Source organism: Adiantum capillus-veneris, chromosome 21, assembly GCF_014529385.1.
Source record: "Adiantum capillus-veneris isolate H3 chromosome 21, ASM1452938v2, whole genome shotgun sequence".
Taxonomy (NCBI): Eukaryota; Viridiplantae; Streptophyta; class Polypodiopsida; order Polypodiales; family Pteridaceae; genus Adiantum; species Adiantum capillus-veneris.
The window spans coordinates 12,773,377-13,061,734 of record NC_140951.1 but is presented as its reverse complement, the minus strand read 5'-3'; the positions used below and the strand labels follow the sequence as shown (position 1 = coordinate 13,061,734).

Here is a 288,358-nt window from a genome sequence, read left to right as displayed (position 1 = left end):
CTCTGCAACTTTTTGTCGCTCTTTTACCCATGAATCACTATGTACATGTGATGGCAATGTGGTTTGCCTTGGGCCACGTACACCCTCAACCCCATGTGCACTTACTGCTGAAGCACTAGCACCCTCATCCTCAGCTTGTGAAACACAAGATCTCTTTCTACTAGTGCCTGCAAATGATGGCGCTGCAAACGCAGAGCCGCCAATATCTCCAAGTAATGCATCCTACAAGGCATCTGCTGCTGCTGCTGTTGCACGTGCTCCCCCTGACTGTGACAATGCTGTAGATCCTGGAGGAAAATGCTCCAAATCAAGGCATCCCTCAATGCTGGCGGGATAGCCTTGCAACCCCCACAATGTCCAGTGGTGCCAATACCAGTGAGATGCTTCAAGACCCTGGTAATTTTACTCATCATCTGCTCTCCGTAGTACTTGCACACCCAAGTGCGAGTCCCTGAACGTGCTTGGCCTCCTGTGTTGACAAATCTCAAGACATTGGTGTGCTCGGCCCAAAGAGGATTAGGTCGATGAGGCATGATAACTCTGCAACACAATTAATGCACACTTCAAAGTTGAATACAAAACTTTCAATCTTTCGCGAGGTCAGGACTCTAGAGTGCCTACTTGAGGCTTGCAGACTCCAAACACAAAGGGAGGGAGGGAGGGAGGGAGAAAGAACCTTATCGGTGGCGTTCCACCCTTCCTTGGTCTCTGTGCAGACACTATGCAGACTCTAGAGACTGTGTTCTGGTTCTCTGTTGCGATAATAACAGGTATAGGATAGGTGGAGTTATTAAAAGCCTCGCCCAACCAGTCCGACCAAGGCGTATGCGGATCCGTCGGCCAATTTTCTTTTTAAAAGCTGGGCACGTACGAAATCATACGGTACGTATGGATATCATACGGATGTATCGTACGGTACGGAATTAGTCTGTACGTATGTACAAAAACAACCTTGTCATCAATCATCAATTTTGACTGGCTTTTGTTGGTTCTTAGTCGTGATTTCTATCCTTTGGGTGAGCCTTGTGTCTCCTAACTAATCTTTGTGGTTTTAGATTGAACTACTACTCTTGGTAATCAAATTTAAGTGCTACCTTGTTAAACTCCTTGTGCTTCGAGTAGCTTGAATGGAATCATTTGTTGGTTCACCTGTCTTTGTTGGGTAGCTTGGTTGAAGTTTAACTTCTGCACCCATACTTGTTGCATTGCTTGCTTCTTTGAATGTCTTTGCTTTTGCATTTTGTGGTTTTCCTTTCTTCTAGTTGACGCGTGCTTCCGACGTTGATGGCTGGACTTGCTCTTTGGCTGAGGTGAGTAGGTCTATGCTATTACTTTAGGCTTTTTGGCCCAAACATGAGAGTTTCCTTGGAAGTATCCCTGAGTAGTGATTGACTCATTTGATGCTACCCACCTTATTACCTTTGGTTGTTGAGGTTGGACTTGCAAGTGATGTATCCAAATTGGATCTTTGATTCTGATGTACTCTTTGGATACCAACACTTGGTTGATTCTCTTCTGCTTCTTTTGGAGACTTTTTTGTGATGAAAACTTTGGTTGATAAACATTTTGCTTGGGTTTTCATTTCATTGTTGATGGTTTGGCTTTTGATGTAGAGGCTACATAGAAAGCTTAATGGAGATTCATTGAAGGTAAAGTCAACTTGCAAGGTTGATCTACTTTAGTGGTTGCTTTAGCTTTACCTTTCTACATGATGGTTGGTTGTTTCTTTGTTGCATGAGCTTGAGATGCTTTTGGGACACTTACTGTTGTTATTGTTGTTGTTGTTGAAAGAAGATGTTTATCTAGCTGTCTCTCAGGACTAGATCCTCTTTGATATGATGGGAGTCGATTATTTAAAAAGTGTCCTTGAACTCTCTGGTACTCAACTTAAGTACGACTTCTGCTATACCAAAACTATGGATTTCCATTTTAGAACTTGTGTAGACTGGTGATTTTGAGTCTTGTTTCTCCTCATATGTTGAATTTGATCATTGTAGGAGAGAATCGATCTTTTGTCTTCTCCGTCTTCTTTTCTAGAGCTTGCATTTGTTGGATGTTTGATGTGGAACTTGTTCTTCATCTTCTTTCGGTTGTGTGTTTTTTGGATTCGGCTTCTTTGAATCAATTGTTGTCGATTCTTCAGGTATCTCAATGATGACATATTCTCATGGTCGCTTTTCATCCTTCTTTATTTTGCATCATGATCCATGACATTGTTCTCTCTCACCTATTTTTCTTTCATACTCACAAGCTTCATTAGCTTCATTCAACACTTTTATCGTAAAACAAGGAGTTATGTCATAGCCATTCTCGTCACAAAACTTTGTAGGCATAATTTTATTTACGCATACATCTAGACTTACCAATATCTATTCTCAACCAAAAGGTTCAAACAACTCTTCAAAAAATGGCTCTTTAAAATAAACCTTGTCTTCTTTTGATCTCTCTAGGATACAATCTTCCTTTCTGAGGCTTCCTCATTCAGATGCTCCGCACATCCAAATATGCGCATCCTTCACCAACCAAGCAGACACTTGTGTTCTAAAATTTGTAGTTACACCAAAGTCTTCTATTGGGGTTTTGTTTACATCTCTGTAACTATGGTTCTTCATGCTAGCCCTTGTTGTGACACCCTTATGCCACAAGTAGAGATGGTCATAGTCCCAATCTTGAACCATTTTGAGTTGATGCATGAATGGTCGTCCCAAAATAGCCTCAAAGTTGTTGTCTTTTCCAAAGTCAATTACAACAAAAGTGTGCTCATACTCTATTTTGCAAGAGGATACAATAATTTGCTCCAGCATCCCAAAGGGTCTCTCCACATATCCGTCCCCTAGTTGCAACCTCATGCGCCTTTTTCTGAGAACTGGTCTTCCCCATTTCTCCCAGGTTATCATTGTAGCAATGGCTACTCCGGCCCCACTGTCGATTATTACTATTATTTTTACTCCTTTGTACTTGAGTGGTAAGGTGGTGTTGCCTTCTTCACCTTCACAATAGTCACCCACCTGATTCACTGGTACCGGCTTTGCCTTTGGTTTCTTGGATTGAGTTATACCCATGTTTTCATTCGTGGGTTTGTCATGTGAAGGAATTTTCAACTCGATCTTTTCCAGGTGTCTTTTCATTTGTCCCCAAATATGCGGCCTGATCTTCAAAAGTTGTGCGAGGGCAAAGGGTGCATCTTATAGGGGATGGCATCAATTCATGCAGGCTCTTTCTATCAGTCATCTTTGGAATTGGATTCCATTGAGATGATAAAACCCTCTTTTTTGGTTTTTGATCGTCCTCCATTAGGATTGTGGCCATGGCTCATCCACTTCAGGAATTGACAGCATCTCATGATATTTGGCCTCATCTATTGTGTTTGAAACAACCCTCGTATCCAATGGGTTTTTCATTTCTTGGTTTGGTTGGTTTGCCCATTTTGTCTTCTTTTAGTGCATTTGCGTTCTTCTTTTTGGGTATAGGAACTACTTGTTGCGGGACATTCAATATTTTTGGTTGCATTAGAGCTTGGTATTTTTCTATGAGCCCTCTGGACATTTCCATTTGTTTGGTTACAATTTTTGGATGTGGATATGTCAACAGACTTTGTTATAATGTAAGATTGGGTTTCAATCTAGCCTTTTAAGCCTACAACATGGCATCTAATTGCTCATTAAATTTTTCTACCAAGACCAAACCTCCTGAAGAAATTTTGGATGATTTCTCTTTTGCCGTTCATTCCCTATTTTCCTTTCCTTGTTTCAGTTTCTCTTTGGTTTGTTGCAGCTCAATTTCTAAGGCGGTTTTTTCCTTCATACTTTTTGCTTTCATTTTGTTCTTGTTTAGATTTCCACGATTTTCTTCCAGTCCTTTACTGATATGTTCTCAACTTTCGTATGAATAGGCAATATGGATTCCTTGGCGGGTTTGTTTTTGGCAACTTCTTGAGCTTGAGCTCTTGTCACTGCATGTACAGGAACCATAGCTTCTACCTCAAATTTTCTTTAAGAGGGCATCTCTTCTACATTGTTAATTGTTTATTTTTCCTTGTTGTTCAGGTGTTTTAGAAAATCATTAACTAGGTGTGCAACAACACATTCTAGAAAATATCTCAATATTTCTAGATTCTTTGACCCATGAGGACAATCTTTTGGTCAATGATTACCTCCACACTTGTAGCATGGTTCTACGTTGCATAGCTAGTGGTGCCACCAATGGATATTCTTGCCTAGTAAGAGTAGTATTTGAACCGTACTCTTGATTGACTATGAACATTAAGGTGTTTTTGTCCATGGAGTGTAGTTGGCTACCTCTCTACCATCATTCAAAAGACACAGTTGTTGCCTTAGCATACATTGCAGTTTTGGCTGAGTGTTACACCATGGGGGGGGGGGGGGGGGGGGGGGGGGGGGGGGGGGGGGGGGGGGGGGGGGATGATCCCCTCCACAAGTCTCACATCTCCTCATTTGAGATTGTCGCACTTTTGGGTTCTGTTGTAGCCTTGTTTTGTCCTTCTAATCACCTTCTCAATGAGTTGATCAATGCTTGGTTCTCAAGGAGTTTGAATATCTTGCTTTGTTGCAGATTCACTCTTTGGAGAAGAGGCATTACTAATCATGTTGTTTGCATCATCCGTCACCTCTCTGTAGGCCTTACAATTGTCAATTAAATATAGAGATTCTCTAGTGACCTACTCAAATGTCATGAATGCTTTCAAATGTAGGTTCTTTTTGAGAGTTTTTCTCCTTAAGACCTATATGAAGAGAATTGATAGCCTCTCATCTTGGGTAGCTCTCTCATACGACATCTCTCTATGTATTGTTTGAAGCGAAGCAAATCTTCCTTCACCTTCTCATTTGTTTTTGCTTGAAAGTGTAGATTTGTGAAATTGTGTTTGCTTGATGCCCCTTTTTGAGAACTACTTTGTGAATTCTTACAAGAGTTGCTCTATGTTTGAAAAAAATCATCTTTGTTCAATGGTTCGGAACCACATCAAAGCCATCCCTTCTAATGTCAATCCAAATCCCTTATATTGAATATGAAAATCCGCAATTTGTTTAGGTCTCAAAAATTTCTTGAAGAGTGAGTATGAGCATATGGATCCTCTAACCCACTGTACTTTTTCTTGACACATTGGGCCACTTGATATGGTCTTAGTCGTTGTGGTCTAGTCACCAATCTAACCAATTTGTGGTCTCTGGCAAGGACATCTCTCACTCTCTCTTCTTGTCTTGGAGAAAATCTCGATGGAATCCTCTCTTATGTATGCTCTCATAGTGGTTTTGGCTAAAAGTAAGTAGACATCGGAGTACCTCTATAGTATATTGTTCTAGATCAATCGAATCAACAAGTTTGTTCTCGGATCCATACTTATCTACCATCAAAACTTGCACTCCTTGAGCATCTATATACATAAATTCATAGATGCTCTCATGGTTGGTCAACTTTCTCGCATTGGGTCCTACACACTTATAACAAATATCTTGATCCCCGCTTGTGAACCTATACAAGCCCTCATGAGAGTAATTCATTGGAACTCTCATGGATTTGTTGGTTTTGATGAATTTCACGTTCGGTTTGTTGATCAGTGGATGCCTCTTCTCTAGGTATTCTCCCAATCCCACTGTCAAAGGTATTGCATCATTTCTTGTGGTTTGCATGTCTATGAGTGGAGTAAAAAATCCTAGTGGTGGATGATTTGTCATTGTTAAGGCTCACTCATAACCTCTCAAGATAGTCTTGGATAAGCTCACCTTGGCTTAGTGCAATCTACCCCTTTTGGTTCCTGGTCAGGTCTTTTAAAGGTCAAGACTTTGTGACTCTTTGGTCTCTGAGAACTGGTTTTGGATACCCTAAAAGTTTGGACTCCTAATGTTTTCTTATGTGTGCACTACTAATCTAGAAAATTTTAGGTCAATCAGTTACCATGGGTACATGGATCGCGATCAATGTTTGGAGGCCAAATTGACATTTCTTATACCGTTAGAATCAACATGATTAGTAGATGCTATGGTATCAATTTTTTTTTATTTGGACCTCTGGGTTGAAACTTTGATCAATTTTGATACTTGAGTTTTGAGTTTTTGACTTTGTGTTTGATATCAAAATTTAGTTTTGAAAAAAAAAACTAGACTCCTTGAGACCTACTCTAGCTATGGTGCAAATCTAGTCTCAGTCTCTGTGATAGGGGGACATGGATCGCGATCCTTGTACCCTTGTGTCAGAATCCACTAAAAATTAGCACATAGGTTTCCCTTGGTCCCCTGATGCTAGCTATATGGTTTTGTGTGGTTTGGACTTGATTAGGTCAAGAAAAAGTCAATCCCAGGTCCATTTTAGCCGTTTTTCACCTTAATTGTTTTTGACACTTTTGATGAGTTTTTTGGAATTTTTTGACAATCCTCCTTTGAAAGTTTTGTTCACAATGGTCTCTGCTAATAGCTGATATAGTTTATGTCCAAAAATTCACATGGGAGACATGGATTGCAATCCATGTTCCATCACTTCTGGATCAGAAATTTGGTATATAATGTTTATAGCCTATCTCCCAAAAAAAAATTTGAGTTTGGATCAATTTTGCTCAATCAAAAGTGAATTCTATAGTCTGTTATGGCAGTTTTGACAATGTTCTTTTTTTTTTGCTCTTTTGACCATTTTTTTCAACTTTTTTGAAAATAGTTCTTTTGGGAAAAGTGTTTGTCTATGTCTCAGCTACCTACTGCTCAAATCTCAGGCAAAAATCTTGATGGGGGACATGGATCGTGATCCATGTTCCATCAGATATGGATACCAAAATTAGCGTGCTGGTTCTTTGTAGTGTTAGTAGTTTACTCCACCACTTATTTTTGGATTTGGACAACTTTTTATTAGTCTAAAGATTTTTTTTTTGGCTGTCGTGGGGGTTTTGAGTAGTTTCTATGTTTGATACTTTTGACCACTTTTTTTAGTTTTTTGCAATGGTGCCTTTTGGGAAAGTTGTTCCAAATGGTACCGCTACCTACTGATCAAATATCAACTCCACATGATCAAAGGGGACATGGCTCACAATCCATGTTTGACCACATCTGAACATGAAATTTGGTCAGTTATATGTCTGCACTCTGTGGATGTCAGATTTTTACTTTTTTGGATTTGGATTTTAAAAAGTTCAAAAGTCCCAAATTTTGGTCAATTTCCAAGGTTTTTGTGTCTTTTGCTCAATTTCTTGATTTGAGTGAGTTCTCACCAAAATTGTGTATTTAGTGATTTGGAACCACACTAGACCCAATGGTATCAATTTTTATTCAAAAAGTCATAGGGGGACATGGATCGCGATCCATGTTTCTGCACCAAATTGCATGAAACTTTTTAGATTGACTCTCTGTGGCTTGGTTATCCCCTTTTTGAACTTATTTTTGGGTTTGAATTAGCTTTTGAGTTGTGACCATCAAATTTCTAATTTTTCAAAGTTTATGGTCGTTTTACTCAAAATATGATTTTCATCCTTTTTTGCCTTGACTTTTCGGCCCAAATTTGATGGTTGTAGTTTCTACTTACCTACTTGTAAGTATTGAAATGAAACTAAGAAGAAAAACAAAGAAAATAACAAAAATAATGGTCGTAACAAAAAAAGGTACACCACTCTGAAAGTAATGAGAAAATCTAAGAGTGAAATGCTTTTGGCTATCTCATTGACAACCCTCTTTACCTCTCAAGAATAGATGGGAATAGATCTAGCAAGTCCCCGAATTCTAGACTCTACCAAGCATTAAACCCCGTGCCTAGTTGCTCCACTGCTAAAGTGTAAATGGAATGAAAAGATTAATCCTAAAAAAAGAACACATTAAGTACGCACTAGGTCACTCACAATCTAAGGATCGTTCCCCAACAACGCCACCGATGTTAGCGGGTTGTCACAATTGGGACGTCTGCAACATAGCTATCTGTTGGCACTAACATAATATGTCAATCCTTAGAGAAGCGACTCAGATGAGACACGACAACTCTTTGTTGTCAATCTCAAGAAGTGAACTTAACAAGCAAACACACCAACTCAAGAGGCAAACCATCACTTGATGCTCAAGGAATTGGCCTATGTCCTTTCTGATCACTCTAGGTCATCACACCATTTTGGTACTCAAACGAAGTTGAAATGCAACAAAACTTTAGGAGGAGGTCTAAGACACCTAGGGACACTATCCTACCAAGTTGGCCACAATCCGACGAGGTACCAAAATCACGATCCATCATGATCAAGGTCCTAAAACCTGCAACATAACTATCTAAAAAGATCACCTTATGGTCTAGGAACACTCTCCTATGATTAAAATGTTGAAAAACAATGATTTAAACACTCAAATCTAAAGATTAGGCTTACTAATGCATAGCCATGAACCTCAACAAAACTGACAATGCTTACACTTGAATGAAAGATCAAAGAGAGAGGAACACAATGCAAGTTTTGGAATTGAAAACGGATTACCAATCGTTAATTGGATGATTACAAGTTGGAGCTTGGTAGTCTCTTGAGTGTACGAACAACAAAGCTTTCTTCTCTTTCAAAGATAAGTTTCCTTTTACATTAAGGTTATTGACTTTTATACCTAGGGCTTTTGAAATGGCCAATGGCCGACTCACATGGGCCTTTACGGATATCATGACAGGATTACAACTTAGGGAACTGTTTGATCTGCTACTCTGGAATCAGGATTTAAACACAATGTAACTACACTATCTTGAAAAAATAATAGAGTACAAATGTGGTGTCTGGATAAGTGTCAGGATAGGTCGACGCGTGTTCAATCAATCCGCCAACATATACCTAAGAAGAGAAAATACATGCGAATGAAACTTTGGATTTATGGATTTTTTTTTGTGCAAAAATTCTGCCAGAGTCTCTTTTTCACGGAGAACATAATTTCAACCGAAACTTGGAAATATATCGTGAAACAAATTTAAGTTGGACATAATTTACTATTACCATATACGTGTGGTAGTGATGTGTGTGAACACACCTAGGACCGTCGGGGCATTTTTTCCCTCACTAGGAGGTTTTTTCCCTTGTGCATTTTATATATGTCCATCACTTTATGGCTAATTTATCTCTCCATTGTGCACTAAGAAATACTACTCTCTGTTGTGTGCCTTAAGCTTCTTCATCTTCTCCAAGATGTGTGTGTATTCTTGCAACCCTATTCCAACAATTGGTATTAGAGCAGGTTGTGTCCTCTTGAGCATAGTTGCCAACCAACATCACTAGCCCATGACTACTCACTTTGACAGATTTGGTTGAGCTTTGGTGAGCTTCAACAGGTCAACAAATACTTTGGGAGAGATCATAGAGCCTAATTTGCTCAGAATTTTCATTCGGGCTCATTTCGATGTCCATTTCCACTACAAGAAGTATTGCACATGTAATTTTGTCCTTTTGTGCAAATTTTTTGTCATTATTGTTTTTTGCATAATAGGTCCCTTATAGTCTTTGTCTGGTTGTGCTATATAGCACATATTGGTCTCTCTTTGTTTCTCCTCTTTTGGGATAGTTTTCACATCAAGTGCAGATACTCACCATGCTTGACAACAACATAGATGTGTTTAAGATGTTTGTTGCCGAGGATATGGGAAAAACTATCCAATGTGGAATTACATGATGAAAAATGTTCTTGTGTCAAAGGAACTTTGGAATGCTGTGCATGGTATTGATGTATGTCCCGATTCTATGGATGTAGGCACTATTGAGGATGTTGCAAGTTTTGGTGGTAGGATTGCTATTGCTAGAGCTGTTTTGCCTACGGCTGAGCAGACTCTTTAGGATGTTACAAATGCACATGCTCATGCATTAAGTGCATTATCTGTGAAGTACACTATTACTCCTCACATTCACTCAACTAAATCAACTTCACAAGCTTAGGATATTATGGCTGATCTATATGTAATGAGGCTAAAATTGCATTGCTGCGCAAATAGCTAGAATTGAAGATTATGCATGAGGAAGATGACATGGAAACTTTTCTTGTTGGTATCTGTGAGTGCATGAATGCGGTGCGTGTGCGGAGAGAGAGAGAGAGAGAGAGAGAGAGAGAGAGAGAGAGAGAGAGAGAGAGAGAGAGAGAGAGAGAGAGAGAGAGAGAGAGAGAGTACACAGGGATGTGTGGCAGAGCTCCCAAATCTCACTGTGTGAGCACAATGTGACAATGAGTGAGAGCTCATTATTCTTTGTATGTATAAAGAATAAGGAGATAAATGTGAGCGGCCAGACACTGGTTGACGGACACGGGCAAAGCACGGTGAGGCACACTGCCTTTACCTAACATTCTCCCACTAAAAAGGCTGTGTGCCGATAAGTGGCGAGAAGACTAGCCTACAACTGGTATATACAAGAGGTGAGAGAAGACGGCTCTCAACCTATGCCCACTGGGTCACTCCAAACACGTGAGCGCATCTGTAACTGCTCTAGTGTAGATGCAACATGCATACCACTAGGGCTAGAGCTACGATGACACTCCTGATGCAGGTATCGAGTGATGACATGCATGGCTCGACAATGCACAATGCCAGTGTCAGTCATCACATGACTGACAACCCCCACTACAAATGCACAAACTGCATAAGCAAGATCGGGTCTCAAGACCAAAAGGTCAGACATGAGAGATCCAAAAGCTGACACCAATCTATTTCTGTCAGCAACCTCAATGTCATATGCATCCTCATAAGGAACCACCTGACTATGCATCACCATGTCAGCATCGTCTGGCAAAGGCATATTTGCTGAGAATGACTGCAAAACCAAAAAATCAGCACCACTGCAATCACACACAGTTGTATAAAGGACACTATCACCTTCAAACGTATCAAACACATCATAGAACAATGCTCTGGCTCAACTGATGTCACCTCATTTGATGACTGACCAAGCTGTGCATCCCCAGAGACACCACTGTGTGCGTGAACGTCACCACAAGAAAAATGCACAACCTGATCTCCATGCAACACAACCACAAAAGAGACATGCCTCGTCTCTCGCTCCAAATATGGTTGCAAATACACAGAGACTACACCGCCTCGTGTGCCAAAAATATACAAAGGGTATACCAAACCAGTCCTAGCACCTCAAGCTATCACTAGTGATCCCCAATGCATTCAAAATGACTGCTCTCCAAGCAGTACACAATGTCCACTACTCTGCAAAACTTACGCACTGAAATGAGACTCTGGCTGAGTTATGGTACATAACGTACATCTTGTAGCGTAAGCAATGGACCGCTAGGTAAAGACATGCATACATCTCCAACACCCTCTATGTCATATGATGAACCATTAGCAAACTGCACACAACCAAGTCTCCCATGAGAGAAAGAACAAAAAAAATCACGATGTGGCGTCACATGAAAAACTACATGCTCATCTAGTAGAAAACAAATAGACAATGTGCTATCCCAAGAAACAAAGTAGTCTAAAGGCAAGCTAGACTCAAAAGTGACATGCTCGTCACATACATACTCTCTATAATTTGTCCTCATAGTAGCACCATGCATCTGCCTCTTTTGCTGCCTCATACGCCTGAAGCAACCGTGCCTAATGTGACCTGTGTGACCACAATGCCAACAATGCAAGTGTCAGCAAGAACGAGACCGTTGTCTCTCACTGTCACACATCTCTGCAACCATAAGTGAATGGCGAAGAACCAAAGAATGTCGAGAAATCTAGGAAAAATCTGGTAGAATCTCCCCTGTAAAATGAGTAAAATCTCAAATACAATCTCAACCATAAACCATGCCAAAGTGGCAACAAAGTGAGAGGTAACTCGACCATTACACAATGCTCAAAAGCATCATCAATTGCATCAAAACCGATGCTCACATATGCATAAAAAAACTCCACAATCTGCAAACTCTGCAAACCGAGCGTAAAGCGCATAACCATATACGCAATTAGAGAGCAAACGAGCTCAAAACGCGTCCCACAAGAGAAACTTCCTACAGAAATCTGCAAAAACTTGTGAAACCTGTGACTAGCCTATATTGTAGCCACACAAGCATACACGAATCCTCACTCCTGCGGGAGTGGATACAAGAACACCAAACCGTGTCCAAATTGACAAAATTTGTCAAAAGTGAGAGTAAACACTCGATCATTGTCAAAGTGGCAATATATCGACCACTGTACAAGATGGCATAACACTGCAAAATTTTATGGTGAGAGACGGGGAAAAACAAACATAATTTTCTTTGCAAAATGAGGCAAAACTCAATGCAAACCGCAAGCCAAAAAGTTGCAGATAACTGCCAGAGTGGGAGTCAACTCGACCACCAAACCATCACAGAGCAAATTGCGAATACGCATAAACCATGGCGAGAAATCTTGGAAAAAATCTGGCACAGTTTCCCCTGGAAACTGAGAAAAAACTCAAAAAATTTCACCAAATACGCATGACAATAGACAATGTCTCAGTAGCAAAATCCACAAATGGTCTACATACAATGCCAAAAGCCTGGCAAATTGGCTCACCTCCTGACCGAGTAGCTCTATGGATGTGTACCTGTTCAAAAAACACTGCAAACCTGTAAACGTGCGAGCTATGGCTAGCTCAAATTATATCCACATAATGTATACTTAGCATGAAACTGCACAAAATCGTGCCAAAAAAAAAGCTCTCTGAAATGTCCCACACAATCAAACAATGTGTATGAAACCGCATCCGGATGTGTAACGATCTAAAAGTCACATCCCAAAGTATCACTTGCATATGCAAAAACAAGGTAAATTCTCTCTTAAACAGCACCACAATGTACCATACATAGCCAAAGATGCAAACCACATCACTCTCTACACTGTAGGAATCAAACGGCAAAACCTCGATATGTCAAGATTGTTGACAGGATGCTGCAAACAATTTAGCACTCAAAATTTATTTTTTTTATATGATTAACGTGTTTGAAACGTGCCAAAACCTTAGGGTAGACTCCTGGATCACATGTATCCGAGTCCGAGTGTGAGAGATATGTCAAAATCCTCCGTTTCGGCCCAAAAACGCCGCATAAACTTGTTGCTATTGCACGTGCTGTAATTCAAAGCAGAATTTCAAAAAAAGGACATCAGCATCGCGTCCGGAATATGCCAAAACCCAACCTAGAATCTTGGATCATATCCATTGAACTCCATGTGACGAAGATATGCAAAAAACAATGTTTCAAGAGCCAAAAACAACAAAAACAAGCTGCAACACTTCTTGTTTTTGCTCTTTCTCTGCAAAATTCAGCAGTGGCTTGCTACAAAATCTCTACACAAGTTGAATATACATGCTTGCTGAAATCTGACACCATCGAGCCGTATCCACCTCCGCCGAGCTCAAGTTGCCATAGCCGCGAGCTCCGTCGCTTCCGTTGCGCCGGGAAGCCATCACACACGTGTTGCCAAAGCTCTGATAATACCAATTGTGAGTGTCAGAATGTGGTGCGTGTACGGAGAGAGAGAGAGAGAGAGAGAGAGAGAGAGAGAGAGAGAGAGAGAGAGAGAGAGAGAGAGAGAGAGAGAGAGAGAGAGAGAGAGAGAGAGAGAGTACAGAGGGATGTGGGGTGGAGCTCCCAAATCTCACTGTGTGAGCACAATGTGAGAATAAGTGAGAGCTCCTTATTCTTTGTATGTATAAAGAATAAGGAGATAAATATGGGTGGCTAGACACTGGCCGATGGACAGGGGCAAAGAACGGTGAGGCACACCATCTTTACCTAACAGTATCAAGGATAGCTATGAGTAACTCATATCTACAGGCAAGGTCATTTCGGACAGTTCCCTTGTGCACACTATCCTTCATGTAGTGTCAGATTCTTACCAGATTTTTACTAGTACTTAAAGACTTATGACTATTGGAGGCTCGCCATAGCATAGGCAATCTCCCACAAATCTATCAATCCGGAGAGAGAGAGCATGACCCGGCTAGGGCTTGGAGGCATCACACAAAGAATGTGCGAGAGCGTCATCGGATGCAAAGATTGAGAGGATTCAAGAGCGTGCATCCTCCAATGCAATTAGAAATCATCCCAAACAACTAATGCTAATCGCACATCAAGCATCAATTCAAGCAATCATCTACACACATCAAGCAACGAAGTGAAACACACTGATCTTGGAATCTCTCAAGCACAACTCTAATTACATGCATTGACGATTAAGCACACAGGATTGCATTCAAATCGGCCACCCCAACCATGCCAATCGTGGTGTCCAAATCAAGTCACACATAATCAAATTAAGCTCAAGGCTTCTTAAACCTACACACACACAAGCACACCATTAGAGGACAACTCTAATCCCTCAATCACGAGTACGTCCACTCCGCTTAATCGAGAGAGTTAGATAAGGACTCCACTAATCGGATAGCTTAGCATAAGTAAGAGTTAGATTAGAGAAGATCAACACTTCAAAACAATGAAGGAAAGTAGATAAACATGATTGACAACATAATGAAGACTAGATTAATTAAGAGAGGATTACACTAATTACATGTGATTAGCACTAGCCTTCTAAGCATGGGCATTAAGCTCAAAGGCTAGGCCATCAAGACCTCCTCTAGAGAGAGAGTTCTCAAAAGGACCACTCAAGAATGACCTCTCATTAAGCATAGGGCTCTTTTATAGTTTTGGGCCTCAAACCCTTCAACTATGGGATAAAGTGAGCTCTCTAGCCTAGACTCATACAACTTTGGAACTCCTAAATGAGCCCAAGCCCTATACAATGAAAAGTAAACACTGTGCACTATGGCACATCCACAACTTGGTGCATAAATGGTGTAGCCTGTGTTAGCCGCTGCTAACATTCCCCCCTTCCTAATTTAGCGCACGTCCTCGTGTGCCGGTGAAGCAAGACATGGTGACATGGTAGAAAGCAAGTCCAAGGAAGAAATGTTGAGCTGCAAAACATAAGAACAAGTAATGAGTATCAAAGGCCACCAAAAATGAATAAACATGAAGCATAAATGAACAATCATGCAAAGTGATTTTTTGCTTCTAAAAGATGGGTTAATCATAGTCAAAAACTAGACAACATAAAGCAAAAAAATACTCAAACTATTGTGAAGATTAAACCACTTGAAATTTCAGTTTTATGCATGAAACACAAGCAATCAATTATGACCCTAGGCTAATGCAAGTTCATAAACCTACTAGCCTAAAGACTATGTGAACAATCTTAATAAATCATTCAAGTCTATCATGTCTATGGGCTATAAAAAGCTCCTAATCTATTAGTACATTGTCAAAGTTTTTTTGAAGCTCATGGAAGTTTTGATTTAGTCATTCATTGTAAAATTGAAGCACAATCACAAGGCTACCACCCCAAGGCAAGTCTAGGTGCGACTCTCAGCTCCTTGAACCCTCAAGAAGGTTTTCCAAAAGCCTACTAGCTTACCAAGGCGATGGCTAACCCCTATCAACCCAGGGCATCGGTTTAGGGCTTTGACCAAGCGAGCCAAAGTGATTCCCCTCGCCTACCAAGTGTCAATAAGGCGCTAGGCCTCACATAGACACAACATAACATATAATTTTTATTTTCATGTGCCTTAGTAGCATTTTTGCTACTTTTTTGGACACTTCTTTGCTTCATGGTTCATTTTTTAGCACATTTTTATTGCTTCCTTTATGAGATATTTATGGCAATTGGACTAAAAAAGATTAAAGCCTAATCATAGCCCTAGGTCGTGACAAAAATGAATGGAATATTACGACTATCACTAAGAATCTAGGACTAGCAAGAAATGAACCTACATTATCCTAAGGTCAAGGCTAATTACCTATGATTTACATACATAAAACCTAATTTTTTGTGAGTTAATTTTCACAAAGTAGGGTGTTGAAACTTTATGATGCCTAGCTTTCTAACATGAAAAAAACCATAGCTTAGAAGCAAAATTTCACTTAAACCAAGCAAGAGAATGGAGAGATGAACAAAGAGCCGAATCATGGAAGGATTACACCTATTCATGCTCTTTGAGCATCCGTGAGCAAGCATCCTTTTTGTAGAGAAGTCTCTTGATCCATTTTATTTGCAAAAAGAAGCCTTTTGAAGCTAAGTGTAAACACAAGCTCCAAAAACCAATTATTGAAAAGCCACACAGAAACATTAATGAAAACCTAATGCTAGGGTCTTGTATACCCGAATTTGCCAAAGGGAAAAAACCCAAGGGAAAAAAATGCCTTTGGTTATGCACATGATGCTCTAATGTAGCAAATTTATTCATACACATCAACCATGAGGGATAAAATGAGCTTCTACATAAGCAATTTTTACAATTTTTACCATCTCTCATACATGATTCAAAGTTGACCATTTCTAGCTCACTTGAAATATGGAATTTAAAACAAGCCAAGAGCTGAAACATAATGCAACTTTGATGAAATGAAGTGGCTCTTGATAGCCAAATTTTACATTTTAAAGTTTTCCAAAAAGTTGGCTACCAACTAGCTCAATAAATTTTACAATTTTAGAGCATACTCTATGAGCTACAGATGACTGCAACTTGATGAAATGAAGATGAATGGCCCTTACTAGCCAAATTTGTACTTTAAAAGCTCAAAAAGTTTGGGTAAATACTAGCTCAAATGAAAATATTTGCATTTTTAGACCAAGGTATGAGCTAGTATTACAACTTTCATCCAAACATTTGAATGGCTCTAATTAGCCAAATTTTGCAATAGATTGCGATGATGACCCTTTCTTGGATCATTTGGAATCACACACCTACCACCTCCCTTCAAAATAAAGCTCAATCATTAGTGCTTCTAAGCAAACATCCAATACAAACACTAAAAGAATTTCAATCAATCATAAGCCCAAAATTTTCACGCTCTCACATGATCATTCAAGAAGCTCAAAGTTTAGTGCTATGTAGGGTTTTTACATTTAAAGCAAGCACTAAAATGTACAAGCAATATCATTTTCAAGTGTAAAGTCACGACCAAGCAAACACAACTTATCATCCATCAATGTGACTCTCATGCATGATTTTCCTTTTTGCAACTAAGCTTCCAATGAAGATGGCCGGCATTAACCCATTTGCTCTCATGTAGCAAGTAATCCATTCGTAGCTTAAGAGAGAGAAATCATATGATGATGTAAATGTCATCTCTCTCCAAGTTGTTAATGCCCAACCTCATGTAATTGTCTATACCCCTTCAAAATGAAGCTTGACCATTAGTGCATCAAAGCATTTTGCATATAAAATAAGCACTAAATAGATTCATGATCAATCACATGCATAGGAAGTCTAATGCAACGTACTCATGGCACATTAGATGCAACACTGTAGCAAGTTTATTCCATGCAAAGAAATATGGTCAATGAATGTATACAAAAATGAAAGTTCAGACTCTCTCATAGCAAATCTGGCACCTATAATTGAGGCATCATGTGAAGAAATCCTCAAGCTTTAACCCCTTCATGAGTGGTCAAAGAAAATACCAATTTTTATGTCGTAAGCCAATCCCCTCTCAAAAAAATATGCTCAATGTTAGTGCTACTTGAAGATTTTTCAAGCACTATAAAAAAATTCATGTTTCGCTATAACCCCAAAAGTTTTAATGCAGTCCATGCTCTCCATGAATAATCGAAATTATACATATTGGATGATGTTCAATGGATGCTACATGCCATGATTTCAATGAAGATTATATTTTTGGCAAAAGATGTGATCATGAAGGTCAAATTGAGTGAAGAAAAGCTCACCCTATTACATTTCCGTTTTCAAAAAGTAAGGATGTGGACATCTTGACTGCAACGAGGAGCCTAGCAGCTAAGGGACGAGCGAGGAAGAAGTTTGGGAAGGTTTTGGTGGGAACACATCTTTATTTTATTTATCATCCCTTTTTTTCTTCTTTCTTTTTTTTGTCTTTTGTTATTTTTCCTGAGCTGGCATCATGAGTGGGCGCGAGAGGTCTCTGGATGGGGCGAGGGCCAGCGAGGAAAAATTAGAACATGTCGCAGGTGGTGCAGGTATGGTGGGCATCGCAGGCCATTATGCAGGTGGGATATTTCACGAGGCCACTATGGCATGTGACTCAAAGCCATTACCACATGCGACTCAGAGCCATTACGATAACTAGAGCCAGGGGCAGAGGCTGTAGGAGCTGCGGAATTACGGCAGCAACGAGAGAGGGTGTGTGTGTGTTTGGGTGGTCCCCATGAAGCCATGCCAGGACTCAATGGTGGATGTTGAGCAATGTTGAATTCAAGCAAGCTGTCGCAAATTTAGGGGTAGGACTCTTAGTTGGCACAGCAACACGGCTCTCAGTTGGCATCGTAGAGTTTGTGCGTTCAACACTCAGGAGACAGGAGAGAAAGCAGGGGAGGTAATCTGGGCATTTACTTGCGCCAGGCCAAAGAATGTGCTAGATGCAGGGCACTTTGGAATAGCAGATCACGTGTGCGTGTGTGTGTGTGTGTGTTGGAGTTTTGTCAACGCCAAAACTGGCCAGCAAACAAGTTGCGAGTTTTGATAGGTGTGTGAGTGAGTGTGTGAGTGTGAAGCAGGATTCGAGTGCGCCATATTTGGCAGGAGATCATGTGTGTGAGAGTGAGTGGGTCAGGCCAGCGGCAGAATGCCGAGCTGTATTGGCAGCTTTTGTGTGTGTGTGTTTGTTTGCTAGAGCCAAGCCATCAGTAAGCGAGTTGATTCATCGTGTGTGTGTGTGTGTGTGTGTGTGTGTATTGCGCTACTCGACAAGTTTGGTCATTTTGTCTTGCACCAATATAGGGCTCGACTGTGCAGCCTTTGTTTTTTTTCTTTTTATTTTTTTGAAAAAAATCCTATCAAGAGATGTTTTCATGGAGCAAAAGTTTAATTCAAAAGAGATCTCCATGGATCTAGTGCGCATTCGTGTGTGCATAGCTACCTTCGGAAGAAGTACCTCACAAAAATAATATTGCAATCCTCTTTCAAATTCCACAATGTCTCGTGAACATCTTTTTTGCATACCCAATTTAAGCGTAATTCCCCTTTAAGCTATCCCTCTATCCAAATTTCACATTTATTTGCACACATTTCATTCTTTGAAGCAACATAATGAGAGTTAAAGCCCATTCTTTATCAAAATTTCAAACATTCTCATTACTTTGTGCACCAATAATCCGATTTTCCTTCACATTGCCCCCAATTGAGGATTACTTGGACATATACTTTGGATTGAAAATAATTTTATGCACAATGTCGTTCTCAAATCCATCAATTGAAAATGCATACACATCTACGAGGTGATCGAACACTAGGCCAATCTTATCCGATTCTCAATCATTGCAACATAAGTTGCTCATATTTCAAAGCCCTAATCATCCAAACCTTATCGGATTTGTCATTTTTGGTTTTTATGGCTAGACACACGTGATTATGGCAATTGCAAATGCAATATGTAATGAAATTTTTTTGCCATATCCAATCGGATTGGCATTCACATCACAATGGTAATGTAGATTAATCATTTTCAATTGGGTATCAATTGAATCATCCAAAGTCAATCAATCAAATACAAACCAATCTTCTAGGCCAAATTAATCATCATAATTGGTAAAATACCAATTATTCATCCCCAATTTAAGCATAATTGGCCATTAATTAGGCACACACACCTAAAATTAGGCCGTCGATTTGTGCAAAAATTTCATTAAACACTCATTTCATTTCATCAATTGCACACTTGATCACCCATACATGAGTATATACATGCTAAATTAACTCAATTTTAATAAAAAATTGATCAAATTTTAACTCAATTTAGCATTGCACACACACAAAAATTAGGTCCACAAATCCAATTTTTTTTGCTCAATTAGTAACGAAATTAGGCCAATCCCTAATGCTTGCACACACATTTCTTGCAAAATCATCAATCTACAAGCATTTAGGTGTTCAATTTGATTCCAATTTCATCAAATTAGGCATAAATTCCATCAATTAGGCACACACACCTAATTTTAGGAATGACTTAGCAACTCAATGGGATCAACTTAATCGATCAAAAATTGAAAGGAGTAGGTCAACCCACTTACAATTGATTGCATCCAAGCTAATCCTTGCTCCACGCAACGATTCCATCATGCACACACATGTGTGCAACTCCGATTCGGTCCAAAATTGATCAAAAAATTGACCAAAATCAACACTCAATCACATGATTAGGCATAGATTAGAGCAATTAAGAGTGATGATCCTCCTCAATTAAGGGGATTTAGCATACATTCCAAATCAAAATTAGTGGTTAGGTTAGCACAATTAGCATGAAATTAGTACAATTAGCATGCATGGGATGCAAAATTAGTCAAGGTTAGTGAAAAATTAGCAAAATCAAAAGAGAATTTAGGGATTTTTAGGGTGAAATGACTCTATACACATCCAATTAAACCTAATTAGACTACACACAAATCAAATCCTACCTAATTACAAGAAATCGGTAATCAAATTACTCTTATCTTTTGCAACCTCAACTCCACTAGATTAGGCAACCCGTCCCCGGCAACGGCGCCAATGTTGGAGGCTCGCCATAGCATAGGCAATCTCCCACAAGTCTATCAATCCGGAGAGAGAGAGCATGACCCGGCTAGGGCTTGGAGGCATCACACAAAGAATGTGTGAGAGCGTCATCGGATGCAAAGATTGAGAGGATTCAAGAGCGTGCATCCTCCAATGCAATTAGAAATTATCCCAAACAACTAATGCTAATCGCACATCAAGCATCAATTCAAGCAATCATCTACACACATCAAGCAACGAAGTGAAACACACTAATCTTGGAATCTCTCAAGCACAACTCTAATTACATGTATTGACGATTAAGCACACAGGATCGCATTCAAGTCGGCCACCCCAACCATGCCAATCATGGTGTCCAAATCAAGTCACACATAATCAAATTAAGCTCAAGGCTTCTTAAACCTACACACACACAAGCACACCATTAGAGGACAACTCTAATCCCTCAATCACGAGTACGCCCACTCCGCTTAATCGAGAGAGTTAGATAAGGACTCCACTAATCGGATAGCTTAGCATAAGTAAGAGTTAGATTAGAGAAGATCAACACTTCAAAACAATGAAGGAAAGTAGATAAATATGATTGAAAACATAATGAAGACTAGATTAATTAAGAGAGGATTACACTAATTACATGTGATTAGCACTAGCCTTCTAAGCATGGGCATTAAGCTCAAAGGCTAAGCCATCAAGACCTCCTCTAGAGAGAGAGTTCTCAAAAGGACCACTCAAGAATGACCTCTCATTAAGCATAGGGCTCTTTTATAGTTTTGGGCCTCAAACCCTTCAACTATGGGATAAAGTGAGCTCTCTAGCCTAGACTCATACAACTTTGGAACTCCTAAATGAGCCCAAGCCCTATACAATGAAAAGTAAACACTGTGCACTATGGCACATCCACAACTTGGTGCATAAATGGCCGCTGCTAACAATGACCCAAGGAAATCTTGATGTTGTCAAGTTGATGCATTATGCACATTGCTATTGCAAGGGTCACTTTCAAGAAAGCACAGGTCATGCTTTTGTTGTTGCTCAAAGAAAAGATGGTAACAACAATATAGCCGCTTCTCATGGTTCTTCACTGAGTGGAAAATCTCTTGTTCCTAATGTCTTTGCTGGCAACACTTCGTGTGGGAATTCTAGTGAAAAGAGAAAAAAGAAGATGAATTGCCATTATTGCAAGGCCAATGATCACTTGATTAAGCAATGTCCTAAATTGAAGGCAAAAGAGGCAAAGAAGAAAGAGATTGGTTCCACTACAAGTGCAACTATTGTAGAATCTTCTATGAAAGGAGATTGCGATGCTGCCGTAGATGATGCAAAGCATGCATTTAGTTTAGAATGAACTTATGATCCTTTTGTCCATGATGCATGTATGTCAATTTTTGCAGATTCTCATGTGTGGTACTTTGATAGTGGTGCTACAAAGTACATTACCTCACATCATGACTTCTTTACCTCCTCAAGGCTATCCCTCATGGGAATACAATCACTTGTGCCAACACTGCCTCTTATCATATCAAGGGAGTTGGAAAGATTGTGCTGACTGCTGCCTTTGCGAATGGTAGTTCTTTTACACTTGTTGATGCACTTTATATACCTGGGATAAAAAAGAACCTTTGTCTATATGTGCACTTGCTAGACTTACTCTTGTTGTCAAATTAGTGGATGACACATGTACAGTTCATGATCTCAGTTTTGATGATGAAATTGTTGCATCTGGAATTTTATGATCTAGGTTGTCTAAGCTCACTTTGTATGACAAGTGTGGGTAGAATTTTATAATGCAATTGTGGATTCAAAGGCTGTTTCACATGCTAAACTTTGGCATGCACATTTTGGGCATCTGAATTTTTCCAATTGATTGCGTATGTAGAAATCTAGTATGCTTGCTTCTTTGTCGCCTGTGGAAGCACCTGTGAAGCATGTTTGGGAATGTTGTATTTTGGGTAAGATGCAGCATTCAAAGTTTCCAAAGGATGATTCAGTTAGGGCTACATGAAAATTGAAACTTGTACATAGTGATGTTTGTGGGTCCATGCAAAATTTGTCCTTGGGCAATTACCTTTACTTCATGACTTTCATTAATGATTACTCCAAGCATGCATGGCTGTATCCGCTTAAAGCTAATTCCAAAGTGTTTATGTGCTTCAAGAAATTTTTGGCTATGATTGAAAACGTCTCTAGATGTACTATGGGTACCCTTCATTCAAATCGCAAGGGGGCGGGGAATTTAACACCTATGTATAGTCTAATGAATTTTGGGTAGTCGTGGGATAAAACACCAATGTATAGTGCCGTATACACCTCAACAAAATGGTATTGTTGAAAGGAAAAACAGGTCACTTACGGAGATGGCACAATGCATGGTCAAAAGTTAAGCTTTGCCACATTTGTTTTGGATTGAGGATATCATGTGTGCTATGTATATACTTACCAGATGTCCTATAAAAGCTTTGCACTCTATGACTCCTTATGAAGCATGGCATGATAAGAAGCCATCTATTGATAGCATGCACATTTTTCGCTGTCAGGCTATACTTTGGTGCCACAAATGCAACACAAAAAATTGGATGATAAGGATGTTAATAAATTGCATTTTTGTTGGTTATAGTACTCAAAGCAAAGGTTATCATCCACATACAAAACATATCTTGGTTTCACGAGATGTTGTGTTTATGGAAGATTTTGATTAGTCCTTGTTATCATGTACTAGAGACAGTAACGTAAGCTCACAAGACATTTATGACAATTTTTTGCCTCTTTTCAGTGGTGGAAACTTGAATGAGGCAAATGTGTAGCCTACAGGGATTTCAAAAAATGCTATGGATCAACCTATTTTTGATGCAAATGTACATGATGTACTTGATGTGGGAAGGACTAAGAATGAGCAGGCTAGAGGTATGCCACAATAGCTAGTGCATACTTTGAGTGACAATAAAGTTGATGCTCCTTTGTCTAGTCATACTCGTTCAGGTTCTCGTCATGCATCTTGTGCATCAAATTGTTATGCTTTGGCTGTGTCTAGTTTATGTGATGTAGAGGAACCTCTATCTTTTGATGAAGCACAGAATTCAAAAAATTGGATGACTTCCATGCAATCAAAATATGATGCACTTATAGAAGATTACACATGGACTTTATGTGATTTGCCTCCTTGCAAAAGGCCATTGGTACGAAGTGGGTTTACAAGTTGAAACTTTAGCCGGATGGTGAGATTGATCGCTATAAGGCTCAACTTGCAAAAGATTATGCACAATAGAAAGGCTTAGATTATGAAGAGACTTTTGCTCCCACTTGTTGTATAACTACTATGCCTTTTCTATGTGCATTGGTAGCTCATTTTGGATGGGATGTACATCAATTAGATACAATTACTGCTTTCTTGAATGGTGACATATTTGAGGAAGTCTATGTAATGTAGCCACATGGTTTTGTCATTAAAGGGCAAGAAGATAAACTGTGCAAATATAAGAAAGCTTTGTATGGGTTGAAGCAATCTCCTATTGATTGGTATGAGAAAGCTGTCACTCATTTATTTAAAAACAAGACTTTTGTAATAGTCCAACGAAAAATACCTCGTATGTAAAGCGTGCGGGTGATGTATTTCTCATTGTTGTTCTATATGTGGATGATTTGTTGATCACTGGCCCAAATGAGACAGTTATTTTTAAATTTAAGGCTGATGTGAATGCTACTTTTAAGATGAAATATTTGGGGTTGTTGCATCATTGTTTGGGCATACACTTTAAGCAATGTGATGGTGGTATTGCCTTGTGTCAATCAAGTTACATAAAGACATTGCTATGTAAGTTTGGACTTGAGGATTGCAAACCTGTTGCTACTCCCATGGAAACATGTTTGAAATTTAGTCTTCATGATGTTGATCCTACGAATGTCACTCTTTACCATGGATGCCTTATTTATGTATGCAACACGAGGTCTAATATTTAGTTTGCAGTCTCAAACATCACTAGATTTATGCATAGCCCAGGGTCTAAGCATTGGTAGATTTTCAAGAGGATTTTTTCCTACTTGAGTGGCACTTGTACTGTTTCCCGTTTCGTAGCCTTCCTTGTCCTACAGGTGGACCCGAGCTGAAATCAAGAGGAGCTTTGGAGCCTTTTGGGTCGGCTAGGAACGATTTCCCTGAACTCCTCAATCTCTTGATCCAAGAACCCGAGGCCTATAGCCTCCAAGAGCCAAGAACCTAAGGACTACAGCCTCCAAGAACCCGAGGCCTATAGCCTCCAAGAGACAAGAACCTAAGTCCTACATGAAGACAATGACACATAAAGCCAACAAAATGGAGATGAAGAAAACGACTATGATGACAACAAACAACGACAAAGACATGAAGACAAATCTTGAAGGGGATACACACGAATACCCCTTCACACAAAATGAATGAATGAATGAATATTTTTGTACTCTAGGACTACTAGTGAACCTAAGTCTCACTTGTGAACCATAGTGATGAATCCAATTGAGAACTGTTATGATGTATTATGAGACATTGAACCATGTTGATAAATCAAATTGAATTGCCATGATGTATCAGGTAGATGAATCATGTTAGCCTAGGAGTTCACCATGAAAAGAACATATGAAACCAAAAACACATGAAATCTTGGGAAAACCCTAAGTTTGGCTTATGGAGGCGATTGTTAGGGTAATCCCAACTTGTGGGATCATATGGGAAAGCCCTTTAGCCACCTAGGAAAGGCAAATGATGACATGGTCCAATAGCAAGAGGGTGCAAGGGTGCAACCTCTCTAGCCTATAATTTTAAAGCACAAAACCTATTTAAGAGGCTATATTCTAATGAAGCATTGCACTTTTTAACTCTATCATTGTGTCTATACTCTCTCCCTTTATGCTCTTGCACATCAAGAGAGACATTTTACAAATCAATTCTTTGTGTTCCTTCAATACTAGCTAGTGCAATGAGGATGGAAACTTCAAGGACTAAGAAAAACACTTATTAAACACAACATCAATTCCCTCATGGTCTCAAACCCAAGACCTCACACACCTTCGAAGATGGGGAGAGCTAGCGGGGTATGAGAGTAGATTGAGAGGAAGAAGGAGTAGTCTTACGAGAAAGATGTACATCTCCTCACATAATCAATCATATTAGCATAGCTTAGCTTAGTAATTAGCATGGAAGAGGAGATGAACATGCATTGAAGCTTGTCTCTTGGTTGGATTTGCATCACAAAGCCAAGAGTTGTTGGTGTAGGCCTCCCTTCTCATAAGCTTGGAGTAGGTGATAAGCTTTCCATTAAAGCTTGAGAAGGAGAGAGAGAGTCTTCTTACTTCACATATGAGTTTTTGTGTGAGTGTGTGTGTGTATATTTCCTTGAGAAAATCAACCCCCTCTCTCTCTTGGTCGACCCCTCTTGCTATTTGCTCATGTTGCAAACCTATTGGCCCTTTCCAGGCTTAGCCAATGACTATTAAGAAGCATAAGTGATAGCCTTCTGACATGCGTCCCCCTTTCCCCTTTTGTGAGAGCTTTAGGTAATTAATAAATTCAACTAAACTCTCATTGGACCCCTTTGCCTCCTGGCCAATAGGAATCAGGCAAGCCGTTGGGTTGCTGAATGCTCATTGGACCCCTTGGGAGACTATCCAATAGTCTTCTAGAGAGCTTAATTCTTATTGGTTCTTTTATTACGTGTTTTTAAATTAATTAAACTAGATTTACTCTAGCCTAATTCTCATTGGTCCACCTCCATGGCCATCCAATAGGATTTGAGTACACCTTGTAAGCATCTGGGCTAGGGAGCTGACATGTGTCCCTCTGTCCCCTTGTGTAAAGGAAGCTTGTGAGTGTGTGTGTGTGTGTGTGTGTGTTTCTCTCTCATCCCCTACTTCTAGGGCTTGCCCCCTCCTATGTAGGAATTGTGAAGAATTTTTTGGGACACACACAAAGCATCCAATTTCTCTAGTGTATGACCTTTGGACACAACCTTTGAATTTTGGAACCTTAACATTTTGAAAGTCTTAATGGGATGAACCTTAGGATCTTTTAAGCCCATTGTTGCACGTTGCTCTTTTGCAGATGCCCCCCCCTTTGGATCCCTATTTTCCCTCCTTTGGATCCCTACTGTGGCCGGTCTGCCAGCTTAACCAATATTCTAGCTTTTTCTCCCATGGTACTTCCCCCTATTAAATGATTAGTTTAACATGAGAAAATCATTTAGGAGAATTAGATATCAGTTATTATGAAATTACCTCTCTCTTGAAATCATAGTCGTCCTCGACTATGTTGTAGAGAAGACAAAGCATATTCATTAGTCCTTTTCCTAGCGGGTATAGGATCCCTATGTTACCCTATGACATCTTTCCAAAATGGATGACTAGTCCATTTGGCGCTTGATAGCCTAAGCTACCGCAAGCATGTCTGCACATTAGTACTATCAATCTTCCATAGTAGAGGGACAAGCTCTACTTGGTGTTTGAGCATCTCCGTAAACTTGATCTAAGCATGCATACTACTTCATTTTTGTGCACAATAAAGAAAAAGAGAGTCTTATAAGACAAAAACTTTGCTCATTTTTCAGATTTGTACATTTGCTTACTCTAGGGAAGCATTGTAAGCATTGACAAGGTTTATCCTTTAATTGTATGCCTTGCATCCATCTAGCATCTTCAAAAGGATAATTATTAAACTTAATAAGATATCATCGAATAGTCTTACCGCCTCTTAATACTTTGTCTTCATGTCGGAGAATGGACTCGGGCTGCAGCACCTCTTCTTGGTCCTCGATCTCCGGTGGGTCTTGAATAGTTGGTTCTAGAGGTGGCTCTCATTTGTAAGGCTTTAGTAGGCTCACATGGAAAGCATTGTGTATGAGCCAATGGCTGGGAAACTTGAGTTGATAGGCCATCTCATTAATTGGCCTAAGAATTTGGAAGGGACCATAGTACCTTTTTGCTAACTTAGCATAGTACTTTTGGTGTCCCGTAGAATTCTTGCCCATCGTGTGCCTTAATCGAGCCTTGGGAAATTTAAGTAAGACCCAATCATTTTCTTTAAAGGCTTGGGCTCTTCTATGCTTTTCAATAGCAGCCTTTTGCGTTTGCTGTGAGATAGAGATAGCATCCTTAATCTTTTGGAAAGATTCTTGTAGGTCTCGGCTATACTCATCTACAGCGAAGATCTTTTCGTGTACCTTAAGTAGCAAGGGACTTTTTGATCTTCCCTCAATCACCTCAAAAGGTGCTTTTCCCATAGAAGTATGTACAATGTTATTGTAGGCATACTCCACTAAGGGTAAGTACTTCTCCCATTGGGATCTTTGATCTACTTCCGTTACATAGGCTTTTAGTAGATCAAAAATTGTTAGGTTAGCTATTTCACTTTGGCCATCCGTTTGTGGGTGATAGGCCGAAGAGAAGTTTAGCCTTGTCCTAAATTCTCAAAGAGACCCTTCCAGAAATTACTGGTCATTCTAGGATCTCTATCCGACACTATGGACATTGGCAAGCGATGGTACTTGAAGATTTGTGAATGAAGATTGTTGCCATTTGATGGGCTTTGATAGTCTTTTTGACAGGTATAAACTGATCTTGTTTACTAAACCTATCTACTATCATCCATATTCCCGTATTCCCATGGATAGACTTAGGCAATCCAAAGATAAAATCCATGGATATGCTCTCCCATGGTGAATTAGGGATTGGCAAAGGTTGAAGCAATCTAAGTTGCTTCCCTCTATCAAACTTTGTCTTTTGGCATACCACACATTTAGAAACATACTCCTATATGTTTGCTTTCATGGTAGGCCAATAGAAATATGTTTCAATCCCTTTTAGGGTAGACTGAATCCCTCTATGCCCTGCATAAGGAGGAGTATGAGATTCATACATGAGTTAGTAACACATATTCTATTTCCATAGAGAAGATACCCATCTTGTAAAGTAAATGGTTCCTCTTTCTTCCCTAATGCAAGGGCTGAAATCACATTTCTAAAATCGGGATCAATGGCATACTCATCTATCATAGACGATAGATCATTGTGAGTTGCTATAGAAACCGCATTCACTCTCGACCGTCTTGAGAGTGCATCGTCTACTTGATTATGCTTTCCAACAATGTGATCAATATGAAAATGAAATTGAAAAAGGAAATTTGCCCACCTCATTTGTTTGTCGGAGAGCTTGGTCTGCGTCATGAAGTACTTAAGACTTTGGTGATCCGTTCTCGCAGAATAAAAGGAGTCCCCAATAAATAATGCTTCCATGAGTCTAAGGCATGTAGAACTGCAAGGAGTTCCTTTTCATATATGCCTAGACCTTGCTCAACAGGGTCAAGCCTTCGAATTTCATAGGCTATGGTGTGCCCTTCATGGAGAAAAACAGTTCCAAGGCAATCACCACAAGCATCACATTGGACCTCAAAAGGCTTTGAGAGATCCGGTAGTGTAAGCACAGGTTGAGAGATAAGCTTTTCTTTAAGCTTTTCGAAAGCATTGTTCTCCTTGGCAGACCATGTATACCTAACGTTTTTCTTTGTTAGGTTATGTAATGGTCTTGCTATTATTAGTGAGAACTTTTCTATGAAGCGTCTATAGTATGCACACATACCTATAAAGCTTCTTAGTTCATGAAGATTCCTTGGTTTAGGCCATCCTTTTATTACCTCTAACTTTGATGGATCCATTTGGATGCCATCTTGAGAAATAATGTGACCTAAATACTGAATCTCTTGCAAGAAAAAATTCACTTTTCTTTCAATTAACATAAAGTTTATTTTCTCTCAGAACTTGAAATATTACCTGGAGGTGTTGCTTGTGTTCGTCTAATGAATTAGAGTAGATGATGATATCATCAAAGAACACTCCAATAAAGGTTCAGTGAGGCCTGAATAGCTTCTCCATCAAGCGGTTGAATGTGGCTGGTGCATTGGTAAAGCCAAAAGGCATGACAATATATTTGTAAAGACCAAACGTAGTACGAAATGTGGTCTTTACAATGTCTTGATCAACTATCCTTATTTGATGATAGCCACTTTTTAGGTCAATCCTACTGAAGTAGGTGGACCCTTGTAGCTTATCAAATAGGTCTTCTACCCGTGGAACGAGAAACCTATTTTTTTGATAGTGATCCTATTTAGTGCTCTATAGTCGACACGCATACAATATGTGCCGTCCTTCTTTTGCACTAATAGCACAGGTTAGCAAAATGGAGATAAGCTAGGCCTAACCATGCCCTTCTCAACTAACTCATGCATTTGCCGCATAATCTCCTCTTGTTGAGCTTGAGAAACTCTATAAGGAGGTTTATTAGGCGGTGAACTTCTTGATAGAAGCTCAATTGCATAGTCATCATTGCCTCGTTTAGGAGGTAGCTCACAAGCGATGTCATTAATAAAAACATCTTGAAACCCCTGGAGAAAATTGGATAATTCTAATTCTTTGTGATTGTTTATATTTTCTTTTGTTAAAGTATTAGGTTCATTTTGAGAATCTTTTAAAAAAATAATGTACACGGAAATAGAGCTCTTTATTGACTTGTTAAAAGCTTGCGTATGTACAATGGGTATGGTGTTACCCATTTGCCTAGCATCTATGTACATATCCTTTTCCCTGAACCTAAAGTAGATTCTCCTTTCAGGGAATTTAACATTGGCAGCCATGCGCTCAAACCATGGTGCCCCTAGGATTACATCCTCATGCTTGAGAGGAGAGATAAAGAAGTCCTCTTTGTCCACATAGCTTTGGACATGGAGCCTCAATTTCTCGATTAAGGGAGTGACTGAAGCTTCTTGCCCCTTGAAAGCACCGTCTGCGGGTAGGACATCTTTCATCTCGTAAGCTTGTATTCCTAGCTTGGTGGCGAGCTTTGTGGATATGAAATTGTGAGTAGAACCAGGGTCAAAGAGAATAAAAGAATCATGTTCTCTTACCTTTTCCCAAGCATGGCATAGAGGAGATCCTTTGTGGTGAGTTTCCTCCTCTTGGATTTCGACCAAGGTAGCTCTAGGGGCTCATGGCGGTTGTTATTTTGGGGACAAGCGCGATACGCATGCCCTTGCTCACCGCACTTGAAACAACGGTTATCCTTGTGATAACATTCAAGCTCTTCAGGAGAGAGTTTTTTTTTACCTTTGTAAACTCTCTTCTCTTTAGCTTTGTTGGAGTTTCCCTTAGGAGACTTTTGGACACTGTCCTTCCCCTTAGGCTCATTGGAACCCTTGATTTTCGCGGGCTTAGAATTTTTTTTAGCCCCTGTTTGGAAATTGATTCGAGAAGCCACCATAGTATGGTGTATAAACGCCGATATGGTGCATGGCCTTTGGGAGTTGACATACTCCGCCATGTCTTCGGTTAAGCTCGCACAAAATTGTTGCTTTTGCTCTCCAAAATCCAAATTTTTGAAGACAGTAGCTTTGAGTTGTAAGTCCCAAAACTTGTCTACATATTTGCGAATGGATTTGTAGGGAGAGAGCTTCAAGATTTGCCATTCGCTGAGTACTTTGTCTTTGGCATTGGTGGCCAAAAACTGCTTCATAATGGTAGCTCTTAAGGCTTTCCATGTTCGTGGAGCTTCACCGTTGGCCCGTAGGCTAGACGACCATTGCCTGGCATACTTTTGAAAGTGCATAGCTACATGGCGTAGCTTAGAGGACTCCGTGAAGCCCTCATCTCCAAACGCTGCATTGAATTGTTGGTTAAAGGCCAAGACTTTGTCTGTAGCACCAAAGGTGCCATCGTAGGTAAGGAAAGAGATGCTCTTCCCTCCCTCTTTGAGCTTCTTGAGCTTAAACGACCTCTTCCACGCGGCATAGGATTTCCTATGACCTGTTCTTTTTTATGGTTCAAAAGTTGCACCATCACTTTCTTCAGAAGATGAAGAATTTGAGGAAGATGGAGAAGAGGGTGACCTCTTTCTCGCCTTTTTCTTACCTTGATCTTCTTTGTCTTCACCATCACTTTCATAAGAGGAAGAGGATGAAGAAGATGGAGAAGAGGGTGTCCTCTTTCTCGCCTTTTTCTTCTCTTGCTTTTTGTCATCCCTCTTTGAATTATGGTGTGGAGAAGTATGCGATGGTCTTCTCATTTTGGAGGTAATGGAGAGCGCTTAGCCTGCCATCTTTGTGGAGCCATCTCCACCGAGGTGGCAGGAGACTCACTTCTTTCTTGTTTCTTCGGTGGGGGCTCTTGAGTTCTCCTTTGAGAAGGAGATGCGTCATCAAGAAGAAAATTTTTGAGCCCTTTGTATGGATCCTCTTCTTCTTCCCGAATCAGAGAAAGGCCTCTTTTGGGAGTCTCACAAGGAGGCTTCCTAGGTACTCTCTCATCATGGTGGGAGCTTGGAGAATCCCATGAGCATGAAGTTGCCGTTGCACTTCACTTTGGAGGGATGTATTGCCCATGGCTTGTTGAAACTTAGAAACAAGATAGTTAACAAGCATAGGGGCATCATTAGTAGCCTGCTCATTAGCAAAATCAAAGTTATCAACATTAATTTCACTCTCTTTACTATTGTCAGCCATTCTAACAACTTTTAGGTGTAAACTTTTTAGGTGTACTTTGGCACTTCAAGCCCTAATTGCTACTCCTCTTTACCCTTTAGAAAAAGCACTCAAGCTATTGTACCCGTGGCCCCGAATACCATTAATTGCACGGAATAGAAGAGAGGGTCGTTCAACACCAAAACAACATCGACTCCTATCAAGCTTCTAATAGCTCAAAGTGGTTAAGCCGTAGACAAGCCCCATAGGACTCCACTATTAAGACCATAGCTCTTGACGGTTATCTGCACAAAGATAGGCGCACTGCAAGGCTGAAAAATCCCTATTCTACTTACTCACATGCAATTAATAATACCAACCATTTATAGCTAGCTTGAGGACCTCCCTTCTTGAGCAAGAAAAGAGAAACTTTGTGCTCTAATACCAATGCAACATTTAATGGCCTAGTGACTTGTGTGTAGTGGAAAATAGCATGAACATAGTGAGCATTTCATTAGAATAGATTCCTAATGAGAATAACAAGAGTGCTTGGGTGGAGAGAGCAACAAAAAGTATAACACCTAGTTAGATAGCATGAAGAATACTTCAAAAGAGAGAGAAATTAAGCTATTGAGAATAATTGAGGACCGGATTTACATGGAGCCGGTCCCCCCTCCAAAAGGCTTTGTATTATGGTTTCTCCCATCAAGAGAGACATTTTACAATACAATTCTTTGTGTTCCTTCAATACTAGCTAGTGCAATGAAGATGGAAACTTCAAGCACTAAGCAAAATAGTTATTAAACACAACATCAATTCCCTCACAGTCTCAGACCCAAGACCTCACACACCTTCAAAGATGGTGAGAGCTAGCGGGGTATGAGAGTAGATTTAGGAATCAAGCAAGCCATTGGGCTGTTGAATGCTCATTGGACTCCTTGAGAGACTGTCCAATAGTCTTCTAGAGAGCTTAATTCTTATTGGTTATTTTATTAAGTGTTTTTAAATTAATTAAAATAGATTTACTGTAGCCTCATTCTCATTAGTCCACCTCCATGGCCATCCATTAGGATTTGAGTACACCTTGTGGGCATCTAGGCTAGGGAGCTGACATATGTCCCTCTTTCCCCTTGTGTAAAGGAAGCTTGTGAGTGTGTGTGTGTTTCTCTCTCATCTCCTACTTCCAGGGCTCGCCTCCTCCTATGTAGGATTTGTGAAGACTTATTGGGACACACACAAAGCATCCAATTTCCTTAGTGTTTGAACTTTGGACACAACCTTTGAATTTTGGAACCTTAGCATTTTGAAAGTCTTAATGGGTTGAACCTTAGGGTCTTTTAAGCCCATTGTTGCACATTGCTCTTTTGCAAATGTCCCCCCCTTTGGATCCCTATTTTCCTCTTTTGGATCCCTATTGTGGCTGCTCTGCCAGCTTAACCAATATTCTAGCTTTTTCTTCCATGTACTTCCCCATATTAAATGATCAGTTTAACATGAGAAGATCATTTCTAGGAGAATTAGATATTAGTTATTATGACATTAACAACATGCACTTGGCTTGAAACCCAGTCTTTCATACAAGAACAAAGCCAATTAAGGTATATTACCACTTAATTAGAGAGAGCGTTGTCGTGTTGTGACACGTACATAGTGGGAACGCATGCTACAAGATCTATCTTGTAACTTTTTAGATACATAATTATCTTTCCTATAATGTACATATGCATATTTAAGTATAATAATAAGCCTTCTATCTCATCCTATTATTTTTCTCAAGGGTAACCTATCCTTACTATACCATCAGAAAATACTATGGGAAAAGCTCAATAGCTACGCCTCTTTAACTTGGGGCAAAAAGCATTGATTCTTTATTTCTACTATCTCATTATCATCTCACACCCTAGCTAGATCCTATATCTAGGATAAACTCCAATATATATATATTCTATGTATTTTTTATACTTTTCTTATATTTCTTTTTAAATAGCTACTAGGAAGGAATCAAATCCTAGTGGGACACTAAGTGCCATGATTTCAAAGATACACTTATTTTAATGCATTATTGCAAGCATGATTACAAAAATTTTTCAAGGAGCAATGTCATGCTTTCATATGGCATGAGGTGTCCTTTGGAATTAAATGAAATTCTAGGCTAAGGGGACCACGGGAAGACTTTTGCTGCCAGAAATGGACCCTATTTTGATGAATTTTTTACACAAGGTTCCAATCCAAATTGGAAAATGATTTTAAGATGAAAATCGTAGCTAATGAGCTGAAGTTTCTGCCCATATTTTTACTTTTTTATTTGGAGCCACGGTTGAGGAGATATGATCAAAATATTGGACCCCAGTCTGCCCACATCATGCAGGGACAGCTCATTTCCAACTTTTCCAATTCCTATTCACACTGGCTCCTCTCTTCTTGTGTAAACCCTTGGGGGTTCCGTTCACCTATAAAAGGGGACCTCTTCTTCCTTGAAAAGGAACTCAAGCATTCAAGACATTGATGAGAGGAATTCTTGAGGGAGTGAGTAGTAATGCCTAATTGTACTTAGCCATTAACATAAGCCCAAGCCTACACTTTCTCCTAGAGGAAGACTAGCCATTCTTGTACGCTATCCTTGGAAGATCAACTCTAATCAAAGAAGGTGTTGTACTTGGCGTATCAATCGACGTTGAATTCTCCCCTCTTCTTCTCTCTCCATCAATAATGGTGCCGAAGGGTTTGTCAAGTAAGGTGTGTTCTACATTGATGTTTTCTTGATTTCTTGTTGTTTTCATTTTCATCTCTAATACAACATATATATATGTATCTAATCTCATCTTCTTAACCAAACCTATATCTCTCATTCTTAGTAATTCATCCTCTCTAAGTTCTCTTTGCTACAGGTACATCTCTCCCCGCAGTATCCTTATTGCCTACGGGCAAGAATAGGGCTTGGGAGGGAAACTTCTCATGTCTTCACTTCTCTCATATCTACATTTCTCACATAATATCCTAGATGAATAACCCACATGATGATCATTTCTATCGCTTTCACTCTGTACGATCTATTAGAATTAACGTACGGATTAGCCGTAAAATACACTTTCAACAACGTATAGTGTTTCTCTTCGGCCGTGAAAGGCTCAATGAAATACTTCTATCACCGGATCCCATCATACTACCTCTCATAGACTATAATTTTTCTTTTGATGTAAGCGTAGTTATCTTGCTATGAACCAAGAGGATTTGTACACACAATTAATCCCCATCACTAGATAAAATATATATATTATGGTAAGCACAAAACTACAATTCCAAAGAACAATTTGTAGCCTATTTGGTCAGCCAAGATTGAATGCCATTAACTCATCTATTAACCCTTTCATATTACCCATGATACGATATGACCATAGCCTTGATGTTTTCATTTTCGTATTGTTTTGACATTCTCTTTTGTGTTCTTTCTTTGTGTGTGTGAGTGCAAGAGAGAAAGAGCGAGTCTTCTTTGATTGCACTTCTTTCCAAACCCTAGTCTTCATGGCATCTATGGTTTAACTCCTTCATATAGTTTTTGTTGAATTATCTCACAAACTCTCACAGCCATAAGCCCGGTGCTTTCCTGGCAAGACCGCAAATTTCTCAACATATTTTTTGGTGAACCTGACGCGAAACTGCCAGGGTGAGATTTTGTGGATAACCATGGGTGATCATGTTGAGCAACATGGTATGCATTTTGACCCAACAACAATGCAAATGTTTCAAGCATTTGCAATGTTCATGCAACAACAACATGCCATTGAAAGAAGAGAGATTTCAGCAACGAAGGCCATACAAGCAGTCATCAATAGAATGGATCAGTTCAATGGCAAAGATGTAACCAAGTACTTACGCGAGTATGTGAAGGAGATGGAGCTGCATCACGTGTCAGAAGGTGAGATGATTCAAAGATTTGAGCTAGTTGTTGCTTCAGAAATTCGAGAGCATGTAGGGTAATTAAAGATGGGCATGGGAGAAATTGGGAAGAACTCAAAGTAGCTTTAAAGGAGGAATATTTCATGGAGGACTCTGAGAGAGTGACCAAAAGGACATTCTTAGAATGGGTAGTCAAGCCAAAGCAAGGACTATCAATAACAGAGCTACTTAGGGAATTTGAGCGGCGCTATGCACAACTCACCAGGACAGAAAGGGCCACACTAGATGCAGAGAAGACAGATCTTTTCTTACAAGCTGCAGGTAAAGAGTTTCAAGAAAATTTGGAGATTCTTCTTGAAGATAAAGATGCTGAGCAAGGACTAAAGACCGACTGGAATGAGGTTGAAGGTGCTGTCTCACTGCTTGCCAAACGACAAAGAAGAAGGGACAAGATGGTAGTAAACACTACAAGTCCTTCCACCTCAACTTTTGACAAAATGGTAAAGCCTACTTTTGTTGCTCCTAAGTTTGATGAGTCCATGCTAGATGAGCTTGTGAAGGGAATGCGTGACTTGAAGGTGAAGTTTGCAAAGCTTGAAGAAAAAGGCCAACCATCAGAGCCACTTCCTAGGCAAAGACAACAGCCCAAAGAAGGGTTTGTTAATAGATGTATTTGGTGTGATAGTACAGACCATGTAAGAAGGGATTGTGATGATTTTAGTGATGCTTTGTCAAAAGATGTTGTCTTTTTTAAGGATGGTAAAATCCACTTAAGAGAGACAGGTCTACCCTTGAGAACTAACTTTGGGAAGGGGGGAATGCAAACCTTAGTTGAAGATATGGCAACCAAGCATGCCACCTCTTCAGTTGAGGCAGCTACTTATGGAGTAAAAATTGAACATTTTTGTGATGAAGAGGTGAGTGACCATCATGGTCAAATTTGGCCAAGTGTCATGCAATTAGCTAAAAAGGGAAAGCTTACAAAAGAGATTCTACATGAAGCAGGTGATTGCATACGTCTAGAAACAGGATGGAATGATCCAGTGGACTCATTGTCAATGCATGCCTACATTACAAAATGCCAACAAAATGAGGCGATTGTAGAAGAAAAGTGCAGACGTGAGAATCGTGATGAAGGATCATCAAAAAGAGCTTCTAGAAGTGGGGAAAGAAGCGACTCAATGCCTTCTCAAACTCCCTCAACACAAGGAGCATCTCCACCTGAAGTACTCATGGAGGAGTCTACAACAGGAAAGAAGAAAGAGCCAACAAAAGGTAAGACAAAAGGCCCAACTTATAAACTACAATCTGATATTGAGGTTGCTACAGATTTAAAGAAAGTCTTGGAGGAAAGGATCTTGAATAGCAAGATTGAGTTTACTCTGGGAGAAGTTCTTGGCATTGCAAAGCGTGGATTCCATGAGAAGATCATTGACATCATCAAGAGGAAGAGGCAAACCCTTGCTGAAGTTTCTCGTCCACAGGTTGAAGGGGAAACCTCAAAGACACAAGGGATGCAATTGCAAAATAAGGAGAATGATGGAGCTGTGGTAGGATGCTACCAATCTACTGGGAGAGTGAAGCAAGTGTATTTCTCAAATGATGATGAAGAAGTTGAAGATATTCCTAGGAGTTACTATTCACGAAGTCATTGGGCAAGGGCTACTACAGAAACTTTGGTCAAGGTAGGTGATCTTGAAGAGCCATTTGTTGCCTTGATTGACCATGGTTCAGAAATAAACATAATGTCAAAGAGTCTCTACAACAAGTGCAAATGACCGATGGACACAGATCATGGCTGGATGGTAAAAGTGGAAAAAAATTCATCCGGTGAATTGTATGCAGCATGTCCAGGTGTGAAGGCAACAATAGGTGATGTAAAGATTGACCAAAACTTCTTTGTACAGGATACATCTTCATATCATCTCATCCTTGGACAACCCTACATTGTGGGAGTTCGAATGGAAACAAAGGTAATGGATGATGGTTCAGCATATGCTAGGATACGTAGCAAAGATGGTAAACGAACTGTCCAATTTCTCACAGTTTGTGTGAACCATGAAAGAAATCGTGACAACCTCAGAGAACATCCTCTACCAAAGGTGAGCAAAGAGTTTCATGATCATAGAGAAATGATGGGTTTTGGCCAAGTACCATTGTAAAGCGGGATTGCAGTGGTACAGAAAGAAAAAGGGTCTCGCCTGATCCAAAAATAGGTGAAGCGTTTTCAACGAGCTCCTTGGTAACAAAGAATAGATCAGTATGTTTTACAAAACTTGAAGATTTGAAGAGATGTGAGAGGCAATATGTGCATCATGTACAAATAGGCATGAAAAAGAGTGGGTTGCTAGAGCCTACTGAAAATGTTTTTGGTTTGTGTGAACAAGTTTATTTTGTAGATACTATGAGTGAGCTTGATGCTATAATGGGGTCTAATTTGCATCTTGAAAATGAAGTTGTGGAAGTTTGCTCTATGGAAATGTATCAAGTAATAGAAGCCTTTAAAGAAAGCCAAACAGTTGGCCCAGAAGTCCATGTTGAAACTAAATACAAGAGTGTAGCAAAGAAGGTGAAACCAGTAGCTTCACCCTTACCACCCAACAACAGGGAAAAGATTGAGCAGGCTTCTTTACAACCAAGTTTGAGGAATCCTAAAAAGATTGGGCATACCTTCACAAAGGAGTCTTTCCAAGACTTGCAGATTGGTCGCGAGGGGTTTCTAACAAAGTGCTTCAAATAAATGCTTTCAAAGCATGGTAAGGCTTTTGCATTCGAGCCACATGAGATAGGATGTGTTGATCCTTCTATTGTAGCTCCCATGGTAATTTTCACAATACCTCATGTGCCTTGGAATCTGCGGCCTATTCCGGTTCCAAAGGCTCATTTGCCAAAGTTAGTAGAGCTACTGAATGAGAAAATCAAAATGGGAATCTTGGAGCCTTCTTGTGCTCCATACTCAAACAGGTGGTTCACAGTTCCGAAGAAGAATGGTTCTCTACGCTTCATCCAAGATATGCAACCAGTGAACAAGGTGACAATTAGAATGTAGGTACAGGTCCAATTGTGGATGAGTTTGCAGAGGCATTTGCAGGGAGGGCAATCTACTCAATGGGGGATCTCTACTCAGGGTATGATCAATTTCAACTTGCAATCGAAAGCAGAGACTTGACAACCATGAGGACACCTTTGGGTTTGGTAAGGATGTGTACCTTGCCACAGGGAGCAACCAACTCGGTTGCACATATGATGAATGGGATGAATAAGGTCTTACGTGACTTTATTCCTCAAATCACAATGCCTTTCATTGATGATTTGCCTATCAAAGGATGTGAAGGAAGTGACAAAGATGAAGCTTTGGATCTCAAGGGATGTCGCAGGTTTGTGGTAAATCACATAAATGATTGTGATAAAATTTTGTCTAGGTTGGAAGAAGTGAATCTTACATTGTCAGGGAAAAAGTCTATGTTTGGTGTCAATGAAGTGCTTATTGTGGGGCACATGTGCGGGCCATATGGTAGGAAACCTTGTCCAACAAAGGTAGATGCCATCCAAAGAATGAAAGAAACGTGCACTAGCATCACTGAGGTTAGAAGGTTTCTGGGAGCATGTGTCTTCTATGTTATTTGGATTCCACATTATGCACATGTAGCTGATTCTCTTTATCAACTGTTTAGAAAGAATCAGAAGTTTAAATGGACAGAAGCACATGTAAAATCCATGAAAAAGCTAAAGGAGTTGCTCCAGTCAGCAACAACTTTGAGAAAGGTAGACTATGAGTGTCAAAGGCCAGTAATTGTGACAGTAGACACCAGTCCTACAGGGATTGGATGGGCAATAGGGCAAGATGACAAAGAAGGACACAGATATGTGGTAAGATTTGGAGCAAAGGTGCTAAGTGCTCGCCAAAGAAACTATCCACAGATAAAGAGAGAGTTATGGGGTATGGTTACAGCCTTGAAAAGTGGGAAAGAATACCTAATTGGTGAATGTGTGGTTGTAGAAACAGATTGTCTACCACTTCTTGGGATGATTACAAGCTGCTCAACACCAGACATTGCTATGTTGCGGTGGATTGCCTACATTAAGTCCTTAAATCCCGAGTTTAAGCACATTGCAGGTAAAGACAATACAATGGCATATATGCTATCAAGGGCAAAGTATGAAGATGAGTCACAAATGATTGATGAGGGAGATGATGTAGGTACAAAGTTCTATTCTATCTCTCATGTCAAAGGTAACAATGTCTGCATGACTAATCTACTTGAATCATTCTTGAAAGAGCTTTATGAAGGTGATTGGCTTCTTATTGGAAGCTACTTGAGTACTCTAACAAAACAGGATGATTGGTCTGAACAAGAATTCAAGAGGATACGCAGGAAAGAATATGGGTACTTTTTGAGGGATGGTTACTTGTGGAAGCATCCTAAACAAAAGGGTGCTACACCACAACGGGTTATATGCAAAAAAGAGACTCAAGTAAAGCTCATGCAAGAGTTTCATGAGAGTTGGGCTGGACACAGGGGTGTGTGGGCAACCTTCTCCAAGTTGAAAGAAAAATACTGGTGGAAGGGTATGTATAAAGATGTATGTCAGTTTGTAGAGTCATGTGTAACTTGTCAAATGTATTCAAATGTTCGACATCGTGATGGATTGCACCCTACATATCCACTAGCCATGCACTATAAATGGGTTGTGGATCTAGTCACAATGCCTTTAGGACTCTGGCAGATGAGATACTTGGTTCTTGCACGAGAGGACCTAACTAACCAGGTTGAAGGAAGAGCATTAAGAGCTAAAACCACAGAAGCTGTGTGCAAATTCCTTCTTGATGAGGTGATTTGCCATTATGGTTGTGTGGGAAAAATCACTGCAGATAGAGGTGAACTGGATGCCGAAGAAGCAAGGGAGTTCTTTTCTAGATTAGGAATCAAGCTTTCTCTTACTACAGCTTACAACCCTGAAGGCAATGGAAAGAGTGAAAGAGGGCATCCTTCTATCATCAAAGCTTTGGCCAAGGCTTGTGAAGGAAGAGTTGGTGAGTGGCCAAAACTGTTACCATATGCTTTATGGGCTGATCGTACAACACATAGCTCAGTAACTGGCTACATATCTGCGGAGCTAATGTATGGTCAAAATCCAGTGATGTCGATTGAAGATACAATTCCCACATGGAATGTACTACCTTGGCAAGAGGGGCTTAGCAGGGAAGATCTCCTAGCACTGCGTATAAAGCAACTACAGAGAAGACCTGGAAACATTGAAGCTGCAAAAGAACGACTCAAAAATGCAAGGTTGAAAAACAAGGACTACTTTGATAAGCGACATCGACTCAGGGGCAAAGCAATTGACAAAGGTGACTGGGTTTTAGTGTATGATAGTAGCCTTGATAACCAGCACACAGTCATGCGTAAATTTTCAAAAAGATGGTTTGGACCGTATGTTGTAAAGCATGTGCATGAAAATGCTACTTACAGCTTGTCTGAACTAGATGGTACAGAAGTAAAGATTCCCATTGCAGGAAAAAGGATCAAAATGTTTAAGAGAAGAGCAGACAATGATCCAGAAGATGTTGATGAGGAAGAAGAGCAAACCACATGTAAAGATCAAAGTGAAGATAAAGATTTGGAATCATCCAGTGAAGAAGAAAGCAAGGAAGATGTACAAAAGGGCTGATCTTACAAAGAAATAATGTGGCACATACCGGAGGATGTGCAGGTTTAGAGGGGGTGGATGTCGTGCTGTGACACGTACATAGTGGGAACGCATGCTACAAGATCTATCTTGTAACTTTTTAGATACATAATTATCTTTCCTATAATGTACATATGCATATTTAAGTATAATAATAAGCCTTCTATCTCATCCTATTATTTTTCTCAAGGGTAACCTATCCTTACTTTACCATCATAAAATACTATGGAAAAAGCTCAATAGCTCCGCCTCTTTAACTTGGGGCAAAAAGCATTGATTCTTTATTTCTACTATCTCATTATCATCTCACACCCTAGCTAGATCCTATATCTAGGGTAAACTCCAATATATATATATTCTATGTATTTTTTATACTTTTCTTATATTTCTTTTTAAATAGCTACTAGGAGGGAATCAAATCCTAGTGGGACACTAGGTGGCATGATTTCAAAGATACACTTATTTTAATGCTTTATTGCAAGCATGATTACAAAACTTTGTCAAGGAGCAATGTCATGCTTTCATATGGCATGAGGTGTCCTTTGGAATTAAATGAAAGTCTAGGCTAAGGGGACCATGGGAAGACTTTTGCTGCCAGAAATGGACCCTATTTTGATGAATTTTTTACACAAGGTTCCAATCCAAATTGGAAAATGATTTTAAGATGAAAATCGTAGCTAATGAGCTGAAGTTTCTGCCCATATTTTTACTTTTTTATTTGGAGCCACGGTTGAAGAGATATGATCAAAATACTGGACCCCAGTCTTCCCACATCATGCAGGGACAGCTCATTTCCAACTTTTCCAATTCCTATTCACACTGGCTCCTCTCTTCTTGTGTAAACCCTTGGGGGTTCCGTTCACCTATAAAAGGGGACCTCTTCTTCCTTGAAAAGGAACTCAAGCATTCAAGACATTGATGAGAGGAATTCTTGAGGGAGTGAGTAGTAATGTCTAATTGTACTTAGCCATTAACATAAGCCCAAGCCTACACTTTCTCCTAGAGGAAGACTAGCCATTCTTGTACGCTATCCTTGGAAGATCAACTCTAATCAAAGAAGGTGTTGTACTTGGCGTATCAATCGACGTTGAATTCTCCCCTCTTCTTCTCTCTCCATCAATAATGGTGCCGAAGGGTTTGTCAAGTAAGGTGTGTTCTACATTGATGTTTTCTTGATTTCTTGTTGTTTTCATTTTCATCTCTAATCCAACATATATATATGTATCTAATCTCATCTCCTTAACCAAACCTATCTCTCTCATTCTTAGTAATTCATCCTCTCTAGGTTCTCTTTGCTACAGGTACATCTCTCCCCGCAGTATCCTTATTGCCTACGGGCAAGAATAGGGCTTGGGAGGGAAACTTCTCATCTCTTCACTTCTCTCATATCTACATTTCTCACATACTATCCTAGATGAATAACCCACATGATGATCATTTCTATCGCTTTCACTCTGTACGATCTACTAGAATTAACGTATGGATTAGCCGTAAAATACACTTTCAACAACATATAGTGTTTCTCTTCGGCCGTGAAAGGCTCAATGAAATACTTCTATCACCGGATCCCATCATACTACCTCTCATAGACTATAATTTTTCTTTTGATGGAAGCGTAGTTATCTTGCTATGAACCAAGAGGATTTGTACACACAATTAATTCCAATCACTAGACAAAATATATATATTATGGTAAGCACAAAACTACAATTCCAAAGAACAATTCGTAGCATATTTGGTCAGCCAAGATTGAATGCCATTAACTCATCTATTAACCCTTTCATATTACCCATGATACGATATGACCATAGCCTTGATGTTTTCATTTTCGTATTGTTTTGACATTCTCTTTTGTGTTCTTTCTTTGTGTGTGTGAGTGCAAGAGAGAAAGAGTGAGTCTTCTTTGATTGCACTTCTTTCCAAACCTTAGTCTTCATGGCATCTATGGTTTAACTCCTTCATATAGTTTTTGTTGAATTCTCTCACAAACTCCCACAGCCATAAGCCCGGTGCTTTCCTGGCAAGACCGCAAATTTCTCGACAGCGTCTTGGTAAAAGGCAACATTGACGTTGAGAACATGTGATGGTAAATGAGCAGGTTGCGTGAAGACGGTTGGAGTGGAGAAGTTGTGGTGGTTTTGAGCGATGCTTGGAATATGGGAGATGGTGTTGAGCTTGAGGGGGAGTGTTGAGATGTCAAGCTCAACTTGTACTACTCCTGGATGACTCTACATGGTCACCCAGAGTCATCAACAGTAGTGGATACACATGTCTTTGCCAATGATACAACAAGTGGACTACACCGATATGGTCCACCTCACGTCTAGCTATGAGAGCGATGGCACACTTATCAATCCAACTCACTCTCTAGGAGTTCACAATAGACCATTGTACTAATTTCTCCTCATACTGTCTTTTCTCTTTTATGCATTGTAAACTTTTTATCTTGAGTTAGTGAAAAAGAAGAAGAAGTAGATTTTTCCTCCATCTGTGTGTGTGTGTGTGTGTGTGTGTGTGTGTGTAGGGGTGTGTGCATGAGAGAGAGGGTTGTGGTGCTCTCCTTGACTGCACTCTTCTTTCTTTGTGCCTATTGTGGGTCCTGCTCTTCACTCTTTCTTGCTCAACTAGTCTATTGTAGTCACCAAGGTCTAGCTTTTGTTTTGTTTTTCACTTCGTTTGTGTACAATAATCTCACAAGGTTTCTGTTATTTCTTTTTTGTTTTGTCCTTGTGTGTCTCTGTACAATGCTCGTTTCTTTTTTGCAGCTATGTAGTCTTCAAGAGTGTGTGTGCGTGTGTGACTAGGTGAGTGATTTTGTTGTCCGATGGATCTGCCAAAACATTGCATTTACAAAAGCCGAAAAGCCTTGGAAAATTTGGCTATGGATCCCTTGACCCTCATCAAAGAATGTTTACATGAGGATTTCTAAGATTCGCACCGAGCTTGGGAAGGGCCTGCTTCTGGCATGGAAGTGCACATTCCTATTTAGGACCTTATGGACCCCATTGCTCCATATGACAAATTGGGTCATATGCAGTCCGAATGTCCAAACCCAAATTTGAAACCACCTCCTTTAGCTGTCCCTATCTCTTAGCCCCCCTCACCTCTGCTTCTGGCATGGAAGTGCACATTCCTATTTAGGACCTTATGGACTCCATTGCTCCATATGACAAATTTGGTCATATGCAGTCCAAATGTCCGGACCCAAATTTGAAACCACCTCCTTCAGTTGTCTCTATCTCTTAGCCCCCCTCACCTCTAAAATTATCTACTGAGGTACAATACAAAGGTGCTTCATCTTCCTCTTTGACAATTGGGGCAAATAAAGGCAAAGGGAAACAATTACAATTGTTTGCACTTCCTACTTCTCCATTCAACCTCTCAGGCTTGGATAGTGCCCAAGAAAACTATTAAAGCCCATATTCCGACATCTTCTTGCAACTATGTGCCCCTTTTGGAGAATGTTACTTAGAAAAAACTCCCTTGTGATGACAACCCTCCTCTTGGAAAAATACGGTTTCTTAAGTTGATACCCAAGCATGCATTATGTGAAGAATTCTCTCATTAGTGGCCTATTACGCTCATGCCTGTGGTATATAAATTAATGGACAAAATGCTTGTTACCCGACTCAAGTGCTTCTTGCAGGAAGGCTTTCATCAATCTCAATGCGATTTTATGCCACAACCTCAAATTACTGATAGCCTTGCGAATGTCATCATTGGAATGGAAATGCAAAATAGACTTGACAGGATGTGTTGGTTATGCATGTTGATATTGAAAAGGTATTTGATACTGTTCTTTGGGATTACATTGCGGATACCATGAAACATTTGGATTTGGGCCTGGGCTATCCCATGTCGTATTTTAGCACTTCTGCAGGTTTGTTGGATGGATCTCTCACATAATCTTGTCCTTTAGGATGCTCAATAAGGCAAGGATGCCCTCTTGATTTTTTGATTTATGCAATTGCTACACACCCCTTGCTTATGTATTTGGATTCCTTGACCTCCATTGATAAATTGCATGGCCTAGCATTACCTTGTGGACAATACTTTATCGGCCATGCCTATGTAGATGATTCTTTATTTATGCCTCATAATCATTGTGATGATGTACAACAAATTATGCACACTCTTCACTTGTTTGGATTGGCAACAAGCCTCAAAGTTAATTTTCGTAAATCCAAGCTATTACCTTTGAAAGAGTGTGATTGGCATAAGATATTGTGGCTTGGGGAGATTGTTCCTTTGCACGCCATAGTTTTCCATTTAGGTTATCCAATGGCTTGGGATGTATTAGCTATGAAAAAACTGGATTGGGTACTCCAACATTTGCATACCAAGTTGAATTATTGGAAACTATCTACGCGGTCACTACATGTGGGTCTTAGGATTATCCAATGCATTCTTGTGGCTTATGTGTAGGTTTACTTTCCTTTGTTATCATGGTCTCAGTTGCGCTTGCAGTCCCTTATGTCTAGTATTTTAGAGCATTTTTGCGGACCTAGTCTAGCACAAAGGGTCTTCTGATTTTATGTATGGGCAAGCTGTGTTCTCCCAAGCGGCTTGGAGAGCTGAATATTTTGGACTTGCGACATCATATTCGGGCTCGAAAAGCTATGCTGTTGCCATGCAGCAACAACCCCGGACTCTCAAGGTCTCACATTTGTGTACGCATATTGTCACGCCATATTTTGGTCATTGGCAGCCGACATATTGGGACGTAGTGTTTGGGAAGCTTGAAGGATACATTCTTGGATGTCCCTTTACTTCTCTCATTATTGATTGAAAGTCCTGTCACTTCGCATTTGGCACGGCATGATGGAAAATTCTTTGTGGGTAACTCGCTTCGATTGGAGAGTCTGCATTGGAATAGGGCCTTCTCTTCAACTTTGTTTTAGCGGTCTTCTCGCCAAGCCTATCTTCTTTCCAAAAAATGAATCCGCCACGTGCATCCAATGGTGGATGATATGGGTCATGTTCCTTCATTGGCTGATGCAGTGTGTCATTTTTGGTTAGGTATCCATTCTCTTTTGGATGTGGACTCCCGTTTCTTTGATTAGAATCTTGCTACTACCAGATTGGATTGCATTCTAGCTGGAAATGTCTATGCCCTCCTGCAATCTGATGTGTGGATTGTGCATCATGGTGATCAACTGTGGTCACTCTCTGAGTCATCCTTGCGGTGGCAGCGAACATTATCTAGCATTTGACAGTCATCTACTTTTGAAGGAACGTATTTTCTTGTGGGATTAGTGGGAGCTCTACGTATTGGCAGTATATTACATCCACGGTATATTGCATCTTCTCATTGCCTAAGATGTCTTGAAGCTGAGGAGATTGTGCCCCAGTTATTATGGGGTTGTCGTTGCTCCAAACCCTTCATTCAACAAGTGTCGGGGCTGCTCTTCGACAACGTTTTCCTTCCGGTATTTTTCACAGACGATATTGGCTTTTTGGGGTGTTCCAGTCTCCCGTTCACTTTATAGCGTTCTTTAATTGGGTCACTTTACACCTTGGCTTGTTTTATCTCAAGGGGGGACTATTGTTGCTAGATTAACATGCTTTTTTGGATGGATTGGGCTAGTTGTTATGATACGCGAGTGTCCAAGAGTGGTTTTTGTTTCATGCTTGGCAGTTCATGCATCTCATGGTTGAGCAAGAAGCAACCTACTATGGCCACTTCCACTTTTGAGGCCGAGTATAGGGAAATCTTCACAGCTATGATTGAGTGTGTTTGACTGAGACGCTTTGTGGTTGATTTGGGTGTTGGACAAGTCACATCATCTACACTAACAAACAGAACGTATTGACATTTGCAAGGAACCTAGTTTTTCATGCTCACACAAAGCACATTGAAGTGCATTATCACTATGTTAGGAAGAGATTCTCAACAGGAGAGGTCAGCTTGGCTTATGTGTCAACACATAACAACCTTGCAAATCTTTTCACAAAGGCACTGTCTCATGATAAGTCCAAATCTTTCCACAAAGCTTTGGGCTTATTCCCCTTTGTGGATTGATCATGTCCTCAAGGCATGGCACTTCCCTATACTTTATGTGCCAGCTAGAGCCTTTAGCTAAAATATGGAATACATTGTGGGGTTTTCAATTAAATATGTCACCATGCCAACAAAGAAGATCGGAGCCATGAAGATATTTCAGTGTCTAAATTGAAGTTGTTGGGAGGCCTTGAAATTTCAATGAGTTTCATGCTTGATTGACCTCATGTTACTACTTTGCTATAAGAAAAAGGGCTTAGTGCCTAGTAGCACCAAAAAGCAAGAGCTATGAGCCTAAGGAGTAGTGTGGGAACTCGAGGGACGTGGGAGCATGGGCTTGTAGGAGGCAAACACGAAAATAGACTTCAATAGAGTTTAGGAAGGAGGAGAGGTGGCTTGGTTTTCGTCCTTGAGATGAGGCCGTTGATGGCGCAGGAGGTGGAGTTAGCGGACCCATAAATGGGCTATAGAGCGAAATTGAAGGCCTTTTTGGGGTCTGGACAACGGGGAAGCCTCAAGTCTTTGATCGATGAGGTTTGAAGCTTGTAGGGACACGTGGCCAATGTAGCAAAACTCTCTGATAGGTAGGTGCGCAGCTGGCTCCAAAAGGCCTTGGACTCGTAGTGAAAGCGAGGGGTCCTACAGTCGACAATTTTCCAAATGCATTGAAGAACCTTTTGGATTCTAGGACACACACATATTCAAGGTAGTGCACACGCACGCGCGCACACACACACACACACACACACACACACTCACACTTAATCAAGATTAATGAGTAAAAATTATGTAAGCACCAGAAACATGAGAATCTATCAAGACTCCATTGCTTGATGCTTGCGCTAAATGAAGCATGACTGCACTCATTGGTCTTGATGGAAGTTTTGTATGCATATATACATGGATAGATAATTTGTAAGCATAAAATGTAATCAAACAAGTCAAATGAAGAAAAAGCACCCGACTTGATAATCTAATTATTGCTGATCATTGGCAAAGATAGTGGCGATAAAGACGTGCCCAAAGACCAATGTTAGAGATAATTGGCGTTGAGTAGCAATTAACCTAAAGAGTTATGAATCAATGGTGCATATAGTATAGGGATAGTAGAATGTGGTCTACAAAAAGTAGCACGTGGGTTACAATGTGTAGCATGTGTGCATAGCATAGTAGCATGTTTTAGGGAGTTCTATATAGGAGGCTGTATCCATACACATAAGGGTGCATGCATATATGCTTGGCTTTAGGGATTGGTCATATTTAGAGTGTAAACTAAAGGCTTACCCCAACATCATGTTTAACTAAGATATGAGGATTTCACAAAGGGTTAAAGTCCTTGGGAGGACAACTACCCAATACCTTGACTACTAGCGAGGCAACAGTTTTGAATGCTGAAAGGGCACGTAAGACAATTTTATCCATACATCAAGGTTGTTTCTTCCTAAACAAACGGACATAGACCATGTGAATAGGCACAAGAGGGGAGTACAGGTTAGGTCCTAAACAACCATAGCTTTACCTTTAAGTAAGACAATGAAGAATATTTTAGGCAAATTGTACACCTGTCGCCTCCATGCCCTTAACAATCCAATTATTATGCAACCACCCACAAATAAATTAAGAGGACATGCTCCACAATCACAACTCATTTCTCATATTCCACTTCATACTTATTCTATATGACATACCTAGTGTAGCAAGCCTTGAAGCTATTCGAGGATGTCCATAGCTTCGATTTTGCAACATGATAGCTAATGTTGCATAGAGGATTGTTGCAAGGCATGGCTAAATGTAAGTGGTGCTGAAGAAATGGCTATGGACTCATTTGTGTGAATGTGGGGGTGTTGGGTCTGGAGCAACAAGATAAATGCCAATGAATGGTCATTTATTTCCCATGCAGAGTTCCATGGTGGAGATTGATCCTCTTGCATTTGAAGCGGTTCATGGCATAGAAGGATGTTTGTTGTGTGCTATAAGTGGGAAAATAAACTAAAATAGGAGTTAGTGTTGGAGCATCGTGGCTCAGGATTCATGCCATAGCTAGAGCTCACTCCCTCTCCATCCTCCTCAAATCTTTGTCTTGAACCACACAATCATTATGTGGCTGCACACTAAAGATGTTCTTGCTTAGCTGGATCATTTTTCAAGTATGTTGTATTGTCATCGAAGGATTGCAAGATATCAGGTGTCTTCCTGGAACATTTGGAATGCACAACGAAATACACACTTTTATTGGGATTGAGGATTGTTTTTAAACAGCCAACAAAGACGTAGCAAACATCATGTAGTAAAGTTGCACAACTAATTTTTAGTGAGCCAATTGTTAAATTTTCAAACATATTTATTCAAACGTTTGTTCCATGTAACAAAAAAGCGATCAAATTGCAGTTTTAGAGCACTTATTTATGTTATCGTACGTACATGGCCACCGAAGCCTACAGGTCCCCTTGTGAAGCTTACATGGCCAACAAAGATTTGTTGATGCCATAAAGATTGCAGTTATACATAAGTAGAGATAATACAAAAACAGGGGAACTCAAAGCTCATGAGCCCATAACTCATGGTCCATGGTTCATTGAGTCTAGCTATGTCATTTCCAACAACCACTTAAAGCTTATTGCTCATCATCTTACAATAATAAAAACTTGAGGACCCAAGCTTTTCTTTACATTCATCAACATGCTTAATTGCCCTGGTGACAATAAAGCAAGTAGAAAATTTATCACATTGCAAGATTAGAGCAATAATGTGGAAAACTATCAAAAGCCATCCCTACTGATATTGATGTACAAAATGTCCGAAAGAAGCTACAAACAAGAGATGCTGTAGGAGTTCCAAGCTGTTAAAGTTGTATATATGCTATGTCTTGTAAAGAAGCCACAACAACATGATGTGCTAACAATCACAGACTGTTCAAACCAGAAAATTCACCAAGTAATGGTATTACTTTGAGAACTTTTGGGAAGAATGTATAGGCAAATGGATTTATGAGGTTACCCACTTGCATTTTCAGACCATAGACGCCAAGAATCAATATAGAGTTTTCTTCGGAAACTATAGAAAGGTATGCAAAACAAATATAGTGTATATCTTCATCTTGAATAGTCATATTACATTCTGCCATTTATAGAGATGATTCAATTAAAAAATGCATAGCAAGCTGCATTTTGAAACTGTGATGTCTGAAAATGCCTAGGAAAGTTAAGATACCATTCAAGAATTTTGCAAATTTAGTGATAGAATCATCGAATTAAGGATGTGAAGCAATTTTGAAGCACATTCTTGAGAGATTTCTGGGAATGTTCTATAATGAAAAATTTAGGTCATAACTGCGAAATCAGTACATACAAAGCAGATAAGCAAACACATTATCTGCACTGCTGGTTTTTCCCCCAAGAGTTGTATCTAAAGGATTTTTAGACCCGGTGACATTGATTGACTAGGAGAATTGAAGCCCAATTTCCTGGGAGAGAGAGAGAGAGAGAGAGAGAGAGAGAGAGGCTAACAAAATTCCTCAATTTTTATTTACAAGTCTCGATACAAGGGACCTACAACATAAAAATTCATATATGACTGATGGCTAAACCCCCTTTTCATATTGATCCAAAACTTGGGGCTGTGTGTCTATGTACATCTGCAAACTCACGAACAATGCGTTTTAAGGAGCGGCCTCCATCGCCTTGCATGTGTCTACCAGATGCAACTTGGCTGTAGTAGTCAGAAGATGCAGCTGCCATTGCTTTCAACCAGGAAGGGATCAACTGCTCAGCCTCTCCTGGTCTCAGATACTCAGCTGGAAGATTTTGCACCTGCTCAACCAAACGAACCACGCTGTTAATTTTTTTTAACAAAAAGCAGTAGATCGCCTGTTATTTCTTGAGGATTATCTTATTTCATTAGTCTGCACTAAAGCTGGATCTACTGCTCAGTTTTAAAAAAAGATGAGAAAGTACCCACAGAGAATCATTTTCTTTTATAGAAGCTTATCTTGCTGCATAATTCACAAGCATCATGCATTGGACAAGAGTAACTCAGGATAACTCAATGCTCATGCTATAAGAAGGCCATACCACATTTGCAAGCCAGGCTTGCAAAGCACCCCAGCCTAGTCTAGGCTTCCAGGTTGTATTCTCACTGAAATGACAGACCGCCGAAAGCTGCTGAAGAATTATTGAAGCCTTGTGAACCTACAGGAGCCAAAGGGCGTTCAGAATTTTTAGCTGAGCAGCAGAAATTCTACCCCCACAATGCTTGCCAAATAAGACAGACCATAGTAGGAAGATGTCAATTTTCAGTAGCACCCAATTACCATATCCTAACAAGAATTAGGCTCCAACTGACACTGAAGAGGTACACAACAACCTTACAGGTTGGCATAACAGTTTCAGGATGGAAATAATTCACAAACCATCATTGCTAAGAATACTATACATTGTTATCACTGCCAAAACTCCATACATAGGTTATTCTGGAAATTAGGTCTTACTCTGGTCATTGCAGAAACGCCAAGTAGGGCATAGAATACTCCACAAATAGCACTCTCCCCACACTCTGCACAGATCTTGAAACAAAGATCCACAAAAGAGAGCTCCTGCACGGTAATTCCAGATGTCACGAGACAAGATGCGCCAGCCTCCAGAAAGCCTGAAAATCATAAAACCACGGAGTATCAAAGCACCCTCTTCAAAGCACTATTGAGCTGTCAGCAAGGGAGGTGAACATCATAAAAAATAACAACTTTTGTGAGAAAGGCCTGTGTAGAGTAGCCAACTGAAAACAAAAAAACCAACATGCAAGCAATTATTTTATGAAACTCTATCCCTCACTTCAAGACTGCACTAACTGCAAGACGTGAACCAAATACTTGACAGCTGAAAGACCCTTCAATTAGCTCTTGGCTGCCTTCACAATACATCTAACAATGTTTATCACAAGGACATTGGTCTTGACAAAGCTTGAAGGGTTTGGACTCCATAATGCCTTGAGCTGTCAAGGTGAATTGAATATTTTGACTGTAAAGAGGACAAAACTAGTGCATGTGGTTCTAACATCTCGAGAACTAAAGAATATTCACTGATTTCAAAACATCACTGTTACGAAAAACCTTAGTAGAGAAAAGATATGTGGTACTTACGAGACATATGTGGTACTTACGAGACATAAATGACATGGCTGAGAGAGCTGCTCCTCGATGCATTGCTGTACACCATATGGTAGCCTTTTTGAAGGATGTTTCAAGAAGAGAGCCAGCTGCAACTAAAACATTCTGCAGCAATGCACTGACCACCATCTAAGACCTGCATGATTTGCAAACCTATCAAAACTGTATAATAGAGCCGTACCTTGGGACAACAGCGCAAAAATGCCGATGTGAAGCCCATGTAAGCCTCCACAACATCAGGTTCCTGGTCACATGCATATGACGAGTTCATCGCTGCAATTACTTCTGCTTCCGTAAAAGCACTCAATGTCCTAATGAACAGAGGGCCAAGTTCTTCCTTGTGTCCAAACTCTTCCAGGGCTACTGCCGCTGCTCCAAATGTAACAATGGAAACATAAGAATTTTCTTTATTCTGGGTACAAAATTGATATACAAATGAATCCCAGAAATAGTAACTCTGCTACACCATTTATCAAAGAACTTCTCTGAAAATTCCTCTAGAGTAATCTAACCCAAAAAGAAATGTGTGAATGTGCTTAGCCTGCCATCTGCACCAGAGGTTCGCTACCCAATCTTGGTTGAGGATCTTGCTCAGCCACTCTCCTAGTCCCAGTCAATCTGTGCTGAGGGTTTTCCCGCACAGAACGTGAAGACTAATTTGAGAAAGAAAGAAAGACACAAAGAAAGAAAGACGCAACTAATTTATTGTAGTCTCATAGAGAATTAACCTTTGAGACAAAACCATGTACGCTATATCAGTGTCATCCAGATGTCATAAGAGACCACAAAGAGTCTCCACTGTGAGGTGGCAATGTCTAGGGATCGATGTATAAGGCATAATTAGGGGGACTGGATGAAACCCTATTCAATATGGTACTCAATTCATTTATTTGTCTGGGAGAGTACATCTCTGGAAAATGCAATCCTAGTCAGCTCCATCTTGTCGCGCAATGGGGAGTTACGGTATGGAGTCCATAGGAAAGCCCTCTTTAAGGACTCCTAGTCAGCTCCATCTTGTTGTAGTGGGGGAGGGTATAGTCTGGATTACATAGGAAAGCCCTCTTCAAGGACTCGCATGATCTCCACACGTTGGTAGTCAGTAGTCCACTGTCTTCTCTCCTGCAAGTGTCTTTGGTCACGTTTGGTATCTAGCTCTGATATCCAATATCGCCCTCCTATGCCGATATGAGGTCAGTAACCAGGACAATGAACGGCGACTCTAATCTCTTTTGCTCTACTCAGGCCTGCACACACACACTTTTTTTGTAAATCTGCTTTGATTACTTTACAAGTGGGAAACCTCAAAGTGAGGAAAACCCACGAAACGAAAGGGATACAAAGAGCGGAGCACTATGAGGCTCCGTAAGCTAGAAACAGTCAAAGTAAATCCAATAGGCACCAAGAGTGATGTCTCCAATGTCATAAGCAAAATGTAGTGCTTCACCAAGAGATGATTTGAAATAGGGGAAGGGGTCAACATAAGTGCCTTGGAACATTAAGGAGTTCCTATGGTGCCAGATGGCCCACAGAGTCCAAAATCTGACCCAGGTGAAGAACACCGCAAACTAAGAATGCGATGACTGAAGCACCCAAAAAAGCCAAAAGCGTTTGTGAAAAGAGCTGGACAGAAAACGCAGCCGAAGAGCAGTCGACACTTGCCGAATGAAGGCTCTGGAGTGGCGACAACGCCATAGTAAGTGTGGCATGGTCTCCTCAGCTTCAAGGCATCTGGGGCAGTGGGAAGGCGCAATATGCCGAGCATGTAACACACTACCAACACGTAGAGCTCCCACCAAGCAACGCCACAAAAAAACCCGTTCCTTCAAAGGTAGATAACTCTGCCAAATACAAGACATTGTGTGTTGCCACCACAAGGATGACTCGGAGAGCAACCACAGCTGATTACCATGATGCACAATCCATATATCAGACTGAAGGATGGCATATACACTGCCAGCTGAGATGCAATCCAATCTAGTAGTAGCCAAATTCCAATCAGAGAAGCGAGAGTCCACATCCAAAGGAGGAATGGGTGAGTGATCAGCAAGCATCCTTTGAATTTCCCGCCGAAGAGAAGAATAATGAGGACCCAACCGAAAGCGGGACACTGCATCAACGAACAAAAGAACATAACCCGAGTCGTCAAGCACCTGATGCACCTGACAGATTCCTTTTTGGGCAAGAAAATAAAGGAGACCGTTGAACCAAAGTCGAAAGTCGAAGCGAAGGCCCTGGTCCAATGTAGACTCTCCAAACAAAGAGAGTTACCCACAGAGGATGGTCGACCATTCCAAGCCAAATGCGAAGTGACAACTTTCCAATCAACAATGAGAGAAGAAGTAAAGGGACATCCAGGAATGTGTCCTTCAAGTTTTCCAAAAACAACATCCCAATAAATCGGTTGCCAATGACCAAAAGCTGGGGTCACAATGTGCGTACACAAATGTGTGACCATGAGAGCCCAGGGTTGCTGCGGCTCCACCAAAACTGGCAATAGCATAGCTTTCCAAGCCAAAAGATGATGTCGCAAGTCCAAAACATTTAACCCTCCAAGCCGCTTGGGAGAACACAACTTGTCCATAGAGAGAAGCCGAAGACCCTTCTTGGTAGATGAGGTCCGCCAAAAATGCTCTAAAATATTGGACAAGAGGGACTGCAAGCGCAATCGAGGCCAGGATAACAAACTGCACATAAGCCACAAGGATGCATTGAACAACCTTGAGACGTACATGAAGTGGCCAATTTCCAATAATTCAACTTGGAATGTAGAAGTTGAAGCACTCAATCCAGTTTCTGCATAGCAGATACATTCCAACCCAACGGATAACCCAAATGGTGAACCAAAACATGTGGAGGAGCAATCTCCCTAGGCCGCCACAATACCTTATGCCAGTCACGCTCCTTTAGAGACAATAGCTTGGATTTCCAAAAGTAACTTTGAGACCCGCTGCCAATCTAAACAAGTGAAGAGTATGCATAATTTGCTGTACATCATCATAGTGATTACGAGGCATAAACAAAGAGTTATCCGCATAGGCCTGACCAGCAAATTGCCATCCCGAAGGTAAAGTCAGGCCATGTAGCTTGCCACTCGAAGTCAAGGAATCCAAATACATAAACAAGGGGTGTAACTAGCGATCGCATAAAGCAGAGCACTCAAAGGGCAGCCCTACCTCACTGACCGTCCCCAAGGCCAAGATTCTGTAAGAGATCCATCCGGCAAGCCCGCAGCAGTGCTGTGTGCATACAAGAAAAGCACGACACGGGATATCCTAGGCCCAAATCCCAAGTGTTGCATGGTATCCGCAATATAATCCCAAAGAACAATATCAAAGGCCTTTTCAATGTCAACCCACATGACCAAGACATCCTGTCAAGTGTATTTTGCATATTCCATACAAATGATGACATTCGCGAGGTTATCAGTAATTTGACGTCGTGGAATGAAGCCGTATTGAAATTGATGCAAGCCTTCATGCAGAAAGCACTTGAGTCGGTTAGCTAGCATTTTTGCCATTAATTTATATACCACAGGCATAAGTGTAATAGGCCGCCAATGAGAGAATTCTTCGCACAATGCATGCTTAGGTATCAGTTTGAGCAAACCTTCTTTCCAAGAGGAGGGTAGTTCCTGCTGTTCCCAAGTTGTATTCATCATGAACAACAGAGGCAATTTCAAATAATCCCATAAGGACAAGAAAAAATCCACAGATAGACCATCCCAACCAGGAGCTCTCCATCGACCCAAATCAAGCAAGCTGGCATGCAATTCCGGCTCAGTGAAAACAACTTCCATGTCTTGAGCCTGCTGCATCGAAAGGATGGGAGTAACTTGTGATAGAAACATGTGACGCGCTTGGCAAGTTGCTCTCGTGGGAGAAGAAGGGGCCTCAAAAATCTTGCCATAATGAGAATGTAGGGCTAGTGCTAGCTCTTGTAAAGTGGAGGTCCATTCCCCTGATGGTAATTTAACTCTCCGTATAGCTTGAGACTGCCTAGAGTGATGCAAATGCTGGAAAAATTGTTTAGAAGAACATCCTTTATCTGCAAAAGCTTGTTGTCAAGCTCGAGTTTGCCATTTGGCCAGTTTCCTCTCATCATTGTGCCGTAACATAGCGCGAACAGAAAGCAACTCAGTCGCTTGAGTGTCAGTAAGAGAAGAATGATTCGCCAAGTGCATTAGTCTGCTACAAGCATCCTTCGCCTGATTAACCTGTTCCCTTAATTGTGACAAATAATCTCTGCCATAATCCTAGATAACACATTGAACACGCATAGCAAAGCGGAACCAGTCTATGTCCATATCAACATACATCTGGGAGATCAAAGGCGGGATGATATCCACAATCATAGCGCGAAAAGGCGCATGCTTGAGATAAGCATTATTGACATGCAAAAGCCTCCGATCATTAGCATCAAAAGAGCCAAAACGAAGTTTCAAGCATACAGGAAAATGATCCGAAAGACACATAGCATAATCAATCCTCAGCTCGCATACAAAGTCATCATACTGTTGCATGTGAAAAAGATACCAGCGATCTAGCCGAGCGCGATACATAGATTGAGCATTATGTTGAAAAGTGAATCCTGGATAAGACGCATGCGATAGGGGCCACAAATCAAGCCCATTACATGTCAACATAAATTGATTCCATGATTGCCTTTCCGTATGAAGCATGTGAGAATGCCCAGTAGTATTATCCGCAAGGTTAGGTGCATTATTAAAATCCCCACAAAGAAATGCATTAGAACGCCAACAATAAGAGGAGATAGCACTCCACAACCGTGCCCTATCTGCAGTAGCTGTGTATACATATAAGCCTCCAAATTCAAAAACTTCTCCGTTAACAAAACATTGGATGACCATCCATCTCCCAGCCGGGTCATTGAAAACCAACGTCGGGAAGAGTTCGTGTCGAACAAGTATAAGCACGCCAGAATAGTCGACTGAGCCTGCATAAGCTATCCAGTAGCCCGCAAGGTAAGAGGTCTATCCTGCAAATTGATGCTGGTTATGCTCCTGAAGAACCACGATGTCCGCTTGACATGTATGTACATAGTGCCAGGTTAGCCGCCACTTGTCGTGATTGCATAACCCACGCACATTATAGGAGATGCAATCAAAGAACTATGCATTCTGATATGGTATATACAGTGGGCGAGAAATGGAAAATGGAAAAATGGCCGTTTGAGCAGGAAATCAACCCATTGGCCTACATCCTGAGCCGTAGGTATTCTACCCGGGAAAAAAAGAATCACCGCGTTAAGTGCATATTGAGCAACAGGATCCATAAGCTCCTGTATAAGGATGCGCACTTCCATGACGGGAGCGGATCCTTTCCACGCTTGACGTGCATCCTCAAAGTCCTCATGCAAACATTCTTTGATAAGGCTTAAAGCATCCATATTCGAAGATTCCATGGCCTTCCGGCGCTTGTATATACACTGCTCAGCCGAATCCATGCTAAGCTAACACACACACACACACTCTTTTTTGGGGGATTTTGATATTTGATTGCTATAAATACACACTTTTTTGTAAATCTGACTCACACACACACAACCTGATTATACAAGAACCCTGTTGCTGGATAACTTTCGGCCTCTCACACACACCACTCACACACAACAAACCAAACCAACAGGTTCGCGACCAGTGGGCCCAGCCGAATTTTGCCTGTACTGATGTTTGTAGCACCTGACCAACTCGTATGAGGCCACCTACAGTAGGTCCCACATAGCCAAAGGGCGAGCAGCAACAGAAGGTGGGCAAGGAACAGAGCCCACAGGGCAACGGCTGCCCGCGCACAAGGGCAGGCTCACGTGCAGGGCGGTTCTTTCACAGGCTCCTGCACACACACACACACACACACACACACACACACACTTTTTTGTTGGTAAATCTTGTTTGATAGAATTTAAAGGTGGGAAACCTCATAGCGAGGAAAACCCACAAAAAGAAAGGGATACAAAAAGCAGAGCACTATGAGGCTCCGAAGGCTAGAAACAATCAAAGTAAATATTGTAGGTATCAAGAGTGATCTCCTCATCGTCATAAGCGAAATGCAGCGCTTGACCAAGAGATAATTTGAAATAGGGAAAGGGGTCAACATAAGTGCCTTGGAACATTAAGGAGTTCCTATAGTGCCAGATGGCCCACAGAGTCCAAAATCTAACCCAGGTGAAGAACTCCGCAAATTGAGATTGTGGTGACGGGAGAACCCCAAAAAGCCAAAAGCGTCTGTGAAAATAGGTGGAAGGAAAACGCAGCCGAAGAGCAGTCGATGAATGAAGGCTCTTGAGTGGCAACAACGCCAACCGAAGAGTAGTCGACGAATGAAGGCTCTAGAGTGGCAACAACGTGTCACAAAGTGATGACGTGGCTACCGACAGCAGAAACCCTAATTTCCGCCAGAAACCCTAATTTCAGAAAACCCTCATTTCCAGCAAACCCTAACTGCTGGCTGGAAACCCTAAACTGGCACCAGTGCCACGTGGCAGCAACTCCAGATTTTGCGGCAGAAATTACGGAAGCTGGGGAAAAGCAACTAGCGACGCAATTGGGCTGGCTTTTTGGCTAGGCATGAAATTGAGAGAGAGAGAGAGAGGGTTAAATTGCTTTATTTTTGTTGACTCTCAGTGAGAGAGAGAGAGAGAAGTTGCTTTTGTTTTCAGGCTTTTGAGGCTCGGCTTTTGGGCATCCCTTGTAACCTTTAAATTAGTGGTGAGTGCCTCACTTCTCAGAGCATCTGGACGCAGACGCAGAGTCTGAGAGTGAAACCCGAACCACTCTCTTGTACTTTGAACTGATTAATACAAAAAGAAATACCGAAAGGGGCGCCAGTCTTTGGGGCCAATATCTCTAGGTACGGAACTCTGCCAGGCCAGTGCAAATCCATTGTGATCTGTGAATTGTTTGAAGTGGTTATTTGGTGCTGTCGCGATTGATTCTTGACTTGGAGTGTCCAAGTCTGTTACAGTGGTATCAGAGCACGGCCGATTTCTCTTCTACGGGAAATCCGATACCCAATTTTTCCGGAGCACCTATGGCTTTACGCAAGGATCACTCAACTCCCTCTGCATCTGGAGATGCAGGCAGGGATCACAACGAAGATTTTGACAGAGAGCATGGCCTGCCTAGGCCTACTCAGGCGGAGCAAAGAGAGATGAAGCGTCGTCAATTGATCGGCGATGCAACAAAGATGATGCTCAGTTTCGCGAAGGATCCGAAATTGGCAAAATATATGAGCGAGACTTCTTTTCAGGAAGTGCATGCACAGTGGCAGAAAACCACTACACCACCGCTGAAACCCGCTCTCAAGAAACCTTCTGATCACAAACAGTACTCAGAGAAGGAATTGCAAGAACTGGTTAATGCACGGATTGCTCAACTTTTTGACGCACAAAAGAAAGCCAAAAAGCACGGCAAAGAGCAGAAGAAAAGCACTGACTTTCCGAGATATTTGGGTCGGCAGTCGACTTTTGACAAGGCAAAGAAACATAAGAAGCATGTTTGATTTGAAGGAGTACCAAGTTCTTCTTCTTCTTCTTCTTCTTTTGACAGTTCTTCTAGCTTTTCAGATTCGAGAGAAGAAGACAGAAAAGGTAAAAAGCGAAGCAAGAAACAAAGCTTCGGAAAGAGCAAGAAAAAAGCAAAGAAGGCTAAATCTCGCCCAAAGACTGACAGTTCTACTAAGGCTCGTCTACACGCACCTCAGATTCTGATGATGGAAACTTCTATGCGAACAAGAAGAATTTTTACAAAGCCAACCAGTATGACTTTCTCAAAGATAAAAGCAAGAAAGTCCGAGAGTTTAAGGAAGGTGGCCACTCGATCAAGTTTGATACTTTTCAAGATACTCAAATGCTTCGAAGGCTTTATCTTTTATACAGCAGTTTGACATCGCTTTCGGGGGAGGACGCTCTTCAGATCACTCCAAGATTCGGAGAGCTACCTCTTACCTTAAGGGGAATGCTCGTACTTGGTGGTCCACGCTTCTCTTAAACAAGACTGCGCCAGTTAAATGGCTAAAAGTTAAAAAGCTTTTTATTTCTTCTTGGTTGACGCAAGAATATGAACGAGATATACGAGCTGCTTGGAACCATCTTCGGATGACCAAAAAAGATACGATCAATGCTTATTGTGAAAGATTTTGGAGCTCTTTTCTACCCGCCTCTTCATTCAAGAAGATCTCATTCAGAGAACAAATTGAGCAATTCACCTTGGGTCTACACACAGAGATCCGAGATCACTGCTTAGAGCAGAAGTCGGTTTCTATTCAGGAATTGATGAGTCATGCGAAGCGGGGCTTTGCCATTCACTCTGGCAGTCTGACTTACCCCACAGATGAGCAACGAGCAAAACAGACTTCTGGGAATGAAAGTAGAAAGAAAAAGAGCAACCCAGAGAAAAAGGATGCACGACCCAAGCTTACTCCTCAGGAGCGAGCTCGATTCAACAAGGAGGGGAAGTGCTTTGGATCCGAGGAACAGGGACACATCTCCACGAAGTGCCCTAAAAAGGCACAGAAAGAACAGAATGATAAGGATGACGACAGGCCTGAGAGTTCGAGAGCAGCTGAGGAACATGGACGAAAAGGCAAGATGAAAACAGGACTGGTTCCAGATTGTGTGGGTACCGATCCCGACACCATGGATGAGAGTGCAGAACTTTGCCGAGCTTGGGGCAAAGTGAAAGATCAAGAGGCCCTGATTTTCTTTGATGGCGGAGCCAAGGCCAACTTCATTTCACCGGAATTGGCGGCGCGGCTCGAGATTACTTCCGATCGGATGGGACCACTTGCAGAGGCAGTTCTAGCGGCACCCGGCAGGGACGTAGCCATTACACCTGTCATTGGCAAACTTCGGTTGCATTGTCAGGGGTATTTGGGGAATGAGGACTTCTTCATAATGCCTTTGGAGGGTTGATGTTCTCTTAGGGATTCCCTGGTACCACAAGAACAACGCCGTGGTCGATTATCGGGCGAGAAAAGCGACTTTGACTACAAAAAAGGGCAGAACAATTGTACTTGATATAAAAGTGAAGGGCGAGTCTGTCCCTATTGTATCGGCTTCGGCCATTTCAAAATTAATAAAATCCAGTCTGTTTGTTTACTCGATCTTTATGAAAGAATTGAGCGATAAGGATAGGACAAATATGTCTAAACTTGATAAAGAACGCCAAGATTTTCTCCACTCTCACGCCGATTGCTTCTTAGAGGGTCTACCAGGAGAGTTACCCCCTGCTCGTCCTGAAGATCATACCATTGATCTGATACCTGGAAACACACCACCGAACCGGCCACCTTACCGTGTGAGTCGAGCACGGAATGAAGAGATTATGAACCAAGTGAAAGACCCTTGGAAAAGGGTCTTGTCCAACCTAGTACTTCACCGTATTGCTCTCCACTGTTGTTGGTTTTGAAGAAAGACGGATCTTGGAGGATGTGGATCGAGTATAGAGCTCTCGACAAGATCACCATCAAGAACAGATTTCCGATTCCTAGGATCGATGATATACTCGACAGGTTACAGAGATGCTCCTGCTTTAGCAGGATTGACTTGAAGAGTGGATATCATTAGATCCGAATCGCGCCGGGAGATGTCTACAAGACAGCCTTTCGGACTACTTTTGGGTTATTTGAGTTTTTGGTGATGCCTTTTGGCTTAACCAATGCTCCTGCGACATTTAACCGGATGATGGACAGGATTTTTCGAGAGTATAGTTTATTTGTTGACACTTTCTTTGACGACATCATTGTCTTCTCCAAGAATGAGGCAGAACAAAGAGATCATCTGCTTCAGGTCTTTCAGGCATTACGAGATCACAACTTAGTGATTAATGCAAAGAAAAGTGAATTTTTTCCTAGCAGAGATACACTTTTTGGGACACATTGTCTCAGCAACTGGAGTGCAAATGGACCTAGCCTAGATAGAGACTATCCGTGATTGGCCCGATTTGAAGAATTAAATGAAGTTAGAAGCTTCTTGGGACTGTGTTCGTACTACAGGCTGTTCATACGAAAGTTTGCAGAGGTTGCTTCCCCTTTGCATGTCTTGACACAAAAAGGAGTCCCTTTCTCGTGGGGATCCACAGAGGTGACTGCCTTTCAGACATTGAAAGAGAAATTGACTATGGGACCAGTTTTGACTTTGCCGGACTTGCAAAAGTCATTTGAAGTATATTGTGATGCTTGTGGTCGTAGTCTGGGTGCGGTCTTAATGCAAGAAGGCCATGTCATTGCTTACGAGAGCCGATTGTTTTCTAGGCCGGAGATGACAACACAGATTTATGAGAAAGAGCTTTTGGCAGTTATCCATGCTCTTACTCGGTGGCGGCATTACCTACTCGGAGCGGATTTTACTGTCTTTACAGACCATCAGAGTTTGCGCTCCTCCTTGTCACAGAAGCAGCTTTCGGAAGAGCAGATGCAGTGGGCGAACATCTTGTCACAGTTTCACTTCTAGATTGTCCATATGCAAGGACAAAAGAATGTGGTGGCAGATGCTTTGTCTCGGAAGCCGTTGGTTCTTGCTATTTCCGCGATACATCATAGGAGCTTCGAGGATATGGTTAATCAGTATGCCACAGATACAGATTTTGCAGATATTTTCACACGGATACGGGATGGGGAGACAGTAGCTGGATACTCCCTTCGGGAAGGCTACTTGATGAGAAAGACTATGTTGTGCGTTACACAGCCGTTGAGGAAAAAGGTTATGACTGAATGCCACTGTCCACCTTTTACGGGTCACCGCGGCATTGCTACCACCATGAAGGGGGTGGAGAGATACTTCTTTTGGCCGAGACTCAAAAAGGATGTGGAAGAGTTTGTGCGCATTTGCTTAGTATGCCAGAAGGTCAAGTTTGACAGGCATAAGGCATAGGGATTGTTATAGCCTTTACCCATATCCACCCGCCCCTGGGAAAGTATTGCGATGGATTTCATTTTTTATCTCCTGAGAACACAGAGTGGTCACGATGGTATCTCGACTATTATTGACAGATTTAGCAAACAGGCTCTTTTCATTCCAGTGAAGAAAACAATCAAGCCGGATCACTTAGCGAGACTGTTTGTGGCCCAGATCTTCAGATTACATGGCATGCCTGAGACGATTGTCTCCGACAGAGACCCCAGATTTACGAGTTTGTTTTGGAAGGCAATTTGGGAGAACATTGGCACGCGGTTGCAGTTCTTGTCATCGTTCCACCCGCAGACTGATGGGCAATCTGAAATTGCAAATTCAGTGGTTCTAGATTTATTGAAGTCTTATATCTCTGATAAGAAGACTCAATGTGAAAAGTACTTACCTTTGGTGGAATTTGTCTACAATAACACGGTACACTCTTCGACGGGGAAGGAGCCATTTTAGATTGTCGAAGGTGTTGCGAAGGTTCCACCCTTCCTAAGCACGAAAGATAAGATCTTTGAAGCGGATGAATATACGTGAGATATGGATACGGCTTTTGCCAAGGTTCACGAGACTTTGCAGAAGTCTCAAGAACGACAGAAAAAGGCAGCGGATCACCATCGTCGCGACATGAAATTGAAGGAGGATGATTGGGTGCTCTTACGTTTTGAGAAGGCACGCCTACGAAAGAAAAAGGGAAAGGAGAGGCTTTTTCCAAAGCTTAGTATGCGATACTACGGACCTTTCCAGATCAGTGAAAAGATAAATGATGTCTCCTTCCGATTGAAACTGCCACATACTTGGAGGATTCACAATGCATTCCATGTGAGTCTCTTGAAACCTTTTAGAGGTGAGGTGCCTGATGAGCAACCCGAAGTGGAAGAAAACGAGGAGATCCTTGTTCCTGAACAAATTTTGGCACATAAGGATACGAAGAATAAAGGTAAAGTCCGAAGACGGTTCTTGGTTAAGTTCAAGAACTATCCTGCATTGGATGCGAAGTGGATGGAGGAGGACCTAGCAGATACTCCTCAGATTGTGAAACTTTACCTCGATGCTTTTGGTTTAGCATAGTCTATTCCAAACGGAACCTAGAATTCAGCTTGGCCGCAGATCTGGTGCAGTGGGATGCACAAGAGGGGAGTTGCTCGGCTCCTTTGTCAACAGATGCCTTGATTTAGATACTAGAGTCACTGAGGTCTCTTTGAGCTTCAGGGATACTGAAAGCTGATAATATTCTCCTGTATGACTTTAATGAAATGGAATTCCTGATTATGATACTAATTTGTTCTTGACTTCTCTTAAGTGCAGGAACTGATAGACGAAATGACTGCAGCATTTTGGTCTGATTCATCTCGAATAGACATGGTTGCAATAGGGGTTAGTCAATCGGACATTGATGAGGTCAATATTGGACCTAGATGTGATTGCTAGCTACATTGCCGATAAATCATGCTCTAAGATCCGAATAAATGTTGAATGTCATGTGATGTCTGGTGATGTCTTGTGATGTCGTGTGATGTGACTGTCGATTTAGTACATGTGCTAGATGTGTGTTCCTAGTACGTAGGTACTAACAGTCAGTGTCTGCTAAGACGATTTATGGCTTCTGTCGGTTTTGCAGGCGTAATCGCAATCGATTACAATGCTTTCAAGAGGGGGGTATGTCACAAAGTGATGACGTGGCTACCGACAGCAGACACCCTGATTTCTGCCAAAAACCCTAATTTCCTGCAAACCCTAACTGCTGGCTGGAAACCCTAAACTGGCGCTAGTGCCACGTGGCAACAACTCCGGATTTTGCGGCGGAAATTACGGAAGCTGGGGAAAAGCAGCTAGCGACGCAATTGGGCTGGCTTTTTGGCTACGCATGAAATTGAGAGAGAGAAAGGGTTAAATTGCTTTCTTTTTTTTGACTCTCAGTGAGAGAGAGAGAGAGAAGTTGCTTTTGTTTTCAGGCTTTTGGGGCTCTGCTTTTGGGCATCCCTTGTAACCTTTAAATCAGTGGTGACTGCCTCACTTCTCAGAGCATCTCGACGCAGAGTCTGAGAGTGAAACATGAACCACTCTCTTGTACTTTGAACTGATTAATACAAAAGAAATACGGAAAGGGGCGCCAGTCTTTGGGGCCAATATCTCTAGGCACGGAACTCCGCCAAGCCAGTGCAAATCTATTGTGATCTGTGAATTGTTTAAAGTGGTTATTTGGTGCTGTCGCGATTGATTCTTGACTTGGAGTGTCCAAGTCTGTTACACAACGCAACAGTAAGTGTGGCACGGTCTCCTCCGCTTCAAGGAATCTGAGGCAGCGCAAAGGCGCAATATGCCGTGCATGTAACACACTGCCCACAGGTAGAGCTCCCACCGAGCAGCACCACAAGAACACACGTTCCTTCAAAGGTAGATGACTCTGCCAAATGCGAGACAATGTGTGTTGCCACCACAAGGATGACTCGGAAAGCGACCACAGCTGATTACCATGATGCACAATCCATGCATCAGACTGAAGGATGGCATAGACATTGCCAGCTGAAATGCACTCCAATCTGGTAGTAGCCAGATTCCAATCAGAGAAGCGGGAGTCCACATCCAAAGGAGGAATAGGTGAGTGATCAACAAACATCCTTTGAATTTCCCCTAGAGAGGAGAATAGTGAGGACCCAACCGAAAGCGGGACACTGCATCAACGAACGAAAGAACATAACCCAAGTCATCAACAACCTGATGCACATGACAAATTCCTTTTTGGGAAAGAAAATACGCTTGGCGAGGAGACCGTTGAACCAAAGTCGAAGCAAAGGCCTTGCTCCAATGCAGACTTTCCAAATGAAGGGAGTTACCCACAGAGGATTGTCGACCATTTCAAGCCAAATTCGAAGTGACAACCTTCTAATCAACAATGAGAGAAGAAGTAAAGGGACATCCAAGAATGTGTCCTTTGTCACAAGACGGGCACCACGCGGCAATCGAAAAGAACAGACTGAACAGACTTTTAGCACTTCAATAACAACTGAACTGAAAGAGAGACGAGCGCACCACAGAGTGGCGAAATTCCACCCCAGAGAGTATTGGCCCCAAACCTTGGCGCCCCTTTCGGTATATCTTTATATTGCATCAACACACTACAAGCCGGTACTCTAGACTCTGCACCTTCTCCAGGAAGCATGCCACAGAATGAGCCCATGGCCTCATATTTTGGCCCTAGGCCCCAAGAGCAGTTTACAGTGAAAAGCTTTCAAACTCAAAAGCATCTCGTCCAAAAGCAATGCCCAAAAGTTGCTAGCGTAAATCACGGAATTCCGTACAACTGCCACATCAGTAGTCAATGCAAAATGCGGAAATCAGTACAGTGTGCCATGTCATCATGTCAGCCGAATTTTCGGAAAGTCTGTACAGGTCTGTCACATCATCAGTTGGCTGCGGTGCTGCGCAAGCTATGTGCGGGTCCTGCTTTATTTTAATCCTTTATGCCACTTGGGTCCCATCGGACGGGGTCCCATAAGTTGGTAGGACTTCTTCTGCTGTTGCTTGTTCTTCTTAGGGTTTAGGCCCCTCGGCTGTGAACTGAAGGTTGACTCTGCTCTTTATTGACTTGACACGTCAGCAGTTTGTGATTCCCCCTTCTTGAAAGAGATTAATCGTCCACGATTACAGGATATCTACAAAATAGCTCAAGTTAGCTCAAAAATTTCAGAGAGTCAATCCGAGGAACAATCAGTTTGCTTTTCTTTTTTTGTTAAGGAGTTGGCTTCTCCTTTCGGCTCTTTTGATCAAGGAGTTCGTTTCTCCTTTCAGCTCTTTTGTTAAGGAGTTGGCTTCTCCCTTCGTCCAGATCGGAATTCTTTGATATTCCGACGTGGTAAAATTAGCCATCACACCCAGACGGCATTGATCTTCCACGGGTGTCTTGATGCACTAAAATTACATACCTAGGCAATCTCATCCAATCAGGAATATTCAGTAGTTGGCATATCACAATGCCATACAAATGCTCACATATGCATGTTACAAGACATAGAAACATAAAGTCACCGATGAACACTACCCCTGCAAATAACCATCCAGGTCTGAGCCATGAGTTGTTCAACGACTCCCTCATCACTACTCCTGCAAATAACCTAAAAAGGTTCGGGCCATGAGATATAGAGGCCTTTCACAACCAAACGCTCCCCAGACTCAGCCAACGTCGTTTGGAGGTGCTAAGAGTAACCACTGCTCAAACTTCTTAATACTCCCTCCGTAAATAACCACAAGGGTCCAGGCCATGAGTAAAAACAACACTATTCAATCATTCATTACTCCCCCCCCAAATAACCACAAGGGTTTGAGCCATGAGTATGAATAAGCATTCTCAAACATCATTTCTCAGTACTCCACCCGGGAGTAAAATCACCGGTCATTGAAACCAATATTAAAACCAAAGTCAAACAATTTAAATCGGCACCAATAGAGATTCAAAACAAATACCATCCATTTCAAAGAAATTCCAAACAGGACCACAAAACAAGTTCTCAAACAGAACTCAAACAAAATTAAAACTTAAACAAGCAATCTCGACATCAGTCGATCTTGAAAAGTCGACTAACTTTCCATCCTGAAACCTGCACCAAAAATTAGGGTTAGATTCCTTCCATAAGGTCGTAGCCGACCGCAGCATGATCCACATCTCTTGAATAGTTGAAACAAGCCTGTTCCTGTGGCGGTGATGGTGATGGTAGTTCCAGAACTTTGCAATCATAGTGGACTTCCAAGGTTACCATTTTGAGAAGAGACATCTACTGAGAGATGTCGAAAAATTTCAAGATATAATCTGCAAGGGTTTCCATGGCAAGCATTTCAGGATACCCCACTCTGCCAGAAGTTGCACTCCAAAGGAAAATGTCAGAAATCATATAAATTCGAGCAAAAATTTTCTTGAAAGCTTGCCAAGTCCTTGGTGTGTACGGCTTGGTAGCTATAGATATCAAAATCTGCATGGCACTGCTTTTGAGAAAAGCAGTGACTTGAAACAAATCTTGGATCTTTCTCTTGCAAGTGATCTTTTATAGCTTATGCCTTGTAAGACATGAGCGATGAAGACGGAAGCGCGCCCGATACGCGATGAAGTAAGGGTGGGAGTGGCTAAAAAGTCTAGGGTCGAAGCACGAAGCTAAAATTTCCACTAAGCTTTGGAAGTGCGATCTTGCTCTGTCTGCTCTTTGGAAGGACTGATATGCTTTCAAAAAAGCACACGCATAATGCTCTGGTGTGCTTAATGTTCTGATACCAATGTCACAAGACGGGCATCACGTGCCAATAGAAAAGAACAGAATGAATAGACTTTTAGCACTTCAATAACAACTGAACTGAAAGAGAGAGACGACATGTCACGTGACACATCCCAACCTTACGTGTCCGTGGACAAGCTACACCACAGCAGGGTTCAGTCAGTCCGATCAGTTTAGAATAACAGTGATCTGGCACTTTTGTGAGTCTATTCGTAGACCGAGCATGCCCAGTCACTTAGCATAGATGCATATCCTCCGGTTGCACATAGCATGATCATCGGAATTCCCATCAGAATCCATTAGCATTAGTTAGGGGAATTTTCCAATGCATTTAGCCTATTTTCCTATTTATTGGTTATTTTCACTTATTATTTTTAAGTGACTTTCCAACAAAAGTAGGTAGGGCAATTTTGCTAAGTTAATATATAAGCAAACCCAAGTTAGCACTTTCTGGCAGAAGAGGCAGCAGGAGCATCTTGCTCAACAGGCAACTTCTCAGCAAGACCAACCCCCGCGACTACTCTGGCGTTTTTCTCCACAAAAGACCGATCGTTTTTGCATCAGATCAGCCTTGGCGATTTATGCACAACAGATCAGGCCCGGCGTCATCACGGCACAACAGATCAGCCTAGCGTTTTTGCATTTGCAGAACCCCGACGACAGAAGGACCAATTTCAGCCCTTGGCATTTTTGGATTTCAGCAGCAAATTAAGACCGGCAATATTCACCTAAAGTGTAGCAGATTCAGCCTGTAAAGACCATCAGTTTTCAGCCCTAAGAAACCTCATTTTTCAGCCAAGAAAACGCAACCAAAACAGTCATTTTCAGCCACTGAAACAGTCCCGAAATTCAGCGATTAGAAGATCTCAGATTTCAGTCGTCGTCATCCTCATCGTCGTCGTCGTCGTCGTCATCACCGTCGTCGTCATCGGCATAGACCAAGTTGCATAGTCCATTGCATACGCATTGTACACCTTTGTGCAATCAAAGAATAGACCACTCTCGCCCACGAGAGTGGGGCCTTCGGAGGAGGGTTTTACAACCTCTCGAGTGTCGTATCTCTTCTCTCTCCTTCTCTCAGTCTCATTCACTTGCACGCAAAATATCCACTCACTTTGTTCATGATCATAGCACTCTCCATAAGACGGAAAGCTCTCTCTTTCCCTAAAGAACTAAAAGGAACCTTGAGCAATAAAGATCACTAATGTTGAGAAAATACAATATTCATTCTGCTGCACCTTACATTGGTATCAGAGCTTTGGAAGTGTTCTGCATTACTCAAGAGAAGAACCACAAGAATTTTTTTGCTTGTTGCGATCACACAAACCCAAGTTTACTTGGGCGTGGCGATTCCTAATCGTGTTTTGTTGAAGAGTGACACGAATCCCAAGAAAGAAGGGCTTGTCCAGCCTCCCCTTGTGTCTCTTTTCACTCATTGAGAGTGGACCGTGCACTTAGCGGCCGGCCAATCGACGTGAGGTGGGAAAAAGCAATCTTGGTGTGAGCGCAAGGTCGCCAAGGGGTGCGCCCGCAGAAAAGGGTAAACTCGAGTGAAGAGAAGATCCTTCTCCAACGCGATTTGCAAGCGAAAGAAAACCTCAAGAACCCCAAGAACCCAAGACCCTCAAGACTCAAGAACCTCAAGAACTCAAATTCCTCGTGAACTTAAGAACCCAAGACCCCCAAGAACCCAAGTTCCTTGTGGACTTAAGAACCCAAGAACCCACAAGAACCCACGATTGCAGAATGATCATCACTCGAAGCGGAATGGATACTTCGCTTGGAGGTGATGAGCATGAGAGAGGCGAAGAAGAATTTTCCCCACTAGGAGGTTTTTCCGACCCTCCCCCTTTCCCATCTACGACAAAGATTGCACTAACTCCTATGGAGGCTTTGCAACAATTTTTTCTGAAACAGAAGTTAGAACGAGAAGCAAGAAATGCAGAAAGAGAGCGTGAACACGAAGAAAGAATGGCAGCCATAAAGCATGAGTACAAAGAAAGGAAAGCCGCCTTGTTGCAACTCTTTTCTCAAGTACCGACACAGATGCAACAGAATCGGGAAAAGCAGACTCTCTCAGTCTCTCTTTCTCCACAGCATGACACACAGGATTTGCATGATTGTGTGAAGCATGATGATGATGATTTGATTGATAATGATTTGCATGATGATGAGAAGCATGATGAATTGAATGACAATGATTAGCATGATGATTTGAATGACAAGCATGATGATTTGGAGGACAAAGATAAGCATGATGATTCGAAGCACAATGATAAGCATGATGATTTGCATAATGATTTGGATGACAATGACAAGCATGATGATTCGAAGCACAATGATAAGCATGATGATTTGCATAATGATTTGGATGACAATGACAAGCATGATGATTTGCATGATCAAGATGTGATTTCTCACAAGCATGATGAGTTGCATGAAGACGATGTGATTGTTCACAAGGATGATGTGTTAGTGGATGCTTTTCCTAGCGAAACTAACCTCGTTGTAGATTCGATCAATCACGAAGATCCGATTTGGCTTTCGAGTCGAGGTCTAATGAATCCCCATAGGACGATTCGATCATTCAGGAAGAATCGATCTTGGCTTTCGAGTCGAGGTCCACAGATCCCCCACAAGAAGATCCGATAGATCCCGAAGAAGCGATCTTGGCTCTCAAGCCTTGGTCCAAGGAAACATCACAGGAAGTATTATGTGTTCGCATGATTAACACGCACGCATGGTTCGAGTGTTTCATTCGTGAAGGTTTCATGTATTTTAGTCAACATAGTTATGTGATCCCTTTTGCTAGGCATGACATATTGTATGTTGAGCACGTTTCTCTCATGGATGCGCACGAATGTATGCGGATTTTTCATGAAAAGTTGAAAAGTTTGTATGTCAGGAAGTCACATTCCATGTCTCTTCCTTGGCATGACAGTTTCTGAACGAGCACATGATTGTATGAGTACCAAGCATAGGCATTTTCAATATGATTTGCCATAGTTGATTGATTTAGATCAAACAGAAAAGATTCGACCTCATTGTTTGCATGTGTTTGATGAACGGGTTGTCACTCCGTCTATTTGTTCATCTACATTGCATGCACAGTCTTTAGAGAAGACAATATTTTTTTCCTTCACTTTACATGGAATGGGTATGTTCATGGTTTTGTGTTGGAGATTGTTTCAGGAATTTTCAACCATGGAGATTCTTGAAGACGAAAGAAGCAGGACTCTAGACGAAGTTGAAGCAAGAAAGGAGATTCAGAAGACTTTGTGTCGCTTTCGGCGCGGCCCAAAGAAGCAAGCGTTGCAGACCTTTATGAAGTTCAAGTACCGCTTGACCCACACAGCAAAGTGGGCCGACTAAGAGTCCCTTCCAAGATTCCGGATGCTGTTGGCGATCTCCCTCGACGCCATACAGTTCGGTACCAGTACCTCACTTTGAAAAGGAGGGGATGTCATGTGACACATCCCAACCCTATGTATCCGTGGACAAGCTACACCACAACAGGGTTCAGTCAGTCTGATCAGTTTAGAATAGCAATGATCTGGCACTTTTGTGAGTCTATTCGTAGACCGTGCATGCCCAGTCGCTTAGCATAGATGCATATCCTCCGGTTGCACATAGCTTGATCATCGGAATTCCCATCAGAATCCATTAGCATCAGTTAGGGGAATTTTCCAGTGCATTTAGCCTATTTTCCTATTTATTGGTTATTTTTACTTATTATTTTTAAGTGACTTTCCAACAAAAGTAGGTAGAGCAATATTGCTAAGTTAATATATAAACAAACCCAAGTTAGCACTTTCTGGCAGAAGAGGCAGCAGGAGCACCTTGCTCAACAGGCAACTTCTCAGCAAGACCAACCCCCGCGACTACTCTGGCGAAGATCTCAGATTTCAGCCATCGTGGTCGTCATCGTCATCGTCGTCGTCGTCGTCGTCACCGTCACCATCGTCGTCATCGGCATAGACCAAGTTGCATAGTCCATTGCATACGCATTGTACACCTTTGTGCAATCAAAGAATAGACCACTCTCGCCGACGAGAGTGGGGCCTTCGGAGGAGGGTTTTACAACCTCTCGGGTGACGTATCTCTTCTCTCTCCTTCTCTCAGTCTCATTCACTTGCACACACAATATCCACTCACTTTGTTCGTGATCATAGTACTCTCCATAAGACGGAAAGCTCTCTCTTTCCCTAAAAAACTAAAAGGAACCTTGAGCAATAAAGATCACTAATCTTGAGAAAATACAACATTCATTCCGCTACAACTTACACAAACAACGACATGGAGTGGCGAAATTCCACCCCACAGAGTATTGGCCCCAAACCTTGGCGCCCCTTTCGGTATTTCTTTATATTGCATCAACACAGTACAAGCCGATGCTCGAGACTCTGCACCTTCTCGAGGAAGCATGCCAGAGAATGAGCCCATGGTCTCATATTTGAAGGCTAGCCAGTGCAGCCGGAAATTAGCCCTACCCAAATTCGCCCCTGCCCAAATTAGACCCTCTACCCTTTTGTCCAACTCCCCTCCACCCCCAATTCGTACCCTACCCTCCCTTGTTGCCCAATTCGCTCCTTCCCCATTCCAATTCGTCCCTTTGCCAATTTCGCCCCCCCTCAAATTCATCCCTGAAAATTGGGCCCTCTCCTCCTTTCCAATTCATCCCCTACCCTCTCCTACCAATTCGTCCCCCTCCTTTTTTCTAAAATTTGCCCCATCTCCCTTCCAATTCGTCCCCTCTCCTCCCTTCCAATTCGTCCACCTTCTCCTGCCAATTTCGCCCTCCCTCCCAATCCCTCCCTCCTTACCAATACACCCTACCTTCTACAATCTCGTTCCCCCTCTCCTGTCCTTTTTCGCCCCTCCCTCCTTATTCGTCCCTCCCTCCCTATTCACCCTGCCCTTTCCCATTCGGGGCTCCCCTCATATCCACCTAATTAGAACGTGCTACCCTTATTTCAAAGTTCGCCCACCGTTCCCAATTCGGAAGCTTCCAAATTCGCCCACCTCCAAACTCGAAACCACATCGCCTTGACCATCTGTGATCCCATCTCGGGTTCAACCAAATCAAAGATGGTTATGTGACAGTCTAGATATGTAAGCAGTTGTTCTGTATTGGATAAATTTCAATCTCTTTGCACGGGGGTGCACATCAGTAAGTTCAACAAGAATTGCAAGTATCATGGCGGGTACCAGCAAACCCTCAAGAAAAACAGTCAAGAAACCACCACCTCCGCAGCTCAATTCTGCTGAAGAGGAGGAGGATTCGGAAACGAGCAGCCAAGATGTGGATGACTTCACTTCAAGTGATGCTAGCGATAAAAGCTATAAAGCATCCCCAACTTCGGAGTCGGAGTCAGACGCTGTCTCTGAATCGGATGCATCAAAAGAAACAAACTTGAAGACAGCAGGAAAAAATAAACGTAATCAGGAAATAATCCATCAGGAAATTGCGAGGCCGGCTACATCTAAAAGTAGCACACCATTCTCCTTGGTTGTTTAAACTTTATCTACAACCACCTCGACCATCTCTCAGCCAAATCCTCTCCAAGGACCAGCTACAGATTATGGGTCTCACAGCACTGGCCGAAGATCTCCCGACCACTGTTCCTATAGAGATGATTCATGATCTTCTGAAGAACTTTCCCAAGGTCAGGGGTCATAAACTCACCGCTACAAGGCTAGGCCATGCTATGGGTATGAAAACCTTTCCAGCTGTGAAGCCTGCCACTAAAACCTTCTCTCAGATTTCTAAGGAGGCCACAATTCAGTCATGCGAGGAAATGCTCAGTACGATATTCAGAGCCAGTTTTCCCCTTCTTCCTAGATAGGGGTGTCTAGAATCCTAGGAGGATTAGTACTGGCAATTTTGTGAGGCTGTTCGCAAGACCTGCATGTTCGGACGAGTCCATTGGATTAGGTTTTCCAGTTCTGGAACCCTCTTGCATAAATGGTTTGTATACGCGTTTTGACAAATGTGATTACACTACGGTGGGCATAAGGCATGATGAGTATGTACTTCTAGGTTAGAGGAATCCAACGAGCCATTTCCCACCTCGATTGGATTCCCAGGTGGATGGATGTGCGATAGGAACACCCCCTGGCTCGGTTTTAAATAAATCATTTTTATGATTTATTTGTTGGAGGAATCCAACGAGCCATTCCCCGCGTTGATCGGATTCCCAAGTGGGTGAATGTGCGATAGATTCACCCAAACGGACACCCCCTGACTCAATTTTTAATGAATCATTTTTATGATTTATTTGTTGGGTGAACTGGTGGACAGTTGTCCTACCTCAGCCTAAAATAATTCTTAAGGCCTATTCCTCACCTATAACGGGAGCAGGAGAGCCTCACTTGAAACCAAGATGCAGAAGGAGCAGATAGCAGCAGCAAGGGAGCACACCAGCCGAGCGTTTCTGCTCCACATCAGCCAGCGTTTTCTGTAGAATTGGCGTTTTGGCAGATCCTCAATAGGTCAGCCCTAGCAGCAGATCAGCATCAGCGTTTTCAGTTTTCAGCCCATTCCGGCGCCGGAATGTGGCTCAAATATATCCTTGTGATTCCCCGTTGCGGGTAACTTCGGTAGCCCATCGAGCCTCCCCTCGGCCATTCCCTTGCCAGCATCGAGTGCTCCATTTCTGCCCACCATCGCCATCAACAAGATCTGTGCAGACCTGCTCTACACGAGAGATCTGCTGCGTTTTTCGTCGCAAATCTACGTTTTTGCAGCCAGCTTTCAGCCCTTCATTCCTCTCAAACCAGCCCCATATCTCCCCTTGGTGGCCATCCACAACTCCACATCAAGAAGGATCCAAGGGTGCATCAAATCAGCCCCGCAAGTGCCTCTCTCTGATGAGTTTCCGCGGCGATTGTCATCATCAAGTCAGTAGAGTCTGCATTGAGGTATTGCATTGTGTGTACATTCCATTTACGCAATCTAAAGCAAACATCACATCGGTATCAGTGTAGGGTGTCCCTTGCTTCTTCTCTCTCTTTCTCTCTCCCTTTACACCTCTCTAATTGGTAACAGTAAGTACGTCACACTACTAGAGTGCTAGCTTTTTCTCATCTTGCTTCCATCACATTTTCAGCCATGACCTGGGCCACAATGTGGGATATACATTGCCATTCTGTCAGGTGCATCGGAATTGAATATGGTGAAGGTCCAGTTTTACACCTCCACAAAATCCTTTCTTTCTTTCCTTGCGTTAGTGGTTCCGTTTAGCTTCAATGATGGTTCCTTTTACTTTCCCCTCTCTACTGTGGTACCAACAAGCATTTACCAACCTGACTGTGTCTTTAGGTCCTCCGCTATCCCAATCTCCCCCTCCACCACCTCCATCTCCTCCTCGTTGTTCTGTCCCCCATCTCTCCTTTTATGTGTATTCATGTCCATTTGAGGTCTAGTATACCTAGACCTGCTCGCAAGGAAGTAACAGAAGGCAATGTAGACCAGCTGTGTGTCAAACATTCATATCCTCACCTATAAGTATCTGGACTCCTCATCTCTGCTCACTACATTCACCTTGTCTTGTGGATAACAAAATGGCATTTCTGATAGAATGGAAATCCCCGCCAATGCTCTAACACACTGATTCCCAATGGAAGCTATGAACTCGGCCTACGAGTCAAATCAATGTACAACTGCCTGATCCCCTCTGATATCCAGAAAGTAAAAGGTGCTCCAATATGCGGACTCTCATTGGAAGCCATAAACTCAAGCTACGAATTGAATCAATGTACAATTGCCATATCTCTGGTTATTGACCAGATTATACAATAGCTGAGGGGGCCAAGAGAGTACCTGGCCTTATGTAATATTCATTGGAATGAACTGCAACAAAATTTCGACAAAGAGCCCCCATGACTTCAGAAAGCAGTGCAAAAAATTTCTGGCCTGTTAAAAGCCACACACCCCATATGTTGGAAAAGAATTCTTGTTAAAATAGTCAGGACAAAGCACTTATCTGCAGAAATACCTGAAGCCTGAATGATGAATGATAGTGCTCTACATACTGCTGCTGCAAGGTTACTGTTTTCCATGTGCTCAGAAGCAAGCACTCTCTCAAGCAGAGGCCAGAAATAACGCAAAACATTCAGCACAGGGCTTTCGACAGACTGACAGGATTTGTTTGCAACTGGCAGATGACTCAAAATAAGCCCTAACCTGCCAAAATTTGCAAAGGAACCCTAAGGTATGCATAGAAAACTCTTCAACAGAAACTGTTCAACTAGATGGCTGGTTTAAAAATCTTCCGTTGGACGAAACGAAAATGATCTGTTCTCTGTTACTTCACAAATCCTTTTACATTTTGAAAACCTACATGAGCTAGAGCGTCACACCACCATTCTTGCTGATAATGAGCTGTTGCACAGTACCTAGTGAGGGCACGCACAGAAGCCTCCAGCGTTGTCGAGTATGATGCTGAGTGTTGCCTCAAAGAACCTTTTCCATCTGTTTTCAACTGCAATCCGCAGGCCATAGAGCTACTTCAAAAAATCGTAGCATGCATAAATGGAAGTGCTTCATAGTATCATTCACACAAGCTTGATGATGAAAGCTACTATTGAAACACTCTTGGTGATTCTTGTTAGTTACACTGAAGTCAATTGTGGCCTTTATAGATTGAGCCACCTGCAACAAAAATAAGATGCAGGCATGGTCAACAAAAGGATCCCCAAGCATCCTGTAAGGGAATCATACCGTATGTGTGATCCAGGTGACCTCAGGTCAATTTCAGCTTTAGTTTGAACTGCAATTTGATAGGGACAGCAAACAATTTGCGAGCAGAAATGGGGAAGCAGTCATACGTTCCAATCCAGGCTTTAATGCATGACTCCGTAGACTCTCAGACCTCCCACTATGGCAACACTAGGCACTAGAGTCCTCAATGCAACTTGCACGGCAGGCTGTGCATAAAGTTGATATGCTCAAATGTGCACAAGAATAAAGCTACATAGCTTGCAGACACCAAGGTTCTCTCCTTAGATTTCACCCTTTCCAAACTGAATAATGACAGAAGACGCTATAGAGTCAACACGGACACTGACTAGATTTGGTGCTCTCCTCTTCAACCCCTCTGTACGAAGATGGCCTTGTGTAAAGACCATCTTCTTCACTTGACCACACATGAAAGGTACAGTAACAAGCATAGATGTTCACCAGACATGAATATTACCAGCAGAGATGGACAACATTGAGCATTTACAAAGATCATCTTCTAGATTAAAAAACACATAAACAAACAATGTTTAATATCATGTTCTATGTGCCATTGATCAACTATGTACTTCGTTTACTACCTTAAGACTGAGGAAGGCAAGCATGTTCCATGCAGAAAATTTGAATCTTATTTAGAGTTGTGTAAACTCCGCTTACCAGAGCTTCAATAGCCTTGTAGCTTGGTTCAAGAACTCGTTTCAGTGATACATTCAAAACTTCCTCATTGCTTGTCAATGCTAAAACTGTACCAATTGCTGAAACCACATCCTCTTCTTCACGCAAAGTTAGGCCCATTTTATGAAGACCCTAACAATGCAAGAAATTCAAGCACAAGGTCACGACTTACTGTAAATGTAGCCATTCATCTCAAAGCTGTATGAGAAACTAACCTGTCCAATCCAGAGCAAGCCCTCCAGATTACTGCTGTCATTTGCCACAAATGGAACCTCTTCACAAAGCTTTCGTAATGCAATTGCACTGCTGCTGGCAGCAGCAGGTATTTGGATTCCTGACGCAAGAAAGGAACTGTGGAAGTTATAAGTAATATTGTAAAGCACGACAGAAAATGTCAATACATCAAAAGAAACAAGATAGTATGGCTCCATAGATCAGAAAAAACTAGAATAGAACAGGTTCAGGAAGTGTTTGACCACGTACACCAAAAAAACTTACAGAACAGGTAGAACTTCTGTGGAATTCAAACAAAGAAGCTTCGAAAATGAACCCACCACTTCAGCTGCAGACTTGTGTACCTGAGATTTAGAACACCATAACCATCCACCGTTAATATAAACAAGATCCTGTGCATTACTCCTTGATTGTCGTTTCATTTGCATCAATAATGCATTCACACCGATTTTTACGGTTGTACATTCTCCATACAATGAATCTTTCACCACACAACCAATAAATCCAAGCAAACCAGAGCCCAAACATAACTCCTTTGTTTGGCATGCCAATTATGCTTACAAGGTCTTAATTTTCTAGCACAAAGCAACACTTTTCTCTGACTTAATTTTAGACTGACGTGTATGCATGTGGCATAGCTATTCCAAAGGCAAGGCACACACATACACGAATTATTCGCCACCGACTAATTCAACGAAGCTGCTTGCTGTTAAGCAATCTGTATCCTCACTTGATTCTTACTTTAGTCTCCTACAAGCAACGTTAAGTGACCATTATAAAATTTGCACGTATGGGAATGAAAATCATCTTCTTGTTCTAGCAGCAGTAACATTGATGTTTCAATATCTTCCCAGGGAGGTACCTGTTTCATTATTTTAGTGGGAGAGATAAGTGAGAGTGCAGATCAAATTTGCATAGTATAGAATTCCAAAAGCTAAAAAAACTACCATAATTAACCGCTTTTCTTTTCCTCAATGTGCTCTAATTAAGATAAAAAAGGACAGGAACAATTCATTGAGATAAAGGGCTAAATGAAATAAAACGCTATATTAAACGACTTAGAAAGGCCAAAATGACCTATGAGACCCAAAAAGTAATGTCTGGAAAAAAACTAAAACAACTAAAATAAAATTGTAGGGCACTCTGTTGGAGGGTGACTAGGAGCTCTCTGGCAAAATACAAAGATACTATCTTATGAGGGATCAGGAGTCTAAAACAGGGGGATCAAGAGGTAAAAAGCATCATCATCCATGTCCCAGGATGTCTAGCATCACTCGCTGTCCAATCTCGTCAATGTCCTCCATTGTAAGTACTTTGACTGGGCGTCTTGTCTGTTGGGTAGCCCGATGTCTTGTCTCCGTCGATGTCGTGATTCTCCTTGTAGTCATGGGCGTTTGGATCTTCCGAGCTCAAGGGCTTGGCTGATCAATGTACCTCTGGTACGGGTGGACTCTCAAATCTGCTGTGGTAGCTGCTCTTCTGGCTGCATAGTAGCTATTTGAAGAAGTCTGTGATCTATCTCTGGGACTTTCTCTGAACCTTGTTATTTGCAGACTTTCTAACAACCGCAAAATAGGATGTAAATTGATGTAAACACGAGTAAATGACAATAGCATCCATCTTACCGTCATACATACTGAACGTGATCTTCTCGGGAATTGGATCAATGGCCGGCCGTGTAGCAATGGTTGCCTCCGCGATGGTGTTTGCAAGCTTTTTTCATAATCAATACAAGCATTGTATGCAAAGGAACATAGGTGTTTCACGTAGTAGGTCACATGAAAAGGGAATGTCCTAAGAAAGAATCTAACAAGGAAACCTCTACTGCGTCAACTTCTAACTCTACCCCTCAAGTGAATGCCATGAGTGTGGTAGAGAAAGAAGCTAAGCACAAGGGGACTTTCGAAGAGGATGATCTCATAAAATGTTATGGACATGTTAATGGTCAAAGGGTCATTGTCTTGTTTGATTCTGGAAGTTCTCAAGATGTCATAAGTGAATCTCTTGTGAAACGTGCACGTCTTCAGACTTCTCCCATCCCCACCCTCCCGGTGCAAGGGTTCTCTGAAGGCATGGACGCTTCGATTTTTCAAGCATGTGATGATGTCAAGTTGATCATTCAACAAACCCAATTTACTCGTCGTTTGTAGTCTCTAAACTTGCAGGATGTAATATCATTTTGGGCATTAAGTGGTTTCGCATGTTCAAACCCATTATCGATTGGGAGAAGCTCACGTTTCTCATCAAAGATAGTGTCGGAGCCCATCCTCATTCGAGGCGAGAGCGGAATTCCTCGCTCCCTCTCATCTCTCATGTCCAGGCAAACAGAGAGCTACGTCAAGGAGCCCAAGCGGCGGTCCTCTATGTCAGCCCCACATCAAGGAACCTGGGTATTCTTGATAGGTATTGTGAAGGTTTTATTAAGGTCCAATCGGTGTTTTCCTAGGATCAGCATTCCCCTATAAACCCTCCCCATCAACCTATGGACATTGTCTCCAACCACTTGGATGACGAGGAATATGTAGGTAAATTTTTTTCTCGATCAGATAAAGAGAAGCCAAAACCAGGTGATTTCTCATTTAGGAGGCTTCGCCCTCCCAAGGTACGGTCTTTCGGTTTACCAATTCTCTTTGTTCGTAAGAAATCAAACTCATTTTAGTTTTGAGTGGATCTCAGGGCACTCAAGTCAAGGATGGTCAAATTCCGGAAGCTGAGACCTCATAGGACCGTTCCTTTGGAGCATCCACAGGAGGCACAACGAGTTTCCAAAGTGGATCTATCGGGTTGCCGCCACAAGGGTGGACTTCCAAGGAGCAATCCGGAAGAACCACCACCGGAGATCATTGTTCCAATCAAAGTCACCAAGTGGAAGTGTTTTCGAATGCTTCCGTTTCAGTTTGGCAATAAGAAAGAAGCAAAGAAACATTTCCTCAAATTCAAGAATCAACGGACACATGAAGATGCTTGGGTGGACGAAGGCTTTTTCATCCATTATCTAGATTTGCTAGCCTCATACAAGGAGGCCATGCAGATCGGTACCCGTACCTCACCTTAAGCAGGAGGGGATGTCACGTGCACATGGCTCTATGTGCCACGTGGACATACTTCATCGACTTCCAGAGCCAGTCTTCCCCTTCTTCCTAGATAGGGATGTCTAGAATCCTAGGAGGATTAGTACCGGCAATTTTGTGAGCCTGTTCGCAGGACTTGCATGTCCGGACAAGTCCATTACATTAGGTTTTCTAGTTTGGAACCCTCTTGCATAAATGGTTTGTATACGCATTTTGACAGATGTTATTACACTACGGTGGGCATCTGGCATGACGAGCATGTAGTTCTAGGTTAGTAGAATCCAACGTGCCACACCTCTCATTGATCCGATTCTCGGTTGGGCAGATGTGCGCCAGTAGCACCCAAATCTGGACCCCATGACCTATTTTTAAAATAAATCATTTTATGATTTATTGGTTGGAAAAGCTGGTGGACAATTGCCCTACCTGAAGCCTAATAAGTATTTAACCAGTGATATGCACCCATGGAAAAAGCCATCTGAAGACAAGTGCAAGAAATAAATTCAGCCACTTGGCGTTTTCAACCTTGCATAGCAGCCAGCGTTTTGGGACAGCAACAGATCAGCAGCGTTCTCAGCAGCCAGCCCATATGTCATTGCACGGTGTACTATGAGATACGGGGCCGTTTCCACTGCTTATTTAAAGAGGGCTTCGGTCCTTTCTCTAGGGTCATGAGTTATGAGGATCAGAGATGTCTTGGGCTATATCTACTTGAGTTACACAGATATAGAGACAGTCCCAGAGACAGATTACACATTTCTTTTCACTAGATATGGGACAGCCAGAGGAACAATCATCATTGTAGAGCTCGGCCCACACTCATTTGACCACTATCGGCACTCTCATCGACCGAGCAGCACTGGAGCTACAGAGATCTAGACGGCCACGATTGAGGAGAGGGGCTACACAGCATTTCATTTCATCATCTCTCTCTCTCTCTCTCTCTCTCTCTCTCTCTCTCTCTCTCTCTCTCTCTCTCTCTCTCTCTCTCTCTCTCTCTCTCTCTCTCTCGCACGAGGTAACTTGCAGCCTGCTGGCATGATCTGCTCGCGCGACTTGCTGCAGCTATGAGCTGCACGCAGCCCCAGCACGCATCACCCCCCAGCCCCAGCGCCAGCGTGCTGGTCCCGCCCCCTGCAGGTTTTTTGCAACGTGATATCCCCCCCCCCCCCCCCCCCCCCTCCCCACCTGCAGCCAAAACAGCTAAGTTTAAGATTCAGCAGTCATTCGAATACAGCAATCAAAAGTGTAACAAACAGTCTCTTTCAAATACCAGAGCACAGCAGATTTCCAATATTCCAATTTCTGCAGTTTCTCAAAAATAACAGGAAACAGCAGTTTTCAGACACAGCAAAACTCAGAAATTGCAGGTTTTTAGAAAATTGCAGGAAATTGCAGAAAAATATGCCATGTATGCTTAATGCAGGAACAAGTATGCATAATGTGGAAGCCCGAGTGCGTGTAGATCTCCGCAACATTTTGTCTCGCCTCGTCTGTTAGTAACGACCAACCATGAGGAAGCAGAATGACAAGCCCGACCCCCTAGCAGACGCAGTCCAAAAATGCAAAGAAGAAATGGTTGAGACCATTAACAAGATTAACCGCCACCTTTTAGGTAGAATAAATCTGCTCGAAGATCGCGTTCTAGCCCAAGAAAGCAAGATCATTGCACTAGGAGATCGTGTGACGGCCCAAGACGAAGAGATTGCGTCACTCAAGAGGGAGCTCACTGAAGCACGATCACGAAATACACTTGAAGAAGGAGAACTGCAACCTTCAGTAATAGAAGAGCTCAACACGATCAAAGAGCAAGTGCGAGCCATCAAAGAGGGGGAAGAGCAGCACAAAGAAATGACGACCTCTTGGGCGGACGTTATTACAAAAACTCAACAGAAGGCCGATGAGGCCGAGAAATGGATTGAGGTTGCCAAGAAAGGGAAAAGCAAGGAAACAACGTCCACACCCAACATAATTAACCTGACACTAGAAGAGGAGCAAAGAAGGCGTGTGCGCTCTCTACATGTGAAAATTTGCGGCCTTAAAGACAAAGACAATGTGGACGAAGAGGTAAAAGAACTCATGGCTTTGATGGGGGTTCAGGAGCCGATGCACTCAAGAGCATGGAGAGTGGGCAACAAGAAAAATGGGACCAAGGGGGAAACCTCAAAAGAAAGGGCACTCATCCTTCGTTTCTCCTCCATGGAAGCGAAGGACTTTTGAAGAAGAGACCAACTCTGAAGAAAATAGGCATCTTTCTCGGGGATGACCTTACCCTCTCACAGATCGCTCATATGCAGGAGGTAGTACCAGAAATTAGAGCGGCAAGGGAAAAGGGCAAGATTGCTTTTTACCGAGATGGAAGGGTGGATCTATGTGTCTTGATGTGGATGCTTTTGAGGAAAATTTTAGTGGGAGAGACATCATTTTCTACTCTGAGACACATCAAGCCCCCAGGCAAACTATGCCTCACATTAGTGGATACAGATGGGAGACTGCTTGTAGACAGGAAACACGATCAGAGCACAGAGGGCGGGGCTCAGGAGGAGTGGTAGTGTTATTCAGGGAGGAGTTGCAACCATTGATACATATAGCTCACAGGGATGAGCAAGCTAGGTACATGTGGGTGAGACTGAGAGCAGAGACAGACAGATATCTTTACATTGCTATTTGCTACTTTCCCTCGAGTACGTCAGTATATGCACCGTCCAGAGGACAGTCCCCCTATTCTATTTTGGATGATGACATTTGGGAGTTCTTTAGAGATGGGGACTTCAATGCCATGACTGCCCATCATCAGACAGTTTTTTATGATACCTCAGAGATGCTGAGAGAGCTGGATGTTGCAGAGACGGGCCTATCCAGACTATCACAGGATGGGGAACATACCGAGTATGGACGACACTTGATAGACACGGGGACTGCACATGGATTGGTCATCTTGAATGGCCTACAGAGATTTCCCGATGTGGGGGGTTTTACATGCTTTCCACACAGACATGAAGCCAGCACTGTGGATTATGTCATGGCACAACCGAGTCTCATCTCTAGTATTCAGGATCTCACGGTTGGACCTAGACCTGTTGGTGTGGCGGTGGATCATGCTCTTGTGTCGTTGACCATCTCTTTCCAGTTCAGTGTAGCACACAAGCCACAGGCAGCAGCTCCTACTCGCTACACTTTCACGCGAGAGACAGACTATGTATACATAGATGGGATATACAGACGCCTATGTATAGAAGAGCCACGGAGACCTCTAGAGGAGCTAACTACTATTCTGAGACAGACATTACATGATGCAGCAGTAGAGGCATACCCACACACCCAGCCTGAGCAGAGGTGCCGTTCTGGGAGCATGCCCCAGAACAGCTGGTATGATGAGGAGTGCCGCGAGACCAGAGCTAGACATCAAAGGTGCTTTTGGGGGACATCACTCATAGACAGTCACAGATTGACTTCCGGCGCCTAGTGCGGCGGAAGAAGAGGGCATTTTTGGCTCGCCTAGAGCAGGACCTATACCAGCTATTCTTGAGTCAGGACTCACGGGAGGCATGGCGGCTCTTTCATGAGCACTCCCCTCCCCTCCCCCTGCCATTACCTCTACAGAGGCCTGGGGCCAATACGTGTCATCTCTATACACAGTTCCTGGACAACCGCCCCTTCCCGACCCCCCCGATCCATGTCCCCACACGTGTGCTTTTGTCAACGCTGAGATGGTGAGGAAGGCCAATGACAGGATGAGGGCTGGGAGAGCATATGATCATGATGGCTTAGTGGCTGAGCACCTAATGCATGCATTTATGTTTAACCGTGCCATGTGTGAGGGCTTGCCTGATACCTAGAGCCTATCTACTATTGTACCTTCTTCAAGTCAGGAGACTCTATGGAGCCTGGGAATTATCGCACTAGCATGAACACATTGACACGGTTGTGCGCATCCATCCTTGAGCAGCAGCTGAGCAGATGGGAAGAGAGAGAGAGGATACGTGCAGCCGGGCAGGCACGGTTCAGGAGAGGTTTTTCTACTCTTGACCATATCTTGACACTTATAGCCATCATTGAGGAGGGCAGATCACATCGGAGACGGATCTATTGTAGCTTTGTGGACTTCCGCAAAGCATTTGACACAGTACCAGAGCTAGATTGATGCGAAGATTACAGGAGTACCCACATAGCTCATTTGGGGAGTCATGGCATTATACAGGTCAGTACTGGGGCATGTACGCACCTCGGAGGGCCTATCCACAGCGGTTCACTCAACTATTGGGGTGAAGCAGGGCTGCCCGCTCTCCCCTACTCTATTTGGTATGTATATGGATGAGATTTCAGACTACATTGAGAGAGATGGTGATAGATGTGCCCAACTCGCAAGGACATGGACTCCACTATTGTTATATGCTGATGATATTGTGTTGATCTCCGACTCTCCGGAGGAAATGCAGTGTCACTTGGATGCTTTGCATAGGTTCGCCCATGAAAGTGGTTTGTCTGTCAACCTTGGTAAAACCATGGTCATGGTATTTAATACCACCCCACAGTGGGTCGGGAGGTCGGCACCCGCATTCACATACGGCCAGGAGATGGTGGAGTATACAGATGCTTACACTTACCTTGGAGTGGTTTTCAGTGGACCAGCATTTTCATTGAGGAGAGCAGCAGAGTAGACTGACCAGAGCCCATGCAGCATTGGGTATATTGGAGAGGATGTGTTCACATGTTCAGTTTCAAAAGCCTCGGACAAAGCTATGGCTCTTTGATACTTTGGTGGCTTCTGCACTACTCTATGGAGCTGAGATTTGGTGACCTTCATTGGACCATCACGGGAGGACAGGTCGCACTGATGGATGGGGGGACATGGAGAAGCCACTAGTCTCTATGATCTCGCGGCTCATTAGCGCCAAGGCTTCAGTGCCGCGTGCCATTATCCGGGCAGAACTAGCTGCCCCCCCACTAGTAGTGGAGGCGCTCACCAGATCCGTCTCCTCCATACACCGCATGTGGGAACTTCCCAGAGACAGATATGCCCGCCTTGCACTTGAGTCCTCTCGACAGTTAGCCATGCAGGGAGATACAGCATGTTGGTATGGGGAGATGACGTCATGGTTCCAAGCGCATGCGTTCAGCATAGACAGATTGCCCCCCCTCCAGTACTCACTGGATGCACCCTCTCTGACTCTTACACAATCCGAGATCACCAGGCTCATCCGCCAGGACCGGACTCAGCTAGACACCAGGAGGACATGGATACAGCCAGCACAAGAGTTGGGCACGAAGATGGCTTTCTACAGAGAGCATCCTCTCCAGCTTACAGAGGACGGTTTTGTGACGAGGCCCAGATACATGGACACCCACTTGTCTAAAGGGATACGATGTGCTATTGGCCAGATACGGACATCCTTACACCAGCTGCGGATCGAGACTAGGAGATACAGTGGAGTACCGGCAGAGGCCAAGACATGCCTCCTGTGTGACATGGAGCCTGAGACAGAGTTGCACTACACATGCCACTGCCCCGTCTACTACGAGATACGTGGCCGCTTCCACTGCTTGTTCAGAGAGGGTTTCAGACCACTCTCCAGAGTCATGCAGTACAAGGATCAGAGATACTTGGGTCTGTTTTTGCTTGAGCTGCGCACACACAGAGAGAGCTTGATGAGAGGAGAGGCTAGCCAGTCTCAGAGAAGGATCACAGACTTCTTTAGAGCAGACAATGGGCACCCAGAGGAGCTACTGCCACAGGAGAGCTCGTCGTCTCACACTAGAGACACACTGATCGACCGAGCGACCGAGATCCAGACGCCAACAACTACGGAGGACTACACAGCATCGACGGAGGCTGCATCAGAGGATTCGGATCACTTTGGCCCGACATGCACGACGCCCGGTCAGGCTATTGACCATGGAGGAGATTGATGAGATCCGCCAACGACCAATGCTGGATCTTTTGTGATTTAGCCATCCCACATAGCTGCTTAGCTCACACCTAGTGGTTTAGGATTCCATAGTATTTTATTTTGTCATTTTTTGTTACTCTGACTTTGTATCAGATCCACCACATTGTAACTTTCTGGTCTCATAGGTCACTTTCGCCTTTTGAAGACGTTATTATAACATTTCATTTCATTCTCTCTCTCTCTCTCTCTCTCTCTCTCTCTCTCTCAAGTCAGCCAGGACGAGGGCGAGGACTTGGTGACGAGGGCAAGGCCAACCAGGGCGGAGGCTAGACCTCAGCTGGTGAGGGCCTTGACTCAGTGCTCGCTTTGTTCTTCTCTCTCGAATGGACCAACCAGTCGAGGATGGTGATGCAAGTGGCTTCACCACGCCACAAAAAATGAAAGCGACATTCAAGCGGAGGAACAGAGATAGCATACTCTCGCCAAGCTCATTGCGGGCAGGGAAAACCGTCAGAATCCAAGATGATTTAATGATGGAGAGGGTTCAAGTGATGATTAAATCTGAGCTTAGCTTTATGAGAGATGACATCAGGAAAGAGATGTACGCAAACGCAGAGAGTTATAAGAATTCTATGTATGCAGATATGAGGAAAGAATTCGATAAAGCGATGCTTGGTAAGCATGATGAGATGTATTTATCTGTGAAGGGGGAGATGCAGGCTCTAATGCGGGCAGAAGTGAATGTAATGGAATGTATTATGCAGAAAAAGTTGGATGAGGCAATTGCAAGCTTTGAATCTTGGAAAACCAATGTGGAAAAGTGCATGAAGGAAAAAGATGCAGTGATTGAAGAGCTTAAAGGGGAACTTGCAGCGTGCAAAATTATGCCCAAAACGGAAGGGGGAAATCAGCCCTCGATGTTAAAAGAGCTCGAAGATATTAAGGAGCAGGTGAAAACTCTGCGCGAAGGGGAAGAACTAAACTCGAAAGAGGCTTCCTCATGGGCGGAGCGCCTTTCTAAAACACAGGATAAAGTTGACGAAGCAGAAAAATAGATTGAAGGTGCAAAGAAAGGAAAGGCCCGGATGCCAGAAGCCGCACAGACTTCTACCATCATCAATATGACCATTGAGGAGGAACAGAAGAGGAGGACTAGAGCCCTCCATGTGCGTATTACTGGTATCAAAGACACCGAAAATGTAGAAGACGAAGTGAAGGAACTCTTGCAGCGCATGGGCATCCCGGAACCTATGCACACAGGTGCTTGGAGAGTAGGAAAGAAGGGAGTGGATGAGAAGGGAAACGTCAAAGAGAAAGCACTTATTTTGCGTTTCCCGACTTTGGAAACAAGGAAGGAATTCCTGAAGAAGAGACCAGCACTTAAGAAAACTGGAATATTTATGGGGGATGACCTTACTTTAGCACAAATAGCACATATGCAAGAGTTGATGCCAGAGATCAAGACAGCAAGGGAGAAGGGAAAAATTGCCTTTTACAGAGGAGGGAGAGTAGTGGTTTTGGAAAAACGCACAGCATGACGGTGCGAGACATATGGGACCACACTCCGGATGGCGGCATGGAATTGTAATGGATCATATAGGCTGGATGTGGGTGCCTTTGAAGATAGCTTCAGAAATAGAGACATTGTCTTTTACTCGGAGACGCATCAAAAATCTGGACAGTTGATGCCAAGTGTGGCTGGCTATTTATGGGAGACAGCTTGTCGGCCAGACGCTAGATCCCAGCATGGAAGTCGAGGTTCAGGAGGGGTAGCAGTCTTATTCAAGGAAGAGTTGCAGCCGCTATTACAGATTGTCCGGAGAGATGACCAGGTGAGATACATGTGGGTGAGACTGAGAGCTGAGACAAGCAGATTCTTATACATTGCTATATGTTACTTTCCCCCTAGCACATCAGTCTATACCTCACCTAGAGGGCAATCCCCTTTCTCTATACTTGATGCTGACATATGGGAGTTCTCTAGAGATGGAGATATCATTCTCTTGGGAGACTTTAATGCCAGGACGGCCAACTCCCAAACGGTATTTTATGATACCTCGGAGGAGATGCTTAGAGAGATGGATATATCGGAGATGGGACTTGACAGACACTCACAGGATAAAGAGCACACAGAGTATGGGAGATATCTCATGGAGATGACAACTATGCATGGTCTGGCCATACTTAATGGTCTAGAGATTTTTCCTTCGTCTGGGGGATTCACATGCTTTCCACACAGACATGGGGCCAGTACAGTGGACTATGTCATGACTTCACCGAGCTTCATCTCTCATATTCAAGATCTCAGTGTGGGCCCTAGGCCTCTTGGAGTAGCAGTGGACCATGCTCTCCTGACTTTTTCAGTCTCTTTCCAGTATAGTGTCTCTTAGACACCACGAAGGATTGCACACACACGGTATACTTTTACACCAGAGACGGATTCAGTCTATGTGGAAGAGATTTACAGACGGATGGGGGCAGACGAGCCAGTATATACAATAGAGGAGATCACCACTTTATTGACGGAGATTTTGCATGGGGCAGCAGCAGAGGCATACCCACACACTCAACCAGATCAGAGAAGACGTTCTGGGAACATGCCTCAGAATAGTTGGTATGATGAGGAGTGCAGAGAGATGAGAGTTCAGATTCAGAGCGAGCTTATACTTGGAGTCATTACATATAGACAGTCTCGGATTGCCCTTCGGCGTTTAGTGCGACGGAAGAAGCAGGCCTTTTTAGCCCAGATGGAACGTGATTTGTATCGGCTCTTTTTGAGCCGAGATTCAGGTGAGGCCTGGCGTCTCTTCAATGAGCACTCACCTCCTCCAGTGATTACCTCTCCCGAGATTTGGGGTCAATATGCAGCATCATTATATACAGTACCTGGGCAACCACCATTACCAGACCCTCTAGAGCCATGTCCAGCCACTAGTACCTTCTTTACCACTGAGATGGTGAAGAACGCCCTTGACAGGATGAGGACTAGGAGAGCATATGATCATGATGGTTTGGTGGTAGAGCACTTGATACATGCTAGAGATTTACTGTCAGAGGTTCTTGCGCGGTTGTTTAACCGTGTCATGTGTGATGGACTACCCGAGTCCTGGAGATTATCTACTATTGTACCTCTTTTCAAGGCAGGGGACCCCACGGTACCAAGGAACTACCGTACTATTATGATAGGGCACACATTGGCACGGTTGTATGCATCCATTCTTGAACAACAACTGAGTAAATGGGCAGAAAATGAGGGCATACGAGCAGCAGATCAGGCTGGATTCAGGAGGGGTTTCTCCACTTTGGACCATATTCTTACACTCAGAGCCATTATTGAGGAGGGTCGGGCACATGGGAGACGGATGTATTGTTGCTTTGTGGACTTCCGCAAGGCATTTGACACAGTGCCGAGGGCCAGATTGATGCACAGGCTACTGAAGTTGGGAGTACCCACAGAGATCATATGGGGGATCATGGCTTTATACAACTCAGTGACTGGCCAGGTACGCACTCCTGAGGGGATTTCTGACATTGTTCATTCCACTATTGGAGTGAAACAGGGGTGTCCTTTGTCCCCTACACTTTTTGGTATGTATGTAGATGAGGTCTCTGATTACATTGACAGAGAGGGTGACAGAGGCGCTCAGCTGGCAGGGACATGGATCCCTTTATTATTATATGCGGATGATATTGTGTTAATGTCAGAGTCGCCAGAGGGCATGCAAAGACATTTGGATGCATTGCACAACTTTGCAGAGGATAGTGGATTGTCTGTGAACCTTGGTAAAACCAAGGTTATGGTGTTTAACACCACACCACAGTGGGTCAAGAGATCGGCACCTACACTCGTATATGGCCAGGACGCTATGGAGTACATAGATGAATATACATATCTGGGGGTGGTATTCACGGGACCGAGGTTTACCCTGAGGAGAGCAACAGAGACTAGACTATCCAGAGCCTATGCGGCGTTAGGAGGGCTAGAGAGGATGTGTTCGCAGGTTCAGTTTCAAGAACCACGAACAAAACTATGGCTCTTTGATACTTTGGTTGCTTCAGCTATGCTTTATGGGGTCCAAGTTTGGGGACCATCTGTGAATCATGACAGTTGGAGGAACATGGAGAGACCCTTGGTATTTATGATATCCCGGATAATTAGAGCCAAGGCCTCGGTACCACATGCGATTATTCGAGCGGAGGTAGCCGCCCCTCCTATAGAGATTGAGGCTCTTACCAGATCAGTGTCCTTTATGCACAATCTATGGGATACACATAGAGGCAGATATACTAGACTGGCTCTTGAGTCCTCTAGACAGTTAGCGATGCAGGGAGATGCATCATGCTGGTATGCACAGATGACCTCATGGTTTCAGAGGCATAGTCTCAGCATGGATAGATTGCCTCCCTTTCAGTATTCCCTGGATGCACCCTTCCTGCCAGTCACACGGACGGAGATCACGAGACTCATTCGTCAGAATCTTATACAGTTGGACACCAAGAGGACATGGGTAGAGCCGATACAGGAGTTGGGCACGAAGATGGCTTTCTACAAAGAGCACCTTCTCCAACTTTCAGGGGATGGGTTTGTGACTCGTCCGAACTACATGGACACTCATTTATCTCATGGTCTGCGATGTGCTATTGGTCAGATTCGCACATCCTCACACCAGCTGGAGATTGAGACGGGTAGATTCAGAGGGATACAACCAGAGTCTAGGATATGTCAACTATGCGGTAGAGAGCCAGAGACAGAGCTACACTACATATGCCACTGCGCTGTGTATTATGAGATACGAGGGCGCTTCCATTGCTTATTCAGGGAGGGTTTTGGACCCCTAGATAGAGTCATGAGGTATCAGGACCAGAGATGCCTTGGCTTATATCTACTTGAGCTACACCGACATAGAGACAGTCTGTTGGGGAGACATGGAGTACGACAGTCGCAGAGACAGATCACAGATTTCTTTGGATCGAGGGAGCCAAGAGACCAACCACCAGCACAGGGTTGTACCCGCATTCATACGAGAGGCACCCTCATTGACAGGGCGATTGAGCTCGGGAGATCGAGACGACCACGACCGAGACATAGGAGCACACTACATCGACGGAGACTCCAGTAGAGGATCAGAGGCATTCTAGCACGACACCCAGATTGTCATTGAGGGCCTATTCTACATTTTCACATCTCACATTTCACACTTCATTTCAGTTTTCATTTTTACTTTCAGTACTTTTTGTACTTGCACTTCAGACATTGTATTAGATTCACCACTTTGTATCTGATGGTCTCATAGGTCATTTTGGCCTTTTGAAGACGTTAATATATCATTTCATTTCATTTCTCTCTCTCTCTCTCTCTCTCTCTCTCTGACACGATCTTATACAATTGGATACTAAGAGGACATGGGTAGACCCTACACAAGAATTGGGCACGAAGATGGCCGACTACAAAGAAAACTTCCTACAACTATCTGAAGATGGATTTGTGATTCGCCCGAGTTACATGGATACCCACCTGTCTCATGGGGTGAGATGTGCTATTCGTCAGATTCGTACATCCTCACACCAGTTGGAAATTGAATTTGGCAGATTTAGGGGAATCCCACCTGAGAGCAGAATTTGCAAGTTATGCGGAATGGAGCCGGAGACAGAATTACACTATATATGCCACTGCACAGTATACTACGAGATACGTGGGCATTTTCACTGCCTCTTTAAAGAGGGCTTTGGACCTCTAGATAGAATCATGCAATACCAAGATCAAAGATGCTTAGGCTTGTACCTACTGGAACTACATCGGCACACGGATAATCTAATGAGAAGACAAAGAGCACTACAGCCTCAGAGGCAGATCACAGACTTCTTCGGATCGAGAGAAGCAGGAGTGGAAGGGGAAGCAAGAGGCCAGCAGCCAACACAAAGGAGTACCCACAATCATACCAAAGGCACCCTAATTGACAGAGCAATCGAGCTTAGGAAATCGAGACGACCACGACCAAGATGCAGAAGCACACTTCACCGGAGGAGACTACAACAAAGGATTAGAAGCATTCTAGCTAGACACCCAGAATGATCCTAAGAAGTTTATTTAATACTTTGTATTTAGTTTCACATTTAAATTTCACACTTTTCACACTTAGTACTTCAGTACTAAGGTACCTAGACATTGTAACAGATTCACCACTTTTGTATCAGTTTGGTCTCATAGGTCATTCTGGCCTTTTGAAGACGTTAATATAACATTTCATTTCATTTCTCTCTCTCTTTGTGGGTTTATTGGAATTGTCATCAACAGCTGTCTAGACTTGTTTGATTCGGCACTTCTTCGGCCAGGTCTATTAGATAGACTTCTTGTTTGCGACTTCCCAATGACGAGGGAACGACTCGAGATATTGCAAGAGCTCCAGCTAAGAGCTCCGTCCTTGTTTTCTAAATTGAGCATATAGAGAGAGTAATCACTGTTTTCAAAGACTAGCAGCAAAAGGGTAAAGGGATTACCTAGAAAGATAGCAACACAGGCTAAAGATTTTATTCTCCTGATTGTAGGACTAATCAGATAGATAAACAAGATTAATGACTGTTGGAAGCCAGATTATTCCTTGATACAAATGTCAAGCAAAGCCATGCTGAACAATATATTAGCGCCTTCTGTCCAACATTAGTTGTCATAGCATCAACTTTGAGACAAGATATGTGCATAGTTCACAATAGACAGAATGCAGCATGATCTTGCTTACTATGTGACTACTCCAAGTTACTGAATCTTGTAAGATAAACAATTAAAGAATGTTAATGTAAGTTCCATATGGAACGAGTAACAGAAAGAGTGACCTAACAGTCCTTAGGAAGCACAAAACTTTTATCACTTGTTGATTGGACCTCAGTGTTACAGATAAGCCCAGGAAGTGCTTTATTAATGCAAGTCTTCTTACCAGATGTAGCAATGTGGGTGTCACATTGATTTGAGTGGTATGCATTGCCCTTATCAATTGCATGATAATTGAAAGGTCAAACTGTTGTTCATACTCCAAAATGACTTCTGCAACCTGAAAAGGAAGAAAGTTCTTTAACAACAGAAATTAAGACGATCAAAAAATCCAGCCAAAAAAGTTTCTGCGACCTGAAAAGAGAGAGAGGTCTTTTACAAATTAATTTGGGACCTTGAAAAGATTAACAGGCTCAGATAACTTTTCTGTTTCTTCATCATTTGGAATAAGTAAATGAATGTCATGTAAAGTAACACAAACAAAAACGCAGACAGGTCTTTTACAACCTAATTTGGGACTTTGAAAAGATTAACAGGCTCAGATAACTTTTTAAATGTCATGTAAAGTAACACAAACAAAAAGGACCCCACAGTACTCGAGATTATATTTGCATCGCTTCTCGAAACTTAACTACACAACGTGGTTTGTTGATTGATTTTATAGGAGAAAAACATGCCAGATTAGGACCCCCTGTATCTCCCATTGCAATTTGTACACTTGATTATCATTCAGTGTTCTCGTTACACAACCCAGCTCACAGAAACATAATTTCTTGTTCTTGATTGATAGCATTTCTTACTAAGGATATTGTCTGGGAAGGTGGTTGCTTCTGCGTGACCTCATTATCTCTATTTAAAAGTAGGCAACAAAAGCAATAAAGCAATTATCCATTAATGTAACGTGACTAAAAAGCCAAGCCAGGCCTCTTGCTTTCAACTCCAAGAAGACAAAACACAACATGTCAGTTTGTATAAGCCAAGTATGGGAGATCTCATTTACTAATAACAGTGTGCAATTCATAGTGCATTCTAACAGTGTGCAATTCATAGTGCATTCTATTTAGAGAGTCAACAGCACCAACTCGGAACTAACGACATTGTGATGGATATAGGATACATCATGCTGCCTCCATAAACCTCCTATCCACACAAGAAGCAGAGGATGGTGGAGGCCACTCACAATATTGGATATGCTCTGGTGTTTTCTTCTAGATCACAACCTACAATCACCTGCTCTCAACCAGGTACAGCTAAGCACCCTCCACACAAGCATAGCTATAATGACAGTTTGTACATAGCTATAATACCTATTCATCGAAAAGAAAAATACTTAACAAATAGAAAAACTAAGCATACTGCACCATAGATCTCATGATAAAAAGAATCTCTAAGGTTTCGCTGGACATCTATGTTGCATAGAGAGAGGCAGCATTAGAGCTTCAAGTGTAAGAGTTTCCCTTAGATAGGCACCATGTGGGCGTCAAGAGAGGCGAACACACACACATACACACACCCCAGCATGCCAGATTTTTAGCGCTCAGCTTTTTGGACACTCACCCTTGGGACACTAGCTTCTCTGTGTGAGCCCTCATGGGCTTTTTGGACACTAAATTTATTTATGTGAGCACTGGTATTTAAAACTCTCTTTGAAGGAATCCCTTTACTGACGATCCGTAAGCTTTTGTATCTGCAATCAGGTACCCATACAAGCACATGATACATCAAAGGATAAGATACTGAAATCATCAAGTGGTGAAGAAGCTCTATCTTGCTGTAGGAAGCCTACACAAAACTGCCCAGCTCTCTCCGCCTCTGGCAGTGTAACGACACTGTGGGACCGGTGCTAGCTATCAAAATGATAAATAGTATCCATTGTAAGAAAAATCCTGTAGTAGCTCATAAGGCCAAGGGACTGTAAAGCCCCTGTGCTCAGCCTCCAAAATCATCCGCCCTTTCCATCATCTCTGGATGCAGCACCCCATAATCTCTCGCACAACTTAAGTGTAAAAGAGGAAGGAGGGACTCATTTGTCCTCCATATCAAAAGCGAAGGGAAGTTACCAAGATGAACATTTCTCTTACCAAACCAACTTCAAACAAGGCATCATTAATTTGTCTCTCATACAAGTCTGCAGACCGTCTGATATCCATGAAATAGCTGGCCTCCGCCATTGTTTGCTCCTGTCAGAAATCATAGACAGCCTCCCTCATGCAAGAGATATCATGTAGAGTCTACACTCTGAATCTGATCATAGGTGATTTCTCTAGAACACGAAAAATCTAACATTCTTTAGTAGATAGTTACAGGGAAAACATGTTGGCATATAGTGGCTCATTCCTCAATGAAAACTTTGTAAATCTCCATGGACCAAACACAGAGAAATAAGAAGGCAAAATCATGTATATCGTGACATTTGCGGTGATGCAAAACCTGCTAAATAATCAAACTCATCTAACTGAGGAGAGTCACTCTCCAGCTCTCCCCCATAGTGCCTGTTGTTAGAGGCACCTGCAATCGATATAGTGCCTCTACCCTGATATAATTGGAGATCTCTTTTCTCTAAAAGGTTGTTTTAATTCCAGCCCTTCTACAATTTTAACAACTCAATGCCTCCCAACTGCTGATGACCTGTTTCAATGGTATCAGATCACGGTCACTCGCTTCCCTATCAAGCAGATTGATCCTTTATTTGAAGATGACAAGCACCTCGAAAGGCTATAGATCTGATTAGTTCCCACCCATCGGGGCCACCACATGAGTAGAAGGTGACGGTTGAGGGATGGTGCTAACTGCTATCAAATCGATGTTGGGAAAGATGAATTCAGGTTGGCTCTAACTTGGGCTCATAGACGTAGATGCGTGTTGTTTTGGACAGTCCATTGTATAGCGACAGTCACTGAACATTCAAATCACATTCACATCAGAATCACTTCCAGATATTGGATGGGAATCATAATCATTGTAATGTATTTAGCAATCACATCCAAATCCCACTGATCACTCGCAGATGTCTTGATTGACTAAATCTTGTTACTATCATGTCCACCTCATCTCTCAGGAGAACAAGACTGAAATGCTGCAGTCATTTCGTCTTTTAAACATGCACTCAAACACTACTCACATGAGAGAGAAGATATAACAGATTCATTTCAGAAATTCCCATTTCAAAGTACTTTTATAAAGTCAGAATATTGTCAGCCCATCAGTATCCCTGAAATCACAAAGGAAATTAGTGACTTTATTCCATCTAGGTAATATGTGACAAAGAAGCGGAGTAACTCCCTTCTTGTGCAGTCCCGGCTGCACAGAATTCAACCCGTTGATCATCGGGAACTCTTGAAATAGTTGAAGCTAGACCAAAAGCCTCAAGGTAAAGTTCCAAAATCTGAGTATAATATGTTTGGTTTGCCTAATGCCCAAATAGTCAAGCTACGAGCTCACTGCTGTTGTTCGTACCCCCCCCCCCCCCCCCCCCAACCCACCGCTCCCGCCATCACTGCCCCTTGCCCCCCTGCCCTCGCGTAGCTCCATATCATCCTCCTCTTGCACGCAGCCCTCATCCTGCCCCCCGCGCGCTGTTGCTGCCCGCAACTCCACCCGCAGCCTCACCCGCCCGCCGCTACACTCATTGCCCTCCCGCTCCCCTTGCCCGCTACTCCTACAGCCATCTACTCTCTCAGCCCACAGCCCGCTGCCCACCCGTCACCGCCCGCCGCCACCCAGCCCCCCGCCTGCTGCCTGCCCTTGGCCTCGACCACCTGCACTCGTCTTCTTTCCATCGCCTTTTTCTCTCTTGCTTGACGGGTCCCGCCAGCACCCTCGATGTGCTCGGTCCAGCAAGATCCCTTCCGCTCATCGACGCTCCTTCGTTTCTTCTTCATAGCAGCAGAAACAGGCGGAGGCTCAAGCTCCACCACAGAGAAACTCCAGTGAAGCCCCCTCGCTCGACCCCGCTGAGCCCACCATTCGACTTGCTCTCTCACCGACAGAGCAAGCGAGCCTAGCCGCAGAGGTGGAACGCCTGCAGGGTGCTTCCGTCATCTGCAAGATTCTCGGCACCAGACCTAGCAGAAGAGAGCTGCGTGATCTTCTGTAGGCCCGCCTTCTTGCAGAGGTGGGCAAAATCTTGGACGTTCAATTCCTCGGACGAGGCATCTATCAGATCAAGTTTGAGACCTCCGAGATGGCGTCCAAGGTCATCGCCATGAGCCCCCTGACCATCTGAGTAGTTCGAGCCCACTTTCAACAGTGGAGACCCTGCTTCGGATGTTCTGGTAGAGGAGGCAAACCTACCCATTTCCGTCTGCTTTCCTGGTTTGAGGAGGGAGTACCTACCACTTTTGTCCAAGATAGGCTCAGCGATTGGGATTGTCCTACAGGCACCTTGCACGGCAGCCTCAGTAGCTGCCAAGGCAGCCGGCATTCCCTCAATTCACGTTCTGATTAGGGACACCCATACTCTCCCAAAGGTCATCCTACTTCCTCTTCCTCGGGTGAGTGGGGGTTGGTTTAGACAGAGCATGGAGTATTCGGGCCTCCCGAATCAGATCAGTGCTTCATTTGTCAACGGATGGGCCATCTTGCGAAGGCCTGTCCACGGAGGAGGCCCCGACCTACACCACAGGCCCAGCCCAAGTCTTCAAGGGTGGCCAGCAACAGCAGGCAGAGACACAGAGCACACAGGCAGAGCCACCCTCCGAGCCACCCTCCGAGCCTAGGGCTCAAGCGGAGAAGGGTTGGCAGCAGACTCGTTGTCGACGACGGCAGGGGCCTTAGCGACAACCTAGCACTCAGTGTGGTCCTCAGATGCCTCCAGACGCAGTAGGATGTAGACACATTGTGGTTTACTTTTTTGTTGATATGCAATGCCCGCCATGCTATGTACACATACATGAGGACTCCTGGACAGAGGAGGTTGCTCTACGCACGGCTCGGTCTACTTGGGCTAGGGCTAGGCACTCTTTGCAGTCACACTTATCTCGAGGACGTTTGGATGCGGATTACTCCCTATCCAAGCCAGCCTCGAAGATAGCACGTTTAGTTGCTGCAGCAGCAGCTGTTTGCCGCAGTTGTTCTCTCTCCCTCACCATGAGGATCGTCTCATGGAACGTACAGGGATTAGGTGGGCCCCAGTTTCAGCATCAGAGGGGCCAACTACGTCAGGAGCTTCAGCAATGCCTTGTGGGAGGAGAGATTGACATTCTTATGCTACAGGAGCACCATCTGTGTGAGAGCCGCATTAGACGTTGTGGTCAGCTTTTGCGTGGACGATATGATACTTTTTGATCAGCTCCTTTTGGACTTAGAGGCATCCAGAGCGGGGTATGTATGACTATTGCGGATTCTTTGGAGTAGGCCATTGTGGGCAGAGAGATTATTGTGCCAGGCAGGGCACAGTGGATCACTATGCAGGTTCAGGTTTGTCTTGTGGGCTTCCTGAACATCTATGCGCCCAATGTGGCGAGTGCACGAGCAGAGTTTTGGTCACAGATTGTTGAGTCTCTGCCACCGCAGGCAGAGCAATGGTGCATAGGGGGTGACTTCAACATGTTGGAGGATTGGTGGTAGCCCTGCTACTGTGCATGGAGTTGAGCTGGCAGCTTGGGAAAGGTTTTGTATGACTCTGAGGGTTTCGGATGTGTGGCAGCATTCTAGCTTTGTGAGACCCCCAGACAACTTGGCCTTCCCTCGTTCGGACCGCAGAGTGGGAGGAGTGAATCTATCGCGGATAGATCGCTTCTACACTAATGACCACTTCTGTGAGTTGGGTGGGACAGTTGGCATTCTGGCAGGGACTTCCTTCTCGGACCATGCACCCGTGATCCTCACAATCAGGATAGGCAGAGGAGGGGGAGCACGATGTTACGCATCCCTGAGAGGGTTTTGCTCGACTCTACGCTCAAAGAGTGAGTGGAGGCTCTTTGGACAGAGAGCTTAGACATGCAGGATGCTCCTATTGACAGAGTGACCTCGGGACTAGCTCAGCTTAGTCGATTATTTCTGCAGGAGTCTTTGGCTCGCCTGGCTGAAGCAAGAGAGGAGCAGCACGTCTCCGACGGGGCGTTGCTTCCTTGCAGAGGATGCAAGAGCAGCATCCACATAGTCCTTGGTTAGGAGCAGTTACAACAGGCTCGCCAGGAGCTTGTTAGCACAGAGGAGAGGCGCCATGAGTTTGCTTTCCATCGACACGCATCTCAGTGGACCTAGGTGGGTGACAGAGTGACAAGTGCTTTCTTCGAGACTGTGGGACCTCGGCATACGCATGCCAAGGTCTCTCAGTTGAGGAGGCCCGACGGGTCAGCTACTTCAGAGCCAGAGGACATGCGTGCAGTTTCTACTGACTTCTACCACAATTTACTCTCTGCAGAGCCTCAGTCGGAGCGTCAGGATGCATGCAGAGAGCAAGTCTGGGCACAGATGCCTTGTCTTGTGACTGAGGAGATGCGTGAGAGGCTTGAGCTGCCTCTTCTGCTAGAGGAGTTGCACACGGCTCTAAGTGCACTCTCCTGGTAGCTGCCAGGTGATGATGGCTTGACTCCCAGTTTTTTCTTGGACTACTAGGACTTGCTGGCCCAGATCTCTGTAGTGCTTTTCAGTACATCCTGCACATAGGAGAGATGCCTGACAGCATGAGTGAGGGCCTAATCTACCTCATTCCCAAGGAGGGTGGCTCCTTGGATGAGATTCAACAGTGGCGCCCCATCACCATCCTCAACTCAAACTACAAAATTCTTGCCAAGGCTCTGAGTTTGAGGATTCAACCACTACTAGAGAGCATTATACATGGGACTCAGACAGGTTTTGTCAAGGAGCGTGGTATCCTTGACAACATCTTTACTTTTTGGGAGGCTTCTGCCTAGCGCGGCTCCGTGGTGAGGATCTGGTAATTCTTCTTCTTCATTTTGAGAAGGCCTACAACAGAGTGGACTGGGACTTTATAAAGGGCACTCTACGTAGGATGGGTTTCTTAGATGCCTGGATCAGAGGGGTGTCAGCTTTGTAGAGACGAGCACACAGTCAGGTACTTTTGTCAGGCGGTAGAGGTGATCGCTTCATGCTCACACGTTCGGTCAGACAAGGCTTCCCTCTTGCCCCCTTCCTCTTTCTGTTCTACGTTGAGGCGATGAGCAGGTTTTTGGTGTCGCGGTAGGTTGGTTTACGTAGCTTCGCACTTCCTATTCGGGGAGATGAGGTACTTGACGCTGAGTTTGCAGATGACTCAACCTTGTACTTGGATGGCCAGGAGGCCAACCTTCACAGGAGTGAGCAGGCTCTTGAGACTTTCTGTTGTGCATCTGGCGCATTGATCAACTGGAGAAAGACAGTGGCTTTCTCGCTTGGTACTGCTCCTAAACCCGATTGGATGCCAGGTGAGGGTTTCGGATGGATTCTGTCACAAGGACGTGGCAGCTGTTAACTATGTCACGAGGACGTGGCGACTGCTAACCTTAGTTGTTGGTTTCTTTCCAATGATTTTGTTTTATTTTGAGACCCTCTTTTTGAAGTAGCAAACGGTCAGACATTGTAAGGCCAATGTGAACGGTAGTTTCACCCGCAGACGGAAAGTGGTCGACACTGGAATTCGTATAGTAAGAGGATGTTTAGGCTCAGTGCAAGATCATGTAGGTTCCCTCGTCGCACTTAGCAAGTTGGTGGATACTAGGAAGTGAACTCAATAAGGCATAAAGTCAAGGCGGGACTACCAATAGAAAGTATCCGACAATTGGGCCACATTGCACTTTTGGGTGCGGTCCCAACGAGGATAGATGGTGAGATGACCAGTGGCAGCCCAACAGAAGCATCTCCTAAAAATTAGGGAACTGCTATTTTGGGCCATGAAATGTGTTCGCGTCATTACCTTCCGTGTGGCCTCCCGTAAAGTCAACTGGGCAACTAGTCGGGAAATTTTGAGGCGGCAAACCCGAAAACGGGCAAATGCTTGTAAATGCTAATCCCCCGTAGGTACATGTGAACAGGGTGGTCTCGTACGGTGACGTACGAAGACGTACGGTACTCATCGAACTAGAAAATTTTATGTCGTACGACATGGTTACGTACGTTCAAAAATAAAAACATGCAATTCTTAACCCTAGATTTTACACTTGGGACAATTAGACAATTGATTATCACAGTGGGGATGTCGTGGTATTTAGTCAATACTATGCATGATGGAGCTGATGGTTATATTGTCTTGTGGGTGACTACCATGGGTCTATACCTTGCACTTTCCTTTAAGGGTGAATTTGGGCTTATCCAAGATTCATTGAGCCATTGAGCAATCTCTCATGACTCATGAGAGAGCTTGAGAATGACTCGTGAGCTTGAGCCTTGAGTACTAAAAAACCACCAGACGCAACGGACGCCTTGACCGGACGGGACGCCACCGTACGCCTCGTTCTGCCCGACGGACGAGAAAAACCCTGCATGTGAATTCGGAGAGGTTTCACGTGAGGAATCTCGTTCGATTCAAAGCAAGTAGCCCTATAGGTGCGGGAGCTCGAGGACTTGATAAGGATGCGACCGGCACGCGAAACGGAGCCCGAAACAGGGAATTACAGCCTGCTGTATATTTTTGCAGGTATAGGGTTTCGGTCCTAAACAGTCCCTAATACCCCCAAGAGGTTCGGGGACGGGAGGGGACCGCTGTAGAGGTGAACTGGTGCATTTTTGGGGACGTTTGACCAGTTTTTTAGTCCGTTGACTGTGCTTTTTTTTGGGAGGTTTTTGGGTTACCTTTTGGCATAGGATCCCTCCCACCTAGCCTAGGATCCCCCTCCCCCCACCTCCCACATGCCCTGAGCCTCCTCTCTCTCTCTCTCTCTCAGACACACACACACACACACACACACACACACACACACACATTGATTTGGATTCCATTAGACTCCTCTCTCTCTTCCTCTCCCTCTCCCTCTCTCTCATTGCTTTGGTCCTTCACCTTGGATTCCATTAGGCTCCTCTCCCTCTCTCCTCTCTCTCTTCCTCTCCCTCTCCCTCTCTCTCATTGCTTTGGTCCTTCACCTTGGATTCCATTAGGCTCCTCTCTCTCTCTCTCATCTAACTCTCTCTTGTTCAAGGGCAAGTATCTACACTCTAAATCTATATATGGATGCCCTCTTTCTGTTCTTCTCCATGCAGAAAACAGAGAATGCAGGTGGCTAGAACGCCTATTCAGGTTATGTCAGTTCAGCCCGACACCTTTCAAAGCCCGCATGCTATCTCAAATGGACAGGGAACTGGATACCAGGCTATGCACCCAGTTTTCCACCACCCACGGTACATCCTGGGTATTTCGGGGATGGCTGGTTATGCGCCTGCAAGTCAGCCGTACATGCCAGGAACAGTGTTTGGGGCTATGCAAGGCACGATGCCAAACCTCATGTATGGTAGTATCGGCATGCAGCAAGGTTTTCAGTGCAACCAGGGCCAGTTTGGGGTGCCACAGGGTCACTTTGGCATGGCTGGTTTTTCTGGACAGCAACCAGATATTGCACCTCTGACGCAAAATGTAAATGGCCAAGATGTGCGGATCATGCCTACTACAGTGCCCATATTGTAGACCATTCCTTATGACAACTTGGGGGCACTGGAGAAGCCGAAAGCTTACAAAGAAGGTGGTGCAGCTGTAAAGTTGGCTTTGAGGATAAAGCAAAGGCTCTCACTTTCCTCCAGCAGTTTGATACACCTTATGCAGGAGGGAATTTTACAGAGGCCTCGAAGGTCAGGAAAGCTGCCACTTTCTTAAAGGACAATGCGCTTAGATGGTGGACGACATTGTTAATGCAAGGACAGGCACTGAAACCGGCCCGTAGGGCGGTAGACGTTAGCTTTCACCCGATTCTTTAACACTTGACTTTACGACACAAAGCAATGAATTAAAAGGAACCTGTAACTGAGACTGGAATTACACTTCAAAACAAAAGCACGGCCAAGAAGCTAGAATGCTCCCAAGCATATAGTTACACTTGTAGGCTCCAAAGGTTGGCACCCCTTTCGGTATTTCTTTATTATCTTTCAGGAATGAGAAATAGAAGACAAAAACTAGAGTCCTTGAGACCTTTATGTGTATCCAGCAAGATGGCACCTGTACTGTCACAAAGTGATGACGTGTCTGCATCAGAGCATGCGGGCCACCCTAAACCTGACTGCTGCTGAAAACCCTAATTCTGGAAACCCTAACCCTAAAACCTGCAAACCCTAAAATCTGCCAGAATTCCTAAACCTAACCATAAAACCTGCGAACCCTAAAACCTGCCAGAAACCCTAACCCTAACTCTAAAAGGGCAACAGGGAACCCCGGGAACCTACTAAAGAATAAATAAGTGGTGAGGGCTCACACTCTGCAGAGCATCTGGACGCAGAGTCCGAGAGTGAGAACCCGACCCACTCTTGCACTTTGAACTGATTAATACATAAAGAAATACCGAAAGGGGCGCCAGTCTTTGGGACCAATATCTCTAGGCACGGAGCCCCGCCGGGCCAGTGCAAATCTATTATGAACTGTGAACTGTTTTGAAGTGGTTATTTGGTGCTATCGTGATTGGTTATTTGGTGCTGTCGTTTTGAAGTGTCCAAGTCTGTTACAGTGGTATCAGAGCACGGCCGATTTCTCTTCTCATGAAATCCGATCCCAATTTATTTTTTTGCGGCACCTATGGCTTCACACAAGGATCAGTCTACTCCCTCTGCATCCGGAGATGCGGGCAGGGATCACAACGAAGATTCCAACAGAGAGTATGGCCCGCCTCGGCCTACTCAGGTGGAGCAACGAGAGATGAAGCGTCGTCAATTGATCGGCGATGCAACAAAGATGATGCTTAGTTTTGCGAAGGACCCAAAATTGGCAACATATATGAGCGAGACTTCTTTTCAGGAAGTGCATGAGCAGTGGCAGAAATCCACAACACCACCCCCGAAACCTACTCTGAAGAAACCTTCTGCTCACAAGCAATATTCAGAGAAGGAATTAGAACAGGTGGTTGATGTACGGATTGCTCAGCTTTTTGACGCGCAGAACAATGCTAAAAAGCACGGCAAAAAGCAGAAGAAAGGCACTGACTTCCCGGGATATTTGGGTCGTTAGTCGACATTTGACAAAGCAATGAAACAGAAGAAGCGTGTTCGATTTGAAGGAGTACCCAGTTCTTCTTCTTCTTCGATTTGAAGGAGTACCCAACGCTTCAGATTCGAGCGAAGAAGACAGAAAAGGAAAAAAACGAAGCAAGAAACAACGTTTCCGAAAGGGCAAGAAAATGGCAAAGAAGTCTAAATCTCGCCCAATGAGTGACAGTTCTGCAGAGGACTCGTCTACGGATAGTTCAGACTCTAATGACGGCAAATTTTATGCGAACAAGAAGAATTTTTATAAAGCCAACCAGTATGACTTTCTGGAAACAAAAGCAAGAAAGTTCGAGAGTTTAAGGAAGGTGGACAGTCGATCAAATTTGACACTTTTTCAGGATACAAAGATGCTTCGAAGGCTGTCTTTTATACAGCAATTTGACATCACTTTCGCAGGAGGACGCTACTCAGAGCACTCCAAGATTCGGAGAGCTGCCTCTTATTTTAAGGGGAATGCTCTAACTTGGTGGTCCACGCTTCTTTTAAACAAGACTGTGCCAGTTAAATGGCTGAAATTTAAGAAGGTTTTTATTTCTTTTTGGCTGACGCAAGAGTATGAACGCGATATACGAGCTGCTTGGAACCATCTTCGGATGACCAAGAGAGATACAGTGGATGCTACGCTGAAAATCTGCAGGTTTAGGGCTAAAAATTGAGGTTCTTAAGGGCTAAAACTGAGAGTCTTTCCGGGCTAAATCTGCTACTCTTGAGGGGCTGAACTTGATGGTCTTTCTACTGTTGAAAATCGCCAGGGCTGCAGACTGCAAAGGCTGAAATCTGCAAACGCTAGGATCCAAAAACGCTAGGGATGGAGCTCTGCAAAAACGCTAGGTGATGGGGTTTTTGTTGCGATGATGCTAAGGCAAAAACGCCAGGCTATGGTAGGCTAGGGCGACGATGCCTTCTTGAGACAACGCTAGGTGAGGGATGGTCTTTGCTTGGAGGAAATCCACCAAGTTCTTGCTTGAGAAGTTGCGTGCTGAGCTTGGCTCCTGTTGCCGCTTCTGCCAAATAGTGCTAGTCTAGGTTTGCTTATATACAAACTTACTCAATTTGCCCTACCTACTTTCCAACAAAAGTCACTTAAAAATAATAAATGAAAAATGTCAAAAATAGGTAAAAAAAGCTAAATGCACTGGAAAATTTCCCTGACTGATTCTGATGGATTCTGCTGGAAATGCTTATGATCAAGCTGTGTGCAACCAGAGGATATGCATCTACACTAAGTGACTGGGCATGCACGGTCTACGAATAGACTCACAAAAGTGCCAGATCACTTCTAAATCTAAACTGACTGGACTGACTGAACCCTGATCATGTTGTAGCTTGTCCACGGATACATAGGGTTGGATGGGTCACATGACATCCCCTCCTTTTCAAGGTGAGCTACTGGTAGCGAACTGTATAGCGTCGAGGGAGATCGCCAATAACATCCGGAATCCTGGAAGGGACTCTTCGCCGGCCCACACTGATGTGTGGGTCGTACGGTCCTTGGACTTCATAAAGGTCTGCAACGCTTGCTTCTCTGGGCCGCGCCGAAAGCAACACAAAAGTCTTCTGAGTTTCCTTACTTGCTTCAACTTCGTTTAGAGTCATGCTTCTTTCTTCTTCAAGAATCTCCATGGCTGAAAATTCCTGAAACCATTTCCAACACAAAAACATGAACATATCCATTCCATGTAAAGTGAGTGGAAAAAATCTTGTCTTCCTCAAAGATTGTGCATGCAATGTAGATGAACAAAGAGACGGAGTGACAAACCGTTCATCAAACACATACAAACAATGAGATCGAATCTTTCTCTTATGATCTAAAGCAATCAACTGTGGCAATTCACAACGGAAATGCCCATGCTTGGTGCTCATACTTCCATGTGTTCGTTCTACAACTATGTCATGCCAAGGAAGAGACATGGAATGTGCCTTCCTTGAATGCATACTTTTCAGCTTTTCATGAAAAATCCGCATACGTTCTTGCTCATTCATGAGTGAAACGTGCTCAACATACAATATGTCATGCCTAGGAAAAGAGATCACATAAAGACGCGGACTAAAATACAGGAAACGATCACGAATGAAACACTCGATCAATGTGTGCGTATCAATCATTCGAACACATAATACTTCCTGTGAGGGTTCTTTGGACCTAGGCTCGGGAGCCAAGATCGGTTCTTCTTGAGTGATCGAATCGTCCCGTGGGGGTTCTTTGGACCTCGACTCGAAAGCCAAGATCGGTTCTTCGTGATTGATCGAATCTGTAACGATGTTAGCTTGGCTAGCAAAAGCATCCACTAACACATCATCCTTGTGAACAATCACATCATCTTCATGCAACTCATCACGCTTGTGAGAAATCACATCTTGATCGTGATAAATCACATCTTGATCATTGAAATCATCATGCTTGTCATTGTCATACCAATCATTATGCAAATCATTGGCATCCAAATCATCATGCTTATCATTATCATTCAAATCATCATGCTTATCATCATCATTCAACTCATCATGCTCATCATTTTCAATCAACCTATCATGCTTCCCATAATCATGCAAAATCTGCGTCACATACTTTGGAGAAGAAGAGACTGAGAGAGTCTCCTTTTCCCGAATCTCTTGCATCTGTGCCGGCACTTGAGAAAAGAGTCGCAAGAACTCTTGCATGTGTCACTCGCTCTATTATTGTCTTGCCATTCTTTCTGCTTCTTGTTCTGCTTTGTCTTCTGCGTGCCTGCAATCCATTTCTACTTTTCTTTCTCCGTGTCTGTGTTCCATTTCTCCCATTCTTTCGGCATTTCTTGCTTCAATTTCTAACTTCCTTCCCATAAACATATGGTCCAAAGCCTCCATAAGAGTTAGTGCAATCCTTGATGTGGATGGGGAATAGGGAGGGTCGGAAAAACCTCCTGGTGGGGAAAATTCTTCTTCGCCTCTCTCATGCTCATCACCTCCAAGCGAAGTATCCATTCCGCTTCAAGTGATGACCATACACTATGATCTTTGGTTCTTAAGTTCACGAGGAACTTGGGTTCTTGAGGGTCTTGGGTTCTTGGGTTCTTGAGGTTCTAGAGATTCTTGAGGTTTTCTTTCGCTTGCAATTTGTGTTTGAGAAGGATCTTCTCTTCACCCGAGTTCTACTCCTTTCCGCGGGCGCACACTTTGGCGGACTTGCGCTCACACCAAGGTTGCCTTTTCCCACCTCATGTCGATTGGCTGGCCGCTAAGTGCACGGTCCGCTCTCAATGAGTGAAAACAGGCACAAGGGGAGGCTGGCCAAGCCCTTCTTTCCTGGGATTCCTGTCACTCTTCAAAAACACGGTTAGCAATCGACACGCCCAAGCGAACTTGGGTTCGTGCGACCTCAACAAGCAAAAAAAATTATGTGATTCTTGTGGTTCTTTCCTTGAGTGATACAGAACACTGCCAAAGCTCTGATACCAATGTTAGGTGCAGCGGAATGAATGTTTGCGCTTTGCTCAAGATGAGTGCTCCAAACTGTGCTCAAGGAAGGTAGAGCGTTCCGTTCTTAATGAGAGAATGCTATGATCACAAACAAAGTGAATGGACACTGTGCGTGCAACTGTATGAGACTGAGAGATAGAGATAGAAGAGAAATACGACACCAGAGACATTGTAAAACCCTCCTCCGAAGGCCCCACTCTCGTCGGCAAGAGTGGTCTACTTATGCTTGCACAATCTAGTACAATGGTGATGTATGAGACTGATGCAAGTCTAGACTATGTTGACGACTACGACGGGGATGACGAGGCCGACACTAGGGCTGAAATCTGCAATCCTTTATCCACTGTCCAAAAACGCTATCGGCTGAAATCTGCGACTAGTCCAAAAACGCTGATTCTGGGACTGTTTCTCCAGGTCGTTGACGCTGAAAATTTGCAGGTTTAGGGCTGAAAACTGAGGTTCTTAAGGGCTGAAACTGAGGGTCTTTTCGGGCTGAATCTGCTACTCTTTAGGGGCTGAACTTGATGGTCTTTCTACTGCAGAAAATCGCCAGGGCTGAGGACTGCAAAGGCTGAAATCTGCAAACACTGGGATCCAAGAACGCTAGGGTTGGAGCTCTGCAAAAACGCTATATGATGGGGTTTTTGTGGCGATGATGCTGAGGCAAAAACGCCAGGCTATGGTAGGCTAGGACGATGATGCCTTTTGAGAAAACGCTAGGTGAGGGATGGTCTTTGCTTGGAGGAAATCCACCAAGTTCTTGCTTGAGAAGTTGCGTGCTGAGCTTGGCTCCTGTTGCCTCTTCTGCCAAATAGTGCTAGTCTAGGTTTGCTTATATACAAACTTACTCAATTTCCCCTACCTACTTTCTCACAAAAGTCACTTAAAAATAATAAGTGAAAGATGTCAAAAATAGGTAAAATAGGCTAAATGCGCTAGAAAATTTCCCTGACTCATTTTGATGGATTCTGTTGGGAATGCTTATGATCATGCTGTGTGCAACCAGAGGATATGCATCTACACTAAGTGAATGGGCATGCACGGTCTACGAATAGACTCACAAAAGTGCCAGATCACTTCTAAATCTAGACTCACTGGACTGACTGAACCCTGATCATGTTGTAGCTTGTCCATGGACACAAAGGGTTGGATGTGTCACGTGACAACCGTATTGCTCTCCAGTGTTGTTGGTTTTGAAGAAAGATGGATCTTCGAGAATGTGCATCGATTATAGATCTCTAAACAAAATCACCATCAACAACAGATTTCCGATTCCTAGGATCGATGATATACTCAACAGATTACAGCAGAATTGATCTGAAGAGTGGATATCATCAAATCAGAATGGCACCGGGAGACATCTACAAGACAGCTTTTCGGACGACTTTTGGGTTATTTGAGTTTTTGGTGATGCCTTTTGGCTTAACCAATGCTCCTGCGACATTTAACCGGATGATGGACAGGATTTTCCGAGAGTACAGGCTATTTGTTGGCATTTTCTTTGACGATATCATTGTTTTCTCCAAGAATGAGGCAGAACACAGAGATCGTCTGCTTCAAAGATACACTTTTTGGAACACGTTGTCTCAGCAGCAGGAGTGCAAATGGATCCGGCCAAGATAGAGACTATCCGTGATTGGCTCTATTTAAAGAATGTCCATGAAGTTTGAAGCTTCTTGGGACTGTGTGCTCAGTATGAGATACTACGGACCTTTCCAGATCTTTGAAAATATAAATGATGTCTCCTTTCGAATGAAACTGCCGGACACTTGAAGGATTCACAATGCAGATACTCCTCAAATTGTGAAACTTTACCTCGATGCTTTTGGTTTAGCATAGTCTACTCCAAATGGAACCCAGAATTAAGCTTGGCCGGAGATCTGGTGCACTGGGATGCACAAGAGGGGAGTCACTCCGCTCTTTTGTCAACAGATGCCTCGATTTTGATAGTAAAGTCACTGATGTCTCTTTGAGCTTCAGGGATACTGAGAGCTGACAGTATTTTGTTGGATGACTTTATGAAATAGAATTCCTGATTATGATACGATTTGTTCTTGACTTCTTTTAAGTGCAAGAACTGATAGACGAAATGACTGCAGCATTTTAGTCTGATTGATCTCGAATAGACATGGTTGCAATAGGGGTTAGTCAATCGGACATCGATGAGGTCCCGATTGGACCTAGATGTGATTGCTAGCTACATTGCCGATAAATCATGGTCTAAGATCCGAATGAATGTTGAATGTCATGTGATGTCCTGTGATGTCGTGTGATGTGATTGTTGATTGGTACATGTGCTGGATGTGTGTCCCTAGTACGTAGGTACTAACAGTCAGTGTCTGCTAAGACGGTTTATGGCCTCTATCTGTTTTACAGGCGTAATCGAGGGCGATTACAATGCTTTCAAGAGGGGGGTATGTCACAAAGTGATGACGTGTCTGCCCGAGAGCATGCGGGAAACACTAATCTAACTGCTGTTGAAAACCCTAATTCTGGAAACCCTAGTCCTAAAGCCTGCAAACCCTAAAATCTGCCAAAAACCCTAACCCTAACCCTAAAACCTGCAAACCCTAAAACCTGCCAAAAACCCTAACCCTAACCCTAAAAGGGCAACAAGGAACCCCGGAAAAAGCGCTGACATGATGACGTGGCACCGTACGGCTGTTTTCCGTAAATTGCGGCGTGAATGATGCTTTTTGGCTCCACGCGATTTGAGATAGAAAGAGAGAGACTTTGGTTTATTTTAAAAGCTTAAGAGAGCTTGAGAGAGGAAAGAGACATTGCTTTTATTTTTAGGCTTTTGGATTGGAAGCTTTTCGGGGCTCTGCTTTTGGCATCCCTTGTAAACAATAAATAAGTGGTGAGGGCTCACACTCTGCAGAGCATCTGGACGCAAAGTCTGAGAGTGAGAACCCGACCCACTCTTGTACTTTGAACTGATTAATACATAAAGAAATACCGAAAGGGGCTCCAGTCTTTGGGGCCGCAAATCTATTGTGAACTGTGAACTGTTTTGAAGTGGTTATTTGGTGCTATCGTGATTTATTCTTGACTTGGAGTGTCCAAGTCTATTACATGTACAAGCAGAATTTTGGCAGCATAATGGCCCCAAAGCTTACCCTGGACAATCTTCCAAGCTACGACTAGATATCACCTGTGCAGGTAAAATTTCGGCAGCACAATAGCCCCAAAACTTTCCCTTGACAATCTCCCAAGCTCTGACTCGTTTCCAATAGCATAGACCCGCTATTTCTTGCGCAAAAACAATAATTACAGCACACTGTATTTAGTGGTTTTCTCGCTGTTTTCAGTCCTAAACAGCCCCCGAACTGTCGTCTAACAGTGGGGCACTGTTCCCAGTGCTCCCGGCATCATGACGGCTGCAAAACAGTCCAAATTCAGCGCGTACGCAGCGCTCGAATCGCACCTGTCTAGTGAGGTTGTCACTCTCACCGGTGCCTGCTTTGGTGTAGCTATTAGCTACACCCATTCCTATTCAGAGAGGCTCTTGCCTCGGCACAGAAGCATAAATCCCCATAGCTGTACATCAGTCAACTGAGAAGCCCACTTGAGGGACATAACATAACTGCTCGTAGGGGAGAGAGAGAGCAGTGCGTAGCGTGCAGGCCATCACTCCTGGCACTGTATTGTACATAAGAGGGAAAGAAAGCACTCCATAGCTCTTAACCTATGACAGGAAACTTGCAAATGAGCCTCCCAGCTATAAATTCAGCGCCACTTCTTCTTGCATGAGGAAAGTGCACAAAAATGTGCCACTTGACACGTTTACAAGCTATTTCCCGTTTCGGGGTTGCCGCCTAAAAATCTCCCAACCGGTTGCCTAGTTGACTTTGCGGCAAAGTAATAAAATGTTCCCCTTGTCATACTGGAGGTAATGACGCGAACACATTTTCAGGTCCGAAATAGGAGTTCCCTAAATTTTAGGAGATGCTTCCATGGCACTCACATTGGTCATTTGACCATCAATCACCACTAGAACCACATCGAAAAATGCAATGTCGGCCAGCTATCAAGGTGATTTACACTCATAGCCCCACCATGGTTAACCTTAGTCCATTTGCCCAACTTCAGTGCTCACTAGCCGTCCTGTCTAGACTCTCACTGTCCACCTCGGGCATTGGCATTTCCAGAGGGGTGCTTTAAAACAAGTGAAATAAAATTTCCTCCAAAAAGAAATCAACAAGTAAAGTTGCCACAGACTCGTGACATACCCCCCTCTTGAAATCGCGAACGTCCTCGTTTGCATAAATATCAATCCATTAGTGTGTACAGCACTTCATGGACACCGTACCATGGTTCCATTGTCGTCTAGTCCGGTTAGGATACCTGGCTTTCACCCAGGTCCCCTGGGTGGAAGCCATCGACGGAACCATGAAAACGGCCCGTAGGGCGATAGACTTTAGCTTTCATCCGATTCTTTTAACACTTGACTTTACGACACAGAACAATGACTTAAAAGGAACCTCTAACTAAGACTGGAATTACACTTTAAAACAGAAGCACGGCCAGGAAGCTAGAATGCTCCCAAGTAGACAGTGACACCTGTCGGCCCCCAAGGTTGGCGCCCCTTTCGGTATTTCTTTTTTATCTCTCAGGAATGAGGAACAGACTACAAAAACAAGAGTCCTTGAGACCTTTATGTGTATCCAGCAAGATGGCACCTGTACAGGCAGAATTTTGGCAGCATAACAGCCCCCAAGCTTGCCCTGGACAGTCTTCCAAGCTACAACTAGATATCACCTGTGCAGGTAAAATTTCGCCAGCAAAACAGCCCCAAAACTTGCCGTGGACAGTTTCCCAAGCTCTGACTCGTTTCCAATAGCATAGACCCCCTATTTCCTGCGCAAAAACAGTAATTACAGCACACTGTATTTACTGGTTTTCTCGCTGTTTTCAGCCCTAAACAACTCCCGAACAGTCATCTAACAGTGGGGCACTGTTTCCAATGCTCCCGGCATCATGACGGCTGCAAAACAGTCCAAATTCAGCGTGTACGCAGCGCTGAAATCACACCTTTTTGGTGAGGTTGTCACCCTCACCAGTGCCTACTTCGGTGTAGCAGTTAGTTACACCCGTTCTTGTTCAGAGAGGCCCTTGCCTCGGCACAAAAGCATAAATCCCCACAGTTGTACATCAGTCAAATGAGAAGCCCACTTGAGGGGCATAACATAACTGCTCGTAGGGGAGAGAGAGAGAGCAGTGCGTAGCGTGCAGGCCATCACTTCTGGCACCGTACTGTACATAAGAGGGAAAGAAAGCACTCCATAGATCTTAACCTGTGACGGGAAACTTGCAAATGAGCCTCCCAGCTATAAATTCAGCGCCACTTCTTCTTGCATGAGGAAAGTGCACAAAAATGTGCCACTTCGCACGTTTACAAGCCATTTCCCGTTTCGGGGTTGCCGCCTAAAAATCTCCCGACCGGTTGCCCAGTTGACTTCGCGGCAGAGTAATAAAATGTTCCCCTTGGCATACTGGAGGTAATGACGCGAACACATTTTCAGGTCTGAAATAGCAGTTCCCTAAATTTTAGGAGATGCTTCCATGGCACTCACATTGGTCATCTGACCATCAATCACCACTGGAACAACATTGAAAAATGCAATGTCGACCAACTATCAGGTGATTTACACTCGTAGCCCCACCATGGCTAACCTTACTCCATTTGCCCAACTTTACTGCTCACTGGCCGTCCGGCCTAGACTCTCACTGTCCGCCTCACACCATGCAACTCGGGCATTGGCATTTCCAAAGGGGTGCTTTAAAACAAGTCAAATAAAATTTTCCCCAATAGAAATCAACAAGTAAAGTTGCCACAGACTCGTGACAGGCACCCGCCACTTGGGTTTACTTCAAGCAAATGTTTGCATCTGCTTGGCTGTCAAATGAATTTGAAGCCGACGTCATCACAGATTGGCACAGCTTACTTCGGCTATATGCAAGAGCTTGCTAGAGTACAATCAGAGGTTTTGTAAAGCGTTACTCTCGATGACCTCCTACAGATTTGTGCCATTGACAGAGCAGATAGAGAAGTAATGTTGTGGGCTCCCTAACGGGCTTCGCGATTACTGTATCAACAACAAAGTGGCTACCCTCTCTCAACTTATAGAAGTCACTAACACTCGTGTTGCCTTGTTGAGAGGAGAGGACAGTGGGTTTCCGAGTAACGAGAAACGAGGGTAGCAAAAGATAAATTTAGCGAAGAAGCCCTTTGTGAAAACGACTCTTGAAGCATCACGAGGGTCAAGAAAGGCTACCAAACACAAGGATTCAGCCGGGACTTCTGGAGCGCAGGCAAAGAAACAGAAAAGGAAGCCTTTTGTGTGCAAGTCGCTCGAGGAAAAGAAGGTCCTAATGGCTGAAAACAAATGCTTTATATGCGAGCAGCCTGGTGACTTTGTTACTAATTGTCCACACATGAAAAGACCAGCTGACTCAAATGATAAACAAGACCTGAAAGGCAAGAAGCCCAAACCCACGGCAGGTTTGGTGCCAGATATGGTGGGAGACAAGCCCAGTACAGATGCTAGTGAGTTATGGAGGGCATGGGGTAAAGTTAGGGACCAGACGGCACTCATCTTCTTTGATCCAGGTGCCAAAGCCAATTTTATCTCACCAGAGTTAGCTATGAAGCTGGGCATCAGAGCTGAAGAGATGGGGTACACAGCACACGCAGGGATAGCATGTCCTGATCACTCAAGAGTGTGTTACTCCCATTATTGGAAAGTTGCGTCTGCATATCCAGTCATATGTGGACACAGAAGAGTTCTACATCATGCCGTTGGAAGGATATGATGCGTTGTTGGGGATCCCGTGGATGTTCCGAGTGCATGGAGTCTTGGATGCCTACAACGAAAAGATCACTAGACATGATAGGGGCAAAACTCACATCTTGGATGTAAAGCTAAAAGGAGAGTCAGTCCCTATTGTATCTACTTCTGCTATCACTTCTGTAATAAAGAATCATCTTTCTCTGTACTTGATTTGTGCACGTGATGTCTCAAATAATGATCAGTCAAATTTATTTGTGTTAGATAAATAAAGGTCAACATTTTTGGAAAAGTTTAATGACTGTTTTTCTGATTCATTACCGTCGCAATTGCCGCAAGAGAGACCTGAGAACCATTGGATAGATTTGGTGCCAAGGTGTAGCCCACCAAATAGACCTCCCTACAGGGTTAGCACTGCGCAACAAAAAGAGATTATGGGCCAGGTTGTGGAGTTATCAAAGAAGGGACTTATTCAGCCTAGTTCTTCACCCTTTTGCTCCCCAGTGCTCCTACTGTAGAAGAAGCATGGCTCAGCGCGCATGTGTATTGATTACCATGCTTTGAATAAGAATACCATCAAGAATAGGTTTCCTATTCCTGAAATTGATGATATTCTCGACCGTTTAGAGGGTGCTGCAATTTTCAGTAGGATAGACGTTAAGAGTCGGTACCATCAGATTCATATAAGGGCAAAGGATGTGCACAAGACTGCGTTTAGAACGACATTTGGTCTTTATGAGTTTCTAGTGATGCCGTTTGGGCTAACAAATGCTGCTGCCACGTTCAACGGAGTGATGGACCGGACTTTCCGCTAGCATCAATAGTTTGTTGGGACGTTCTTCAATGACATGATAGTCTATTCGAAGATGGAAGAGGAGCATAGGCGTCACTTGACCATTGTGTTCGAAGAGCTGCACAGTCACAGGCTACTTGTCAATCCTAAGACAAGTGAATTCTTCCAAGAAGAGATCCACTTTCTTGGCCACATAGTCTCAAATGATGGTGTCAAAATGGATCCCGCAAAGGTCGAAGCTATTAAGACATGGCCAGACTTGAAGATTGTGCACGATGTCAGAAGCTTCTTGGGATTGTGTTCCTACTACATGTTCTTGTGTCAAAGGGTGTCTGGAACATTGTGCAGGGCATTGATGTACGTCCTGGTTCTGAGGATGTAGGCGATGTTGAGGATGTTGCAGGTCTTGCTACAAGGATTGCAGCTGTTAGAGTTGTTTTGCCTACGGCAGAACAAGCTCGTTGGGATGTTAAGGATGCGCAGATCATGCATTGATTGAGTTGTCTGTAAAGCGCACCATTGTTCCTCACATCCGTTCAGCAAAATCTGCAAAACAGGCTTGGGATATTTTAGCAGGTCTTTATGCAAGCCGCAATGAGGCTAATTTTGCAGAGATAACATCACCTCTTCACACTTTGCAAAAGAAAGAAGTCACTTTCAGATGGACCCAAAAAGAGATTTCAGCTTTTAGTCTCTTAAAGGAAAAGTTGACTTCGGATCCAGTAATTGTTTTGTCATATCTCAAGAAGTCATTTGTGGTCCAGTGTGACGTGTGTGGCAGTAGCATCGGAGCAGTGCTAATGCAAGATGGACGGGTAGTAGCTCATGAAAGCCAAATTTTGCAAGGGCCAGAGAGGACTATGCAAGTCTATGAGAAAGAGCTCTTGGCCATGATTCATGCGCTTGCTAGCTGGAAGCACTACCTCCTAGGTGTTGATTTTGTTGTCCAAACAGACCATCAGACCTTGCGATACTTCTTGACACAATCAAAGTTAACTGAAAAGCATATGCGATGGGAAACATTCTTTCCATGTTCCACTTCCAGATTATGCATGTGGAAGGCAAGAAGAATGTTGTGGCTGATGCGTTATCAAGAAAGCCACAAATTTCAGTTGTGTCAATTCCTTATCATCATGAGTTAGATGACATGAAGGAACAGTATGCCACCGATGAAGATTTTGCAAGGATCTTTGAAATTGCAAGAGGGGCAACATCATGAGCACTACCTCCTCAGAGATGGTTTTATGATAATGCATGGCAAACTTTGTGTCACTAGGCCATTGCGACATAACGTCATGGAAGAGAGTCATGTCTCACCGTATGCAGGGCATCGTGGTATTGATGCGACAGTTAAAGCGGTAGAGACATTCATCTATTGGCCTACCTTGAGGAGAGATGTGGATGCCTTTGAGCATGCATAGTGTGCCAAAAGGTCAAGTTTGATAGGCAAAAGGCACAAGGGTTGTTACAACCACTGTGGACTGTTTCCTAAGCTCAGTATGCGTTACTGTGAAGCTTTTCAAGTGCTTGACAAGATCAGCGATGTGGCTTACAGGCTGAAATTGCCTGATGCGTAGAAGATTCATGATGCGTTTCACGTGAGTCTTCTAAGACCCTTCGTGGGTGATGTGCCAGAAGATATGCCAGATGAGGATCAGCCAGAAGTTTAGTACCTAAGAAAGTTTTGGCACATAAGGACAGAAAAGTTAAAGCACAAGTTGCAAGACGTTATTTGGTGAAATTCAAGAACTATCCACCTATGGATGCAAAGTGAATGGAGGAGCATGAACTGTCAGAGTGACCAAATGTATTGCAGCTTTACCTTGAGCCTTTGGGTTACAACCTACCTATGTCCCAACCCAACGTGTGCAAAGGAGGGGTAATGATAGAGCTAGTACATCAAATGTACATATGAATTCAGTGTAACAGATGGAAATGACAAAAGTATGAAGGTCTCATTAAGTCATTTGTATCTATGTGTTACGACCTTTCTTTGCAGATACATGCGATGATAAAAGAGTGTTAATAGCACAAGATCATCAGTGGCGTGTATTTATGGTATGCAATCGAAGACGTTTGCGATTTCAAGAGGGGGTATGTCACGAGGACGTGGCAGCTGTTAACTATGTCACGAGGACGTCGCGACTGCTAAATCTTAGTTGTTGGTTTCTTTCCAATGATTTTTGTTTTATTTTTGAGACCCTCTTTTTGAAGTAGCAAACGGTCGGACATTGTATGGCCAATGTGAACGGTAGTTTCACCTGCAGACGGGAAGTGGTAGGCACTAGAATTCGTATAGTAAGAGGATGTCTAGGCTCAGTGCAAGATCATGTAGGTCCCCCCGTCGCACTTAGCAAGTTGGTGGATACTAGGAAGTGAACTCAATATAGGCATAAAGTCAAGGTGGGACTACCAATAGAAAGTATCCGACAGTTGGGCCACATTGCACTTTTGGATGCGGTCCCAATGAGGATAGATGGTGAGATGACCAGTGGGAGCCCAACGGAAGCATCTCCTAAAAATTAGGGAATTGCTATTTTGGGCCATGAAATTTGTTCGCGTCATTACATTCGGTATGACCAGGGGAATATTTAACAACTCTGCCGCAAAGTCAACTAGGCAACCAATCGGGAGATTTTTAGGCGGCAAACCCAAAAACGGGCAAATGCTTGTAAATGTGCCAAGTGGCACTTTCCTGTGTACTTGCCCTATGCAAAAAAAAGGGCACTGAATTTTATGATGGGAGAGGCCTCATTTGTAATCTGCCACAGGTTAAGAGCTATGGAGTGCTTCCTTTCCCTCTCATGTACAGTGTGGTGCTAGGAATGATGCCCTGCACACTACTCACTGCTCTCTCTCCCCCCTACATGCAGTTATGTGATGCCCCACAAGAGGGGTTTTCATTTGACTGATGTACAGTTGTGTGGGTTCATGCGCGATTGCCGAGGCAAGAGCCTCTTGCACAGGTACTGGATTAGGTAGTGGCTAATCCCCCGCAGGTACAGGTGAATTCGGAGAGGTTTCACGTGAGAAATCTCGTCCGATTCAAAGGGCAAGTAACCCTACAAGTGCGGAAGCTCGAGGACTTGCTACGGATGCAACCGGCACGTGAAACGGAGCCCGAAACAGGGAATTACAGCCTGCTGTGTATTTTTGCAGGTTTAGGGTTTTGGCCCAAAACGGTCCCTAATACCCCCAAGAGGTTCGGGGACGCGAGGGGACCGTTGTAGAGTTGAACTGGCGCATTTTCGGGGCAGAAAACAGAGAATTCAGCGTGCTGCAGATTCTCGCCAGGTTTTGCAAAGTATCCGCATGCGTCGGGAAAGTCATCTATTGCCTGGGAATACTAACTGTGAAGCGTCCTAGTACAGTTATGCTGCCGAAATCGGGCCACAACAGGTGTATTTCAGCCCGGATTATGCGGGACAGCTCGTAGGAAATCACCGGTTATATTCCCTTTGTTAAAGAATAAAGAAATACCGAAAGGGGCGCCAATTTTGGGGCCTACAGGTTGTCGCTGTCTACTCGGAGCATTCTAGCTTCCGAGCCGTGTGTACTGAATCGTTAATTCCCATCGCAGGGTTCCTTTGAACGTTCTCTCTGTGTGTGCCTAAAGTAAAGAATTTCGGGTGAAAGCCAACGCCTACTGACCCACGGTCCGGTTTCAGATTCCCCGAGGAACTGCAGTTCGGTACTTGGGCTGTCAAGTTGGTTTGGACTTGTCTCTTGAGCAGCACATTGCTCCCCTCCTCCTATCTATCAGGAGGAAGTTGTTACATTGGAGCTCCGCACTACTTTCTCTGGCAGGCAGAGTTGTAGTGGCCAACCAGGTGTTGTTGGCTACTATGTGGTACATCACTTGTTGTTGGATCTTCTCGAGTTCTTGTATCAGCCAGGTAGAGAGATTGATCAGGAACCACGGTTGTCCACGTCCGTCGAACGGAACGTCCCGTCGGTTCCGTCCCGTCCGGGTTCCGTCCGATCAAAAAAAAAGTGACCGTTGGCGGACTTTTTTGACTGTTTTTACAGCCGTTTTGTAGCGCCACGGGCTGGCAGTTTTTGAACGTTAAAAATTGAACGTTGGGGGCCTTGGAGCCTTGGCCCTTGGGGCATCATAACCCAATGTGCCATCCCACCCCCCCCCCCCCCTCCCCCCAACATCCACACACACACACACACACACAAAGCCACATGGGCTATGGTCATGGCACATGGAATTTGAATTTTGAAGCATGCTCTCTCTTTAACCCTCTTCTCCCTCTCTCCTCAAAACCTATATAAGGTTGCCCACCCTCTCTTCTTCTCCATATATCCCTCAAGCTCTCTCATTCATCTCCTTCCCTACTCAAGCTCCCTCAAGCTCTCTCCATTCATCAAGGGCCAAGGCTTCAAGCTTTGGTACTCCATCAAGTCTTCAAGCTCTCCATTACTCCTTCAAGCTCCCTTCATCTCCTTCAAGCTCTCCATTGTTCCTTCAAGGCTCAAGCTTTCTTCATCTCCTTCAAGCTCTCCATTATTCCTTAAGCTCCCTTCATCTCCATCCATCTCCTTCAAGCTCTCCATTACTCTAAAGTTCTCTCATCACTCCCCATCCCTCAAGCTCTCCATAATGCCGCCCGCTCTTCATGAAGCCTTCAACAAGCATTGCCGCTACTTTGAAAGGGTGAAGAAGAAGCGAAATGTTTGCAAATGGTATTGCAAATATTGCCCGAAGACCATGACCTCAAGCTCCACCCGCCTTATCATCCACTTGACCAAGGTGGGAGGCGAAGCGGGTCCTTGTCCGAATATCCCCGAAGACATTCTCCACGAGTGCAAAGCAAAGTATCTCCCCTTGAAGACGCGCAAGGCGGTTGCAAAGGCATCGGAGGAGGTGGTTCCGCCGAACCATGATCTCACCAATTCGGGAGAGGATGCTTCTCCAACAATGTCCGTTGCATCCGGCGGCGCTACCATGGCCTCCACCGAGGGTGGTAGCGTCTCAAAGAAGAGCAAAAGAAGTCATGGTGGGCGACCTCCAAAGCAAGCTACTCTTGCACAAACGGTGGGTGGAACTTCCGGTCCATTGTCTTTCCTCAAAGAGAGGCAACGACAAGCGGAGATAGAGATTGCACGCACCATCATTGAGTGCAATCTCTCTTTTCATATTCTTCGCACGGATCGTTGGAAAAGCATGGTGAAGGCTATTGCCGCGGTTGGTCCATGTGAAGGGTGGACGGGAGTGTCATACCATGACATGCGCACCAAAAAGCTTGATGAACGGAGGGCACGAATCGACAAGTCTCTTGACCCCGTGCGTGCCGCATGGGTAAAGTATGGTTGCTCTATTCTCACCGATGGATGGAGTGACCGCAAGAAGAGGGGAATCATTAATATCCTTGTCTCATGCCCTCTTGGCACCTACTTCTTGCGAGCGGTTGATGCGGGAGCAAGGGGGAAAAAGGTCACGGGTGCCTTCATTTACCGCCACATTCGTCAAGCCATAAAAGAGGTAAAATTTTTGATTCCACTCTCAAGTATCTACTATTTTCAATTTTGTCTTTTGCCTTGGCTCTTCTCACTTTCCCTTCTTTCTCCATATGTAGATCGGTCCAAGCAACGTCATTCAAGTAATCACTGACAATGCCTCCAATTGTGCTACCATGGCCAAAAAGCTAGAGGCGGAGTATCCACACATAGTATGGACTCCATGTGCATCACATTGCATTGACCTCCTCTTGGAGGACATTGGCGACCTACCTTGGGTAAAGGACATTCTATCCCAAGCCCTCTCCATCGTCAACTTCATCAACAAAAAGGTGAGAGTACTTGCGATATATCGCACTTACTCCGGCTTGGAGTTGAAGAAGCCTTCCGCAACACGCTTTGCCGCTATGTGGCTCCTCCTTGAGCGCCTCTATGATGTGCAAACCAACTTGCAAAAGACAATGGTCTCGGATGAGTTCAAAGCATGGATTGAAGAAGAGACCCAATCATCCCAACAAGATGCAAAGGCCATCCAACGGCTTTGCTTGAAGGAGGAGTTTTGGCAAGAGGTCAAGGGTCTTGTCATGGTGGTATTGCCATTGTATAAGGTGCTTCCGATGACCGACATGGAAGGGTCTACCATAGGTCTCCTTTACCACTTCATGGAGGAGGCTTACAAGGAGATTGAGAGATCCACCATTCTTGATGGAGCACCCGATGGTTCACGGTAAACATATCACCTTATAATTTATGTACATTGTAAGTTGTCTTTTTCTATCTACGGTTCTACCCTTCCATGCTTGACTATCTTTCTCTCTCTCTTTGTAGTGATGTGTTGGAGGACTCTCCAAAGAGAGATGACATTCTCTTCCTTGTTAAAAAGCAGTGGGATTGGATGAGGCGACCAATCCATGGCTTTGCCGCCCTCTTGCATCCGGCTTTCAAAAAGCCATCAATCTTTGCGGATCAAGCACTTCAAGAGGAGCGCGACAAGTACCTTACAAAGATACTCAATGAAGAACACCATGGAGAGTTTCTCCAACAGCTCATCAACTATGGAGACCAAAGAGGCACGGCATTCGCTTCCTCGGTGTGTTGGAAGAGGGATTCGTTAGTGAAGCCTCTTTTTTGGTGGGAATGTTTTGGCTATCAATTCCCTCACCTTCAAAGGGTGGCATTGAGGGTTCTTGGACAGGTATATCATATATATTAATAATTATACATAATACCATACCATAAATTATAAATTTATAATCTCAATCATGTCATCATTTGACATTCATCATTCATGTGACATGTCACATAAGTCACCTCTGAATTGAAAATTCCCACAATTCAAATCTCATGCCTCTCTTCTATCATCTATGTGCTCTAGGATTGCTCATCGGGTGCATGTGAGCGGAATTGGTCGGCGTTTTCTCTTATACACACCAAGATCCGCAACAAGCTTTCTACGAAGCAATTGGAGCAGCTTATCTATTGTCGCTCCAATTTACGCATGTTGAGGTCCATGCACGAGATGCCAATGGCTAGGTAGGTAATTGAGTTGGCTACATCATACTCTTTATTTATGCTTTCACATGTATGATGTAATATGTATGATGTATCATGTGCTCATATTTTTGGCATACCAAATTGCTAACTCCATTAATCTTCTTGCATGTTGTAAATGACAAATAGGTGAATGTAGATGAATGCAAGCTCTCCATTGAGACTCTTAAGAGTCTCAACAAAGATCGCGATCCAGAGGAGGAGCAAATATTTCGAGACCTCTACTTGGAGTTGGAGGAGATTGATCGCCGTGTCTCTCGCACACGGTCCCGCAAGAAGGTGGTTGTGCGAGCTTTGGCAACTACAGGTAGAGGAGCTTCCAATTCGGTTGCTCGTGGGAGTCGAAGAGCGTCGGCACGGACACCCAGGACCTATGTGCGGCGAGGCTCGGGTAGCGGATCTACTATGGCGGACACCACTTTGGAGAATGTGTCCATTTCTAGACGTGCAGATCCTAGAGAGCCAGAGTTTGATGATGAGGGCAACATCCTTAGTGAGGGAGATTATGGTCTTGCATCTAGTGCATCTGATGCAAGTAGTGATGAGGATGATGCAGCTACCTCTAGCTCAAGCTCGGACCACAACTCCGGTGATGAGAGCGATATGAGCACTTAGAACTCTCTCTTTATGCTTTAAAGTTTGTACACATGGGCCATGAGACTATGAGTTGTGTCACTACTTTTTTGTACTAGTTTTTGTCACTTGTATCTCTCGAGCCTCGACTCTCTACTTATGTAATGAATTATGAAATCAAATGCAATCATGATCATCTTTTTTCGAACATTGCCGTTTCCAATGTCCATGGCCAAATCTTTAATGTTCTTACTTGTAAGACATCTCCTTTGAGTTGTATGTACTTAATACTAAGTAGTTACTCATAATAGAGTAAAAGCTCTGAAAAATATATGATTTATTTTTTTGCATCGTACGTTACGTCAACGTACGTCTAATTTTTTTTAGTTCGATTAGTACCGCACGTCTTCGTACGTGTAACCATCGTACGTGACCGTACGTGTCAACTATGTCAGGAACTTCCTTTGGTCAGGGTGTGCCACTCAGATCGCCCGAGCCAAAGTGGCTTGGCAGGTCATCACTCTTCCTTGTTCTCAGGGAGGGCTTGAGATCATCGACCCAACACAGCAGAGCAGAGCCCTTCTTTGGGAGTTCATCGTCAGAGGACTTCTTCCAGGTGAGGAGCCCTGGAAGGAGTTCTTGCTGCAGCGGCTTCGTGCTAGGGTGCCTCAGGCTGGAGGCCCTTGGCGACCTTCGACTAGATGGATTTTCAAGGAGATGCGCAGAGTTGGCTTGAGCAAGAGACTAGAGGACCACTTCGCTGTGAGTTTGCTCCGATCTTGGGAGCATCTGCAGCAAGGCCTACAGCAGTGTCAGCCTACTTGCACGGAGGAGCGCCTGAGACAGCTCCTTGTTTAGAACCCCATGGTTAGCAGTCAGAGAGGCCACTTGGTGGGTAGTCGGCCGCATGTTTCTTGGGGTCCCATGACAAAGGGTCCAGCACGCTCTTTAGGTGACTAGTTACAACTTTCAGGTTTGTCAGAGGAGCTTTAGGGCTTTCAGCTACAGGGCATGAGAGGGGTGTAGAGCATGTGTCAAGATATCTCAGAGGCAGTACCAGCTGACTGGCTCACCCCTCTCGAGCCAGCAGCGCCTAGATGGATGGGAGCCTTCACACGACTCGAGGTTTTCATCTCATTTCGGGCTTGCTCAGAGACTATACCCTCCCTGTTTTTCTAGATACAGGGCGAGGGACGCTTACACCGAGTTGCAATAGAGGCCCCACAGGTGGCAGAGTGCTGTTTCCAGAGGATCCGAGTGGTGGGCATCTGTGGGAGGACTTGTGTGATTGATCTGACCTAGCAGCTCTTGAGACTGGACATTGGAGACTATGGGCTTGGGAGAGCTGTCCACTGGCACCAGTACAGTGGGATCCTGGAGAGTGGCTTGTTGGGGTTAAGGCCTATGTCCCTTAATCGGTCGCCCAGATCATGGGCGCCTGCCCACTATTACCCTATACTTATAGTAAGTATACTGTATAGGGGGAGCTGCCACTTCACAGTCTCCCCACCCACATTCTGTGTGTGTCTCCTTCTCTCTCTCACTCTCCGTCTGTGGTGCTCCCCGATCCCCTTCAATTGGTATCAGAGCATTGGTGACCGCGGAGAGCACGACGGCTTTGAGAGCTTCGAGGCGATAGCTCGCTCGCTCTCGATGGTAGAGAGATTAAGAAAGCTTAGAAGCTTTGTGAGAATGCAATGGGAGCTTGTGAGCTCAGTTGAGAGTGATGTATGCTCTTGTGGAAGCTCAAAAAGGAGTGTTGAAGACTGTGTGTAAGTGAAGGTGCTGCCCTAAAACTGTGTGCGCAGAAACACTGTTTTCAGATTCGTTTTTCTCCTTGTAGAATGCAGATCTGAGAATTCTGTCCGCGATGCCCATCCGTTTCGACGTGGTCTACAACTTTGCAGAAGAAACTTTCTCCAAATTCCTCACCGTTTTGATGATATTCAGCTCAGACTGACTGTATACAGAAATTCCAGATTTTCTGTTGTCGCATTGTGTGCGAGTTTGATGCACTTTTGGAAGCACGGGAGATGCTTGAAATTGAGTGCATAAATTCTGAGCTGAAGATGCAATTGCAGCTTGTGTTAAGCTTGTGGTTTGAGGGTTTTTTGGTAGACTTGGGCAACGAAGTACAGAGGCGTTTACACACCACCGAGGCGTTCTCTTGAGAGACGCAGTTTTCTGGAGCACACGGGTGGAGCTTCTTTCACTGGTTTTCACAGGATGCTTGGCAGTGTACGTTTGCCGATGGATCGGTGCATGCGATAGTAGGTGCAGGAGATGTGAGACTGTCATTACCGAGTGGTGCATCTTACTTGTTACGACATGTGCGCTATGTACCAGATTTGACAGTGAGTTTGATCTCGATTGGTCAGCTTAGAGATTGTGGATGTCAGATTTCGCTACAAGAGCGAGATTATGCGTATCATTTATGTGATCTAGGTAGAGAGTGCGGGTTGCACTCAGCATTTGTGTGCGGTGTTCTCTACAGGTGGGAGAGTTGTGCGTGTGTATGCATTGGGTTCGCTAGTGATTGCGAGAGGTGCCAGGAGTGGTATAGGTTACCCATTGCATGTGGATCACGAGAGAGACGGTGTTGTCTCTGTGATCATGCAGCCAGGTAGAGAGCGAGAGAGCAGGCAAGTCTCTTTTGCTTGTGGGTTGCAGGATGCTTTGCATGGAGTGCAGAGCAATGACCTTGTTGTGCAGGTTGCGTCTACGGATGCACAGGTAGAGCGGGACAGCTCTAGTGAGTCACAACAGGATGAGTCATCAGAGGTGATGACAGAGATGACTCACATGGATGCTGAGATGTCGGCTATTGTGGAGTCATTTCTTGATATGCTTATGCCAGAGCTTGATGCAGATTCGGAACAGATGGATACTCTTGGTACCCATGTGATATGTGGTGGGCACGAGGAGTCACTCCAGAGCTCGGAGTCAGAGTGCCATGGTCTCTATGATAGGGGACAGGATTGCCATGAGTTGAGTTCTGAGTTGAAGGTGGCAGAGGTTGCCAGGGTTGCATCAACGTTTGGTGTCCTCATGTACGAGATGCTAATCTCGAGGCCCGACATAGCAGTTGCAGTGGGAGCATTTGCAGCAGGGTTGATTAGTTGTTCGATGACTGATCTCGGCATAGAGCATAGGGGAGGTTTGCAGGTATTGGAGCGTTACTTGCAGAAGTGCATGAGCTCTTGTAGACTCTTTGCAGAGCTTGGAGCTAGCTCTATGTGGCTTCCGCAGCGGGATGTTTGTCTATCAGTAGAGCCGGATGCACTAGCTCATCGAGAGTGAGTGGGCATAGGTTGAGAGAATCTCTCACCTTCTATTGGTTGTACACTAGTAGATCTTGCTTAAAGGCACATTGGCCTTTAAGTGGGAGGTTGTTGGGATTAAGGCCTATGTGCCTTAATCGATCGCCCAGATCATGGGCGCCCGCCCACTGTTACCCTATACTTATAGTGAGTATACTGTATAGGGGGAGCTGCCACTTCACAGTCTCCCCACCCACATCGTGTGTGTGTCTCCTTCTCTCTCTCACTCTCCGTCTGTGGAGCTCCCCGATCCCCTTCATGGCTTTGGAGGGACCCTTTCTCCTTTGCAGACTACCCAGGTGTCCCTTTCTTTCAGTACACAGTTCGATTGGGACGTCACATACTGGCAACACAGAGAGAGGCTCGCCCTGCTGCAGCACCTCATTGGCAAGAGGAGGGTCTCACAGCTGAGTTCGTGGCAGCTTTTTGGGAGAGGTTGTGGGACTCCAGACAGCCAAGGCGAGTCACTTCGTTCCAGTGGCTGGTCGCGCACAGAGCTTCAGCAGTTGGGAGCTGGCTTGTACATAGTGGTCTCTCGGCCGTATGTGCAGCTTGTGACCATCTTGTGGAGAGTCAGTGTCATTGTCTTTGGGATTGTCCTTTGGCACAGCAGGTGTGGCTTCGTGTTCTTCGATTGATGCCAGCTCTTTCCACGCCTGGGCAGTACACTTGGGGGGCAGCTGCTTGGTCCACTCTCACGGGTCGGGCACTTCAGTTTGAGCTATCTTCCACCAGCAGGATGATACTGATACGGGGGGGCGACCTACACTCCAGCCTGCCACGAAAGCTTACTCCACAGGACTGGTGCAGTGAGAGAGAGGAGAGTTGGGAGCTCATTAGTGGCCTAACACTCGTTCATCTCGCGGGCCCGCTGCTTCCGCATCTTCAAGGCTCGCCCTATACCACCAGCAGAGACTGTTCGGGATCTTTGGCTGGAGCTGATCCATACCCTCAGAGGACAGCTCGAGAGACTCCAAGGCAGTTCCAACCGCATGCGGGAGTGCAGAGAGGCTTTCCTTCGACTCTGGCGTCCTGGGCCCTTTTCCACCATGGTCCACGGTGTGCTCGGATGGCACTACCGTCCTCCTATGTGGCTTTTCCCTCTTCCCATCTCTTGATTTAGCCTCATTGTACATATGTTGTTTTTTCATTGGGAGAGTCTCCCCATCATGATTGTTGTAGACCTCTCTTGTAGAGGAGGCTGCAGTCCTATGGGCAATTTCATTAACTAATAGAAGGATCTTTTTCTCGGGAAAAAAAAATCTAAGGAGTATCTGCTAGGTCCACCTCCTCTATCCACTTCGCATACAATGCCAGATAGTTCTTAAACTTGACTAAGAACTACCGTATCACTTTACCTTTCGCTTTCCTTCATAGTCACAAGGGACGCATCCCAAGGATTGGGGACGGAAGACAAGGCTCGAATGGATTTTTAGTGTAAAAAAGAGGGCGCGATGGCAAGTGGGGATGGGACGGGAAGCCCCAAAATGGACATCCCCTGTGACTATGCTTTCCTTTCCATGTGAGCCAATATCTGTTCTGGAACGAAAATCTCCTCGGTCTCTTCCACCTTAGGTTGCTCCTCAGGCTCCCTGTCCACTATCACCTCACCTGGATCTAGGGAATTCTTTTATCTACCAACTGATTCCATTTTCTTTCTTTCCTTGTGCCCTGGGACTTGTGGGTAGCTTCGCTAGCCTCCCCTATCCATTGGCACGTCAATCTCAATCATCGGAACCTTGAGACGCACTATCATCTGATCCACTTTCTTCTCCGAAATCCTCAGACTTGCATCTGGTTCCCTTAGTTCATCGGAAGACTCAGATGTGCTACCATCTGATACTCTTACTGCTCTGGAATCCAGTGATGAGTTGTCATCCAGTTCCCTTGCTCCATTCTCTTCACTGGCAGACTCTTTCCCTGTTGAGGTGGATCCTATCCTGTCGCGATAGGATAAGTCAATGAGTCGGCATGCATTCCAAATCCTTGCTTAGCATGTACCTTAAGTCTCTGAATAGCGTCAGATTTCTGGTTTTGGCAATACTCTCAAATCTCTTTTGGCAAACCACAGCAAACTGCTCAATCTGGTCTCTAAAAGTAAACTTCCGAAACAAAGACACTGGCAAATAAGTATCCCAAAACCTCTCGCAGTAGTCATCCAATGTATCTTTCCAAGTGATTCTCGAGTGATGCCAAGCCGTGATGACATCTCTTTCATATTCGTATGAGATCCAAGTTGACGTGAAAATTTTCTTGAATTTTAACAATGTCGCAGGTGCTTCTCTGCGTAACAACAGAGTAGACCACCATGTCTATGCATTTCCTTCTATTAAGTAAGATGCCGCCCTTCACACCTTGGAGTGTTCCGTGAACCAACCTCCAGAGAAGACAACATCAAATTGTTATACAAACTCAAGGGCTCGAAGGGTGCCCTGGTGGCCTCAAAACGTCTCAAACCTGACGGCCTGAGCCCGTTCCTTGAACTCCTTGGTCTTCTTGCTTATCTGCTCACTATCAAAAGAGGATGAGCTCTCCTCCTCCGCACTGCTAGATGTCCTCCCATGCCTTCTAGACTTTTTTAGAAATCAGCTTTTTCTTGCTTTTCTTGCTTTTTCTCCGCTTCTTCCGTATTTTCTCATCCTCTTAGGAACTCGACGATCAAGTCCTGTCGAAACTCTGTGAAGACGAAGAGAAATCTAAGTCATTCTCGAAACGAGCACGCTTCTTCGATTTGCTTGCCACCTCGAAACTTCACCTCCGGACCAAATAACCAAGAAAATCCACAAAATTTCCTCTTCTTCGGAGAGTGCTTCAAGCCTTTCATTATCTAGTTCATCTTCTAGTCAAAAGCCCTGTCCAACTCTTTTTGCGAGGACAGCTTCCCCTTTTTTGCACTCGTCTGTCCTTTTAGCTTTTCTCTCGACCTAGGATCATCTAGAGTGAATCTCATCAATCGGGTAATTCTTCAAGTATTTTGCAAATCTGGGTCTCTAGAGTACATGATCAGTCTTTTCACACACGTGTCAACCTGTAGTTGACGTTTGTATTGCGCTCTATTCCAACCAAAAAATTGCCCAATTCTTCATTCTTTTCTTCAATTCCCCCACCCAGATTATGGTCTCACGCCATCTCGAGTGAATCTCATCAACCAAATATTCTACTAGTATTTTGCAAATCTAGGATCTCTAGAGTACTTCATCAATCTTTTCACGCCCATGTCAACCTGCAATGGGCACTTGTATTCTGCTCTGGCAAACTTCTCCACTAAAAAAAAAGTTTGCCCAAATCTTCATTCTTTTCATCAGTTGTCGCACCGGATTTGCAACTTTCTTTGCCTTCCCACTGAGAGGTGTCATCTCCATCAGATTCTTCACGAGAACCCATGTGTAAGCTGGGATTCTTAATGGCTTTATGCCATATAAGACAGAGCGATGAAGACGGGAGCACGCCCGATGTGCGATGTATGAAGGGTGGGAGTGGCTAAAAAGTCCGGGGTCGAGGACCGAAGATACCTCAAATAACAATTTCCAAGAGTACCTTGTCTGCAATTTGATAGAACCGGTATGCTTTGAGAAATAAGTCCGGAGTCGGGGACCGAAGATACCTCAAATGACAATATCCAAGAGTGCCTTGTCTGCAATTTGATAGGACCGGTATGCTTTGAGGAAAGCACACGCCTAATGCTCTGATACCACTGTAACAAACTTGGACACCCCAAGTCTAGATTCTGTCGCGACACGAGAGAGAATCACTTAAAATACTTCACAACTTTAAAATCACAGTTCAATTTGATCGACACGGCTCGGCGTAGTTCTGTGCCCAGAGAGATTGGCCCCAAAGACTGGCGCCCCTTTCGGTATTTCTTTTATATTAATCTTTGAGCAATGTACAACTCCCGTAGGTCCTTTGCAGGGCTCTTTTATTCTTACAAGGGATGTCAAAAGCAGAGCCCCCAAAAGCAATTAAAACTCAAAAGCAAATAATCCCTTAAAGCAATTTGTCCAAAAGCAACTGATCCCAAAAAATCTGCCCAATAAAAAGCATCAGCGCAATTTGCGGAAATCCGTACAATAGCCACGTCAGTATGTCAGCGCGATATGCGGAGATCCGTACTACTGTTCGTACTCTTTTTTGCCACGTGAGCACTGATGTCCACACTGTTTCTGCCACGTCAGCACCTGTCCGTACTGGTCGTTTGTCCGGGGACCTGCCACGTCACCAATTTGTGACATTCCGACCCCGGACTTATTAGCCACACACCCTTTATACATCGCGCATTGGGCGCGCTCCCATCTTCATCACTCTGTCTTACAAGGCATAAAGCCATAAAGAATCCCAGATTACACATGGGTTCTCGTGGAGGATCTGACAGAGATGACACCTCTCACTGGCAAGACAAAGAAAAGTTGAAAATCTGGCGCAAGAACTGAAGAAAAGAATGAAGATTTGGACAGGTTCTTGGTGGAAAACTTTGCCAAAACGCAGTACAAACGTCAACCGCAGGTTGACACATCTGTGAAAAGATTGATTAAGTACTCCATAGACCCGAGACTCAAGAAGGATGTGAACGACTTTGTTCGCAATTGTTTAGTACGCCAAAAGGTCAAGTTTGACAAGCCTAAGCCACAGGGATTACTACAACCTTTACCCAATCCCACCCGCCCCTGGGAAAGTATTGCAATGGATTTCATCTTCGATCTCCCAAAGACACAGAGTGGGCATGATGGCCTTTGGACGATCATCAACAGATTCAGTAAGCAGGCTCACTGCTCTGCAATAAAGAAGACAGTAAGACTCGATCCTTTGGCAAAACTTTTCGAATATATGGCATGTCTGAGTCCATTGTTTAGGACAAAGATCCCCGATCTACTAGTTGTTTTGGACAGCAATCTAAGAGAACATTGGCACCTGGTTACAATTCTCGTCCTCGTTCCACCCACAGACAGATGGGCAATTTCAAATAGCCAATTCAATGTTTTTGAATTTGTTGAAGTCTTCTTCTTCGGATCAGAAGACTAAATGGGAAAAGAATTTTCCCTTGGTGGAGTTTGCCTACACCGACACACGGGGAAGGCGCCATTTGAAGTGTTTGAGGGTGCTAAGAAGCTTCTTCAATTTCTAAGCACCCTAAGACAAGATTCTTCTGAAGAAGATTTTTGAAACAAAGTCTAAAAGGCATAGAAAGCTATCTAGCCATTTATAGGAGGAGAGGTCGTCCTCTTTTCACAATGACCAAATCAACAAGAAAACCAAGGAGTTCAAGGAAGGAGTCATGCCACGACACCCATCGCACACTTGAAAGCAGTTCTCAGAACATTCCACTGAGCCAAAAGCGGTCTGTTGTTACGCAGAGAAACACATGCGAGGTGGTTGATATTCTTTTTTTTCCACGTCAACTTGGATACTATATTAATATGCAAGAGATGTCATCACACCTTGGCATCACTTTAACATGACTGAGAAAGATACATTGGATGACTACTACACGAGGTTTTGGGACACTTTTTGAAGATTCTTTTGAAAGACCAGATTGTATGATTTGCTAAAGAGATTCAAGACTATGCTTTAAACCAGAAGTTTAACTCCATTTAGAGACTTATGGGACATGACTAAGCAACGATTTGGATTGCATCCCGGCTCATTGACTTATGTGACGGGCAGGATAGTGTCCACCTCAAAAAGGCAAGAGTCCGCCAATGAAGAGAAGGAATCAAGGGAACCAGATGATAGCAAGGGAAACAGATGCAAGTTCATCAACGGATTCCAGAAAGAGAGAAATAAGATGACAGTGCGTCCTAGGATTCCAATGATTGACTCTGACGTGCCAATAGGCAGGGGAAGCAAAAGACGCTACCCAAAAGTCCCAGGGCACAAGGAAAGAAAGGAAAAAGGGAATCAGCTGGTAGATCACAACATTCCCTAAACCCAAGATAAGATTTTTGAAGCCGACCAATACATAAGGGACTTGGACACTGCTTTTGCCAAGGTCCGGGAGGCTTTAAAAAAATCTCAAGAAGGACATAAGAAGGCAACAGATTGACATCGCCGCGATTTGAAATTAAAGGAAGACGATTGGGTGCTCTTATGTTTTGCGAAGGTACGCCTAAGAAAACGAAAGGGAAAGGAGCGGCTTTTAGCATGAGGTATTATGGCCCTTTCTAGATTAAAGAAAAGATAAATGATGTCTCCTTTAGACTCAAGCCGTCCGATACTTGGAAGATTCACAATGCATTCCATGTAGTCTCTTGAAACCTTTTAAAGGTGATGTGCCAGTTGATGGGGAGCCTGATAAGCAGCCCGTAGAGGGGGAAAGCAAGGATATACTCGTTCAAGATTAGATTTTGGCACACAAGGAAAGAAAGATGAAAGGTAAAGTGATTAGGCGGTTCTTGGTTAAATTCAAGAACTATCCCGCATTGGATGCGAAGTGGATGGAGGAGGAGGACCTAGCAAATACTCCTCTAGTGCAGCGGGTTTACACAAGAGGGGAGTCACTCCCTTCCTTTGTCAACGGAATACCCCGATTTTGAATAAAGTCACTGATGTCCCCTTCAGGTTTCAAGGATACTAATGGGATGACTATTATTCTGTTGTATGCTTTATGACATGGAATTCCAGAAAAAGAATATGATTGATTGTACTTGACTTGTTTGAGTGCAGGAACTGAAGACGAAATTACTACAGCATTTCGGTCTTATAAATCTCTATAGACATGATCGCATTAAGGATTAGTTTAATTACGGATCAGTGAGGTCCGGAATGGATCTATATGCGAGTACTAAATACGTTGCTGATGGTCATGGTTTGAGGTTTGGAATGAATTTTTCTGTGATTTGTCATGTGTTGTCCTGTGATGTGATCGTCGATTGGTACAAGTGCTAGATGTGTCGTGTCTAGTGCGTCTGCAGTGTCTACTAAGGCAATCCATGGCCTCTGTTTGTTTTGTAAGCGTAATCGAGGGCGATTACAATTCTTTCAGAAGGGGGGTATGTCACAAATTGATGACGTGGAAGTGCCTAGTACGGATTGCTGACATGGCAGCTGACGGCAGACAGTACGGATTTCTGCGTTTGGTGCTGACAACTGCTGACGTGGCAAGATGTACAGAAATCTTGCTTTTTGCCCTGACAGGCTGACGTGGCAGAACTGTACGGAATTCCGCTTTTTGCGCTGGCTGAATTTATAGGCAGATTTTGAGCCGCTTGCTTTTGAGTTTGAACCTTTTGGGGCTCTGCCTTTTAGCATCCCTTGTAATGTTTATAAGTGACCCAAGGGGGCTCACTCTACAGACGATCTGGACGCAAAGTCTGAGAGCAAGCACCCGCGGCCAGTTGTACTTTGCTCAAAGATTTAATATAAAAAGAAATACTGAAAGGGGCGTCAGTCTTTCGGGCCAATACCTCTGGGCACAGAACTCCGCCGAGCCGTGTCTTCTCTCTCTCTCTCTCTCTCTCTCTCTCTCTCTCTCTCTCTCTCTCTCTCTCTCTCTCTCTCTCTCTCTCTCTCTCTGCCCCCCCCCCCCCCCTCTCCCCCTCACTGCGTACCTGCCCTGCACCTGTTGCCGCCCCTGCCCTCCTGCTTCCGCTACTCCCCTGCTCTCTCTCTCTCTCTCTCTCTCTCTCTCTCTCTCTCTCCTCTCTCTCTCTCTCTCTCTCTCTCTCTCTCTCTCTCTCTCTCTCTCTCTCTCTCTCTGTGCCTGCACCCCCCCCCCTCCTGTCTATCGCCCCCCCTCTGTCGCGGGTTATTAATTTTTTCGTTAATTTTTTCAGCATCTAAAAAAAAAAATCCTATCTATCGTCTATCGCCCCCCCCTCCTAACTCTATCGCCCCCCCTCCCCCCGTGCTGCTTCTCTCTCTCTCTCTCTCTCTCTCTCTCTCTCTCTCTCTCTCTCTCTCTCTCTCTCTCTCTCTCTCTCTCTCTCTCGCGGGACTGTAGCAGCCTTTGCACACAAAGGCATGGAGGGTAGGTAAGAAAAGTTATGGCACGAGAGAGTCTTAAAAGGGAAGAGCTCTCATACTACGCTTCCCCTCGTTGGAAGAGAAGAAGGAATTCTTGAGGAAGAGGCCTACTCTCAAAAAGACAGGTATTTTCCTCGGCGATGATTTGACTCTCTCACAGCTCGCACATATGAGAGAGGTAATGCCATAGATTACAGCGACAAGGGAGAAGGGAAAGATAGCCTTCTACAGAGATGGAAGGGTGGTGATTTTAGAGCGGCGTACTGCATGACGGTGCGAGACCTATGGGACCACACTGAAGATGGCTACCTGGAATTGTAATGGGTCTATGAGATTGGACGTGGGTGCATTTGAGGAGAGTTTCAAAGACAAGGATATTGTGTTCTTCTGAGAGACTCATCCGGCCCCTGGACAGGTAATGCCACATGTGGTGGGATACAGATGCGAAACAGCTCACAAGACAAATGCGAGATCTGAGCATGGGCGTAGAGGCTTAGGAGAAGTAGCAGTGCTATTCAAAGAGGAACTACAACCATTACTGCATATTGTACGAAGAGATGATCATGCTAGATATATGTGGGTGAGACTTAGAGCTGACACAGGCCGGTTCCTATATATTGCCATATGTTACTTTCCTCCCAGTACATCAATGTATGCCGCATCCAGAGGGCAATCGCCTTTCTCTATCCTAGATGATGACATTTGGGTGTTCTCTGGGAAGGGTGATATCATTCTCCTAGGGGACCTAAATGCCCGAACGGGCAACTCGCAGACAGTCTTCTACGACACTTCAGATGAGATGCTTAGAGAGTTGGATGTGGGTGAGTTGGGACTTGACAGATGCTCAGATGACAGAGAGCAAACGGAGTATGGGAGATACCTCATGGAAATGACGACTACACATGGATTAGCCATACTTAATGGCTTACAGCGATTTCCTGGAGCAGTCGGTTTCACATGCTTTCCACATAGACATGGGGCCAATACAGTGGATTATGTTATGACACAACCGAGCTTTGTCCCCTGCATTCAGGATTTCACAGTGGGAGTGTCACGAGGACGTGGCAGTTATTAACCATGTCACAGAGATGTGGCAACTGCTAACCTTGGTTGTTGGTTTCTTTCCAATGGGGTTTATTTTATTTGTTTTGAGACCCTCTTTTTGAAGTAGCAAAAGGTCGGACATTGTATGGCCAATGTGAACGGTAGATTCACCCGCAGACGGGAAGTGGTCGGCACTGGAATTCATATGGTAAGAGGATGTCTAGGCTCAGAGCAAGATCATATAGGTCCCCCCGTCGCACTTAGCAAGTTGGTGGATACTAGGAAGTGAACTCAATTAAGGCGTAAAGTCAAGGTGGGACTACCAACAAAAAGTATCCGACAGTTGGGCCACATTGCACTTTTGGATGCGGTCCCAATGAGGATAGATGGTCAGAAGACCACTGGGAGCCCAACGGAAGCATCTCCTAAAATTTAGGGAACTGCTATTTTGGGCCGTGAAATGTGTTCGCGTCATTACCTCCGGTATGACTAGGGGAACATTTTATAACTCTGCCGCGAAGTCAACTGGGCAAGCGGTCAGGATATTTTTAAGCGGCAAACCCGAAACAGGAAAATGCTTGAAAATGCGCCAAGTGTCACATTTTCGTGAACTTTCCTCTTGCAGAAAAATGGGCGCTGATTTTTATGCTGGGAGAGGCCTCATTTCAGCTTTTGTCACAGGTTAAGAGCTATGGAGTGCTTCCTTTCCCTCTCATGTACAGTGTGGTGCTAGGAGTGATGCCCTGCACACTACACACTGCTCTCTCTCCCCCCTACGTGCAGTTATGTGATGCCCCACAAGAGGGCTACTCATTTGATTGATGTACAGTTGTGTGGGTTCATGCTTTTGTGCTGAGGCAAGAGCCTCCTTGAGCAGGAACAGGGGTAGCTAACTGTTGCTCCAGAGCAGGCACTGGTGAGGGTCATAACCTCACCGTACAGGTGCAAAATCAGCGCTGTGTATGCGCTGTAAATTCACTGTTTTTCAGCCGTACGGACGCCAGGACCATTGGGAATCGTGCCCCACTGGCAAGAGGACAGTTAGGGGACTGTTTGGGGCTGAAAACAGGGCAAAATCCAGTAAATACAGCGTGCTGAATTTACTGTTTTTGGACAGGAATCAGAGGGTATACGCTAGTGCAAGCGAGTTCCATCAGGGGAATTGGTTTCGCGCAAGTTTTGGGGCTGTTATGCTGCAGAAATTTGGCCAAATCAAATGGTATCTAGTGGGATACAGTCAAAGGATTCCCAGGATCTTACCTTGTAATTTACCCTTCTAAAGAATAAAGAAATACCGAAAGGGGCGTCAATTTTGGGGCCTGCAGGTTGTCGGTGTCTGCTCGGAGCATTCTAGCTTCCGAGCCGTGTGTGTGTTTAAGTGTTAACTCCCGTCGCAGGTTCTCTTTGCAAAGTGCTCTGTGTGTGTGTCTAAAGTAAAGAATTTCGGGTGAAAGCCAATGCCTACCGCCCTACGGGCTGGTTTCATGGTTCCGTTGCCGGGACATCAATCACTTTTTCCTCAAAGAGTGAGCTTGGATTGTTCAGGGTAAAGACACAGTGCAAGAACGCGGGGATTACACTAGTGCCGACAAGGGGAAGGGAATTATGGAAGAGGGCTCCTCTCCAAAGGACAGGCAGGAGATTCCTATGGTTTTTGAGATTGGCGAGAGCTCACGGCCACGTCAGTTTGTACCTCCTGTCAACGTGAATGTCCCTCCAGTAGTACAGGGCTTTATGACAGGGCAACTTGAGGATGATGCGTTTAAAACTCAGTTAGTTGCCGCGGTGAATGTCTTTTCGCAGCTGGTGCAGAATCCGAGGTTTATGGAATTCTTGCAAGCGCCACCAGTGCAACAGCAAAATAGGCAACCTACGCCGCGTACGGAGCTTGTTGAAGCTCAAGCCCAGGTACTTCATGAGGCGCAGGAGGAAAGGGAACACTCGCATGTTGCGGAGTCTGGGGCTCCAAAGCAGGTTCCTCCCGTGCTTGAACAGGTGGCTAGAACGCCTATTCCACAGGTTATGCCAGTTCAGCCCGCCACCTTTCAGAGCCAGCATGCTGTCTTGAATGGACAGGGAGCTGGATACCTGGCTATGCACTCAGTTTTTTCACCACCCACGGTACATCCTGGGTATTCCGAGGGTGGATCAGTGTTCCAAAGTATGGCTGGTTATGCGTCTGGAAGTCAACCGTACATGCGAGGAACAGTGTTCGGGGGTATGCAAGGCATCATGCCAAACCCCATGTATGGTACTATCGGCATGCAGCAAGGTTTCCACTGCAACCAGGGCCAGTTTGGGGTGCCACAGGGCCATTTTGGCATGGCTGGTTTTTCTGGACAGCAGCCAGATATCGCACCTCTGACGCAAAATGTGAATGGCCAAGGCGTGCCGATCATGCCTAGTACAGTGCCCATGTTGCAGACCATTCCGTATGACAACTTGGGGGCACTAGAGAAGCCGAAGGCTTACAAAGAAGGTGGTGCAGCAGTAAAGTTCAGTACCTTCAGTGGTTTCGAGGACAAGACAAAGGCACTCACTTTCCTCCAGCAGTTTGATACAGCTTATGCGGGAGGGAATTTTACAGAGGCCTCGAAGATTAGGAAAGCTGCCACTTTCTTAAAGGACAATGCGCTTACATGGTGGACGACATTGTTAATGCAAGGACAGGCACCCGCCACTTGGGTTTACTTCAAGCAAATGTTTGCATCCGCTTGGCTATCAAATGAATTTGAAGCCGATGTCCTGACAGATTGGCACCAGCTTACGCCAGCTTCGTGCAAGAGCTTGCTGGAGTACAATAGGAGGTTTTGTAAAGCATTACTCTCAGTGACCTCCTACAGATTTGTGCCACTGACAGAGCAGATAGAGAAGTATTGTTGTGGGCTGCCTAAAGGGCTTCGCGATTACTGTACAAAGAACAGAGTGGCTACCCTTACTCAGCTTATGGAAGTTGCGAACACTGGTCTTGCCTTGTTGAAAGGAGAGGACAGTGGATTTCCGAGCAGTGACAAAGGAGGGCAGCAAAAGAAAAATTCAGCGAAGAAGCCCTTTGTGAAAACGGCTCCTGATGCGTCACAGGGGTCAGAACAGGCCACCAAAGACAAGGATTCAGCTGGGACTTCTGGAGCGCAGGCGAAGAAACAGAAAAGGAAGCCTTTTGTGCGCAAGTCGCTCGAGGAAAAGAAGGTCCTAATGGCTGAGAACAAATGCTTTATATGCGAGCAGCCTGGTCATATTTCTATCAATTGTCCACAAAGGAAAAGGCCAGCTGACTCAGAGGATAAAGAAGATCAAAAAGGCAAGAAGCCTAAACCCACGGTAGGTTTAGTGCCAGACATGGTGGGTGACAGGCCCAACACAGATGCCAGTGAGTTATGCAGGGCATGGGGTAAAGTTAGGAATCAGACGTCACTCATCTTCTTTGATCCAGGTGCCAAAGCCAACTTTATCTCACCAGAGTTAGCTAAAAAGCTGGGCATCAAAGCTGAAGAGATGGGGTACACAGCAGAGGCAGGGTTGGCATGTCCTGGCCACTCAGAGTGTGTTACTCCCATCATTGGAAAACTGCGTCTGCATATTCAATCGTATGTGGACACTAAAGAGTTTTACATCATGCCACTGGAAGGTTGTGACGCCTTGTTGGGGATCCCGTGGATGTTCCGAGTGCATGGAGTCTTGGATGCCTACAACAAAAACATCACTGTACAGCATAGGGGCAAAACTCACATCTTGGATGTAAAGCTTAAAGGAGAGTCAGTCCCTATTGTATTTGCTTCTGCTATCACTTCTATAATAAAGAATCATCTTTCTGTGTACTTGATTTTTGCACGTGATGTCTCAGATAGGGATCAGTCAAATTTATCTGTGTTAGATAAAGAAAGGTCAGCATTTTTGCAAAAGTTTAGTGACTGTTTTTCTGATTCATTACCGTCACAATTGCCGCCAGAGAGACCTCAGGACCATCGGATAGATTTGGTGCCAGGGTGTAGCCCACCAAATAGACCTCCCTAGAGGGTTAGTGCGGCGCAGCAGAAAGAGATTATGGGCCAGGTTGAGGAGTTATTAGAGAAGGGGCTGATTCAGCCTAGTTCTTCACCCTTTTGCTCCCCACTGCTCCTAGTGCAGAAGAAGGATGGCTCATGGCGCATGTGTATTGATTACCGTGCGTTGAATAAGAATACCATCAAGAATAGGTTTCCTATTCCTCGCATTGATGATATTCTCGATCGTTTAGAGGGTGCTGCAATTTTCAGCAGGATAGACCTTAAGAGTGGGTACCATCAGATTTGTATAAGCCCAGAGGATGTGCACAAGACTGCGTTTAGAACGACATTTGGTCTTTATGAGTTTCTAGTGATGCCGTTTGGGCTAACAAATGCTCCTGCCACGTTCAACAGAATGATGGACCGGATTTTCCGCTCGCATCAACAGTTTGTTGGAACATTCTTCGATGACATGATTGTGTATTCGAAGAATGAAGAGGAGCATAGGCGTCACTTGACCATTGTGTTCGAAGAGCTGCGCAGTCACAGGTTACTTGTAAATCCTAAGAAAAGTGAATTCTTCCTCGAAGAGATCCACTTTCTGGGCCACATAGTCTCAAAGGATGGTGTTAGAATGGATCCCGCAAAGGTCGAAGCTATCAAGACATGGCCAGACTTGAAGACTGTGCATGATGTCAGAAGCTTCTTGGGATTGTGTTCCTACTATAGAAGGTTTATCAGAAATTTTGCAGAGATAGCATCGCCTCTTCACGCATTGCAAAAGAAAGAGGTCACTTTCAGATGGACCCAAAAAGAGATTTCAGCTTTTAGTCTCTTAAAGGAAAAGTTGACTTCAGATCCAGTTATTGTTTTGCCAGACCTCAGGAAGTCATTTGTGGTCCAGTGTGACGCGTGTGGCAGTAGCATCGGAGCAGTGCTAATGCAAGATGGACGGGTAGTAGCCTATGAAAGCCGAATTTTGCAAGGGCCAGAGAGGACTATGCAAGTCTATGAGAAAGAGCTCTTGGCCGTGATTCATGCGCTTTCTAGCTGGAAGCACTACCTCTTAGGTGCTCATTTTGTTGTCCAAACAGACCATCAGACCTTGCGATACTTCTTGACACAGTCAAAGTTATCCGAAAAGCATATGCGATGGGCAAATATTCTTTCCATGTTCCACTTCCAGATTATGCATGTGGAAGGCAAGAAGAATGTTGTGGCTGATGCGTTATCAAGAAAGCCACAAATTTCAGCTGAGTCAATTCCTTATCATCATGAGTTAGATGACATGAAGGAACAGTATATTGCTGATGAAGATTTTGCAAGGATCTTTGAACAGTTACAAGAGGGGCAACATCACGAGCACTACCTCCTCAGAGATGGTTTTATGATGATGCATGGCAGACTTTGTGTCACTAGGCCACTACGACATAAGGTCATGGAAGAGAGTCATGTCCCACCGTATGCAGGGCATCGTGGCATTGATGCAACAGTTAAAGCGGTAGAGACGTTCTTCTATTGGCCTACCTTGAGGAGAGATGTGGATGCCTTTGTGCGAGCATGCATAGTTTGCCAAAAGGTCAAGTTTGACAGGCAAAAGGCACCAGGGTTTTTACAACCACTGCCGATTCCGGATAAGCCATGGGAAAGCATTGCTATGGACTTTATCTTTGATCTTCCAAGAACGCCAACAGGGAATGATGGTATGCCACAATCGATTATCAGTGATCGTGATCCTCGCATGACCAGTTTGTTCTGGAGAGGATTGTTTGAGAACATGGGTACTACGCTCAAGTTCTCGTCTTCGTTTCATCCACAAACTGATGGACAGTCAGAAGAGGCCAATTCTACTGTCTTAGATCTGCTGAAATGCTATGTGTCAGATAATAAGGGCAAGTGGGAACAGTATTTGCCTATGCTTGAGTATGCGTACAATAATACGGTGCATTCGTCTACTGGCAAAGCACCTTTTGAAATTGTTGAAGGCGGCAAAAAGGTTCCTCCCATTTTGCATACAAAGGACAAGATCTTTGAGGCAGATCGATATGTTGAGAACATGGATGAGATGTATAAGAAGATTAAAGTTGCCTTGGAGAAGACTCAGGCATAACAGAAAAAGGCTGCTAATCGTCACCGTCGTGAATTGCTACTATCACCTGGTGATTGGGTTCTCTTAAGGTTCGAAAAGGCAAGGTTAAAGAAGATGAAGGGCAAGGAACGGCTGTTTCCTAAGCTCAGCATGCGTTACTATGGGCCTTTTCAAGTGCTTGACAAGATCAGCGATGTGGCTTACAGGCTAAAATTGCCTGATGCATGGAAGATTCAAAATGCGTTTCACGTGAGTCTTCTAAGACCCTTCGTGGGTGATGTGCCAGAAGATATGCCAGTTGAGGATCAGCCAGAAGTTGAGGAACTTGATGAGATCCTGGTACCTGAGCAAGTTTTGGCACATAAGGACAGAAAAGTTAAAGGACAAGTTGCAAGACGTTATTTGGTGAAGTTCAAGAACTATCCACCTATGGATGCAAAGTGCATGGAAGAGCATGAACTGTCAGAGTCACCAAATGTATTGCAGCTTTACCTTGAAGCCTCTGGGTTACAGCCTACTTATGCCCCAACCCAACGTGTGCAAAGGAGGGGTAATGATAGAGCTAGTACATCAAATGTACATATGAATTCAGTGCCATAGATGGAAATGGCAAAAGTATGAAGGCCTCATTAAGTCATTTGTATCTATGTATGTTACGACCTTTCTTGCGGATACATGCGATGATAAAAGAGTGTTAATAGCACAAGATCATCAATGGCGTGTATTTATGGTATGCAATCGAGGACGTTTGCGATTTCAAGAGGGGGGTATGTCACGAGGACGTGGCAGTTATTAACCATGTCACAGAGATGTGGCAATTGCTAACCTTGGTGGTTGGTTTCTTTCCAATGGGGTTTATTTTATTTGTTTTGAGACCCTCTTTTTGAAGTAACAAATAGTCGAACATTGTATGGCCAATGTGAACGGTAGATTCACCCGCAGACGGGAAGTGGTCGGCACTGGAATTCATATGGTAAGAGGATGTCTAGGCTCAGAGCAAGATCATATAGGTCCCCCCGTCGCACTTAGCAAGTTGGTGGATACTAGGAAGTGAACTCAATTAAGGCGTAAAGTCAAGGTGGGACTACCAACAAAAAGTATCCGACAGTTGGGCCACATTGCACTTTTGGATGCGGTCCCAATGAGGATAGATGGTCAGAAGACCACTGGGAGCCCAACGGAAGCATCTCCTAAAATTTAGGGAACTGCTATTTTGGGCCGTGAAATGTGTTCGCGTCATTACCTCCGGTATGACTACGGGAACATTTTATAACTCTGCTGCGAACTCAACTGGGCAAGCGGTCAGGATATTTTTAAGCGGCAAACCCGAAACGGGAAAATGCTTGAAAATGCGCCAAGTGTCACATTTTCGTGAACTTTCCTCTTGCAAAAAAATGGGCGCTGATTTTTATGCTGGGAGAGGCCTCATTTCAGCTTTTGTCACAGGTTAAGAGCTATGGAGTGCTTCCTTTCCCTCTCATGTACAGTGTGGTGCTAGGAGTGATGCCCTGCACACTACACACTGCTCTCTCTCTCCCATACGTGCAGTTATGTGATGCCCCACAAGAGGGCTACTCATTTGATTGATGTACAATTGTGTGGGTTCATGCTTTTGTGCTGAGGCAAGAGCCTCCTTGAGCAGGAACAGGGGTAGCTAACTGCTGCTCCAAAGCAGGCACTGGTGAGGGTCATAACCTCACCGTACAGGTGCAAAATCAGCGCTGTGTATGCGCTGTAAATTCACTGTTTTTCAGCCGTACGGACGCCAGGACCATTGGGAATCGTGCCCCACTGGCAAGAGGACAGTTAGGGGACTGTTTGGGGCTGAAAACAGGGCAAAAACCAGTAAATACAGCATGCTGAATTTACTGTTTTTGGACAGGAATCAGAGGGTATACGCCAGTGCAAGCGAGTTCCATCAAGGGAATTGGTTTCGCGCAAGTTTTGGGGCTGTTATGCTGCCGAAATTTGGCCAAATCAAATGGTATCTAGTGGGATACAGTCAAAGGATTCCCAGGATCTTACCTTGTAATTTACCCTTCTAAAGAATAAAGAAATACCGAAAGGGGCGCCAATTTTGGGGCCTGCAGGTTGTCGGTGTCTGCTCGGAGCATTCTAGCTTCCGAGCCGTGTGTGTGTTTAAGTGTTAACTCCCGTCGCAGGTTCTCTTTGCAAAGTGCTCTGTGTGTGTGTGTCTAAAGTAAAGAATTTCGGGGGTGAGCCAACGCCTACCGCCCTACGGGCCGGTTTCAGGGAGCCAGGCCAATGGGCATAGCAGTAGATCATGCTCTCTTGACACTATCCATTAAATTTCAGTATAGTACAACCCAGACATCAAGAGGCAGGTCACACACCCGCTATACATTCACACCAGAGACTAATTTCGTTTATTCAGAGGAGATCTGGGACCGTCTATTGGAAGGCACAGCTGGCACAAATGGTACATGCCTCTCACTGGAGGAGTGCACCACTCTATTGACTGAGACACTGCATGGGGCTGCATCAGTGGCATACGCGCACACTCAGCCGGGCAAGAGACGACATTCTGGGAGCATGCCCTAGAATAGTTGGTATGATGAGGAGTGCAGAGAGATGAGAGCCCAGCTTCAGAAGGATCTTCTTTTAAGAGTCATCACTTACAGACAGTCTCGGATTGCTTTCCGACGCCTTATGCGACGGAAGAAGCGAGCTTACCTAGCTCAGATGGAGCGAGACTTGTATCAGATGTTCTTGAGTAGGGACTCAGGAGAGGCATGGCGACTCTTCCATGAACACTCCCCTCCCCCAGTGATTACTTCACGTGAGGTGTGGGGCCAATATGCGACATCATTATATACGGTTCCTGGACAGGAACCCCTTCCAAACCCTACCAAGCCTTGCCCAGCTACAAGCACTTTCTTTACACCTGAGATGGTACAAAGGGCCATCGACAGGATCAAGACCGGGAAGGCATATGATCATGACGGTCTAGTAGCGGAGCACTTTATACATGCCAAGGATATGTTGATGGAGGTTCTCGCAGTGTTGTTCAATCGTGCCATGTGTGAGGGATTACTTGAGACTTGGAGGCTATCTAATATTGTGCCTATGTTCAAGGTTGGTGACCCTACAGAGCCTGGGAACAAACGCACTATTATGGTTGGACACACATTGGCAAGGTTGTATGCATCTATCCTGGAGCAACACTTGAGTAATTGGGCAGAGGGCGAGGGTGTACGAGCGAAGGGTCATGCTGGCTTCAGGAGGGGTTTCTCCACTCTTGATCATATTCTGACACTCAGGGCCATCATTGAGGAGGGCAGAGCACATGGAAGACGGACCTATTGTAGCTTTGTGGATTTTCGTAAAGCATTTGACATGGTACCAAGAGCTCGATTGATGCGCAGATTACAGGAGATGGGGGTGCCCATAGAGGTGATTTGGGGGATTATGGCTTTGTACAGATCAGTGATGGGACATGTACGCACTCCAGAAGGGGTATCTGATTTAATTCACTCTACTATTGGAGTGAAACAGGGCTGCCCCATGTCTCCTACGCTATTTGGTATGTATGTTGATGAGGTGTCTGATTACATCGATAGAGAGGGTGACAAAGGTGCACAGCTGGCAGGGACGTGGATCCCATTGATGCTGATGATATTGTGTTGATATCTGATTCACCAGAAGGTATGCAACGACAGTTGGATGCACTACGCAGTTTTGCACAGGATAGTGGATTGTGTGTAAACCTAGGTAAAACCAAGGTTATGGTGTTTAACACCACACCGCAATGGGTCAGGAGATCAGTACCTACTTTCAAGTATGATCAAGAGACTGTGGAGTATACAGATGCATACACTTACCTGGGGTAGTCTTTACTGGGCCGAGATTTTCCTTGAAAAGAGCGGCAGAGACTAGACTAACCAGAGCTGGTGCAGCTCTGGGAGGAATGGAGAGGATGTGTTCGCAAGTTCAGTTCCAGGAACCCACGACAAAGTTATGGCTCTTTGATACTCTGGTTGCCTCTACTATGTTATATGGGGTGCAGGTTTGGGGACCTTCTGTAGGCCAAGAGGGTTGGAGGCGTATGGAGAAGCCCCTGGTATCTATGATCTCTCGACTGATTAGAGCCAAGGCTTCCGTACCGCATGATATCATTCGAGCGGAATTAGCTGCTCCCCGTATGGTGATTGAGGCACTTACTAGATCAGTCTCCTTTGTTCACAGTCTGTGGAATACTAGCAAAGACAAATATGCCAGGGTGGCTCTAGAGTCCTCCAGACAATTAGCTCTTAATGGGGATACATCATGCTGGTATGCACAGATGGCATCATGGTTTCAGACACATGGTTTCACCATGGACAAGTTGCCTCCTTTTCAATACTCTCTACAGGCACCCTTGAGGTCTTTGACGCGGGTAGAGATTAATAGACTCATTCGTCAGGATCTGATTCAGTTGGACACGAGGAGGACATGGATAGAGCCGATACAGGAGTTGGGCACAAAGACGGCTTTCTATAGAGAGCATTTTCTCCACCTCACGGAGGATGGGTTTGTGATTCGACCTAGCTATATGGATAGGCATCTTTCTCATGGTGTCCGATGTGCCATTGGCCAGATACGCACGTCCTCACATCAGCTCGAGATTGAGACTGGTAGATTCAGAGGGACACCGGGAGATAGCAAGATATGCCGCTTATGCCATCTAGAGCCAGAGACAGAGGTACACTACATATGTCATTGCACAGTGTACTATGAGATACGAGACCGTTTTCATTGTCTATTCAGAGAAGGTTTCGGGCCACTATCTAGGGTCATGAGTTATGAGGATCAGAGATGTCTTGGGCTATATCTACTTGAGCTACACAGGCATAGAGAAACTTTACTGAGGAGAGCTGAAGAGAGACAACCCCAGAGACAGATCACAGATTTCTTTACACTAGATACTGTACACCCAGAAGAACAGACAGAGGAGCAACCAACAGTAGAGAGGTCTACCCGCACTACTGGCATTCTAATAGACCGTGCATTGGAGCTAGGGAGATCTAGACGACCCCGATGGAGAAGAGGAGCTACACAGTTTCGAAGGAGGCTACAGCAAAGGATTCGAGCCATACTTTTTCGTCGTCCAGAGTGCAAATGAAGATGGATCTCTATGCAGATAGATTTCTACTTCCCTCCCAAATTGTCTACACATTGTATAGCTCAGTTCACGCGATTCACGCCTTTCGCCTTTCACACCTATCCGCTTAGTTTAGGATTCCGCAGTATTTATATCTTGTTATCCCTAGTTTAATTTATTTTGTTAATCTGACTTGATATCAGATACACCGCATTGTAACTTCCTGGTCTCATAGGTCACTTTGGCCTTTTGAAGACGTTAATATAACATTTCATTTTCTCTCTCTCTCCATATTAAAGTTCGGTGATTATGAAGTTTTTGTTCTTGGTTGCTATTGATTTTTCGCTTGGAGTGTCCAAGCCGGTTACAGGCCCTTGTGACCGCCCACTTGAGTCGGAAAGGCACTGTCTGTGGGACTGTCCCATGGCGCAGCAGGTTTGGCTTCGGATTCTATTGTTGATGACTTGGGTGTTGCTGCTTGGTCCACCCTCATAGGCCCAACACTTTGTTTTGAGTTGTCCTCAGCCAGCAGGATGATTGTGCTCCAACCTGCCACAAAAGAGCTTACGCCTCAGGAGTGGAGCAGTGATAGAGAGCTTTGTTGGGATCCTATCTAGAGCCTGACTCTCTGGTTCATATTATGTAGAGCCCGTTGCTTCCACATCTTCGAGGCCCTCCCTATCCCACTGGTGGAGACTGTACGATATATATGGCTAGAGCTGATCCATACTCTTGGAGGTCAGTTCAAGAGGCTGCATGGCAGCTCCAACCGTATGCGAGAGCGTTGCAAGGCATTCCTACAGCTTTGGCGTCCAGGGCGTTTCTACCGCATGGTTCATGGGGTTCCTAGATGGCACTAGCGGCCACCTGTGTGGTTGTTTCCTCCACCCCTATCCTGATTTAGCAGTCATTGTACATATTTCATTTTTTCATTGGGAGAGTCTCCCCTCATGCTGATGTAGCCTCCTCCCGCAGGGCAGTTTTAGTAACTAATAGAAGGATTTTTTTCTGGGGGGGGGGGGGACTAACATAAGATATTTCTGGTATTCTAACAAGGGACGTCCAATATAGCTATCATGTGTACATCTAGAACATTCAACCACAAACCCTGGCATTTAATGTTCAATTTCTAAACATTCTCTTCTAGAAGTCTAATTCTTCAACAAACAATCCTCGTTCATTGCGTCATTGTTGATTTCTTGTGTTCCTAAAACTAAAGCCCAACATAAGATATATTTGCTATTGTAACAAGGGACATCCAATATAACTATCTTATGTACATCTAAAACATTCAACCACAAACCCTAGCATAACATCTTCAGAAAGCAGAGTTTTAACCATACGCATAGGGTGATTTCAATTTTCACCTCAGAATAATAATCTCCAGAGTGTCTTTAAACCATATTTGAATTCTTTCAAAAATGTGACTGGCAAACTTCCAAGTTAAGATATAACCACTTAAAACACTAGAGAGCTCATAATATAATTCATGCACGTACCGTATTTAAAGCAAAAAGCCGAACCTCCACTATCTCCCAACATATTTCAGAATCTGTAGTCCAAGATCCATTTAGCACCTTGTCACAAGACAAAAATCTGTTCTGTTATCATGGGTGACATTGCTGGTTATGAGTGAGCAAGCAAGAGTATGCATCCATGTGAATGCAAGAGAAGAAGAAGAAGAAGAACATTACCTGCAGCATCTCAATAGATGACCACGGGACCCGGGCACACAAATTTCAAAAGATGATTCAATCCATTGTAAAAGGGAAGTGGGGAAAAAGTAACAAAGCTCATACTAATAAGATGCACGCTGTAATCCAGGTCCCCCTCAGTTTTTTAGAAGCCTAACATCAGAAGTACCTAGAATAGAGGTACTGGTTACACAGAAAATGTACGTCCGGTCATTATGCACCTCATTGAACATCATCAAATGGGTTGACACTTAGTCATTGTCAGCTTCTTGACACTCTAGTGGCTTCAGCTATGCTCTATGGGGTTCAGATTTGGGGGCCCTCAGTGGACCACCAGGGCAGATCTGGTAGCACTGATGGATGGAGATGTATGGAGACGGCTCTAGTCTCTATGATCTGTCGGATGATTCGGGGTAAGGCCTTAGTGCCACATGAGATTATTCGGGCTGAGCTAGCTGCCCCTCCTATCGTAGTTAAGGCCCTTACTAAATCAGTATCCTTCATGCATAGTTTATGGGACCTTCTTAGAGACCGATATGCTCGGCTAGGACTTGAGTCATCCCCACAGCTAGCGCTACAAGGGGACACAGAAGGTTGGTATGGGCAAATGAATCATGGTTTCAGTCACATGGCTTCAGCATGGATAGACTGCCTCCATTCCAGTACTCCTTGGATGCACCCTTCCTTTCTCTCACACAGACAGAGACCACTAGACCTATACATCAGGATTTGATTCAACTAGATACCAGAAGCACATGGATACAGCCGGTACAAGAGTTGGGCACGAAGATGGCTTTCTATAGAGAGCATCTCCTCCAACTAATAGCGGATGGATATGTGATCAAACCGGCCTATATGGACACTCATTTATCCTATGGAATCCCATGCGCTCATCATCGCATCAGCTATAGATTGAGACTGGCAGATTTAGAAGAGTACCAGCAAAAGCCAGGGTATGCCAGATATGTTATATAGAGCGAGAGACAGAGTTACATCACATTTTTCATTGCCCGGTATACTGTGAGATACGAGGGCGCTTTCATTATCTATTCAGAGAGGGCTTTGGACCGTTGGCTAGAGTCATGAGATATAAGGATCAGAGATGCCTCGGGTTGTTTTTGCTAGAGCTGCGCAGACACAGGGAAAGTCTCTTGAGGAGACCAGGTAGTGGGAGACATTCACAGAGGGAGATCACTCACTTCTTTAGAGCAGGGACTCAACAACCAAATGAGCATGCTTCACGGCAGACTTCAGAGCCCACTTCTACCAGAGGTATATTAGTGGACAAAGCCACTGAGCTCGAGAGAGCTAGACGCCCACGTCTTCAGAGGCGACCACAACATCGACGGAGGCTCCACCCATAGTTACATGGGACGGCGGGTCGGGTTCGGGGACGGGGATGGCAAAAGTCAAGAAACGGGGACGGGGATCGGGACGGCAAAAAAAAAAGAGTTTTTTTGGCATTTTTTGACCTATACACATGCCACACACATAGAGCATCACTTTGACCACAAATTTACACTAAATAGACCAAAGCACATGAGTCATATAGATGCAAATGTGCTAATAAAACATCGAGAAATGAGGACCCAAAGGGTGGCTTTTATAGCCATTGGGGTGCTTCAAAGTTCAAACATATGGCTATTGGAGAGAAACTAGTCTCTAGAAATGATCAGGTTTTCAAATTTTTAAAAAAGTCCCCTCCCATCTCCTGTCATCCCCTCCCGTCCCTTGCCGTTCCCTGCCATCCCCGGGACGTTTTGCCTGCGTTCCCACTTGGCAGCCCTCTAGCCGTCCGTCCCCACCCGTCCCCGTCCCGGAAATGGGCATCCCCCGTCCCTAGGGTCCATCCCCTATGACTATGGCTTCACCAGAGAATCATCACTATTCTAGCACGACATGGGAGACGCCCAGTACGACTATTTACAGAGGAAGACATTGACGATGCTCTTTAGCGACCGATGCAATACTTTCCCGGACAACGCCCGATGTCGGGCATCCTCGGGCATGGATGATGATGATGATGATGATTTTCAAGCTGACAATTTTTGTCTTTTGGTTTTAGTCTTTCACTTTACTTCATTTTATTTTTATACCCAAACATTGGATTAGATCCACAAGGATTGTATCAGTTTGGTCTCATTCTTATCCTTAGTTAAAAGGATTGGTGTCACAAACTGATGACGTGGCAGTGCCCAGACACACACACACACCAGGGACTTGATGACATGGCTGTCAGTACAAATTCCCACAATGTACGCTAATTGGCTGATGCGGAAGCTGTACGGAATCCCGTAGTTTACGCTGGCCTGCTAACGTGGCAGAACGTATCGATTTTCTTAATTTACGTTTACTTGCTGACGTGGCAGAGCGTACGGATTTCCGCAGATTATGCTAGCTGCTTTTTGTTGGCAGATTTTAGACTAGTTGATTTTGGGACAGTTTACTTTTGAGACTTCAGTGTGACATGAAACGTTTCGTTTCGGAGCTCAGAGAAAGCGAAACACAGGTTTCGTTTTACATGTATGTACATATAATTATACATTGAACATACATACAAATTCACCTATCAAGACATGTGAAATACCAAAATCTAGATATGTGACTTGAGTCATGAGTGAACAAGGTAAGAGCTAAAATTGAAATACCTACCCAAGCCAAAACCATGATAAATTACAATGGCAAAACAAATAACAATGTCTAAACTCATGTACTCATAACAAGAATCATGACTCAAATCACACCAGTAGTTCCTAATACATGATCTGAATCTTGAGTCCTGACCAAACGACCAACAATACATGAGTTGAGTTTTAGCCATACTACATAAACTGCCCAAATATCAATAAGAAACTAGCTAGAGTCCTCCTCATAAGGCTTTGTAATTGGTTTAAAAATCCTAAAACACCCGTTTTGGATCAGCAGGTCAAAAGGGGAGAATAAAAAATACATTGTCTCGTTTCGTCCGTTTTGCCGAAACATTTCGGCTGTTTCGCCGTTTCGGAGGGCCGATACGCGTTTTAATGTCACACTGTTTTGAGTTTGAAAGCTTTGGGGCTCTGTTTTTGGCATCCCTTGTAATCTTTATAAGTGAACCTAGGGGCTCACTCTGCAAGGCATCTGGACGCAAAGTCTGAAAGCGAGCACCCGCAGGACAATTGTACTTTGCTCAAAGGTTAATATAGAAGAAATACCAAAAATCCATCGCTGAAGTGCACACAGTGGCAAAAAGCCACCGAACCACCAATCAAACCGGCAATCAAGAAACCTCCTTCTCCGAGGATGTTTACAAAACAAGAACTTCAAGAGGTGGTTCAGACCTGGATCAGTCAGCTTTTGGACACGACAAACAATTCGAAAAAGCAATTGAAAAAGCGCTAGAAGTGGACTGACCACCGTGGTTATTTGGGTCATCAATGTTCTTTTGCATCTGCAAGAAAGCAGAAGAAGTGTGTACACTTTAGAGGGCTTCCCAGTTCTTCTTCTTCCTCTTCTTCTGACACTTCTTCTAGCTCTTCCGACTCGAGCGAGGAGGACAGAAAGGGCAAAGAGCGAAGCAAAAAGCAAGAAAAAGGCAAAGAAACTCAGATTCCGCCAAGTTTCTGATAGCTCTACGGAGGAGTCATCTTCTGATAGTTCGGACTCCGATGACCACATGTTCTATGCGAAGAAGAAGCACTTCTACAGAGCCAACCAATATGACTTCCTCGAAGACAAGAACAAGAAAACAAAGGAATTTAAAGAAGGTGGAGAGTCGATAAGCTTTGAATCCTTTACTCGATTCCAAGATGCTCCGAGGGCTTTGGCCTTCATCCAGCAGTTTGACATAGTCTTCTCTAGAGGGCACTACGCAGAGCACTCCAAGATCGGGAGGGTTGCATCTTTTCAAAAAGGAAATGCTCGAACGTGGTGGTCCACTCTTCTTTAGAGGAAAGAAGCTCCAGTCAAGTGGTTGAAATTCAAACGGCTCTTTATTTCTTCTTGGCTGACCTGGGAGTACGAACGGAATGTAAAAACCGCTTGGAAACATCTTCGGATGACCAAGAGAGATTCTTTGGACGCTTATTGCAAGAGGTTTTGGGACTCTTTTCTACTAACCTCTTCATTTAAGAAGGTCACCTTTAAGGAACAGATTGAGCGGTTTTGCTGCGGACTCCCTACAGAGATCCAAGATTACTGCCTTGAACAAAAGTCGAATTCTATCCAAGAATTAATCGGCCATGCAAAACGGGGTTTCCCAATACATTCGAAAAATTTGACTTACCCCACTAATAAGATCTTGACTCAGAGGACCACACAGACCTCCAACAATGAAAGTAGAGAGAAAAAGAGTTCCCAAGAAAAGAAGGATACACGACCCCGACTGACTCTTAGGAGAAAGGACTAACTATCTCAAAGAGGGGAAGTGTTTTGGTTGCGGGGAACAAGGGCACATCTCCGCAAAGTGCCCCAAAAAGGCACAGCAAGGACACACTGAAGACAAGCCAAAGAATTCTAGAGCAGCCGAGGAACGTGGCAAAAAAGGTAGGATAAAAGCAGGACTGGTACCAGATTGCATGGATACTAACCCAAGCCACATAGATGAAAGTACAGAATGTTGCCGAGCTTGGGGCAAAGTGAAAGATCAAGAAGCCCTTATCTTTTCCGATGGAGGAGCCAAGGTCAACTTCATTTCCCCTGAATTGGCGGAGCGGCTCGAGATTACACCCAACAGGATGGGACCACCAGTAGAGGCAGTTCTAGCGGCGCTCGGACAGGATATAGCCATTACGCTTGTCATTGGCAAACTTCGTTTGCATTGTCAGGGGTATTTAGGGCACGAGGACTTTTACATCATGCCTTTGGAAGGGTGTGACGTCCTTTTAGGAGTCCCTCGGTACCATAAGAACAACGTCGTGGTCGACTATCGGGCTAAGAAAGCGACTTTGACAAATAAAAGTGTTGGGATGGTAAAGCCCAATGTGCCGCGTCTAAGTGTTGGGCGACCGGAGACTAACAGGGAACTAACACTGACCATTCATTCTACATAAAACAATAAGGATTCATAACCCTAACACTACTGTGTTTGGAGTCTACCCAAACCTTTGTCTCTTCTCTTCTTCTCTCTTCTCCATTGCTGCACACATACACACGCTCTCGCATGCGCACTTCAATTGGTGTGAGAGCTCAAGGATTAGGAGCACCATTGGAGCTTGGCAAAGAAGCAGACAAAGAAGCAGGCAGAGAAGCAGCAAAAATTACAGCAGATTTTTGCGGATCTGTTTTGGCCTATCAAAACGTCTTCATTCACGCCGATTCCCATAGTTCTTCACCAGTTTTTCTTCCTCTTCAACTTTGCAGAAGAAAGTTTTCTCAAAATCTTCACAAATTTTGAGATATGTCACTCAGATTGTCTGTAGGTCATGAAGTACAAGCTGCATATTTTTACAGATCTGTTTTGACATGTAAAAACAACTCATTTATATCCATTCCCACAATTTCCAACCGTTTTCTATGGTCTACAACTTTGCAGAAGGAAGTTTCTGCAAATTTTGCACGGTTTGAGAGAGATTTAGTTCACACAGCAAGGTTGTCTACCTTTGTCGGTTCTTCTGCCTACACCTTTTCATTGCAGGCTCTTTCTGCAATCTCTGTCATATGCATATTTAATGCAAGAACTTGAGGGTATGTTAAACCAGACAAACTGTCTCAGCGGTTGCAGAAAAGGGTTTTTGTGGTTGATATAAGATCTTATACGGTTTATGTATTGTGATGGAAATATGCAAAGCCTATTGTTGAGGGTCGAGGTAAAGTTTTATTGAGCAAAGGGATTCTCAAATGTGGAGATCCTTTCAGTGATATAGGTTTCAAAGCGAGCCTCCGACATCCCCATAGTTTCGGCATCGACATAGGATGCATGTTTATGCGGTTGGTGCAGTACTGGTGTGCATCTACTGATCCGCCATTGTTGCCATTGCTGTTATCTTTATGCGTATGCATTTGACAGTGTTCAATTGGTCAGAGACACTCTTCTAGAGTTGGAGACACTAACACTGACAGTTCTTTAAGATTCTATCTTGCCAGTTTAGCCACTTTAATCAGTGTTTTAGTCATTGAACACATATGTTTTGGGTTCAAATGTCAGTTTTGCAAGAGAGATTCTGTCGAAATTTTTCAGGTTTTCTATCTTCTTCTTTAGTGTAATTGATCTATCACTTTTGTTCCTCGTCAAGTGATGGCTTCATCAATAGAGAACTCTTTGTTCAACATTGAGAAGTTAGATGGCACTAACTACCCATTTTGGAAGGAACAAACTTACAATGTCTTAGTACAAAAGAAGCAGATTCGGCCGATAAAGATGAAGGGGATAAAGCCTGAGGATATGGATGAGTATGATTGGCAAGAGTTGGATGAGCTTGCTAGGTCCACCATCATGTTGACTTTGTCAAAGAATGTGTACTTCAATGTGAACATGGAAAAGACTAGCTATGAGTTGTGGAAGAAGTTATGTGACTTGTATGAGAAGCAAAGTGCAACATCACAAGTTTATGGGCTGAAAAAGTTAGTTGATTTGAAGATGGATGAGGGTACACCCATGTGCAACCATCTCAATGAGTTCAGCACAATTTTCAGTCAACTTTCTGCACAAGGAGTCAATTTCGACGATTCGGTCAAAGCAATGTTCTTGCTAGTTACATTGCCAAAAAGTTGTGATACTTTTCGCACAGCCATAAGTAACTTAGCACCTCCTAATGGTTTAACATGTGTTGAGTGCAGTTTGCTTACTAAAGAGGTTAGCAGAAAGAATCTTGATACTTCTCGTGGTACTTGGTTCTTCGTTCATGCTCAAGAATGTGAGACATGTACCAAAGCTTACCAAAAGCTTGATTAGTACAGGACAATTGGATGACGCAGGATATTACTGCACATTTGGTGATAGTTCATGGAAGAGCATCTTTGACCAAAGATTCTTTAGTGGTAGCACATGGTTCAAAGTCTGGGACTTTGTACATGCTGCATGTATCCAATGTTAAAAACCATGTAATTTATGTAACCGAGCAGCCAAGTTTTTCTTTGTGGCATCGCTAGTTAGGACATATGTCTCAAAAGGGAAGGAAAATCTTGTCTCTTTTTGGTTATGTTCGTAGCTTCAATTTCTCAGACTTTTCAGTTTGTGAGCATTGTCTTTATGGTAAACAAAAACAATCACCACACAAAAGGGGAAGCACTCGGAAAAATAAGCCATTAGAGTTAGTGCATAGTGCTGTGTGTGGACCCATGCCTAGCATATCCATGGGAGGTTCATTGTACTTTGTTACATTCATTGATGACTTCTCAAGGAAAGTGTGGATATATCCTCTCAAGAAGAAGGATATAGTTCTTTCAAAATTTCAAAATTTTGTGGCATAAGTGGAGAATCAGTATGGCAAGAAAGTCAAGTGCTTAAGGTTAAACAATGGTGGTGAGTATCTCACTAAAGCCTTTCAGAATTTTTGTGATTCCCAAGGCATCAAAAGAGAGTTGACTGCTCTATATAACCCTCCACAAAATGGAGTTACTGAGAGGATGAACCGTACCATACAAGACAAGTTACATAGCATGTTGTCTAATGCAAAGTTGCCTAATGGATTTTGGGCGAAGCGTTAGTAACTTCTGTCCATCTTATTAATAGATCTCCTAACAAGGCTTTAGATGAGAATGTACTTGAAGAGCTTTGGTCTGGGAAGCCACCTTCTTACAAGCATCTTAGAGTCTTTGGCTATGAAGTGTATTGCCATGTTCCAAAGGTGTTTCGAAGCAAGTTGGCTCCTAAGTCAAAGAAATGCATATTTCTTGGCTATGGCAATCCAGGCGAGATGGGATTTCGGTTATGGAATCCTGAAGCTAAAAAGATAGTTCGCAGCAATGACGTATATTTCAATGAAGAAAAGATGCATAAGAAGCCTGTGCACACAATGGAGGTCGGGAGAGTTATCTTCCAAGAAGATGGAGTTGTCCACAATAGGGCTAAAGTGTCTAATGTCACACAACAAGGACAAAATCCTCCTGTAGTACAAGATGTTGTTGAGGAACAACCAGCTCAAGCAGTTATTAGAAGGTCTAAAAGAGTTTCAAGGCCTCCTGATATATTTACTCCCTCATTGGACTACATTATGTTGACAGATTGCGGAGAGCCTTCGTGCTATAAGAAAGCCATGTTAATGGATGACAAGGCAAAGTGGGAGAAAGCTATGCAATCAGAAATGGACTCGGTGCATAAAAACCAAACTTGAAAGTTGATTCGGTTGCCTAAAGGTAAAAAAGCATTACCATGTAAATGGGTATATAAGCAGAAAATTACACCTCATGATAATAAACTCAAGTACAAGGCACGACTTGTTACGAAAGGATTTAAGCAGCAACAGGATATTGACTTTGATGAGATCTTTTCTCCGGTTGTCAAGATGACTACTCTGCGGTGTGTACTTGCATTGGTTGCTTAAGAGAACATAGAACTTGACAAGATGGATGTCAAGACGGCGTTCTTGCATGGTGATCTTCAAGAAGAAGTTTATATGCAGCAGCCAGAAGGTTTTGTTGAGAAGGGCAATGAAGACTTGGTATGTCAATTAGAAAAGACTCTTTAATGGTCTAAAATAGTCATCAAGGGAGTAGCGATATGGACCATTGCCTCTACACTAAGCGAGCTAAAGATGGTAGTTTGCTCATTTTGGTCCTTTATGTGGATGATATGTTAATTGCTGGGAAATGAGATTTCAGCCTTGAAGTCAGAGTTACATGCAAACTTTGAAATGAAAGACATGGGTGAAAGCCAAATCCTTGGCATGCGCATTAGGCGAGACAGATGCAAGAAATTGGTCTATTTGTCTCAATCTAAGTACATTGCTAAAGTGCTCAAGCGTTTCAATATGGAGAGGGGGAAGACATTGAGTCCTCCATTGCCTCCATATATGAAACTTTCTAAAAATGATGGCCCTAAATCTGAAGAGGAAAAGGCTCACCCAATGCCCATGAGTGCCTGACAATGTGCAAACCGCTCTGAAGGTAAGCTCTTTGTTAGAAGATCAGCACGATTCTCGGTGGTCTGAATCTTGGCGAGCTGCAATCGCTTGTCCTCAAGCACCTCACGAAGAAGTTATACTTCACATCCACATGCTTTGTCTTTGCATGAACACTGGATTCTTTGCCAATTGTAAAGCATTTTGGCTATCACAATGTAGCACAAGCATCTCAACATTGATTGCCAAGTCTCCCACCACTCGACCAAGCCATATAGCTTCCTTGCAAGCTTCTGAAGCTACAACATATTCAGCCTCTGTAGTAGACAAGGTAACACAATCTTGCAAACGAGATCACCAGTGAATTCAAAAACATAGCCTGAAGTGGAGCTTCTCTTGTCCAAGTCTCCTGCATAATCTGCATCCGTGTAACCCATTACACATGCTTCCTTTCTTCCAAAGCAAATGCACATGTCTTTTGTACTATTAAAATATCTCATAATCTCTTTACTGCCTCCCAATGTTTCTTGCCTGGGTTTGACATATATCTGCTAACAACTCTCAATGCGATCATGGTCATTGTCTACCTGTATTGTATGTATATATACATTGTCACCCCAGCTTAAAGGCACACTGTCCTTTAAGTGGGAGGTTGTTGGGGTGGTAAAGCCCAATGTGCCGCGCCTAAGTGTTGGACGGCCGGAGACTAACTCGGAACTAACACTGACCATTCATTCTACATAAAACAATAAGGACTCATAACCCTAACACTATTGTGTTTAGAGTCCACCTAAACCTGTGTCTCATATGTTCTTCTCTCTTCCCCATTGTTGCGCGCGCACACACACACGCTCTCGCACGGGCACTTCAATTTTGTACTTCATGTAAAACTGAAGGGCGAGTCCATCCCTATTGTATCGACTTCGGCCATTTCCAGTTTAATGAAATCCAGTCTTTTCGTTTACTCGATATATCTGAAAGAGTTGAATGATGAACACAAAACGAACATGTCTAACTTGACAAAGAATGCAAAGATTTTCTCCACACACATGCTGATTGTTTCTCTGAAGGCTTGTGTCACACGAGTTACACCCATCTCGTCATGAGGATCATACTATTGATCTGATTCCTTGAAGCACACCACCGAACCGGCCACCTTACCATGTTAGCCGAGCCCAGAATGAAGAGATCATGAACCAAGTAAAAGACCTCCTTGATAAGGGTATTATCCAGCTGAGCACTTCACCCTATTGCTCTCCAGTGTTGTTGGTATTAAAGAAAGACGGATCTTGTAGAATGTGCATTGATTACAAAGCTCTCAATAAAATCACTATCAAAAACACATTTCCGATTCCAAGGATCAATGATATTTTTGATCGACTTCACGGATCCTCTAGTTTCAATAGGATTGATTTAAAAAGCGGATATCATCATATCAGAATCTCTCCGAGAGATGTCTACAAGACAGCCTTTCAGACAAGTTTCGGTTTGTATAAATTTTTGGTGATCTCTTTTGGCCTTACCAACGCTCCAGCAACTTTAAACCAAATGATGGTTAGGATTTTCCAAGAGTATCGATCTTTTGTCGGCACCTTTTTTTATGACATTATAGTCTTCTCCAAGGATGAAGCAGAACATCGACACCATCTGGTACAAGTCTTTTAGGCATTGCGTGATCACAGATTAGTTATCAATGCTAAAAAAAGTAAATTTTTCTTACCGGAGACATCGCCTCAGTGGCAAGAGTAAAGATGGACCTGGCCAAGGTTGAGACTATACGTGACTCGCCAGATTTGAAGAATGTTCATGAAGTTAGAAACTTCTTGGGCTTGTGTTCTTACTACCGACGGTTCATTCGAAAGTTTGCAGAGGTAGCTTCCCCTTTGCACATATTGACTCTAAGAGGAGTCCCTACTTGTGGGGACACCCAGAGGTGACTGCCTTTTAGATACTTAAAGAAAAAACTCACTACTAGACCAGTGTTGACTTTACCAATGAAACCGGCCCGTGGGGCGGTAGGCGTTGGCTTTCACCCGAAATTCCTTACTTTAGACACAAACAGAGAGAACATGCAAAGGAAAACTGCCATGGGAATAAACACTTGAATACACACACGGCTCGGAAACTAGAACACTCCGAGCAGACGCTAACAACCTGTAGGCCCCAAAATTGGTGCCCCTTTCGGTATTTCTTTATTCTTTGAGAGGGTAAATTACAAAGTAAGGTCCTGGGAATCCTTTACCTGTATCACACTAGATACTACCTGATTTGACCAAATTTCGGCAACATAACAGCCCCAAAACTTGCGCGAAATCAATTCCCCTGCTGGATCTCACTTGCACTCACGTAAAGCCTCTAATTCTTGCCCAAAAACAGTAAATTCAGCTCGCTGTTTTTACTGGTTTTTGCCCTGTTTTCAGCCCTAAACAGTCCCCTAACTGTCCTTTGTCAGTGGGGCACTATTCTCAATCAATCTGGCGTCCGTATGGCTGAAAAACAGTCAATATACAGCGCATAACCAGCGCTGAAAATGCACCTGTTTGGTGATCTTATGACCCTCGCCGGTGCCTGCTTTGGAGTAGCAATTAGCTACTCCCGTTCCTACTCAAGGAGGCTCTTGCCTCAGCACAAAAGCATGAAACCACACAGCTGTACATCAGTCAAATGAAGAGCCCTCTTGTGGGGCATCACATAACTGCACGTAGGGGAGAGAGAGAGCAGTGTGTAGCGTACAGGGCATCACTCATGGCACCACATTATACATGAGAGGGAAAGAAAGCACTCCATAGCTCTTAACCTGACAGACAGCAAAGTGAGGCTCTCTCGAGCTTAAAAATTCAGCGCCAACTTTTCTGGATAGAGCAAGTTCATGAAATTCTGCCACTTGGAGCATTTACAAGCATTTTCCAGTTTCGGGTTTACCGCTTAAAAATCTCCCGGCTGATCGCCCAGTTGACTTCGCGGCAGAGTTGTAAAGTGTTCCCCTAGTCATATCGGAGGTAATGATGTGAACACATTTCGTGGCCCAAAATAGCAGGTTCCTAAATTTTAGGAAATGATTCCGTTGGGCTCCCCGTGGTCATCTGACTATTTATCCTCATTGGGACCGCATCCAAAAATGCAATGTGGCCCAAATGTCGGATATTTTCTGTTGGTAGTCACACCTTGACTTTATGCCTTTATTGAGTTCACTTCCTAGTATCCACCAACTTGCTAAGTGCGACAGGGGACCTATATGATCTTGCTCTGAGCCTAGACATCCCATTACTATACGAATTCCAGTCCCGACAATTTTCCGTCTGCGGGTGAAACTACCGTTCACATTGGCTATACAATGTCCGACCGTTTGCTACTTCAAAAAGAGGGTCTCAAAAATAAAACAAAAGGCATTGGAAAGAAACCAACAACTAAGGTTAGCAGTTGCCACGTCCTTGTGACATACCCCCCTCTTAAATCGTAAAAGTCGTCGATTGCATACCATAAATAAATGCCACTGATGATCTTGTGTTGTTAGCACTCTTTTATCATCGCATGTATCCGCAAGAAAGGTCGTAACACATAGATACAAATGACTTAATGAGACCTTCATACTTTTGTCATTTCCATCTATTACACTGAATTCATATGTACATTTGATGTGCTAGTTCTAACATTACACCTCCTTTGCACACGTTGGGTTGGGACATAAGTAGGTTGTAACCCAAAGGCTTCAGGGTAAAGTTGCAATACATTTGGTGACTTTGACAAATCATGCTCTTCCATCCACTTTCCATCCATAGGTGGATAGTTCTTGAACTTCACCACATAGCATCTTGCAACCTGTCCGTTAACTTTTTACTTGTGCAAGAGCCTCTTGCCTCTGCAAACAAGCATAATTCCACAACACTGTAGCATACTACCCACGACCAAGAAAGCTCGAATTTCAAGATGATTTACCAATGCGTCAAAGAATCCAAGCAATCGCCTTAGAGAATCGACAAGCAGCGTCACCTGACAGACCCACATCACTCCCGCAAGAGATCTAGTGGGGAATCTACCACCGTGAGACCTCTCCCTACCTCATCCTGGTTATTATAAGTAACCTTTAAAAAATGTGTCCAGGTTCAATATGAACCTGTACAAAAAGGGGTTATTTAGGCCTTTAACCCAACAACCTCCCACTTAAATGCATAAATGGCGCCTTTAAGCTACGTGACTCCCACCATCTCTATGTGTCACGTGACACATCCCAACCCTATGTGTCCGTGGACAAGCTACACCACAGCAGGGTTCAGTCAGTCCCGTCAAGTTAGATTAGCAGTGATCTGGCACTTTTGTGAGTCTATTCGTAGACCGTGCATGCCCAGTCACTTAGCATAGATGCATATCCTCCGGTTGCACACAGCATGATCATCGGAATTCTCATCAGAATCCATTAGCATCAGTTAGCGGAATTTTCCAGTGCATTTAGCCTATTTTCCTATTTATTGGTATTTTCACTTATTATTTTTAAGTGACTTTCCAACAAAAGTAGGTAGGGCAATTTTGCTAAGTTAATATATAAGCAAACCCAAGTTAGCACTTTTTGGCAGCAGAGGCAGCAGGAGCACCTTGCTCAACAGGCAACTTCTCAGCAAGACCAACCCCCGCGACTACTCTGGCGTTTTTCTCCACAGAAGACCTAGCGTTTTTGCATCAGATCAGCCTTGGCGATTTATGCACAACAGATCAGCCCCGGCGTCATCACGGCACAACAGATCAGCCTAGCGTTTTTGCATTTGCACAACCCCGACGACAGAAGGACCAATTTCAGCCCCTGGAGTTTTTGGATTTCAGCAGCAAATTAAGACCGGCATTATTCACCTAAAGTGTAGCAGATTCAGCCCGTAAAGACCATCAGTTTTCAGCCCTAAGAAACCTCATTTTTCAGCCAAGAAAACGCAGCCAAAACAGTCATTTTCAGCCACCCAAACAGTCCCGAAATTCAGCGATTAGAAGATCTCAGATTTCAGCCATCGTCGTCGTCGTCGTCATCATCATCGTCGTCGTCGTCGTCGTCGTCATCGGCATAGACCAAGTTGCATAGTCCATTGCATTGTACACCTTTGTGCAATCAAAGTAGACCACTCTCGCCGACGAGAGTGGGGCCTTCGGAGGAGGGTTTTACAACCTCTCGGTGTCGTATCTCTTCTCTCTCCTTCTCTCAGTCTCATTCATTTGCACGCACAACATCCACTCACTTTGTTCGTGACCACAGCACTCTACAAGACGGAAAGCTCTCTTTCCCTAAAGAACTAAAAGGAAGCACTAATCTTGAGAAAATACAACATTCATTCCGCTGCACCTTACACTATGCATAGATGATGTTGTGCTTTGGGTAAGCACTTAGTGAGAGCATCGGCTGGATTTTGTGATGTATGGAACTTAACCAATGTGATAAGGCCATCCTCAAGCACTTCTCGTATGAAGTGATACCGCACATCAATATGCTTTGTGCGTGCATGAAACATGGCGTTCTTTGCCAGACATATAGCACTCTGGCTATCACAACCAAGCATAGGTGCCTTGGGAGGCAAGCCAAACTCACTGCATAGGCGTGCTAACCAAATAGCTTCTTTGGAAGCCTCAGTGGCTGAAATATATTCAGCCTCTGTAGTAGACAATGCAAAAATCTTTTGCAATCTAGAACACCATGAAACAGCACCTCCCGCAAGAGTAAATACATAGCCACTTGTGGATTTCCGTGTATCCACATCACCAGCCATGTCAGAGTCACAAAATCCCTTCAACTCCATTGGTCCTTTATCATAGCAGAGGCATTTGTTTTTAGTCCCTTTCAAGTACCTCATAATGGACTTCACTGCATCCCAATGCAACCTGTCTGGATTAGCCATAAACCGGCTCACAACTCCCACTGCATGGGCTATGTCAGGCCTAGTAGCAACCATAGCATACATAAGTGAACCACAAGCTGAAGCATAAGGCACACTTTGCATGTCATTGGCTTCTTCCTTTGACTTAGGACAATCATCCTTGGAGATTTTAACATATGGCTGTAATGGCACACCAAGAGGCTTTGCTTCAGCCATGTTAAATCTGTCCAGCACCTTTTCAATGTACTTTTCTTGCGACAAATACAATAGGCGCTTGTCTCTTTGCCGTGTAACACGCACTCCAAGTATATGTTCAGCTGCCCCAAGGTCTTTCATTGAAAACGCAGATTTCAGCTGCCCTTTAAGAGCATCTACAGTGCTTCTTTTCTTTGCAGCTATCAACATATCGTCTACATAGAGCACAAGAATGATCGGGCTGCGATCCTCATCACATTTGGTATACAAACAATGGTCTGCATAGCTTCTTTTGTAACCATGTTTAAGCATGAAGCGATCAAACTTCTTGTACCACTGTCTACATGATTGTTTCAGCCCATACAAGCTTCTATTGAGCATACATACTAAATGTTCCTTGCCAAGCATGACAAAACCCTCGGGTTGCTTCATGTAAAGCTCTTCTTCCACATCACCATGCGAGAAAGCGGTATGTACATCCATTTGGTCCATTTCCAAATCAAGAGCAGCCACAATGGCAAACAATATACGCAAAGTGGTCATCTTCACAACAGGAGAGAACACTTCCTGAAAGTATATGCCCTTGGTTTGAACATATCCCTTTGCCACAAGCCTTGCCTTATACTTGGGTTTTGCATCAACAGTTTTGATTTTATACACCCATTTGTTAGGAATAGCCTTCCTTCCTTTGGGCAATTCAACCAAATCCCAAGTATGATTAGCATGCAAAGCTTTAATCTCTTCCTGCATAGCAACCTCCCACTTGTCGCTATGCTCACATGTCTTTGCCTCTTTATACGTAAGAGGCTCTCCCTCATCTGTCAACATAATGTAATGCAAAGAGGGGTCATATCGACTCACAGGCCGTCTTTGACGAGTAGACCGCTTCACCCAATGATCCACATTATCCGGCAATGGGTTTACATCAGGTGGCACTACAAAATCATCAACAATGGGCTACTGTACATCATTTTCAGCACCATTTTCAGCATTGTTTCTTGGCTGCAAATGCCCTTCAGGAGCCTCAATTTGCTGTCCAACATCATCTGGCTCAAACACCACTGGATCATCTACATTTTCAGCCATTTGTGGTGCATCCTGAGGGTCAAAAATAGGCCTAACAAGTGGCTGGTCATGCTGAAATTTCACCCTTTTATGGTCATGCTTTGAGGCACAATTGTTTTGAAGCAGCCTTGTCTCATTAAAAACAACATCCCGGCTGCGTACAACCCTTTTGAGCTGAGGTAACCAAATCCTATAACACATTTCGCCTTCTTCACCATATCCCATGAAGAGGCCTTTAATGGACTTCGCATCTAGTTTACTCCTCAACTCAGGTCTAACATGCACAAAAGCTTCGCAACCAAAAATGCGTAAGTGATCATATGAAGCAGGCTTGCCAGACCAAACCTCTTCAAGAATGTCACCTTTCAAAGACATGTGAGGGGATCGATTGCATATATGCACTGCAATTTTCAAAGCTTCTCCCCAAAATCCATGAGAGAGATTAGCTACGGACAGCATGCATCTCACCCTCTCACAAAGTGTCCTATTGAATCTTTCAACCACACCATTAGAAGAGGGGTTGTATGGCACAGTAAGCTCCCTCTTAATGCCCAAATTTTCACAAAACTTGTTAAATTCAGCACTTGTGTACTCCCCCCCATTGTCTGTACACAAGCATTTTAGCTTTCTACCAGTTTGGGTGGTCACAAATGCATGAAATCTCTTAAACGCAGCAAAGGCTTCATCCTTAGACTTAAGCAAATAAACCCAAATTTTCCTAGAATGATCATCAACAAAGGAGACAAAATAACATGCACCTCCCATAGACTTAGCAGGCATGCTACATACATCAGAATGTACAAGATCAAGCACACAAGATTTACGAGAGACACCAGAGTAATAAGAATGCTTTACTTGCTTGAAATATTGACATTCATTACAAAAATCAAGCTTTGTGCCTTTAGCATCAAGCTTGTTCAAAGTACAAAGCTTAGAAAGGCCCTTTTGGCTCATATGGCTAAGCCTCTTGTGCCACAACTCCATGTGAGAGTTAATTTCAGCCAATGCAATAAACTTGCCCAACACAGCCTTTCCATGCATGCAGTAAAGTGTCCCTTTCTTTGTGCCCTTTACAATCAGCCTTGAGTCTTTAGTCATTTTCCATGACCCTCTCTCAAACAAGATGTTGTAACCATGCATATCTATCCGACCAACAGAAAGCAGACTCTTCTTGATTCCCCGCACATATCTAACATCATGCAAGACAAGCTCATTTGTGCCATCTATGGAGAGATGCACAGTGCCAATACCCTCAATGGAACATGCATGACTGTTTCCAAGGTATACATGGCCACGCTTACCTACATCAAAAGTAGAGAAACACTCTTTGATAGGAGTCACATGAAATGAAGCACCGGAATCAACAATCCAAGTCTGGGACAATGCATCATTGACAGTCAACAAAGCATCAATAAGATCACTCTTGGTGATTTGCATGTCCTATGAATGAACATTTAGAGAGGCATCAAAGTCATAAGCATCATCATCTGACAAAGTGGCACACAAGATTTCCTCTACATCTAACAGCTCCTCAATCACGACACTAGAAGCCACATTGGCCTTCTCTTTGTCCTTTGAGCTATCCTGTGCATCTACCTTGACTTCCTTCTTCTCTTTCTTTTTGTCTCCACCATTCTTTTTCCTTTCTAACTCAGCTTTATAGTACCTGCAAATCGGGTTTCTTGTGACCTTTCCTGCCACATTGATAGCAAGTCACATCACCTTTGCCTTTGCTTGCATTTCCCCTTTCTTTACTCTTACTCTTACTCCTTTGTGCATAAGCATTCTTCTTTTCTGTCCTGCCTCTAGCCATGTTGGCAGAGCAGCCTCCCTCTCCACTTGCTTTCCTCCTGATTTCTTCATTCGGGATAGAACACCTAACACCATCAAAGGTCAAATTGGGGTTATTGGACAACGAAACCACCAAAGTTTCCCATGACTCAGGTAAGGTCATAAGCAAGACGATAGCTTTCAGCTTATCATCAAAAGGGGGCAAGCCAGAATCCTGTAACTGCGACAAAGTACCTGCGAACAATGACAAGTGCTCTGCCGCGCTCTTGGACTCATCTAGTTGCATGCCAACAAGTTTTCGCATCAAGTGCACCTGGTTGACAGGCGTTGTATTTTCACACATTCCCTTTAACTTCTCCCACACATCAAAAGCAATCGTGAGACCTTTCACATCAATGACGGTCTCATCTATCATGGCCATTTTAATGTATGTAACGGCTTTCCTGTTCATGCTAACCCATGCTTCATCTGTCATATTCTGTGGCTTCACCTGTTCAAGTGCCCCTTCACAATCCTTAAGAAATAGGATTCCCTGAATCCTGTCTTTCCAAAGATCAAAACCTGTACCATCGAACCTCCTAATCTCGAAGAGGTTCTTCACATCCGAAGAAGATGAGGCCATAGTTACACGAAATAAGAGGGATAATACGCTTAATTTTTGGGCAAAATGCGCAAAAATCGGAGTATAGCCTCACAGAGATGTACACTACAGCTCCAAATGGTCACAAGAGCAATTTGGGGCAAAATAGGACGATTTGGGCACAAAATTCAATTTCTGAAATTTATGCGCAGGAAATTTCAGCGAGCGAATTTGTGTTCGAAAACAACAAATTTAGTTGTTTTTAGCCTCAAAAGACATACATAAGGCTAGTACACAACCTTTAGAAGCGTGTAAGCACAAAAGCCCCAATTTGTAGCATCAAAATTGCATGAAATTGAGCCACAAATGGTCATACATCGACAAAATTTGTCAAATGTGCGTAGATTGCATCAATTTGCACTTTCCCGAATGTAATCGCACCATAAAAACACTTGCAACAACCTGCGTAAATCTGAAATTTGTTTAAAACACCTGTTTTAGGGCTTGTTTTTCGGCAATTTCAGGGTTTTTGGGTAGCGGGGACTTAGCAAAAGTATTCCCACACCTTAATACATCATTTGCAAAACCTGTATTTTGTTGTCATAACCTGTAATTTTCTATTTTTGACCTAATTTCAGCCTGTTTTAGGTCAATTTTGGTTGCCGAGAGCTCTCTAGTGTTCGGGGACGAGTCATTTGGCAACAAAATTGCAAAATATCACGTGAAAGTTGACCTTCTTGGCTGAAATTCAGCGTTTGCAGGTTTGGGAGCAAACCCTAATTGGGCTCTGATACCAGTTGATGAGCGTGCAGCGGTGTGTGCAAGTGAAAGAGCACGCGAGGAAGTGCAGTGTGTGTGCAGAGAGGGGAGGCGAAGGCCAGCAGGAAAGGAAGCGCTAGCAGAAGAGAGAGGGCTCACGTTTTTGGGAAAAACTCAATAAGTGAGTTTTGGGTTTTCCCACTTTTATTATAAGTGACCTTTAAAAAATGTGTCCAAGTTCATATACCTCGACAAAGTATAAAAATGTACAAAAAGGGGTTATTTAGGCCTTTAACCCAAAAGGTATGTCACGAATTAATGACATGGTAGTGCCCGGACACACACACAGCACGAACTTGATGACCTAGCTGTCACTACGGATTCTAGCAATGTATGCTGACGGGCTGACGTGGTAGCTGTACGGAATCCCACAGTTTACACTGGCCTGCTGACGTGGCAGAACGTACGGATTTTCGTAATTTACACTAACTTGCTGACATGGCAAAGCGTACCGATTTTCGCAGATTACATTGGCTGCTTTTTCTTGGCAAATTTTAGACAAGTTGATTTTGGGACACTTTCCTTTTGAGTTTGAAAGCTTTTGGGGCTCTGCTTTTGGCATCCCTTGTAATCTTTATAAGTGACCCTAGGGGCTCACTCTGCAAGGCATCTAGACGCAAAGTCTGAGAGCGAGCACCTGCATGGCAATTGTACTTTGCTCAAAGATTAATATATAAGAAATACGAAAGGGGCGCCAGTCTTTGGGACAGTATCTCTTGGCACGGAACTACGCCACTGTGGACAGATTTAGCAAGCAAGCTTACCTTATTCAAGTCAAGAAAAAAATCAATGTAGATCATATGGCTTGGATTTTTCTAGCACAGAGTTTCAAGCATCATGGGATGCCCAAGTCTATTGCGAGTGATCAAGATCCTTGCATGACAGATAATTTTTGTTGTGCCTTGTTTGATAACCTTGGTATGAAGTTGTATTTTCTTCTGCATATCATCCCCAAACCGATTGGCAGAGTGAGATTGCTAATTTCAAAGTGTTGGATATATTGAAATCCTATATGTCGAACATACAAATTGACTGGAAAAGGTATTTGCCTCTTGTTGAGTACGCCTATAACAATACTGTACATTCCTCTACAAGAAAATCTCCTATTGAGATTCTTAATGGTAAGCCTTTGCTTCCACCAGTTATAACAAACTTGGACACCCCAAGTCAAGATTCGACCGCGACACAGCATAGATTCACTTCCAAATAAATCACAGATCAAACGAGAGTCGACACGGCTCGTTCCAAATTCCATTATTTCTAATCTGAGTCTTAGAGAGATCCATAATAAAATCCATAGCAATACTCTCCCAAGGTTGATCAAACATGGGCAAAGGTTGGAGTAACCCAGGCATCTTGTGCCGATCGTACTTAACTTTTGGTAAACAATGTAACAAACTTGGACACTCCCAAGTCAAGAATCAACAGCAACAGCACCAAATAACCACTTCAAAACAATTCACACATCACAATAGATTTGCACTGGCCCGGCGGAGTTCCGTGCCTAGAGATATTGGCCCCAAACACTGGCGCCCCTTTCAGTATTTCTTTTTGTATTAATCAATCATCAAAGTACAAGAGAGCGGTTAGGGTTTCACTCTCAGACTCTGCGCCCAGATGCTCTGAGAAGTGAGGCCCTCACCACTAATTTAAAGGTTACAAGGGATGCCCAAAAGCAGAGCCCCAAAAGCTTTTAAAATAAAAAGCATCAGTTCTCTCTCTCTCTTAGAGAGTCTTTTCTCTTTTTTTATTAAAAAAAAAGCAAAATTTGCGTTGCTCATTATTTTCCCAAAAATATTTTATTCTTTTTTATTTTTTTTTTTAGCCTCCGCGATTTCCGAAAATTAGGGTTTCTGGCAAAAATTACGGTTTCTGTTGTCCGCCACGTCATCACTTTGTGACATACCCCCCTCTTGAAAGCATTGTGATCGACCACGATTACGACTGCAAAACCGACAAACGCCATAAACCGTCTTAGCAGACACTGATTGTTAGTACTTACGTACTAGGAACACACATCTAGCACATGTACAAAATCGACAGTCACATCACACGACATCACAGGACATCACCAGACATCACAGGACATCACATGACATTCAACATTCATTCGGATCTTAGACCATGATTTATCGGCAATGTAGCTAGCAATCACATCTAGGTCCAATCGGGACCTCATCGATGTCCGATTGACTAACCCCTATCGCAACCATGTCTATTCGAGATCAATCAAACCAAAATGTTGCAGTCATTTCGGCTATCAGTTCCTGCACTCACAAGAAGTCAAGAACAAATCAGTATCATTATCAGGAATTCCATTTCATAAAGTCATCCAGTAGAATACTGTCAGCTCTCAGTATCCCTGAAGCTCAAAGAGACATCAGTGACTTTAGTATCAAAATCGAGGCATCTGTTGACAAGGGAGCGGAGTGACTCCCCTCTTGTGCATCCCACTGCACCAGATCTCCGGCCAAGCTGAATTCTGGGTTCCGTTTGGAGTAGACTATGCTAAACCAAAACATCGAGGTAAAGTTTCACAATCCGAGGAGTATCTGCTAGGTCCTCCTCCTCCATCCACTTCGCATCAAATGCAGGAAGTTCTTGAACTTAACCAAGAACCGCCTTCGGACTTTACCTTTCTTCGTATCGTCATGTGCCAAAATCTGTTCAGGAACAAGGATCTCCTCGTTTTCTTCCACTTCGGGTTGCTCATCATGCTCCCCATCATCAAGCACATCACCCTTAACAGGGTTCAAGAGACTCACATGCAATGCATTATAAATCCTCCAAGTATCTGGCAGTTCCAATCGAAAGGAGACATCATTTATCTTGTCAGTGATCTGGAAAGGTCCGTAGTATCGCATACTAAGCTTTGGAAAAAGCCTCTCCTTTCTCTTTTTCTTTCTTAGGCGTGCCTTCTCAAAAGTAAGAGCACCCAATCATCCTCCTTCAGTTTCAAGTCGCGACGATGGCGATCCGCTGCCTTTTTCTGTCGTTCTTGAGACTCCTGCAAAGTCTCGCGAACCTTGGCAAAAGCCGTATCCAAATCTCGCGAATATTCATCCACTTCCAATATCTAATCTTTCGTCCTCAGGAAGGATGGAACCTTCGCAGCACTTTCAACAATCTCACATGGCGTCTTCCCCGTCGAAGAGTGTATCGTGTTATTGTAGGCAAATTCCACCAAAGGTAAGTTCTTTTCCCATTGAGTCTTCTCATCCGAGATACAAGACTTCAATAAATCTAAAATCACTGAATTGGCAATCTCAAATTGCCCGTCAGTCTTCAAGTGGAACGATGACGAGAACTGCAACTGCGTGCCAATGTTCTCCCAATTGCCTTCCAAAACAAACTCATAAATCTGGGGTCTCTGTCAGAGACAATCATCCCAGACGTGCCATGTAATCGGAAAATCATCGTGATCATTCTGTGTTCTCGAGAGATCAAAAATGAAATCCATCGCTATACTTTCCCAAGGGCGGGTGGGTATGGGTAAGGGCTGTAACAATCCCTGTGCCTTATGCCTGTCAAACTGGACCTTCTGGCATACCAAGCAACTGTGCACAAACTCTTCCACATCTTTCTTGAGTCTCGGCCAAAAGAAATATCTCTCTACCCCTTTCATGGTGGTAGCAATGCCGCGGTAACCCGCAAAAGGTGGACAGTGGCATTCAGTCATAACCTTTTCCCTCAACGGCTGTGTAACGCACAACATAGTCTTTTTCATCAAGTAGCCTTCCCGAACGGAGTATCCCACTACTGTCTCCCTATCCCGTATCCGTGTGAAAATATATGCAAAATTTATATCTGTGGCATACTGATCGACCATATCCTCGAAGCTCCTATGATGTATCCCGGAAATAGCCAGAACCAACAGATTTCGAGACAAAGCATCTGCCACCACATTCTTTTGTCCCTGCACATGGACAATCTGGAAGTGGAACTATGACAAGATGTTCGCCCACCGCATCTGCTTTTCCAAAAGCTGCTTCTGTTACAAGAAGTAGCGCAAACTCTGATGGTCTGTAAAGACAGTAAAATCCGCTCCGAGTAGGTAATGCCGCCACTGAGTAAGAGCATGGATAACTGCCAAAAGCTCTTTCTCATAGATCTCTGTTGTCATCTCCGGCCTAGAGAACAAACGGCTCTCGTAAGCTATGACATGGCCTTCTGGCATCAAGACCGCACCCAAACTACGACCACAAGCATCACAATATACTTCAAATGACTTCTGCAAGTCCGGCAAAGTCAAAATAGGTCCCGTAGTCAATTTCTCTTTCAATGTCCGAAAGGCAATCACCTCTGTGGGTCCCCACGAAAAAGGTACTCCTTTCTGTGTCAAGGTATGCAAAGGGGAAGCAACCTCTGCAAACTTTCGCCTGTAGTACGACACAGTCCCAAGAAGCTTTTAACTTCATGGACATTCCTCGAATCGGGCCAATCACGGATAGTCTCTATCTTGGCCGGGTCCATTTGCACTCCTGCTACTGACACAATGTGTCCCAAAAAGTGTATCTCTAGTAGGAAAAATTCACTTTTCTTTGCATTAATCACTAACGTGTGATCTCGTAATGTCTGAAAGACTTGAAGCAGATGATCATTGTGTTCTGCCTCATTCTTGGAGAAAGCAATGATGTCGTCAAAGAAAGTGCCAACAAATAGCCTGTACTCTCGAAAAATCTTGCCATCATCCGGTTAAATGTCGCAAGAGCAGTCGTTAAGCCAAAAGGCATCACCAAAAACTCAAATAACCCAAAAGTCATCCAAAAAGTTGTCTTGTAGACATCTCCTGGCGCTATCCTGATCTGATGATATCCACTCTTCAAGTCAATCCTGCTAAAGCACGAGGATCCCTGTAACCTGTCGAGTATATCATCGATCCTAGGAATCGGAAATCTGTTCTTGATGGTGATTTCCTTGAGAGTGCTATAATCGATGCACATTCTCCAAGATCCGTCTTTCTTCAAAACCAACAACACTAGAGAGCAATACGGTGAAGTACTAGGCTAGACAAGACCCTTTTCCAAGAGGTCTTTCATTGGGTTCATAATCTTTTCATTTTGTACTCGGCTCACACGGTAAGGTGGCCGATTCGGTGGCGTGCTTCCAGGTATCAAATCAATGGTTTGATCTTCAGGCCCTCTGAAAAGCAATCGGCATGAGTGTGGAGAAAAATCTTGGCGTTCTTTTGATCAGGTCAAAACATATTCCACCTTTATCCATCGTTCAGTTCTCTTCCAAAAGAATGAGTAAGAAACTGAAGTTCATCAAGTACAATCTCTAAGCCCTTCATTTATCAAGGTCGATTTCTCGGCCCGGTAGTCAACCACGGTAAGAATGAGTAAGAAACTGAAGTTCATCAAGTACAATCTCTAAGCCCTTCATTTATCAAGGTCGATTTCTCGGCCCGGTAGTTCTTGTGGTACCAAGGGATCCTGAGTAGAACGTCACTCGCGTGCCCTGAACACCCCTGTCATTGCAAACAAAGTTTGCCAATGCTCGGTGTAATGGCAATATCCCATCCAGGTGCCAGTCGAACTACCTCTGCCTGTGGCGTCAGTCTGTTGGACGTAATTCCAAATCGAGCCGCCAATTCCAAGAGAAAAGAAGTTGGCCTTGGCTCCTTCAAAAGAGCTTCCTGATCCTTCACTTTGCCCCAAAAGCGGCAAAGTTTGTACTTTCATCATAGATTCGGTGCAGGTCCCACGCTATGTGGTACCAGTTCTGCTTTTCTATCTGCCTTTTTTGCCACATTCCTCAGCTGCTCCCGAACTCTCAGGCTTGTCGTCGTTCTTATCATTATGTTCTTTATGTGCCTTTTTAGAGCACTTCGCGGAGATATGTCCATGTTCCCCGCATCCAAAGCACTTCCCCTCTCTGATGAAGCGAGCTCTCTCCTCAGGAGTAAGCTTGGGTCGTGCATCATTTTTCTCTGGGTTGCTCTTTTTCTTTCTACTTCATTCCAAGAAGTCTGTTCAGCTTGTTGTGTCATGGCCTCATCTGTGGGGTAGGTCAGACTGCCAAAGTGAATGGCAAAGCCCCGCTTCGCATGACTCATCAACTCTTGAATAGAAGCTGACTTCTATTCCAAGCAGTGATCTCGGATCTCTGTAGGTAGACCCAAGGTAAACCGCTCAATCTGTTCTCTGAATGGCAAAGCTCCGCTTCGCATGACTCATCAACTCTTGAATAGAAGCTGACTTCGGTTCCAAGCAGTGATCTCGGATCTCTGTAGGTAGACCCAAGGTAAACCGCTCAATCTGTTCTCTGAACGAGATCTTCTTGAATGAAGAGGCGGGTAGAAAAGAGCTCCAGAATCTTTCACAATAAGCATTGATTGTATCTTTCTTGGTCATCCGAAGATGGTTCCAAGCAGCTCGTACATCTCGTTCATATTCTTGCGTCAACCAAGAAGAAATAAAAAGCTTCTTAAATTTCAGCCATTTAACTGGCGCACTCTTGTTAAAAGAAGCGTGGACCACCAAGTACTAGCATTCCCCTTAAGGTAAGAGGTAGCTCTCCGAATCTTGGAGTGCTCTGAATAGCGTCCTCCCGCAAAAGCGATGTCAAACTGCTGTATAAAATACAAAGCCTTCGAAGCATCTGAGTATCCTGAAAAAGTATCAAACTTAATCGAGTGGCCACCTTCCTTAAACTCTCGGACTTTCTTGCTTTTATCTTCGAGAAAGTCATACTGGTTGGCTTTGTAAAAAAAATTTCTTGTTCGCATAAAACTTTCCGTCATCGAATTCTGAGCTGTCTGTAGACGAGTCCTCAGTAGAACTGTCAGTCTCTGGGCGAGATGTAGCCTTCTTCTTGCCCTTTCCGAAGCTTTGTTTCTTGCTTCGCTTTTTACCTTTTATGTCTTCTTCACTCGAATCTGAAGAGCTAGAAGAACTGTCATAAGAAGAAGAAGAAGAACTGGGTACTCCTTCAAATCGAACACGCTTCTTCTGTTTCTTTGCCTTGTCAAATGCCGACCGACGACCCAAATATCCCGGGAAGTCACTGCCTTTCTTTTGCTTTTTGCCGTGCTTTTTGCCTTTCTTTTGCACGTCGAAAAGCTGAGCAATCCATGCATCAACCACGTTCTCCAGTTCCTTCTCCGTATATTTCTTGGAGGTAGAAGATTTCTTGAGAGCGGGTTTTGGGAGTGGTATTGTGGTTCTCTGCCACTCTATCTGTACCTCTTCCAAAGAGGTCTGGTTGATATATTTTGCCATCTTCGGGTCCTTGGCAAAATTGAGCATCATCTTTGTTGCATCGCCTATCAACTGGCGACGCTCCATCTATCGCCGCTGCGCCTGAGTAGGCCAAGGCGGGTCATACTCTCTGTCGGAATCTTCGTTGTGATCCCTACCCGCATCTCCAGATGCAGAGGGAGTCGACTAATCCTTGCGTGAAGCCATAGGTGCCGCGGAAAAAAAAAATTCGGGGATCGGATTTCCCGTAGAAGAGAAATCGGCCGTGCTCTGATACCACTGTAACAGACTTGGACACTCCAAGTCAAGAATCAACCGCGACAGCACCAAATAACCACTTCAAAACAATTAACAGATCACAATAGATTTGCACTGGCCCAGTGGAGTTCCGTGCCTAGAGATATTGGGCCCAAAGACTGGCGCCCCTTTCGGTATTTCTTTTTGTATTAATCAATCATCAAAGTACAAGAGAGCGGTTAGGGTTTCACTCTCAGACTCTGCGTCCAGATGCTCTAAGAAGTGAGGCCCTCACCACTAATTTAAAGGTTACAAGGGATGCCCAAAAGCAGAGCCCCAAAAGCTTTTAAAATAAAAAGCATCAATTCTCTCTCTCTCTTAGAGAGTCTTTTCTCTTTTTTTATTAAAAAAAAGCAAAATTCGCGTCGCTCATTATTTTCCCAAAAAAAAAAAAACTATATATATATATATATATATATATATATATATATATATATATATATATATATATATATATATATATATATATATATATATATATGTGTGTGTGTGTGTGTGTGTGTGTGTGTATATTTTAGCCTCCGCGATTTCCGAAAATTAGGGTTTCTAGCAAAATTAGGGTTTTTGTTGTCCGCCACGTCATCACTTTGTGACAAACTAAGCATTCCTTGGCATACCAATCGATGTCAGCTTTCAGTCTTGGCCCAAAGAAATAGTGTTCCAATGCCAAGGTGCCAAGGTGCATATGGCGAAGCATGTGCTTCACCCATGATTCTCTTTCACAAATGTTGCCACCACACAAATTGCTTGGTCGTGGTAGAAGAATCACCCCAAATTCAATAAAGATATTCATTCTCTCCGTTCAATAGCTTTCTCCAAATGGAGGAGAAGTTCGGGTCATCTAGATACAGGTTGGGAAGTGATTCCAGTTCTTGGTGATATTTAGAAGTGATTGCATTCACTCTCGGCCATCTAGACAGTGTGGCCACATTCTTATTTCCAGCCATAAGAAGGATCTAGAAATGAAACATGAACAAGAAATTTACCAATCTCATCTGCTTTTCAGATAATTTCCGTTGTGTAAGAAAATACCGCAGACTTTAATGATCGGTTTTGATCACAAAATCCGCTTCTAGGAGATAATGCTTCTAGGTAGACGAGGCATGCAATTCTACATCCTTGAGTTGTTTATTCTCATAAGCCACTGCATGGCCTTCTTGTTTAAGCATTGCACCGATGCAATCACCTAAAGCATTGCAATGAACCTCAAAGAGTTTCCTAATGTCTCGCACTATCACAATAGGACCATGGTTCAATAGGTACTTCAATCTATCAAAGGCAGCTTGTTGTCTCGTTCCCCATTAAAGTGATCTTCTTCCTTGTTAGGTCATGGAGTGGTCTTGCTATAGGAACAAAGCCTCGGAAAAATCTTCGATAATATGAACATAATCCCAGAAAGCTACGTACATCATGTACGGTAGTGAGAGCTGGCCAATCTTTGTGAGAAAGAACTCACTTTTGTTTGCATAAATATGGAGCCAACGCTTTCGCAGTTCCTCAAACACTATATCCAAGAGCTTCCAATGTTCCTCTTCAGATTTGGAGAAGATTAGTATGTCATCGAGGGAAACTTCCGTAAAGGTTCGGTATGGACTGAAGATACGATCCATCATTCGATTAAATGTGGTAAGAGCATTGGCTAAGCCAAAAGGCATGACCAAAAAATCATAAAGTCCAAAAGTGGTGCAGAAAGCAGTCTAATGGGCATCTTCAGGGGCTATTCATATCTGATGATATCCCCCTTTAGCTCTATGAGACTAAAGATGCTTACACCCTGTAACTTATCGAGATTGTCTGAAGATATGATCCATCATTCGATTAAATGTGGCAAGAGCATTGGCTAAGCCAAAAGGCATGACCAAACAATCATAAAGTCCAAAAGTGGTGTAGAAAGCAGTCTATGGGCATCTTCAGGGGCTATTCATATCTGATGATATCCCCTCTTTAGCTCTATGCAACTATAGATGCTTACACTCTGTAACTTATCGAGAATGTCATCAATCTGAGGAAACAAAAAGCAATTCTTGATGGTGACTTGTTTAGGGATTGTAATCTATGCACATTTGAAACGTGCCATCTTTTTTATGTGCCAATAGAATTGGAGAGCCATAGGGCGAAGTATTTGGCCGTACCCAACCTTTCTCTAAAAGCTCGTTGAGTTTTTTTTAAATTTCTTCTTGCTAAGCAAGACTTACCCTGTAGGGTAGTTGGTTATTGTTATGTCTCGATTATAAGAGAAAGGATCTAGTCTATGACACCATCGGGAGTGTTATCTCTCGATCATAAGAGAGGGGATCTAGTCAATGACATTGTCGGGATGGGTGTCCTATGTCCGGGCGGACGTAGTGTGAACCCAGTCAATGTGGCCGATGACTAGTCAGTGTGGCCGATGACTTTTATAAAAGGAGGGCAAGGTCTCATTTGTAATGATCGCCCCCATTGGCAGAGTGCCAATGGTTAGCCCGTGAGGCTAGGAATGCACGAGGTCACTGCGAGGAGGTGAGGCCAGGTGGTATGGGACACCCGGTCTTACAGGTGCACGCCTATGTCCTTGAGCGTTGGCCCCAGCACGGGGGTCCTACCGGATGGTGGCTATGGTTAGGTGGTTCGTTTCCATAGGCAGTCCATTTAGCTGGGAGATCTCCTCCCGGTTTGTTCATTTCATGGTATCAGAGCCGGCATGGTTGCACGAAGAACCATGTGCACACCTATGGGTTGGTTTAAGTCGGATAACCTCAATTTTGTGTAATTTTTAATGGCTAATTACTAATTTTTCTTCTCATGATAAGTGTGTCAGCAATAATTTATGTATTGTTTAATGATTTTCATACAATCAGAATATGTATTTGCTGATTTTATTGATTTTTCGGAAAACATACAAATTTCACTATTATTTTACTGATCTTCAAGGAAAATCAGAGTATCGCAAATAAATTTACTTATTTCGTGTGAATTAATTGTTCTGTTGTAAAAATCGGCAATCTCCTGTGAGAGATAGATAGATAGATAGATAGATTCCATTATCGTCCTCGGAGGTCAAATATGACCTATGAGACCAAGAAAACGTGTACAATAGAGGTTCCTCTATCTAAGAGGGTACAATGTCCGCAACGATACATATAGATGTGTGGGGAGAGGGGCTAAGGGGGGTGTGATACAACAAAATTGCAACAAATGTTGCCTATGGGGGTAGGAGGTGGCTAAGGGGGAGGAGAGGGATTTCGGGTGGGTTTCTATGTTCAAAACTCCTCGATGATGGCTCTGCCACCACGATAGACGGCGTACTTACCTGCGGCTCGTGCATCTCGTACCTTCTTCAGCTCTTGCTTCTTTTATCTTGAGTTGGGCGGGGGTTAGAGCCTCGCTAATCCATATGGTTGTTCCCTTGAGAACGTGCGTTTGCTTTAAGAGTGCCATGCGGTTCTCTTTGGTCTTGAAAACAAGGCTCCCTTGGTTGGTGCGGGGATCCCGATCGACGAATTCGATGGTGGGAATGTCAAACTTGACTAGTTCGATAGCCTTGTTGAGCTTGGTTAGGGTAGTAGGGAAATCGTCACTCTCCTTCCACCAGGAGGAGGGCAATCCACCGATGCGTACAGTCGACGCAAGGCCTTCCCGACGACGACGTTTATTGTAGGCATTCCTCCACTTTAAGGGGGATGGCGGCAGCATTTGCTTGGATTTGGGTGGCTAATGAAGCCACATTCTGGGTGAATGTGTGCTCTACTTCTTTGGCATTTGCTAGAATGCGGTCAGTGTCCACTAGCTTCGGTGATTCGAGCAATTGGAGGCGCGCTTCGAGGGCAGCAAGACACATTTTGAGTTCATCGTTCTCATTCTTCAACTCCTTGACTTGGGCTTGGAGGCGGTCGAGCAGGTCTACCTTAGGGGTAGCCACGAATGAGAGGGTCTTTTTCGGTGTTGAGGATGTGCCATCATTGTTCTTGCAATCTCTGGTTTTGACCATCGTTTCCTGGGTGGGAACTGTTGTCAACACAGGCTAACACTATCAACGACCATAGGTCTCGGACCAGCAAAATGCCATCACTGACAGCTTGTAGTGGACGAAGAGGGTGAGGCCTGCTGTTGAATCTTCTACTGTAGTCTCCGTCGATGCTGTGTAGCCCCTCTCCTCAATCGTGGCCGTCTGGATCTCCGTAGCTCCAGTGCTCAGTCGATGAGAGTGCCGGTAAGTGGCCGAATGAGTGTGGGAGCTCTGCAATGATGATTGCTCCTCTGGCTGTCCCATATCTAGTGAAAAGAAATCTGTAATCTGTCTCTGGGACTGTCTCTCTCTATCTCTCCCCAGTAAAGTGTCTATATTTGTGTAACTCAAGTAGATATAGCCCAAGACATCTCTGATCCTCATAACTCATGACCCTAGAGAAAGGACCGAAACCCTCTCTGAATAAGCAATGGAAACGGCCCCGTATCTCATAGTACACTGTGCAATGACATATGTAATGTAGCTCTGTCTCTGGCTCTAACTGGCATAAGCGGCATATCCTGCTGTCTGCTAGTATCCCTCTAAATCTACTAGGAGAGAGAGAGAGAGAGAGAGAGAGAGAGAGAGAGTAGCTACTTCAAGTTTCTATATTGATGTAGAGAGAGAGAGAGAGAGAGAGTCCTCCTTCATGGAGTATTGTTGCTAATTGGACTATTTTCTTATTTTTAATGATTAAATCTCTTTTTTAGGATATTTTATTATGTGCACTAAGAACTGTTAAAAAGATTGTAGCTACAGGAACTGCCATCAGGAACGGACAACTCTGATGTGTCATTTGATGGGTGACGGTAAACATCGCGAAGGAGTTTCCGTAAGTTCGGTGGAAAGGGCCGGGTTACGAGTGCCTCTGATGCGTCACATGATGGGTGACGGGTGCATCGGTAAGGGGGCATCCCGTAGGCTAAGGAGGAAATCCGAACTGAGTAAGAAAATACGCGTAAGAACGCAAGCACAAGAATAAAGATGGGTTCAATGAAGCTTTTTACGAAAAGCAGGAACAGTTGCGGGAGGACAGATGTTTTCCTGCGAGGAGTCTGTGTCTGCATTGCATCTGTGTCGTGTCCTGCACCCGAGGACGCCTGGAATGTGTCCGTGTAGCATTGTTTTCACTAACTGAGTGAGTTTTTAAAGTTTGAGCAAGTTCACACTTTATTTTATAAAGTGACCGGTCACTTTTAAGTGACCGGCCCCTTTATTAATAAAATAAAGCAGGCAAGGCTCTTATAAAAAGGCCAGCGTTAAAAAAAAAAGCTACGCAGAGGGGAGGGGGCTGATTTGCGATCTCTCTCTCCTCTCTCTAGAAAGCGCCAAGCCCAACGATCTCTCTCTCTCCTCTCTCTAGGAAGCACCCAGCCCTGCTTTTTGCCCCCTATTCCTGCCGGGTGTCAGACCCTATAAAAGGGTAGCCAGCGTTTCAGTTTGGAGAGCCGGAAGCAGCAAGAAGTGCAAGCGCTGGGATTCTGGTGCAGAGACTGGCGACGGAATTTGCAAGTGTTCGCGTGACGACTGAGTACAGAGGTTGATTCTCCGAGCAAGGAGCGACAGGTATAAGGTGTTGATACGCATTGAGAATTGCTGCTTTGTGTGGTTTGTTTTGCAGGAATCTCCCGTCTCACGGGAAGTACGGCTTCACGCCTAAGTCCCTTACGGGAAAGTACGGCTTCGCGCCTAAGTCCCTCACGGGAAGGAACGGCCTTGTGCCCAAGCCCTTTACGGGAAAGCACGACCTTCGGGTCTAAGACTACAAAACGGAGGGGTTTCCTCGGGTTCTCGTGCTTGTATAAGAATTATGCCTGAATAAAAGAATACTCTTAACGGGGGGGGGACCAGCCCATCTTCTGGTCCCCAATAGTGTGTCGATCTTCTCCCTTCTCTCATGTTTTCAAAGAATTATAATTTTCAGATTTTCTAAGTGCTCGTGTATGCTCCCGTTTTGTGACAAGTATACACAGAACATCTCCAAGCGTTGCCCTGTTGCAGAGGAAAGAGAAAATCTGAAAACTCTGTTTTAGAGAGAGTAACTCTCCAACGTGAAAAGAGAGAAGAACTGTGCAATCAAAGAGAGGGAGATCGAAGTCAACTCTCTAGCGGGTAGGATACGGATTTCTATGCAAGCGTATGAGAGAAAAGGTGCCGCGCAATTATACTTTGCTGGCTTTCAATTTCTTGAGGCTCTACATATGATTTTTTCCCTTTTGTGTTAAATTCATTGCTGTGCATATGTATCTGTTGGGTCTCCATGAAGATTATTGTTGGGCCTTGATAAAAGATAAAGCCCCGACTGATGTCAAGGATGCTGTGGCAAAGGCCAAAACGTTCCATTTGATAAATGGAGCAAATTATGAGAAGAATAGGAATTTTGATCACCAATCCTAGCGCTGGCACCAGGCATCCAGGCATCCAAACAGCTTTAGCATTGGCCAAACGATATTTCTATTCGACAAGGATGCACTCTTATATAGAGAGCTATGTGAAGAGGGTACACTCAGTATTAGGTCAACAAGGCAAAGCGCCTTAGAAAAGTGGACCGGCTACATCAATTGGAAATCCATGATGCCAAATGGCACAGTACTTATATGGATTTTATTGTTGGTTTGCCAAATACTAGTCGTGGCAATGATGCCATTTGGGTTGTGGTTGATCGACTCACAAAAATGGCATTCTATGCCAACGAAGTGGATAGTAAAAAGCATGAGTTGGCAATTTTATTTATCGATCGGCTTTATAAGCGATATCATTTGTAAGAGGATATCGTCAGTGATCAAGATACCAAGTTAACTCCATGATTTTGGCGAGATGTGTTTGCTCACCTTCAGACGAAGTTAAGTATGTCATCCTCTGATCGTCGCAAGTCCAGCGGAGAAACTAAAGGGATGATTAAACAGTGAAGGACATGTTGAGGGCTTATGTCTCTCACAGGCAGTCTGATTGGGAAAGCTACCATCCACAATTAGAGTTTACCTACAATAGTCGCAAACATTCTACTATTGAATTTAGCCCATCATGTTCATGCATAATTTTTGAGCCTAAATCCCCTATTGTTGGCCTAGAGAAAGTCAAAGATCGCTAGGAGGGCACCTCGTGCCAACAAAAAAGAACAAACTGAACAACTTTAAGCACTTCAAATAACAACTAACTGAAAGAGATACACGACACACGAGACGTGGAGTGGCAGAGTTCCATCCCAAGACAACACTGGCCCCAATCCCTAGCACCCCTTTCGGTATTTCTTTATATTGCTTCAACATGGGACAACTCCCATGGCTCTGCGCTACATCTCCCGCGGGTAGACTGCCAAAGTGAGAACCCATGGGTCATATTTAAAGGCCCTTGGTCTCTAGAAGCATATACATGAAAAGCTTCAAGATCTAAAAGCATCTGGTCCCAAAAGCTCAGCACAAATCAGCCAGCCCAAAAGCAAGAAATCCGTACAATTGCCACATCAGAACTACCAACGAAAAATTCGGAATTCTGTCACATCAGCACTGTCAACGTAAAATCCAAAAGTCTCCCACGTCACCAATCAGCTCAGATTCAAGGTCATCCGTACAGCATAGTCACTAATTACGCCATATATTGTGTGTGTGGGTTGGTCCTGCTTTATTTTAATATTTTATGTCACAAGGGCCCCATCGAACGAGGTCCCATAAATTGGTGGGGACTTCTTTAAAAGTCCAATAACGTTCGGTAAAACTCTGTAAGTTGGTAAGACATCTTCTACTCCTACTCTTAGGGTTTAGGCCCCTTGGCCGAGATCCGCAAGTCAGCTCAGATCTTCAGTGGCTTGACAAGTTAGCAGTTTGTGACATCCCCCCTTCTTGAAAGAAGAGTAATCGTCCTAGGATTTCTGTATATCTGCAAAACAACTCAAGTTAGCTCAAAAAGAATTCCGAGGGACAATCGGTATCACACCCAGACCATGCTAATCTGTAATGGGTATCTCACTCCATCTCGGAGCTCTTGATATTCTAGCGTAGCAAAAATAGCCATCACACCTAGACCGCGCTCATCTCTAGCGGGTGTCTTGATGCACTAAAATTACACACCCTGGCAATCTCACCCAATTAGAAATATTCAATGGTTCGCACATCACAATGCAACACAAATGCTCACATATGCATGTTACAAGTGACAACGAACACCGCCTCTAAGCACTCCCCCGAGACAGACAATCTGCGGTATGAAGCTACTGAATGAGTATCTCGTCAATCCCCCCCCCAAACAAAAAATAACCTAAAAAGGTCTCGGCCATGAACTCAGAGGACTGATACAAGCAAATGCTCCTCAGACTGTAGCCTACATCACTTGGAGCTTTCAAACATACAACCAAACGCTCCCCAAACATCCCGTTTACGTTGTTCGGAGGTTTTTCTGCATACAACAAAACGCTCCCCAAACATCCCGTCTGTCATTCCGAGATTCAAACAATATCAAAACACCATTTTTCGCTACTCCACCCGAGAGTAAATCACCAAGCATTGAAACCAGTATTAAAACAGAGTCAAAAAATTTAAATTGACACCGAGACATGTTTAAAATGGCTACCATCCATTTCAAACAAATTTCAAACAGCATCGCCAAACAATTTAGAAAATTGTTAAATCAAGCCAAAAAAGCATTCTCGACGTTAGTCGAACTTGAAAAGCCGATTGTCTTTCCATTTTGAGACTTGTACCAAAAATTAGGTTTAGATTTCTTCCAAAAATTTGTTGTCGACCATAGCATGGGCCATAAGCTCTTGGACAGACACTGTTCTTGTAGCGGTGATGGTAGTCCCACACCATAGCAATCACACTACACCTCCAAGGTTATCAGCTCGAGAAGAGACTTGTTAAAAGATGTCCAAAGACTGCAAGTTGTAATCTTCTAGGGTTTCTGTGGCAATCATTTCACGATATCAAACTCTGTCAATAGCTGCATTCCCAAAGAAGATGTCTGAAGGCATGCAACTTCATTCAAAAATTTTCTTGAAAACTTGCCAAGTCCCTGGAGTGTGCGGCTTGGTAGCTATATATATCCATCAATCCATGGCACTGCCTCTAACACAAACGGTGGCTCGAAAAAAAAGACTTCGATCCTTCTCTTGCAAGTGGTCTTTAAGGCTTATGCCCCCGTAACACAAAGCGATGAAGACGGGAGCGCGCCCGATGTGTGATGGACTAAGGGTGGGAGTGACTAGTAAGTCGGGGGCAGGCACACAAAGATTCTTTGATTTAAAAAAATTGGAAACGCCATCTTGCTCTGTCTGCTTTTTGGTAGGACCACACGCTTTCACCATTTGTCCATCGATCAAGTTCCAAAGTACAACTGCCAAAATCCGTATTCTCCAAATCAAGTGCTCCAGCAATCTCTTCAAGCCAAAGCCCACATATCCCAATTTGTAGTGTTGATTTCCAAGTTAAAAATAAAAATACCTGGTTGTCATTGTCAAAGTCCACGATGCATGGAAACATTCATCGCCGTAAAGCACTTATCTTCTTTGATCCATGAGCCACCTTGAATTCCTCAAGCTTATGGACTTTGAGTACGACCAGTTTGTTGCACACATTGAGGCAGAGCTAGCTATAGGGATACCAGAATAGTTGTCCCGCTTTTTAGTGCCCTTTCTCTCACCATTCAGGGGTACCATGCCAAGGACGATTTTCACATCATGAAGTTGGGGCACTACGATGCTCTATAGGGAATGCCTTGGCACGAGCAAAACGATGCTACCGTTCAAATCCGCAACACAACCATCACCCCAAACAAGGATGGCAAATTGTTTGAAATAGATTTTGTCTGTTTTGAACTTGTCTTGGTGCCGATTGAATTTGTTTAATTATGGTTGCAATGCTCTTTGATAACCTCTAAATGATGTAGACTACGGTCTAGGGAGCATTTAGTTGTACTTGGAGCTTCCAAACAACACAAGCTCCAGTCTCTAGAGCGTTTAGTTGTAGATAGAAACATGTCAAAAATGTCGGTTGTGGTATGGGGAGCATTTGGTTGTATATGGAATCCTTTGAACGACGCAAACTTTGGTCTGCGGAGAGTTTGTTTGTATCAAGATGTCTTTATGTTTTGTGATTGCACATGTGAATCTGGGTCATTTGCGAAGCATTTTGTGAAGCACATGAATCTGGTGCATCATTACTTCCAATTTCAATGAGATTTCTTGGGTATGTGGCCTTAGTGCATTGAGACACCCATGAGAGTTCAGCGCATTTTGGGTGTGATGGCTAATAATGATGTGGATGAGATGACTGGATGAAGATCTAATTGTGGAATTGTATAGTGTAATGTATGCTAAAGAATATGTTGTCTAGTAATCATGGTCATTAGCATGTATGCATAGTGGCAGTGTCTGCTAAAGAATCGATTGCATTTTGCAAGTGTAATTGCGTGTGATAATTCTTCCCTTAACAGGGGTAATCTCACAATGTGATGACGTGGCCTATCCGACTGACGAGAACTTGTTTAAAGCACATGAATGGCTAAAAACGAAGGGGACAAGTTTGGGCACTTAAAAACTGATAAGGTGGCTACAGACAGACATCCCAGAAATAGCGTCGGAAATCATGGAAGTGTATGGAATTTTTGAAAATTGCGGAGATTTTCCTATGGGTTCCAGTTTTTCATATTTGATGTTTTTTGGCATAGGGCCTTTAAATATGAACCTTGGGAGACCTCTCTAGCATCAAATTGCAAAGAAGGGCTCCCCAAAAGTTGTACCTTGTTTAGACCAAATACCGAAAGAGACATCAAGGTTTGAAGCTAGTGCATTTGGAAGCGGAATTGCGCCACTCGATGTCTACCATGTCTCTTCTCTCTCTCTCTCTCTCTCTCTCTCTCTCTCTCTCTCTCTCTCTCTCTCTCTCTCTCTCTCTCTCTCTCTCTCTCTCTCGTTGTGTCTGAAGTGCTAAAGTCTGTTCCAGTTTTCTTCTTGCAGTTGATAAGTTGTGCCCACCGTCAATTACAAGAGCAATTGCTTGAACTCAAGCCATGTTCTAAGGGCTTAGCCTTGCAACAAGAGTGTGGACCCACCAGAGCCTTACCCTTCAAGAAAGAGGAGGTCTTCCTAACCTTGAAGGCTTCCGTAAAAATTGAAATTTCCCCCAAAAAACGTTGTGTAAAAAAGTTGTCTGAAGCTAAGGCCTCTCATTCATCCTTGTGACCATGAAAGGTGTCAAATTTGACACCTTATTCAACTTTTATTTTTATTGTGACCATGAAAGTAATCAAAGTTGATACTTTGTTTGCCTTCCTTGTAATCATTCTTGACACTTTGTGGTGTAAGCTAAGCATAAGGAGTGGGTGTTAGGAGAGTATTCAACCTTAAGTTTTGCCCTTTGATTCGCAAATGATGCTACATTAGCTTGAATGTTTGTAATAGTGTCAATCTTTGTAAATAATTAATTTATTTACGAGAAAATAGTTATCTAATAAGTTGTGTGCACATCAAAATAGAATCAGCAGTTCTAGGGCCTCAAGTGCGCCCAAACATGGGTCAGAGCACCTCAAGGAGACTCTAGCAAAAAAATACCTTGAAGCCCTAGTGATTGGGAAATCGGGCCTTCAATAAGGGGTAAAGATAGCCCCAGCTTTCAAGCTCAAAAAAATTATGCGCGTTAGTGCGAGCAAAGGAATGAGATGGGATCCTTAGAACAGTGATCATAGGGCCGGAATTATTTTTAATAAGGCACTAGGATAAGCTAATTAAATTAAGTTAAATTATTTGTGCAAGGACTAAATGTCCAGATAAGTTCAAACATGTGGTGTAGGAGTAGTGTCAGTACCGCATTGCACCGGGGAGCAGCTAAAGTTTTCATAAGTAGCATTCATGTGTGCAGTTGTGAGTTAATTTGCACATTTCATTATTAGCCTAGGTTTTTAAGTTATTAAGTGTGCCACTTGGAACACTTACCCATGCAAAGTGACTCTCTCTCTCTCTCTCTCTCTCTCTCTCTCTCTCTCTCTCTCTCTCTCTCAACTTCCCTCATCCTCTAGCAAATCACACTTTAAAGTTTTCACCAATGCAAGTTTTGGTAAACTTTAAAGCACTTGTTGCCACTTACGAAAAAAAATACACAAATAAAGAGTAAACACGACTTGTCACTTGTCCTTGTAAATGGACTTAAACTGTTTTAAGTACAGCACCATCTTTTGGTTCTACCTTTGGGGGAGTAGGAATTTCAGCTGCAAATGTTTGATTATGATATCGCCTTGCTTAGAGCCATGGCTAACAAATCCACATACTCGCGACTTTTGACCCCTATCTCATCATGAAGAAGGTTTCATTTTTACCTCTCCTTTTTGCCAAGTCACAAACATTGTCACAAAAATACGGAAGCGTAAACTAACTTTTAAATTGCAATTCATATACTCAAGAGAATTTGGTGAGAGAGAGAGAGAGAGAGCTTGACACATCATTGGGGACTAGAAGATGGATTGGTAACCCCCCCCCCCCCCCCCCCCCCCATAAAGAGAATATCTTTATTACTAAGGGAGATTCTTTACAAGCACATGAACGGGGCATCGCCCGTCCTCTATTGTTCTTTGTTTTGTTCTGACTACTGACTGAGAGAGCGTTTCCACTCTCCTTCTGCTAAGAGGACTTCCGCCCTTCTGTAAGTCTTGTTGAAAGCTCTCATCAGGAGAGTCTTCCAAACAGCTTGTCGGAAGCTCTCACACGGAGAGTCTATCTTCCACTATGTGTTGCCCTTCATGCGCAATCATTCATGCATCGAACTCAAGAGAGAAGCAAACAAAATACACGCACATATGCTTGCTGTAATTTTCTGCACATAACTTGAAATTCTTAACTGTGTGCGCTCCTACGCCGAAACGGAGACCTTCTTCGCGATGGAATAGCACCAAACCTTGCGTAGGCGTAGGATAAGTAGAGAGGAGTGAAATTCTGTGTGTGCTCCGTTGAAAGCAACCCTAATCGAGGTAATTAGGGGCTGAAAACAGAGAATTTACAGCCACCGCACTCTACGGAGAGAGTGCCTATTGCAACTTCTCGTGACGAATCTTCACCAAAAGGTGGCTATGACTGTGAGAGCCCTTGTTCTAGACAATGGGAGCACGAGGCTACCACATATGTCGCAAGGGGCTGCTCTCAAGCTTCAATGGAGGGCTCCATCGCGTAGAGTACGCTCACATTGGGGTGGGGGTGCACTGCCAACCTCAGAAGAGGGGGAGAGGTTGCTCTCATATAGCTAGCCAGAGAGGGGCAGTAGCATACTTTATCGCCTTGATTTGTAGCATGAAAAAACACTTCATATACAATGATAAGTTATTTTCACAAAGCATGTTCTACAATTTTCACTCATGTAGCATCCACAAAGATAAATATAAGTTTTTCAAAACAACAACTCTCTCTCTTGCAATGGCATCAGCCACTAAGTGTTGGTAACCTTTCTCCATTTTGAACTTTCCAAATGCAAGCTCGTCAATGAGAGCCTTGCATATATGGCGCGTGGTCTTGTTCACCATGTTATGCATGAGACATAGTAGATGATACATGTGGCCGCTTGCTATCCTATCGTGACCACTCCACCTGTGGAAGAAGTGGCCGCAATCGATATATTTCCTCCAAATAGTGAACTGGAGAAGCTGCCTTGCATGCCTGGCATCATCTTGTACAAGCCTCCATTGTTCCAAATGGTCCATTTCCCCCATAAACAATCCATGAATTCCTTGGCCTGCCATCCTGATAAAGGTGTGTAGTCTCCCCATGAATCCAGGGAAATTTGTGTTTCCTCCCGTATGTTGCTAACTCCCTGGATATTTAGATTCTTTAGGGGTCTTTGCCTTTTTGATGGATGCTTTGATTCGATAGTTCAAAGGTCATGCCAAATTATTCCATTGCTTAAAGACTGTCTTCATGGCCTTCTCCCCCATGTAACATATTGGGGATCCTTAGCAAAGGTGAGAAAAAAATCCAACACGTGGTCGACTTAAGCCTGCCTCTCATCTTCACTGTTACGAGACTCATCATGGTCATTGGTGTCTTCGTCATGAACGACTTCAACCTTGAATGCTACTCTTCACGGTTGTTGACATCCTTGAAGTTTTACATAGCCGTTGAAAATGAATGTTGAATCTGGATTGGATGACCCTTCGAAGGATAATTTGTTGTGCATTGAGTGAAAGAGAGTATATTACACTGCACAGGAAGAGAGAGTGCAGCTCATAGACTGTAGACTCCGAGTAGAGAAGATGGAGAATATGAGGTAGAATGAGAGTATATTACACTGTAGAGGGCGGCAGCTGATAGACCGTGGAAGAGATGGAGATTATGAGTTAGAATGACGGAGAACGAGAATAGGGAGATGGAGAAGTGGAGTTCCTCTCCTAAACAATATTTTTCCTGAATAAGCACCCTTGGCGGTATTTCCTTACTGCCTTAAAATTCTGCTAGAGTGCAAAGAGCTTTGGAAGAGAAATGGTGCCCCAAAAAGTGTAGAGAGACATACAACTGGCTTTTCAGCCACCCAAAGAGGCACTGAATGTTGCGATTCAGGGGCACTGACTTGTGTAATAGGGACATCCCACTCTGAATCTTCTCTTTCCACCTTCAATCTCTATCAGTTTTATTGGGTTCTTTCAAGTTGTTATGAAGTCTTAAAATGATTCACGTTTGCAGAGAACAATAGTTCACCATTATCTTCCCATACATTACCTCCTTCTTTGACCTTTTCAACAAGCATCATGACCTATCATTAGCATTGCTAAAAATCAAGTAACATAGACTCATAAAAATCAACACACACAAGCCCTGAAAATACATTGTAGAGACTAATACACAACAGAAACAAAACTTGGAAAATAATTGGAAGAATAAAAACTTGACAAGCAACTGAAACTCCAATTTAGTACTCACAAAATCTCCTACCTTAGCAAGAAATGTAGTGGGTCCTATAAGATAACAAATGTCTGTCAGTAGTTCCTCTAGATTTCGACGAAATCTGATAAGCCCATCAGGAAGACTGCCAGTTTCATTCAACTCCTTTGCACTATCTTCTGAGACCTGAATTTTCAACTTTTACTTTAGACTCAACCTCTCCTCATGGAAAGATTGCAAAAATTCAATCATAGAGCAAACCAACCAAGCTAAGGATGTCAAAATTGCTTAACCATCATTATTCTGAACAACAAGGTCACCTTGGCTCTAAGAAACAAAGTGTCAAGGAGAAGCGCATAGACAGGAGTAAATGCAGCCAATGCATTTTTCTTCTCCACCTCGTTGTTTAGTGCCAGAATGAATTCGACAATCGCACACCTGCAAGACGTAAAAGCACACGCTGATTTCTATATATAATGAGTAATCCGTAAGTGCCTGCACGGTTTAACAATATATTCCTTCATAAGTTTACAATAGTCTCAATTCACGAATTATAAGAGGGAATAAAGCACTCATAAAACTATAAAAGCAAGGGACAAAAGAAAAGAAAAGAAAAAACAAAAACAAACAAACAAACAAACAAACTAAACCACTTTGTTTGCTACGAAACAAAACTAGATAAAACAAAACGTTAGTGACTTAAATATGTTTTTAGAAAAGGAATGAGTAAAATAAGTTGACGCAACTTACTTGGCTTAAAACAAGTACTTAACTTTAAGCAAAAAAAGATAAGACACCTTAAAAACTTAATCCTAGAAATCGAACTTCACACAACAACTTCTAAAGGAACACATACTTAAGTCCTCGGGTAAGCTAAATACGAAATTGAAAAATTGAATACTACTACAAACCTACGAAGAGCAAAGATCCAAACTTGACAACATGTGACCTCAATTTCGCTGCTTGTCCAAACAGGAAGAATAGGATTATCATCTTTATCATGCATAGCTTGGACAACAGCTATGACATCCCTACTCACGTCGTCAGTGCCCAAGTGTAGGTGCAGGTTTGTATAGAGTTCATTCATGCTTTGAACGTACTCTACAAAACCAATGAGCTGAGTTTCTATCACCCTCCAGGGGTGATGGGCATAGTTGACACGTACGGTCACGTACGATGGTTACACGTACGAAGACGTGCGGTACTAATCGAACTAAAAAAAATTAGACGTATGTTGAAGTAACGTACGATGCAAAAAAATAAATCATATATTTTTCAGAGCTTTTACTCTATTATGAGTAACTACTTAGTATTAAGTACATACAACTCAAAGGAGATGTCTTACAAGTAAGAACATTAAAGATTTAGCCATGGACATTGGAAACGGCAATGTTCGAAAAAAGATGATTGTGATTGCATTTGATTTCATAATTCATTACATAAGTAGAGAGTCGAGGCTCGAGAGATACAAGTGACAAAAAGTAGTGACACAACTCATAGTCTCATGGCCCATGGGTGCAAACTTTAAAGCATAAAGAGAGAGTTCTAAGTGCTCATATCGCTCTCATCACCGGAGTTGTGGTCCGAGCTTGAGCTAGAGCTTGAGCTAGAGGTAGCTGCATCATCCTCATCACTACTTGCATCAGATGCACTAGATGCAAGACCATAATCTCCCTCACTAAGGATGTTGCCCTCATCATCAAACTCTGGCTCTCTAGGATCCGCAGGCCTAGAAATGAACACATTCTCTAAAGTGGTGTCCGCCATAGTAGATCCGCTACCCGAACCTCGCCGCACATAGGTCCTGGGTGTCCGTGCCGACGCTCTTCCACTCCCACGAGCAACCGAAGTGGAAGCTCCTCTACCTGTGGTTGCCAAAGCTCGCACAACCACCTTCTTGCGGGACCGTGTGCGAGAGACACGGCGATCAATCTCCTCCAACTCCAAGTAGAGGTCTCGAAATATTTGCTCCTCCTCTGGATCGCGATCTTTGTTGAGACTCTTAAGAGTCTCAATGGAGAGCTTGCATTCATCTACATTCACCTATTTGTCATTTACAACATGCAAGAAGATTAATGGAGTTAGCAATTTCGCATGCCAAAAATATAAGCACATGATACATCATACATATTACATCATACATGTGAAAGCATAAATAAAGAGTATGATGTAGCCAACTCAATTACCTGCCTAGCCATTGGCATCTCATGCATGGACCTCAACATGCGTAAATTGGAGCGACAATAGATAAGCCGTTCCAATTGCTTCGTAGAAAGCTTGTTGCGGATCTTGGTGTGTATAAGAGAAAACGCCGACCAATTCCGCTCACATGCACCCGATGAGCAATCCTAGAGCACATAGATGATAGAAGAGAGGCATGAGATTTGAATTGTGGGAATTGAGAGGTGACTTATGTCACATGAATGATGAATGTCAAATGATGACATGATTGAGATTATAAATTTATAATTTATGGTATGGTATTATGTATAATTATTAATATATATGATATACCTGTCCAAGAACCCTCAATGCCACCCTTTGAAGGTGAGACAATTGATAGCCAAAACATTCCCACCAAAAAAGAGGCTTCACTAACGAATCCCTCACACAGAGGAAGCGAATGCCGTGCCTCTTTGGTCTCCATAGTTGATGAGCTCTTGGAAAAACTCTCCATGGTGTTCTTCATTGAGTATCTTTGGAAGGTACTTGTCGCGCTCCTCTTGAAGTGCTTGATCCGCAAAGATGGATGGCTTTTTGAAAGCCGGATGCAAGAGGGCAGCAAAGCCATGGATTGGTTGCCTCATCCAATCCCACCGCTTTTTAACAAGGAAGAGAATGTCATCTCTCTTTGGAGAGTCCTCCAACACATCACTACAAAGAGAGAGAGAAAGATAGTCAAGCATGGAAGGGTAGAACCGTAGATAGAAAAAGACAACTTACAATGTACATAAATTATAAGGTGATATGTTTACCGTGAACCATCGGGTGCTCCATCAAGAATGGTGGATCTCTCAATCTCCTTGTAAGCCTCCTCCATGAAGTGGTAAAGGAGACCTATGGTAGACCCTTCCATGTCGGTCATCGGAAGCACCTTATACAATGGCAATACCACCATGACAAGACCCTTGACCTCTTGCCAAAACTCCTCCTTCAAGCAAAGCCGTTGGATGGCCTTTGCATCTTGTTGGGATGATTGGGTCTCTTCTTCAATCCATGCTTTGAACTCATCCGAGACCATTGTCTTTTGCAAGTTGGTTTGCACATCATAGAGGCGCTCAAGGAGGAGCCACATAGCGGCAAAGCGTGTTGCGGAAGGCTTCTTCAACTCCAAGCCGGAGTAAGTGCGATATATCGCAAGTACTCTCACCTTTTTGTTGATGAAGTTGACGATGGAGAGGGCTTGGGATAGAATGTCCTTTACCCAAGGTAGGTCGCCAATGTCCTCCAAGAGGAGGTCAATGCAATGTGATGCACATGGAGTCCATACTATGTGTGGATACTCCGCCTCTAGCTTTTTCGCCATGGTAGCACAATTGGAGGCATTGTCAGTGATTACTTGAATGACGTTGCTTGGACCGATCTACATATGGAGAAAGAAGGGAAAGTGAGAAGAGCCAAGGCAAAAGACAAAATTGAAAATAGTAGATACTTGAGAGTGGAATCAAAAATTTTACCTCTTTTATGGCTTGACGAATGTGGCGGTAAATGAAGGCACCCGTGACCTTTTTCCCCCTTGCTCCCGCATCAACCGCTCGCAAGAAGTAGGTGCCAAGAGGGCATGAGACAAGGATATTAATGATTCCCCTCTTCTTGCGGTCACTCCATCCATCGGTGAGAATAGAGCAACCATACTTTACCCATGCGGCACGCACGGGGTCAAGAGACTTGTCGATTCGTGCCCTCTGTTCATCAAGCTTTTTGGTGCGCATGTCATGGTATGACACTCCCGTCCACCCTTCACATGGACCAACCGCGGCAATAGCCTTCACCATGCGTTTCCAACGATCCGTGCGAAGAATATGAAAAGAGAGATTGCACTCAATGATGGTGCGTGCAATCTCTATCTCCGCTTGTCGTTGCCTCTCTTTGAGGAAAGACAATGGACCGGAAGTTCCACCCACCCTTTGTGCAAGAGTAGCTTGCTTTGGAGGCCGCCCACTATGACTTCTTTTGCTCTTCTTTGAGACGCTACCACCTTCGGTGGAGGCCATGGTAGCGGCGCCAAATGCAACGGACATTGATGGAGAAGCATCCTCTCCCGAATCGGAGAGATCATGGTCGGGCGGAACCACCTCCTCCGATGCCTTTGCAACCCCCTTGCACGTCTTCAAGGGAAGATACTTTGGTTTGCACTCTTGGAGAATGTCGTCGGGGATATTCGGACAAGGACTCGCTTCCTCTCCCATCTTGGTCAAGTGGATGATAAGGCGGGTGGAGCTTGAGGTTATGGTCTTCGGACAATATTTGCAATACCATTTGCAAACATTTCGCTTCTTCTTCACCCTTTCAAAGTAGTGGCAATGCTTGTTGAAGGCTTCATGAAGAGCGGGCGGCATTATGGAGAGCTTGAGGGATGGGGAGTGATGAGAGAACTTTGGAGTAATGGGGAGCTTGAAGGAGATGGATGGAGAGGAAGGGAGCTTAAGGAATAATGGAGAGCTTGAAGGAGATCAAGGGAGCTTGAAGGAACAATGGAGAGCTTGAAGGAGATGAAGGGAGCTTGAAGGAATAATGGAGAGCTTGAAGCCTTGATGGAGTGCCAAAGCTTGAAGCCTTGGCCCTTGATGAATGGAGAGAGCTTGAGGGAGCTTGAGTAGGGAAGGAGATGAATGAGAGAGCTTGAGGGATATATGGAGAAGAAGAGAGGGTGGGCAACCTTATATAGGTTTTGAGGAGAGAGGGAGAAGAGTTGAAGAGAGAGCGTGCTTCAAAATTCAAATTCCATGTGCCACGGCCATGGTCCATGTGGCTTTGACATTTGTGTGTGTGTGTGTGTGTGTGTGTGGATGTTGGGGGTGGGATGGCACATTGGCTTATGATGCCCCAAGGGCCAAGGCTCCAAGGCCCCCAACGTTCAAGTTTTGGCGTTCAAAAACTGCCAGCACGTGGAGCTACAAAACCGGTGTAAAAACGGTCAAAAAAGTCCGCCAACAGTCATTTTTTTTAATCGAACGGAACGGACGGGACGGGACGGAACGGACGGATCGTTCCGTTCGACGGACGTGGACAACCCAGGCATTGATGGGCATGCTCAGCCATGATAAAGGCTAGCATTTGTCAAGCTATAGTAAAAATACTAGAAGCGCTAGAGATCAAAACAACAACATAACGTGTTATTAAGTCAAACAATAAGTGGGCTTTGTAGCTCCCCACTTCTATTGAATTTACTACTAATTATCTTGAACATTCCAAAGGAAGAAACATTAAAAATAAACTTGCTACGATGCAAAAATGAACGAACGTTTTTCATGATTCTTTTGAATGAGTATCCTTTTTCAACTAGTAAAGAAATGAGACGGCAAGATTGAACAACAAAAGCAGATTTACTAGAACAAAGACGAGAAAATCTAAATAGTTGAGAGAAAATGACACCGTACTTAGCTAAAAGAGAAATGTTCGATATGAGGCATATGGATGATTTTTAGATTGCCATATTTCAGTTCAAGGCGCTTATCATAGATATCTACTTCTAATCCCAAGGGAGTCTTTAAAATCCTCGGGGCTAAAAAGACACAACAATCACTATTTGTGGTACAGTTATCCACCTGTGGACATTGCTGTGAAGGCATCTACATATTTCTGAAGGAGGGACAGTCATTGGCTTGGGGAACTAAACGAGTTGGTATGCTACCAGCTGCAGCACAGGCAATGCTACAAATCAAGGCAAGTTTATGGAGGCCTTCTTCAGGAGGGGCATTGCATCTGTGAAGCACAGCCTGGTTGGGACAACTCGTTGGTAAATATCAGATCGGTAGCAAGAAGCGCAGTACTGTGGGTGGTCGCTGTCCGACTACAGTGCAGCAATGCTGAAGCAAGAAGCAAGTGCATTGTGCAGCATTAGATCAATGTAGCCAATCACGCACACAACTTCAATCAGCAGTTCTAGTGTACAAAATGATGGCCCATAAAGCAGCTCCCAACGAACAACAAGCAGTAGAGCAGAAAATGTGAAAACAACACACACAACTAACAATATTCAATACACAGAATAACGCAAGTACCACCTAGAGAGAAGGATTGGCCCCGAAATGAAGCTCCTTGCAGTATTTGTTTTATTAGTTAACAAGCATGCCAGGTCCAAGTACAATTTTATCCAGACTCAACTAATCTGCAAGCACAAACTGTAGTTGTTTGAGCCACATATGAAGGTGCCGTATCTTCATCTATGCTTGCCCAAAATGGACTATCCGAGAGAGAGAAATGAAATGAAATAAAATGTTATATTAACATCTTTAAAAGGCCAAAATGACCTATGAGACCAATCTGTTACAAAATGGTGAATCTAATACCATGTCTGGGTACAAAAGAACTAGATACTACTGTAACAAACTGTTGGCGTGTCAAAGCCTAAAGAATGGAGTCAACTTACAGAAGCCGGCCGAGGGGCCTAAACCCTAAGAAGAACAAGTAACAGAAGAAGTCCTACCAACTTATGGGGACCCCGTTCGATGGGGCCCCAAGTGACATAAAGGATTCAAATAAAGCAGGATCCGGACACACGCCAAAACTGATGACATGGCAAATTTCCGAAAATTGCGTTGGCATGATGACGTAGCACGCTGTACGGATTTCCGCGTTTTGCGCTAGCTGATGACGTGGCAGGCTGTACGGATTTCTGTGATTTACGCTGACAGCTTTTTGGCTTTGCTTTTGGACCGGAAGCTTTTGAGTTTTGAAGGCTTTTCACTATAACTGCTTTTCAAGCCAAGGGCCTTTAAATATGAGGTTAGGGCTCATTCTCTGGCATACTTCCTGGCGAAGGTGCACAGTCTGGAGTACCGGCTTGTACTGTGTTGATGCAATATAAAGAAATACCGAAAGGGGCGCCAAGGTTTGGGGCCAATACTCTCTGGGGTGGAATTCCGCCACTCCGTGTCACATGTCGTCTCTCTCTCTTTCAGTTCAGTTGTTATTGAAGTGCTAAAAGTCTATTCAGTCTGTTCTTTTCTATTGGCACCTGGTGCCCACCTTGTGACAACTATTACTAGAATCCATCCTCATCTGCACTCTGGATAGAGAGAGAGAGAGAGAGAGAGAGAGAGAGAGAGAGAGAGAGAGAGAAAGACTCCCTCTACACCTATAGAGAGAAACTGAACGAGGGAGAGAATCTATTTATTCATTGTTGCCGAGAGTTGTGGTTAATGGTTGGAGGTTCTTCCGTGGTAAACTCTAGCTTTCCCTTCATTAATTTGTAGCCCACTGTGGCATGGTCCGTAAGCTCTTGCATGGTGGAGACTTGCTTGGAGAGAGAATATTCTTGCAATGGTGATGGTAGCCCAATGGTGTATCGCTCGCATTGGGCCTCCAAGGGAACGAACCTAAAGAAGGACACCGGACGGTACAAGTCGAAGAACCTTTGGTTATAGTCGTCCATGGTTTCGGTGGCAAGCATTTTCAAGTTGCCCCCCTCTGCCAAAATCGGGACTTCAAAGAGAGAAGTCATATAACTGCGTACAAAGACTTATACCTAGATGAATCCAGGATAAGCCCAGACTCACCCTTGAAGGAAAGTGTAGGTATAGACCCATGGTAGTCACCCACAAGACAATATAACCATCAGCTCCATCATGCATAGTATTGACTAAATACCACCACATCCCCACTAACGTCGTCAGTGCCCAATAGTGGGTGTAGAACTAGGTAGTAACATATGCTCCCCAACACAACACACACCACACACACACACACATGAGCATACATCAACAGACTGTCTTAAAAGCTTTCCAGGTCCTTGGAGCATGGGGTTGTGTCACGATTAACTCCACCATTGCATCGCATTATCTTTAAGAAATCCCGCTCAAATCTTGGATTCTTCTGTATAGTTTCCCAAAGCATAGATATTGTCGAATTGTTGTAGGAGCTGCAATGCTTTCCTCTAACCTTAAACATCGAAAAAGTGGAAAATTTGATTGTTGTGCCACCATCATTGAAATCTTTTGGTTGGTTAGACGCATATTGTGGGTACGGATAATAAGGGTATCCATATGGGCTCCAACCATTGTAGCTTGGTGGCAGTGGTGGTGGGGGAGGTGAGAGCAGCGGTGGTGGCAAAGACAGTTGCACAGGTCAGGGTCAGATGGTTGCACCATATTCCTGAAGACTCCCACGAGCGAAACAGACGGCTGGGAAGGTTGCCTCTTGGAAGATCTCGTACTTTCTGGTGCCGAAGGAGGTACCACATGGGGCATCAAAGGGTGTAACATGTAATTCAAAGACTCTCGTTTTCTCTCACTAACTCCATGAGGATCATCTCATGGAATGTGAAGGTATTAGGAGGGCCCCAGTTTCAGCGTCAGAGGGGTTGGCTGCGTCAGGAGCATCAAAGATTCCTTGTGGGTAGTGAGATTGACATTCTTATGCTTCAGGAGCATCATCTTTGTGAGAGCCGCATTAGACAGTGTGATCAGATTATGCATGGTCGCTATGAGACATTTTGGTCAGCTGCATTTGGACCTGGATGCATCCAGGAAGGGGTATGAATGACTATTGCGGATTCTCTGCAGCAGGCCATTGTGGGTAGAGAACTTATTGTGCTAGGCTGGGCTCAGTGGATCACTATGCAGATTCAAGGTTGCCTCATGGGCTTCCTAAACATCTATGCGCCCAATGTGGCGAGAGCACGTGCAGAGTTTTGGTCTCATATTGTTGAGTCCCTGCCGCAGGCAGAGCAATGGTGCATTGGGGGTGACTTCAACATGTTGGAGGACCCCTCTGACAGGATTGGAGGTAGCCATACTACTGTGCATGAAGTTGAGTTGGCAGCTTGGGAGAGGTTATGTATGACTGTGGGTTTCAGATGTGTGGCAACATTCTAGCTTTTTGAGGCCCCCAGACAGCCTAGCCTTCTCTCGTTCGGACCGCAGAGTGGAAGGAGTGAATCTATCTCGAATAGATCGCCTCTATACTAGTGACCACTTCTGTGACTTAGGTGAGACAGTTTGCATTCTAGCTGGGACTTCTTTTTCGGACCATGCACCAGTGATCCTCACAATGGTAGATAGACAGAGGAGGGGAAGCACGATGCTACGTTGTCAAGAAGTGCACAGTGCGACTAGGAAAGCGCCGGGCCTCTGACTGTGAGAGTTCGCAACAAAATCAAGCAAGTTGTAGAAGATTCGAGGCTAAAAAAATTCATGGAAGCTTCAGAACTTCATTATACATTCCCAAGTAGTTATTTGAAGAGGAGAAACCCTAATTGGTGGCCTCACAGCCTCAAATACAGGGTTAGAACAGCACGGGACTGCATTAGCATACCTTAGGTGCAGGCTTTGTATCTCTTCACAGAGAGGCTTATAGTGCTGATATTGTTGTTCTAAAATGCTCCCTCACTTCTCATAGTCACGGCACCGTGAGTGATGTGACATTTTGAGCCAATTTTGAGCATTTTTGGGTCGTTTTGGACCATTTTTTGCCATTTTTAGGCCAAAAATGCCCTTTTCTGCTCGAAAAAAGCCCAAACGAGCTGAAAAAATCCCTAAAATTGTGGAAAAATCCCATTGGGCTTAAATTTCATCTTGAACCTCATTTTTCCACCGGCAAGCACTCTGGACGCATCTGTTACGTCCGCGCATGAAACCTACTATTTTTGGCCGAGATCGTGGCAAAACGAGCGTGCCACTTCGATACACTTGACATTTGTACATTTCTAAAGCAAAATAGGCATATATTTATGTGAAAAAGCATGCCATGGTGCCACGTCAAGGGCCTTGCTATCCCCACAAGGTATATACAAAGTTGCAACCGTGGCATCTATTTTCCCATATATCGCACTATGTACATCATAGCAGTTGGTCCCACATAGCAAAAGCATTGAGAGTGAGGTAGATAATTTAGTTTCACATTATGCACGTACCACGGCACGACAACGTATCCCCTTCAAACCTGCACATCCTCCAGCATGTGCCACACATAGCTTTTGGAGGTTCAGTCCTCATTTAAGTCAACATACATATCGATTTCATCATTACTTGCAACGAAGTCCAATGCATCATCATCTCTTTCTTCATCCTCATCCATAACATGTTCATCAGAGCCTTCATTTTGACTTTCTTGTGAAACAAAGGGATTTGTATCGCCTCTTCTTTTGAACAATTTATTTCTTTTCCCTACAATGGGAATCTTCATTTCTATACCATCCAACTCATGCAAGGTATAAGTTGCATTCTCGTGTACATGCTTAACCACATAAGGGCCAAACCATCTGAAAGCTTTCTTATCGCTGAATGTTGGTTATCAAGACTACTGTCATACACCAACACCCAAGCACCTTCCTCAATAGCTCTAGGTCTGAGCCTGTGCCTCTTATCAAATTTGTCCTTATTCTTCAACATTGCATCTTTTAAACTTGCTACTGCAAATTCAATATCTTGAGGCCTTCCTTCTAATTGCTTTATGCGCAAAGCAAGAAGGTCTTCCCTACTCATTCCATCTTCCCAAGGCAATACATTCCATGTGGGAATTACATCCTCAATTGGCATTATAGATTTCTGACCATACATCAACTCAAAAGGCATACAACCAATAATTGGGCTATGAGTTATACGATCAGCCCATAAAGCATAAGGCAATAACCTAGGCCACTCTCCCATTTTACCTTTGCAAGCCTTAGCCAAAGCTTTAATGATAGGAGAATGCCCACGTTCTGATTTACCATTCTCCTCAGGATTGTATGCAGTAGTGAGAGTGAGTTTAATGTCCAATCTAGAGAAGAACTCCCTTGCTTTGTCAGCTTTTAACTCATCCTATCCGCTCTTATTTTCCCAACACAGCCATAACGACTAATTACATCATCCAAGAGGAACTTACATATCCCTTTTGTGCTTTTTGTTCTTAGAGCACGACCTTCAACTTGATTAGTTAAGTCTTCTCGTGCAAGCACTATGTATCTCATTTGCCATAAGCCCAATGGCATTATAACCAGATCTACTACCCACTTATAGTGCATAGCCAGTGGGTATGTAGGGTGCAACCCATCACGATGACGTACATTTGAATACATTTGACAAATTTCACAAGACTCCACAAAGTGAGATACATGTTTGTACATACCTTTCCATCAATACCTCTCTTTTCATTTTAGTAAAGGTGGCCTATACCCCTCTATGTCCAGCATAAAGACTCTCATGAAACTTTTTCATAAGCTCATTTTGAGCATCCTTATCATTCACAACTCTCAACGGCATTCCATTTCTTTGTTTTGGATGCTTCCACAAGTATCCATCTTTCAAAAAGTATCCATAGGCTTTTCTACATATTCTTTTAACTCTTGATCTGTCCACCCTTTTTGCCTTGTCAAAGTGCTCAAATAACGTCCAATGAGCAACCAGTCACCTTGATATAGGTCCTCTGTAAATGACTCAAGTGCATTTGACAGGCAAACATGACCACCCTTTGCATAAAGCTAGGATAAAACCTTGTGCCTACATCATCACCCTCAATAACCATGTCTTCTTCATTTTCATATCTTGCTCTCGAAAGCATATCCGCAACTGGATTATCTTTCCCTGCAATATGCTTAAATTATATATTTAAGGACTTTACGTAGGCAATCGATCTCAACATAGCAATGTCAGGAGTTGAACAGCTTGTGATCATTCCAAGAAGAGGTAGACAATCAGTATCCACTGTTACATTTGCACCTATCAAATACTCTTTATCACATTTCACGGCTGTAACTACTCCCATAATTCCCTTTTCACCTGCGGATAATTGCGTTGACGAATACTTAGGACTTTTGCTCCAAATCTCACTACATAACGCTTATCATCTTCATCATCTTTGCCAATCGCCCATCCAATTCCTATGGAGCTAGTATCTACAGTCACAGTCACATGTTTTCCACAATCATAGTTTACTTTCCTTAAGTTGACGACATAAGCAACAACTTTTTTAATTTCCTCATGGCATGTGTATGCATTTCTTCCCATTGAAACTTTTGGTTCTTTCTCAAAAGATGAAAGATGATACAAAGGCTCTGCTACATGTGCATAATGGGGAATCCAGATAACATAAAACACGCATGCACCCAAGAACCTTCGAACCTCAGTGACATTTATACATTTCTCTTTCATTCTTTGAATTACATCAATCTTTGCAAGACAAGGTCTTCTACCATATGGCCCACACATATGTCCCACAATAAGAACTTCATTCACACCAAACACTAACTTTTGCCCAGACAAGGTAAGGTTCACTTCTTCCAACCTTGATAAGATCTTATCACAATCATTGATATGGTTTGCCACATACTTGCGGCACCCCCTTGAGTCCAGAGCCACATCTATATCACCTACATCACATCCTTTGATTGGCACATCATCAAGGAAAGGCATTGTAGTTTGAGGCATACCATTCATCATATGTGCAACTGAATTGGTTGCTTCCTGAGGTAAGGTGCACATCCTTACCAGGCCCAAAGGTGTCCTCATGGTAGTCAGGTCCTTGCTTTCCATTGCTAGTTGGAACTGATCATAACCTGAGTACAAATCTCCCATAGAATATAATGCCCTTCCTGCAAATGCCTCTGCAAATTCATCTACAACTGGCCATGTACCCACATTTCTACTTATCACCTTATTTACAGGTCGCACATCCTGAATAAAGCGTAAAGAACAATTTTTCTTCGGAACTGTGAACCACCTGTTTGAATATGGAGCACAAGAAGGCTCCAAAATACCCATCTTGATCTTTTCATTAGGCAGCTCAATGAGTTTTGGCAAATGAGCCTTTGGAACTGGAATAGGCCTCAAGTTCCAAGGTATGTAAGGGATAGTGAAGATCACCATAGGAGCAATAATGGATGGATCAACACACCCTCTCTCATGAGGCTCAAATGCAAAAGCTTTTCCGTGTTTGGCAAGCATGTCTTCAAAGCATATCTTTTTAGCTTTTGTCAAACTGTCCTCGCAACCAACCTTTAACTCCTTCAAAGAATCCTGCATGAACTTGTGTCCAATCTTGCTTGGGTCACGAAGGCTAGGTTGCAAAGCAGCTTCTTGTTCCATCTTATTTGTGCAATCTTTTGGTAGAGGTAATGCCATTGGTTTCACTTTCTTTGCCACAGACTTATACTTAGTCTCCACTCGTACATCAACACCTTGAGTATTTTTTAAAATCCTCAATGACTTTGTACATTTCTATCGAGCAAACTTTCACAACATCACTTCCCATACACAAATTGAAATCAACTAAAGACTCCAAGTCTTGCATAGTATCCACAAATGAACACTCATCAAACACAACTGCAATGCATTCATCATCTTCTAGCAAACCATTCATCTTCAAACCTCTTTGAACACTATTTACATGTTGTCGTTCACTCCGCTTTAAGTCCTCACACTTTGTAAAAGCAATAGATTCATAGTCTGCTAATCCTAAGAAACCTCTAGAAAATGTTTCGTTTGCATATACATCATGCGAGAACTTTTCTCTTCTCGTACCACTGCAATCCCGCTCTACAATGGTACATGACCAAAACCCCTCATATCTTTGTAGTCCTTGAATTCTTTGTTTGTCTTTGGCAAGGGTTGCTCTCTAAGACTTTCACGGTTCCTTTCATGGTCCACACAAACAGTAGGAAATTGTACTGCACGCTTCCCATCCCTGGTCCTTATCCTAGCATAAGCTGACCCATCGTCCATTACCTTGGTTTCCATGTGAGTAGCAGTGATGTATGGCTGCCCAAGGATAAGAGGGTATGTAGACATCTCCTGTATAAAGAAATTCTTGTAATCTTTCACATCCCCTATAGTCACCTTTACATTTGGACAAGCTCCGTATAGCTCCCCTGATGAGTTGTTTGTTGCACGAATCATCCATCCATGATTTATATCAATTGGCCATTTTCCTTTTTGATAAAGACTCTTTGACATAAGGTTCAGCGCAATATATGGCTCTCCTAAGTCTCCCACTTTTACCAAGGTCTCAGTAGTTGCTCTTGCTCAGTGACTCTTCAAGTAGTAACTCTTGTGAGTGGTCTCGACTTCATCTTTGTCATCCAAGAAGTGAACCTGTTTTACTCCTCCCCTAGACTTGTAGCATCCAACAACAGTTTCATCACCTTACTTGCCATAGACCTGTACTCCCAGTGCATTTAAAGTCTCTTCTTCACCCTGTACATGGATAGATTCAGTAAGAGACTGCCGCTTCCTCTTCATGATATCAATTATCTCTTCATGGAACTCCCTTTTTGCTATTCCAAGGACCTCACCAACGTAAATTCCACCTTACTGTTCAAAATCCTCTCTTCCAAAACTTTTTAAGATATGTTGCTACCTCTATGTCAGATTGGAGCTTGTAGGTTGGACCCTCTGCTTTAGCTTTCGTTGCATCCTTCTTCTTTTCTTTGAAGACTTCTTGCATAGGCACTTCCGGGATAGGCATCTGTTGCGGGGAAGGTGATCTAGGAGGCACTGTGTCATTTTTGCCCCCACTCCTCGTCGCCCGTTTTGAAGGCCCTTCATCCCCACTCTCATGCCTACGTTTCTCTTCGACAATGGCCTCATTGGCTTGACATTTGGCAATGTATGCATGCACTAACAAAGAGTCCACAGGGTCGTTCCAACCTGTTTCTAGCCGAATGCAATCTCCAGCTTCATGTAAGACCTCTTTAGTCATTTTACCCTTCATAGAAGATTCTATTGCTCATGGCCATAGCTCTCCAATCCCATAAGATTCCTCTTCTCCAGTCTTGAATGGTCCCTTTTGCTTAATAGGCTCCACCTTCAGCCCATAGATGGCTGATTCAACCATTGAAATGGCATGGCCAATAGCCATTTCCTCAACTAGCTTCTTTATCCCGCCTTTGCCAAAGTTTGTTCCCAAGTGCTTACCTGTTTCACTTAAGTGAATCTTGCCATCTTTAAAGAAAACAAGCTCCTTTGTCAAAGCATCTTTGAAACTTTCACAATCCCTCCTTCCATGGTTGGTACTATCACACCATATGCATCTATTTACAAATCCTTCTCTATTTTGAGGTCTTTGCCCTATAGATTGGCCTGACGGTTGCCCCTTTTCTTCTAGCCTTGCAAGCTTTAACGTCAATTCTTGCATTCCCTTGACAATGTCGTCTAAGATGGATTTGTCACTCTTTGGAACCATAATAACTGGCTTTATAGGACCCTCGAGAACGCTTGGGGCTTGAGTAGGATTGACTATCATCTTGTCTCTTCGTCGGTGTCTCTTAGTTAGCAGTGAAATTGCATCTTCGACCTCATTCCAATCAGTCTTTAAGCCATGTTCCGCATCCTTATCCTCAAGCAGTAACTCTAACTTCTCTTGAATCTCTTTGCCTCCCGCTTGCAAAAAGAGCTCTGTCTTCTCAGAGTTTAGGGTAGCCTTCTCAGTCCTGATCATAGGGGCGTTTAAATTCCCTTAGCACTTCAGTAGGCGAAAGTCCCTCTTTTGGCCGAACTACCCACTCTAGAAAAGTCCTCTTTGTCACCCTTTCGGAGTCTTCCATGAAATACTCTTCTTTCAAGGCTAATTTGCATTATTCCCAAGTTGCCTCATGCTCATTTCTAATTCCCCTTACATGCTCTCTGATCTCGCGAACCACAGCTAGTTCAAAACTTTGCACCATCTCTGCTTCGAGTACTCGATGAAGCTCCATCTCCTTTACATATCCACAAAGATACTTTGTTACGTCTTTACTGTTAGGTGTAGTGGAATGAATGTTTGAACTTTGCTCAAGATGAGTGCTCCGAACTGTGCTCAAGGTTCCTTTTTACTTACGGAAGGGAGAGCCTACCGTTCCTTTAGTAAGAGAGTGCAATGGACACAAACAAAGTGAATGGACACTGTGAATGAAAGTGCATGAGACTGAGAGATAGAGAAGAGGAATACGACACCAGAGACGTTGTAAAACCCGCCTCTGAAGGCCCCACTCTCTATGGCGAGAGCGGTCTACTTACGATTGCACAAATCTCTACAATGCTTGGACTTGCCGACGATGTCGATGACGATGAGGACGACGACGAGACGGGCTGAAATCTGAAAACTCTAAGGGCTGAAATCTGCAAATCTTGTATCTGTTGAATTCTGACTCTATGTCGATGACGATGTCGATGGCAACGATGCGACGACGACGCGCTGAAAAACGCAGATGCTGAAATCTGCATTTTCCGGGCTGAAACTGTAAACCTTGCGGAAACTGATCGTGCAGCGAGGATCTGCTGCGGGAAGGTGACATCTGCGAGGTTTGGGGGTTCTTCTGCGGTGTCTAAAGGCTGAAAACTGAAAACGCTGGTGGTTCTTGATGTTCCGTCGCGAAGACCTGCAAAAACGTTGGCTTGTCTTGCAGATGCAAAAACGCTAGGGCTGAAAATGGTCTTCTGCTACAAAAACGCTAAGGTTCCTGCTGTCTTGTGGTAGCTGAGGCTGATGTGTTGTGGTTCTGTCGCCAAGAATCTGCAATTGCAAAAACGTTGGCTAATCTGGTCCAAAAACGCTAACCTTCTACTGTGATGCAAAAACGCTAGGGCATCTGGGGTTCTACTGAGAAGTTGCCTGTTGAGCGAGTGCTCCTGCTGCCTCTTCTGCAAGAAAGTACTAGCTCTGGTTTGCTTATATACAAACTTAGCAAAATTGCCAAGGAAGAAACACGGAATGTGACTTCCTTGAATGCATACTTTTCAGCTTTTCATGAAAAATCCGCATACATTTGTGCTCATCCATGAGTGAAACGTGCTTCAACGTACAATATGTCATGCCTAGGAAAAGGGATTACATAAAGGCGTTGACTAAAATATAAGAAACGATCACGAATGAAACAGTCGTACAATACGTGCTGACGAATCAGTTGAGCACATAATACTTCCTGTGAAGATGCTTTGGACCTAGGCTCGAGAGCCAAGATCGGTTCTTCCTCAAGGGGTTCTTTGGACCTAGGCTCAAGAGCCAAGATCGGTCCTTTGTGATTGATCGAATCTGCAATGAGGCTAGCTTCAATAGAAAAAGCATCCACTAACACATCATCCTTGTGAACAATCACATTATCTTCATGCAACTCATCATGCTTGTGAGAAATCACATCTTGATCATGCAAATCATCATGCTTGTGAAAAATCATATCTTGATCATGCAAATCATCATGCTCACCATTATCATTCAAATCATCATGCTTATCGTTGTTATTCAAATCATCATGCTGAGCATTGTCATTCAAATCATCATCATGCAAATCATGTGTGTCTTGCTTTCGAGTAGAAGAGAGTGAGAGAGTCTCCTTTTCCCGAATCTCTTGCATATGTGCCTGAACTTGAGAAAAGAGTCCCAAGAACTCTTTCATGTGTTGGTCGCTCATTTCTTTGACAGCGGCTGCCATTCTTTCTTGGTGTGTGCGCTCCATTTCTGTTTTTCTTTCTGCTCTTCTTCTTGTGTCTCTGCGTTCCATTTCTGCCATTCTTTCTGCATTTCTAGCTTCGCGTTCTAACTTCCTTTTCATAAACATCTGCTCCAACTCCTCTATAGAAGTTAGTGCAATCCTTGACGTAGATGGGGAAGGGGGAGGGTCGGAAAAACCTCCTGGTGGGGAAAATTCTTCTTCGCCTCTCTCATGCTCATCACCTCCAAGCGAAGTATCCATTCCGCTTCGAGTGATGACCATCCACTAAAGTCATGCGTTCTTGTGGTCTTGCGTTCTTAAGTTCACGAGGAACTTGGGTTTTTGGGGGTCTTGAGTTCTTAGGGTTCTTGGGGTTCTTGAGGTTCTTCTTTCGCTTGCAATCTGTGTTGGAGAAGGATCTTCTCTTCACCCGAGTTCTGCTCTTTTCCGCGGGCGCACCCTGTTAGGGAATAAAGGCCTAAGTGCCTTGTACTTATTAACTTATAAGTTAAAAGACTTATAAGTGAGGGGGCCCAAGTGTGAATGGCCCCCTAGTCACTTACTCATATACTCAAAGGTCAAGCCCAAAATGACTATTGTGACTTTTCCCAAACTTCTACGAGTTCTCTCTCTCTCTCACGTATTTTTTCTCTGCCTGTGCTTCTTCTGCGCCACTCTCCTCTTCACCTTCACTCTCATTGCATAGAGTAGCAAGTGGGCTCTCTCTCCTGCTACCCCACACATGGTATCAGAGCTTTAGGGTTTCCAAGAGAGCCATTTTCGCAACACAGATCAGAATTCTGTTCTTGCTCGCTGCGGGAAGGATATTCAACCGTTTTCGATCAACTCTGTCGCAAAGGGATCCTCTCACCGTGTAGAATCGACCTCCGGTGACAGTTTCCCCAAAATTAGGGTTTCAAAAACTGGCGAACAGCAGCCTATTTCTGCTGAAATTGACCAATTTCGGGGTCAATTTGATGCAATTTCATTAGGGCAAGTCTCACAGGTCAATCTTATAGGTGTTTCCACCAACGAGGTTCTGAAAATTCAGCAAAACAGGTGTTTACAGGTCTGTTTTTTGCCCTAAAACAAGGAATTTCAGCAAGCAAATGATGTATACACCTTGTGGAAACCTTTGGTAAGGGTTTGGCAGTGAATGTACGCCGTTTTTGGGGTGATTTCGCGTGAAATTTGCTCGCTGTTTTTCTGTAACAGCAAGCTGTTTTTGCCGGATTGCGCACATTTGGGCGTGTTTAGGTCGGCAAAACAGGGTTTCAGTGCTTGCAATCACTCAGAATGGCTTCTAGCAGTGAAAGTGGCAATTTGTTGCACATTCGCAAGCTTGAAGGGGCCCATAACTTTGCTATATGGAAGAAGCAATGTTATAATGTGATGTTGCAGAAGAAACAGGCGAAACCTATTAAGTTACAGGGTGTGAAACCGGATGATATGGAGGTTGAAGAATGGGAAGAAGTGGACGAGTTGGCTCGCTCCACGATCATGCTTTCGGTGTCTGACAATTTACTCTTCAATGTAGAGAATGAGCAGACAGCATGGGGCATGTGGAAGCGTTTAGACGAGTTGTATGCACAACAGAGTGCTGCCAGTAAAGTGTATTGGCTTAAGAAGCTTATGGATCTCCGCATGAAGGAGGGCACGCACATGTCAGTGCACCTCAATGAATTCAATTCTATTTTCAGCCAACTGACAGAGCTGAAATTCACGATTGATGAGGAGTTCAAAGCTACTTTTCTGCTATGCACATTGCCCGAGAGTTGGGATGTATTCCGGACAGCTCTTAGTAACTCAAGTGCGTCACTTAAGTATACAGATGTAGAGAGTTCTCTCTTGATGGAAGAGATGAACAGGAAGAACACCACAGGTGGGTCTTCTAATGCATTGTACTTGAGAGGCAGGTCTCAACAGAGGGAGAAATCTGACAGTAAGGACAGGGCACGCAGCAAATCTCGTAGGAAAGATGTTGTGTGTCATCATTGTGGAAAGAAAGGGCATTATAAACGGGAATGCTATGAGTGGAAGAAAGAGAAGAACAAGGGTGCTGAAACTGATGCAAAGGACAAGGGACATGCCAAGAAGAGCACTGTGTTGATTGAGGAAATCAATGTTGCTAGTAGTTGTGACAGTGACAGCAGCACTGATGTACTCAATGCCTCTTCTGTGGATGCACATACCCTTGCTATGGGTTCTGATGTGGACATGCATACTTGGATTCTTGATTCAGGTGCCTCCTTTCATGTAACACCTCATAGGGATTGGTTTACACAGTACTCATGTGAGGTGCAGGGCACTGTTTATTTGGGAGACAACTATGCATGTGACATTGCAGGTATTGGCAGTGTCCAGTTTTCCTTTGCTGATGGTATGACTTTTGTTTTGCACAAAGTGCGCCATGTGCCACAACTCAAGAAGAGTTTGATTAGTACGGGGCAGCTAGATGATGCAGGCTATCACACCACTTTTCGTGATAGCAAGTGGAAAATTTGTAAAGGGGCCCGAATTGTAGCCAAGGGTTGTAAATCGGACACTTTGTATCCTTTGCATGTATCTAGTGTGCGTGACCATGTTGTCGCCGTAACCGAGCAGCCAAGTGTTTCTTTGTGGCATGGCCGGTTGGGATACATGAGTAAAAGAGGAATGGAAACTCTGTCTCGTTGTGGTTATTTGCCGTGTTTGAGGTATGCTGATTTTTCTCATTGTGAGCACTGTATTTATGGTAAGCACAGTCAAACACCGCACAAAAGGTCTCTTTCTTTGAAGTCTGACAGGTTGGACTTAGTGCATTCCGATGTATGTGAAATGCCACAGTTGTCCTTAGGGGGAAAGAAATATTTTGTTTCGTTTATCGATGATGCTACACGTAAGGTGTGGGTGTATCCAATACGTGCTAAAAGCGATGTTTTGGATACTTTCAAGAAGTTTCTTGCGTTTGTTGAGAATCAAACTGACAAGAAGCTTAGGTCTTTGCGCTCAGACAATGGGGGGGAGTATGTATCAAAAGCATTTATTGACTTTTGTGCTACTAAAGGTATTAAAAGAGAGCTCACGGCTCCTTTTAATCCCTCTCAGAATGGAGTTGCAGAGAGGTTGAACCGGACTATCCAAGAGAAAGTTCGGAGTATGCTGTCACATGCTGCATTACCTCATGGTTTTTGGGCAGAAGCTGTGCAAACAGCTATTCACTTGATTAATCGCTCACCTAGCAAGGCTTTGGGTGGAAAGGTGCCTGAGGAGATGTGGTCTAGCAAGCCACCCTCATATGCACATTTAAGAGTGTTTGGTTGTGAGGCCTATGTTCACATCCGGAGTGAACTGCGCACCAAACTAGAACCAAAGTCTCATAAATGCATTTTCCTAGGATATGGTGAGGATGGTGAAATGGGGTATAGATTTTGGGATCCCGCATTACGGAAAATCATACGCAGCAATGATGTCATCTTCAATGAGAATTGCATGCACAAACAGCCCACAAAGGTCGAGGAAGTGCGCCGGGTTGTTTTTCGTGAAGATGTTACATATGGACAGCCAAGAAGGCCCAATGTTCAGCAGCCTTTACATGCTGAAAATGGTGCTGAAAATCAGCCATTAGCTGCTGAAAATCAGCCCCAACAAGTTGCCATTGATGCACCATCGGTAGGGGAACAGGTTGATGCTCCTAGACCGCCCGTTGTTGCGATGCAACCGGCTGAACAGCCTGCTGTTTTTGATGGTTTACAGGCTGAAAATCCACCTGTTATGGATCATTGGGTGCGTAGGTCTACTCGGGTGACAAGGCCCCCCGATAGATATGAACCGTCTTTGGACTATGTCATGCTTACTAATTGTGGTGAGCCGTCTTGCTATAAAGAGGCTATGCAACGGGAAGACAGTAAGAAATGGTTCAAAGCAATGGTTTCGGAAATGCAGTCTTTGGAGAAAAACCATACATGGGACTTGGTTGATTTGCCTAAAGGGCATAAGGCTCTGCCATGTAAATGGGTTTACAAGACCAAGGTCACATCTGATGCTTCTTCCAAGTACAAGGCACGTTTGGTTGCTAAAGGGTACAAGCAAAAGCATGGTGTTGATTTTGATGAGATTTTTTCTCCTGTTGTAAAGCTTGCCACATTACGTCTTGTTTTAGGCCTGGTTGCTTCTGAAGATATGGAGTTAAAGCAAATGGATGTCAAAACAGTGTTTTTGCATGGCGATTTGCTTGAGATGATCTATATGATGCAGCCAGAAGGTTTTGTGTCAAAGGGGCAAGAGAAGAAAGTATGTAGACTCTTGAAGAGCTTGTATGGTTTGAAACAGTCTCCCCGTGCATGGTATCACAAGTTTGATACATTCATGAGGTCTCAAGGATACAAAAGAAGTAATTCTGATCACTGTTTGTATATCAAAACGGCAAGTGATGGATCTCTTCTATTGCTGATTTTGTATGTTGATGACATGCTTATTGCGGGTAAAAATGTCACGGAGTTGGATGTATTACAGCAAAGCTTAAAGAATCGCTTTGACATGAAGGATCTTGGTGATGCTAATCATATTTTGGGCATGCGTATCTCTCGAGATAGACCCAACAGGCGTCTGTATCTATCTCAACGAGATTATGTTAATAAGGTGCTACATCGTTTTCATATGGATGGGGGAAAGGCACTTGGTACTCCGCTGCCTCCATATGTAAAACTGACTGCACATGACTGCCCAAACACAGATGATATGCGGGCTGAAATGGCCAAGATTCCTTATGCATCAGCCGTTGGCAGTTTGATGTATGCTATGGTTGCTACACGTCCGGACATTGCATTTGCGGTGGGAGTGGTAAGCAGGTACATGAGCAATCCTGGCAAAAAGCATTGGGAAGCAGTGAAGTGTATCTTGAGATACTTGAAAGGCACTAAAGACTTGTGCATTTGTTTTGGGAAGAGTGAGACATCTGTGCATGGCTTTACAGATGCAGATTTTGCTGGACATCCAGATTGCAGGAAGTCTACCTCTGGATATGTGTTTACATTCACAGGAGGTGTAGTTTCTTGGATTTCTAGACTGCAAAAATGTGTTGCTTTGTCTACCACTGAGGCTGAGTATGTGGCTGCCACTGAGGCATGCAAAGAAGCTTTGTGGCTCATGCGTTTGGTAGAAGAGCTTGGCATTAAGTCACCGGTTCCTGTGCTACACTGTGATAGTCAGAGTGCTATTATGCTTGCAAGGAATCCTGTTTTTCATGCCAAGACAAAGCACATAGAGGTGAAGTATCATTTTATCAGGAGTGTGCTTGATGACAAAAGCATTACACTTGTCAAGGTGCACACAGATGACAATCCTGCAGATCTTTTGACCAAGAGTCTTCCAGCAGAGCGGTTTGCATATTGCCGTCAGATGATGGGTGTTGGATGAGTAAGTGCATGATCAGCTGATGTATCATAGTTAGTTGATTCTTTGATCTCCCAAGGTACATTGCCTTTAGGTGGGAGGTTGTTAGGGAATAAAGGCCTAAGTGCCTTGTACTTATTAACTTATAAGTTAAAAGACTTATAAGTGAGGGGGCCCAAGTGTGAATGGCCCCCTAGTCACTTACTCATATACTCAAAGGTCAAGCCCAAAATGACTATTGTGACTTTTCCCAAACTTCTACGAGTTCTCTCTCTCTCTGACGTATTTTTTCTCTGCGTGTGCTTCTTCTGCGCCACTCTCCTCTTCACCTTCACTCTCATTGCATAGAGTAGCAAGTGGGCTCTCTCTCCTGCTACCCCACACACCCCTTGGCGGCCTTGCGCTCACACCTAGGTTGCTTTTTCCCACCTCACGTCGATTGGTCGGCCGCTAAGTGCACGGTCCGCTCTCAATGAGTGAAAAGAGGCAAAAGGGGAGACAGGACAATCCCCTCTTTCCTGGAATTCTTGTCACTCTTCAAAAACACGATTAGAAATCGACACGCCCAAGCGAACTTGGTTCGTGCGACCGTGAAATGAACGAGGAGACAGGATCTCCCGGCTACACAGACCGCCTACAGATACACATCGAACGAACCACCCAACCATAGCCACCATCCAGCAGCTCCCCCGTGCTGGGGCCAGCGTCCGAGGACGTAGGCGTGCACCTGTAAGACCGAGCGTCCCATACCACCTAGCCTCACCTCCTCGAGGTGACCTCGCGCACTCCTAGCCTCGCGAGCTAACCACTGGCACTCTGCCAGTGGGGGGTCGATAACTGTAAATGAGGCCTTGGCCTCCCTTTTATAATAATAGCCGGCCACACTGGCCATGTTCACACTACGTCCGCCTGGACACTGGACGCCCATCCCGAACGGTATCTGGGCTAGATCTCCTCTCCTGTAAGCGGGACATAACATCCTTCCCCCCTTAAGAACCATTGATGTCCTCATCAATGAAGTGGGGATACTGAGCCTTCAAAGCTCTAACAGGTTCCCAAGTAGCAAACCTTTCAGATTGACCCTTCCATTTAATTAAGTACTCGTCATAAGCCTTTTGACGTGAATGACGGGTACGATGATCTAAAACTGCTTCTGGTTCTCGAGGAATATACTCAGTTTGCATATCTTGCCATACATTTTCCTCGATAGGCACAACAACATCGACTTCGCCCAATTTCACTTTAAGGCGGCTGACATGAAACACTCATGTACACTAACATCCGAAGGAAGAGCCAGTTTGTAGGCAACTTGGCCAATTTTCTTTGTGATCAAAACCGGACCACAATAACTAGCCGAAAGCTTATAATGCTTTCTTGTTGGAATAGTCTTGGAATCCTTGGGTATCTTCAGATAGACCCATTGTCCCACATCTAGAGTCCTTGGAGACCTCTTTTGAGTAGCATAAGTAGTGACTTGATCACGAGCCGTTCTTATGCTATCCTTGGCCAATTCAAGCATTTCCTGCATGTCATACAAGAAATCACGAGCTTTGCGTTCCTTGACTTTCTCTAAGCCAATAGCAATTGGGGATTTAGGCTCGAATCCATACATCAACATGAATGGGCTACATCCAGTAGCAGAACGCTTGCTACTATTATAGGCAAACTCTAACTGTGGAAGATACCTTTCCCAATCAGACTGCCTGTGAGAGACATAGGCTCTCAACATGTCCTCTAACGTCTGATTCATCCTCTCAGTTTGTCCGTCGGACTCAGGATGGTCAGAAGACGACATACTCAACTTCGTCTGAAGATGAGCAAACACATCTCGCCAAAATCGGCCAGTGAACTTAGTATCTCGATCACTGACGATATCCTCTGGCAGACCATACAGCTTATAAAGCTGATCGACAAATAAAACCGCCAACTCATGGCTTTTTACTATCGACTTCGTTGGTATAAACTTCGCCATTTTTGTGAGTCTATCGACCACAACCCAAATAGCGTCATTGCCCCGACTAGTATTTGGCAAACCAACGATGAAGTCCATGGAAATACTTTGCCACCATCTAGGATTTCCAATGGATGTAGCAGGCCAGCTTTCCTAAGGCGCTCCGCCTTATTGACCTGACACTAAGCGCATCTCTTCACATAGCTCTCTATGTAAGAACGCATTCTTGGCCAATAGAAATATCACTTGACCAAAGCCAAAGTTCTCTGGATGCCTGTGTGCCCAGCGCTAGGAACATCGTGGCATTCGCACAAAATCCTTTGTCGAATCTCATCGATTTCCGGCACGCAGACTTTACCATTTCGAAACAATAGTCCACCTCTAATGGAATATTGTCGTTGTCTCGTCTCTCCAGCATGACTCACTTGGATTTCCGGACCACCCAAGCCTGTATGCGAGTCATGCCCCGCTTTGACCTCGTTCCATATCTTGCCAAAATGGCCATCGGAACGACATAGCCCTTGGAGAGAGAGAGAAATCTGTCGAGATTTCAACCATAGACAAGGCATTAACCTCAGGAATCTGCTGAACGCGTCGGCAACTCGATTGCTGGATCCTTTTGTATAACTGATCTCAAAGTCAAACTCTTGCATAAGCTCAACCCATCTAGCCTTCCGGCCTCTGAGATCACCCTAATCACAGACATAGTGCAAGGAATGATGATCTGTCCATGCAACAAATGTAGAGCCATACAAGTAGTGCCGCCATTTCCTCAGGGCGTGGACTACGGCGTAAAGCTCCTTCTCGTACGTTGGATAACACATCTCAGCGTCAGAAAGCTTCTTACTTTCAAACGCAGCAGGACGTCCATCCTGGTATAACGCCGCACCAATAGCATAATAGCTGGCATCCGTTTCAACCACAAACGGTTTGCTAGGATCCACAATGTGCAATATTGGCGCAACAGTCACCAAGTGCTTTAGTGTCCGAAAGCTCTCGTCGAGACGCTCATTCCAGACAACAGGGGGATTACCTTTACGACGAGGACCCGAAGTCTTCGTCCCTTTCACCCCTCCTTTTAAGAGTTGCGTAAGCGGAGTAGCAACTTTAGGGTAATCCTTGACAAACTTGCGAAAGAATCCAGTAAAGCCTAAAAAGGACTTTACTTGGCGTACATTCTTCAGAATGGGCCAATTTCGCACTTTATCCAACTTTTCAAGGTCGACGCGAATTCCATCGCGAGTAATGATGTGACCCAAGTACAGAAGCTCTTTCTTAAAGAATTCACACTTCGAAGCCTTAGCGTAAAGCTTCTCAGTTCTCAGTACTTCGAGAACAGTGCGTATATGCACTAGGTGCTCAGACAAACTTCGGCTGTAGATCAAGATATCATCGAGAAATACAACAACGAAGTTGCCTAAAAATGGTCTCAACAGATCATTCATCATTTGCTGGAACGTAGCTGGAGCATTGGTCAAACCGAAAGGCAAGATCAAAAACTCATAGTGACCATAACGCGTATGGAAGCCTGTCTTAGGAATATCTTCCAGTTTGATCCGATCTGATGATAGCCTGATCGCAGGTCTATCTTCGTAAAATACAACGCTCCATGGAGCCGATCCATCAGATCGTCCATGCGAAGGAGCGGATACTTATTCCTGACACTGAGCGCATCTCTTCACATAGCTCTCTATGTAAGAGCGCATTCTTTGCCATAAAATAATGGGCTTATTCAACCCCATGTAATCCACGCAGAAGCGCATAGTGTTATCCTTCTTTCGAGAAAAGTAACACTGGCGCTCCCCACGGCGATTTGCTAGGCCGAACAAAACCCCTCTCGAGATAATCCTTCAGCTGTCGCTGAATCTCGTCCTCCTCGGTTTTACTAAACCGATAGGGTTGCTTTGAGAAGGGCTGACTACCAGCCACCAGCTCAATGCCATGATCTACTCCTCTCGAAGGCAGCAAGCCAAGAGGTAGATCATCAGGAAAAACATCCTTGAAATCAGTCATGATTTCTCGGATAAAGTTGGATTCGTCGGAATCCCCAAGTTCAACAGAAGAACATGAAACATTTTTACGAAATTCAGTGACAGAAGTACCAAGCACTAATGAATCAAACCAAGCAGATGGTACACATTGATAAAAGTCAACATCAGAAGACTTTATTTCTTTATACATTTCCAAAGCAGTAACAACTGGTATTGCAAAACCATTATTTACAGACTTCTCATTACAAAGCGACACAGATACATGAGGCATGTTCTGCTTAACAAAAACAAGAGAGTGATGTACATAGTCTATATACAATGAATCTTGTTTATCATAAAACCATGGAGTTCTTAAAATAACATCTGCTCTGTCCAGACGCATGATGTGGAAATCCAGGTTCTCTTTGTAATCAGCTAGCTCGAGCGACAAGTCTAGAACCATCCGATTCCATACATCCATATCCACTCCACAAGCCATCTTCACGCGATACTCATGGTCATTGTCCCGCGTCCGCAGGCTCAGTTTCTGCACCAATTTTGCATCCACAAAATTGTGTGAGCTTCCATTATCAAGGAGTACGGTCACGTCGTGACCGTTGATCTTCTCGGGAAAACGGAGAAGATCGTGTTTATCAAACACTTTGGTGCTAAAAGTACAATTAGTGCATGAACTGTGCGCTAAATGATGGATTTCAACTTGAACAATATCAGAGTTACCTGAGACCTCGTGAATCTGAACCGAAGGACGACCTTGCGGTTTCTGCGTCTTCTTCTTCTTGGGGCAATCCTTGATTTGGTGACCCGTCTGGCCACATCCGAAGCAAGCCCCCTTCTTCACTGCATCAACAACTGAAGCATTTCTGGCTTTCTTCTTCTCCTGAGAAGATCTTGGCAGTGATTGGACTTATGCTGGAATCGGGGTCGCTTCCTCGAAGCACCCTCACCGGATTGATGGTCTGCAATTCTTTTCTTCTCATAATTCACTCCATTTATTTAATGGAACGTTGTGGCCTTTGCCACTGCATCCTCGACATCAATCGGGGCTTTGTCCTTGATTAAGGCCCAACAGTAATCTTCATGTAACCCCAGCAAGTACATGTGCACGGCGTGCGTGGAATCCACCTTGCAGAAGGTGAGCGCCTCTTTGAAAGCTGACGTATATTTATCAAAAGACAGAGTTTTCATCGAAAGACTCTGCAGTTTGGCATAAGCTTTCAAAAGGTCCATTTTGGTGAAATCCCTCTTTAATTTTACACAAAAATCAACCCACGTCGTAGGCTTCTCTATCATGTCACGCCACTAGGTAAGCGCCTTACTGCGCAGATAGAGAGGAATCGTCTGAATCCTCCGTTCATCATGTTATCCATGGACATCAAAGTATGTGGTCCATTGGTGCAGCCAATTATTACGGCCAATTCCGTACACTCCTCTTCACCTGAGAAATTTGTAGTTTTGTACGGAATTGTGGCAGTCGGACCACCCTGGGAACGCCCAAAAGCAGCAATCTGCATCCGCAATTGCTGGAGATAGGTTTCCCCCTCGAAAATACGCGCAGTCGTCGACTGAGCCATATTTTCGAGAGTAGAAAGTCGGGAACTGAGCCCCTGTACGGCCCCTTCGAGAGAGGCCAAGCGAAGGTTCGTCTGAACATTCGCGTTTTCCAGAGCGGTAACACGCTGGTCGAAACTCTGGAAAGTACTTGTAATCCATGTGTAGAGAGCATGCGTGAATGGAATTTGGATGTTACCTGGTGCATCGTCACGCTGCACATCTGAGCTGGAGGAATCCATGGCAAAGTGCGTGAAAAAACTGAAGTTTGCACACGAAACCGGGCCTTTGCTGCACCTTTCGGTCGCGAAAAAGTGAGGTTCGAGGAGCTCCACGCGTCGGCGTGAGCATCTGAACGCGAGCATGTGATGGCCAGGCCTGGAAATTGAAGGGTGCCCTTGTCCTTCCTAGGGAAGGGAAATTCGCTTAGTCGGCCTTTGGAGAGGAAGGGCCATCATACACTTCGACTGTCATCATGCAAGGCAAAAATGCACCAACCCGTCACTCAATACCCCTTAATTTTCTCGCACCTATGAAATATTCACTTGCTTTTGTTGTACCTTTCGTTGTTCCATACTTAAGAGAGCTAGCATGTTAGCAAACATACTAGGTATTCTTCCAAAAAAATTCAATTGTTAGAAAATTCTTAGAATATTGGTATATTATACCTTAGCTCTGTCTACTCCCCCTCTCCACCCCCCAAAAGCATCACCCTCAATGTTCACCTCTCTCTCTCTCTCTCTCTCTCTCTCTCTCTCTCTCTCTCTCTTCTTGAGAGCAGTCACTCTAGCCAACATGTGCCACAAGTTGGAGGGACTTTTGTGAGGTGAGGCCCTTTGAGAAAAGGAAGAGGAGAGAGGCAATTCAGTGAGGTGAGTTCCTCAGTGAGGAATGTGTCTTTGTGAGAATGCATATCGCAACAAAGGGAGGGACGACATGACCTAGAAGTTTGTGCAAGGGTAGAGGAGCCAAGATGCAGTTTGAGATTTTCTTGGCATATATCGGCCCTTCAACGTGCATGTTGTAACTACAAGTAGGAGAGATGGGCAGTGGACTGTGGGTGGCACAAATAGAGAAAGAAGTCTACATAGAAAGTGTTCGTCTCTCATGTGAAGCCATAAGGTTTCAACGAACCTTTAAGTACTGGTAAGTATTGTCTCCTAAATCCTCAAGCAATGTCCAATCCTTGCTCCAACTCCATTCATTGTTTTGACTCGTTTCCTTGAGGCTCAACAATGTCTCCTCATGTTTTTAAGAGATTCATGTCCAAACTCAACTGCTTGTTGATTGCTCACAATTTATACCTTGTAGTCACACATGTGCTAGAGGCTAAGACATTAGAGGAAGAGCTTAGAGACCACTAGATTCTAGAACCAACACACGCATGTGGAAGACATCACAAGAGTGGTTGCATAAACCTTTGCATTGCTAAGCATCGCCATTTTGTAGAAAAAGCACAACAAGTGATCTGCAGATCTTGTGTCCTATCGTATTTTGTTTTTTTGAAGGTCTTCCTTAAAAATAACACATTAAAAGTGTTATTTGTTCTTTGATTTAGGAGGTGGGACTCTTTTATTTTTTCAGAACTCACATTTGTGAGTATAGTATATTAACATAATCAAAAAATTTACAAAGTCAACAAGCCATGCTTAGACCGATCCATGGCGACCATCCACCATACATCGGCTGAGCACGGAGCCACCCTCGACAAAACTCTCAGCATAAGGGATACAAAAAAAGACCATACGGGGGCTAAGCACTTATATTTTACCACCTTAAAACCTAGGCTTTTTTTCCCCCTGATTTATAAGCAATGCTCAATAGGAGCTGTTTATATTAAAGACGAAAAACACTACAAATGTCATAATAATCAATATCTAATTCTCCTAAATGATTTTCTCATGTTAAACTGATCATTTAATATGGGGAAGTGTCAGGGGAGAAAAAGCTAGAATATTGGTTAAGCTAGCAGACCGGCCACAGTAGGGATCCAAAGAAGGGAAAATAGGGATCCAAAGGGGGGGCCATCTGCAAAAGATCCAGGTGCAACAATGGGCTAAAAAGACCCTAAGGTTCAGCCCATTAAGACTTTCAAAATGCTAAGGTTCCAAAATTTAAGGTTGTGTCCAAAGGTCAACCTTAAGGGAATTGGATGCTTTGTGTGTGTACAAAAAAGTCTTTGCAATCCCTACTTGGGAGGGGGCGAGCCTTGCATGTAGGGGATGAGAGAGAAAGCCACACACACACACACACACACACACACAAGCTCCCTTTACACAAAGGGAATGAGGGACACACGTCAGCTCCCTAGGCCAGATGCCACAAGGTGTATCCAATTCCTATTGGATGGCCTTGGAGGTGGACCAATGAGAATTAGGCTAGAGTAAATCTAGTTTAATTAATTTAAAAACACTTAATAAAAGAACCAATGAGAATTAAGTCCTCTAGAAGACTATTGGACAGTCTCCCAAGGGGTCCAATGAGAATTCAGCAGCCCAATGGCTTGCCTGATTCCTATTGGCCAGGAGGCAAAGGGGTCCAATGAGAGTTTAGTTGAATTATTAAATTACCTAAAGCTCTCACAAAAGGGGAAAGGGGGACACATGTCAGAAGGCTATCACTTATGCTGCTTAATAGTCATTGGCTAGTCCTGGGGAGGTCCAATGGGAGGACAGCAAGAGCAATTAGCAAGAGGGCTCGCCCAAGAGAGAGAGGGGGCTGATTTTTGCAAGGCATTATCACACACACACTCTCTCACACAGTCTATGTGAGAAGCAAGAAAAAGACTATCTCTTCCCAAGCTTTCATGGAGAGCTCATAACCTACTCCAAGCTTGTGAGATAGAAGCCTACATCGACACACTCTTGGAATGTGGATGCAAATCCAACCAAGAGCCAAGCTTCAATGCATGCTCATCTCCTCTACCATGCTAATTACTAAGCTAAGCTATGCTAATATGAGTGATTATGTGAGGAGATGTACATCTTTCTCGTAAGATACTCCTTCCTCTCAATCTACTCTCATACCCTGCTAGCTCTCACCATCTTTGAAGGTGTGTGAGGTCTTGGGTCTAAGACCGGGGATAATTGATGTTGTGTTTACTAAGTGTTTTGCTTAGTGCATGAAGCTTTCATCTTCATTGCACTAGCTAGTCTTGAAGGAACACAAAGAATTGTATTGTACAATGTCTCTCTTGATGGGAGAAACCATAATACAAAGCCTTTTGGAGGGGGGACCGGCTCCATGCAAATCCGGTCCTTAACTGTCGTCAATAGTTTAATTTCTCTCTCTTTTGAAAGTATTGTTCATGCTATCTAACTAGGTGTCATGCTTTTTGTTGCTCTCTCCACCCAAGCACTCTTGTAATTCTCATTAGGAATCTATTCTAATGAAATGCCCACTATGTTCATGCTAATTTCCGCTACACACAAGTTTTTAAGCCATTAAATGTTACAACAAACGTCTTAGCTTTTACAAGGACTCACAACCCACCATTGCAAACCATGACAACCCATGCACATCACATGCCACAGGGAGCACAAACACCATAGCGACAAGGCTTTAAAAATATTCGGATAAAGATCTCGAGCAACAAATGCCACCACATCGGGATGCTTTCCAGCCCACCTCAACATGTCCAATGCACAAGAAGACAAAACAAAGCATGACAATGGCAAACCATAAGCTACGAAGAGAAACTTCCTACCACCACAAGGCTCAAACTTAAACCAGTTGATCCCGAATGCAACACATCGGAGTTACACGGTACCCTTGGAACTTAGGCTCAAGTTTCAGCTAAGCAACCTTAAATTTTGCTATTGTATAAAATTTGTCTTTGAAGGGCATTTTCAAAACGTGCGCGTCCTAGTGAAGGCTTATTTTCAAAGGACCCATCCATCAAGAAGGGGTCTCTGAATGGCATGCTCTTCACCGGGAAGGCCTATCACAAAAGTGTCGTGCATGTGCAGGGCTAGACCCCTAAGGGTGGGAAGGGTTGCAATTTCCAGCAATGGTGATGGCGGGAGCGCAGGAGCGCGAGCAGGTGAGAGAGAGTAAGCTGGGGAGAGAAGCAGGAGAGTCTAAAAACTCATTTCTCTGTAACTTACACGTCTTTGTAAGTGATTTTTGTAATAAGTTGTAGGGTTCACGCTTTAACTTAAAAAATTAAAGTCTCCATACAATATTTTAATATAAGTGTCCTTGGCCATAAAATAATGGGCACCCCTTGTTTAAAAAACATCAACGCAAACAAAAAAAAAGAGGCTGTCCGCTGGTGATGCCGCGTGGAGGTTGCGAAGGAAAGGAGGGGACGTGTGGTTGCCCGTGGCCAGCACGCACAAGGGCCTCCAGCAACAGACGAAGGAAACTCCAAGTAGGAGCCAGCGTTAAAAAAAAAGTCCACGTTGGAGAGCCATAGAGGCAGCGCTGCAGAGAAACCCACACTACAGGAGAGAGGTATCTCACTCATTTCATCTCTCTCTCTCTCTCTCTCTCTCTCTCTCTCTCTCTCTCTCTCTCTGCGTTTCACACAGAGATTGAAAGAGTTACCAAATGCTGGATTTTAATACAAAATCAGTAAATTAAGGGTAAATACACTGATTTTCATCGAAAACCAGTAAATTCAATAAAAAACCTTGTGCTTTTCAGCACTCCCCCTTTTAAATCGCTGAATCTTATCAAAAATCAGCGAGCTGTCTGTTAAATTTCACCTGCAAACATGCTCAGGAGAGGAAAAATGATTAATTAAATAACTATTCCTACAAATTGCATGAAACAAGGACTATCCGACTCGAACCTACCCGTAGGTGTGCGCAGTCCCTCGTGCAGCCAAGCTGGCTCTAATACCATGAAACGAACGAGGAGACAGGATCTCCCGGCTACACAGACCGCCTACAGATACGCGTCGGACGAACCACCTGACCATAGCCACCATCCGGCAGCTCCCCCGTGCTGGGGCCAACGTCCGAGGACGTAGGCGTGCACCTGTAAGACCGAGCGTCCCATACCACCCGGCCTCACCTCCTCGAGGTGACCTCGCGCACTCCTAGCCTCGCGGGCTAACCACTGGCACTATGCCAGTGGGGGTCGATCATGAAACGAACGAGGAGACAGGATCTCCCGGCCTCACTAGCCGTGTTCACACTACGTCCGCTCGGACACTGGACGCCCATCCCGAACGGTATCTGGGCTAGATCCCCTCTCCTATAAAAGCAGGACATAACAGACCGCAACAAGCAAAAAAATCCTTGTGATTCTTGTGGTTCTTTCCTTGAGTTATACAGAACACTACCAAAGCTCTGATACCAATGTTAGGTGCAGCCGAATGAATGTTTGAATTTTGCTCAAGATGAGTGCTCCGAACTGTGCTCAAGGTTCCTTTTTACTTACGGAAGGGAGAGCCTTCCGTTCCTTTAGTGAGAGAGTGCAATGGACACAAACAAGGTGAATGGACACTGTGAATGAAAGTGCATGAGACTGAGAGATAGAGAAGAGAAATACGACACCAGAGACGTTGTAAAACCCTCCTTTGAAGGCACCACTCTCTATGGCGAGAGCGGTCTACTTATGATTGCACAAATCTCTACAATGCTTGGACTTGCCGACGATGTCGACGACGACGAGACGGGCTGAAATCTGAAAATTCTAAGGGTTGAAATCTGTAAATCTTGTATCTGCTGAATTTTGACTATGTCGATGGCGACGATGCGACGACGACGCGTTGAAAACGCAGATGCTGAAATCTGCATTTTCCGGGCTGAAACTGTAAACCTTGCGGAAACTGACCTCGCAGCGAGGATCCGCTACGGGAAGGTGAGATCTGCGAGGTTTGGGGGTTCTTCTGCGGTGTCTAAAGGCTGAAAACTGAAAACGCTGGTGGTTCTTGATGTTCCGTTGCGAAGACCTGCAAAAACGCTAGGGCTGAAAATGGTCTTCTGCTGCAAAAACGCGAAGGTTCCTGCTGTCTTGTGGTAGCCGAGGCTGATCTATTGTGGTTCTGTCGCCAAGAATCTGCAATTGCAAAAACGCTGGCTAATCTGGTCCAAAAACGCTAGCCTTCTGCTGTGATGCAAAAACGGTTCTGCTGAGAAGTTGCTTGTTGAGCGAGTGCTCCTGCTGCCTCTTCTGCCAGAAAATGCTAGCTCTGGTTTGCTTATATACAAACTTCGCAAAATTGCCCTACCTACTTTTCAACAAAAGTCACTTAAAAATAATAAGTGAAAAATGTCAAAAATAGGGAAAATAGGCTAAATGCACTGGAAAATTCCCTGAAGGATTCTGATGGGAATGCTTATGATCATGCTGTGTGCAACCAGAGGATATGCATCTACACTAAGTGCCTGGGCATGCACGGTCTACGAACAGACTCACAAAAGTGTCAGATCACTTCTAACTCTAGACTGACTGGCCTGACTGAACCCTTGTCGTGCTGTAGCTTGTCCACAGATACATAGGGTTGGATGTGTCACGTGACATTTACCTTTAAATTGGTCCATTTTCTTCACCACAAATTGAAGCGCTTTAGTTGAGGAAAGCTCCCTCCTTTCCGCAGCTTGCTGCTACTCCATAAACATCACAAAACCTTGAAACATTTGCATTGTGACAGGATCAAACCGAACCCCCTGTTGTTCTTGTTGCTCCATAGCTTTAAACCTTTGTTTTGATACCTTCAATGAAGCTTTTGAACCCTCACCCTAGCCTACTTCACGTGGGGTTCACCAAACTTGTGTCAAGAAGTGCGCAGTGCGACTAGGAAAGCGCTAGACCTCTGACTGTGAGATTCGCAGGAAAATCAAGCAAGTCGTAGAAGATTTGAGGCTAAAAAACACACTAAAAAAGAACAAAACTCGAGCCATGAAAGCTTCTTTTTGAAAAAGAACCATGATCAACTCAAAACTCTTGTGTGTGTGATGATTTGGTGTAGCCTCACTGCCAATTGCACAATTGCAGTGCTCTTTCGCCCTGATAAAAACCCTATACAAACGCTTCAATTCTCCGTAGTGGCCATTTCATGGAAGCTTCAGAACTTCATTATACATTCCCAAGTAGTTATTTGAAGAGGGGAAACCCTAATTGGTGGCCTCACAGCCTCGAATACAGGGTTGGAACAGCACAGGACTGCACTAGCATTCCTTAGGTGCAGGCTTTGTATCCCGTCATAGAGAGGCTTATAGTGTTGATATTGTTGTTCTAAAATGCTCCCTCACTTCTCATAGTCACGGCACCGTGAGTGATCTAGCATTTTAAGCCATTTTTTACCATTTTAGGCCATTTTTAGCCCAAAAATGCCCTTTTTTGTCCGTAAAAAGCCCAAACGAGCTGAAAAAAATCCCTAAAATTTTTGGGAAAATCCCATTGGGCTTAAATTTCATCTTGAACCTCATTTTTCCACTTGGTAAGCACTTTGGACGCATCTCTTACGACTGCGCATGAAACCTGCTATTTTTGGCAAAGATCGCCCGCATTGAACTTTCTAGGCAAAACAAGCGTGCCACTTCGATACACTTGACATTTGTACATTTCTAAAGCAAAATAGGTATATTTATGTGAAAAAGCATGCCATAGTGCCACGTCGAGGGCCTCGCTGTCCCCACAAGGTATATACAGAGCTGCAACCGTGGCATCTATTTTCGCATATATCACACTATGTACATCATAGCATTTGGTCCCACATAGCAAAAGCATTGAGAGTGAGGTAGATAATTTAGTTTCACATTATGCACGTGCCAAGGCACGACAACGTATCCCTGAGAGGGTTTTACTGGACTCTACACTCAGAGATCGAGTGGAAGCTCTTTGGACAGAGGGCTTAGACATGCAGGACTCTCTGCTCACACAGTGGCCTCTGGACTTGCTCAGCTTAGTCTGGTTTTTCTTCAAGAGTCCATGGCCCGCCTGGCAACAGCGAGAGAGGAGCAGCAGCGTCTCTGACGGGGCGTTGCTTCCTTGCCGACGATGTAGGAGCAACATCCAGACAGCCCTTGGTTGGAGGAGCAGTTGCAACAAGCCATGGCACAGCAGGTTTGGCTTCGGATTCTTCAGCTGATGCCTGTAGTTTCCACAGCCAGCCAATACACTTGCAATGTTGCAGCTTGGTCCACACTTACGAAGGATGATTGTGATACGGGAGGGCCAGCCTACACTTCAGCCAGCCACAGAGCTAATTCCTCACGAGTGGAGCAGAGATAGACAGTTGTGATGGGAGCTCATTTGCAATCTGACATTGTGGTTCATGATTCATCTAGCGAGCCTGTTGCTTCCGCATCTTCAAGGCTCGACCCATCCCCCCAGCAACGACTGTCCACGACATTTGTCTGGAGCTGGTCCATACCCTCAGGAGCCACTATGAGAGACTTCAGGGTAGCTCCGACCGCATGTGGGAGCGCCGAGAGGCCTTCTTGAGACTTTGGGGCCCAGGGCCATTCTTCACCATGATTTATGGCCCACCTAGATGGTAGTACCGTCCACCAGTGTGGTTATTTCCTCCCCCCATTTCCTGATTCACCTTCATTGTATATATCATGTCTTTTCATTGGGTGAGTCTTCCCACATGTTGATGTAGCCCTCTATCATAGAGGCAGTTTCTAGCCCTTTGGGCAGTTTTTCTTAACTAATGGAAGAACTTTTTTCTTGGGAAAAAAAAGATTAGATTGCCACACATACCAAAAGTTAAGCGTTGAGTCAGCTATTTCCCAATCATGATCTGGATAAGCTACGCATCTGTTGATGAAGACAACAAGTTGTGTAAGCCATGTTAATAAAAGGTTAATGATGACCAAAAACAAATATTCACTAAAAACTACTGCACTGCAATAGCCATGTCAACATATTGAAGGCCCTTAACAAGTATAATCACCTTAAAAGAGCATCAGTAAGGATGAATGCCTCGTGGCTACCTGCTGTAATAAGCATAGGTGCCTGTTAAGGTGCATTAACAAGTTATGTCAAATACTCGACAATAAACAGTGATAACAACACCCTTCTCTTCTGACGCTCAGAAACATTAGGAACATATCCGTTTAAAGGTAGACCAAACATCTCATTTGCAACACTTTTCTGTTTTAGAAAAGGAAAGGAAAAAAAATGTACAAGTTCAAGTCTCAAGATACTATTGACAATCTAACTAAGACACTCATCCTTTTGCAGGGATTTCAAACCCATTACCTATCACATGTTAATGGACACTACTATCTATGATATCAAGTAAAACTTCCATGTCATGAATAACCACATTTACCTAGATGAATGCAAAACTTCAACTTCCAGGTCTTCAAATCAAATATAACACAGAAACATTCATGTGAACAATGACGCATTCCTTAAAAAAGAAATCAACGCAATCTTTGAAGCCTATTACCTTGATGTCTCTATTTGTCCAAACACGAAGTGCACAATCACTGAAACATTGTGGCTATTAAGAGCTACAACACCCTCACTCACATTTACAGAGCCCTAACAGCAGACGCAAGCTAAGAACCTTCTTTGATCTGATTTTATCGAATAGTGGTTGTTCCAAGGTCGTTGGTTTTTTTTGAACAATAGACAGGACACTTTGACATCAAAAAATGTGATAAAACCACAAAACCAGGACATGTTGATATGCGGAATGCTACTCTCTAAATCCTAACCTGCATTAGTCTCTCCAACTATACCACTGTGTCATGCTCGCTGTATTATTGAAAAATCTATGCACATCTTTCTGAGGGCTCCCCAAAAAGGAAGATAAGGAAATGCTAGCTGCATCATTTAAAGGCCAGGAGCCGCAATAGTCCAGCAACAATATTGAGAACGTATGTCCCAGTCCCTGGTAGTAACCAACAAAAGGTACCCAAGCCAGTGTAACCTATATCTGAAGTAACCCAAATTCATTTTTAGACCCATATTTGTATTAACTCCTCCATCGTAGTTGAATTGTCCATGTACACAATGACATCAAAACTCACTGACACAACAAATAGAGTATAAAGAAGAAAAAATGCATTTCTGCTTCCAGAGCTTCAACTTTATCTGGAACCTTTTGAAAGTTTTCAGCCTGACTCTGATACCAAAAGGTTTATGAAAGTAGCAACATGCAGCAGAAAAAGACACACAATTACAGGCAGAAAGTATTGATAGATAACAAGGCATAGTCCAGTTGAAACAGCAGAAGCAGTAAAGCAGTTTTGTTTTCTTTTTCTTTTCTTGATGCAACTAGAAATGTACCTTTATACTGCATTAGAGGCTTCAATACACACACACTCACATGCACACAGACGATACACCTAAGTGGATACAGGACACCTTTAATGAAGGTTAAGTATACTCTCACGGAAGTCATTCCCAACACAATATAACAAACAGTTCCATCATGCATAGTATTATTCACTACATACTACCACATTCCCACTAGCATCATCAATGTCAAATAGTGGGCGTCAAACAGTGGGAGTACCAAATACCCAGATCCCACACAAGCAATCGCTGCCATGCAACAAAACAAGCAGCCAACATTAACAAATATTATTGACAATCAAAAACTGCAGCAATACAATCAACAATCTCAATATATAATATATCCAAACATACCGCTTGACCAATTTCTGCAAGCAAACAAGCCAGTCCACTGATTGCACGATCATTTTTGTTCTCTATTGCAGGTAGCAATAAGGCTTCTTTGAACCATTGCATCCTAAGAACCAGAACCTGGGGTAAAGCCTAAAGGAAGCAAGAAGAGAAAATTTTTAGCAAAAAAGATCTCTCTCTCTCTCTCTCTCTCTCTCTCTCTCTCTCTCTCTCTCTCTCTCTCTCTCTCTGGCCGATCCGAGCCTCTATTCAGAGGGCAGCCTACCTTCCGAGATATCATGCACTCTCGAGATCAGAGACAACGGAGGCGCTTCATGCTAGAGATAAAGAGGCACAAGGACACACTTCTACAACCACCTACAGAGACCCCGGGGCTGGAGACAATCACAGCTTACAGATTTCTTTCAGAGAGCTACACCCCTTCCACTCCCAGACCCACCAAGGGAGTGACCCTTCAGCAGGCTGCGGCGAGCCAGGCCCGACGATGCCCGCGGGCGACCAGAGGGCAGGCCCCACTACTCCACCTCACACAGATCGATGAGATCCGGACTCGAGCACATCGAGCTGCCAAGGAGAGACGAGCAGAGATGATGGCTAACCCAAAGGCATTCATCAGGGCAGCCCTTGCTCCCTACCCTCCCATGTACTACATTTTACACCCCCCCATTTGCACAAGATAAAGCTAGCTAGATTGATGCATTTGCATGGTTGTACTACCCTCAGCATATAGGCATGCACATATCCCTAGTACTAGTGCTCCACCCATCCCCATAGATTTCATCACCCACCAGACATCCTTCTCTCTTTCATTTTGTACCGGTCTGAACTATTTTGTCTTTTCCAATAGACAGAAGACATACACATGTATACTTGATTTGCCTCGTGTTAAAAAGCTCTCTCTCTCTCTCTCTCTCTCTCTCTCTCTCTCTCTCTCTCTCTCTCTCTCTCTCTCTCTCTCTCTCTCTCTCTGTGTGTGTGATTCTCTTGGCCTCACCGTAATGGATCCACTTGAAGAAGACCCTGATTCTTTGGGCCTCACCGTAAGGGATCCACTTGAAGAAGACCCTGCACAGGACACGGAAGCCGCCAATGTCTCACCTGTTTGCAAGCCACGAGCAAAGGCAACCTTCGTGCTCACGAATAAGCAGATGGCGCAGATGGAGAGGGAAATGAAGGAGTGGAAAACAGAGATGGAAGGATGGTGGAAGGAGAAGGCCAACTTACTCCAGATGGTCTTCAATGAGGGCGCACAGTGGAAGAAAGAGAAAGAGAGCCTTAACGCAGAAATACAGACACTCAAAGAAGAAGTCTCAACCCTCAAACAGGAGAACCCAAACGCCGAGATACAGGTACTCAAAAAAGAAGTCTCGGCCCTTAAACAGGAGCTTGCTGATAGAGTAAGCAATAGACTAGAGGAAGGCGAATTTCAACCCTCGGTAATTGATGAAATCAAGGAAATTAAGAAACAGGTAAGGATGATCACCGAGGAAGAGAAACTGAGTGTGGCAAAGACATCTTCATGGGCGGAGATGATAACAAGGACACAGAAAAAGGCGAACGAGGCTGAAAAATGGATTGAGGTCGCCAAGAAAGGGAAAGGTCAAGAAACTCCTTGTACACCGACGCTTATCAACATGACTCTCGAAGAGGAACAAAGAAGGCGGATGCGGGCACTACATGTGAGAGTGATCGGTCTCAAAGACATAAACAATGTGAAGAAAGAGGTCACAAGCCTTACATCCATGATGGGGATGGAAAAGCCTCTGCACACAAAGGCATGGAGGGTAGGTAAGAAAAGTGATGGCACGGGTGAGTCTTCAAAGGGGAGAGCTCTCATACTACGCTTTCCCTCTATGCAAGAGAAGAAGGAATTCTTGAGGAAGAGGCCTACTCTCAAAAAGACAGGAATTTTCCTCGGTGATGACCTGACTCTCTCACAGCTCGCACATATGAGAGAGGTAATGCCAGAGATTACAGCGGCAAGGGAGAAGGGAAAGATAGCCTTCTACAGAGATGGACGGGTGGTGATTTTAGAGCGGCGTACTGCATGACGGTGCGAGACCTATGGGACCACACTGAAGATGGCTACCTGGAACTGTAATGGGTCTATGAGGTTGGACGTGGGCGCATTTGAGGAGAGTTTCAAAGACAAGGATATTGTGTTCTTCTCAGAGACTCATCAGGCCCCTGGACAGGTAATGCCACATGTGGTGGGATACAGATCGGAAACCGCTCACAGGACAAATGCGAGATCTGAGCACGGGAGTAGAGGTTCAGAAGGAGTAGCAGTGCTATTCAGAGAGGAACTACAACCATTACTACATATTGTACGAAGAGATGATCATGCTAGATATATGTGGGTGAGACTGAGACCTGACACAGGTCGATTCCTATATATTGCCATATGTTACTTTCCTCCCAGTACATCAATGTATGCCGCATCCAGAGGGCAGGCGCCTTTCTCTATCCTAGATGATGACATTTGGGAGTTTTCTAGGGATGGTGATATCATTCTCCTAGGGGACTTCAATGCCCGAACTGGGAACTCGAAGACCGTCTTCTACGACACTTCAGATGAGATGCTTAGAGAGCTGAATGTGGGTGAATTGGGGCTTGACAGATGCTCAGATGACAGAGAGCAAACGGAGTATGGGAGATACCTCATGGAAATGACGACTACACATGGATTAGCCATACTTAATGGCTTACATCGATTTCCTGGAGCAGCCGGTTTCACATGCTTTCCACATAGACATGGGGCCAGTACAGTGGGTTATGTTATGACACAACTGAGCTTTATCCCCTGCATTCACGATTTCACAGTGGGAGCCAGGCCAATGGGCATAGCAGTAGACCATGCTCTCTTGACACTATCCATTAAATTTCAGTATAGTACAACCCAGACATCAAGAGGCAGGTCACACACTCGCTATACATTTACTCCAGAGACTGATTTCGTTTATTCAGAGGACATATGGCACCTTCTATTGGAAGGCACATCTGGCACAAATGGTACAGGCCTCTCAATGGAGGAGTGCACCACGCTACTGACTAAGACATTGCACGGGGCTGCATTACTGGCATACCCACACACTCAGCCGGGCAAGAGACGACATTCTGGGAGCATGCCCCAAAATAGTTGGTATGATGAAGAATGCAGAGAGATGAGAGACCAGCTTCAGAGGGATCTTCTTTTAGGAGTCATCACTTACAGACAGTCTCGGATTGCTTTCCGACGCCTTGTGCGACGGAAGAAGCGAGCTTACCTAGCCCAAATGGAGTAAGACTTGTATCAGATGTTCTTGAGTAGGGACTCAGGAGAGGCATGGCGTCTCTTCCATGAGCGCTCCCCTCCCCCAGTGATTACTTCACCTGAGGTGTGGGGCCAATATGCGACATCATTATATACGGTTCCTGGACAGGAACCCCTTCCAGACCCTACCAAGCCTTGCCCAGCTACGAGCACTTTTATTACACCTGAGATGGTGCAAAGGGCCATTGACACAATGAAGACCGGGAAGGCATATGATCATGACGGTCTAGTATCAGAGCACTTTATACATGCCAGGGATATGTTGATGGACGTTCTCGCAGTGTTGTTCAATCGTGCCATGTGTGAGGGATTACCTGAGACTTGGAGATTGTCTAATATTGTGCCCATCTTCAAGGCTGGTGACCCTACAGAGCCTGGGAACTACCGCACTATCATGGTTGGACACACATTGGCGCGGTTGTATGCATCCATCCTGGAGCAACACTTGAGTAATTGGGCAGAGGGCGAGGGGGTACGAGCAAAGGGTCAAGCCGGCTTCAGGAGGGGTTTCTCCACTCTTGATCATATTCTGACACTCAGGGCAATCATTGAGGAGGGCAGAGCACATGGGAGACGAATATATTGTAGCTTTGTGGACTTTCGTAAAGCATTTGACATGGTACCAAGAGCTCGATTGATGCGCAGACTCCAGGAGATGGGGGTGCCCATAGAGGTGATTTGGGGGATTATGGCTTAGTACAGATCAGTGATGGGACGGGTACGCACTCCGGAAGGGGTATCTGATTTACTTCACTCTACCATTGGAGTGAAACAGGGCTGCCCATTGTTTCCTACTCTATTTTGTATGTATGTTGATGAGGTGTCTGATTACATCGATAGAGAGGGTGACAGAGGTGCACAGCTGGCAAGGACGTGGATCCCATTGTTGCTATATGTTGATGATATTGTGCTGATATCTGACTCACCAGAAGGTATGCAACGACAGTTCGATGCACTACGTAATTTTGCAGAGGATAGTGGATTGTGTGTTAACCTAGGGAAAACCAAGGTTATGGTGTTTAATACCACACCGCAATGGGTCAGGAGGAGATTGTGGAGTATACAGATGCATACACTTACCTGGGGGAAGTCTTTACTGGGCCGAGATTTTCCTTGAGAAGAGCAGCAGAGACTAGACTAACTAGAGCTGGTGCAGCTCTGGGAGGAATGGAGAGGATGTGTTCACAAGTTCAGTTCCAGGAACCTAGGACAAAGTTATGGCTCTTTGATACTTTGGTTGCCTCTACTATGTTATATGGGGTGCAGGTTTGGGTACCTTCCATAGGCCAGGATGGGTGGAGGCGTATGGAGAAGCCCCTAGTATCTATGATCTCTCGGCTGATTAGAGCCAAGGTTTCTGTACCGCATGATATCATTCGAGCGGAATTAGCTGCCCCCCCTCTAGAGATTGAGGCGCTCACAAGATCAGTCTCCTTTGTACACAGTCTGTGGGATACTACCAGAGACAGATATGCAAGGGTGGCTCTAGAGTGCTCCAGACACTTATCTTAACGGGGATACATCATGCTGGTATGCTCAAATGACATCATGGTTTCAGACACATGATTTCACCATGGACAGGTTGCCTCCTTTTCAATACTCTCTTCAGGCACCCTTGAGGTCTCTGACACGGGTAGAGATTAATAGACTCATCCGTCAGGATTTGATCCAGTTGGACACGAGGAAGACATGGATAGAGCCGTTACAAGAGTTGGGCACAAAGATGGCTTTCTATAGAGAGCATCTTCTCCACCTCACGGGGGATGGGTTTGTCATTCGACCTAGCTATATGGACACGCATCTTTCGCACGGTTTGCGTTGTGCCATTGGCCAGATACGCACGTCCTCACATCAGCTCGAGATTGAGACTGGCAAATTCAGAGGGACACCAGCAAATAACAGAATATGCCGCTTATGCCATCTAGAGCGAGAGACAGAAGTACATTACATATGTCATTGCACAGTGTACTATGAGATACGAGGCCGTTTTCACTGTCTATTCAGAGAAGGTTTTGGGCCTCTATCTAGGGTCATGAGTTATGAGGATCAAAGATGTCTTGGGCTTTATCTACTTGAGTTACACAAGCATAGAGAAACCTTACTGAGGAGAGGTGAAGAGAGACATCCCCAGAGACAGATCACAGATTTCTTTACACCAGATACTGTACACCCAGAAGAACAGACAGAGGAGCAACCAGCGACGGTGGAGAGGTCTACCCGCACTACTGGCATTCTCATAGACCAAGCATTGGAGCTAGGGAGATCTAGACGACCCGAGGGAGGAGAGGAGCTACACAATTTCGAAGGAGGCTATGGCAAAAGATTCAAGCCATACTCTTTCGTCGTCCAGAGTGCAGATGAAGATGGATCTCTACTCCCCTCCCATATTGTCTTCAGATTGTATTGCTTAGTTTAGGATCCCGCAGTATTTATATTTTGTTATCCTAGTTTAATTTATTTTGTTAATCTGACTTTGTATCAGATACACCGCATTGTAACTTTCTGGTCTCATAGGTCACTTTGGCCTTTTAAAGACGTTAATATAACATTTCATTTCTCTCTCTCTCTCTCTCTCTCTCTCTCTCTCTCTCTCTCTCTCTCTCTCTCTCTCTCTCTCTCTCTCTCTCTCTCTCTCTCTCTCTCTCTCTCTCTCTCTCTCACGCAGGTGTTGCAGTCCCCGCAAGTCGTTCGCTGCTTCAGCAAGTGTAGGGTTTCGTGTGTTGCTGCACGGGCAAGAGGTGCATGGTTCACAGCCTGTGCAGAACATGCAACAGAAACAGAGCGCGCAGGGTGCAGAGAGTGTGCAGTCAACAGAAGCCGCACACACCAGATTTTCAGAGCGAGCATATTTCAAAACCTGCAAACCTGGTTTTTCAGAGCATTCAGAAAATTTAAAATCCAGAGCAAAGAATTTCAGAAATTCAAAAAAATTAAAAATTCAAAAATTCAGAGCAGAATCTGGGGGGGGGGGGGGGGGGGGGGGGGGGGGGGGGGGGGGATTTGTATGCGAAATGTATGCTTGATACGGGAGAAAATGTATGCATAAGTGTGGAAAGTTCTGGAAACAGCTGTGTGTTTCGTGTGGGCATCTTGTGATGGAGGTCATGAGCGCAGACCCAGCACTTCCCGAGAGCTCTAGCCCCTTCCCCTTGAGTGGTTTGCATGCAATGGCATCACCAACAATGAAGAAATCAACTTTTATGGCTACTAGCAAGAGGTTAGCAAATGTGGAAAAGGAGATGAAGGTGTACAAGACAGAGATGGAAGAGTGGAAGATGGAGAAGGCGGTCTTTCTTCAGTGGAAAATCAGCGAGGCCGAGCTTCAAACTGTGGAGAAAATGGAGCATCGGACCGAAATTGAAGACCTCAAGAATCAAATTTCAGCCCTCAAGAGAGACCTAGCCGAGGCAAGAGCCCATGGTGGACTAGAAGAGGGAGAAATCCAACCCTCAGTGATAGAAGAAATTAAGGTAATCAAAGAGCAAATGCAAGCCATTAAGGAAGAGGAGAAACAACAGGAAGCAAAAACGTCTTCATGGACAGATACAATTACCAAAACCCATAAGAAAGTGGAGGAAGCGGAAAAGTGAATTTCGGTAGCAAAGAAGGGCAAAGGCAAGGAGGTATCAATCCCCACTCCCACCATCATGAACATGACACTTGAGGAGGAGCAACGAAGAGTATGAGGGCTTTGCATGTGAGCGTTACCGGCCTCAACAATCGGGACAAAATTGATGAGGAAGTACAGGAGCTCATGGTATTAATGGGGATGCGCATGGAGAGTTGGTAAGAAAAGTGGAGGCACGGGGGAAACATCGAGAGGAAGAGCTCTCATATTGCGCTTCCCCTCTATTGAGGAGGACTTTTTGAGAAGGAGGCCCACGCTCAAAAAGACTGGTATCTTCCTTGGTGACGATCTCACCCTCTCACAGCTCGCCCACATGCAGGAAGTCATGCCTGAGATTGGGGCCGCAAGAGAAAAAGGGAAGACAGCACTTGGTCATTATGGAGAGACGCCCTACATGACGGTGCGAGACCTATGGGACCACACTGAAGAAGGCTACTTGGAATTGTAATGGGTCTATGAGGTTGGATGTTAGGGCCTTTGAGGACAGTTTCAGAGACAGGGACATTGAATTCTTCTCGGAGACTCACCAAGCACCTGGACAGGTGATGCCACATGTGGGGGGATATAGATGGGAGACGGCCCACAGGACACTCACGAGATCTGAGCATGGGAGTAGAGGTTCAGTAGCAGTGCTATTTAGAGAGGAGCTACAGCCACTACTACATAATGCACAGAGAGATGAGCATGCTAGATACATGTGGGTGAGGTTGAGAGCTGACACAGGTCGATTTCTATACATTGCCATATGTTACTTCCCTCCCTTTACGTCAGTACATGCTACATCCAAAGGGCAATCGCCTTTCTCTATACTGGACGATGATATATGGGAGTTTTCTAGGGATGGTGATATCATCCTCCTAGAGGACTTCAATGCCCGAACGGGCAACTCTCAGACAGTCTTCTACGCACTTCAGATGAGATGCTTAGAGAGCTGGATGTGGGGGAGTTGGGGCTTGACAGACGCTCACATGACAGAGAGCAGACGGAGTATGGGAGATACCTCACAAAGATGACGACTACACATGGGTTAGCCATACTTAACAGCTTACAGAGTTTTCCTGGAGAAGCCGGCTTCACGGGTTTTCCAGACAGACATGGGGCCAGTACAGTGGACTATGTTATGACACAGCCGACCTTTATGCCTTGTATTCAAGATTTCACAGTGAAAGCAAGGCCAGTGGGCGTAGCTGGCTTCGCTGGTACAGGCCTCTAAGTGGAGGAGTGCACCACTTTACTGACTGAGACACTGCATGGTGCTGCATCAGTGGCATACCCACACACCCAGTCGGGCAGGAGACCACACTCTGGGAGCATGCCCCAAAATAGTTGATATGATGAGAAGTGCAGAGAGCCCAGCTTCAGAGGGATCTTCCTTTAGGAGTCATCACTTACAGACAGTCTCGGATTGCTTCCCGGCGCCTTGTGCGACGGAAGAAGCGAGCTTACCTGGCTCATATGGAACGAGTATTATATCAGATGTTCTTGAGTAGGGATTCAGGAGAGGCATGGCGACTCTTTCATGAGCACTCCCCTCCCCCAGTGATTACTTCACCCGATGTGTGGGGCCAGTAAGCGACATCGTTATATACGGTTCCTCGACAGGAACCCCTTCCAGACCCTACAGAGCCATGCCCAGCTACGAGCACCTTCTTAACCATTGGGATGGTACAAAGGGCCATTGACAGGATGAGGATCGGGAGGGCATATGATCATGACGGTCTAGTAGCGGAGCACTTTATACATGCTAGGGATATGCTGATGGAGGTTCTTGCAGTGTTGTTCAATCGTGCCATGTGTGAGGGGTTTCCTGAGACTTGGAGGTTGTCTACTATTGTGCCTATCTTCACGGCATGGGATCCTACAAGCCTGGGAACTACCGCACTATTATGGTTGGACACACATTGGCACGGTTGTATGCATCCATTCTTGAGCAACGCTTGAGTATTTGGGTAGAGGATGAGGGGGTACAGCAAACGGTCAAGCCGGTTTCAGGAGGGGTTTCTCCACTCTTGATCATATTTTGACACTCAGAGCCATCATTGAGGAGAGCAAGTCACATGGGAGACGGATTTATTGTAGCTTTGTGGATTTCCGCAAAGTATTTGACATGGCGCCGAGAGCTCGATTGATGCGCGCACTACAGGAGATGGGGGTGCCCATAGAGTTGATCTGGGGGATTATGGCTTTGTACAGATCAATGATGGGACATGTACGCACTCCGGAAGGGGTATCTAATTTAGTTCACTCTACTATTGGGGTGAAACAGGGCTGCCCATTGTCTCCTACTCTATTTGGTATGTATGTTGATGAGGTGTCTTATTACATTGACAGAGGGTGACAGAGGTGCCCTCTATTTGGTATGTATGTTGATGAGGTGTCTGATTACATTGACAAAGGGTGACAGAGGTGCCCAGCTGGCAGGGACGTGGATCCCATTGTTGTTATATGCTGATGATATTGTGTTGATATCTGACTCACCAGAGGGTATGCAACGACATTTAGATGCACTACACAGTTTTTCAGAGGATAGTGGATTGTGTGTAAACCTTGGTAAAACTAAGGTTATGGTGTTGAACACCACACCACAGTGGATCAGGAAATCAAGGTGCCCAGCTGGCAGGGACGTGGATCCCATTGTTGTTATATGCTGATGATATTGTGTTGATATCTAACTCACCAGAGGGTATGCAACGACATTTAGATGCACTACACAGTTTTTCAGAGGATAGTGGATTGTGTGTAAACCTTGGTAAAACTAAGGTTATGGCGTTTAACACCACACCACAGTGGATCAGGAAATCAGAACCTACTTTCACATATGGTCAGGAGAATGTGGAGTATACAGATGCGTACACTTACCTGGAGGCTAGGGGTAGTCTTCACTGGGCCGAAGATTTCTTTGAGAAGAGCAGCAGAGACTAGACTGACTAGAGCTTATGCAGCTTTGGGAGGACTAGAGAGGATATGTTCGCAGGTTCAGTTTCAAGAACCTAGAACAAAGCTATGGCTCTTTGATACTTTGGTTGCATCTACTATGCTATATGGGATGCAGGTTTGGGGACCTTCTGTAGGCCAGGATGGTTGGAGACGTATGGAGAGGCCCTTGGTATCTATGATCTCTCGGCTGATTAGAGCCAAGGCGTCCGTACCACATGATATCATTCAAGCAGAGTTAGCTGCCCCCCCTATGGAGATTGAGGCGCTTACCAGATCAGTTTCCTTTGTGCACAGCCTATGGGATACTACCAGAGACAGATATGTCAGGCTGGCCCTAGAGTCCTCCAGACAGCTAGCTCTACAGGGGGATACATCATGCCGGTATACACAGATGACATCATAGTTTCAAAATTCATACACATGGCTTCACCATGGACAGGCTGCCTCCTTTTCAGTACTCTCTACAGGCACCCTTGATGTCTCTGACACAGGTGGAGATTATTAGTCATTCGTCAGGATCTGATCCAAGTGGACACGAGGAGGACATGGATAGAGCCGGTACAGGAGTTGGGCACGAAGATGGCTTTCTATAGAGAGCATCTTCTCCACCTCACAGGGGATGGGTTTGTGATTTGACCTAGATATATGGACACACATCTTTCTCATGGCTTGCGTTGTGCCATTGGCCAGATACGCACATCCTCACATCAGCTCGAGATTGAGACTGGCAAATTCAGAGGGATACCAGCAGATAGCAGGATATGCCGCTTATGTCATCTAGAGCCAGAGATAGAGTTACATTACATATGTCATTGCACAGTGTACTATGAGAACGAGGCCGTATACATTGTCTATTCAGAGAGGGCTTTGGGCCTCTATCTAGGGTCGTGAGCTATGAGGATCAGAGATGTCTTGGACTGTATCTACTTGAGTTACACAGGCACAGAGACTTTATTGAGGAGAGCTAGAGAGAGACAGTCCCAGAGACAGATTACAAAATTCTTTACACTAGATATTGGACCCCCAGAGGAGCACACTGAGGAGCAGACACCATTGCAGAGCTCTGCCCGCACTCATACTACCGCTATTGGCATTCTCATAGACCTAGCATTGGAGCTAGGGAGATCTAGATGCCCGCGATTGAGGAGAGGAGCTACACAACATCGACGGAGACTACAAAGAGGATTCGAGCCATACTATCTCGACGTCCAAAGTGCAGATGAGGATGGATCTCCACTATTTCTTTCCCCCTTCTTTCATTGTTTCAGTTCTTTTTGATTCCGGACATGGTATCAGATTCACTATGTTGTAACGGCTTGGTCTCATAGGTCATTTTGGCCTTTTGAAGACGTTAATATATCATTTCATCTCTCTCTCTCTCTCTCTCTCTCTCTCTCTCTCTCTCTCTCTCTCTCTCTCTCTCTCTCTCTCTCTCTCTCTCTCTCTCTCTCTCTCTCTCTCTCTCTCTCTCTCTCTCTCTCTCTCTCTCTCTCTTTTTTTTGAAAAAATCAGGGCTGTATATTACTGAGTACAATATAATCCCCAGCGGATGCCAAAATAGCCTATCACGTGGGGTGTACAAGCTAAATGTAAGGGTGAGAGCCACTATAGTGACAACTCGACTAGAACAATCTCATGGTGGTCTGTGTGATGAGTGGAGGAGAAACCACCGAGGGGGAACATAATGCCATGTAATCTGGCCACCTGTAAGTGTGAAGAAGAGTGGAGATCGGGCCCAACGCCGAAGGAAGGCAAATCGACCAGCCTCGGCTGCTCTAGATGTACCTGAGGAAGAATCCCACTGCCAAATCAGGGTGTGAATGATGTCCAGCCAAATGGCAGTGAGGGTATCCTGAAGGAGCTGTGGAGCCCCACTGAGAATGTGAAGACAACGAGCTCTCCAAACATTCCATAGTGTAATGCTAGTGATGACTGAAAAAACTTCATCACGTGTCTAAGGATCCCCCTGCCAAGCAATCTATGGTAACATAGCCAAAGTCCCTCGCCGATAACCAGTCGAGGTAAGCATAAGAGCTGGATCTGTGTCTGAGCCCTCGTAGAAAAGATGCGGTCCGGGCATCGGCATCAACCATGAGACAGATCCCCAAGTGAGAAATCCTTGCTGAACACCGGCTCTGCTAAGTAAAAAGCAAACTGCTAGCCACACTATATGAGAAGAGGAGCATGACCAAAGACAGTGTGCAGGTGACTCATGTAGTCGCAAAGGACATCGAGTACATAACGGATCATGACCCATAGTAGCTAGCCAAGTCCCAACTGGAAGTCCTGCATGTGCAATCATCCACATGATAAAAGAAATACGACGAGCCGCATGTAAATCCCAGATGGCTGACCAAAACTGTTGTAGATAGGCATGGGAGAGACCTGAATGTAACCAGAAACGCATACGAGTGGGCTGCTCTGGGTGCTGTCTCATCAATGCTAATCTTCCAATTCTGACAGTGTACTCAAAGAATGATACAGGTGCACCGGTGGGGTTAGAGTGAGGCCAATGCCACTCTCCTGGGTCCCAATAAAGCTGAGATAGGGCACGACCCTCCCACATCCAAAGCCTCCAAAGGGCGGCATCAGCGGAAGCGAAACAGGGGTCAACACAACGACGCTTCCCGTGGGAGCCAACTACTCGTATGGCCTCCCATCGAGCGCCGGGGTAGACAAGGTGTGGAGAGGAGGTATCATATGTCAATCTAGCATGAATCCCCTGAGAGTAGTTTGTATCAACTGTGAACAGCATGGTGTCTAAACGAACTAATAAGAGAGCGCTCTGAGCAAAGAGACCTTCCCAGCCACTATGTGGAGGCATCTGAACCGTGCCTCGCATGACTGCGTCCCACTGTGAAGGAACGACGGAGTCAATCTCAAGCAGTCTGTCTGTCACCCCGCGACCAATGTCATAATGTTCTGCCACAAAATCTGCATCCAGCATACGTGTCTCATGAAACAACCGCATAGAGGAAGCAGGGCCAGTGTCCCAAGCAGCCCAATCAATGTGAGTCCTCTCTCCAAGCTGACAAGGTGGATTAACCGAAGAATCAAGAACTGCATCATTCCAAATGAGAGGCTGGCCCTCAATCTCCTCACGACATGAGGGAGGTGAGCGTATGATAGCCCGTCGCATGGAAACCCAAATCTGAAGGAGTGATCGGATGAAGGGTGAGAGAGTGCTGGTGAACAAGGGGGCATCCGTAAAGAGAAAACGATACCCTGTATGCCAAGTATGACCATCTCTAGTGCCGAGGCGTGGAGTCGCTATGCAAAGAGCGGCCTGAAGAAGCATCTTCCAAGGTTCTTGGCTGGGAAAAAGACCCCGAACAATAAGCTTGGTAAGAAGGGCGCGGCTCTGTAATTCTCGATCAATAATGCCAAGGCCTCCCTCTGACCTAGGACGAATAATCGTGGACCAGCGAACTCGAGCACGAGTATCAGTAGTCCCATCTGTGCCACTCCATAAAAAGTTCCGCACTAGTCTACGGAGCTGAGCTATCACACCAGAATGTAGCATCCAACAAGAGGCTGTATACCATACTGTACCCAGAATGATCTGGTTGGCGACCAATGCACAGCCAGCCAACGACAGATGACGTGAAGACCAATGACATAGCTTCCTGCCAATAGATTGTAGTACGGGTGCAAACTGCTGGTGTGAGGAAACGTCGAATCCAACCTAAAAGCCCAGATATCTGCATGTCTGACCCGGCTGCAGCCATGTGAAACCATCAGCTACCCCCCAAGTAGGTATGTCATCACTGCCAACAAGTAACCCATAGGATTTATGCCAGTTAATGCGTGCACCACTAGCAATGCAAAAAACCTCCAGGGCCTCCCGCATGGCATCAAGAGCTTCTAGCAAATAGCGCAACATCAGTATAGTGTCATCAGATAAGGTCCGGAGCTGAAGGTACTAGCATGGTCAAGCCACGAAATGCATGACTCTGAGCACGAAGAAAGTCGGACATAGTCTCTCCGACAAACAGATACAGATATGCTGCTAAAGGACATCCCTGACGGACAGATCGAGAAAGCTCAAAACTGCGACTGACACGACCACCAATAGTAATAGCACTGCTGGCAGTCCTGAAGAGAGCGGAAATGCCTGCGATCCATCTCGAAGGGAAACCAATCTTGGCTAATGATCCTTCGAGAAAGTCCCACTCAACACGATCGTATGCTTTCTCGAAGTCAAGGATGAACGAAGCGAGAGGTTCAGAAGATGATCTGGCCCACTCTACTGCCTCATAAAAAGTGAAGATATTATCGAGTATGCATCGATCCATGACAAAGCCTGTCTGAGAAGTATGAATAATATCTCATAAGAACGATCGCAAGCGATGGCTGATCAGCAACGCTAATATCTTATAGACCGAAGGGAGTAGGATAATAGGTCTCCACTGGCCAAGCTGAGTGGTGTCACCCCCTTTCGGAATAAGAGATATGAGACCTGAGCAAAGATCCGGATGCATATATCCTGATGCAAAGATGTCCTGACAACCGCGAAGCAGTGGTATATGCAATACATCCCAATAAGTCAAAAAGAAAGCTCTAGTGAGGCCATCCTCTCCTGGACAGGAGGATGGATCTAGACTCTCGATAGCAGCATGAAGCTCTGCAAGTGTGAAGGGTGTCAACAAGATCTCGGCCATAGTGTCTGTACAACGGCGTCGGGTGTGATGCCAGATCTGCTCATGGACAAGTAAAACCTCAGAAAGTGCATACATCAGCAGTGAACAATGCCTCAAAATAATATGCACACATATCAAGAATAATATCAGGATGCATATGTAGTGTCCCCTGAGCATCGCACAAAGTCCGAAGGGTGGTGCCAGGAGGGCGCTCTTTATGCGCAGCGAAGAAGGCTTTATTCATTCGATCACCTTTAGCTATCCAATGAGATACTGAAGCATGATGAGTGAACTCAGACCTAGCCTCCTGTACGCGACAAATTTCCTCTGTGAGCTCTGTCTGTCTAGCAGCGAGATAAACATCAACTCATGGGTAAAATCTCCCATCCATTTGATCATCTCCGGCTTGATACCTTGAAGATCTCCCGCTTTGCAAGTGGCCAACTTTTCAAGCCCACCGCATACATCCTCAATAGTAAAAAAAGAGGGCATACATGAGAGTGAACCATAAAATGGCATTTTTTCAACATTTACTTGCTCATATAATTGCTTACAATATGTGTACATATCCACAAGACTCAAGTTACCGAAATTCTCAACCCGCTTGCCCCTCAAGTTCCTCCAAAATCTTCCACATGCATGTGTCTTTTCTTGGACTTGAAAAAGTTGTTGCTTTACTTCCCATCTTCTTCTCTTCTTTTGAATCAATGCCTTGTATGTATGCAAATGACTTTGATAGTTGTCTTTGTCCATAGTTGCATCAAGCTTTATCAAGGACTTTCGAGCATCTTGACTCCCGCTTTGCAAGTGGCCAACTTTTCAAGCCCAACTTTTCAAGATCTCCCACTTTTCAAGTGGCCAACTTTGGTCTCCTCCTCCTCTTCCGCAATAGTAGAAGTGTCCTCTCCACGTGTGGCATATCTCGATCCTCTGGGAGGGAAGTAGCATAGGCAATGTAGAGCATCCGAGTCTCAGATAACTGTAACCTAATCCACATGTACCTCGCCTCGGGGTCACGGGCCACCACCTGGACTCGTCCTTGCATCCCAATCTTAAGTAGCATAGCTATGCCTCCGGACCCTCGTGCCGTACTCTGTCGCATGGTCTTCCTGTAAGCTGACTCCCATTGGTACCTCTCCACTCTAGGTAACCCTCTCTCCAGGCTCTGATATGTCTCCGTAAGTAGCAATGTCATGTCTCTCCATCACCTCCTCTAGCCATCCTGGGTGTGTCTATATGGCCCCGTTATAGTTCCAAACTGAGATGTGTAGCTCTGTAGTCACATCCTTTATCAACATTTCATAGGCCATGAACCGTTATGCAAGGGGTTTTCCGTCCACAAAGATCCATCCGTCTCGGTAGAATACCTTCTTCCCCTCTTTCCTTAATTCTTTTATCTTAGGCATGCATGTTTGTCTATGTTTCACTTGATGTATGGTGAGGTCATCATCTAGATAGATAGGGTCTCCCTCCAATGCCTTGAGCGCCACTCTTTTTTTCATAAAGGCCATTTTTGCTTCTAGGTTAGTGAATTGTAACATGAGAGCTCTCTTGGTAGGGTCTCTCCCTACCCACCATGCACTCACGAAAGGGAGGGGGGTATCTACATATCCAAGCTTTGTGCATAACTCTGTCCTATCGTTTTCGGCGGTTGTCTCCTTGAACCCGGTTATTCTCACATTGAGTTTCCGAGCTTGCCGCATCTTCTCTTCTTCTATGGTGGCATTCACCAATAGTGTTCCTTTAAGCTTGCGCTCTTCTTTAGTCTCTTCTTTGACCTCCTCCTTTATCTCCGCTTTCATCTTCTTCTTGATTACCTCCACCCATCCTTCTCTCTTGGCCTCTATCTTCTCTTAAAGCTTCCTTCTCCGATTCCAGAATCTCTCCATCTTCTTTCTCCTCCATACTTTTTACTTTGGCTTTAAGGAGGTTGATCTCCTCTTGCATCCCCTCCTTCTCGATCCTTCATCCTTCCATCTCCGCTTGCATGGCAAGCTTCTCCTTCTTCCACTCTTCCGTGTCGACCTCCAACTTTGCAATGCGGGCTAGAAGGTCCCGATTGATCGTGTTGATGTTGCTATGAACCGTCTTCTAGTAATCCTTCATCGCCTTGTCCATGGAATTTTCAAGCTTCTCCAGTTTTGCTTCCATTTCGGCTTGTATCTGTAGCTAAAATTGCCTCAACCCACCTGTGAGCTGTCCAACCTGCCCTGCTCCCTGCCAATTCATTGTCACTCTTTCTCGTGTTGTTCACCTCCCTGGTCTGCACCAGCACTGACTGCCCTTTGCGTGCTAGACAGAGGGGGGGGTGGGGTTCAGTCGGAGACCCTACTCCTGTGTGCCTGCGCGTCACAGAGCTGCGCGCAACACAGAAAGAGAGAGCAGAGGGCACGAAAGCTGGGCGCCACAAAGCAAAGGGCTGGGCGCGTCACCAACGCGTGACATAGAGAGAGAGAGAGAGAGAGAGATGTAGCGCGCACGCAGGCGAGCAGGCAGGCAGCGCGTGACATACACACACACACACACACACACACACAGAGAGAGAGAGAGAGAGAGAGAGAGAGAGACATAACCTGTTCACTGCTGACGAAACAGAGTAGCGCGAACCCTAATTCTCTAGGCATGACTCAGTCGCGAACCTTGAGTTCTCTCTCTACCTGCAGCCGCCACCAAGCCTCTGGACCTGTTTGGTTTGCTCGCGACCTGCACACGTTGTTCACTGCTGACAAAACAGAGTAGCAGGAACCCTAATTTGCTCGCGACCTGCACATGGGGGAGAGAGAGAGAGAGAGAGAGAGAGAGAGAGAGAGAGAGAGAGAGGCTACAGCTTGCAACAATTGGAGAACGCTGCTCTTGATCGCTTTGATCGAGAGAGAGAGAGGAGAAGAAACAAGAGAGTTTTAACGTCGCACGAAACTATCCACAGAGAGAGAGAGAGAGAGAGAGAGAGAGAGAGAGAGAGAGAGAGAGATGAAATGTTATATTAACGTCTTCAAAAGGCCAAAATGACCTATGAGACCAAATTGTTAAAATATTGTGAATCTGATACCATCTCTGGGTACAAAAAGACTAGAACAAAAATACTACTACTACTAGAATCCATCCTCATCTGCACTCTGGATGTCGAGAGAGTATGGCGAGAGAGAGAGAGAGAGAGAGAGAGAGAGAGAGAGAGAGAGAGAGAGATCTTGACTGCTTTGAGAAAGAGATAGGAAGGAAGATACGCTATTCTTATTAGTAAACTTTAAAAATAGAATGTCACGTGACACATCCAACCCTATGTGTCCGTGGACAAGCTACAGCACGACCAGGGTTTAGTTCTGTCAAGTCAGTCTAGAATAGGAAGTGATCTGGCACTTTTGAGAGTCTGTTCGCAAGCCGTGCATGTCCAGACACTTAAAGAGTAGATGCATGTTATTATCTTCAACCCAATCACTCAATTTCATCTCCATTATGCACCCAAACAACTTTGCCATAAGAAACCCAATCATTATAGTTTGGTAGTTGTTTACATTCTTTACATCCCCTTCTTTATGCAAAGGCTTAAATCAATTAGTACTCCAATCATAAGGCATACCATGTTGAAGTGCAAGGTTGAATATAACACACATCCACTCATGGGTAAAATCTCTCGTCCATTTGATCATCTCCGGCTTGATACCTTGAAGATCTCCCGCTTTGCAAGTGGCCAACTTTTCAAGCCCACCGCATACATCCTCAATAGTAAAAAAAAGAAGGCATACATGAGAGTGAACCATAAAATGGCATTTTTTCAACATTTACTTGCTCATATAATTGCTTACAATATGTGTACATATCCACAAGACTCAAGTTACCGAAATTCTCAACCCGCTTGCCCCTCAAGTTCCTCCAAAATCTTCCACATGCATGTGTCTTTTCTTGGACTTGAAAAAGTTGTTGCTTTACTTCCCATCTTCTTCTCTTCTTTTGAATCAATGCCTTGTATGTATGCAAATGACTTTGATAGTTGTCTTTGTCCATAGTTGCATCAAGCTTTATCAAGGACTTTCGAGCATCTTGACATTCTTTATCAAACCACCTTTTCCGTGATCTATCTTTGTTGATACCATGGAGATGCTTTATAGCGAAGCATTCTTCGGCACAAAAACAAATAACTTTCTTGAAAGCTTCCCATTTAGTTTCCAATAGTGCATCATATGAAGCTTCTTCATCCATAATTTTTGCTCAACCATTTCAATGTACATTGGTGCCCGTTTCAAATCCATACATAGTGATAATTTCTTTTTCCTTTGTCTAAGATTATCATGCTTAGTTGCTTCTCCACATGAAAGGTCAATACATAAAGTGCGATGGTCGGATCCGGGGTCCATTGGCCAAACATAAAACTCTTTATGCGATACATGATGGCTTCAGAGAGTAGCATATAGTCAATCACATTGTCCCCATTATGTCTCCTACATATAAATCCATTGGTTCCACTCCGCAAAGATACACCATTGGCAATGAGCATACCCATGCTATTACACGTGTAAAAGTAACTTTCCATAGTGATCCGGCTCTTTGTCATCCATTGAAGAACGATCATACAAGTGAACTTCCTCCAACTCCCTTGAAATGTATGGCATATCAAATTGTTGAGTATCATGTTGCAATGTTTTTATGTGAGCATTCATATCCCCGAATACAATAACATCACCTTCACCTTTGAAATAAGCAATGTTCTCTTCTAAATCAAAAAATGGCTGATCTCTATCCATGCAAGCATGATGAAAAATGTAACAACCCGCTACAAAAATGGGTGCTCTTTTTGGTATCATAATTTTCAGCCATACATAACGTTTGTACTTGTCATTTTTCAAAAAGGGGGAATCATGATGAGGAATGTAACAACCCGCTACAAAAATGGGTGCTCTTTTTGGTATCATAATTTTCATAACGTTTGTACTCGTCATTTTTCACAAATGATACAAAATCTTCCAATCCTTTCTTAACCATACATGCTACCCCTCCTTGTCCTCTTCGTTGCTTAAGATTCTTTGACCACATCAATGAATGCACATTATAATTCTCCAAGCCGTTAATCCTTTGTGTATCATACTCCCAAGTTTCAACAAGAAGTACAACATCGGCTTTGCTTGTTAGTTCATCAATGCCAAACCCCGCATTCCATGGGTATCCATTACAATTCCAAAATCATATTTTCAATTGTAACTCGGCCTCATAGGTCACGCATCCCTATTTGCTCGAGGGACTTGCCTCCTCCTTGGGCACATTTTCTTCATGAGAGAGAGAGAGAGAGAGAGAGAGAGAGAGAGACAGAAATGAAATGAAATGTTATATTAACGTCTTCAAAAGGCCAAAATGACCTATGAGACCAAACTGTTACAAAATTGTGAATCTGATACCATCTCTGGGTACAGAAAGACTAGAACAAAAATACTACTACTACTAGAATCCATCCTCATCTGCGCACTGGATGTCGAGAGAGTATAGCGCGCGCGCGCGAGAGAGAGAGAGAGAGAGAGAGAGAGAGAGAGAGAGAGAGAGAGAGAGAGATCTTGACTGCTTTGGCATTGCAGATGAGAGAGAGAGAGAGAGAGAGAGGAAGATACGCTATTTTTATTAGTAAACCTTAAAAATAGAATAAAAAGCCTAAAAGCATGCCTAGAAAATGTGTACACAATTTGGTAGGCACCACCCTATATCACTACCTGCAGGCAGTGCCAACAAAATGGCAAGGAGGAGGATGCCATTCAAAAATGCAAGGAAGAATTGAGCGAGTTCATCAACAAGATTAATCGCCACCTTCTAGGCACTATAAAGGCGCTCGACGAGCGCGTGTCGGCCCAGGAAAGCACGATACATACACTTGAGGACCGTGTGAAGGCCCAAGGCGAGGACATCACTACTCAAGAAAGAGCTTGCAGAGGTGCGATCGCAAAATGTCCTCGAAGAGGGAGAGCTACAACCCTCAGGAGTTGAAGAGCTCAACACCATTAAAGAACAAGTGTGGGTCATCAAGGAAGGTGAGGAGCAACAAAAAGAAATGACGACCTCGTGGGTAGATGCCATCACAAAGACCCAACAAAAAGCAGACGAGGCCGAGAAATGGATCGAGATTGTCAAGAAAGGAAAGGGAAAGGAAATAACCCCCACAGCAACCACCATTAACTTGACACTAGAGGAGGAGCAAAGGAGACAGGTGCGGGCCTTACACATAAGGGTATGTGGCCTCAGAGACCAAGATAATGTGGATGAAGAGGTGAAAGAACTCATGAATATGGTGGAGGTTAATGAGCAGACACATATGAGGGCTTGGAGAGTGGGCAATAAGAAAAGTGGGAGCAAGGGGGAAACATCGAAAGAAAGGGCACTCATCCTCTGTTTCCACTCCATGGAAGCGAAGAAGGATTTCTTGAAGAAGAGACCAACACTAAAGAAGACAGGCATCTTTCTTGGCGATGACCTCACCCTCTCGCAGATTGCTCATATGCAAGAGGTAATGCCGGAAATCAGGGCAGCAAGGGACAAAGGGAAAAATTGCTTTTTACCATGATGGAAGGGTGGTGATATTGGAGGGACCCTCCGCATGACGGTGTGAGACCTATGGGGCTACACTAAAGATGGCAGCCTAGAATTGTAATGGGTCACTCCGTCTTGATGTAGGTGCCTTTGAGGATAGTTTTACTAGGAGAGATATCATTTTCTATTCTGAGACACATCAAGCCCCTGGGCAGTCCATGCCACAGGTGAGCGGATATAGATGGGAGACAACTTGCAAACAAGAGACCACATTAGAGCATCAAGGACGGGGCTCAGATGGAGTGGCAGTTTTATTCAAGGAGTTGCAACCATTGATATATATAACGCGCAAGGATGAGCAGGCTAGGTACATGTGGGTGAGGCTAAGGGCAGAGACAGGCAGATACCTCTACATTGCTATTTGTTATTTTCCTCCTAGTACGTCAGTATATGCACCACCTAGAGGACAGTCTCCCTTTGCTATTTTAAATAATAACATATGGGAGTTTTCCAAAGATGGCGACATTATCATACAAGGGGACTTCAATGCTAGGACTGCCCATCACTAGACAATATTCTATGATACTTCCGAGGAGATGCTTAGGGAGTTGGACGTTACAGAGATGGGCCTATCCAGACTATCACAGGATGAGTACACTGAGTATGGCAGATACTTGATAGATATGCGAATTGCACATGGATTGGCCATTTAGAATGGCATAAAGAAATTTTCTACAGCGGGAGGTTTTACATGCTTTCCACGTCGGCATGGTGCTAGTACAGTGGATTATGTTATGGCCCAGCCAAGTCTCATTCCATTCTTTCAGGATTTCATGGTGGGCAATAGGCCAATTAAAGTAGCAGTTGATAATGCTATCTTGTCTTTCACTCTTACGTTTCAGTTCAGCACGGCTCCATTAGGAGAGGTCCCCACACACACGGTATACCTTCGTGAGGGAGACGGATTCTGTGTATATGGATGAGATATACAGGCAGCTATGCACTCAGGAGCCGGGACGGCCACTAGATGAACTCACTCAGATATTCACAGAGACGCTCCATGATGCAGCATCAAAGGCATACCCCCACAGCCAGCCTACACGGAGACGATCTGGGAGCATGCCCCAGAACAGCTCGTATGATGAGGAGTGTAGAGAGATGAGGATCAAACTACAGAGGGAAGTGCTCATGGAGATTACCACACACAGAAAATCACGGATTATCTTTCGCCGCCTAGTGCGACGAAAGAAAAGGGCTTATCTATCTCAGCTAGAGCGGGACCTGTATCAGCTATTTATGAGTCAAGACTCAGGCGAAGAATGGAGGCTATTCCATGAGCATTCACCACCACCAGCCGTCACCTCCACAGAGACATGCAGGGAATATGCCACATCTCTCTACACAGCATCAGGGCAGCCACCTTTGTCGAACCCACCAAAGACATGCCATGAGACATTTACATTCTTTACTCCCGAGAGGGTAAGGAAAGCCATTGACAGGATGAAGACAGGGAGAGCACATGATCGTGATAGTCTGGTAGCGGAGCATTTCATCCATGCCACAGATATGCTTGCAGAGCTTCTTGCTATGATGTTTAATCGAGCCATGTATGAAGGCTTCCCTGAGACTTGGAGTATTTCTACGATCGTGCATATTTTCAAGTCAAGAGATCCCATGATTCCCGGGAATTAACGCACCATCATGGTTGGTCACACATTGGCTAGGTTGTATGCATCCATTCTTGAGCAGGAGCTAGTAGATGCGCAGAGTGAGAAGGCATACGAGCACCAGGGCAGGCAGGATCCAGGAGAGGTTTCTCCACTCTTGACCAAATTCTGACACTCAAAGCGATTATTGAGGAGGGTAGACACCATGGCAAGAGGATCTATTGTAGCTTTGTGGATTTCTGCAAAGCTTTTGACACAGTACCCAGAGCCAAACTTATACGTAGACTACAAGACATGGGTGTGCCCATAGAGCTGATATGGGGTATTTTGGCTTTATACAGGACAGTGATGGGGCGAGTACGCACTACTCAGGGAACGTCTACAATGGTCCACTCCACTATTGGAGTGAAGCAGGAATGCCCCCTATCTCCGACTCTTTTTGGGATGTATGTGGATGAGTTTTCAGACTATGTAGAGCGATAGGGAGACAGAGGGGCTCAGCTAGAAGGGACATGTTACTATATGTTGATGATATTGTGTTGATTTCCGACTCTCCAAAGGGGATGCAGCGAGATTGTGCAATCAATAGTAGACCACTCTCTCCATCGAGAGTGGGGCCCTTGGAGGAGGGTTCTACAACGTCTCTGGTGTCGTATTCTCTTCTCTCTCTATCTCTCAGTCCCATGCACCTTCATGCACAATGTCTATTCACTTTGTTTGTGATCATTTGCACTCTCTCATTAAAGCACAGAAGGCTCTCCCTTCCCTAAGGACAAGGAACCTTAAGCACAGTTTGGAGCACTCTTCTTGAGCAAAGTTCAACATTCACTTCCGCTGCACCTTACAATGGTATCAGAGCTTTGGCAATGTTCTGTATCACTCAAGAAAAGAATGACAGAAAAAAAAAAATTGCTTGTTGAGGTCGCACAAACCCAAGTTCACTTGGGCATGTCGATTCCTGATCGCGTTTTTGAAGAGTGACAGGAAACCCAAGAAAGAAGGGCTTGTCCAGCCTCCCCTTGTGCCTCTTTTCACTCATTGAGAGCGGACCGTGCACTTAGCGGCCGGCCAATCGACGTGAGGAGGGAAAAAGCAACCTTGGTGTGAGCGCAAGGCCGCCAAGGGGTGCGCCCGCGGAAAAGAGTAGAACTCGGGTGAAGAGAAGATCCTTCTCTAACACAGATTGCAAGCGAAAGAAGAACCTCAAGACCCTCAAGAACTCAAGACCCTCAAGAACCCAAGACCCACAAGAACCCAAGTTCCTCCAGAACTTAAGAACCAAGATCACAGTGTATGGTCATCACCCAAAGCGGAATGGATACTTCGCATGGAGGTGGTGAGCATGGGAGTGGCGAAGAAGAGTTTTCCCCACCAGGAGGTTTTCTCGACCCTCCCCCTTCCCCATCTACGCCACGGATTGTACCAAATCCTATGGAGGCTTTGGTAAAGACAATGTTGGACATGATGGCACAACAAGAAGCGAATCGTTTGGCGGCCGAGGAAAGACAGGCAGAGCGTGCGGCACAGAGTGAACGACACATGCAAGAGTTCTTGCGACTCTTTTTCAAGTGCAGGCACAGTTGCAAGAGATTCAAGAGACGGAGACTCTCTCAGTCTCTACTTCTCCCAAGCATGACACAGAATTTGCATCATGATGATTTGAATGACAATGATTTGCATGATGATTTGAATGACAATGATATGCATGATGATTTGGATGATAATGATGAGCATGATGATTTGCATGATCAAGATGTGATTTCTCACAAGCATGATGATTTGCATGATCAAGATTCGGGCTACGGCCTGAGTGCCGCATGAGATTATCCGAGTCGAGCTAGCCCCCCCCCCCCCCCCCCCCCCGTGGTCGAGGCATTGACTAGATCAGTATTCTTTATACACAGTTTATGGGACCTCCGCAGAGACAGATATGCTCGGCTTGGAGTCATCTCGACGACTAGCGCTACAAGGCGATACAGCATGTTGGTATTGATAGATTACAGCGAGGTTTCACTCACATGATTCTCCTGAAACTAGCCTCGCCTAGCCCTTGGATACCCACTCTCTCTTACGATCTACTCAGCTTATGCTCAATTATGGATGCATACAATTTGGCTAGTGTGTCCAATCATGATGATGCAGTAATTCCCACGCAAACTAGGGTCCTTAGATTTGAAAATAGATACAATCATGGACATGCTCCAAGCACCAAAGAAACCCTCACACAACTATCCATGCAAGAAGATCAACCAAATTATCCTTCACATGTATAAAATGCTCAGCTACCAAGCCACCATCATCACATGCTCTCCAAGTCTTCATTCTATCATTAGACTTCTTTACCACCTTTGCTGCAAAGAAAGGGCAAGTGCATGGGCATGCCTTTGGTGGATCTAGCAATGGCTGCTTGTCCGAGGCCATGTAGAGAGAAGTAGCATACTCACCCCATATCTCTGTAGATGTAATAGCTGGCGCTAGGGAATGCTCACGAAACAATCTTCAAGCCTCGAATGGCAAGTGCGTGGATCTGGCAATGGCTGCTTGTCCGAGGCCATGTAGATAGAAGTAGCATACTCACCCCATATCTCTGTAGATGTAATAGCTGGCACTAGGGAATGCTCACAAAACAATCTTCAAGCCTCAAATGAGTCCTCGCTCAAGAATAATTGATATAAATCTCTCTCCAACTGAGCTAGGTAAGCTCTCTTCTTTCATAGCACAAGACGCCAAAACGTAATCCATGATTGTCTGTGAATGATGAAGACCATGTGCACCTCTCTCTGTAGTCTTACTCCCATCTCTTTGCTTTCCTCATAAAACCAACTATTCTGGGTGGATTTCGAGTGAATCTTATCAATCGGGTAAATCTTCAGATACTTCACACATTTTGGATTTTTGGAGAACTTGATCAATCTTTTTACACATATGTCAACCAGCAATTAACGTTGATACTCCGCTCTGGCAAATTCCCCGTCGAAAAGTCGAAGAGGAGAGTCGACACGGCACAACGGAGTTCCGAGCCAAGACGCATTGGACCCAAAGACTAGCGCCCCTTACGTTATTTCTTAATTATTATGCTCGCAAAGCATAGTTACAGGGAATGGCCATTTTCAGGTCTCCGTTCCTCGTTCCCATCCCAATTTCCCGTTCCATGTTTCAAACGTGAGTATCCGAAACAGGAATGGCATTTCATGCATGTTGCTATTCCGCGTTCCCTGTTCCAATTACCCGTTTCGGGTAACTATGTCACAAAGTACAACTCCCAAGGGTCCAACTCTCTCCAAGACTCTGCGTCCACATGCTCTCATTGAGTGACCCTAGGAATACTTATAAACAGTGCAAGCGATGCCCAATAGAGTCAGATCCCAAAAGCACTTATCCCCATAAGGTCTGGTCCCCAAAAGCCACGCCTGAAAATTGAAAAATCTGCCAGTGTAAATTACAAAAATCCATACAGCTTGCCATGTCAGCACTACAGCACAAAATCCAAAACTTCAGTATATTCTGCCACAGCTGCATTCTGAACTGCCCTAGCACGTCGACAGTCAATGCGATTTATGGGGCTCCCCTCAAGAGACCAAGCTTTTTGGTTTTTAGAGTTTTAGGCCCCTCGACCGGTGCTTTACAAGTTCTTTAAGTTGTTGGGTTTCATAGTTAGCAATGTCATTGTGCTTCTTAACATAGCAATTGTGCTAGAGAAAACTTTTTTGCTATCATTGGGCTATGTTGTAGTGAGCCGCCTCACCCAAGAAAATCTCACAACATCATGGCTATCCACACTTATACATTGTACCTAGGAAAAAAAAAATTAATACTAACCCTTTTTTAGGCCACTCGGCCACAACTTCTTCGAAGGTCTCCTGGGTTCAGTTTCTCTTGTCCACTCTGCCATTTCTCTTCCAGTTGGACGCCACATCATCACTTTGTGACATTTCCGCCTCTTGAAAGAATTGTGATCACCCTTGATTACGCCAGCAAAACAGCCATGGAATAGGAACTTTCTTCAGTAGACACTAACACTATGTACTCATGCACCAGACTCCATCAATCCTGTACTTCTACAACTGATCAATCACATTTCTATCGACGGTCTCACATACAAATCATGATCATTGTAACCTATTTAGCAATCACATTTAGACCGGGTTGATCTTTTAAATCTTGTCACTATCAGATTCATATCTTTTCTTTTCACATTTCAATCAAGCAAACCATACCCATGACCATCCCCACAAGACAGTACATCCACATAGCATGCAATCCACCAAATCACACTTAATTTACATTGCCCATGACCATCCCCACAAGACAGTACATCCACATAGCATGCAATCCACCAAATCACACTTAATTTACATTGAACACTGTGTTTCAATCATTCGATCTAGCCATCTCATTCTGTCTAGAACTCTTGATACCCCTAGATCACTGTGCAACCATCTCATCCTTCCAAAACTCTTGATGCACACACACGAGTATCCAGTCATCTCATCCAGATAGACACCTTGATACACTAGAATCTCATTCAAATTTCATTCTGATTTCATTCACTTAGCCATCACATCCAGATCTCGCTAATCTCTAGCAGATGTCGAGATGCACTAAGTTCAAATCATTCATCAGACAAAATGCTGCAGATAATTCATCTTTCTCTACATGTCTCTAACAATACACACATGAAAGAGCATATGTTTTCAATTCAATCAAGAAAATTTCCAATTCAGCGCAGATCTATTCATAAAGTCATTCTACAAAATACTGTCAGCCTAGTAATTTTAAAGAGAAATTAGTGACTTCATTCTATATAGGCATCTATGACAAAAGAGTCGAGTGGCTGCCCTCTTGTGCAGTCCACACCGCACTAGATTCAACCTGCGGATTTGTTGGTAACTTTTGGCATAGACACTGCTAATGACCCAAAAGCTTCAAGGTACAACTCTCTCTGAAGAGAATTTGCGATGTTCTCCTCCATCCACTTTGCATCGAGGGCCAAAAAGTATCCTTGACCAAATTATACGGTGGACCTAGCTTACCATTCTGTTCTTTTTTTTTTTTAATGTGCCGTGTGACCTATTGGTAGCCGTGTTGGCCTCCCCTGTCCTTGGCACCTCAACCTGGATCTATAGAATTCTTTGATCTACTAGCTAATTCCCTTTAGGTTCTTTCCTTGTGCCCTACGACTTTTGGTAGCCTTACTGGCTTCCCCACTCCGCTGGCATTTCAATCCCAATCCTCTGAATTCTCTGAAAAACCATCAGCTAATTCCTTTGCTTTGGCGGAACCCTCACATGCACTATTATCTGATTCCCTTTCTTCTTCCGAATCCTCTAATGAACTTGCATTTGGTTCCCTTAGTTCATCGGAACCCTCAGGTGCACTATCATCTGATTCCCTCACTTCTCCATAAGCCGAACTTTCATATGGTTCTCCTGATTCATTCTCTTCACCGAAAGACTCTTGCCCTTTTGAGGTGGACACCAGCCTCTTCGTAGAATAAGTCAAGAGCCGGCATGCATTTCAAAACCTTGCTTGGCATGTCCCATAAGTCTCTGAATAGAGTCAGACTTCTATTGCAGACAATATTGTCAAATCTCTTTTGAGAAACCATAGAAAAACCGCTCAATCTAGTCCCTCAAGATGATCTTCTAAAACAAGGACACTGGCAAAAAGCTATCCCAAAACCTCTTGTAGTAGTCATCCAACGTGTCTTTCTTAGTCATTCTCAGATAATGCCAACCCGTGATGACATGATATCGAAATCTTCTTCATATTCTTCCATATAATCTTCCATGTCAGCACTCCGTACGGCCCTGCCACATCGACAGTCAACACGATTTATGGGCTCCCTATCACGTGACACATCCCAACCCTATGTGTCTGTGGACAAGCTACACCATAGCAGGGTTCCCATCAGTTCAGTCAGTTTAGATTAGCAATGATCTGGCACTGTTGTGAGTCTATTCGTAGACCGTGCATGCCCAGTCACTTAGCATAGATGCATATCCTCCGGTTGCACACAGCATGATCATCGGAATTCCCATCAGAATCCATTAGCATCAATTAGGGGAATTTTCCAGTGCATTTAGCCTATTTTCCTATTTATTGGTTATTTTCACTTATTATTTTTAAGTGACTTTCCAACAAAAGTATGTAGGGCAATTTTGCTAAGTTAATATATAAGCAAACCCAAGTTAGCACTTTCTGGCAGAAGAGGCAGCAGGAGCTTCCCGCTCAACAGGCAACTTCTCAGCAGTACCCCCCCCCCCCCCCCCCCCCCCAAAGCACTTAGCCTCGCCATACTTCCCCATCCCTTGGCGTTTTCCCTTCACAGTAGCCATCACCATAAACCTCCCGTACTTGGTGATTTCAGCCTCAACTCATAGTCAGCCCTAGCGTTTTTGCTAATGCAGATCCTCAGCTTTTTCAGCGTTTTTTTCAGCAGTCACTAACATGGGAAAGAAAGCAAAACCTCAGCATTTTGGTAGCGTTTTTCTAGCCTGATCATCAGCCCATTGCAGCGTTTTCAGCGGGTGCAAATCTGTCATAAAAGGCAGCCTAGCAGGTACAAGAATTCAGCGTTTTTTACCATCAGCAGGACCCCCGACAACTCACAACTCAGTCATTTTCAGCCATTAAAAACAGCAAGAAACAGTCATTTTCAGCCACGAAGACAACCCCGAATTCAGCCCTAGAAGATCACAGATTTCAGCCTTAGCCGTCGTCATCACCGTCATCGTCATCGGCATAGTCCCATTGCATTAGTCCATTGCATACGCATTGTACACCTTTGTGCAATCAAAGTAGACCACTCTCGCCCACGAGTGGGGCCTTCGGAGGAGGGTTTTACAACCTCTCGGGTGTCGTATCTCTTCTCTCTCCTTCTCTCAGTCTCATTCACTTGCACGCACAATATCCACTCACTTTGTTCGTGATCATAGCACTCTCCATAGACGGAAGGCTCTCTCCTTCCCTAAGAACTAAAAGGAACCTTGAGCAATAAAGATCACTAATCTTGAGAAAATACAACATTCATTCCGATGCACCTAACATTGGTATCAGAGCTTTGGAAGTGTTCTGCATTACTCAAGGAAAGAACCACAAGAATTTTTTTTGCTTGTTGCGATCGCACGAACCCAAGTTTACTTGGGCGTGGCGATTCCTAATCGTGTTTGTTGAAGAGTGACAGGAATCCCAAGAAAGAAGGGCTTGTCCAACCTCCCCTTGTGTTTCTTTTCACTCATTGAGAGCGGACCGTGCACTTAGCGGCCGGGCAATCGACGTGAGGTGGGAAAAAGCAACCTTGGTGTGAGCGCAAGGCCGCCAAGGGGTGCACCCGCAGAAAGGAGTAGAACTCGGGTGAAGAGAAGATCCTTCTCCAACGCGATTTGCAAGCGAAAGAAAACCTCAAGAACCCAAGACCCTCCAGACTCAAGAACCTCAAGAATCCAAGATTCTCACGAATCAAGGACCTCAAGAACCTCAAGACCCTCAAGCACCCAAGTTCCTCGCGAGCTTCAGAACCCAAGATCATAGTGCATGGTCGTCACCCGAAGCGGAATGGATACTTCGCATACAGGTGATGAGCATGAGAGAGGCGACGAAGACTCGTCCCCACCCGGATATGATTTCTTCAACCCTCCCCCTTCGCCATCAACGCCACCAAGTGCTATGGAGGCACTGGTCAAGCAGATGATGGCCATGATGGATAGACAAGAAGCAAGTCGCCTTGCTCAAGAACGTGAGCGCGATGAAAGAAACGCAAGACTTGCCGCAAAACAAGAAGAAAATCGACTTGCTCAGGAACGTGAGCGCGATGAAAGAAACGCAAAACTTGCGGCACAACAAGAAGCTAATCGCCTTCCTCTCGAACGCGAGAGCGATGAACGAAATGAACGAAAAGCAGAAAAGGACGCCGAACGAGAAGCTCAAAGGGAGATTCGTCATCAACAATTTATTTCTCACATCCTAGCTTCGAAGACCGAACCACCCAAAGATCGTGGGAGTTCGTCAAGTGGCACAAGCCACGACGCGGATTCCAACCATCCAGTTACAGAAAAGTTGACTTTCAGTAAGTATGACGGTAAGATGGATGCTACAGTTATTCATTCTTGGTTGCATCAATTTAATGCTTATTTTGCGACAACTAAGAAGACAGGAAATAGCAAAGTTTTGACGGCAGCCAGTGATGCCATCAACTGGTACCACGCATGGCAAGAGGCACAGCTAGCCGCGCACCTAGAGGCAACCAACGATTTCACGCCCCCCTCTTTTAGTTGGACTGATTTCCAAGACAAGCTCAAGACGCGGTTTATGCCACCTCAGTACCTCGCACGATTGAAGGACGATTGGCGCGCTCTCAAGCAAAATGGTATGCCGGTTATGTCTTTTGCTAATCGTATTTTGCAGCTAGGTACCCAATTACGCATGTCGGATGATGAGCGCAAAGAGGCTTTCTCTTTGGATTGGACGAGTATATCAAGTACGATGTCGAGGTATTCGATCCAATCGATCTCAACAACGCGATAGCCATTGCTCTCGCACAAGAGATGAAGCACAACAAGGGAAAGCCTAAGGAGAACAAGACTTCCACAAGTACCTTGCACACTTCTCAGAACCCTCAGAACGGTAAGAACGGTAAGAACGGTAAGAATGATCTCTCTTCTAACCAATCTTCCAACAGTATCTCATCAAAGAATTCTTCCAATGAATCTAAGGGTATGGCTAACACAACTGCTAAACCTAAGCTTACTCCAGATGAAAAGGTAGCACAAGGAATTGTAGGAGGTTACATCACTTCCGAAGAACAAAGCACGTATTCTAAAGAAGGTCGTTGTTTTCACTATCACATTAAGGGTCACATAAAAAGAACATGTCCGAAGCTTGAATCGAATGAATCTAAAGAACCCACAGCACCCACTACATCTGTCAATGCAATGAATGATAACACGATTGTGCCCAAAGTTTCTCAGGACCCTCCCATTGATGATTCTCTCATTAAATGTTATGGTCGTACGTCGGGGCACCGTTTTGTCATATTGTTTGACCCAAGTAGTATGCATGATGTGATCAGTTCCTCTCTTGTTGAGAGAGCCGGCCTCGAAGTTAGTCCGAGATCTCCTATCGAGGTCTCTGGCTTTCGTCCCGGTATGGACGCTCTCATCATGGAGGAGTGCCTTGATGTGTTGTTTGCAATTCAACAAACTGCCTTCACTAGAAGATTTGTTGTTTCTCCTCTCTCAGGATGTGATATGATTTTAGGCATTAAATGGTTTTGTGATAATGATGCTCTCATAAAATTTTCGGCTGACACTATAACTCTCAATGCCGACAGTGATTCTCCTATTGTCCTTCATGGAATGGACATTGCTTCTTCTCCATCTCTCATTGCTAATATGCAGGACAAGGTTGAAAGGATTCAGGAGAAGGAGACTCTCTGAGTCTCATTTTCTCCACAGCATGCCACACAGGATTTGCATGATTATGAGAAGCATGATGATTTGAAGGATAATGATTTGTATGATGATTTGGATGACAATGACAAGCATAATGATTTGCATGATGATTTGGATGAAAAAGACAAGCATGATGAGTTGCATGAAGATGAAGTGATTGTTCACAAGGATGATGTGTTAGTGGATGCTTTTCCTAGCGAAACTAACCTCGTTGTAGATTCGATCAATCACGAAGATCCGATCTTGGCTTTCGAGTCGAGGTCCACAGATCCCCCACAAGAAGATTCAATAGATCCCGAAGAAACGATCTTGGCTCTCGAGCCTTGGTCCAAGGAACCCTCACAGGAAGTATTATGTGTTTGCATGATTGATACGCACGCATTGTTCGAGTGTTTCATTCGTGAAGGTTTCTTGTATTTTAGTCAGCATCGTTATGTGATCCCTTTTCCTAGGCATGACATATTGTATATTGAGCACGTTTCTCTCATGGATGAGCACGAATGTATGCGAATTGTTCATGAAAAGCTGAAAAGTTTATATGTCAGGAAGTCACATTCCATGTCTCTTCCTTGGCATGACACAGTTTCCGAAAGAGCACATGATAGTATAAGCACCAAGCATGGGCATTTCCATTGGGATTTGCCACAGTTGATTGATTTTGATCAAACAGAAAAGATTCGACCTCATTGTTTGCATGTGTTTGATGAACGGGTTGTCACTCCGTATCTATGTTCATCTACATTGCATACACAATCTTTAGAGAAGACAAGATTTTTTTCCTTCACTTTACATGGAATGGGTATGTTCATGGTTTTGTATTAGAGATGGTTTCAAGAATTTTCAGCCATGGAGATTCTTGAAGATGGAAGAAGCACGACTCTAGACAATGTTGAAGCAAGGAAGGAGCCACATAAGACTTTGAGTCGCTTTCGGTGCGGCCCAAAGAAGCAAGCATTGCAGACCTTCATGAAGTTCAAGTACCGCTCGACCCACACAGCAGAGTGGGCCGGCGAAGAGTCCCTTCCAGGATTCCGGATACTGTTGGCAGTCTCCCTCCACGCCATACAGTTCGGTACCAGTACCTCACTTTGAAAAGGAGAGGATGTCACGTGACACATCCCAACCCTATGTGTCCGTGGACAAGCTACACCATAGCAAGGTTTCCATCAGTTCACTCAGTTTAGATTAGCAGTGATCTGGCACTTTTGTGAGTCTATTCGTAGACCGTGCATGCCCAGTCACTTAGCATAGATGCATATCCTCCGGTTGCACACAGCATGATCATCGGAATTCCCATCACAATCCATTAGCATCAGTTAGGAGAATTTTCCAGTGCATTTAGCCTATTTTCCTATTTATTGGTTATTTTCACTTATTATTTTTAAGTGACTTTCCAACAAAAGTAGGTAGGGCAATTTTGCTAAGTTAATATATAAGCAAACCCAAGTTAGCACTTTCTGGCAGCAGAGGCAGCAGGAGCTTCCCGCTCAACAGGCAACTTCTCAGCAGTACCCCCCCCCCCCCCCCCCCCCCGCACTTAGCCTCGCCATACTTCCCCATCCCTTGGCGTTTTCCCTTCATAGTAGCCATCGCCATAAACCTCCCGTGCTTGGTGATTTCAGCCTCAACTCACAGTCAGCCCTAGCGTTTTTCCTAACGCTAGATCCTCAGCTTTTTCAGCAGTCACTAACGCTGGGAAAGACAACAAAACCTCAGCATTTTGGTAGCGTTTTTCCAGCCTGATCATTAGCCATCGCCATAAACCTCCCGTGCTTGGTGATTTCAGCCTCAACTCACAGTCAGCCCTAGCGTTTTTCCTAACGCTAGATCCTCAGCTTTTTCAGCAGTCACTAACGCTGGGAAAGACAACAAAACCTCAGCATTTTGGTAGCGTTTTTCCAGCCTGATCATCAGCCCATTGCAGCGTTTTCAGCGGGTGCAAATCTGTCATAAAACGCAGCCCAGCAGGTACAAGAATTCAGCGTTTTTTACCATCAGCAAGACCCCCGACAACTCAGTCATTTTCAGCCATTAAAAACAGCAAGAAACAGTCATATTCAGCCCACGAAGACAACCCCGAATTCAACCCTAGAAGATCACAGATTTCAGCCTTAGCCGTCGTCATCACCGTCGTCGTCATCGGCATAGTCCCATTGCATCATTCCATTGCATACGCATTGTACACCTTTGTACAATCAAAGTAGACCACTCTCGCCCACGAGAGTGGGGCCTTCGGAGGAGGGTTTTACAACCTCTCGGGTGTCGTATCTCTTCTCTCTCCTTCTCTCAGTCTCATTCACTTGCACGCACAATATCCACTCACTTTGTTCGTGATCAAAGCACTCTCCATAGACGGAAGGCTCTCTCCTTCCCTCAGAACTAAAAGGAACCTTGAGCAATAAAGATCACTAATCTTGAGAAAATATAACATTCATTCCGCTGCATGTAACACTCCCCTCTAGAGATCAAGATTTTTGGTTTTTAGGGTTTTAGGCCCCTCGACCAGTGATTCACAAGTTCTTTAAGTTGCTGGGTTAGGATTTTTTTTCTAAATCCTAACCCCTTTTCAAGCGACTCGGCCACAACTTCAAAGATCTCCTAGGTTCAGTTTCTCTTGTCCACTCAGCCATTTCTCTTCCAGCTTGGCACACCACATCATCACTTTGTGACATTGTCACCCCATCATTGCCTTAAACTCCTTAACTTCCTCATCCACATTATCACAATCTTTAATACCGAATACGCGTACATGCATGGATCGTGTCCTCCTGTGTTCTTCCTCCAACGTCATGTTAATAAAAGTTGGGGTTGGCATAGGCTCCTTGGTCTTCTCTTTCTTGGTCATTTCAATCCACTTCTCGGCCTTCTCTCTCGCCTCTTGCTTGAGTTGAGGGTCTTCTTGACAGCTTCGACCCATACGATAGCTTCTTCTCAATTCTCCCTGTAATCTCTTTGGTGATCTCTTCTTTAATGGCTTCCTTGTTGGTGAGTATCTCCCTCTCTTCTTTTGTCATAAAGGTAGCAATAGTGCCTTCCTAAAGAGAGACTCTCTTTTGGAGACTTTTTTCTCCTCTTCTCTCCCTCTCCTCTTGCTCGCGGAGAAAAGCTATTTTCGCTTTTCTCCATTCTTCTTCCTCCAAGCTTTCATTTCTATCTCCAATGTCGAAATGCGCTTGTTTGAGAACACGAATTTCGCCTGCTAGCCGTTGGTGTGAGTGGGAAAGACATTCTCCTTTCCACACACACACACACACACACACAGAGAGAGAGAGAGAGAGAGAGAGAGAGAGAGAGAGAGAGAGAGCATGCAATAGATTATGTAGCATAAGTCTTTGTACGTCATGGATAAGAAAGGTCCTTGTGCCATGCCCATGCATACTAAGTCCAGTATGATGTAGGTGCCCAAGCAAGTATCAGCTAGAACACAACACACACCCCAAAACTTATCTCCAAATACAATATGCTTTGGACCACAAAAAGGTAGAAGAAACACAGACCCTGGCAACAACATCTATTTACCTCATGTCTGCTTACAAGTTCAACGAGGACTTCTATCGCCATATCAAATAAGGCTGGAGCCTGAAACGGGAACAAAAGAGCACTCACCATTTCAGTTCAATCAAGTAGAAACATCATAATACTAAGTAAATATGTGCATATAGGTGAGCCCCTTAAGATCAATGCACAGCAATACATACCTGCAACGAACTAAATACAAAGCCAAGAAGAGGATGTGAAGCAACAGTATTCTGAGGAATCTCCAAAAAGCAGCCAACACGTACCTATAAAGGTATCAAAGGTTGCATTGATGAAAAGTAAAACACGGCTGCCAAGCAGGCTTTACTGGCCATGTTCATGATAACATACCCAACTTAGCAGGCTTCGTAGAACCTTTTTATGCTTCTCTTGCACTTCTGGTTTTGGGGTAACCTCATCCTTCGTTTGCTTCAACAGGAACTCCAGAACAATCCCTGTATGTGACAAAAGCTGGGTTGCAACCACATGAGCAAGTCAGTATGAGTTCGGCAAGGAAAATTGGTCTCCCTCAGTACTTTATAAAGAGCCTGAACTGCTGAGAAGAAGACCATTACGTACAACTTATCCAGAGTTTTGTCCTGTAAGCCCTCTACTATAAGCAGAGTATTTTTTCAGATGCATAATCATGATTGATCAACAAAGTGCTCCCAACCACGTTAAGATAAAAGCTTCACAAGAATGAAATGTCATATCAAGACAACTAATAGGATATTATGCAGTTACCAATCTGGGAAATGGTCATGCAGCTATGTATTATGAAGTAAAAATTTATACTGCATGCGCAATGAAAATATGAATGATTGCTAGGTTATTTTTCGGCAATAAATTGGAAAAACTTTCACCGAGACTGTTAAGTACATACAACAAACGTACTCACTCATGACTTTACTGAAAACCATACCTCTTGAGTAAAATGCCACCTTCGCTCTGAATTAACAGTTGCATTGACAATGTTCTCCTCGATAACTTCTTCAGGCAAAACTGTCAGTAATTCCAAAATGGCATGGCTCCCTACCCCATGTCCTTGTATTTCACTTAGACTTGCAAAAAGTTTCTCTACTGGCTTCTTCAACTCCACTGCCCGTAAAACCAATGCTGATAAGGCAAGACATACCTGTGTCAAAAGCTGGTTCATGACAGAAAAAACACAATTAATAGTACATATATACTACCTTGCCATTTTAAAAATACACAACATAAAAAACCACGTTCATGGGTTGACATGTCAGACATGGAACCAACCTGAGGAGGCCCCGTGCTGTACTTCTTTGCAGATACAAGCAAAGCTGCTTGTAAAGCACTTCGAAATTCAGCTTTCAGAGCCACTCCTTCACTTTGAATCTACCAAACATAATCATAGACATAGATGAACACACATGGCAGACACATCAACATACAAATCAGACTTAAACGTTCCCAACTATAGGCTAAACAACAACTTTGATGAAGCCCCACTGTCAATAATATTGTAAAAAAGTTTGCTTTAACAAGCATCTTACACAACATAAATACCTAGATGAATCCAAGATAAGCCCAGATTCACCTTTGAACTAACAATGAGTACAGAGAGGTACAAATAAACGCTCTCTCTCTCTCTCTCTCTCTCTCTCTCTCTCTCTCTCTCTCTCTCTCTCCAGAGAGCACTAGAGTCTTCGCTACAGCTGGGATTGCAGGGAGATCGATCATGTTGGTATGCAAAAATGGCATCTTGGTTTCAGTTACATGGCTTTAGTATGGACTGGCTATCCCCATTTCAGTACTCTCTGATACACCCTCCATCCCCCTCACAAGGGCAGAAATTACCAAGCTCATAAGACAAGACTTGATTCAGTTGGATACGAAGAGGACATGGATACAACCTACACATGAGCTAGGTACGAAGATGACTTTCTATAGAGAGCATCTTCTCCAACTCACAGAGGATGGTTTTGTGATCAAACCAGGATACATGGATACTCATCTATCCCACGGGATACGATGTGCTATTGGTCAGATACGCACATCCTCACATCAGCTAGAGATGGTGTTGCTGAGAGGAAAAACAGGTCACTTACGGAAATGGCACAATGTATGGTCAAAAGTCAAGCTTTGCCGCATTCCTTTTGGCTTGAGGCCATCTTGTGTGCCACTTATGTACTAAACAGGTGTCCTACGAAAGCTTTGTAGTCTATTACTCCATATGAAGCATGGCATGATAGAAAGCCTTCTATTGAGCACATGCGTGTTTTTGGCTATTTGGCATATGCTTTGGTGCCACAAACACAGCGCAGAAAATTGGATGATAAAGCTGTCAAATGTATTTTTGTTGGTTATAGTGCTGAAAGCAAAGGTTACAGGTTGTATCATCCGCAAACAAAACGTATTCTGGTTTCACGGGATGTAGTGTTTGTGGAAGATTCTGTTCAACCCTTGCTGTCATGTACTAGAGACAGTAATGTAAGCTCACAGGACATTTATGACACTTTCTTGCCTCTTTTCAGTGGTGGAAATACGAATGTAAGTTCCAATGAGGCAAATGTACAACCTATGGGGGTTTTTGAAAATGTTACAGATCAGCCTATTACTGATGCAGATGTACATGATGTACTTGATGATGAAAGGGCTGAAAATGAGCAGGCTAGAGGTATGCCAAAATGGCTGGTGCACACTTTGTGTGACAGTAAATTGGATGTACCTTTGTCTAGTCGTACTCGTTCAGGCTCTCGCCATGCATCTTATGCATCAGATTGTTATGCTTTGGCTGTGTCTAGCTTACATGATGTTGAGGAACCTGTCTTTTGATGAAGCACAAAATTTAGAAAATTGGATGGCTGCCATGCAATCAGAATATGATGCACTTATAGAAAATGACACATGGACTTTGTGTGATTTGCCTCCTGGCAAAAAGGCCATTGGTACGAAGTGGGTTTACAAGTTGAAACGCAAGCCGGATGGTGAGATCGATCGCCATAAGCCTCGACTTGTTGCAAAGGGTTATGCACAGCAAAAAGGCATACATTATGAAGAGACCTTTGCTCTCCCACTTGTCGTATGACTACTGTGCGTTTTCTATGTGCATTGGCAACTCATTTTGGTTGGGATGTACATCAATCAGACATTGTTACTGATTTCTTGAATGGTGACATATTTGAGGAAGTTTATGTAACGCAGCCTCGCGGTTTTGTCAAGAAAGGACAAGAGGACAAAGTGTGCAAATGTATTTGTATGGGTTGAAGCAATCTCCTCGTGCTTGATATGAGAAAGCTGACACTCATTTGGTCAAACAAGGCTTTCGTAACAGTCCAACAGAAAGCACATTGTATGTAAAGCGTGAGGGTGATGTACTTCTCATTGTGGTTCTTTATGTAGATAATTTGCGGATCACTCGACCAAATGAGAGACATATTGCTGAATTTAAGGCTGATTTGAATGCTACTTTCAAGATGAAAGATTTGGGGTTGTTGTATCATTATTTGGGCATACAGTTTAAGCGGTGTGATGGTGGTATTGCCTTGTGTCAGAAAAGTTACATAGAGACATTGCTATGTAAATTTGGACTTTGAAGTTGAGTCTACATGATGCTGGTGATCCTGCTGATGTCACTCTTTACCAAACTATTGTTGGCTGCCTCATTTATGTATGCAACACGAGGCCCGATATTCAGCTTGCAATCTCACAAATCAACAGATTTATGCATAGCCCACGATCTAAGCAATGGAAGGCTGTCAAGAGGATTTTCCGCTACCTTAGTGGCACTCTTTACCAAACTGTTGTTGGCTGCCTCATTTATGTATGCAACACGAGGCCGGATATTCAGTTTGCACTCTCACAGGTCAGCAAATTTATGCATAGCCCAGGGTCTAAGCATTGGAAGGCTATCAAGAGAATTTTCCGCTACCTTAGTGATCATTGCCGCCAGACCTACATGCTTTTTCGGACTCAGATTGGGCTGATTGTTTTGACACGAGAGTGTCCACAAGTGGTTTTTGTTTCATGCTTGCAGTTCATGTATATCATGGTTGAGCAAGAAGCAACCTACTGTGGCCACTTCTAGTTGTGAGGCTGCGTACAGGGCAGTCTTCACAGCTACGGTTGAGTGTGTATGGCTCAAACGCCTTATGGCTGATTTGGGTGTTGGACAGGACACTGCCAACACTATCTACACTGACAGTCAGAGCGCATTGGCAGTTGCAAGAAACCCAGTTTTTCATGCTCGCACAAAGCACATTGAGGTGCATTACCACTATATCAGGGAGAGGCTCTCAGCAGGAGAGATCAGCTTGGCTTATGTACCAACACAGAACAACCTTGCAGAGGTATTGTCTCATGAGAAGTGCGAAGCTTTCCGCAAAGCTTTGGGCTTGCTCCCCTTTGTGGACTGATCATGTCCTCAAGGCATGGCACTTCCCTTCACTCATGTGCCAGCTCTCGTTCACCGCATCACTCCAGGGGGGAATTGTTACCATATACATGTGGTAGTGATGTGTGTGAACACACTAGGACCGCCGGGGCATTTTTTCCCTCTTTACGAGGTTTTTTCCCCGTGCATTGTATATACGCCCATCACTCTAGGGCTATCCATCTTTCTATAGCACACTATGTAACACACTCTCTATTGTGTGCCTTGAGCTTCCTTCGTCTTCTCCAATCTGTGTGTGTTTCTCTGCAACCCTAATTCCAACACATTGTACCAGACCTTGTGCAATCTAAAGCAAAATTCAAATACCTCTCTAGCAATAGAGAGGGGGGCCCTTGGAGGGGGGTTTGGGGCCCCATCTAGTGTCGTCTCTTCTCTCTCTCTAGCAATCTCATGCACTTGCACTAACAGTTTCATTCTCTTTGTTTTGGTTATTGCATATTCTCTCTCTAAGCAGGGAAGACTCTCCCTTCCTCTAAAGTAAAAGGAACCTTGAGTACTCACTATTCACATGTCTTTTTCTAACCATATTTTGCAGATTGGCGTCCAATTATGCAAATCAGATGCTGAACAAAAGAAGGCTTTCCTTTTCGGGTTAGACGAGTATATCAAGTTCGATGTGCAAGTTTTCAGCCTTACAAACTACAATGATGCCGTCAAAATTGCTTTGGCACAAGAGATGAAGCACAACAAAGGTAAGCCAAAGGAGAACAAGTCGAGTACTTCTTAGAATCAACCGAACGGCAAGACCAATGGTAAGCAGAATGGTAATTCTTCTTCTCAATCTTCTTCTACACCTCGAGCACAGAACTCTCACAATGATGATAAAGAAAAGGCTAAAACTCAAGAAACCCCTAAGTTCACACCTGATTAAAAATTTGCTCGAGGAATTTTAGGAGGTAGGTTAACTCTTGAAGAACGAGCCGTCCATGAACGAGAAGGAAGATGTTTTGAATGTCAAACTAAAGATCACATTAAAAGAGTTTGCCCTAAGAAAGCACCTAAAGAACCCATAAACGAACCCACAGAATCCACATCATCTGTTAATGTACTCAGTGAGAACACTAATGTGTCCGAAGAAAGCACCTAAAGAACCCATAAACGAACCCACAGAATCCACATCATCTGTTAATGTACTCAGTGAGAACACTAATGTGTCCGAAGTTTCTCATGATCATGTAGATGAGTCTCTCATACAGTGTTATGGTCATGTGAATAGTAAGGCATTGTGATCTTGTTTGATACAGATAGTATGCATGGTGTGATTTGTGATTCTCTCGTGAAGAGCGTACGTTAGAAGCTCTTCCAATAGATCCCATTGTGATCTCTGGATTTGCTCCTGGCATGTACTCTTCTTTCACGCATGAATGTCTTGATGTGATGGTGTTAGTTCAAAATGTCTGTTTTCGTCGTAGATTTGTGGTTTCTCCTTTCAAAGGATGTGATTTGATTTTTGGCATCAAGTGGTTTGAAGGTTATAATCCACGCATTGATTGGAAAGAAAACACTCTCTCTCACACAGTTGAAGGAGCATTGCATGAAACGGAATCTCTTTTTGGCATTCCTTTTTCGAAGGACGACATTTTTTGCATGATAAAACTGTCTGTACCGAGTTCACCTTCGAATGACCATCAATTTAGATGGTTCCAGTCTTGTGAGCAATTTGTGGTTTGGATGATTGTGTTTCTAGTAAAGCTAACCTCATTGCATATACGATCAGTCAACCAGGACCGATCTTGGCTCTCGAGTGGAGGTCCAACGAACCCACTCAGAAAGTATTTTTTCTTCGCATGATTAGTCAGTACACATTGTTCCAGTCTCTCGTCCGTGACACTCTTGTATATTTTCGTCACCGTCTTTATGTGTTACCTCCTCATAGGAACTCCATATTGCACGATGCACATGATTCACTCATGGATGAGCACGAATGTAAACAGATCACTCTCTAAAGCAAATACCTCTCTAGCAATAGAGAGGGGGGCCCTTGGAGGGGCGTTTGATACTCCATCTGGTGTCGTCTCTTCTCGCTCTCTAGCACTCTCATGCACTTGCACTCACAGTTTCACTCTCTTTCTTTTGGTCATTGCACATTCTCTCTCTAAGCAAGGAAGGCTCTCCCTTCCTCTAGAGTAAAAGGAACCTTGAGTACTCTCTGTTCACTCATCGGCAGCTTACACCATCATTCACTTCCGCTGCACATCACATATGGAGCACTTCTTGCCCCTCTCTGCCACTCACAAGCCTCTCTCTGGCTGAAGCTGGTAGCGGCAACAATATTCATGTGACTAGAAGGCAAGAGTCCGTGCCAGTGTTGTCTCCACCACACCAGCAGCCTCTTTGTTGTCCTTCCCTAAATCACTATCACTGCTTTCATCCTAATGCTTTCTTTTACCTTTGTCCTTTGTAGAATCTTTGTCTTTGCCTTTGGATCTACAATCCTTGGCCAAATGACCACGCTTTCCACAATTGTAACGACAGTTCTTGGTCTTCTTTTTGGAATCCGAAGCAGCAAATGCTTCACCACCTTTCTTAGAAATTTGAATTTTGCCATGAGTTATCAACACAGCTTCCTCCTCGATGAGAAAAGAGGTGAGATCATCAACTTCCACCTTTTACTTCGTGATTTGTAGCCAAAGTATTCTAGCCACCGTTTCATATGCCTCAAGCAACTTCGAGAGAACCAAAGCAGCTAATTGAGTACTCGTCAGTGCACTTATCATAGCCGATAGTTGATCATGAATAACTTTAGTTGTACGGTGCAGCAGAAGTGAATGTTGATATTGCTCAAGATGAGTGCTCCGAACTGAGCTCAAGGATTCCTTTTACTCACGGAAGGGAGAGCCTTCAGTTCCTTGAGAGAGAGAGTGCAAAGATTACAAACAAAGTGAATGCTACTGTGAATGAAAGTGCTAAGAATGAGAGGAAGAGAGAAGAATACGACACCAGACAATGCCCCGCTCTCTATGGCGAGAGAGGTCTATGCTATAGATTGCACAAATCTGGTACAATCGTCTACATACAATGGACTTGCCGACGATGTCGACGACAATGATGACGACGATGAGGACAAGCCGAAACCTAAAAACGCTAGGGCTGAAATGCTGAAATCTGGAAAACACTGACTTTCTGTGTCACGTGACACATCCAACCCTATGTGTCCGTGGACAAGCTACAGCATGATCAGGGTTCAGTCAGTCCAGTCGATCTAGATTTAGAAGTGACCTGGCACTTTTGTGAGTCTATTCGTAGACCGTGCATGCCCAGTCACTTAGTGTAGATGCATATCCTCTGGTTGCGCACAGCATGATCTTACCCGCAGCAAATTTCAGCCCATAGCGTTTTTGGACAGCAGATACAAGATTGCAAGTTTCAGTCCTTAGGTCGGTCTCGTCATCCCCATCGTCATCACCGACATAGCCTAGACTTGCATCAGTCTCACGCATACCATTTGTACCGGTTTGTGCAATCATAAGTAGACCACGAGAGTGGGGCCTTCGGAGGAGGGTTTTACGTCGTCTCTGGTGTCGTATCTCTCTTCTCTCTCTATCTCTCAGTCTCATACACTTGCACGCACAGTCCATTCACTTTGTTTGTGATCGTAGCATTCTCTCATTACGAACAGAAGGCTCTACCTTCCATAAGAACAAAAGGAACCTTGAGCACAGTTCGGAGCACTCATCTTGAGCAAAGCGCAAATATTCATTCCGCTGCACCTAACATTGGTATCAGAGCTTTGGCAGTGTTCTGTATCACTCAAGGAAAGAACCACAAGAATCACAAGAATTTTTTTTGCTTGTTGCGGTCGCACGAACCCAAGTTCGCTTGGGCGTGTCGATTCCTAATCGTGTTTTTGAAGAGTGACAGGAATCCCAGGAAAGAAGGGCTTGTCCAGCCTCCCCTTGTGCCTCTTTTCACTCATTGAGAGCGGACCGTGCACTTAGCAGCCGGCCACTCGACGTGAGGTGGGAAAAGGCAACCTTGGTGTGAGCGCAAGGCCGCCAAGGGGTGCGCCCGCAGAAAGGAGTAGAACTCGGGTGAAGAGAAGATCCTACTCAAACATAGATTGCAAGCGAAAGAAAACCTCAAGAACCTCAAGACCTTAAGAACCCAAGAACCCTAGTGCACGGTCGTCACTCAAAGCGGAATGGATACTTCGCAACCAGGTAATGAGCATTAGAGAGGCGACGAAGAATTTTCCCCACCAAGAGATTTTTCCGACCCTCCCCCTTCGCCATCTACGCCACAAAGTGTACCAAACCCTATGGAGGCAATGGTCAAACAGATGATGGACATGATGGCCAAACAAGAAGAGACTCGCATTGCCTTGGAACGCGAACGCGACGAACGAAAAGAAAGAAAAGACCTAAGAAAAGAAGAAGCGGCAGCAAGACGCGCGGTCTGGGAGGCCGAGCGTGAGGCTCAAAGAGAACTACGCACTCATGAGTTGGTTCGACAAGTACTTGCCTCGAAGTCCGAACCAGCCAAGATCGTGGGAGTTCCTCAAGTGGTGCGAGCCACGATGCGGATTCCAACAACCCAGTCACAGAGAAGTTGACTTTCAATAAGTACGATGGTAAGATGGATGCTACGGTTATTCATTCTTGGTTGCATCAATTTAATGCTTATTTTGCGACGACTAAGAAGACAGGGAATAGCAAGGTATTGACAACAGCTATGTACCTTGCCGGTGATGCTATCAATTGGTACCACGCATGGCAAGAGGCACAGCTAGCCGCGCACCTAGAGGAAGTCGACGAACTCACGCCCCTTTCGTTCAATTGGGCTGATTTCCAAGACAAGCTCAAGGCGCGGTTTATGCCACCTCAGTACCTCGCACGATTGAAGGACGATTGGCGCGCTCTCAAACAAAATGGTATGCCGGTTATGTCTTTTTCTAATCGTGTTTTGCAGCTAGGTACCCAATTACGCAAGTCGGATGATGAACGCAAAGAGGCATTCCTTTATGGATTGGACGAGTATATCAAGTACGATGTCGAGGTGCTCGATCCAATCGATCTCAACAAGGCGGTAGCGATTGCTCTCGCGCAAGAGATGAAGCACAACAAGGGAAAGCCTAAGGAGAACAAGACTTCCACAAGTACCTCGCAGACTTCTCAGAACCCTCAAAACGGTAAGAATGGTAAGAATGGTAACTCTTCTAGCCAATCTTCCAACAGTCTCTCAGAAAAGAATTCTTCCAACGAATCTAAGGGTAAGGCTAACACAATTGCTAAACCTAAGCTTACTCCATATAAAAAGGTAGCACAAGGAATTGTTGGAGGATACATCACGTAGGAAGAGCAAAGTACTTATTCTAAGGAAGGTCGTTGTTTTCATTGTCACATTAAGGGTCACGTAAAAATAACATGTCCTAAGCTTGAATCAAATGAATCTATAGAATCCACAGAACCCACTTCCTCTGTCAATGCAATTAATGATAACACGAGTGTGCCCCAAGTTTCTCTTGACCCTCCCATTGATGATTCTCTCATTAAATGTTATGGTCAGGTGTCGGGGCAACGTTTTGTCATATTATTTGACCCAGGTAGTATGCATGATGTGATCAATCCCTCTCTTGTTGAGAGAGCCCGCCTAGAAGTTAGTCAGAGATCTCCTCTCGAGGTCTCTGGCTTTGTTCCCGGTATGGACGCTCTCATCACGCAGGAGTGTCTTGGTGTGTTGTTTGCAATTCAAGAAGCTGCCTTCACTAGAAGATTTGTTGTCTCTCCTCTCTCAGGATATGATATGATTTTGGGCATTCGATGGTTTCGTGATGTTAACCCTCTCATTGATTGGGAGGCTAACACTTTCACTCTCAATGCCAAAAGTGATTCTCCCATTGTCATTCATGGAGAGGACATTGTTCGTTCTCCATCTCTCATTGCTAATATGCAGGACAAGATTGAACGGATTCATGAAAAGGAGACTCTCTCAGTCTCTTCTTCTCCAAAGCATGACACACAGAATTTGCATAATGATAAGCATGATGATTTGGATGCCAATGACAAGCATGATGATTTGCATGATCAAGATGTGATTTCTCACAAGCATGATGATTTGTATGATAAAGACGTGATTGCTCACAAGGATGATGGTTTAGTTGATGCTTTTTCTAGCGAAGCTAACCTCGTTGCAGATTCGATCACTCACGAAGAATCGATCTTGGCTCTCAAGCCTAGGTCCAAAGAACCCTTAAATGAAATACTTTGTGTTCGAATGATTCGTCAGCACGCATTGTTCGAGTGTTTCATTCATGATCGTTTCCTGTATTTTAGTCAGCGTCTTTATGTGATCCCTTTTCCTAGGCATGACATATTGTACATTGAGCACGTTTCACTCATGTATGGGCACGAATGTATGCGGATTTTTCATGAAAAGCTGAAAAGTATGCATTCAAGGAAGTCACATTTCATGTCTATTCCTTGGCACGACACAGTTGTAGAAAGAGCACATAAAAGTATGAGCACCAAGCATACGCATTTCCGTTGTGAATTGGCACAGTTGATTGCTCTAGATCAAAAGAGAAAGATTCGATCTCATTGTTTGCATATGTTTGGTGAACGGTTTGTCACTCCGTCTCTATGTTCATCTACATTGCATACACAATCTTTAGAGAAGACAAGATTTTTTCCAGTCACTTTACATAAAATAGGTATGTTCATGGTTTTGTGTTGGAAATGGTTTCAATAATTTTCAGCAATGGAGATTCTTGAAGAAGAAAGAAGCCAAACTATCGACAAAGTTGAAGCATTGAAGGAGCCACAGAAGACTGTGTCGCTTTCAGTGCGGCCCAAAGAAGCAAGCGTTGCAAACCTTTATGAAGTTCAAGTACCGCACGACCCACACATCAGAATGGGCTGGCGAAGAGTCCCTTCCAAGATTCCGGATGTTATTGGCGATCTCTCTCGACGCCATACAGTTCGGTCCCAGTACCTCACTTTGAAAAGGAGGGGATGTCACGTGACACATCCAACCCTATGTGTCCGTGGACAAGCTACAGCATGATCAGGGTTCAATCAGTACAGTCGGTCTAGATTTAGAAGTGATCTGGCACTTTTGTGAGTCTTCGTAGACCGTGCATGCCCAGTCACTTAGTGTAAATGCATATCCTCTGGTTGCACACAGTATGATCATAAGCATTCCCATATGAATCCATCAGAATCAGTTAGGGGAATTTTCCAGTGCATTTAACCTATTTTCTCTATTTTTGACATTTTTCACTTATTATTTTTAAGTGACTTTTGTTGGAAAGTAGATAGAGCAAATTGAGTAAGTTTGTATATAAGCAAACCTAAACTAGCACTAAATGGCAGAAGAGGCAACAAGAGCCAAGCTCAGCACACAACTTCTCAACAAGACCTTGGCGGTTTCCCCCACCAAGCAAGAAGAACTTCAGCAACCTAGCATTTTCCTTGCACTAGCGTTTTTGAAAAGCATCTCAAGCATGGCTTTTTGCATCAGCACACCATCGCCAGCAAGTCAAGCATAGCATTTTTGCATCAGATCTTCACCGCCGGCAAAGCCCATCATCTAGCATTTTTGACAGTTCAGGCCTGGCAATATTCAGCAGCAGAAAGACCAGCAAATTCAGCCCTAACGAGTAGCAGATTCAGCCCGGTAAGAACCTCAGTTTTCAGCCCTAAACCTGCAGAATTTCAGCGACAAAGACCCACAGAAACAGCCCCAAAAATCAGCGTTTTGGACCCGCAACAGATTTCAGCCCATAGCGTTTTTGGACAGTAGATACAAGATTGCAGATTTCAGCCCTTAGGTCAGTCTTGTCATCCCCGTCGTCAACGCCGACATAGCCTAGACTTGCATCAGTCTCATGCATACCATTTGTACCAGTTTGTGCAATCATAAGTATACCACTCTCGCCACTCTCGGCGAGAGTGGGGCCTTCGGAGGAGGGTTTTACGTCTCTGGTGTCGTATCTCTCTTCTCTCTCTATCTCTCAGTCTCATACACTTGCACGCACAGTGTCCATTCACTTTGTTTGTAATCATAGCATTCTCTCATTAAGAACGGAAGGCTCTACCTTCCATAAGAACAAAAGGAACCTTGAGCACAATTCGGAGCACTCATCTTGAGCAAAGCGCAAACATTCATTCCCTTGCACCTAACATTTTGTAGAATACTGACACTGTGTAGGCGAGGATGGCGAGGATGGACGACTCGCCAACGATGCGCTGAAAACATAGATGATGAAATCTGAAAACAACGAACTGAAACTGTAAACGCTAGTTGATCTGACAGTACGACAAGGATCTGCTGCGGGTAGGTGAGATCTGCGAGGCTAGGGGCTAAATCTGCAATGGCTAAGGGTTGAAAACTGAAAATGCTAACTGACATGGCTGATCTGGCGACAGGCAACTGCAAAACGCCAGGCCTGATCTGTAAGAAAAGGCGCCAGAAAACGCTGGGGCTGATCTGCAATGGAAAACGCTAGGCTGATCTTGTTGGCTGAAAACGCTAGGCCTCTCTGCCGGTCTTGCTGAGAAGGTGCACTGTAAGTTGCTCGATCTTCTCTGCTACCTCTTCTGCTTGAATTGAGCGCCATCTCCTCTGCTTATATACTTGCTGAAGGCTGAGTCAAGCAATCATCCCTGTAGCCCCACGACCCTAGAAATTGATGCAATTAAATAATAAAAATGCCAAATTTCCTATAAAAAGTTGTCCCAAAAATGGCTGGAATTCGGACCTTCTGCTCGGACAATGCATATATTGGGTGGTATTGGGTGTGCAATCAGAGGATATGCAACTACTCTAAGTGCCTGGACATGCACGGCATGAGCACAGGCTCACAAAGGTGCCAGAACACTTCCTAGGCTAACCTGAACCCTAGACCTAAGATAGCTTGTCCACATGCACATAGGGTTAGGTGTGCACGTGACTGGCATACCATTTTGCTTGAGACTGCGCCAATCTTCTTTCAACCGCGCTAAGTACTGAGGTGGCATAAACCGCACCTCGAGCTTGTCTTGGAAGTCGGCCCAATTGAAAGAAAGGGACACGTCTTCTTCGGCTTCCTATAGGTGCGCGGCCAATTGTGCCTCTTGCCACGCTTGATACCAACTAATGGCATCACCAGCAAGATACATGGCTCCCGTCAAAACTTTGCTATTCCCTGTTTCTTAGTTGTCGCAAAGTAAGCATTAAATAGATGCAACCAAGAATGAATAACATTAGCATCCATCTTACCGTCAAACTTACTAAACGTCAACTTCTTAGTGACCGGATTGTTGGAGTCCGCATCTCTACTTGTACTACCTGATGAACATCCCACATCCTTGATTGGCTCGGATTTCGAGGTGAGTACCTGTAGGACCACCTCTTGCATGCATTGGTCGCTCTGCGCCTCACGCTCTAATTCCAAGGCCGCTCGCCTTTCTTCGACCGCTATGCGTTGAGCTTTGCGTGCTTGCTCACGCTCAAGCTCCATAGCTGCCCTTCTTTCTTCGCGGTACCGATCCATGGTGGCACATTGCACCTCTTGTTGTAGCATCATGTCCATCATCGACTTGACCAAAACGTCTGAAACCGGCCCGTGGGGCGGTAGGCTTTGGCTTTCACCCAAAATTCTTTACTTTAGACACACACAAAGAGGGAGAGAGTACTTAGCAAAAGGAACCTGCAACGGGAATTAACACTTAAGCACACACACGGCTCGGAAGCTAGAATGCTCCGAGCAGACGCCGACATCCTGCAGGCCCCAAAATTGGTGCCCCTTTCGGTATTTCTTTATACTCTAACAGAGGGAATAAAACCTGTGATTTTCTATGAGATGTCCAACATAATCCGGGCTGAAAACCACATGTTCTAGCCCGATTTCGGCAACATAATTGTACTAGGACGCTTCACAGACAATACTAGGAAAACTTTGAACCATCTTTCCATTGCACCTTCATCTCTTACCAATGTTCATTCAAACGAGTGTTATTGCTTTAGCGCATAATCCCGTTGTTTATGGACAGACTAAGCACATTGATATTCATTATCACTTTGTTCCAAATTACAATAAGGATGGTCGTATCCACTCATAGTATTGTCCCACCCTTGACAATTTTGCAGATCTTCTCACCAAGCCTCTACCTCGACCTAGACCGGATTATCTTCTTACGCAATCTAGAGTTAGACCGAATTGGACCACCCTTCCTGCCTAAGTTGCACATCAAGTTTGCATGCCCATGATAGCCCAATCCATTTAGGCATTTATTAGCTTTTAAGCTGCTGTGACATATTTTTGTGAGAGGTGGATTATTATTATCTTTTTAAGCCACTTATCATTATTTTTAGGATGTGATGGTTTTATGAAAGCTAGGCAGTCCTAGCTGAGATGCCTCCTGTTTCCATAGCTCTAGGCCACTCATATCGGTATATAAGTGATCCTCTATCCCCTCATTCTCATTATCTAGTTGTATGAGCACTCTCTAGAGTTATTGAGTTATTGCACTTGGGTCATTCCCTCTCTCTTTGCCTCTCTCTCAATGCTCGTCTCCTATATATGCTCTCCTCTCATTCCTTCATGAACATAACTGAACTCCTTTAGCACATTTGAAAAAGACTCTACCAAAGAGGTCAATTATCACAAACCTAGTGTCAACTATCAACGTATGGAATTCGCGTTTGAAATCTTTTAGCTAATTGTTGTTTCTTTAGAAATCTTTCATGAAAGTATGCACCCGCAACTTCCTGTATTATAATGAACGTTTACACGATACTATTTTTTTCGATGGCATCTTGATAGAGTCTTGGGACACATCCTATGGCAAACTTCAGTAAAAAAATTCCGAGTCTTTCCTAGAAATCAAAGTAGATAACAGACCTTTCTTTTGAGAACTTGGGCAGCAAAGAGGTGGAGCTCATAGCCATAAATATGATGAGGAGGGTCAAAGGTGAGGATGTTGGTTGCCACGTCCCAGGCTGCATCAGAGTGCTGGAACTGAACTAGCCATTGATTTGCGGCAACACGGTTGCAAGAGAGAGAATCATGATTGAGCACCTGCACTGCCTGTGCTACATGCATGGGAATTTCCATTTACGAGCTGCAGGACGGTCCTCATAGCCCTAGCAGCAACCCATCGGTGGAACACTCATGAAAGCCAATGTTTCATGCTCTCCACCCAACGACCTTTCGCCTTCAACCTTTCCAAAAACGACGCACAGAGCTTGCGCATTTGCATGCTCTGCTAAGTGCGCTTTATTACCACCAAAATGATGTGTGTGTGTGTGTGTGTGTGTGTGTGTGTGTGTGTGAGAGAGAGAGAGAGAGAGAGAGAGAGAGAGAAGTTCTAAGCAGGGTTAGAAATATACACTTTTCCTAATCGGTAAAAATAAGGGCAAACTTTGAAGCTTTTGCTGGTAATTACACTAAAACTCATGTAAATTTGCCAGTTTTCTTAAAGGCAAGCTCAAAATCTAACTGGGCTTATACAATTTCAGCCGGTTACACTAGAAAAATGGAAATTCCCGGTTGTAATTTTGTAATCAAAAAGTAGTTGAAATCCTATTAAATATCTCAGGTAAAGGCAAAAATCTTGGTTGTCTAGGTAGTTTAACCTTAAAAATCAATATACCTAGATGAATCCAGGATAAGGCCAAGAAAATGGTTTTCTTTGAGATGTAATCGTAACAACAATGGTCTCAAGAGGGGGGTGGGGGTGGACGGGCGCAAGAAGAAGAAGAAGAAGAAGAAGAGGAGACTTTTTGTCGTCATAGGAACAAGCTAGAGAGAGAGAGAGAGAGAGAGAGAGAATTTTTGGCATGTCAAAGCAAGGACTATGTGGAGGGGTGAACTATAGATGTGACCTTTACTTATAAGATTAGTTTGAGTTGGGTGTATTTACGGATTGATCAATTTCTCTTGGTTCTATCAAAAAGAACATGATGCAATTTCTTTCATAGATTCGAAGTTTTTAACAATGATGAGTTTATGCATGTTAATGTTGTTTAAAAGAAGTTTCTTGGAGGATTTTTTAGCATGTTGTTGGAATTAAAATTACAACATTTAATTTCCCTCACTTTTTGTGTGCTATATATATATATATATATATATATATATATATATATATATATATATATAGAGAGAGAGAGAGAGAGAGAGAGAGAGAGAGAATAACTACCTATTTATGTTTGGATTCTTTTCTATTTTGATAGCTCGGTATACAAAATTTATTTTGGTGAAAACTAGAGTGTAGAGAAACAAGTGAAAGGGTCACATTGGTTTTCTAAAACAATAAGAAAGTGATAAAATAATTAGGTTGAGTTTATCTAGAATTATATAAGGTGAAGCATTGTTCTGGAATGTCTCTTTTATTAAGCGATCGAGTTTCCTCCTTGCAAAGAAGCAAACCGGAAATACTAGCAAAATTTTTGAAATTTGCCGGATTTTTTACCTAAGTTCTCACATATCTTATCAATTTTTCTTCCCTTTACCATGGTTTGCTCATTTATATGTGTGTGTGTGTGTGTGTGTGTGTGTGTGTGTGTGTGTGTGTGTGTGTGTGTGTGTGTGTGTGTGTGTTCCAATAACAATATAACATAAACACCAAAGAATATAACATAAACACCAAAGAATTATTTCAAATTACAAAAGACACTAGAAACTATGTCAGTGAAAAGGTGGTATAATTCCCATTCATGGTACAAAACGGACTTATACATAAGTACAATAGAGTAAGAGCCTGAAAATGTATTCGTCCATCATCTTCACTCCAAGGAACTTTGAAAACCATAGTTGAGAAGGTAACCCTCACCTGCACCCATGGAAACAACACAACATTTAAATCATAACATATATTCAGAGATGGTTCCATTTAAGAGCTCTTTATGAGATAAAGTTCAGCAGAAGAAGCTATTCAAGTGCCTCTACCGGTATACGCATGAGGAATACTCACAACCATCAAATAGTTCGGACGGCAGTCCATTTCAATGCCAAAAGTCACATGAGAATGAGTTGGAGCAGCAAAGTCCATAATAGCTTGCTTATCCTTGCTATTTGCCATAGATCCGACATTTAGCATTACCCCTTTGCAGGTAAAATCCTCACAGTCCTAGAGTACAGACACTTCTCTCAAATACACACACCACTAATGCTAAGTAAGCATGTAAAGCCCACCTTTTTATAGGTTTTGGAGCAAGTGGCCACCTTCCTTCTTAGCCGTATGGCAGGCCCGGCTTCAAGAGGGGAATGGTGTAGTAGCACTGCCATGTACACACACACACACACACACACACACACACACACACAATGAGATAACACTTAAGAGGGTGTTGTAGCACGGGCCTGTCAGGAGGGAGCCACCGTGAAGTTTAGCAAAAAATGACAAAGTTTTCAGAGCCAGGAAACCTGCCGAATGAACATATGTGTGTGTGTGTGTGGTGGCATTTAAGGCGTCAATTAAGTGTCATTTAAGGCACCACCAAAATCTCAACTATTGAATTACCTACTATATTTCACCCAGGACTCCCTAGGTCAGTTAGCCCCAGAAAATAATGTCCAAGGAATTTAACATATTATCCTTACATTATCCTAGCCGGGCAAAAGAACCACCCATATTTGGATCAATTCGAGAATCACCAGTTCCAGTATCCCAGTACCAGTATTGGTACAGTATTAATGCACAAGTAGCACCAATATCTGTACATAAGTAGCATCAGTCCATCATATTAAAGTACACAACCTGTACTAGTACCAATACCAGTATAGTACTAGTACACAAGTAGTATCAGTACCAGTATCACAAGTAGCACCAGTATCTGTCCAGTATAATATTGTACACAAACAATACCAGTTCCAATATGGGGGTTTCCGATTACCGAGCAAAAAAAGCTGAGCAAAGACACATTCCGAGCAAATCTAAGGAAAATTTGATACAAGAGCAACAATTGTGAAAGAAAAAAATTATGCCATGCATGTTATTTTCAGTACCACAAATCTTTCAACCGATCGACACAAATTTAGATTTTAGAACCATTTATAATATTGTATACTCGTCACATAACGCAGTTCCAAGTGACATACATCCTCTCCAAAACAATTTACCCAAAATTTGGGACCTACATTCCCCAAAAAAAGTCAACACATAAACTCGCAAACCTATGATACTATCGGAGAGCCTCCTAGAGCAGCCTGAAACAACTCCACTTTTGTAAGTGCATATTGGTGCACAAACTCATGGACAACGGAGTCCAAACCCAAGACTCTAAAAAACACAAAGTAGATGTGATTGCAACAAGGAATGTATGCAACACATTATTTATTGTGTCTTTGAAAATCCTCACATGAGCATCATGGGAAGTTTGCAAGTGTGAAAATCCTCACATGAGCATCAAGGGAAGTTTGCAAAAGATATAAGAAGATATATCTTGCAAGATGTTGAGCTAAAATATTTTGAAGAGGCTTAAAAGACAAGAAATAAGAAAAAAGGATAGGATTATTGGTGTTAATTCAAATAACATTTATTGACTAATTTTAAGTGTCATAAATAAGGTAGGCAATGATTGCTTTTGTCATGCGAGAAAAAAAAATTCATTAAGGATTTCTATTTGGGGAGCATCTTTGAAAATGGAGTAGTTGTACTGTCTTCAAGTATGTACAACACCGACGAGTGGCTACCACTAGGCTTGGAGAAAATACATTTTCCCCTTACCGAAGCTTTTGTCTGTATTTACAGTAAAACTTATGTAAAATTTCCCGTTTTCTTAGAGGCAATCTCAATATCTTATTAGAATTTTACAATTCTTGCTTGGTTAAAATACACTAGACCCTTTCTTTTTCCAACATTGGATGCCACATCATGGCCCATGGGTTGAGATCGACAAATTACATTCCATGCTAAATTTTGCCGTCCACCGATCGACCCTAAGTTGTTGTTTCAAACACGGGACCGCGCAATGATCCAAGAGAGCTTTGAGAGAGATGACGTTGTTGCCACGCCGGCGGTGGCTGTAGCCGAAAGAATAAAGCTTTCAATGTCAATTTGCAGGTCTGATCAATCAGCGCCCAAGTCACTGCCAATTGCAGGTACGCAAGAAATATCACCCTTGCCTCCATTTCTGCTGCTCATGCCACCTATTGCAATAGCAAGACAATCCACCAAGGGCATGTCGATCGACATCAGCTCTCACAGTGGGAGCTTGAGAGTTTCCTATAAGTTAGCCATTGCCCTTGGTGGATCGACATGGCTAGAGATCATTTCCTTTCTAGAGAGAGAGTGCACAATGTCTCTTTCATTGTGTTTAGTTTTCAACAAATGAATAACTCCCACCTTGCACTCTTGTAATTCACTCTAAGAAGTAAGTATTATCTCAAGGGACTTGCTCGATTATTTTAAAGCTCGAAGATACTCGCTCGTCAATTTGTAAGACTCTTTCACTACCAGTTTATCACATAAGTAACAGCCATCCAAGTTCAGTACAATACAATACCAGCACCGGCACCGCATAGAACCAATTCATAATGCATATACTATCCCTTACTCTATCCTAGTCGGGTAAAAGGTCAACCTATTTTTTTCACCAGTTCCAGTATCACCAGTACTAGACCACTAAAGCACCAGTCCACCAGTAGCACCAGTACCAGTACACAAGTATCATCAATCCAATATCTTACAGTTACACAATAGTACTAGTACCAGTTTAGTGCCAGTACACAAGAAGTATCGGTACGAGCTTCACAAGTAGCACCAGTACCAGTCCGATATAATATTGTACACAAACACACCGGTTACAATACCAGTGTATCACATAAGTAGCAGCAGTACTAGTTCATTACAATACAATACCAGTATCAATACAATATAGTACCAATACACACATAGCATCAGCACCAGTACATATGTAGCACCAATATCCAAATAGTACCAATATCAGTATAGTATAATATAGTACCAGTATAAATACCAGTCCACAAGTAGCACCGGTACTAGATCTAGCTCCAGTAGCAGTAGCACCACTTTTAGTATAGAGAAAGTTAACACATTATCCCCAGTAATGTGTGTGTAGTAGTACCCGTAGTAGTAGTAATAGTACCAGTACCAATAGTAGTAGTAGTACCAATACCAGCACCAGTACAGTGTGTGTGTGTGTGTGTGTGTGTGTGCGCACGCGCATGTATAGAATTTACTAGAATTATGCAAGGTGAAGCTTCACTTTAGCATTCTAAAAGAATATAATGCAAGAGAAGTCAAGCCATGTGAGGATGTGAAATGAAAGGTGAAATAAAAAGATTCATTTAATTTTAAGGTAAGTCTCAATCATCACTGAAAACATTGAAATTATGCCTAACTCAACTCTCCTATAAGGCTTCTTTTAGAAAGCCAAAAATTTGGTTTGACTCAAGTGTGCAATAGCAAGTTGTATTGTCCATGGAAATTTAAACCATCATCATTTGAAACTCAAGGCTAATAACTAGTGTGCCATGATTACTCTGCAGGGAATAGTTCATTCGATTTATGGAACTAAAGTAGCACTTCTCTCATGACCAAACCATAGCTAAACATCAGTCATTGCCATGTTGGATAGTATCTCTTGGACTAAACTTATTGATATGTATGTCCAACCTAGTAATCCACCACTTAATATGCCCCCATGAAAAGGAATGATGTACTTGATGTACTTGTATTTTGTGTTGAAAATTGATTCCAAAGCCCGTGTATACAAGTTATCAATCATCCAAACCTCACAAGAATAGAAAATTGGAAGTCAACACATGTCGCTAGTGATAACATTTTACAAACATAGGTTCAAAAGATCTGCTCGCATGCCATGCCCCAAAAAAAAAAAAAAAAAGTCACTCATATGTATGGCAAAGAGGTATAACCATCCTCACCTAATTATTATAAATGGTAGGAACATGCCCTTCTCTTATGTACTTGTTTCCTCCTCCATTTTTGAAGGATTTTGATATGCTTCTCCTCCAATGTTCAAGGTTCATGTTTGCTTCTATGTTGCTTTAGGATGGTCACCTTTTTAATGCATCAGGAGGAATTCATTACATTCAAGTTTAAGGAATAGTAGCATCACAATGATTCTATTGCAAAATGGTATGGGGATACAAATATTGTAGCAAGGATTGTGTAGGCTTACATAGCGTTGAAGGTGGAAGTAAGAAAAAAATGTTACAGCAAGTTCCAACTCTCCCATTCTCTTGAAACAAGATGCATGGAACACAAGGAGGGGATATGGGTTTGTATACAAACAAAAGGCTTCTCGTGTAGACAAGCATATCTTGACCTTCCCTTCTTGAGTTGTTGCATGTAAGAATTATCAAACACACCCACTATAAGCATTGTGCATGAAGATAGACCTCCAATGTGTATTGCTCATTCAATCACGGCTAGAAATTCCCAATAACAATGCATGCTTGAACTCATTTAGTCTATATTTGGCCCTAACTATCAATCTCAACATGATTGATATATTTTGCCACACCAATGATTTCCATATTGGTAGAAGCCTTCAAGATGCAAGCATAGTTTTGGAGAGAATCCCTTCTTTCTGATCCGTGGAGGTCATTCTAGAGCTTCTAGGGGCTCCCCTTCTAATCCTCCAATCATTGCAATATAGAGAATGCATATCAAATAGGAATCAAGAACTTCTTGATCGTGCAAGAGTGCACAACTGTTAACCCTCATGGCTCACAGACACCCTATCACCTACGAGACGGACGTTATAACCTACGGCGGACATTGTATTATTTATTTGGTAGAGTCAGGTACCGGGCTTGTCGGTCCAATAGGAAAAGGGTAAAAGTGATCGCCGATGAGAGGCGCACTCTAACTGGAAAAAAATGTATTATTTATTTGGTAGAGTCAGGTATCGGGTTTGTCGGTCCAATAGGAAAAGGGTAAGAGTGATCATCGATGAGAGGCGCACTCTAACTGGAACATTCAAGGGATTAGTTGGCTAAGCATGGGCGCCCAAGTGTGAATGGGGCGAGCTCATATAAAAGTCAACTAAACCTAAAATTCACTCATTCTCTCATTTGTGCAATAGAAGAGTGCTCTTGCTCCATCTCCATCTTCTTCTTCTTCATCTCCTTGTGTGTGTGTGTGTGTGTATGCGTGAGAGAGAGAGAGAGAGTGTGTGATCGAGCATTGTGATGACGGCACGACGGCAGCGAAGCGGTTGAGCGAGGCGGCTCCTTCTTCTTCGCGGCGAGGAATCCTCCACGAAGCAAGCGTAGAGCGGTGAGTGACACACCATCGCCTTCTTTGAGCTTACTAGTTTAGGCTTGTTGTGTGCCTGGAGCCATTTGTGGCTCGCACACGGTGTATCGGCAAGTTCCTTGCATTGACACGTGCGACATACGCACACATTTTTGGCACCATTCTTGGGGAATGCCGTGCATTAAGCTCGAGTAGCACTCTGTGCTTCTCCGTGGTGCAATTTCTATTGTAGGAAAGGTAAGGACGGAGTGTGTGTGTGTTGAGAAGAAGGATTTGGTGTTGTAGTGTGTATTTTTTTTGTTAATGGAGTTTTCAAAGGTACTGTGTTTATTCTC

At 44.0% G+C, this 288,358-nt stretch overlaps 4 protein-coding genes and 1 pseudogene across 6 annotated transcripts; 3 read left to right on the top strand and 2 right to left on the bottom strand.

The window, feature by feature from the left end:
- Positions 1 to 50,742: 50,742 nt before the first annotated feature.
- On the bottom strand, positions 50,743 to 281,147 carry LOC147430560 (ARM repeat superfamily protein). 2 transcript variants are annotated; one of them, XM_086493156.1, is made up of 24 exons: positions 280,679 to 281,145; positions 266,700 to 266,798; positions 266,359 to 266,583; positions 265,788 to 265,907; positions 265,619 to 265,702; positions 265,440 to 265,499; positions 229,783 to 229,911; positions 228,074 to 228,135; positions 227,881 to 227,937; positions 191,132 to 191,249; positions 190,863 to 190,997; positions 149,004 to 149,081; positions 94,418 to 94,531; positions 78,788 to 78,867; positions 78,505 to 78,640; positions 78,272 to 78,421; positions 77,272 to 77,357; positions 76,872 to 77,059; positions 76,697 to 76,789; positions 52,878 to 53,065; positions 52,690 to 52,801; positions 52,022 to 52,179; positions 51,606 to 51,722; positions 50,743 to 51,344 (listed from the first exon to the last, which is right to left on the bottom strand). In XM_086493156.1, the coding sequence occupies exons 1-24, from the start codon at positions 280,889 to 280,891 to the stop codon at positions 51,129 to 51,131; spliced, it is 3,018 nt and encodes a 1,005-aa protein (XP_086349282.1). In that variant the 5' UTR covers positions 280,892 to 281,145; the 3' UTR covers positions 50,743 to 51,128. The 2 variants fall into 2 exon arrangements, 1 of the variants encoding a protein (XP_086349282.1); XR_015185630.1 differs by lacking the exon at positions 50,743 to 51,344 and having other exon boundaries at positions 52,670 to 52,801; positions 280,679 to 281,147.
- Positions 121,025 to 122,678, top strand: LOC147430564 (uncharacterized). The gene is made up of 2 exons (XM_086494505.1): positions 121,025 to 121,906; positions 122,001 to 122,678. Exons 1-2 carry the CDS (start codon positions 121,025 to 121,027, stop codon positions 122,610 to 122,612), a joined length of 1,494 nt encoding a protein of 497 aa, XP_086350631.1. The 3' UTR covers positions 122,613 to 122,678.
- Positions 192,938 to 197,130, bottom strand: LOC147430563 (uncharacterized; annotated as a pseudogene). Its single transcript, XR_015185631.1, has 4 exons — positions 194,489 to 197,130; positions 193,787 to 194,394; positions 193,326 to 193,685; positions 192,938 to 193,159 (listed from the first exon to the last, which is right to left on the bottom strand). The product of XR_015185631.1 is annotated as an uncharacterized LOC147430563 (transcript).
- LOC147430562 (uncharacterized) lies at positions 230,970 to 231,936 on the top strand. The gene has a single exon (XM_086494504.1). It carries the CDS (start codon positions 230,970 to 230,972, stop codon positions 231,828 to 231,830), a length of 861 nt encoding a protein of 286 aa, XP_086350630.1. The 3' UTR covers positions 231,831 to 231,936.
- LOC147430561 (uncharacterized) lies at positions 232,123 to 233,063 on the top strand. Its single transcript, XM_086494503.1, has 2 exons — positions 232,123 to 232,139; positions 232,226 to 233,063. Exons 1-2 carry the CDS (start codon positions 232,123 to 232,125, stop codon positions 233,061 to 233,063), a joined length of 855 nt encoding a protein of 284 aa, XP_086350629.1.
- Positions 281,148 to 288,358: the final 7,211 nt, after the last annotated feature.

Coding starts and splice junctions, on each gene's coding strand:
- LOC147430564 (XM_086494505.1), top strand. CDS start 121,025: ATGCCGCCCGCTCTTCATGAAGCCTTCAACAAGCATTGCCGCTACTTT. Junction 121,907..122,000: donor TTCGTCAAGCCATAAAAGAG/GTAAAATTTTTG, acceptor CTCCATATGTAG/ATCGGTCCAAGCAACGTCAT.
- LOC147430562 (XM_086494504.1), top strand. CDS start 230,970: ATGGAAGGATGGTGGAAGGAGAAGGCCAACTTACTCCAGATGGTCTTC.
- LOC147430560 (XM_086493156.1), bottom strand. CDS start 280,891: ATGGAAATTCCCATGCATGTAGCACAGGCAGTGCAGGTGCTCAATCAT. Junction 265,703..265,787: donor TACGAAGCCTGCTAAGTTGG/GTATGTTATCAT, acceptor ATACCTTTATAG/GTACGTGTTGGCTGCTTTTT. Junction 53,066..76,696: donor TGAATATTACATAAGGCCAG/GTACTCTCTTGG, acceptor CATTTGGAGCAG/CGGCAGTAGCCCTGGAAGAG.